Raw genomic sequence first — 242,499 nt, 5'->3', positions numbered from 1 at the left:
AAAAGAAACCAACGCATTTAGTCCCTATCCAGTTTTACCTATGTGTTTTACAGATGAATGGAGACTTTAAATATTTGTAAATGGCCTCATAGGGTTCAGGGACATAGCAGCGGGTAGTAAGGGTGCTGAGGGTGCTGCAGCCCCCTGATAAATCACAATAAACAAATAATTAATATAAACAAATATAATATTAACAAATATTTATAAATAATTAAAATATATACACTGCTCAAAAAAATAAAGGGAACACTTAAACAACACAATGTAACTCCAAGTCAATCACACTTCTGTGAAATCAAACTGTCCACTTAGGAAGCAACACTGATTGACAATAAATTTCACATGCTGTTGTGCAAATGGAATAGACAAAAGGTGGAAATTATAGGCAATTAGCAAGACACCCCCAATAAAGGAGTGGTTCTGCAGGTGGGGACCACAGACCACTTCTCAGTTCCTATGCTTCCTGGCTGATGTTTTGGTCACTTTTGAATGCTGGCGGTGCTTTCACTCTAGTGGTAGCATGAGACAGAGTCTACAACCCACACAAGTGGCTCAGGTAGTGCAGCTCATCCAGGATGGCACATCAATGCGAGCTGTGGCAAGAAGGTTTGCTGTGTCTGTCAGCGTAGTGTCCAGAGCATGGAGGCGCTACCAGGAGACAGGCCAGTTCATCAGGAGACGTGGAGGAGGCCGTAGGAGGGCAACAACCCAGCAGCAGGACCGCTACCTCCGCCTTTGTGCAAGGAGGAGCAGGAGAAGCACTGCCAGAGCCCTGCAAAATGACCTCCAGCAGGCCACAAATGTGCATGTGTCTGCTCAAACGGTCAGAAACAGACTCCATGAGGGTGGTATGAGGGCCCGACGTCCACAGGTGGGGGTTGTGCTTACAGCCCAACACCGTGCAGGACGTTTGGCATTTGCCAGAGAACATCAAGATTGGCAAATTCGCCACTGGCGCCCTGTGCTCTTCACAGATGAAAGCAGGTTCACACTGAGCACGTGACAGACGTGACAGAGTCTGGAGACGCCGTGGAGAACGTTCTGCTGCCTGCAACATCCTCCAGCATGACCGGTTTGGCGGTGGGTCAGTCATTGTGCGGGGTGGCATTTCTTTGGGGGGCCGCACAGCCCTCCATGTGCTCGCCAGAGGTAGCCTGACTGCCATTAGGTACCGAGATGAGATCCTCAGACCCCTTGTGAGACCATATGCTGGTGCAGTTGGCCCTGGGTTCCTCTTAATGCAAGACAATGCTAGACCTCATGTGGCTGGAGTGTGTCAGCAGTTCCTGCAAGAGGAAGGCATTGATGCTATGGACTGGCCCGCCCGTTCCCCAGACCTGAATCCAATTGAGCACATCTGGGACATCATGTCTCACTCCATCCACCAACGCCACGTTGCACCACAGACTGTCCAGGAGTTGGCGGATGCTTTAGTCCAGGTCTGGGAGGAGATCCCTCAGGAGACCATCCGTCACCTCATCAGGAGCATGCCCAGGCGTTGTTGGGAGGTCATACAGGCACGTGGAGGCCACACACACTACTGAGCCCATTTTGACTTGTTTTAAGGACATTACATCAAAGTTGGATCAGCCTGTAGTGTGGTTTTCCACTTTAATTTTGAGTGTGACTCCAAATCCAGACCTCCATGGGTTGATCAATTGGATTTCCATTGATTATTTTTGTGTGATTTTGTTGTCAGCACATTCAACTATGTAAAGAAAAAAGTATTTAATAAGATTATTTCTTTCATTCAGATCTAGGATGGGGTGTTTAAGTGTTCCCTTTATTTTTTTGAGCAGTATATATTACTCCTGTATGAGAGGAGCCAAGAACTCTTCAGCAGAGCGGGGAGAAATGCACTCAGGTAGCTCAGAAATGTAACCTGATGAGAGTGAGGATGAATTTCCTGCCAGGTGCCATGAAGACCGCTGAGTTCGGACCTCATCCCGGTGATGACAAAGATGATTCTGGCCCAGTGGGAGTGAGATTTTTTGGAGAGAATGGATTCTTGCCTTCGGGATGGGTGGAGAAGAGGGTGGGGACTGTTGAATCGCTGAAAGTATCTCGAAGTGATTTTTTGTGTCTTCTGTCCAGATGGAGCGGGCACTCCTCACCGCGTGTCACGGGACAAGACCTGTGACTTGCTTTTCTCTCCAGACCGGCCTCAAACTCCAGTACAGTATGTGACGGTGTATGCACCTTTCAAGTTAGTTACGATCCGCCAATACACATTTAAAGAAGATGAAGGTAGCGTTCCCTACACCAGCTACCCTGGAAAGTTTAAAAGGTAGCAATTTTGTTCTTCAAAAGGGGGGCTTTTGGCATTAGTTTGACATTTCTAAACAATACGTGTCAGGTAGGTAGGCCCAAACCCTCAAATAATATAACACTACTTTTCATCAGTTTTAGCAGTAAAGGGTACTGTTTATCATTGATAACCATCAAGTGGGATGAGATCATACACTACCTGACCAAAAGTATGCGGACATCTGCTTGTCGAACATCTCATGCCAAAATCATGGGCATTAATATGGAGTTGGTCCCCGTTTTGCTGCAATAACAGCCTCCACTCTTCTGGGAAGGCTTTCCACTAGATGTTGGAACATTGCTGCAGGGACGTGCTTCCATTCACCCACAAGAGCATTCGTGAGGTCGGGCACTGATGTTGGGTGATTAGGCCTGGCTCGCAGTCAGCGTTCCAATTGATCCCAAAGGTGTTTGATGGGGTTGAGGTCAGGGCTCTTTGCAGGCCAGTTAAGTTCTTTCACACAGACTGCAATTTCTGACAAACAATTTCTGTATGGACCTCGCTTTGTGCACTGGGACATTGTCATGCTAAAACAGGAAAGGGCCTTCCCAAAACTGTCGCCACAAAGTTGGAAGCACAGAATAATCTAGAATGTCATTGTATGCTGTAGAGTTAAGATTTCCCTTCACTGGAACTAAGGGGCCTAACCCGAACCATGAAAAACAGCCCCAGACCATTATTCCTCCTCCACCAAACTTTATAGTTGGCACTATACATTCGGGAAAGTAGCATTCTCCTGGCTTCCGCCAAACCCAGATTCGTCCGTCGGATTGCCAGATGGTGAAGCGTGATTCATCACTCCAGAGGTTTCCACTGCTCCAGAGTTCAATGGCGGCAAGTATTGTGCATGGTGATCTTAGGCTTGTGTGCAGCTGCTCGGCCATGGAAACCCATTTCATGAAGCTCCCGACGAACAGTTCTTGTGCTGACATTGCTTCCAGAGGTAGTTTGGAACTCGATAGTGAGTGTTGCAAGCGAGGACAGCGCTACGCACTTCAGCACTCGGCGGCCCCGTTCTGTGAGCTTGTGTGGCCTACCACTTATCGGCTGAGCCCTTGTTGCTCTTAGACATTTTCACTTACAGTTGACCGGGGCAGCTCTAGCAGGGCAGAAATTTGACGAACTGGCTTGTTGGAAAGTTGGCATCCTGTGACGGTGCCAGCTTGAAAGTCATTGAGCTCTTCATTATGGCCATTCTACTGTCAATGACTGTCTATGGAGATTGTTTGGCTATGTGCTCGATTTTATACACCTGTCAGCAACAGTTGTGGCTGAAATAGCCGAATCCACTAATTTGAAGGGGTGTCCACATACTTTTGTATATACAGTTGAAATCAGAAGTTTACATACACCTTAGACAAATACATTTAAACTCAAATTCCTGACATTTAATCCTAGTAAGAATTCCCTGTCTTAGGCCAGTTAGGATCACCACTTTATTTTAAGAATGTTAAATGTCAGAATAATAGTAGTGAAAATGATTTATTTCAGCTTTTATTTCTTTCATCACATTCCCAGTGGGTCAGAAGTTTACATACACTCAATTAGAATTTGGTATTTTGGCCCATTCCTCCTGACAGAGCTGGTGTAACTGAGTCAGGTTTGTAGGCCTCCTTGCTCGCACACGCTTTTTCAGTTCTGCCCACAAATTTTTTGTAGAATTGAGGTCAGGGCTTTGTGATGGCCACTCCAATACCTTCACTTTGTTGTCCTTAAGCCATTGATGCTGCCACCCCCATTCTTCACAGTTGGGATGGTGTTCTTCGGCTTGCAAGCATCCCCCTTTTTCCTCCAAACATAACGATGGCCATTGTGGCCAAACAGTTCTATTTTTGTTTCATCAAACCAGAGGACATTTCTCCAAAAAGTATGATCTTTGTCCCGATGTGCAGTTGCAAACTGTAATCTGGCTTTTTTGGCGGTTTTGGAGCAGTGGCTTCTTCCTTGCTGAGCGGCCTTTCAGGTTATGTCGATATAGGACTCGTTTTACTGTGGACATAGATACTTTTGTAGCTGTTTCCTCCAGCATCTTCACAAGGTCCTTTGCTGTTGTGCTGGGATTGATTTGCACTTTTCGCACCAAAGTACATTCATCTCTAGGAGACAGAATATGTCTCCTTCCTTAGCGGTATGACGGCTGCGTGGTCCCATGGTGTTTATACTTGCGTACTACTGTTTGTACAGATGAACGTGGTACCTTCAGGCATTTGGAAATTGCTCCCCAGGATGAACCAGACTTGTGGAGGTCTACAATATTTTTTTTAGGTCTTGGCTGATTTATTTTGATTTTCCCATGATGTCAAGCAAAGAGGCAATGAGTTTGAAGGTAGCTCTTGAAATACATACACAGGTACACCTCCAATTGACTCAGATGATGTCAATTAGCCTATCAGAAGCTTCTAAAGCCATGACATAATTTTCTGGAATTTTCCAAGCTGTTTAAAGGCACAGTCAACTTAGTGTATGTACATTTCTGACCCACTGGAATTGTGATACAGTGAATTTTAAGTGAAATAATCTGTCTGTAAACAATTGTTGGAAAAATTGCTTGTGTCATGCACAAAGTAGATGTCCTAACCGACACGCCAAAACTATAGTTTGTTAACAATACATTTGTGGAGTTGTTGACAAACGAGTTTTAATGACTCCAACCTAAGTGTATGTAAACTTCGGACTTCAACTGTATAGTGTATCATATGTCCATAATTCTCAATTCAGTTTACACATCAAAATGAAGAAAACAGTCTTGACAGTTTAGTTCTTGATTTATATTGCAGGTCTGTCTGTAGCCTATGACAATTATGGAGTGTACCCACTGTATGCTAGCCCAGTACAAACCATTCTCCCACTATTCCCACCTCCCTGTTTCCTGACGAGATCAGCTGGTAAACCAGCTATATTACATCCTCTCTCCCGCCCCTGTTACAGGCTCATTAATATCAAGTTTATTGGTGCTGAAGCAGAGGGGGGTAGAAGTAATTGCACTTTTTGTCAAAGAGAGGGAGGGGTGGGGGGGTGCAGCTTAAGGGCAGCTATCCATCTAGTGTGCGCTGAGGCTCTGACATGCTAACCCCTGTGAGGAGGAGGGTAGGGTCGCAGGTGGGGTTGATCCACCACTCCTTCCCAGGGGACAGATCTCTTGTGCCCATGAACCCCTCAGACACACCCCTTCTCAGTTGCCACTAGCCCATTCCCTAATTTGCACTGGTTAACATTCAGCCCATCAGACTCCTGTATATGTGTGTGCTTATTAATGAGAGAGAGAGAGAGAGGGAGAGAGAGAGAGAGAGAGAGAGAGAGAGAGAGAGAGAGAGAGAGAGAGAGAGCAAATATATTTACATAAACAAATGTTTGTCTGAAAGATTGCTTTGAGAGAGTTTTGAAGAAGCTGACCTCATGATGGACAGATTGAAGTTGGGACTCGTCTCATGTGACCTGAGGAATCAATCTCTGTGTGTGTGTGTGTGTGTGTGTGTGTGTGTGTGTGTGTGTGTGTGTGTGTGTGTGTGTTGGCCGTGCTGCCAGTGTGTTAAAGGCATGTTAAACCCATTTAACAATGACTCAGAAGCACCAACAGAGTTCATTAACAGTAGAGCGTCTGGAACAAGACTTCAACAGGAAGGCTGCTGTTGTTCTTTCAATGTACTGCTATGTACAGTATTATACAGTAGAAAATATGTACTATAATACACTTTTTTAAACAGCATTTAGCATGTGTTCATTGTGGATTCCAAAATGTGTTTTGCCAAAATGTCCTATTTTGAAATCCTTCAAAGTAAATTCTAATTTTGCTGTAAAATGTTTACTACAGTATTTGTGCTTCAGATGTATTGTTATAGGATCATTTATTGGAAGTGAAACTACCCTGTTCAAAACATAAGTGCATGGTTCTCTGTTTTTACAATGGCTGAGGGTGAACAGAAACTGTCTTAAAAACAATGTTTCAGATACACTACATGGATCAGTGAGCAGGACCCTGACAGATGGCATCACATGTTGCCAAGACAACCAGAACCATTAGTGTCTCCCCAAATATGGTGTATGGGGGTGATGGAAATCCAGTAAACCCTGTGCTGTGCACCACTCAAATTGGTCCCCAGGGTCAAGAGAACCCGTGCACAATCAGATGGGTTCACACGTATTAAGTATAGACCAATGTTTCATCACTCTGTCAAATTAGAATGGACAGATCTCGTTTTCAGGGGTAAATGCTGCGCTCAAGTAATACCATTTTCACCATAGAAGTTTAATGGGCAATTTTTAATATGTTTTAATAATCATGCATTTTTGTTTGTGCATGTAGTTCCAGAACACCCTGTGTATGATGACGGCACCCTTGAACTTGTTAGTAATGTTTCACACACTAAATACTGAACACAATCAGTGGAAAAGCATTGCCATATTAAATGCCAGTCAGAAAGTATTTTCTGTCTGCCGTTGTAGAAAAAAAGAAGAAGTACTTCGTTATTTTTTCACTCTGGCTCTCAACGGAACTTATTCATTTTTAATCAGCTTGCTGTCCTCTTCTTAATTAACCAGAGCTGGAAAATTCAATCAAACTCAAAGACAGCATAGGAGTGGTTGTGAGACGTTCATAAAAAAGTCTAATGGATAATGTGTCAGTCCTGCCAGACAAATGAACCTGATATTACTGGAGCCTGGGCTGCCAGGGCGGCAGGTCAGTAGCTGCAGGGTACAGTTCTAAAGTAATTACACTGGCTGTCTGCTTTGTCACAGTACAATGCTGATCTTACATGGAAAATGAGACGGAGGTAGCCTTGGACTGGAAATTACAAATATTTCAGTAGGGATCGGAATTTGACAAACTAAACTATCCAATGGCATTATTTGGTGATTGAGTCACTAAGCTCTGCAGAAATAAAGCAATATGTTCTTCTCTATAGCATCTGTAAGATATTTTAGATACAGTACTCAGTATGTTCATGATCCTGCAGTGTTTAAATCAGCCACCAGGGGGAGACATAGCTACTTACTTAGTAGACTGCTCAGCATACTAGCCAAGAAAAAGGGAGGAGAAATGTCTAGAGAGACAGCATAATATGATATGCTGTGTAGGATACAAACAGTTCTGCTTGGATTATCCATTCCTGCCAAAAGGGGATGTATTGAAGTATATTGGTGAATCATTTTAAGCAAGTTCTTTCCAATGCATTTATCCATTGTGGCGTTCAGGTTCCAGCCTCAACCTGCATGCCATTTTAATGACTTCATCATAATGGAATATTATATTTGATTACATTATAATACAACCAACACATCTAATTGAAGTGAAATTTCAGCTTTTCCTTTTTCAGTACATTCTTAATCAGAAATGAACCAATCTTTCAGCAATTAATACAAGGAAAAAATGATTATTGAACCAACCACTGCATGACTGTTGCTCTCCAGCACCAAGGTTACTCAACAAAAGCTTTACTCCTCCACACTGTGCATTCATTCATTCATTCAGACATTGGCTGCTCCATGAGCCTTTGTATGAGAGAGGCTGCCTGTTCTCTCTATCACTGGGATGCCGACCACTCGGATTTAACAAGATTATCCTTAAAGTGTGGAAGCAATGGAGTGCCACTGAAATGTGATTATCATGTGATGGAGTGCTTGTGATGGCTATAGTCTCTTAACCCCTGTCATCAGGTGAAGGAGTATACCCCTGGTCCCTGAGTTATGACCGATGGTGGAAGCCTGTTTAAACATGTTGGAGGATACCTGGTCGTGACGAGCGGACACAACCACAGGCTCTAGGGAAGGTCCCAGCCAAGCCTCCTCAGGACTGGTGTCTGTGTGCATATGGTTTCAACTTGTCCTCTTATCTACATTTACGCCACTTGGCCTGAGCAGAGAAAGGAAAGCAGGATTTCAGCTGTGCCTGTGGTTTCACCACTCTCTGTCGCTGTTGCAGTCTTCCTGCTCTCACTCGCTTGCTCTCTCGCTCTCGCTCTCACTCTCACTCTCATTCTCTCTCTCTCCTCGACCCCACAATCTCAGAGTATCTCATGACAACTGGATTTCTCCCTTCTGCCTGTTTCCTTTTCCACAATTTTTATTTATTTATTTTATTTTTATTTCACCTTTATTTAACCAGGTAGGCAAGTTGAGAACAAGTTCTCATTTACAATTGCGACCTGGCCAAGATAAAGCAAAGCAGTTCGACAACATACAACAACACAGAGTTACACATGGAGTAAACAACATACAGTCAATAATACAGTAGAAAAAAATAAGACTATATACAATGTGAGCAAATGATGTGAGATAAGGGAGGTAAAGGCAAAAAAATGCCATGGTGGCAAAGTAAATAAAGTATAGCAAGAAAAACACTGGAATGGTAGATTTGTAGTTTGAAGAAAGTTCAAAGTTCAAATCTAAATAATATGGTGCAAAGGAGCAAAATAAATAAAATAAATAAATACAGTAGGGGAAGAGGTAGTAGTTTGGGCTAAATTATAGATGGGCTATGTACAGGTGCAGTGATCTGTGAGCTGCTCTGACAGCTGGTGCTTAAAGCTAGTGAGGGAGATAAGTGTTTCCAGTTTCAGAGATTTTTGTAGTTCGTTCCAGTCATTGGCAGCAGAGAACTGGAAGGAGAGACGACCAAAGGAGGAGTTGGCTTTAGGGGTGACCAGAGAGATATACCTGCTGGAGCGCGTGCTACAGGTGGGTGCTGCTATGGTGACCAGTGAGCGGAGATAAGGGGGGACTTTACCTAGCAGGGTCTTGTAGATGACCTGCAGCCAATGTGTTTGGCGACGATTATGAAGTGAAGGCCAGCCAACGAGAGCATACAGGTCGCAGTGGTGGGTTGTATATGGGGCTTTGGTGACAAAACGGATGGCACTGTGATAGACTTCATCCAGCTTGTTGAGTAGGGTATTGGAGGCTATTTTGTAAATGACATCGCCGAAGTCGACAATTGTCCCGGTCTCCATGACAACCTATCTCAGCTTTGAAAAGATGGACAAAAGGTGTATAGAAAAAGAGAACTAGACAAGGACACACAAATATTCTACATGCACACATACACACCTAGTCATGTACTGGATGTACACTGCCATTGCTAATACAGACACACACAGGTACACTGAGTCAGGAGTTCTGATGAGCATTCTGACACACAGGGCGGCAGGTAGCCTAGTGGCTAGAGCGTTGGACTTGTAACTGAAAGGTTGCAAGATCAAACCCCCGAGCTGACAAGGTAAAAATCTGTCATTCTGCCCCTGAACAAGGCAGTTAACCCACTGTTCCTAGGCCATCATTGAAAATAAGAATTTGTTCTTACCTGACTTGCCTAGTTAAATAAAGGTAAAAAACATAATAATTTTTTTTTTTAAACAGGGACACAGACCCTCACTGAGTCAAGAGTTCTGATGAGCAACTCAACACCAGGGACACAGACCCTCTCTGAGTCAGGGTTTCTGATGAGCATCCCAACACACAGGGACACAGACCCTCGCTGAGTCAGAGTTTCTGATGAGCAACCCAACACACAGGGATACAGACCCTCACTGAGTCAAGAGTTCTGATGAGCAACCCAACACACAGGGACACAGACCCTCTCTGAGTCAGAGTTTCTGATGAGCAACCCAACACACAGGGATACAGACCCTCTCTGAGTCAGAGTTTCTGATGAGCATGCCAACACACAGGGACACAGACCCTCGCTGAGTCTCACTGAGTCAGGGTTTAAGTTTAAAACTAGACCCTCTCACTAGGTAGAGAAAGACCTGTATTATTGTGGTGTGTTGTAGACGCCGGCACATATTCACTTGGTTTCACATCAAACTAGCACTGACTGCTCTGCATCTTTCCAGTCCCCTTATTGTGTGCTTCGTTTTCTGTCCTTAATGGGGAGGGGAACACATATACTACATGTGTGCTGTGCCACAGCCTTCTGTTCCACTACATTTCTCACTACTAATTTCCATTATGTGTCATATAATTTACTATGTTTCTCTCGCTCTCTCTCTCTCTCTCTCTCTCTCTCTCTCTCTCTCTCTCTCTCTCTCTCTCTCTCTCTCTCTCTCTCTCTCACTCACTCACTCGGTCACTCTCTCCCTCTCTTCCTCTTTCTTTCCTTCTCCCCCTGCCATCTCTCCGTCTGTTGTCTGTGGTCCCCTGGCTTCCAGACGGCCTATTTGTTGGCTAGACTTCAGGGGTCGTGTGACGTGGCGTCGTGCCACAGCCAGCCACATATGACACACCTCACTTTCATGTGGGAGCTGCATCGCTACTCAGGGAGCAGTCAGATGGACTAAACAGGCGTTTTCCTAACCACACCTCCTCCTTATTTCCTGCTCTTTCTCCCTCTCCCACCCCTCTTTCTTCCCCCTCCTTGTTCCCCACTCCTGCCTCCTTCCTGTCTCTCCTTCCTCCCCACTCCTCCCTATATCTCCCCCTCCCATCATAATTTTCTCTCTAAACAGTACGAACATGTCTGCCAATACCCGTTCAGGGGACATGATTTTATCTGCAACAGTAACAAGACACTTAAGCATTAGGTCTGTGAGAACAGCGTGCATGTTTATTTGAAGGAGGGGAGTGGCAGTAAGTAATCAATTTGCGAGGGCACTTTGAAGAGCTTGTGCACCAAGTTGTTAAAGCAACATCAACCGTCCCAGAGTGCTCATAATGTCACTGAAAGCTAAATGACAAAAGAGTGTCAAGCATTCTTCTCAGGCCTATCTCTGTAGAACAGTTTTCCTTTCATGGTCACATTCTATCTGGGGGCAGTGGGCACTTTTATTTTCAATTGAAGGCCTGTGCTTGACCGACTTGTTGAAGCCTTCGAGACCAAAGAAAATACTTTTAAAAGACTGTGCGGTTTTTCACAGCTGACATACCAGCCATGCAGTGCTGACGTTCAATTTGAGAGAGAGAGAAATTGAGAAAGAGACAGAGAGAGAAATGGAGACAGAGACAGAGAGAGAGAGAAATTGAGAAAGAGACAGAGAGAGAAATGGAGACAGAGACAGAGAGAGAGAGAAATGGAGAAAGAGACAGAGAGAGAGCAGGATGTCTCTGAGGGGAGGCGTGTGGATTGACAGCCTCAGCCAGTGTGTGCATTCATCCTGTGTGATGTGTGGTCAAGGCAGTGTGAAGAGAGCATCATTAAAATCAGTTGATATATTTATTCAGGTGTCTAGGTACATTGGAAGAGCACAGTCTGGTGATGGAGTTTCTTTGATAAGTACGCCAGCTCACTGTCAATGCCAGGCTGTTTGTGGGCGAGCTGCAGGGGAGGGTTGGTAGTACTGAGGGGGTCTAAATGCTTGGTGTGTGTGTGTGTGTGTGTGTGTGTGTGTGTGTGTGTGTGTGTGTGTGTGTGTGTGTGTGTGTGTGTGTGTGTGTGTGTGAGTGTGAGTGTGAGTGTGAGTGTGAGTGTGAGTGTGTGAGTGTGAGTGTGTGTGTGTGTGTGTGTGTGTGTGTGTGTGTGTGTGTGTGTGTGTGTGTATGAGAAAGAGAGCTAGATAACGTCCGGTTGCAGTGTGACTAATTTCATATCATGTAAGACCTAGCAGTTCTGCTGTGTCTGAGTCACCATGCAGTGACAAACACAGAGAGGGGGAGGGAGAGGGGCAGATGAACAGGGAATGGACATAATCAGAGAAATACAGCGACAGTGGTCATACATATTATATCAATCTGACTCATTTTGACATTCATCTTGACACTTTTCTGATTCTGTCCCCCACTCAATACATTATGCTCTGACACCTTCTTTATCTAGCAAACTCTGTGCTGATTTCTATAGTTCTGCCTAGGTGCCGAGACGCTATATTGTGGGGTTTTCTTGCACATGTCTTTGTCTATGAGAGAATCAGACAGCACTCTCTTTCTCTCTTCAGTAAATGTCAAGGCACTGTCTCTTGTGTGCCTCCCCTTGTATGTGTTAATTTTCTATGGTTTGTTCCCTCTCACTCATCACAAGGTGTCTGCGCTCACGCCTTCCGCTCTTAAAGGGACAGTACGCCCCAGCAGTGAGCACCATGCTCATTAAAGCAGGACAGAGAAAAAGGAAAGCGAGCGAGAGATGAAAGAGAGTTGAAAACCGAGGACAGAAGAAGAGAGACAAACAAAATCGAATATAAATCCAGAAGAAATGAATGAACATAGATCAGGAAGCTCACTGAATCGCCCAGTGAAAATTGGAATGCACCGAAACGCTCACAGAAATGCAAGAAAGATGGAATCATGAAGCTGAAAAGACAGAAGACAATTCAAATCCTTTGGCAGCGAATAGTGTATCTGCCAGGAGGAAAGAGATAGCCATTCATCTGGTTATCCGAGTGGCTGTAACATTGGAAAGAGATAACCATTCATCTGGTTATCCGAGTGGCTGTAACATTGGAAAGAGATAACCATTCATCTGGTTATCCGAGTGGCTGTAACATTGATAGGGTTTGGATGATAGGCCAATTGGTGTGTGTGTAGTCTTACAATGAGTGAAATGACAGGGTTGTTGAATCCCCCATTCACTGTGTTAAACTGTAAATTTCAGGGTCAGTGACGTGACGAATGAGCAGTGTTCAAAGGAGGACCACCTGCACTTACAGAGACATACACACATTGGAAATCATCCCTCAGTCAAGTTTGTGGATACAGTATCACACAGTATAATATAACCATTCAGTCCCTAAGTACTACATTGTGCTCCATCTTAACACTGAACAAGATGGGAGACTGTGATACTGCCACTCCTGTGTTGTCCTCTTCCTTCTCTGAGATCCCTCCATCTGATGTGTCACCTCACTGTGACTAATGAAATCCGATAGAGAGGTGTGGTGACAACATGAAATCAATAAAGCGTAGAGGGAGAAAGTGGAGGAAGGGACTAGGGTAGGCGGAGGGGACCAGGGACAGGGAGGAGGGCAGTGTTTGTGAGTGTGGGTGGTTGTGTTGGTCGGTTGACAAGTGAAAACATTTGTTTGAAAGGAAGAGAAGATCATTCTGTAAAACTGGTTGACTTAAAATGCTGGTGATGTGTAACACAAGTCACAGACAGTCTTGTTTTGTGTTTGTCATGGTAAAATACGACAGTTTGTAAAATGTCTATAACATTGTGATGCTTTCTTCATTTCATAACAAATGTCCTTAAAGTAGCTGAGGTTATTGAAGACCTTTTGTGGATAGAGTGAGTTACGGTGGGGGCAGATGTTTGTGGATAGAGTGAGTTACGGTGGGGGCAGATGTTTGTGGATAGAGTGAGTTACGGTGGGGGCAGATGTTTGTGGATAGAGTGAGTTACGGTGGGGGCAGATGTTTGTGGATAGAGTGAGTTACGGTGGGGGCAGATGTTTGTGGATAGAGTGAGTTACGGTGGGGGCAGATGTTTGTGGATAGAGTGAGTTACGGTGGGGGCAGATGTTTGTGGATAGAGTGAGTTATGGTGGGGGCAGATGTTTGTGGATAGAGTGAGTTACGGTGGGGGCAGATGTTTGTGGATAGAGTGAGTTACGGTGGGGGCAGATGTTTGTGGATAGAGTGAGTTACGGTGGGGGCAGATGTTTGTGGATAGAGTGAGTTACGGTGGGGGCAGATGTTTGTGGATAGAGTGAGTTACGGTGGGGGCAGATGTTTGTGGATAGAGTGAGTTATGGTGGGGGCAGATGTTTGTGGATAGAGTGAGTTACGGTGGGGGCAGATGTTTGTGATTGAATCCAATATGCAAGCTTTCCCCATGTATTGTTATTAGAAAGCCTCCTAAAGCCTCCTTCGGCCACTCCTCTCACTTTTTAATGAGATTTGCAGTGTGCCTGCCTGTGTTACCCCACTGCGCTGCCATCGGTGACAGCCAAGAGGACAAAGGGAGGCCTAATGCTTGGGGTTCAGGAGAGCCCCCCTACTCTCGCGACCCTCCCCCCCTCCCTACCTCCCATCTGGTGAAGAGCTACTGAGAGGCTGAGAGGCATGCAGGGCTGAATGAGAAACTCTTGGCAGTAGACCCCCCCCCCCATACACACGTGCCTAAGCTCCATTAATTGAAACCCCCCTTCCTGTGTCTCACTCTTTCTACTCTGTCTACTTCTCCTGTCATTCTCCATCCCCTACACACATCTGTTTTTTCCCTTCCATTCCTGTTGGCATTTTTTTGTCAGGTTGGTGGCAGTGGAGCTGTCCAGTGCTGAAACAGATCATTATCTCCATCACACAGAGACTTTGGTGCTTTTCTGACATGCGTTGGTTGTACATGCAGGTTTTTGTCTTCCATCCCATCTTCTGTAACATGCTACCACATGGTCATTCCCTTGGCATGAATAATGCAATAATGCAATTTCCCTTTTATAGATTTTCAATGCTTTTCAGATGTTATCATAGAAAACCCTTTTCAATTTCTAACCATGTGAGGCATCCTCTCCTTTCTATTTAGTGGTACATTTTTATGTGATTTTATTTATAGGTCAGGATCATCTCTCACACGGAAAAACATCCCCAAACCCATATTCCCAAACCCGCTGTGTCTCATTCTGAAAAATGAATGCTTCTAACACCGAACCAATGTCCTTGAATCCTCTTATGAGAATATAGTACGAAATATTCATATTCATTCTCACTTTTACCTTTCCTCTTGAAAAACATTTCCCTTCTATGTTCTCTTCTATCCTGTAAACATCTCCTTTGATGCTACTCTAGATGCAGGCTGCACTACAAACACTGGCATATCCTTTGAAGATTGCATTCACTGACATTCTGAAAACAGTACGAGAGACAGTATTGTGTGCAACAATATTACTAATGGAAAACTACGTACAGAGGTCAGTTCTTTGAGCAGAGAGAGGAGAGCACCTGTCCATTTGTCTGCGCGCGCGCGCGTGTGTGTGTGTGTGTGTGTGTGTGTGTGTGTGTGTGTGTGTGTGTGTGTGTGTGTGTGTGTGTGTGCATGTGTTTGTTTATATGCTTGTGTTTTTGCTTGTGTAGGCAGATCTTGTAGAGTGTGATCTGAGAGGAAGCCAGATGAAGCGGAGTGCGTGTGTCTTCAGCCCTCTAACCATTATCGTGCCACACCCCAGAGACTGTCCCTCGGCTTCATACCTGTGACGCACATCTCATATCTCACACAGATGAGGGGGGGCCAACACCTACCAGCTGGGGTGATGCAATTCAGCAACACGTGCCAATCCCCTCCACTCTCTATCACATTGCCAGAACCAGAGGCGGGTTCTCACCCAGCCAATCCAGGCCTCTCCCCTGCCAAATGCCCGTCCTGCCTTACTATGATCATTCATGTAACAATGTGAAAAAGTCCCGTGGCTTTTCATGACTGAAGATGGCTGGGGAGAGGACATGCAATATGAGATTGGAATCGTCCAGGGATGCCAGAGGAAACCTGGACATTGCACTAATAAGATTCTACATTCTATTTGTTCCAGTCTGGAATCCGAACGACAGAGTTCAGTCAATAAAAAATCAGTCGGTAGCTTCGTGTGTTATTGCACAAATGTAATGAAACCTCCAAATGATAGATGAAATCTGTAGCAGTGGACTATTGGAGAAGGGGTTGGGCTGTGTGGGTTGTACTGTTCATTGCGCTTTACAACTGACAGTTCATTCATTCATTCATTCAGTGTTTTATGCACAGAGATGCTGAAATGCATGATAGGTGTGCTTCACATTATCATCTCTGGGGGTGTTGTGTCCTCGGACAATGATTTCAGTAGCTCCTCAGTGTATCATGGAGGCTGTATGTGGAGAACAGGGTGTTATTTATAAAGCCCAGAGGGTCTCATGGGCCCCAGTGCTGCCCCAGTCATCAAAGAGTGATTTTGGCTTCCCAAAGCCTCCCCATATGGTCCCCCGGGGCCCCTATGTCACCTGTCCCCCAGCCACAGATGAGCAGTCATCTTTAAACCACTGAGCATATGGACATACACTCTCTTATGTAGCTACACCCTCTGATATGCACTAACACCACACATACATGTAAATACACACACCACGTACACACACACACACACACACACACACACACACACACACACACACACACACACACACACACACACACACACACACACACACACACACACACACACACACACACACACACACACACACTCACTCACACAGACACTTCTATTTTGCTCTCTTGCCTTAATAATCATATAGGACAGAGTAGGGATAGACAGTTTAGTTATAATAGATGGGTTGATGGTCACACAGAGGGTTATGGGTCAGTTCCCCTGTTTGCTATGAGATGAGAACCGTGACCGTTCTGGCTGGTTGGCTGGGAGAAAACATAATTTAAGGGGCTGGTGACACATTTATCGAGCCTGTCAAATTAACGAAAGCAATGGGCTGAGCCAGGACATGGCTCATGGTGTAATTGCAGGGTGTCTGTGTCTACACGCTCCCTCCCCCTTGATTGTTTATCCTCTGCTGATCCAGAAGGTGCCATCAATCAGCAAAGGAGCTCCGCCCCCATGGCTTCTGCAAACATTCTGCTGTTTAGCAGAGAAACCAGGAAATACACCTCACAGAGGCACCAAAAAACAGACGTGTTGAAAAAACTCTCTAGTCCTGTCCCTGTGTACTGGTACCTTTCATCGGGTGTTAAATGCTATTGAGCAGCAGCTGAAGATATATTTGATTTAAAGGTGGCAGTTTGGTTTTCTCCAGGGCACCAGTCAACACTTGACAATGTGACAAAACTACATATTGACAGTAAGCCAATTTTTTAAATGTATTATTTAAAAAAAATGTACCCCCTTTTTCTCCCCAATATTGATCTTGTCTCATCGCTGCAACTCCCCAACCGGCTCGGGAGGTGAAGGTCGAGTCATGCGTCCTCCGAAACATGACCTGCCAAACCGCGCTTCTTAACACCTGCCCGTTTAACCCGGAAGCCAGCTGCACCAATGTGTCGGAGGAAACACCATTCAACTGACGACTAAGGTCAGGCTGCAGGCGTCCGGCCTGCCACAAGGAGTCACAAGAACACGATGAGCCAAGTAAAGCCCCCCTGGCCAAACCCTCCCCTAGCCCGGACAACGCTGGGCCAATTGAGCTATGAGACTCCCGATCATGGCCGGTTGTGATACAGCCCGGGATTGAACACGGGTCTGTAGTGACGCCTCTGGCATTGTGATGCAGGGCCTTAGACCGCTGCTCCACTCGGGAGGCCCAGGCCTATTCTATTTGGAATTAGTTTATCTACTAAATGGAAACAAAGCCAGGACAATAGCGGAATGCTAACACATAGTTTTACCTTTGTAGGGTTTAGGGAAAGGGACATGTAATGAATTAATCACAGTTAATGAAGTTGAATTGGGAGTTACTCATCTCTTCAGTTGTAAATTAGTTGGCAAGTGAAGGTAGCTAATTCAATTGGCATGACAGGGTGACAGGATTCTCTGTTAATGCACAGACACATGCTGAGAGACAGGGAAGTGTAACAGAGACTGTAACCTTTCAGTTTCTGCCAATATTTATTTGAATTGAAGGTCATCTTTTTACTGACTGTTGGTATCAATTAGCAGTGAATGCAAGAAGAGAAGCCCTTAACAATTCATCTGTGCCTTCTAAGCAACCACTCTTAGCAATCATGCTGGTCTTTACAGCAACCATTTAACAATCACTCAATCTATCGATTTAACAATCTGTAAAAAATATATAAACTCTGTATACCAGTTTAGTGCTGAATGTTGCGAATATGAGGAAATATGTCCTGGACCTGTTTCATAAAGAGTGTTGTGGGTCTCGCACCATGAGGGGGGCTTTAGTCCCAAGGGTCGCTCTGAATCGAGCAGTTCTTCCAAATAGCCCTATAAGTGCTGCTCCTCCCTCCCATCTCCATTAAGAGGTTAGAACAGTCAATAGGTTCGGCTGAGCACGAGGGACTGGTCCATTGATTTCACTACAAGTCAAAGAAGGAGAATAGAGAGGGAGGAAGGGTCCTTTGGTGGAGAGGGGTCACCATGTCCTGTAAGCTTAGTGCAAGACGGACTCTGGTCTTTCGCAGACATCATGTAAGGTATACCATAAAGCAAATTCTCTGGGAGAGAGGGTGCTCTGGAGCAAGCTTGTAACTCTGAAGGTCCACTGTACCAACGTTAGTAGTCAGACACATTAGCCACTTTTTCCTTTGGAATCCTAAATACCGCAGATGGACTTAAAGCCAGGCTTCTTCATCTGCCTATACAGACGTCACTGACTGAGCTGTATGATTGTGGATGTGTTCACACAAATACAGACACAAGTTATGTTTTGTTCATTCGTTTTTTTATAAAATGGATATATAGAGCATTTCATTTTGACATCAACAAATCTCTCCATTGACACAGCAAAATAAGCCATAGAATCACACTGTAACTTCACTCAGAGGCACAAAACAGGAAGAAGGTACCGTTACTTCATGTTATACATCTGCCATTTTTGTAAATGTTAGATCACCTTTACAGACAATCTTCACGTCATTGAATATTGCAACAGTGGAAGGGGTTTAGGTAGTTAGAGACAGATGGTTGAGGGGGAAATAGGGGTCCAGCCACTGGCAGAACACACATCAATCAAACCAACAGGGTTTAGAGAGAGAGAGAAAACTGAACAACAGCACACCCTCCAAAACGACCACTGGAAACTGTACAGAACAACAACGGATGTGCAGACACCAACAGGAGTTGAACCATAGAGATATGGAGAAGGACATCATCCATGTCACAGGAATGGCCCAGGGTATCATTCTCTTCTGGTGAGCAGTCCCCTCACAAACTCCTTGCATTATCAGCATGTCAAAGAGCTGTGTGGAGGACTCTAACTACATAGGTTTTATATTTTTACAAGTACTTGTGTTTGTTCTTTTCTATATTTGATATCACAAAAAACACGACTTGAAACGTAAAAGAAACGCTCTAGTTACATATGCTAGTGTATTACATTTTTCAATGGTTGACAACAACTGTTACCATGGATTTATTGCTTTGTACACTGAGTATGGTTAGCGCCACCTGGAGAGGCCTACAGAGGCCTTCACTGCAATGTCCAGCAATTCCCTTAGTATATAGCCCTCCTGTTCAAACCCAGCTTGACACATTACCTTTGGTTAATTGTGCAAAGAAATTGACACATAAGTAACAGTTTGAGAGACAAAATACATTTTGTGAAAGAAATAAAAAGTTAAAACATTTAGACTACGGCTTTGTTCCATGCATAAATACATTTCCATAAATACATTGTGAAGTGCTGACTTTAGGTCTCCACAGACAGACAGTGAAAAGCAGGTTTAGGTCCCTGACAGCTACTGAAACCAATGGTGTATATAAACCCTGGATTGCTGATGCTATGTATTGGCCAATGAGAGGCTTTGAAGCCACCGGTCAGCCATATTGGCACTCCCCAGTAGGAGCAGTCCTCCATTGGAATGAATGGAATTCTACAGTATTTTAATTAAATGTTTATAGGACAAAATGTCATGTATTTAAGTATTTTTTGTTGTTGTATTGGGGACAGTAACGTTAGAACTTTCAAAAAATGTTACTTTTAAGGAGAATGTTTTTATATATTTTTATTTTAATGTTTAGCTCACATAATATAATTTAAAAGTATTCATTAAATGTTCTGAAATATAATAAATGTGGCAAAAACAAATGTAGACAATAATAAATGCATTTCCATAGCTTCCAAAATATTTATTTACAATGTGCGGGAGTGCCAAGATGGAGGTACGGTGGCTTCTAAACAAGGCCCCTGTCAGTCATCGAGTGTATATATAAATCATTGACTGGAACCCAGTATCTCTACACTGGTCATTCCCACTCTATACACACTGGCTAAATCATGTCTTGCTGCTCTTTTGATTGTCTACCTACTCTTTTAGGAATGGTAAACGTTCAATGTGACATACATTACATAGGCAGTAACAGCGATACTGTCATGGTTTTTTTTTATTCAGTAATGCTCTAATGTTTTTACAAGTAGACGTAATATGAATCTCACTCACCAACTTGGCTAATTGTCCTCCTGGACTGGCAAGGTATAGTTTTCTTTAACAACATTGTCTATCTGGATCACTATCCCAGTCTAAAAAAGTTCCCTTTTTATTAGCAAAACATATCTCCTGCTGACGGACTGTCTGTACAGTAGATATACTGATTGGCTACTTCTGGATCGGCTGGCTGGTCTTTCTCTGCATTGCACAGGCCCTTCATAGTGCCGGGCAGCAATTCTTTATATTGTCCATGTGCTCTTAGTTATATTTCTTTAGTCACCTCAGACAAACATTTACCTTAAAAAAAATAATAATAATCTCATTGAAATGCCTTGAAATGACTTGAATTGACCAGACAATAAAACTGACATAATGATCATAAGAATTACATAACTGAGTTATGAATGTTTGTAACCTCCAAACATAAACATTTAACAACAGATGTAACATTGTTATAGGCATGAAATCGAGAGCTTGGGACTATAAGGTTCTATCTGCAAAAAGATGATTCTTAGATAATGTAATGTCTGCTTCCAACTCACACTCTCAAACACATAGATTCCCTGAACGCAGCTCACTCTTCAGATCCCAATCACCTGAATTCTGATCACCTGTTCACACACCTGTATGTCATTATCACACTATTTAGTTCAGTTCTTTGTACCCCATCATTGTGAGGTATTGTTTGATTTGTGACACACTTCTATTGGGAGCGCTGGGTTTCCCATAATGTAATCCTCTCGTGTATGATAGTTTTTGCCTGCCTCACTAACAACACCTTTTGCCTATTCCCTGCCTGTACTTTAGCCTATCGGATTTCCTGTTATCAACCTATTGCTTGTTCTCCCGGATGATGTTACTAGCCTTTTCCCTGCCTATACTGTTGCCTTGTTGGACCCCCTGTGTATGACCACCTGTCTGCCCCTGGACCCAGCTACCCGCCTCCTCCTGTGGCCCTTTGCAATAAAAACCAACACTGCGCCCTGCGCTTGAAACCAGCTCTCTGTCGTGTTCATTACAGAGAATTGGCTTGAAAGTTCCTGAACCCTCATTGGTTTGAATGGTGTCCGCTATTTTTATCTTGCATTCTTTTGAACTTAATTTGAATTGGGGTATATAGGTAGAGAACATTGAACAGAACAAGGCTATGTCACTAACTCCATTTTGAAAAAAATGCAGATAGAACCGTATAGTCCCAAGCTCTCAAAACGGCACAGTAAACACGTGAGCAACGCTTCATCCTTTTTTTCTTTCATGCATCTTAAGACTTTTACATCAGCTAGCGAAAGTGTTATGTCGTTCTTCAAAACGTTATTGTATCTTTATGCCTCTGTGTTAAAGACAGTTATACAAACACATAATAAAAAAAGAAAATGATTATGCATTAAAAGAACACACTACTTTCAGAAGAGATACTGTACAACCTAAGACATACAGTCTCATTCCTGGTTAAGACTCCTTTTTACAGTGACATGTTTCTTTTACACTGCAATGGCTGGCTCATGAGGAGTTGTAATAAGAACCAGTTAGGCATGATGATCCAGGAAGCCAGTTAAATCTTGTCTGATCGTACATAACAGGCTTCTCCAGAATGAACCAGCTCTGATTGATGAGGTGGAAATGGTTCACACTTACACACAATTGCACTCCAAATAAATATATCTATAATTTATATGCATATTACATTTACAAATAGATCTGCCAATTTGATGTGCTACATCTCTATATTTTTTTATTTATTTGTACAATAAAATCATCTTTTGAACAATTTTTTTCTTTTGAAATATTGATTTGAATTTGTGCAAACATACAACAATGGATTGTTATCTTTTTTGTTTGATTTTTGACTCGTTTCATCTAAACTGGTAAACAATACAAAATAAGTCTACCGTTTGATGGTCAGTGAGTCTGCTGTCTCTAGGAGTAGTCCTGGTCCTGCCTGTAGCCATACGGCCCTCCCTCTGCCTCTTCCTGGACAAACTCCTCCTTCTTATCCCAGCTGTTAGCCCAGCCCCCGTTCTGCGTAGTAGCACCGTACGTTTTGGCCGGACCGGCGCCCAGGGCACCGTAACTCTGGGTGATGTCGCCCGTCTCCTCTGCCAACTCATCCTCATCGATGAAGCCACACTTCTCATCGCTGGTCAGCTCTGGGTCGGCCCACGGCTGCTTCTCTCCAGAGGCAAAGATGCCATAGAAGATGACTCCCCCGTAGTGAACCAGAGCAGCGATGAGGAACACCCACTGCCACTCTTCTCGAGTCTTCATGTGGACAGATGGAATATAAAGTGTCTTATACAAAGTCACAGAGAATTGTAGTTCTATCCGACGATAATGAATCTATGTTTAACCATAATGTTTTATGGACTTTCCAAGGGTAACAGAATGTCTTACCTTGTTTTTTGTCATGGCACCTACGATCAATGGGCATACCATGCCAGACAGGGTGCCCACACCGTTGGATATGCCCATAAGGATACTGGCATAGCGTGGAGCAATGTCTAAGTGATTGACATTGAATCCTGATGGAAAGAACGTTCAGAATGAAATACAAGGTTTTCAGTGTGAAGTTACTCTCTATAAGACAGATCTCTAAGACAACAATTGATTAGCACTTCATTAAATAAAAAACAAGTGGTTATAGTTCTTGTGGTTTAACTGATTTCACTATAACTTAGACCTCGTTTCAATCAGATCGAGCGTAAACCGGCGTTGGCTGACATCCGCATAGCGACTGTTGTTGGAGGTGTAACTGCGGTATGAACTGACAAATAAGTGAGTGGCTGCTGTTGTGTCACAAACCACTGCCTTCCTTAGTATCCCCACTGCGGTAGAAGTTCAAAACGCCAATAGAACGTGTAGGCTAATGCATGTTTTAATGTTCATTTGGATGGGGAGATTCATAGCCTATCAGACAATAAAACATCACGCATTCGAGTGTTTGAACATGTAACGCGGCTGCATGAACTTCTAATTATAAAGTTGGATTATGAAGTCGGTTAGTTTCGTATTTGCATCCAATGGCAGTGTCCGCGGTAAGCTGACGCAAGGAGCCGCTTATGGATTTGACAGCTCTAACGCAGTTCCACCTCAGACACCGTCAAAACAACCGCTATGTGGGTGTCAGCTAGCGCAGATCTGATAGGCTCTAACCCTTACGGTCTCTAGAGCTTTCGCTGGTAGGTAATAAAAACCACCATTAGTAATGACCTTTTTTTCTTTAATGAAGAACACGTCTCCCTTAACGGAGTACTAGTACGCGGATGTATCAAAACTACTGAAATACCCCAAACATAATATAAATGTAATGGAAATGAAATTGCGATGAAAAACAAAGCACCATGCAGCCATCTTGTTGCAAAGGGAGTAGCTAGCCAGTGAATCTCCTCCCCCACACTGAGTGTCCTCTGTAGCTGCACACAGCCAGCCTGTACGGCAGCTCCTCTGGGACTTGTGCTGAATTATTAAATACTCCAGGAGAAAGCCCAAGAAAAATGAGTAGTAGTAAAACCAAGGTCTGCCTTGCAGCCACAAGCACCAGCTGGAATAGATGTTTGAGAAATGTGAGAAATCAACCCTGTTCCCTTTGTAGCTGGATATTGCTGATTGCAAGTCCTTTTTAGACCACATCGGTGGCTGTGGAACGATAAATAGGCAAGTTGGAGTTTTCATCATTAATCTTGTTCTGGAGGCAGCTCTGCAGGGTAGTCACTAGCTGGCAAGGCCACAAAGTCACAAAATCTGATTTTAAATCTCACCCTAACCCTAACCACACTGCTAACCCTAATGCCTAACCTTAAATTAAGACCAAAAAGCTATGTTGTGTTTTCTTGAATTTTTACAATATAGCCAATTTCGATTTTTCATGTGCCCATCTAGAGGAAATCACTCAGTTCTGCCTCCATGGCAAGATTCATGCAATAAATAGTGTCCATTCTAGACAGAATCTACGGTGTAGTTGGTAGATTTGTTCTCTGTCTACAAAGAGTAAGGGAGGAGTATCCTACAGGCAGCTGTGATCTATACTGGCAGACTCTCTGATACCAGGTGTTTAACAGACACTGACCTGATATGGCAAATCCACTGAAGCCCACAGCAAGGACCAGGAAGGAAATAGCCACCCCTTTGGTGTGGGAAAATCCCACTACCAGCAGCAGCGTAGCCTCCATGCCAAACCCTGCAGAGACAGACAGTCACACACATGCTACAGTAACCCAGGGGCTATGGGCCATCACATTTGCAATTTAATTACAGTCCCAAAAAGTCATTGTATCACGATCATACAGATAGTGTAAAAGCATTACTATTCTATCAAACACATTTGATATAATTGTACATAATGTGCTGAAGGGGCTCTCTCACCTCCACAGTTCATGATCTTCCTGACTGTAGTGGTAGATAGTATGTTCCTGCTGCGTAGGTAGTCAGCCAACTGCCCTCCAATGGGCACAATGATTGTCATCACCAAGTGGGGCAAGGCAGACACCATGCCAACCTGAGGACAGGAACAGTTGCAATCAACATCCACATAGAGGTATTAAAAGGTTATATTAAAGTCAGTTAGAGCCTAGCTCAACATTTTCACACATCGCTCACCTAGGCCTCGAGTACCATACCCCAGCAATCCTTTTTGGCTAAGCTGGTGCCCTATCCTGGGATTGCTCCACTGGTCTCACCTTGCTTATCTCAAACCCAAACACCTCCTCAAAGTAGGCCGGCTGACTGATAAGCAGTAGGTAGAAGGTCCAGCTTCTGCAGAAGTTGGCCACGATGATTGCGTAGACTGGCATGGAGGTGAAGAACTTTTTCCAGGGGGTCTTAAATTTCTACGATGGAGCAAAAGGGAGGGAAATACATGAGTTACCGGTGAAAGGGTAGCAGGGGTGAGAAAGAGAGAAACACATACATGCAGCCTATAGAGAGTGCCTGTCTGCACATTCTGCAAGATTTATTGTATATTTGAAACAATTTAAAAGTAGGCTAAATGCTACAGCCCACACGTCTATGCAAAAGACGAATTGTTGTTCAATATTTAGTTTATCATTATATCATTGGGTTTCTATGTCCTGCCTTCCTATAGGCTCTGAGTTGAAATAGGCTATGATGTTACGCTCCTATCACACAGCAATACTGTAGCTACCCATACTGTCAAATATTTTACATAAGCTACCGGTCTATTTACTGTGTTGGCAGAATCTTTTAATCTTTTGCAGTAATTTATGCTGCAGCTGGCAAAAGAACTGTCAGTTTCTGAAAGAGAAAACAATGGCAAATTGTTTTTGACCTGTCAGCAGAAAGTTTGAATTCAACAATGTTTTGCATCGACTTTTCCTCAATCCTTTTTACGATGGTCTGCACGCAAATTCTGAAACATTGTCTACTCGAAAAAAAACACATCTATTGCAGTACATCAGCCTGGCCTCAGAGCCATATGCAATATACTTTACGTATTTCTGAGCACCTCTAAGACGTACTGTATCATACCTACTAATGGTCTAGTTACTTTGGACATAAGCAAAAATAGGGAGGTTGGTCGGGGAGGATTGGTGGGCCAAAACAGTTCGGAACAGTTTGTGCATATATTTTGATTACATTTTGTGACTTTTTTCTTCATTGTGGACTGGCAAGGGTTTTTTTCGGCTGTTCGGGCACACAAAACATTTTCTCCAGGCAAGCCAAAGTTGGAAGCCGAAGTGTCTGTTGTCATTCAACGAGAGACGACTCGTCCTCCTGCGAAAAAATACTCCACCGAACATCCTATTCAGATGCAAAACTGCACGACTATGAAAATAATTGACAATTTCTTGAGTTATCTTAGATTAATTCTGACTATTTTGAGGAAGCGTATACTGGCTATGGCATCTCCAAATGGACAAACAGTACTACTGATGCTTTTTCTCGTTTTTCAGCGAAGGACTTTTAAAGTAGTACTCGTTCGGTTCACTTGGCCAAGCTTGGCTAAGCACCAGCCAAATTGAAGCATGCTGACATCTTAATCCGCGGCAGACTAGCAATCCAAAAGTTTCATGTTCAAGTCACGTCAGGGACAACTCTTGTATTTTAGCTAACCCTTCTCCTAACCCTTATTCTAAACTTAACCCAATTTACCTAACCAGCTACATAAATTCACGTAAACGTTGTCATTTTAGTTCTCCTAACTTTTTGTCGTTAGTTCCCCTAACCGCCAACATAAATTCTCTCCATATTTCTCCTTTGTTATTATGGTGCAACAAGCAACCTTGTCTCAGATCAAGACGTACAATACTATACGTCATTCAAGAGGTATGATAACTTACGTCATCCAATTCGTATGCTATTGTACGACTGGGTAAGATGTATGATACTATACATCCTCTAATTCATAGAATATTGTACGACCGCTATTACATTCATAATATACCTAACCTCCTGAGACCCAGCAATTCATCAGTTCTTGATCCGTATCTCTAAGGCCATACAAGCCACTGTATTAAGACCTGTTGTCCCTTTCAGAGGACATCATGGGCTTTTCAATGATATCACATGTGGGGGTGTGACCGTGACAACTTTATCTCCCTGGTTCTTAAAAATAATGGATGCCGTTCAAAATGTACACATTTTATGGTAATTTGAAAAGAAGTGTGTGTAATTATAAATTATCATTTTTGTGAGTTTGATATTCAAATAGTTTCTAGTAAGTGGATTTCTCAGGAATAGTTAAGTGAGTTGTCAGGACTTGTAATATTTTTTTCACATTAAATAAGAGCTAAACGAGCTTATAAAAAAATGTGCTCTATAGTGGACACCCACATGCCGCAACTATGTTTTCATCTACTTTACCCATTGACTGTAATGTCAATTTTGTCATATTTACGTCCTAATGACCGGTACAGAGGACAATTTTGCACATACATTAAAATATAAATAACCATATTTTTAGACTCCAAACTATTTTTTTCCAGGTCACAGGAGGCTAACATAACATACCATACTAAATAGAGTGTCAGAGTGTCAGAGATTGCCCTGAGATTATGTTGTGTATTACAGTCACCAACATAGGCCTGCTTCAATGTAAAATATCAACTGTTTACCTGTTAAATTCTACAATATATTATAAACCGTGCTGCCTATGGGATTGCAAAACTTGAAATATACAGTTGAAGTCGGAAGGCTTTAGATGCTTCTGATAGGCTAATTGACATAATTTGAGTCAATTGGAGGTGTACCTGTGAATGTATTTCAAGGGCTACCTTCGAACTCAGTGCCTCTTTGCTTGACATCTTGGGAAAATCAAAAGAATTCAGCCAAGACCTCCACAAGTCTGGTTAATCCTTCGGAGCAATTTCCAAACACCTGAAGGTACCACGTTCATCTGTACAAACAATAGTACGCAGGTATAAACACCAAGAGACCATGCAGTCGTCATACCGCTCAGGGAGGAGACGCGTTCTGTCTCCTAGAGATGAACGTACTTTGGTGCAAGGGGGTGGCAGCATCATGTTGTGGGGGTGCTTTGCTGCAGGAGGGACTGGTGCACTTCACAAAATAGATGGCATCATGACGAAGGAAAATGATGTGGATATATTGAAGCAACATCTCAAGACATCAGTCAGGAAGTTAAAGCTTGGATGCAAATGGGTCTTCCAAATGGACAATGACTCCAAGCATACTTCCAAAGTTGTGGCAAAATGGCTTAAGGACAAGAAAGTCAAGGTATTGGAGTGGCCATCACAAAGCCCTAACCTCAATCCTATAGAAAATTTGTGTGCGAGCAAGGAGGCCTACAAACCTGACTCAGTTACACCAGCTCTGTCAGGAGGAATGGGCCAAAATTCACCCAACTTATCGTGGGAAGCTTGTGGAATGCTACCTGAAATGTTGGACCCAATTTAAAGGCAATGCTACCAAATACTAATTGAGTGTATGTAAACTTCTGACCCACTGGGAATGTGATGAAAGAAATAAAAGCTGAAAGAAATAATTCTCTCTACTATTATTCTGACATTTCACATTCTTAAAATAAAGTGGTGATCCTAACTGACCTAAGACAGGGAATTTTTACTAGGATTAAATGTCAGGAATTGTGAAAAACTGAGTTTAAATGTATTTGGCTAAGGTGTATGTAAACTTCCGACTTCAACTGTATATAGCCTATGTATTTACTAGGCTACAAGGTCCACTTAAATGAGAAATGCGTATTGTAATTTGATGTATGGCTACTTCAAGAATATGAACCTGTCATGGCAAGAAAAGGTGAGGAATTTATTCTGCAATGGTTATGAAAATAAAATAAATAGGAAAATATTCCTATGTCTATATGTTAGATTTAATCAAATTAAACACATAGAGTTTCAGAGATGTGCTTCCTCAAGGTCTAAAGTTTACGGATAGGTTAGCACATGGTCTAAAGTTTACGAATAGGTTAGCACATGGTCTAAAGTTTACGAATAGGTTAGCACATGGTCTAAAGTTTACGGATAGGTTAGCACATGGTCTAAAGTTTACGAATAGGTTAGCACATGGTCTAAAGTTTATGGATAGGTTAGCACATTGTCTAAAGTTTACGGATAGGTTAGCACATTGTCTAAAGTTTACGGATAGGTTAGCACATGGTCTAAAGTTTACGGATAGGTTAGCACATTGTCTAAAGTTTACGGATAGGTTAGCACATGGTCTAAAGTTTACGAATAGGTTAGCACATGGTCTAAAGTTTACGGATAGGTTAGCACATTGTCTAAAGTTTACGGATAGGTTAGCACATTGTCTAAAGTTTACGGATAGGTTAGCACATTGTCTAAAGTTTACGGATAGGTTAGCACATTGTCTCAAGTTTACGGATAGATTAGCACATTGTCTCAGGTTTTGTCTCAAGTTTCGGCGCATGCACACTTTGTGGTATATTTTGGACATACTCACAGTTAATGAATGAGGCCTCAAGGGAGCAGAGATCAAAACAAGCCTGAGTAGGAAGTGGGGCATAGCATCATCTCCCAATTTAATATCATAGGAATCGATTTGAGGAGAAGTGGACTTTGAAGACTTTGAGAACTCTGGCCTAATATCACTCAGAAAATATAATGGCCTACTAAAAAACTTTGTCAAACTTTCACACAGATTTTGATTATTTCACTGAAACAGAGAAGCAGGGCATGAGGTTAGTTGAGTGAAAGTTGTTTGAAACCCTTCAAACAACTTTTATTCAACCAACCTCAAGCCCTGTCCCTCACCTCAGCAGGGCCCATGAGCTTGGCACTCTCCCCGATGCTCTCCTCTATGTAGACTCGTTCCTCCTGGGTGATGGTAGGGTGCACAGCAGGACTTTCATAGGACACAAGGATCCAGAACATATACCAGAAGATCCCAAAGCACCCTGCACAATGATATTGGGATTGTTACACAGGATAAATAAAATATGGGTGGTCGATTATGTATATCTTCTAGTCATTCGGGAACCAAGCAGCAAAGCTACAGAAACCCTATTGTAAATGTGTTTTAATTGTGTCATTGTTGTATGTGAACATGTGAAAATCTTAGATTGGCCTATACAATAACATTACATTCTTAAAAGGCAGCCTGATCTTTTAGAAATCCACCATAGATTAAACCCCAGACAGAAAGGCCAAATGAATCTAGTCCAGGGAGAGATGGAAAATGATTGGAGAACAGACACACCAAAACATTGGGAAGAAATCAATGGTCTGGAGGTCTGAAAGCATCATCAACCAGCTTTAAAATGTCCTGAAGATGATGTACTATACTCAACATATTTTCAATATTTTCAAATAGGTTGTTGGTTAGAATGTGATGATGATTAAAAAAAAGAATAATAATAATTTGGAAGCTATATAAAAAGATAGAAAGAAAGTGGAAAACTCTATATATGCTCCCAACAATTGAGTGGGTAAACCTAACCAACATTTCGGCACGCAGTGACGTATTCAGGATGGGTGTGCATCAGCTCATGCTTTTTACATTTGGAAGCTATAACATCGCCATGGAACTCTATCTTACCATAGAGATAGAACACAGAGGACCAGCCTGAGTACTGAACCAGGATCCCTGCTAGAGGCATGGCTATGACAGCACCAGCATATGAACCTGTAAGAGGAAATGGTAGAGAGGGGGATGAGAAGAAAAAGGAAATCTAAATAGACAAAGGAAGTACAACTACTGTACCTCTTGCTTCACTACCATAGTGTGACAGATAAGATACTATTGAAAAGAGGATTTACCACAGAAGGAGGTGGTGGCCAGGCGACTCCTCTCCAGAGGGGGAGCCCACTTACTCCAGATCCCATGGCAGGCTGGGTAGGTCACTCCCTGGGTAGTTCACACACACCACAGAACCATGAGCAACTAAGAGTAGGTAACTGGTTTAAAGTAAATCATACTGCTGCAATTATTCTTAAGTTATAATGAATAAGATGGCCAGAAAATTCGGATCATCCTGTTCCTTGTGGCAATAGCAATGAATTCTAGCAACACTGCTTAACATTTAGTATTTAGCATTTTATTAGGATCCCCATTAGCTACTGCTAAAGCAGCAGCTACTCTTCCTGGACAAAACATAAAACATGACAAAATACATGTACACAAGTACATCACAAGACAGAACTACATACATTGTAAATAAGTCTACATGCTTTCATACATTTATGCCTTCATAATCATGTGATTCATAGACTACTGAATGCAGGTGAAACACACAACAATGGAAATACAATAACAAGGAGGTGCGTTGCAAATAGGCTGACACTTTTCATTAAGTTCCCATGATGTGAATATAGCAACCTTGTTCCTCTAAATTCCCCTGACGTGAATAAAGCTACCTTGTTTCTATAGTTACCGCCCTTAATAATTGATATCCTGGGGTAAAGCTAAGTATAGACTTTTTACAGTTACCACACACACTGGGTTAAAAAAAATGTAATATATTATTTTAAATATACAGTACCAGTCAAAAGTTTGGACACACCTACTCATTCAAAGGTTTTTCTTTATTTTTACTATTTTCTACATTATAGAATAATAGTGAAGACATCAAAACTATGAAATAACACATATGTGATCATGTAGTAACAAAAAAGTGTTAAACAAATCAAAATATATTTTATATTTGAGATTCTTCAATGTAGCCACCCTTTGCTTTGATGACAGCTTGGCACACTCTTGGCATTCTCTCAACCAGTTCCCACATCTGCTGAGCACTTGTTGGCTGCTTTTCTTCACTCTGTGGTAGCCATGCTAGTGAAGTGTGCCTTGAATTCTAAATAAATCACAGTGTCACCAGCAAAGCACCCCCACACCATCACACCTCCTCCTCGATGCTTCATGGTGGGAACTAAACATGCAGAGATCATCCGTTCACCTACTCCGCATCTCACAAAGCACAGAAGTTGGAACCAAAAATCGTACATTTGGACTCATCAGACCAAAGGACAGATTTCCACCAGTCTAATGTCCATTGCTCGTGTTTCTTGGCCCACGCAAGTCTGTTACTTGAACTCTGTGAAGCATTTATTTGGGCTGCAATTTCTGAGGCTGGTAACTCTAATGAACGTATCCTCTGCAGCAGAGGTAACTCTGAGTCTTCCTTTCCTGTGGAGGTCATCATGAGAGCCAGTTTCATCATAGCGCTTGATGGTTTTTGTGACTGCACTCAAGGAAACTTTCAAAGTTCTTGAAATTTTCCGCACTGACTGACCTTCATGTCTTACAGTGATGATGGACTGTCGTTTCTCTTTGCTTATTTGAGCTGTTCTTGCCATAATATGGACTTGGTATTTTACCAAATAGGGCTATCTTCTGTATAACACCCCTACCTTGTCACAACACAACTGATTGGCTTAAACACATTAAGAAGGAAAGAAATTCCATAAATACACTTTTAACAAGGCACACCTGTTAATTGAAATGCATTCCAGGTGACTACCTCATGAAGCTGATTGAGAGAATGCCAATAGTGTGCAAAGCTGTCATCAAGGCAAAGGGTGGCTACTTTGAAGAATCTAAAATGTAAAATATATTTTCATTTGTTGAACACTTTTTTGGTTACTACATGATTCCATATGTGTTATTTCATAGTTTTGATGTTTTCACTATTATTCTACAATGTAGAAAATTGTACAAATAAAGAAAAACCCTTGAATGAGTAGGTGTGTCTTTTGACTAGTACTGTATGTTTTATTTGTCACATATACCTGATAGGTACAGTTTGACAGGGTCATCCAGTAGTACGGCTCCCCTGGAGCAAATTAGGGTTAAGTGCCTGACTCAAGGGCACATTGACACCTTGTCGGCTCAGGTATTTGAACCAGCGGCCAATCGGTTACTGGCCCAACGCTCTAACCAATAGGCTACCTTTCCTGGGGTAACATGTAATCTCTTATACTTGTTAGCCTTTTGTTAGAGTTACCACCCGCTATGGGTTTCATTAGGTAAAATTAAACATTTATGAACATGAAATAACCACCCACTGGGCACAGACGTCAATTCAACGTTGATTCAATCAGTGTGTGCCCAGTGGGCAGGCCTTGAATCTTGAGCCTTGTTACAGTCTATCACCCTTAACGGGTTAGCTGAGACATAGTGTAACGTGTTACAGTACCACCTGTTATTGGATTCATTATGCAACATTAATTTGTCATCTTAACCTTGTCTTCTAATCTTTCTTCACATGTCCTTCAAATACCTCCCCCATTTTGGCACAACTGATTAATACATATAAAAAAATGTTTTTAAAAACATGAGGTTGCACACAACCATTTTAAAGACTAAATGTTTATTTATTTTATTTTTATTTCACCTTTATTTAACCAGGTAGGCAAGTTGAGAACAAGTTCTCATTTACAATTGTGACCTGGCCAAGATAATGTAAAGCAGTTTGACACATACAACAACACAGAGTTACATGTGGAGTAAAACAAACATACAGTCAATAATACAGTAGAAAAATAAGTCTATATACAATGTGAGCAAATGAGGTGAAATAAGGGAGGTAAAGGCAAAAAAAGGCCATGGTGGCGAAGTAAATACAATATAGCAAGTAAAACACTGGAATGGTATATTTGCAGTGGAAGAAAGTGCAAAGTAGAAATAGAAATAATGGGGTGCAAAGGAGCAAAATAAATAAATAAATACAGTAGGGGAAGAGGTAGTTGTTTGGGCTAAATTATAGATGGGCTATGTACAGGTGCAGTAATCTGTGAGCTGCTCTGACAGCTGGTGCTTAAAACTAGTGAGGGAGATAAGTGTTTCCAGTTTTAGAGATTTTTGTAGTTCGTTCCAGTCATTGGCAGCAGAGAACTGGAAGGAGAGGCGGCCGAAGGAGGAATTGGCTTTGGGGGTGACCAGAGAGATATACCTGCTAGAGCGCGTGCTACAGGTGGGTGCTGCTATGGTGACCAGTGAGCTGAGATAAGGGGGAACTTTACCGAGCAGGGTCTTGTAGATGGCCTGGAGCCAGTGGGTTTGGCAACGAGTAGGAAGCGAGGGCCAGCCAACGAGAGCGTACAGGTTGCAGTGGTGGGTAGTATATGGGGCTTTGGTGACAAAATGGATGGCACTGTGATAGACAGCATCCAATTTGCTGAGTAGAGTGTTGGAGGCTATTTTGTAAATGACATCGCCGAAGTCGAGGATCGGTAGGATGGTCAGTTTTACGAGGGTATGTTTGGCCGCATGAGTGAAAGATGCTTTGTTGCGAAATAGAAAGCCAATTCTAGGTTTTACTTTGGATTGGAGATGTTTGATGTGAGTCTGGAAGGAGAGTTTACAGTCTAACCAGACACCTAGGTATTTGTAGTTGTCCACATATTCTAAGTCAGAGTCTGAGTCACTACTGCACCAGACTAGTGATGCTGGACGGGCAGGCAGGTGCAGGCAGCGATCAGTTGAAGAGCATGCATTTAGTTTTACTATTTAAGAGCAGTTGGAGGCCACAGAAGGAGAGTTGTATGGCATTGAAGCTCGTCTGGAGGGTAGTTAACACAGTGTCCAAAGAAGGGCCAGAAGTATACAGAATGGTGTCGTCTGCGTAGAGGTGGATCAGAGACTCACCAGCAGCAAGAGCGACATCATTGATGTATACAGAGAAAAGAGTTGGCCCAAGAATTGAACCCTGTGGCACCCCCATAGAGAGTGCCAGAGGCCCGGACAACAGGCCCTCCGATTTGACACACACAAATGTAGGGAACTTGTTATTCAAATAGATGGTTTCAAACAGATTGTCACAGAATAATGGGAGAAATTGTAAACATAAGACATACTGATAATAGATTTGCCTGCACTGAGCTGACAATCACAAGAGATGATACTACTAGATATGAGCTGCCATGGTTGTAAATCAAATATGATCACAAACAAAAACCAACATACTCTCTTCATTGCCTTTTTGATTAACATTAATAAGAGACGCAGTGCTCTGAGCTAACTGATGAGCCTCTCATAACACTGACAATGCTGCTGCCATTAAATGTTCATTAGCTGCTAATTGGAACAGAGTGTGCTATTTCAAAATGCAATCTGCATGGACATGCTAGGAGGAGATTTATCCTAGCTATCCACTGGACTGATCTGAGATTACTATATATGAATCACTTTTAGGTCCTCCTGGAAGCTCATGGAATGTGTACCACTCCGAACTGAATTAATATTGCTCTATTTACTGAATATACCCAAAACACAGAAGCTTTTCCTTACAGAGACAAAAACAAGACATAACCAGATTAGCCTTTGTCACCTGATGGCTCATTCAAATCAAGGACCCACTGGGCACAGACGTCAATTCAACGTCTATTCCACGTTGGATCAACGTCATTTCATTGAAATGACGTGGAAACAATGTTGATTCAATGTCATTTCATTGAAATGGCGTGGTAACAACATTGATTCAACCAGTGTATGCCCAGATGGGAGCTACTGGCCCAGTCTCACCTCAGCCATCAATGCCAAACACATAAATGTGCTGTTGTTACTGAATTACACCATTCATTATCACAAGACATTCATTTGGACCCTATTTCTATCACTCACAGCCAACACAGCCCATAGACAATTATGTTAAGAGAATTATTGCATTGAAAGTAGTTAGTAATGAGTCAGGCTTGTGAGAATAAATTCACATTTCCATTCTCTGCAAGATAATGGACAATAAAGTATTATTCTAAAATTCCATCTATGGTGTTCAAAATGCTTCTCAATGGTTGGCTCTGGTGCCAGGGTGGTGTATCGGTGTACTACATAAGTCGTTTTTGGGGAATCTGTACTTTACTTTAATATTTATATTTTTGACAACTTTTACTTTTAATTCTCTACATTCATAAAGAAAAGTATGTACTTTTTACTCCAAACATTTTGCCTGACACCCAAAAGTACTAGTTGCAGTTTGAATGCTTAGCAGTACAGGAAAAAGGTCAAATTCACACACTTATCAAGAGAACGTCCCTGGTCATCCCTACTGTCTCACATCTGGTGGACTCAAGTAGCATTTTACTGGGTGACTTTTAATTTTACTTGAGTCGTTTAATATTAAGGTATCTTTACTTTTACTCAAGTATGACATTTGAGTACTTTTCCCACATCTGATGGGTTTAGCTGGATGTGTTTTATTATGAGACTGTGAATGTAGCCTGCCCTTCAGTATCAACATGGCATCATGTTTACTGTACAAGGCAGCCGCTGCCAACATCTCTGTTTCACTATGCCTACTGGACAGTGGATTCATGAGCTGCTGATATATCAGCACATTGTCTTTGGGAATATGATTCTGGCCAGCATTTTCCTAACTGTGGTGTTACTACCAGAGAGCAGAGCAGATATGTTTCAGCAGGTTTATTGGTTTATTCGGATCCCTATTAGCTTTTGCCGAAGCAGCAGCTATTCTTCCTGGGGCCCACACAAAAACATAAAACATGTCATGTAACAACCCACTGGGCACACACTGGTTGAATCAACTTTGTTTCCTCGTCATTTCAATGAAATTACATTGAACCATCAAGGAATCGATGTTAAATTGCCATCTGTGCCCAGTGGGAAAACACTGATACACTGATAGAAAAGAACAGTCACAAATTTAAAATAAAATATATTTAAACAATACAACTAAAGAATAATGTGTGTGTAGATTGTGTGTGTTAGAGTGTGATAGTGTGTGTGTGTGTGTGTGTGTGTGTGTGTGTGTGTGTGTGTGTGTGTGTGTGTGTGTGCGTGCGTGCGTGCGTGTGTGTGTGTGTGTCTGTGTGTGTCTGTGGGTGTCTGTGTGTGCGTGCGTGTGTTTTAAGGTAATTTTGTTGTTTGCTTGAGTAATTGGAGATGGAAGGGAGTTCCATGCGATCATGGCTCTGTATAATACTGTGCTTTGCCGTCAATTCGTTTGGACTTGGGGACTGTGAAGAGACCCCTGGTGGCATGTCCTGTGGGGTATGTATGGGTGTCTGAGCTGTATGTTATTTGATTATGCAGACAATCTGGAATTTTCATCTGTTAATCATCAGTTAATCTCTCATCAACCGTCAACCAGGAAAGACTGGCATGTGCAGTTAAGGGCAAGGTGTGCTGCTCTGTTTTCAGCCAGCTGCAGCTTTACTAGGTCTTTCTTTGCTGCACTTGACCATATTACCGGACAGTAATCAAGATGGGACAAGACCAGAGCCTGTACAACTACAGTTCATTTTTGTGTAAAAAACGTAGAACATATTTTTTTGAACAGACAGAGGAGGGGTCTCTCCCACAACAAAACCCCAGCTGCAGATCAATACAACAGTCTCACATTTCCCAGGGTGCATTCTGGCTGTTGTACTGCCTCTATTCCATTGCCTCTGACTTACTGTAGCCTAATCATAATTTAAATGCCACAAAGGAAAACTGTCTATTTTCAAAAACTCTGCTATTGACAGGATAGGCTTACTCAATCTTAATTACAATGAGCATATAAAAAAAATAGCTCTCCAGAAATGTGACTTTTGATTTAAAGAACTCCTTACCTCCACCAGCCCTTGCAATATCCTCACAAAGATGACCAATCCATAATGCGTCCGTGCGGCCGAGGGGATTAACATATTGAGCGTCGAGGTAAGGAAAATGGCTAGACCGAAAACCCTAAACGAAACAGAAATATATACATTTGCATATATCGTATGTCGTAGGCCTATACATCATTTTGATAAACAATGTGTCCAGTAGGCCTAGTGATTTATTTAAGCTGTATTTATGTCTTGGCCAATTTATTCTTCAAAGCGGGAAACAGAAATAGCTTAGGCCTAGGCCTCTCATTGACTTTATGTTTAATTTATTAATCTCAGATTGTTTTATAGCCATCCGGGCTAAATTCAGCAGGGACCCATCGAACATATCACATTCCACACTCATTTACTGGCTTACTATCGAAATGGAGTTAGTATATTCGGCCTGCTGTTCTTCTTCTAATCAAATGGCCAATCTTACGTCCAAAATATATATATATATATAATTTTCTTGCATAATTAAAATATTTAAGACTTAGATTTTTTCATGTCAAGCATTGGCTAGTGCACCGTTAACTTCTCAATTTACGTTAGATAGCAATAATTCAATTGGAGAAATAAATGAAAGCGTGATGACCGGGAGTGCCGACAGCAGACGGCATTGGTTTGAGCGCAGCTGAGCCAGTGGAGGCAATCCCCAATGAATAACACGAAACATGGTATTTTTTAAATTTTTGTCACGTCTTGTAAACACCCGGAGACCCCGCCCCTCCCACCCGCACGCGGGGGGCAACTCTAATCCGATTGAGGCAACTCTCTGGCACGAGACAGGTTGATTCGATTACATCTCAATGTCAATCAAGAAAGCATATAGACAATAAACATGTTATACATTAAACTACATTATACAAATGTAATACATCGTATATATTTAAATAGCCCGCTCAACAAATAATAATATTGTATATACTCAACAAAACATACTATGATGCCAAATTGATTGTTTTTCTTCATGTATATTCAGGGTATAAATTGCGATCACCAATTATGGACAATAATATTATGAACAGTGGCCCAAAGACCCATTAAAATATATAGTAATTGAACCTAGATTTCCTATTATAATATCCTATATTTAAATGCTGCTCATGCCTCATGTAAGCTAGGCCTAAACCTTATTTATAAGCCATGTTTAGTGTGCACCGTGCATATGAGCGTGAGTAAGCCTTTGGCGACGAGGACCGGGCTGGTCGCCATGCCCCCAGAATGCAGCAAGTTAGACACGGCTCCCCCCAGGGACCTCATTAACAGGTGGCAGAAAGCCCTGTGGACCGGAGCGACACCGTCAAATCTCAATAGCCCTGCCAGCGTCAGCGGCTGTCGCTCCCTCCCAAATTAATGATCCATTAATAGCCTTCTCCATTGCAGTCACACTGGTTACTAGGCCTACTGTCTGTTAAACCTTGGGTCGCAATACAGGCCTGCAAATCCTCCCTCTCATTTACAATAACGGCCGAATTGTCATAAAGATTTGAAACGTCCCATTAATGGGATGCCATTGTGTCTGCAACATTTTCAGACCATTAAAATGTTGATTTGTTTGAAAATTCGTTCATCACATAATTTATTCTGACGGGAAAAGGTGTGATAATGACAAGTTGAAAACCGATAATAAACCTAGGCCTCAGTAATCTACATCTACGTCATCATCACAGTTGCTCGGAAGTTACGTATTGGGTACAGCTCTTGATGACTAAAATAAATCAGACCTATTTTCATTTTTTTCTTGAGAGTCGTTTATTTCATAGTGCATTTTAGTAACCAATTGAATAATAACGGATAGATCGCATTTGAGACTGTGAGAAGGAATACGAACTTTTGTAAAAAATAAATAATGAATGTAGGCCTACCTGTTAGCTGCCAGTCTCGAGCATATGTACCCTCCCGGGATCTGCGTCACTATATAGCCCCAGAAAAACGAACCATGGATCATACCGACTGTCTCTGGGTCCCAGTTGAACTTTGCTTTCTGTCCAGTGAAATAAAAACAAAGACAATAAAATAAACAATACACAATCGATGGAACATCGTAATAAATCCTCTTCACATATATAATTCCATTATAATTCAATATAATAATTCACAAAACGTATAAAGCCGTATAATAACCTAAATAACCAAAGCCTACGGTCTCATATCATAACAGGAAATAGGGATATAGTGAGTAGCAGAAATGTGAGCTATAATCATTACTATCATATACGGTACACGATGTGTAGGATACACAGGCTAAATGCTGTGTTATTATGGAATACAATAGTTTATGGTTGTGGCATATGGCTGCACTGAAAAAGCATGGAACAAAATGAATCTCGCTAGAAAACCAATACATGAAGGGAAATGTTCTGTATCTGCCTTTGCTTATTTTTTATTTCCAATAGAAGGTCAGGTCAAGGGTGAGAAGATTAGGAGACCTCCAACATCTGGACTATTTATAGGGACGACAAATTAGGGAGGGCGGTGACACGATGTTGACGTCAGTAAAGTGTGCACCACACACACCTCTGTGATGATGATCTTCCCATCTTTGTGAATAGTGCTGTTGTTGACCATTCCCACGATGGCCACGCCCAGGTTGCATCGGATGCCGAAGGAGATACAGAAGCCTAGGCCGCTCATGATGGCGATGATGTATCGGCGGGGCAGCCCAAAACACGTGCAGTCGCACAGAGGAGCTTTCTTCTCCTGGGCCTCAGAGGGCCTGCCATCCTCTGTTAGTTCGATAACTTCACCAGTTCCCTGTCGCTTCTCCATCACCCTTCAAACAGACAGATAAAAAAAGTCATCCAATTTCGTCGGAAAATCAGCCTCAAATTAATGGATAAGCCTATGTTTGACATTTGAATGTTATGAATAATAAAGGCATTTTAGTGTAGCAAAAATTCAGGCCTGTAATGAAGTTAAATGATATACCTATACAGGGCTATATGTTGTAGTCTGCAGCCTTCAAAATATAGCCTGCATCATGTCCACTAAAAATCTTTGAAATGTAAAAGTTATTGAAAATAAGGAAGGAGACTAATTTATATTTTAAAACCATCTTCTTGGATAGCGTACTGAAACATCATTTTATTAGGTTATCTAGGACTACATTAAATATCTATGCCTATTCGATCCGCTGTTTTATGAGGATAGTGTATTCGCTCCAACGACTGGGGGCGCTATTTGATGAATGATAACCAACATGATTCAGAACATGATAACTAACATGATCCAGAAAATGTTTTTGTTTTTTTCATTAAACGAAAAGTCTACTTTAGCAAGGTAATTGAACAACTATTAATAGAAAATAGCGCTGTATGTTAGCGGCACCAGGTTCAATTTCATCGAATGCCCAAAAAAAGCATCGTACATTGGAGCAAGAAGCGAATGAAGATGCGTCCACCGCATTGCAGCAACCGCTCACCTTCACCCTCATTTGCATTCACGGATTGGGCAGTTGCTCATCTCTCCAGGCAAACATTCACCCTGCGGTTTCAAATGCATTATTGGCCATATGCACAATTAATTCGTTTGCCAAAATAAGCCCAAATAAAGCTTAGGCTACAGTTACAGGCCTATACCTAAAAAAAAGATGTAAAATCGGCATAAGGAAAAAATTACAAGAACTCTCTATCTTATTCACAACGGCACTATAACAATGACGACAGCTAATTTTGCACTCCTGTTTAGAACATACATTTGGAATATCAAAACTATTGCACATAATGTGTAATTTACATGAACTACATTAACGTGATCATTTCGTTATGCCCAACGAAAAATACATATTTTTAACGCAACAACATGCAACTGTTATTTCATACAACCTAAGTTTAAAATGGGACTTGGAATCCAAATAGGCCTATCGAAGGAAGCAACAATGAATCGAAAAAAAAATCCAAACCAAAACGAAATAGATTCAATTAGAGCTTCAACAATACATTGATTGACATTAGGCTGCAACTACAAGCATCAGAATAGATGTCAAATTTGATTTGTCACATACACATGATTATCAGATGTTAATGCGAGTGTAGCGAAATGCTTGTGCTTCTAGTTCCGACAGTGCAGTAATATCTAACAAGTAATCTAACAATTCCCCAACAACTACCTAATACACACAAATCTAAAGGGGTGACTGAGAATGTGTACATATAAGTATATGGATGAGCGATGGCCGAGCGGCATTGGCAAGGTGCAGTAGACGGTTTAAAATACATTATATACATGTGATATGAGTAATGTAAGATATGTAAACATTATTAAAGTGGCATTGTTTAAAGTGACTAGAGATCAATTGATTAAAGTGTCCAGTGATTGGGTCTCAATGTAGGCAGCAGCCTCTCTGAGTTAGTGGTTGCTGTTTAGCAGTCTGATGGCCTTGAGATAGAAGCTGTTTTTCAGTCTCTCGGTCCCAGCTTTGATGCATGAAGCTCTTGACACTTAGCAAGACAAATCAGTTAGACTTTTAGGCTACTAGCAATAAATCGATACCCAACCCATAAATAATGAAAGAGATAACCTCCTCTCGTTGTTGGAGGGTTTCAGTAAAATATTACAAATATTACAGGGACCCGGTCACAAGCCAATTGCAAACGAAGATAACACTCCGTGGATTTGTATCTAATCGCATACATACTAGGCTAGTTCACGGCAAATGCTTTTCACAGCTATCTGTTTAATGCATTAATGTATTGTTGACTTTTTCCACGTGCATCAAGGTCCTTCCTGCCCTTTCACGAGGTTATGCATAATTTTCCCACTACGTCTATTAGAGGCGTGACCATGACTGCAAGCTGTTTGAGATAAAAGTAACCCACTTCTCGGTGTTACATATTACACCACCATATTACACCACCATATTACACCACCATATTACACCTCCATATTACACCACCATATTACACCACCATATTACACCTCCATATTACACCACCATATTACACCACCATATTACACCTCCATATTACACCACCATATTACACCACCATATTACACCACCATATTGTAGGCCTATCACTTGAAAATACAGAAATCATAACCAGCCCTAGGTTTAAACATGGGCTAGCCTGCATATAAAACAGAATTTCAACACCTACTTGTACATCTGTCCCAGGGTCTTCGCCCCAAATTCCTTTATCCCCTCTTTGGCTCTCATCTTGACGGACTCCATATCCAAATTGATGTTTTTCTCAAAAATGTCTACTGTTTAAGCTTCATGTTACGGTGCAATGTGACCGAACAAACCAGTGGAACAAGCGATATATCTGATTATTTGATTAGAAAAGCAGACAAGATCTGTAGCCTATCACGCGTCGATCGCTGTAAAAACGCCTACATGTGAGAGAAATCAGATGAGCACTGATTCCCCATTCCCCATATAAACTAATCGTTCGCCTCACGTACAAGTGCATGCATTGCCATCGCAATGAAAATCAACAGATAATTCCTAAAGCGAACGAAAGAGAAAAACGTTAGAAGCGTCTACGGTGATAACCATATCATTTAAAACAAGAAACAACCAGTAAAAGCGGGAACTAGCGGTGTGTGGAGTTGCTTCTATAAACCACAGAGCTGGGCTTGCGCGTCTCATGTGGAGAGCGCCAGTTTTTCTGACGTCGCGAGAACCTCTGGCTGTTCAGCACCAAGGTCAGCGACAGCCTCGTGCACACTATCTGCGCGTGGTGCACGCCGCATCCCCATAAGTGATCACCAGAGCAATACTCAATATAGCCTACTGTCCAGAAAGCTATTGTTGTTACACTGTAATCGACTGTTTTAGGGAGTGGTTCAGGCTGAAATAAGAAATAATGGTTAGATGGTTTGATTGCATTTGGAAATCATAACCTTACAAAGTGTGAGGGCTATGCGTGGTGACATACAAACGCAAATCATTTTCAGTTTTACAACCTTTCCCAATATTTGTTTTTATATCAGGCGTTAAGCCTACCTAAAATACTGTCTTAGCCTCCGGAGGGCGGTGCTATGGAAACCAGATGAGGGCTGGATTCTTCTCTCATGAAAACAGGAATCCATCAATAATTTAGGCATCCCCCCAACACATACACTTTTACCCACCTCTCTCCCTTGCTTGCTCCACACACACACACACACACACACACACACACACACACACACACACACACACACACACACACACACACACACACACACACACACACACACACACACACACACACAACTGTAACTACAGCATCAAAGGGTAGCTCAAAGTTTGTTTTTTTTACATATTTTGAGAGACTTGCGGTTCCAACACAATTCATTCGGAAGTTGGGTCATTGTGAAATATTAAAATGTAAGAGCCAGACACCTTTGAGAGACATGGAAATTCTTAAAGAAACTGGCAGCTACCTTACGCTAATACAGTATAAATGGATTGGGGAACTGACGCCATCTGGCGGGCACTTAGTATAATTCCTGTCAGGTTTTAGCATTAGGCCAGTGAGACATCCTCGAAGAACACTACATTTTACATGCAGTACTGGATGGGATGAAAACGTGATAATATATATATTTTTAAACCATGATATTTGATTTGAAGTATTTCTGATATGAATAGGCTTCTTGTCATGCCTGTATCCTCCCAGATATCCTAGACCCACTTAAATTCGCATACCGCCCCAACAGATCCACAGATGACGCAATCTCCACACTGCCCTTCCCACCTGGACAAAAGGAACACCTATGTGAGAATGCTGTTCATTGACTACAGCTCAGCATTCAACACCATAGTGCCCACAAAGCTCATCACAAAGCTCATCACTAAGCTAAGGACCCTGGGACTAAACACCTCCCTCTGCAACTGGATCCTAGACTTCCTGACGGGCTGCCCCCAGGTGGTAAGGGTAGGCAACAACACGTCTGTCACGCTGATCCTCAACACTGGGGCCCCTCAGGGGTGTGTGCTTAGTCCCCTCCTTTACTCCCTGTTCACCCATGACTGTGTGGCCAAACATGACTCCAACACCATCATTAAGTTTGCTGACGACATAACAGTAGTAGGCCTGATCCCCGAAAATGATGAAACAGGGAGGAGGTCAGAAACCTGGCAGTGTGATGCCAGGACAACAACCTCTCCCTCAATGGGAGCAAGACAAAGGAGCTGATTGTGGACTACAGGAAAAGGCGGGCCGAACAGGCCCCCAATAACATCGACAGGGCTGTAGTGAAGCGGGTCGAGAGTTTCAAGTTCCTTGGTGTCCACATCACCAACGAACAATCATGGTCCAAACACACCAAGACAGTCGTGAAGAGGGCACGACAACACCTTTTCCCCCTCAGGAGACTGAAAAGATTTGGCACGGGTCCCCAGATCCTCAAAAGGTTCTACAGCTGCACCATCAAGAGCATCCTGACCAGTTGCATCACCGCCTGGTATGGTAACTGCTCCAGTCACACAACTGACTCCAGTCACCCAAGTCATAGACTATTTTCTCTGCTATCGCACGGCAAATGATACTGGAGCGCCAAGTCTAGGACCAAAAGGCTCCTTAACAGCTTCTACCGCCAAGCCATAAGACTGCTGAACAATTAATGAAATGGCCACCGGATTATTTACATTTGTTTTTCACACTGCTGCTACACAGCGTTTATTATCTATGCATAGTCACTTCACTCCTACCTACATGTACAAATTACCTCGACTAACCTGAACCCCCACACTTTGAATCGGTACCGGTACGCGCTGTATATAGCCTCGTTATTGTTATTTTATTGTCTTACTTTTTTAATCATTTTTACTTTAGTTTACGTGATAAATATTTTCTTAACTCTTTCTTGATTAAGGGCTTTTAAGTAAGCATTTCACGGTAAGGTCTACACTTGTATTTGGCGCATGTGACAAATAAAGTTTGATTTGATTTGAATTATCCTATTCTATACATGTTTGTTTGACCATGTTTTTAAGATTTCTTAGTTATACAGTAATTGTAGTGCACACATTTAAAATCCTGAAATATTTTATTTAAAAGGACATTATCAAAATGTTGTTAATAAGGTCAATAGCCTTTCATGCAAAACTAGCAAGACAACATATAATGACAACACAGACTATGATTTTAAAACATATGAGTTGTGAAACATCATAGGAATAGAACAATAGAAAGTTATTGTTTTTGAAGAACATCACAAAAAGTGAACATAGACATTTAAGGCATTGATCTACTGGTCATGTACTATGGCTTGCACCCTGCGTGCAAAAAGGACATGAGGAGTCAAGAGTCTCCCAAGGGATTTTGTCTGTATGGCTGAGAGTGGTGTTAGTCAAGCACTGGAATATTGACAAGCCTGAGATAGTGATGTAGCATGTGACTTTGAAGTTGAAGTTATACCAAGTAAAATCATCCAGGGGTATAGTTTCCACCATCAGCATGAGAGGCTATTAACATTTACAAAACAGATTAGTTCAAAACAGATGAACCTAGAAAAAGCCTACAAATAAAGTCTGATCAATATATTACAGAATTAACTGCATTATAAGACCTAATCCTACATTGAGCAAACTATACTTTACAAATGTAATCTGTACAACAATCTAAATAAGTGATTTGTTAACTGAACTTAATGTGGCAACTACTGTACATACACCAACATTCTTCATGTGTATACAGGCTGTGATAAAATATTGTGAACTGATTGCTGTAAAGGGGACATTATGCAGGTTAAATGATGCATGTTTCCTTACATTAAATGTCTATGGGACACGAGATTGTGATGCATACTCTGAGTCTATATACTGTATAGCTAACACCTCTGTTTGCACAAATCACATTACAGTAACTTGAAATCGATTCAATAAGCTACAGTCCCTTTTGAAGTTGAATTTCATAACAATTGCTTTGAAACATGTAATCTAAAGTCAACTTTCCTTTTAATATGAGACCATCCAGACATGTTGGAATGATTGACATTAAACAGTAATAATGTAGTGGTTTTCTGTCTGAAAGACTAATTGGCTAAATACAATTAGTCCCATATAAGCGCTCTGTGCTAAAACCAAATTAAAAAGAGAAGGCCTCCCATTGTGCTACTGTGTACAGATATAGAGTATGACTGAAAAAGCAGATAGAAATGATCAACTTAACTCAAGTGAGTAATGACTAACAGGGCTGAGGAATCTGATTTTCCTGCTTACAATGAGTTTGATAAGTGTCAAAATAAAGAGCAGATAGATACATGTGCAAGTAACACAGGCAAAAACACATTTGGGTCCCACACCAGAAGAAATCACACATACAAGTTGCATATCTCGCCATAAATCTAAACAAGGAAGAGGAATGCAACCCCAAACACAGGGCTAATATTTTGTCTGGTATGACTTAATGTGCCACTCAAAACATTTTAAACTGAGTGTAGATTATATCCACTGGAAAGGGCTCTATCAGACCAAACATATATACAGTAGACATATGGGTGTATTACCGTCTTGGACCATTACAGTATCTCTATCTATCATTACCCAGCTGAGAGAAACAGCTTTTAAAGGGCCACTGCAGTCAAAATGCTTATTTCCTGTGTTTTATATTGCAATTGTACAACAGCTGATGAAACTAACACTCTAAAAGTGTGAAAAAATGTGATCAGTGTTATTTCCTGATAATCGCTGGTTGAACATACAATATACACAGGACCTCCTAATCATCAGGTTTGCATGGATAGGAGTTTCAGCTTTCCATGGTGACATCACCATGTGGTAAATTGGTTGATAGACCAAATACAAAGAGAGTTCCAAACCTCTCTGCCAATAACATCTAGTTTTGAATTTTCCCCTCCCCACTCAAGATAAGAGCGTCTGCTAAATGACTTAAATGTAAATGTAAATGTAAGACTACTCCCACAGTCCTAGCAAAATTCTTGTTTGAAAAAATAGTTTTTTGCTAAAAAGCAATTTTAGCCAATTTTTATGGAAATCTATTACGGTAAGGTACTTAATTGTTACCCAGAAATGATTTGATATTGATATACAGACGGTTGCATTGGGCCTTTAATTTACAGTTTTTACATTGACTCCAATGAAAATATCTCAAATACATGACAGTAATGAAAGGAAAACACATCACATTTAACGTAGCCCAGCTACAGCCAAATTGAAGCAGATAACGTGCCAACATTTGAAGGCAAATAAATTAGATTTTATATGTTACATTCTATCAAACATGCATATTACTTTAAAGGTAATTAATTAGATAGCTGCCGATAAAAGCCATGGGATATCTTTGGCAGTCTTTACTGGATATGTTAGTAACATATTATGACATTGTGGATAAGGTGAGCATGATATTACATTTTTTTCAAGAAGCTGTATATTGTCTGGTACAATACCATGAATCCCAATAGCATTTAACAAGTTGGCACATACTTTTGTAGGATTCGATAATATCCTATCACAATCAACACTGGCACTGAATGACTGAATCACTTGCAAGAAACATCATTGCACAGAAGATATGAAGCAAGCTGAACAATAGGAGCTTGCATTGCATCAGCATTGGACGCTGAGAAAAGGTGACGAGATGGGGTCATCGATGAAATTAATCCGTCCTGCCTCCAACGAAAGTCCTAATATAGGCGAAAAGGTTGAAATCTGCTAGCTGCTCATTAGAAAATGAACAAACAACAAAGCAAAGAGAAACAGTTGATAGGATTGCCCCACTGACAGAATCCCTTAACTGTACTTCTGTTTGCCATCAGTGGAGGAGCCTTCACAGAAACACCCTCCCAGTTAGGTTAGCCAGGTGGGTGTGAGTTACTGATTGGGGGCCTACAGGCACTCAGATAACACGTCATGCTTGTCGGTGGTAGTGCAGACCTCAGGTTTGGCTTCAATGATAAAACTCTGACTCAGCTGGATCTTGAGCTTCTCCACCTCGTAGTTGTGCAGGTATTCCTGGATGAGGTAACGTTCCCGTTTGATCCGAGCCTTCACCTCGGATGGCACATCCGGGATCAGCCAGGCCACAAAGAACTTCACCACAAACACCACGTGCTGATGGGAAAGGAAGAGGGTTTTTACAGAGCATGCCATTATCACACACTCACCTTATGAAGTACAGATGATAACATGTTGAAAGACAGTGATAGCAAAGATTGGGCTCTGCTGCATACTGTATATAATGGAGAGAGCACCTGCTGGTTTAGAGTGGAGAGATGTGCTGTGTTCCATACACATATTTTGGATGGCTTACCTCCATGATAATGATGAAGGCCAGTTTGGCTGCCAGGATGTGCCAGAATTGCATAGTGTGGGAGTACTGCCTCTGGTGGCCTGGAGGGTAGCGGTAGTCACGGTACCTGAGACAACATATAGGGCTAATGTCAGGACACAACAACTACATACACTAGTGCTAAACCCCAAGCATTGACCTGTCCTCTGTAAACATCTGGATTAATACAATCACAGCTCCATAGTCAGGACTTCAAGTGAAGTCAAGACAAAGGGTATTTTAATGTGCAAGTGAGTGGCCTGGCATTGCAGTCGCTTCCCACCTGCAGGTGGTGATGAAGGAGCTGTTGAACCAGGCAGGAATTGCCCCCTCCTCGGGCGTACTGAGAAGAGGGATCTGGGAGATGTCATACACTGACAGGCTGTTGTTGATGTAGCCACTCATGGTGGCTTCAGAGCCAGGGTGGTAGGCATACAGGTAGACCAGGCGGGGGATCATGTCTGAAGTAAAGGCCATGATGAATGCCTGGGCAGATGAGAGAGCATGAGAGGGGATCCGAGACACATTGAATTATTGTATTTTGATTATACAGTGTATATGAATTGTAAAATGGGTCTGTTTAACAATAAAGACATAGATTTGAACACTTGATAACAACAACGTGGCTACAGCTTAATAACATTTAATCCTACTCACATTGGTGACAACGGACAAGATGGCCACCACATTGAGGATCTCCTGCCATGCTCCGATGTTGTGGGCCTTGGCCGCCACAGGCCGGCGGAACTGGGTGGTGAACTTCCAGGCGTCCACTCTGACCTCCAGGATGTTGTTACAGAGGGCCAGCAGGGGGGCCAGGGGGAAAGAGGCCACAAACAGAGTGATGAAGCCAAACTGGATTACTGCAGAGAGAGAGAGAGAGAATGTTGAACAACCATACACAGTCTCCTGTCTATGTGGGAAGAGAGTGGAGTGGGTTAAGGGCCTTCTTACCCATCTCCAGGTACTCATAGAACAGGCCCAGCTGGCTGAAGTTTTGCAGGTCATGGTCCTGCTCCCAGCGGCTGTACTGATCTTTCCGGGCCTTCCTGCTGCACCACCAGTTCCTCAGCAGCCTGACAGGATACAATATAGATTGAGAGAATATTGAACTCTGAGGAGGGCACATGTGTACAAATGACATACTGAATGTCAGACATCTTTAACAAGTTCAAGCTGGTTCACACCCCATGGTGGAGTAGATATGCAACTGAAAGGTCATCGAGGTACATTTCGCAGTCTATCAGAAGTAGCACAGAGGTCAGTGAAACTCACGGCAGTAGGGCCTCCTGGATGTTCCCACACACCTGCTTCCCTGTCATGACGATCACCAGCTGGGTGGTCAGCTCAATCAGACAGCCTCCTGGGTCACACTGGGACAAGTTGCAGTGGGTGTTTAACAGTTAGGTTTGAGATCAAAACATAAATACTGTAGTGTATTCTTCAAAAGGTGTGAGTTTCATATAGTAGAATGTGTTCATATACTGTAGATGCTGTGTGACAAAGCTCACCTCCTCGTTCCTCAGCCTGCTGTATTTGCCAAACATGTACGTGTAGTTGCCTGGGTAACCCACAAACTTGCCCTTGAAGAAGGCCACGTAGAAACATGAAGAATAGTAGTTGACAAACTGGAAGAGGAACATCTTCATTGTCAACTTGTTTTCATACTCCAGATGTGTCTTGGGAATTTCTGTTGGAGCAAGTAGTTGGAGGTCAAAGCCATTCAAGGCAGACCAGCTACCTAAACTAACGGGTGCAATGTGCTGCTGAGGTATGAGTGAATTTGTATAGGAGAGAAAATATAAAAAAGGGAATGAGCAGGAAATGGGTAGTTAATGTGACCTGGGGTAAACATCACTTTAACTTGATGTGCCATCTGTGGTCCATCTCCCTGCATTTCCTGCTCCTCCTGATCTAATCGCCATGATAGCGAGCTTCTCCTCCTCACCCATATCAGTGATCCAGATGGCCACTCGCTCATAGAAGAAGTTAAGGATCATAATGATGACAAAGTTGATAAAGGAGGCGGTGACAGAGGTAGCGAGCTGCGGGGTGATGAGAGAGCCCACCAGATGGATCTTCTTAGTGGGGCTGTCCTTCATGATGCTGGCGAAGGCTGCATACACAGCCAGCCTGTAGACTATCACCCCAGTGATACAGGCCACAATCAGAAGCATCTGTGGAGAATACAAAATCCACATGCTACAGTGCACACATACAGCGCACAAACAGTATACTGCACACTGGCGAACAAATGCTTGCAGACACACAGAGTTGATGTAGTATGTTGGCTTACCCAGAACAGAACAGTAACACCCGAGAGGCAGAAGAGACCACACTTTTTGGGGAGGGGAAGGTATGGCTCCATTTCCTGCACAATTACAAATAAACGGAAAGCCCAGTCAGTAGTTTACATTGAATACTTTAGAATTTTCACACAAGCAGTGTGTAATAACCAGTTGTCAGCCCGTACCTGGGTGATCCGGTTGAGTCTCTGGTCAGTGCACCTGGTCTCAAACTCCGGGCGGATCTGGAGCTGCTGCTGCTCCTCCTCAAAATCCACCAGGTCCCATTCATACTCCAACTGGGCCTGGCGCCGCTTCCAGAACTCCAGGAACAGAGTCACTGCAGAACCGACAGGGTCATTACACTCTAACAGTAACAGTCTGTTTCCCTCACAGGGGAGACTGTAATTCTGTAATTCTCCAACAGGTTAAATACAGTAACAACAGAGTGGACAGACACTTACCCCAGATCCCCATAAACATGGCAAAGAACACGGTCCCCTCGTTATCAAACAGATGGGATTGCTGGAAGAGGGAACATGGGACAGGTGAGCTCCTAACCCCCCAGAGGAAATGACATGCTGTGCTTTGGCCACAGCAATATGACATACTGCACACTCAGCATTGGAGATTTCACTGGCTTTGATTGACAGGATGGTTTAAACAATATAACAATAAGCTAATCATGCATAATATTTACACAGCCATCATTTTTTTAAGTGTGAGGAGCCATCAAGAATTAGATGTAATAGCTAATCATCAGGAGATTATGATTAGCCATTTTAGGAAAGATTACGTTGTGACTGAATGACAGAATAAAATGTGTATGTTCCTTTACCCAGGATGAGAGGCACGTGGAGTTGAGCTTCCAGTAACTACACTTCTTATCACACAGCGGACACATCACAATACTCCCTCCAATGCTGGGGTCACAGATCTCCTTACTGTGGGAGAGATACATAGGAAGAATAGAAAGTGGGAAAGAACATTAATACATTTGATATGACGTGACTTTACATGTCCTGTATAGACTGACAAAGTTGTGTGATTTAGTGTACTGTTGGATGTGCAACAACAAAGATTTCTTTTTTTTTACACAATTATTATTAATATACTGAATACACACCATTTGGTGTGTGTGTGTGTGTGTGTGTATGATGGCCCACTAGGCATGATTCAAAGGCTGTGTTTAAACAGGCAGCCCAATAATTCAATATCAGATCTTCTGCCAATAATTGGGCGAAATATTTGAATTGGGCTGCCTGTTTAAATGCAGCCAATTAACTGTTTTCCTATTTTTCAAATAAGGCACCTTTCTGCCCCCTGGTGGTACTAACCTTGTTAAATTATCATCATAGCTTAGCACACCATAGGTAAAACATATTACGCCCATGACCGCAGCAAAGAACAACATCTCTGTGTAGAAGCCCAGCCAGGCAAAGTAGATCCCAATCTTCTCCCCATAATACTTCCTGTTAACAACACAGAGATAATTTAACTTATTTGGCATTAGGGAGTAGGGACACTTAGTATTTGCATGGTGTTATAGATCAGGGGTTACCAAACTCTAACTCAGGGCCCCCCTTCCATCATTGGGGGACATCCTGCATTTCCCCTGCGCACGCACACACACCACGTCTATTTCTATGGGCACAGGGACTGTTCATGATATAAACTGTTCACACCTCTCTTGTTGGTGGAGAGAACGTTGCAGGTTTAAAGCAAATTTTCATGCAATTCTATACATTTTGTCATGTCTAATGTGTATTCATGTGATATTTGAGTGACAACAATTATTACAACAATATCTATGGGCTAAAAAACCTAAATAAAAAAAGTTAGCTGACATTTCTGACAAGTTATAAATAGCTCTCTAAGATACACAATGACTGACATTACAAGAGGAACTGATGATGCACTACCCTATTTAGAAATTGTACCTTGTGCATTCTACTATTACAACTTTCAAGAGTAAGTTTAAAGCCGGACTAAGTTCGCCCCCCTCCCTCCCTCCACTCCCCCCATTATAGACGTAGATCTTTGTGTCTATGCATGGGGGAAATGTAACCGATGTCCAGCCGATGTTGTCTTACCTGATGAGGTTGAGGGGCTGCTCCTTGTAGAAAGAGAGGAACCTAGCCCAATTCTTATAGAGGTGGTAGCGTTCGCTCTCACACTGCTCATTTGTGTTCCTCTCCCAGTATCGACACTGACAGCATAGAGGACAGGAGAATAAACAGTTCTAGTTTAGAAAGAATCTGACATCCTCACATGAAATCTACTGTGAGTATGTTGATGTGCAGATGTAGGTGGGGCGTTACGCTTTTCTTACATCATGAAGTGGGAAGGCTGAGGTGTAGGTCCCGTTGTTCAGCAACCGCTTGATACCTTTCTTGTCTGTCTCCTTGCGGTCCTCTTTATAGTACGGACAGCGAGACAGGATGTAGTACACCTGACAGGAAGGGACATCAGATCAGTGTGTGTGTGTGTGTGTGTGTGTGTCTCGCTAGATTCTGTGTTAAGATACTATACTCACTATTCTGTTGCGTGTGGAGGGGGGGAAGAAGGTGTCTCGGTTTTTGATGAGGAAGAAGTCTATCTTGTCCTTATCAAATGGAGAGGTGAAGTAGTCAGGCTGTGGGCGCATCACCTTCTCTGGCAGGCGGAAAGGTCGGGAGAGCCACTCCAGTGGAACGTCCTGTCCGTGGGGGATGTCGCTTTCTTTAAAGGGAACCTTGATCTTCAGCACGTCAGCGTAGGTGGCCAACACCTCCCACGGAGCGTGGATCTTCAGGAAGTACGTTTTCAGATCATCTGAGTCCTAAGAGGAATGAGTTGAGAGAGGACAGAGAGAGGCAGTTTGACTGACCATAAATAACATTTAAGCACAAAACAGAGGAATCATTTAAAATATTGAGTACATTTAATAATTATATAACATTTATAATATTTTCTACATTTCCATTTGAATATAGTACACATTTTCACCTAAAAATGTGTAAAGAAAACATAGAAGCACTGAGTGTACAAAATATTAGGAACACCTTCCTAATAGTGAGTTATTTTTTTTTCTCCCTCAGAACAGCCTCAATTCATCGGGGCATGGACTACAAGTTGACTCCAATGCTTCCCACGGTTGTGTCAAGTTGGCTGGATGTCCTTTGGGTGGTGGAACATTCTTGATACACACAGGAAACTGTTGAGTGTGAAAACCCCAGATGCGTTGCAGTTCTTGACACACACCAACCTGTGCACCTGACACGTACTACCATACGCCATCCAAAGGCACTCAAATCTTTTGTCTTGCCCATTCACCCTCTGAATGGCACACATACACAATCCATGTCTCAATTGTCTCAAGGCTTAAATATCCTTCTTTAACCTGTCTCCTCCCCTTCATCCCCCTTCATCTACACGTTAAAGACCCTTCTACCACTGAGGAAAGAAGACTGTGGAGTGAAATTCCCCTTTAAGAAAGCTCTGCTGAGATATTCCCCACCTTGCAGTAATGTGATGTGCTGCTGCATGATGACCACTAGAGAACACCAACGTGCCACAGATGGGTAACTCACCGATTTGTCCTCAGTCTCAAGCTCCAGTCCAGCCTTCCTAAGGTTGGCCTCAAACTCCCTCCTCCTCTCCTGTACAAATACAGAGACAGACACACATGCACTTTAAGCAATAGCAAGGACCAGGGCAGAAAAGCATTTTCCCTTGTATCTCCCCCTCTATCATCGCTGCTATTACTTTATCCTTCCATCCATCCTTGTATTCTAACTTCCCAATTCATTCTCATAATCCATTTTGTTCTTGTAGAAGCTCTGTTGAAAGACTGCCTGGCACCAGTCACGGCATTCTCAAAGTCTAAAAATCAGAGGCTAAAGGGCCTTGTAATAATGACCTTTGGTCTGTCTATGGTCTGTCTGTGGCATGAAATCTTTGCTTCTCTGTCAAGAAAGACGTGATGCAATTACCCCAACAACAAAGTTTCAACCACGGGGAACTTATCAGCCACTTCCTTTTAGCCACCTTCTCCTCTTACCGCCCTGATTCAGGCTGATTATGAGTCATGGTCACGTGGTCAGTTGACCCCAGACACTGTCTTTACTGTGAAAAAACGTTTTGCAACGCAAAACTAAAATAGCTGTGTTCTTATTGAAGCCATTCAGGCTCAAAGCAAGCCTGACCACTCCAAGGTTAATGCTCTGTGCTGTCATGTCCGTGTTGATAAACTGCCATGTGTCTCTCTGTAACCACACAATGCTCTCTGTCTCTGTGTTGATGGTGGTGCGTGATGCTGCCCACCTGCTTCTTCTCTCCATCCTTGTCATCTAGGTAGGACAGTATGAAGTCAATCCTGCGAACCCCGTCCCTGAAGAACACAGTGTCTTTGTTCTGCTGTAGTCTGTCAGTCTGGAGGGCAGACAGAGAAGAGTGTCAGAACACTAACCCACACTAACTATTTCTCTCCTCCTCCTATGAACAGAGAACATCTGTTTACTGAATGTGACGATGTACGTTAGAAGCACATTAAAAGTACATGGTAGTAGTTTAGTATATAGTTTAGGACACGCCCAAAATTAAATAAACAGATTTATTTTGTAATGATTGTGGAGTTTCTCTCTTTTGTGTGGTTTGTCTTATGTAACTTGAATAGGAGTTAGGAGGAAGTGGATCCTGGACATTTTCCAGTGAAAGCATGCCTATCGTTATACTAAACGTAGCCCTCAACTATGGCAAGCAAAGAGGTACATACTGTACTAGGGCCTGAAATGAACTTTTTGTTTTTTATAATAACGTTAAACCTAGTCTTGATATTCTCAGATCATCCCAGACCAGTATACAGCCACTTCTTGATTCAAGCCCCAAACCTGGCACTGACAATGCTCTTCAATCACAATGCTCCACACTCCAGTTTGCCAGGGTTGCAGCTACACTCCACACTCCAGTTTATTTATAAGCATATTAAGGATATGCAGGAGAAAGTCTTAGTATAGAGAAACTGCACCCTTGTTAAAAAGATAAATGCTTGTGAAATTCAGGAGATTGTATATGCAGTGGGTTAAAGGCTGTTTCTCAACTAGGTTTGTTAACTCCTGGTTTTATTCCACCTGAGGGGTACAGCTAAGTATTTACAGTGCAATGCCCTGCAGTCAGGACGACAGTGGGGAAAAAACCTTATTGACACAGCCTTGGACCTGGAGTGGAGGAAAATGGCTTTTCTTGATCCAATCGGCTAAGATTATGTTCACCGATTCCAGGTCTTACATCATCTTTTGAACCTCATTTGTGAAGAAGGATTGTGTGGGGTCTGTTTCATCATGTGACTAGGAGGAAAAGCGCTTCAGTCCAATTAGTGATAAAGCACAGGCGGGTCCCTATATTCAGCAGTATCCTGGCTCTGGAGGACACTCTGTGGTCGGGAATAGAAACAGAGCCCCTCCCCTTTTTGTTTATCAGCTCCCACACCCACAAACAGGGAGGAAGGAAACAGGGTGTGGATACAGCATACAATTCTCAAGATCATCAACAGAATTAGGTTGGAGATTAGAACAGTTTGAAAGGTATGGCCTTCCACCTTTATGTGTCAAAGCATGCTTGAATATGAGTGAGAGAGAAAGTGTTCAAGTTCCCTAGTTCTTGAACAACAGATTAATGCTGGATAGAGAACATGGACACAGACACAAAACAAACACGGTAATATTTTCTCTGTAGGCAGTATTTTAGTGTGTGCTTATTGCCTGGGGAGAGCTGATCTGATAAAGAGAGGAGCTCTCTGAGAGACACTGAGGTCTTGTGACTGAACAATGAGAACTGTAGTAGAAAGAGGTCAGTTGTTTCCAACATAGGCAAGGTACACAAAGGCATGCAAAACAACCTCTTTTCAATACACACTCGCTATTGATCAAGAATATTGATCATGGATGAGGATTGATCAAGCATGTGGAGGAAGACTAAAAACAAGCACATAATCATACATTTCTTACAACCATATATGCACATAAGTGCAAAAATGAATCTACTAATCCAGTATACCTTCAAAATTGTGTTAACCTTTATCATGTAAATAATATGATCTGTTTTTTGTTTGTTGTAGCTTTCAATTCATTTGCCCATTGCATTGCAGAACACTGCTGCATTACAGCACAGAGAGCTTGGGAAGTCATCTAGGGCATAGATACGTTAATGTAGAGGGAAAAGAGAGTGTCCATGCAGGTCAACATGGGGTCATGGGACTCAAATCAAAGTTTATTTGTCACGTGCGCTGAATACAACAGGTGGAGACCTTACAGTGAATTGTGTGAAACTCACCTCTGTGTGTCCAGGTAGCTGTGTTCCTCTGTCCTCTATAGAGTTATTACGACTGTGGCCATTACATTCCTCTGTGTAGAGAAAAGAAACACGAGCAGAGATGAGTTGAAAGGGGAAATCTGCAGTTGCTACAGTTGAAGTCAGAAGTTTACATACATTGGAGTCATTAAAACTCGTTTTTCAACCACTCCACAAATTTCTTGTTAACAAAGTATAGTTTTGGCAAGTCGGTTAGAACATCTACTATGTGCATGACACAAGTCATTTTTACAACAATTGTTAACAGACAGATTATTTCACTTATAAATCACTGTTTCACAATTCCAGTGGGTCAGAAGTTCACATACACTAAGTTGACTGTGCCTTTAAACAGCTTGGAAAATTCCTGAAAATTATGTCATGGCTTTAGAAGCTTCTGATAGGCTAATTGACATCATTTGAGTCAATTGGAGGTGTACCTGCTGATGTATTTCAAGGCCTACCTTCATACTCAGTGCCTCTTTGCTTGACATCATGGGAAAATCAAAAGAAATCAGCCAAGACCTCAGAAAAACAATTGTAGACCTCCACAAGTCTGTTTCATCCTTGGGAGCAATTTCCAAACGCCTGAAGGTACCACGTTTATCTGTACAAACAATAGTACGCAAGTATAAACACCATGGGACCACGCAGCCGCCATACCGCTCAGGAAGGAGACACGTTCGGTCTCCTAGAGATGAATGTACTTTGGTGCGAAAAGTGCAAATCAATCTCAGAACAACAGCAAAGGACCTTGTGAAGATGCTGGAGGAAACAAGTACAAAAGTATCTATGTCCACAATAAAATTAGTCCTATATCGACATAACCTGAAAGGCCGCCCAGCAAGGAAGAAGCCACTGCTCCAAAACCGCCATAAAAAAGCCAGACTACGGTTTGCAACTGCACATGGGGACAGAGATCGTACTTTTTGGAGAAATGTCCTCTGGTCTGATGAAACAGAAATAGAACTGTTTGGCCATAATAAACATCGTTATGTTTGGAGGAAAAAGGGGGAGGCTTGCAAGCCGAAGAACACCATCCCGACCGTGAAGTACGGGGTTGGCAGCATCATGTTGTGGGGGTGCTTTGCTGCAGGAGGGACTGGTGCACTACACAAAATAGATGGCATCATAAGGGAGGAAATTTATGTGGATATATTGAAGCAACATCTCAAGACATCAGTCAGGAAGTTAAAGCTTGGTCACAAATGGGTCTTCCAAATGGACAATGACCCTAAGCATACTTCCAAAGTTGTGGCAAAATGGCTTAAGGACAACAAAGTCAAGGTATTGGAGTGGACATCACAAAGCCCTGACCTCAAACCTACAGAAAATTTGTGGGCAGAACTGAAAAAGCGTGTGCGAGCAAGGAGGCCTACAAACCTGACTCAGTTACACCAGCTCTGTCAGGAAGAATGGGCCACAATTCACCCAACTTATTGTGGGAAGCTTGTGGAAGGCTACCCGAAACATTTGACCCAAGTTAAACAATTTAAAGGCAATGCTACCAAATACTAATTGAGTGTATGTAAACTTCTGACCCACTGGGAATGTGATGAAAGAAATAAAAGCTGAAATAAATCATTCTCTCTACTATTATTCTGACATTTCACATTCTTAAAATAAACTGGTGATCCTAACTGACCTAAGACAGGGAATTCTTACTAGGATTAAATGTCAGGAATTGTGAAAAACTGAGTTTAAATGTATTTGGCTAAGGTGTATGTAAACTTCCGAATTCAACTGTACATACATTTTTGGACTTAGGATATATAGTATAATGATATACTGTATATGAGTCCATTGATTCTTGAAGGATATTACTTAAAAATGCCTCATGAGCTTAGTTTAACTGTCAAACCCAAAACATAAATTAGTTTTAATCCAATGTTTGTAAATATTGTAAATGTAAACAAACACTGTATAGTCTCAAAACATGGTTAAAACTATAATGTTGATATCTTGGCAGGTCAGTCCTTGCATCTATCCCACTGGGCAGAAACTGGTTGAATCAATGTTGTTTTCACATCATTTCAAGAAAAGAAATCAAATGTGATGACATTGAATCATCGTGGAAAACTGATTGGATTTGTAAAAAGACATCAACGTAAGGGAATTTCGTCTCTATTTCACCTACCTTTTAACCTAAATCCTATGTCATGGTGAATTCACGTTAGTTGACAACAAAACCAAATGTAAATAAAAAAAATGTACGTTGAACTGTGGTCTGTGCCCAGAGGGATAGGTCTAAGGATTGCCTCTTTAACAGAAAACTATTTACAATGTACAAATTACATAGTGATATGTGTACAGAAATGTGTATCTACTCATTTATTTAAGAGAGAGAAAGCAATGGGTTTTTTGTCTAAATACTTTACTTCACTAGTCCAGAAGCGTAATTATTCCAGCCTCATCACACCAATTAGCCTAATAGGTCTTAATGAGATACATTTTCTAATCAAGTGTATGTTGTCAAACTTGTTCACTGTGTATAATACCTTCATTACATATAGTCAACTGGCTAAATGAATCCCAGAAAAATAAAGCTATGTTATTTAACAACAATTACTTTGTAATGTCATCAGATACACTACTTGAAGCCCATGAAATCCCATGACCCATTCCTCTGTTTCCATTCACATTCCCTTTCTACAGATTTGCTAGTGATTTTGCAGATGATCGAGTCGGTCTCCCTCCTATTACGTAATACTTCTATATTGAGAGGAGGGATTGCTGATGTGAAGAAAACAGCATTAGTCTGTCAGTGGAACTGTGTTGTGGTCAGATGTCAGAACACCCCAACACAACACTGTGTTTTCATGGACTGCCCTCAGGGCAACAGCATGGTGAAATAGACATGAAGACACTCACTCACTCAAGAGCTCCCAGAGATAAAACCAGGGGAAAGAACTAAACACATATAACTATAAAGACCCACTATCACAAAATCACACTTTCCATCTGGAGAGACACAGACAGAAACACACAGCATTCCAGCAGCAGAGCAGCGCACTCCCCCAGCCTGGCAGACCCTGCTAGAGGGAATGTGCTCATGTTGCAGCGCTGCCTGCCTCCTGGTTATTTCTGAATGCTGGGAAACAAGCACTTCCCGTGGGGGAGGTTAGGCCTCTACGTGCACGGAGGGATGGGGGAGGGGGCAGCAGCCCAGTCAGAGGCCCTGTAGTTCCCTCAGACATAACACAATCTAGCTTACCACAGGAAGGACTCGTTCTGCCCTGAGCCTTTCTACCATTGGATGAGGAGGATATTTTTTAAGAACCAGAATTTTACTGAGTGCCTTGCAAGCCAATGAGAGGCTTGAAGGAGCCGCTCTGTACAGCTGAGAGGTAAATTATAGAGACAACTCATGAGGTAGGAATGATGTTGAGACTGCCAGCCAGCCAGATGAGTCTGAGCACAAGCATCCCTAACCCCTATGAAGGTCACAGAAGTTGTGCCAAGCTGTGATGATTGTACTGCTAACAGTCATTATCAGTCCAGAGCTGAGCAAACACAGAGAGAGAGGGAGTGTGTTACCAAAGACAGACAAGGCACTTTTATTAGACATTTATAGATAGCAGCACATCCACACACATGCAAAAACACACAGTATAGTATACGCATAGTACACCTCAGCACCAAAGCAACACACGTTTTTCAATGTTTTAAAAAATGAATACAATGGGAAAGACATATCCTCAAATAAAACTACCACAGTATGGTTTAACACATAAATACACACGCAAAGGTATGTGGACACCCCTTCAAATTAGTGGATTCGGCTATTTCAGCAACACCCGTTGTATGAAGTGTATAAAATCGAGCACACAGTCATGCAATCTCCAAAGACACATTTTGGCAGTAGAATGGCCTTACTGAAGAGCTCAGCGACTTTCAATGTGGCACCATAATAGGAGGCCACCTTTTACAATTTCTGCTCTGCTAGAGCTGCCCTCGTCAACTGTAAGTGCTGTGAAGTGGAAACGTCTAGGAGCAACAACGGCTCAGCCGCAAAGTGGTAGGCCACACAAGCTCACAGAACGGGACCGTTGAGTGCTGAAGCGCGTAAAAATCGTCTGTTCTCGGTTGCAACATTCACTACCGAGTTCTAAACTGCCTCTGGAAGCAACGTCAGCACAATAACTGTTTGTCAGGAGCTTCATAAAATGGGTTTCCATGGCAGAGCAGTTGCACACAAGCCTAAAATCACCATGCGCAATGCCAAGCGTCGGCTGGAGTGATGTAAAGCTCGCCGCCATTGGACTCTGGAGCAGTGGAAACACGAATCATGCTTCACCATCTGGCAGTCCGACTGACAAATCTGGGTTTGGCAGATGCCAGAAGAACGCTACCTGCCTCAATGCATAGTGCCAACTGTAAAGTTTGGTGGAGGAGGCATAATGGTCTGGGTTCAGGCTAGTCCCCTTAGTTCCAGTGAAGGGAAATCTTAACGCTACAGCATACAATGACATTCTAGACGATTCTGTGCTTCCAACTTTGTGGCAGCAGATTGGGAAAGGCCCTTTCCTGTTTCAGCATGACAATGCCCCCGTGCACAAAGCGAGGTCCATACAGAAATGGTTTGTCGAGATCGGTGTAGAAGAACTTGACTGGCCTGCACAGAGCCTTGACCTCAACCCCATCGAACACCTTTGGGATGAATTGTAACGCCGACTGCGAGCCAGGCCTAATCACCCAACATCAGTGCCCGACCTCACTAATGCTCTTGTGGCTGAATGTAAGAAAGTCCCCGCAGCAATGTTCCAACATCTAGTGGAAAGCCTTCCCAGAAGAGTGGAGGCTGTTATAGTACCAAAGGGGGGACCAACTCCATATTAATGCCCATGATTTTGGAGTGAGATATTTGATGAGCAGATGTCCACATACTTTTGGTTATGTAGTGTACCACCTCCTGGAACTAGACCCACATTCAGATAGTAGGAGATCCACTAGTGAAGATGTACATCTAAATAACACCCACTGTCTGCAGAACACCAACTTACTGTAAACACGTCTGTAGTCTCCAGCACACTAAATTAAACTGACATTGATAACCCCATTGATGAAGTCCTAGAGAACATCTCATCCTACTGTAGCTGACCTACAAGTACCTTCAGTGGGCAGTCCAGAGTGATGAATATCTCACATTGTCTTGCACATCCATTTAAGCAATAATGTCCGAGGGGGTGTGGTATATGGCCAATATACCACGGCTAAGGGCTGTTCTTATGCACAACGCAACGCAGAGTGCCTGGATACAGCCCCTAGCTGTGGTATATTGGCCATATACCACAAACCCCCCCCGAGGTGTCTTATTGCTATTATAAACCGGTTACCAACATAGTTAGCCCTAGCTCTTTATAAAAGGAGATATCTGGCAGGTTTCTGCCCATGTTTCCCTTTCTGAAATATCTAATAATCCACAGAGAGATGCATAGATTAAATTATCCCAACAAAATCACACAAAAAAATATATTTTAAATGTCAAATATGGTGCAGGTAAATTCAATAAATGTAGCGTATTGGATTTGAAAGGTCATTTCCTTGCTTCCTATACTATATCAAATGGAGCAATCCACTGGTAAACCGAGGGCCTTGGCACTCACTCACAGAGGACCAGAGGATGCAGAGTAGCATAGGGCTGGGTTTGGGTTATGAGAAGCCTGGCTCTGCAGCCACTGGCATGAAGGGAGGGAGGCTGAGCAGAGTACAAGCACAGTACAAGCCTCAGAGTAACCAACAGCAGTACATACAGACACAGCCACTGACACAGCCACTGACTATGAGGTGAGGTTTGGAGAGGAGATGATGAAAGGACGGACAGACAGGCGTCACATTAAGCCTTTCATCTGCCAGTACCTGTTAATAGGATCATCCTGAATGCTGTCAGCATAGCAGGGCCATCTTCTTCCGAGGAGAGACACAGGACAAAGGGGTTAGTCTGCTTAACAATATGCTGCTGGACATTGATAGATAGATTTATGATATCACAAATACACAAATTCTGAATTAGAATATCTAGAGTAGCACAAAAACAATCTGTTTTTGCACCCACCACTGACACAGACACACTAGCCTCAAAGAAACAGGCCAGCTGTTACATATGTTTGATATATTCTCTGTTTGGTTCAATCACAGCAAGTGGCAGTGTGAGGACAGGAATACATTATTCAAGTTTTATTTGTGCCATAAAGAAGCTGTCACCTTGATGCTGGTGAGGACCTAACAGCACCTGCGTCACCTGCTCCTACCGGTAACGCCTGTCTACTTTCCAGTGACAGTCACAGTGCCTTCCTGATTGTCTATTGTTTCAGCCAGATAAACCTTTAGACAGCCTGGTAAATGATGCATTTCATCAGACCAAGCCAATCTGGTTAGTGATTTAAATGGTAATACGAGGCCTGAGCTTTAGGCTACTTTCCTCTAATGAACCTTCTCCTCTTCTGTTTCAGCCACTGGGCTTCCCCCGTTATTCATGTTTCAAGTTTTATTAGTCGTTTGTACAGGATACACATGGCATACCATGTCCAACAAAATGTTTACTTGCAGGTTCCTTCTTGACAATGCAACAACAATAAGAAATAAGAATATGAACATAAAGTAAATGGCTCAGTAGAATAAAATATTTAGCATAAGTATAATACAGGAAGGCACAATTTATCAGCAGCAGTTGTGATGTGTGTGTAGCATGAATTTATACGTGTGTGTTTGTGTGTGAGCATATGTGCATGCGTGTGTGTGTGTGTGTGTGTGTGTGTGTGTGTGTGTGTGTGTGTGTGTGTGTGTGTGTGTGTGTGTGTGTGTGTGTGTGTGTGTGTGTGTGTGTGTGTGAGTGAGTGTGCATGTGTGCTAAGGTGAGGAGAGTCAGTGCAGGTGGTCAGTCCAGTTCAAGTGTTCAGAAGTCTGATGGCTTTTAGATAGAAACTGTCTCTAAGCCTGTTGGTATCAGACCTCATGGTACGATACCGTCTGCCCAATGGTAATGAAGTGAACAGCTGATGGCTGGGCTGTGTGAGGTGCTTGATGATGCTGCAGGCCTTCCGCAGGTGTCCAGACCCAGGGCTCTGAGCATCATTATCATATTACAGTTGGCTCTACCAGAGAAAGCTTATTGAAGAAGGAGAAATCGTTCTCTGATGAACTAAAAAAGTACTCCAGTCTCATCTCATGTTAGGCCAGGGATTCTCACAGTTTATAATAGATAAAATGACAGTTTATAATAGGCATTGTGATGCTGCACAGTGATGCTGTACCCTGTTTCTAGCTATTTAATTAGACGGATCTCTAGACTAAAGGTTAAAGCATTCCAATATGTCTGTATTTACTGTAAGTCAATAAGTACTAAATGGAAATCAGTGGCCCATTATGTGTCATTCCTCCCCCACATAACTAGAGCTGATTAGTTTATCAGGGAAACACTGTAGGCCACAGACATTCACAACATTCTCATTCACTCATGACCAACATGGTAAGATAACCGGCCATATGTCTTATGGCCCTACATACAGCAGATGGATCATCCAGAAGGCCAGCATGTGAGGCTTGTGCAACATACATCCTATTGTTGAAAAATGTTAGTGTTGTAAGAGACACAATGAACCACAACAATGTCACTATGTTGCTATCATGGCCTGATGTGACCGATTATATCTAAACTAATATCATCCTTGTAGCTCCAGCTAAAAATAGCACCATGACATATCAGACTGGCTTCTTTTGACTGACTCAAACATACATGACTCATGGCTCCAATAGCCTAACTATTGACATCATCCCCAAGTTCATTTTCTCAGGGGAAAGACAACATACAGGATACCTCACTGAAATTACATTGGTTTTGTAACCCTGTAGGAAGAGAGACCAATCCATGCTTTGCTTTTGTTTACCTTGCTGAAGTCACCAAATGCTAACTCCAGGATTTTGAAATACATTTTATTTAGCATGTTTTAAATTAAGCAGCATATGGTCTATGTTTAGGGGGAGGCCATACTCCCAGTGCTAAAGGTAGAAACCCACTGGGTTCAGACGTCATTTCAACATCTAGTTTTGATTTACATTTGATTGAGTTGTCAATTAACACGAATTCAACAAAACACCTCAATGAAAAAAATATAAAATTCTCTTTTGTTGATTACTTTTTTTAAATCCAATCAGTTCTCCATGTTGATTCAGCGTCACCACATTACATTTTTTTGTTGAAATGATGTGGAAACAATGTTGATACAACCAGTTTTTGCCAAGTTGGAAAGCTGTTTTGAATCCCAATTCTCACATCGTCTGTTGATGACTTTCTGCACATGGAACAAACAAAATCTCTGTTACTTTTGTCGTACGAAGGAGACCAAAGCGCAGCGTGTGTACCGTTCCACATTTTATTATAACTGTGAAACTATGCAAGACATACAAATAAACAAAACGTGACGAAGCGGCGCAACATACACTTACTCAAATTAATCTCCCACAAAACCTAGTGGGAAAAACAACAACTTAAATATGATCCCCAATTAGAGACAACAATGACCAGCTACCTCTAATTGGAGATCATCCCAAACAACAACATAGAAATACAGAAACTACAACCCCACATAGAAATACAGAAACAAGACAAAACCCCAACATAGAAAAAAGAAACTAGAACCGACATAAATAAACTAGACAAAACCCCCTGTCACACCCTGACCTACTCTGCCATAGAGAATAAAAGCTTTCTATGGTCAGGACGTGACAGTACCCCCCCCCCCAAAGGTGCGGACTCCGAACGCAAAAACCTAAACAACAAAAAAAACAGGGAGGGTTAGGGTGGGTGTCTAATGTCGGTGGCGGCTCTGGTGCAGGACGAAGAATCTTCACATCCCGCGGATCCTCCTGCATCGGAGGCGGTTCTGGTGTGAGACAAAGAACCCTCACATCCTGCTTATCCGCCAGCATAGGAGGCGCTCCGGTTCGTAGCTCCCGCTCCGCCAGCTGATCCCTCCGCTTTCGTGTCACCGGACCGTGGATCATCGCCGGAGGCTCCGGACTGCGGGACCGCCGCTGGAGGCTCCGTACTGTAGGCTGTCTCAGGAGGTTCCGGACTGGGGACCGTCGCTGCAGGCTCCGTGCCATGGATCATCACTGCAGGCTCCGCACCATGGATCATCACTGGAGGCGTCGTGCCATGGATCATCCCTAGAGGCTCCGGGCCATGGATCATCCCTACAGGCTTCTTGTCATGGATTATCACTGGAGGCTCCGGGCCATGGATTATCACTGGAGGCTTCGTGCCATGGATCATCACTGGAGGCTTCTTACGTGGAGCTGGAACAGGTCTCACCAGACTGGGGAGACACACTGGAGGCCGGGTGCGCAGAGCAGGCACAGGATATACTGGGCCGTGGAGGCGCACTGGAGGTCTGGAGCATAAGGCTAGCACAACCTGTTCTGGCTGGATGCTTACTTTAGCCCGGCAAGTGCGGGGCGCTGGCACAGGACGAACTGGGCTGTGAAGGCGCACTGGCAACACAGTGCGTAGAGCTGGCGCAGGATATCCTGGGCCGTGGAGGCGCACTGGAGATCTGGAGCATATGGCTGGCACAACCCGTCCTGGCTGGATGTTCAGTTTAGCCCGGCAAGTGCGGGGCGCTGGCACAGGACAAACTGGGCTGTGAAGGCGTACTGTCGACACAGTGCGTAGAGCTGGAGCAGGATATCCTGGACCGAGGAGGCGCACTGGAGACCAGGAGCGCTGAGCCGGCACAATCCGTCCTGGCTGAATGCCCACTCGAGCATGGCAAATGCGGGGCGCAGGCACAGCGCGCACCGGGCTATGAATACGCACTGGAGATATAGTGCGCATCACAGCATAACACGGTGCCTGGCTGTTCACCTGCTCCCCACGGTAAGCACGGGGAGTTGGCTCAGGTCCTCACCCTGACAATCTACCTGTGTGCCCCCCCCCAAAAAAACATTTTTTGGGCTGCCTCTCGTGCTTCCGTCGTTGCCGTGCTAGTTCCTCGTATCGTCGCCGTTCCTCTCTCGCTGCCTCCACCTGTTCCCATGGGAGGCGATCCCATCCGGCCTGGATCTCCTCCCACATCCAGGATCCCTTGCCATCCAGGATGTCCTCCCATGTCCAGTCCTCCTGACCACGCTGCTTGGTCCGTTGGTGGTGGGAGATTCTGTCACGTCTGTCTGAAGAATGGGACCAAAGCGCAGCGTGTGTACCGTTCCACATTTTATTATAACTGTGAAACTATGCAAGACATACAAATAAACTAATAAACAAAACAACAAACCGTGATGAAGAGGTGCAACATACACTTACTCAAATTAATCTCCCACAAAACCTAGTGGGAAAAACAACAATTTAAATATGATCCCCAATTAGAGACAACAATGACCAGCTGCCTCTAATTGGAGATCATTCCAAAAAACAACATAGAAATACAGAAACTAGAACCCCACATAGAAATACAGAAACAAGACAAAACCCCCAACATAGAAAAAGAAACTAGAACAAACATAGACATAAATAAACTAGACAAAATCCCCTGTCACGCCCTGACCTACTAAACAAAAGCTTTCTATGGTCAGGACGTGACAATCTCCCTTCTTATCTCCAGGATACAATAGGCCTAGTCCCGGAAGGGAACTGTGCCTTGACAAAACCCTGAAAGTTAGATCAGTAGAGTGGACCAATACCCCGGTGCACCTCCCAGCGAGGGATCATGGGCAGAGCAGATAGCAGAATTCATACTTTATCTTCTCTAAAACAGACATGAAATGTCATCCTTCTAATACTATACTGTTTGAATGAGGCATTCTTGAATAAGGAGGAAAAGTAGAAATGCTAGAATATTACAGATTTTGTCCTTTTTTTCTTCATCTGCACCCTTTGGCCTCGTTGTGTACTGCATAATCGCCACTGAGGATATGGCAGAGTACATGAAAACAAACTGTTGTTCTTTGTTCTTCGTAGCTTGTTGCCTGTTAGCCTAATCAGATGTGATGCCCAGGTTAACCCACAGATAGAACATGAAATGCTTTGGCACAGAGCTTCCTAAACCCACAAAGCAACACAATCACAAAGCCCACTGTGATCAAGTGCATCGATCAATGTTACTCAAGATTTATATATTAATCTGCTCATGGCCATTGAAATGGAATTGTGGAAGACCAAAGAAGGGATAATAACCACATGGAGGTGAAAGGAGAAAAGTCCAGACATGTAATGTTTTTATCATCCAGTGCACTAACAGAAATGAGAAGTGGGTTAACCCTCACGCCGATATTCAGATACTGCCCACAGTCTGTCTAACTCAGCTATCAAAGAGAAAATGTAATGACTCAGCCAGTTTCCATGGCAACACCAGGGCTCCCCGTAGTCGGTGAGCCAAGATGCTTGCCCTCCCCGCCAGATATGAAACACCGTAAATGGAAGCGGTGCACAACTGTCTAATACGTTTCTTATTAGATCATCAATGATTAAGGGTGAGTGCTGTAATGCAAAGATGATTATTTAGGCCTAGTTTGTGCAGGACTGCCCCTGATCAAGACCAATTAGGCAGCAACACGCTATGAAAGGCTTAGGTCTCCTCACTTGAAGCATTGAGTTTGAATGAATAGAGGTTTTACTGGAATAGTGAGAGATGTTGTTTGTAGAATAGCAGGCCTAGTATTTGATAATACTACTGTCTTATCAGAACCTTTCAATACAACTATTTTGTCAATGTAAATGATTTAGAGCCATGAGAGCCATAACAAGGCAGCCAGTGTGAGAATGTGGGTAATATAACTATCAAAATAAATGATTCTGTATTATAGATACAGATGAACCTGAAGTCTACTCAGATTCAGTCCCTACATAAACATTTCAACATGGTGATCCACAACACAGACGCACATATAAATAGATATTTTCTGTTATTGTGCAGGAAGGTTTTCCCTGATAACAGCCAACACAAAGTAATTGGTGTGAAAGGGCAGTCTATCAACACGGAACTCCACACTATCTAGACCCAGTGTGGGTAGTCAGCCATACGGTCGGTCTTTACTAACAAGGAGCCTTAACACCAAAGGGCAAGTGACAGATTGTCCTTAAATTAACCTGCTCAGTCAACTTACTTCACATTAAGAACATAAATGCCTATTGCTCAGAGATAGTGGAACCACATCGCTTGGCCCTGTTTCTGTAATACCAAAATAAGTCAAATGGACAGCAGAGTTTGTTTGAGGAATCTTCCATTTACGGTTTCCATTCACATTTTGGCAGACCCACTTTATCCAGAGTAACTTATAGGAACAATTCGAGTTAAGTGCCTTGCTCAAGGGCCCATCAACAGATTTTTCACCTAATCAACTCGGAGAATCAAACCAACAGCCTTTCAGTTACTGGCCCAACGCTCTTAAACACTAGGCTACCTGCTGCCTTTTAGGGGTGAGATGCTAAGAGGGATGTAAACAGTGTGAGGGAGGTTGGAGAGAAGCCGGACTGTTTCCATCCATCAGTGAACTTGCTCCAACTCACTTAATTTCCCAGCAGAGGAGAGACGGATATAACAATATCTCAAAACCATAATTACTGCGGCAATATTGAAACCACTTTACTGTCGACACTATGAATGATCACGTACTTTTCTTTCTGTGAAGTCATACATAATAAATTGTAGCCTACAAAGTATTTTTAACAAAAGGAACATCTGTAATTGTTCAAATATATTTATTACCCACAGCAGCTCTACATTTTCTGAGCTACCTCTCAACCAACAACATTTCATAGAGGGACCCTTGCTACCATGACAGTTTAACACATTATGCAGTGGATGGCTGTATCTGGAAACCAAGTCGTGTCTGTGGGCAACTCTGTATAGGCACACTGCCACATTCTCACAAATTGTGAGAAAATGTGACATTTTTGTTATAACAAATGTGATCTAGTAATATATTCTGCATATATTCTGACATTTATGTCTATTTGTCACTAAGCACAATTGGAAAAAGAGTAGTACTGTTACAGTCCAACTCCTCCCTACAGATCTCTTCAGTGAGTGACTGCTCAGTCAGTCCATAGCATCATGGTCTATCCCTGTCTAGATTGGCACTCAAGGTAGAGAGACTATCAGCAGATAATTGTGTTTAAGTGTTCATGCACTCAATGTTAACAACTATCTGGTCTCTAGCGTGTAATTATGTGAGTATTACCTTGGGACAGTGTGGCACCACACAAAGCAAAGGTTATAGATATGGATTACAGGCCTACTGATGCCCTTTGACACATCCTGAAACTAGGGAAAAACTGAAAACAATTAGTATTCCAATTTGTGTTAGATTTTACAAATCCATGATTAGACAGTTAAGGACAACCACATGCGATGGACTGGACATGTCTGTGTTAGCACACGATTGCAGATGTCTACCTATAACTTGTTTCCTTTTCGCCATGAAATTTTACCGAAAACATGAACATAGGACACAGCTTATTCACACAGGAGCACATTAAGGGGAGACGTAGGGGAGCAATACTGAGAGCAATACTGAAGTTATGGGTTAGTTAATGGTGTTTATAGTTAATGATGTTGAAAAGGGCGGGCATGGACACAACAATGGCCAGTTTCAATCGACATTCCTTGTGCAGTGTGGAGTGACTAATACTGTAAATTCTCAATAAAGGGATATAGATAAGCAGAGTGCCGCTTGCATCAGCTTTACTAGGCCTATACATTGGCACAACAGATCAAGCTTGCATTGAATAAGACATCCATCTGCAATAATTAATAATTATGTCATCCTAGATGGCCAATCAGCAGTCTACTAGTGTAAATATGTTTTGGGACTGGTATATGCCCACACCATTCTGTTGTTGGGCTATGCCCACACCATTCCAACACAGAAAACATAACACACTTAATTGCCATTTTTTGGAAGGACAACTATTTCACTCATATTGTAATTCATTATTGGTCATATTTCATATAAATCTAGAAACACTGAACAGTTACTTTAATCTGTCAGTTTCTCAAACTTCAAGTTTGTCCTTCTCTCTCCCAGTAGACCTGTCAGCATGTGAATGACGTCACCGCATGTATTTTCAGTCATTTAAGAACTATACATTTAGTTGTACAACTGTACAAACACATGAAACTGTTTCTGAAACATAATCTGTTATAAATAACATGTAAATTCCATGAAATGTGCTCATATTTAGGCTAAACATTGTATGTGCCTCTCATCTAGGTAGCCCACTGACATTGTGACATATGGCACACACACAAGTAAACCATTAGCCAAACATTATTCCGAACCCAAATAATAAACAGTGGTAGTTCTAGTCACAAAACTGATTGAACTAACCTTTAGTTGGTTGTGTTTCCTAAACATTTTCTGAAAGCGCTATAGTAAACTTCTTAATAGCCAATGAAAACAAAGATTATGGTATAGCCTACGTTTACCTTGTATATTACCAAAGTAGGCTAATCTCCGAATGTGCTCTTTACCTCCAATCTGCGAATCCATTGCGCTCTTCATTTCGATCAAAGTTTCTTCGCTTGCCATTCCCGTTATTCTTCTCATCTCCACTGACTACAAGGAAGGAGCTGCTTTTTCAGGAACGTGAGGACGGAGAGAGAGGATGCCACCCCACGACTCGATCCTCGCCACAATGTATTTGAGTTTGAGGCTTGGGTTTCACACCAAAATCAACGTTTCAGGCATTTATTGGCTCAAAGAATGCCCCAACATTGTCTTGACATATCCTATCATATTAGGATTGCACTCATTCTGCTTCTCTAGCCACTATACATATTTAAGGGGAGTGGCAAAACCAAGCACATTCTGTCGGCAAATCATTGTGCATAAAGAAGTAACCTATTCACACAAGTAGCGCTTGCGAATTAGTGCATCGTGCATTGGAATCCTGTCCGGGAGGGTTATGCTACCCATGTGAATGGCCTCAAATTTGATGTTTGGCAATTTTGTACGGTTTTAAAAACCCTTCAATTCTCACCAAACGAATTGATATTTTGTACAGCCTAACCATATGAGCCTAATTGACTAGCCTACTAAATTCCTTCAATGTGGGCTATGTGAAGAAACACAGTCCACCAATATATATATATATGCTCAAAAAATAAAGGGAACACTTAAACAACACATCCTAGATCTGAATGAAAGAAATAATCTTATTAAATGTGTTACTGACTTGTTGCACCCTCGACAACTACTATGATTATTATTATTTGACAATACTGGTCATTTATGAACATTTGAACATCTAGGCCATGTGCTGTTATAATCTCCACCTGGCACAGACAGAAGAGGACTGGCCACCCCTCATAGCCTGGTTCCTCTCTAGGTTTCTTCCTAAGTTTTGGCCTTTCTAGGGAGTTTTTCCTAGCCACCGTGCTTCTATACCTGCAATGCTTGCTGTTTGGGGTTTTAGGCTGGGTTTCTGTACAGCACTTTGTGATATCAGCTGATGTAAGAAGGGCTATATAAATAAATTTGATTTAGATTTTTTTATTTTTTATTAAATACTTTTTTCTTTACATAGTTGAATGTGCTGACAACAAAATCACACAAAAATAATCAACGGAAATCCAATTGATCAACCCATGGAGGTCTGGATTTGGAGTCACACTCAAAATTAAAGTGGAAAACCACACTATAGGCTGATCCAACTTTGATGTAATGTCCTTAAAACAAGTCAAAATGAGGCTCAGTAGTGTGTGTGGCCTCCACGTGCCTGTATGACCTCCCTACAACGCCTGGGCATGCTCCTGATGAGGTGGCAGATGGTCTCCTGAGGGATCTCCTCCCAGACCTGGACTAAAGCATCCGCCAACTCCTGGACAGTCTGTGGTGCAACGTGGCGTTGGTGGATGGAGCGAGACATGATGTCCCAGATGTGCTCAATTGGATTCAGGTCTGGGGAACGGGCGGGCCAGTCCATAGCATCAATGCCTTCCTCTTGCAGGAACTGCTGACACACTCCAGCCACATGAGGTCTAGCATTGTCTTGCATTAGGAGGAACCCAGGGCCAACCGCACCAGCATATGGTCTCACAAGGGGTCTGAGGATCTCATCTCGGTACCTAATGGCAGTCAGGCTACCTCTGGCGAGCACATGGAGGGCTGTGCGGCCCCCCAAAGAAATGCCACCCCACACCATGACTGACCCACCGCCAAACCGGTCATGCTGGAGGATGTTGCAGGCAGCAGAACGTTCTCCACGGCGTCTCCAGACTCTGTCACGTCTGTCACGTTCTCAGTGTGAACCTGCTTTCATCTGTGAAGAGCACAGGGCGCCAGTGGCGAATTTGCCAATCTTGGTGTTCTCTGGCAAATGCCAAACGTCCTGCACGGTGTTGGGCTGTAAGCACAACCCCCACCTGTGGACGTCAGGCCCTCATACCACCCTCATGGAGTCTGTTTCTGACCATTTGAGCAGACACATGCACATTTGTGGCCTGCTGGAGGTCATTTTGCAGGGCTCTGGCAGTGCTTCTCCTGCTCCTCCTTGCACAAAGGCGGAGGTAGCGGTCCTGCTGCTGGGTTGTTGCCCTCCTACGGCCTCCTCCACGTCTCCTGATGTACTGGCCTGTCTCCTGGTAGCGCCTCCATGCTCTGGACACTATGCTGACAGACACAGCAAACCTTCTTGCCACAGCTCGCATTGATGTGCCATCCTGGATGAGCTGCACTACCTGAGCCACTTGTGTGGGTTGTAGACTCCGTCTCATGCTACCACTAGAGTGAAAGCACCGCCAGCATTCAAAAGTGACCAAAACATCAGCCAGGAAGCATAGGAACTGAGAAGTGGTCTGTGGTCCCCACCTGCAGAACCACTCCTTTATTGGGGGTGTCTTGCTAATTGCCTATAATTTCCACCTGTTGTCTATTCCATTTGCACAACTGCATGCGAAATTTATTGTCAATCAGTGTTGCTTCCTAAGTAGACAGTTTGATTTCACAGAAGTGTGATTGACTTGGAGTTACATTGTGTTGTTTAAGTGTTCCCTTTATTTTTTGGAGCAGTGTATTTACTTTCTCTTAGAATTAGGCCTAATTGATTTATAATATAATTCTATTTTATTCAAGTGATGTTCTCTCTGACAGATTACAGTACTAATTGAAGATGGGTGATGGTTCTTAAAATGTAACCTACTTTCTATCGTTTTTTTTGTAGAGAAAAAGGGGGAAACACTGGAAGATGTACATCGGTAGTTTCGGTGGAAAAGGTTGTGTCAACTGTAGGGGCGCCCATGTTTGCTGGGGATCGGAAGTGTCGGTGCCAGAGTGGCAGGTTGAGTTGGCCAGGGCCAGAGTAAGTAGTACGGAAGGTGTTTTATGCTGAGGCAGTGAAGAAGTAGAGGAGGATGGGTAAAGGATCCTGAGAGAATCCCTGTGAGTAGGCCTAGTAGATATGTGACAGCACCGAGGGATAGGTCAATGAGTGATGTATGCTTCATACCGATGGTTTTAATGAGTGTAGGGTTAGATGGTAGGGTCAGTTAAATGTTTTTACTTTCCCATTTTGTGGATATAAGAATAATGAATGTATACCCCAGTCTTGGTGGCGGTAATGCAACAGAAATTGGATGCCAACCACCGAAAAACCTCCGCGAATAAGATGTAGGGTTAGAAACTCTGATGTAGGCCTACATTTACAATCCAGTAGACTAAGGCGATAGGGTATCGAAGATTGGGTTATTAGCCCACCAAAGGTAGGAGCGGGGAAAACTACCCTACCCAGCATACATTGCAGCATGCAAACCGAAGTTGCAGCGCCAGCGTGAAGAAGGTAAAGCCGGAGATGCAGCTAGCAACACAGATCAGCTTAGAACGCTTTATTTAGTATCTAGATAGTTTAATGAACACATCCCAACGTATCAATGAAGTATTGTAAGATATAGAATGATTATGTGTGGTTGTGGTGTGTTCCACCCTCCCTTTATTGAAAGTCAGCTAGCCAACCAGGCTACTAGCTAACGTTAGCTAGATATTCAACGTCGATTTCCATAACTGGTTTACTTCGTGGTGAACTACTCAACCCTCGATGTTTTTCTGCTGTCTTCCCACCGAATACCATGACAAACAAAAGCTAGCTAGGATTGCTGAGAGATGCACGAACTAGCTACTAATGTTGGGGGGCGTAGTCGCTGTGTTAGCTCTTGTCTTGTCCATCGCACGACGACGAGATGCCCACGTTCTGTCGTTTTCCATATCCTTTCATCGTAACTCACCAAAGTAAACATTTTTAGAGTGCGGGATTACTTTTCTCTGTATGTGTAGGGTGTAATTTCTCCCAAAATATGAGTACTTTGATTACCGTCAAAATACCCTGATCCACGCGTATGCGTCGGATCTGCACTACGAGCTGCGTGGACAAGAGCTTGTCTGGCGGTAACATTGAGCTAGATGGAGGACTCAGGCCCATTTTAGGATGGCAGCGCCATTGAGGACTTTAAACATTTTTAAGTAGTGAACGGTGGGACATCTATAGGTTAAGGAAGGATCATATAATTCCATCCAGGTCATCATGAGGGATCAGCCAATTAATTATACTCATGAGCAAACATCCCATAACTGCAGGTGTCAGTAAATCGCCAACCTTGGCTTTATACCTTTTCAAACAACACGCCAGGTGGCAATATGCCTCCTTTCAGTTTGTTTACAAACTCCGTAGTAGTAGAAGGAGAAAATTGACTACTTCAAAATGGAGATGGCCTCAGTGGCATTGCCCATGCTCTCGCAGATGTCATAATGGGACAGATACAATGTTGCGTCCAATATCTATACAAGGCAACTCGCTGTCATTGCGTGATGGACCAGAGTTACTGTGTTGTAATGCAGATCCATCTACATATGACTGGTTGTATGTAAGCAATGAAATCACAATTGACATATATGCATGAGTGGGTAACAGACTGATCTGTGTGCATTTGTTTTTACAGATTGTCACTACACCATTTTAGTCTGGTATTGGTCACACCATGGCAAAAGTTGGAGCTGTCATCTATCCCCACACATTTGTTGTCTTATCTGAGCTGAGCAGAATTCCAACCAGCTCCCACAACCTGTGAGTCTGCAACTCCAGTAAGATACGTCCTCACACTAACACAAACGGTAACATTACGTAGGATGTCAAACATTACATTATCTGAAGGCCCTCGGTACTGATGCACCCACTTACAGTACTCAATGTTAACACTACGCTGCAGAGGACTTATAGGCCTACTCATCTGCAGTTGACTCACCACACTTGACATCTTGTGTTGATGTTGTGCAACTGCTCTGAAATGATAGTTTCATTGTTTTTACCTGTCAATGTACTTATTATTTACACTATAGGCCTAAGCTTAAAATGACTAGATCCGTATTACTGTTTTTTATGTATATCTTTCTTTGTGTCTGTTAAGGGTGGAAGGACTGCCATCACCCTTGAACCTCACTGATACAGAAAGTGGCGGTGTTGCAGCTCTACCAAGCTAAGGTCAGTCATTTCTTGGCAAAATGAAAATATTATAATCCATGCTATATTACCTCACACATGATGTTTCAATTATCACTCAGAACAACCCTCTCATACTCTTCCAGGCTCTTCACCCCTTGACTTTGTGAAAGTCGTCATTTTTTCCTGTGGTATCAGACCCAGGCCCTTGAGAGCAATGTGTGAGCAAGAGGACCACGGAGACGGTGCCCGTAACAAGCTGTCCAACAGTGACGCTATCAAGCTGACAGATGACCTCTCTCTGAGTGACTCCGACCCTGAAGAGCGTAATGAGTCCATAGACCCAGAGGTGGAAGACTTGTCCTCATCTGATGATGAAGTGCATCAGAACTCCGGCCCTGGTCCCGGTCCCAAGAAACCTGCATTCAGTCTGACAGGTGGCAGCTCAAGCTTCTCCAACCGCAGCCGAAGCATCTTTGATTGCCTGGAGAGTGCCGCTAAGCTGTCCTCGTCCCATCTGGGCCAGGACAATGTCATTGACGGGGTCTTTGCACGTCCCCCTCCACCCCCACTGCTGCCAAGTGGAAAGAAGTATGGGGAGAAGGTGGGGGAATTGGTCAGCAAGCCTCCTCAGAAGAGAGGAGTGCCAGATTACCTGGTGAATCCTGAGCGCTGGACGCGCTACGACCTGGAGGATGTGCCAGAGACCAGTGACAGCAAGAATAGCATGGTGGCTCAGCAGTACATACAAAGCCTGCAGCAGCAGAAGAAGGAGAACACGACGGAAGATGATCCTGAAGAGCCTTTTATACCTACTTTCAACCAGGGCCAGAGCAGTAGCTCAGAGCATAAGATTGTGTTCTCCAGGCCTAGCCGGCCACAGAAGGATGACGCTGAAGAAGTTAACAAGCCTGATCGAACCAAGAAGGTAGGGATGGGTCTCTGTCACTTAGATGATGAAGAAGAGGAAGGTATAGGCCTGGCAATCGCCCCTCAACGCCCAAAGGAGAGTGAGCGGAAGAGGAAGTGGACCCCGGTGGGGGACGAAGAGGGCGCGCTGAGTGATAGGAAGGATCAACCGCCTATTGGCTTCGTCATTAATAGGAACGTCAACAGGAAGAACTTCCGCAAGACGTCAGAGAAAGATGAGGACTGAGAGTACACATACATGACCTCAATCAATTGAAGTCCTCTGGAAATAATGGAGGACCCTAAATATGGACAGTATTTTAGTGCTTCCCTGTAGAACCTCAACCAGGGGAGTTTTTTTCCTAATCAAGGGAATGGTTTCGGCCTCTTGACTTTTCATCAGAATTAATGTAAAATGTGTATTTTGAATATTAACTTCAGACATGAAAATCACTTGTCAGTAATGCTAATGTATATGGCTGTTTCGAAGTCCAAAGAATATTGAATTTAGCTGTCAAGTATACTGGTGGAAGTGTAATGTAAACAATTGTATTTGTAGTAGACCATAGTAAGTGGCATTATTTTTCCTATTGCTGTAACTATTATTGATTATTGGAGCAGTAAAGTCTTCCCACAACTCAATCGTTTCTTTGTCACTTATGAATCTTTGTTCCTGTATTTTCTGTGACTGATGTAAAGCCAATAGTGTTTAATTTGTGATTAATCTAGAAGTTATTCAACGTGTTATTATATTACAGTATTTGAAGAATGTCCTTATGAGAATCATAGACATTGCATTTAATTAGTTGATATGAACGTAGCATTCGTTGGTTTCACAGATAAGAAAAGCACAATCATTTGCATGCACTTTCATGGGTAGAGAGATAGAGACTCAGTTTTGATCACTAACTGTAGACCTATTAAACGTTTGCGACTGTCCTATTATGACCAGATGGCCGCATTGCTAATCCAGCAGAAGCACTCAATATCACCTTTTGAGAAGCAGTGACGCTACCTACCTGAAAGCAATTGACTCAGAAACACGGAAGTGAAGTCAACTTATTTTTTAGCTCAGTACAGTAGTTTTCATTATTTTGTATATTTAGAGCTCCCCGTCTGTCTGAAGTAGAGGTAAACGTTTCGTGAGTAATGAAGAAAACGGCGCTCGAACGACAGATGTGAATGAGGATTTTCAATATTCGCTCAATTTGGATAACGAGCGTATTGCAACATGTATTTAATGGATCCAGAGCAGGTGAGGAAGATTATTTATAAACAATTCACCTGCAAACTGTTTAGGAAACATGTTTTTATGTAGCCTACAGTATTTTGAATGAGTATAAAAATCAGTTGGACTGAATAATGTATTTTTAAAATGTTATACTCATGGATTATGGTAATGAAACTGCTTTTTAGATACTTTGAGGTGACGGTCATAGCAGGATAAAATCTATTTCCGTATAGCTATAACCTGTACCAGAAATATATACGTTTGTGTGTGAGTATGCTGAGTTGTGTTATGTTACCGTACCAAAAGTGGTCTACAGTGCCTTATCTATGAACTAGATGTGGGTCAAACATCACACACACACACCCTAGATCTAGATCGAATCCCCGAGCTGACAAGGTAAACATCTGTTGTTCTGCCCCTGAACAAGGCCGTTAATCCACTGTTCCTAGGCCTTCATTGTAAATAAGATTTTGTTCTTAGCTGACTTGCCTAGTTAAATAAAATATTACAGGTGTTTTATTTGGACTGAGAACACATGACTGTGGCTCATTGTAGCTGAGGTTCCCTGAAACTTTTTTCTGCCTCACCATGTACAGTGCCTTCGGAAAGTATGCAGACCCCTTGACTTTTTTACACATTATGTTACGTTACAGCATCGAGTCTTCTTGGGTATGACGCTACAGATCCTCTCAAACTCTGTCAGATATGATGGGGTGCGTTGCTGCACAGCTATTTTCAGGTCTCTCCAGAGATGTTAGATCGGATTCAAGTCCGGGCTCTGGCTGGGCTACTCAAGGACATTCAGAGACTTGTCCTGAAGCCACTCCTGCGTTGTCTTGGCTGTATGCTTAGGGTCATTGTCATGTTGGAAGGTGAACCTTTGCCCCAGTCTGAGGTCCTGAGTGCTCTGGAGCAGGTTTTCATCAAGGATCTCGCTGTACTTAGCTTTGTTTATCTTTGCCTCGATTCTGACTAGTCTCCCAGTCCCTGCCGCTGAAAAACATCCCCACAGCTTTTTTATTTTTATTTCACCTTTATTTAACCAGGTAGGCCAGTTGAGAACAAGTTCTCATGTACAACTTCAACTTGGCCAAGATAAGGCAAAGCAGTGCAACACAAACAACAACACAGAGTTACACATGGAATAAACAAACGTACAGTCAATAACACAATAGAAAAAAATCTATATACAGTGTGTGCAAATGAGGTAAGATTAGGGAGGTAAGGCAATAAATAGGCCGTAGTGGCGAAGTAATTACAATTTAGCAATTAAACACTGGAGTGATAGATGTGCAGAAGATGAATGTGCAAGTAGAGGTACTGGGGTGCAAAGGAGCAAAATAAAATAACAATATGGGGATGAGGTAGTTGGATGGGCTATTTACATGCATGATGCTGCCACCCCCATGCTTCACCGTAGGGATGGTGCCAGGTTTCCTCCAGATGTGACGCTTGGCATTTAGGCCAAAGAGACCAGAGAAAATTGTTTCTCATGGGGTGAGAGTCTTTAGGTGCCTTTTGGCTAACTCCAAGCAGGCTGTCATGTGCCTTTTACTGAGGAGTGGTTTCTGTCTGGCCACTCTACCGTAAAGGCCTGATTGGTGGAGTGCTGCAGAGATGGTTGTCCTTCTGGAAGGTTCTCCCATCTCCACAGAGGAACTCTAGAGCTCTGTCAGAGTGACCATCGGCTTCTTAGTCACCTCCCTGACCAAGGCCCTTCTCCCCTCAAGTCTTGGTGGTTCCAAACTTCTTCCATTTAAGAATGATGGAGGCCATTGTGTTCTTGGGGACCTTCAATGCTGCAGACATTTTTTGGTACCCTTCCCCAGATCTATCTCAGAGCTCTACAGACAATTCCTTCGTGCTCATGGCTTGGTTTTTGCTCTGACATGCACTGTCAACTGTGGGACCTTATAGACCGGTGTGTACCTTTCCAAATCATATCCAATCAATTGAATTTACCACAGGTGGACTCCCAAGTTGTAGAAACATCTCAAGGATGATCAATGGAAACGGGATGTACCTGATCTCAATTTCGAGTCTCATAGCAAAGGGTCTGAATACTTCTGTTTCTGTTCCAATTTTTTTTATAAATTAGCAAAAAAAATCTAAAAACCTTTGTCATTATGGGGTATTGTATTGTAGATTGCTGAGGAATTGTTTTATTTAATCCATTTTAGAATAAGGCTCTAACGTAACAAAATGTGGAAAAAGTCAAGTGGTCTGAATACTTTCCCAAGGCACTGTATAGGCTAGATTCATTGCAGCAGCTAAATAAATTAATTATAAAAAATCCCAGACCAACTTAAAATATTTCACAGATTTAAAGGTCACTTATCTGGCCTTTTGTGTTTTAAAGCATAACTTAACTCAAAGTCGGCTGAACAGTCTCCCACCATGATCCTCATCTAAAGCATGCAGATCTTTGAGAAATTGTCAGGTCAGCTTTTTACCTTGGACCATGTTGCTCTGAAGAGTGTCTATGATTTACAGTGGGGAGAACAAGTATTTGATACACTGCCGATTTTGCAGGTTTTCCTACTTACAAAGCATGTAGAGGTCTGTAATTTTTATCATAGGTACGCTTCAACTGTGAGAGACGGAATCTAAAACAAAAATCCAGAAAATCACATTGTATGATTTTTAAGTAATTCATTTGCATTTTATTGCATGACATAAGTATTTGATCACCTACCAACCAGTAAGAATTCCGGCTCTCACAGACCTGTTAGTTTTTCTTTAAGAAGCCCTCCTGTTCTCCACTCATTACCTGTATTAACTGCACCTGTTTGAACTCGTTACCTGTATAAAAGACACCTGTCCACACACTCAATCAAACAGACTCCAACCTCTCCACAATGGCCAAGACCAGAGAGCTGTGTAAGGACATCAGGGATAAAATTGTAGACCTGCACAAGGCTGGGATGGGCTACAGGACAATAGGCAAGCAGCTTGGTGAGAAGGCAACAACTGTTGGCGCAATTATTAGAAAATGGAAGAAGTTCAAGATGATGGTCAATCACCCTCGATCTAGGGTTCCATGCAAGATCTCACCTCGTGGGGCATCAATGATCATGAGGAAGGTGAGGGATCAGCCCAGATCTACACGGCAGGACCTGGTCAATGACCTGAAGAGAGCTGGGACCACAGTCTCAAAGAAAACCATTAGTAACACACTACGCCGTCATGGATTAAAGTCCTTCAGCGCACGCAAGGTCGCCCTGCTCAAGCCAGCGCATGTCCAGGCCCGTCTGAAGTTTGCCAATGACCATCTGGATGATCCAGAGGAGGAATGGGAGAAGGTCATGTGGTCTGATGAGACAAAAATAGAGCTTCTTGGTCTAAACTCCACTCGCCGTGTTTGGAGGAAGAAGAAGGATGAGTACAACCTCAAGAACACCATCCCAACCGTGAAGCATGGAGGTGGAAACATCATTATTTGGGGATGCTTTTCTGCAAAAGGGACAGGCTGACTGCACCTTATTGAGGGGAGGATGGATGGGGCCATGTATCGCGAGATCTTGGCCAACAACCTCCTTCCCTCAGTAAGAGCATTGAAGATGGGTCGTGGCTGGGTCTTCCAGCATGACAACGACCTGAAACACACAGCCAGGGCAACTAAGGAGTGGCTCCGTAAGAAGCATCTCAAGGTCCTGGAGTGGCCTAGCCAGTCTCCAGACCTGAACCCAATTGAAAATCTTTGGAGGGAGCTGAAATTCCGTATTGCCCAGCGACAGCCCCGAAACCTGAAGGATCTGGAGAAGGTCTGTATGGAGGAGTGGGCCAAAATCCCTGCTGCAGTGTGTGCAAACCTGGTCAAGAACTACAGGAAATGTATGATATCTGTAATTGCAAACAAAGGTTTCTGTACCAAATATTAAGTTCTGCTTTTCTGATGTATCAAATACTTATGTCATGCAATAAAATGCAAATTCATTACTTAAAAATCATACAATGTGATTTTCTGTATTTTTGTTTTAGATTCCGTCTCTCACAGTTGAAGTGTGCCTATGATAAATTACAGACCTCTACATGCTTTGTAAGTAGGAAACACTGCTGATTTTGCAGGTTATCAAATACTTGTTCTCCCCACTGTATGTGATGCTGAGGCCTGATGTATGACACCTCTCCTCTGGCAACCCATGCCATATCCACTACACAGTACCCTACATCAGAGCCAGCCTCCTTTCAACATTTGCCTGGTCTTCTTGGCTGTGCTCCTGGTGAAACAGGTTATCTCATTAAAGCTTATGCAACTGCACTAAAGAGGGTAATAGTGGCACCTACAAAATATGATCAGTCAAGATTGGATCATATCTCTCGAGACATAGCAGAGCATAGAACTCAGTGTGGCCTTAGAATATAACATTTATATTTAGTTCAGAGATGTAAATAATCCTATTGTTTTGTACAGCAAAAGCCTACAAGCCCTCCCACCCACTGAGTGTGAGGAGCAGTCTGTGGAACATTTTCACTGACGGGCGTGTTGGGGCCTGTAATCTGGAAAATCCTGTGGGAGTCTGGAAGAATAAAAGTGAAAGACTGACAGGTTTTAGAGAGAAACCTGCATAACAACAGAGATGGCAAGAGGGATGGCCCAGTTGCCTTTATATGTTTCACTCCACTGCTTAGAGATGTGTGTTATTAACATCTCATGGACCAACTGTAAAAAGGAATTAGCCTAGTATCCCTTTTTTCGACACAGGATAGTGAAGCCACAATGATGATTTGGCTGTAGTGAATGAAGGCACATCATTGACCATTATGTTAGCTGAGAGGTTCCTTGTGGTCCATGCTGACTGGCACATGCCTGTCAGACCACTGCAGTGAGGTGGGGAGGGCCAGCCCTTGTATCACAAGAGAGATGTCACATTGTCCCTCTTTGTTACCCTGTGTTTTAGGATGGTATTGAGCTGCAGGAGAGAAACATGGATGGCTTTGACAATACCATGGAGGCATTACTCCCAACTCTGGTAAGAGACCGCACAACACACACCATCTATTCATTTCACTGCATTCATAACTTAGAGCCATACATAGTCATACAGGGGATAATTATTCAACCTGTTTGCATGACACAGTCCCTAGAATACAGAAAGCCTTGTGTGTGTTTCCCACAGCACCAGCAGAGGACATATGATTATGTTCTAGTTGCTGACAAAGTTGAGGACCAGGAACACCCAAAGTTTCTGAAGCAGGTGGCTTTTATTGACCACCTGAGGAAGAAAAACATGAAAGTGACAGTGAGTTTGTTACTTGATTGAATCACGTTTAAATTCCATATGGAGCGATGTTGAGGCAATGTTACTTTATTGGGATGTGTTCAATATTTTATTGGGATGTGTACAACTGTAGAGAATGTGTGAAAGTTGTAGTGTAACATCGTGGCCAATCCTCCCAAAATGATCCAATTTCACCTGGTTCAATGCTCATCATGAACTTTGCCTGTTTTTGTGTCAGAAAATCGTTCATGTTGACAAGGTGTTTTATGGTGTCCGGGCCCCGAAGGAGATCTTTGACAAGTACAGGTACCTACTAAAGGTGTCTGATTCTTGCAACTGGAGCGGCGACCGGAAATGTGGCAGAATCCCTCACTCAACCAGGTGAGATGCATTGAACTCTCACTCTTGCCATTCCATATGCAAATAATGTTAACCTCCAACATGACCTCTTACCTTGTTCCTGTTTTTCTTTCAGGATCAGAGTAGTGCATTACATCCTACACCACACCCATATCAACACAGGAGGTATGTGAAGTGCTCCCTCCATTGATCTCTTTAGCAACATATTTGTCCCTGACTTCAATTGTTCGGCACTCCTAACCCTCTTTTTCATTTAAACACAACAGAGAACCTCAGAGAGCTCCAGGAGAAGGGTGTCTTTGAGGCCACGTTCTGCCTGCATGAGGTACAAAAAAAACCCATCTCCTTAATTATTTGTATACCTGATTACTTGTTCAATTTTGAGGGGCAATGTAGCTGTTAATGTCTTGTATGATCGTAAGTAGCCCATATTAAATTAATTGATGTGAAATACGTCTACAGTATGAGCCTCTTTCTGTTTTTATAGATGAACAAGCAAAAGGTGTTGAAACAAAAGTGGGCACGATGGTCTGCTCTCTGTTCCACCCAGCCTGTCGATGATGTCAGGTAAGACCTTCTATATATCCTGCTGTGTTTCTGTGTCTTTTGGTTTCACAGTGGCCTTTCCTCAATTTGATTTGCTCAACTCTTGCATCCTCTCACCTCCATCCTCTCTGGCCTCCTTTTGAAAAAGGTCATAGGTAATCGAGGAGAGGCATCGAGAAGGGGAAAAGTGGACAAAATTGTGCTTGTATGAAATGAGACTCCTTGTCAAATAGCACATGGACGAAAATGACGTTTACAGGGTGGAATCCCCAAGTAAATGTATACAGTGATAAAAACAAATGTAGCTAGCTAGTTATGCAAGACATGTTGTAGATAAAATTATCAATAGAATACTGTTTTGAAATGTTTGCATCCTTTTCTCCATCAAGAAAATAGCTGATTTCAAAGTAGGTGTGGAAGATTAAAAACTGTTCCGCGAAGGAATCATGTAGGATTCACTTGTGCTTCCATGCCAAAAGGAGGCTATCGAGGAAGGGAGGACCATCTTCCGTTTCCCTACAAAAAATTGTCGCTCTCCTTGACCACTTATCGGTGGTCAAGGAGAGAGGGTGGAGAACAGACTTTTTCCCAATGAAGAAAAGGCCTATCTCTCTCGCTTTCAAAGCAATTAACTCTGTTACCAAGAAGTATGCCAGCTAGTGGTTATATCCACACAGAACTTTGGGTTTGCCGATGCAGCTAAATGTGATGTGCTTACCTAAAGCAGGATTTCCCAAACTTGGTCCTGGGCCCGCCCCTGGGTGCTCGTTTTGGTTTTTGCCCTAGCGCCACACAGCTGATTCAAATAACCAACTCATCATCAAGCTTTGTTTGAACCAGCTAAGAACAGCCCTTAGCTGTGGTATATTGACCATATACCACACCCATTCATGCCTTATTGCTTAAATATACAGCATGCAAATAGCAATACAACATGTCATTTACCTCAGTGGTGTGAAAGGGAAATTATCAAGATGACACTAAACTGTGAAACTTAGCTACATGTTAATTAAATATTTTTGTTATCCCCCTGGAAACCTAGTAAGGGGTGTTAACTGAAAAGGAATGTCCTTTTCCTGGTTTGAATTTGAACATTCAAAATGAAATGTATCTGTATCTGTCAGGAGTTACTTTGGAGAGAAGGTGGCTCTGTATTACCTGTGGTTGGGCTGGTACACCATCCTGCTCGTCCCTGCAGCCATTCTGGGTGTGATTGTGTTCCTGTATGCACTGGCTTTCTTCAACACCAGCCCCCTCATGTGAGTTGACAGGCCCACTGAGCCAAATTATTTATTAAGCTGATTGTTGCTGACATTTTAGTAGGAATAAAAAATTGGTTACATGGAGTTGCTCCTCTTTAAAACTCATGTGTTTCTGAAGGTGCATTGTGTGTCTTCATATTACAGAAAGGAGGTCTGTGAGTCTGACACCGTTATGTGCCCGAGGTGTGACAAATGGTGTCAAGTATGGCAGCTGCGTGACACCTGTACCTATGCCAAGGTAACTCATGTCATTCTACCATACTGCATTGCAAACTTTACTATTTAAAAAATAGTTAATAAAGTTTATGTTCAAAATGTGTCTTGTGTGCAGGTGAGTCATCTGTTTGACAATGAGGGGACGGTGGCCTTTGCTATGTTCATGGCAGTCTGGGGTAAGTCTCTCACACAGGATTCTTTCCATCCAATACATTTTTAATTCAGATAAATCTTGACATTGTAATTTTATTTTATCTTACTAGGCAAGTCCGTTAAGAACAAAATTTTCAATGACGGCCTAGGAACAGTGGGTTAACTGCCTTGTTCAGGGGCAGAACGACAGATTTGTACCTTGTCAGCTCGGGGATTCGATCTTGCAACCTTTCGGTTACTAGTCCAACGCTCTAAACACTAGGCTACGCTGCCGCCCCGTCATGACTCATGTCCTTTTTATTTTTCCAGCTACCATTTTTCTGGAGCTGTGGAAGAGACACAAAGCAATGTTTGTGTCCAAATGGAATGTCTTTGACTGGTGTGAGGAAGAGGTACGGCTTCACTTAGGCCTAAGAAACCATTATATGTCTTGATATAGTGTACACTATAGGATGGTTTTAGCATGGTTTCTGTTGTCTGTTACTCATTGATTATTACCCAATCATATACTCTTTCAAATAACTAAAATAATGTCCCGTTGATTACTGACATCTTATGGTAGTGACCCATTGTGTGATTGATATGACCTCAGACCTCTGGTATAATCCTGAATATTGTTCCATCTGGCCTGCAGGAGGAGCTCATCCTGGGAGTAGTCAATGATCCAGACTGCCATCCCAAAGAGTTTCGCCATTCTTATCTGCGCAGCACTCTTGTTTTGGTGCTGGTCACTCTCATGGTCAGTCCCAGTCAGTCACTCAGTACCATATTGCATTAGACATAGCAGTTTTCATCCTGGGCTATACCCGTGTTTAGCTCCGGTTCAGTCAATGTTGTCCTCTCACTGTGTGTATGTTCTTTTACCAGTTGGTTCTGATCATTGGGCTAACCCAGGCTCTGGTGGTGTTCCGTGTGGTTGCTGCTGTGGTGTTGTCAGAAGGAACATGGGAGTTTGTAAGGGACCATGCCAACACTGTAGCTGTAATGCTGGGTGCTGTACTACACTACATCACCATGCAAGTTATGACCAGAGTAAGTTCAACCAGCAACCCCTCTAAGTCATGTAGACCTGCACAGTCCCTAACTCTTCTCCTCTCTTACCCGGATAGGTCAACAAGACCGTGGCCTTCAAGCTGTGTGAGATAGGTGAGTCTGAAGAGGAACATTTTCATTTGGATGAGCAGAACATATGTTTGCATTGAACATTTTCATTTAGAATCAAACATGTACAGTTGAAGTTGGAAGTTTACATACACCTTAGCCAAATACATTTGAACTCAGTTTTTCACAATTCCTGACATTTAATTCCCTGTATTAGGTCAGTTAGGATCACCACTTTATTTTAAGAATGTGAAATGTCAGAATAATAGTAGAGAGAATGATTTATTTCAGCTTTTATTTCTTTCATCACATTCCCAATGGGTCAGAAGTTTACATACACTCAATTAGTATTTGGTAGCATTGCCTTTAAATTGTTTAACTTCAGTCAAGCGTTTCGGATAATCTTCCACAAGCTTGCCACAATAAGTTGGGTGAATATTGGCCCATTCCTCCTGACAGAGCTGGTGTAACTGAGTCAGGTTTGTAGGCCTCCTTGCTTGCACACGCTTTCTCAGTTCTGCCCACAAATGTTCTATAGGATTGAGGTCAGGGCTTTGTGATGGCCAATACCTTGACTTTGTTGTCCTTAAGCCATTCTGCCACAACTTTGGAAGTATGCTTGGGGCCATTGTCCATTTGGAAGACCCATTTGCGAGCAAGCTTTAACTTCCTGACTGTTCTCTTGAGATGTTGCTTCAATATATCCACATCATTTTCCTGTCTCATGATGCCATCTATTTCGTGAAGTGCACAAGTCCCTCCTGCAACAAAGCACCCCCACAACATGATGCTGCCACCCCCGTGCTTCACGGTTGGGATGGTGTTCTTTCAGCGTGCAAGCCTCCCCCTTTTTCCTCCAAACATAACGATGGTCATTATGGCCAAACAGTTCTATTTTTGTTTCATCAGACCAGAGGACATTTCTCCAAAAAGTACGATCTTTGTCCTCATGTGCAGTTGCAAACCGTAGTCTGGCTTTTTTTATGGCGGTTTTGGAGCAGGGCTTTGCTGAGCGGCCTTTCAGGTTATGTCGATATAGGACTTGTTTTACTGTGGATATGGATACTGTCGTGTCTTTGGCATCATTAAAACTGAAGACGTATTTTTCAAATAACTAATTATTATTACGCGATTAAACTGATTAATCATGTAACTGTAATTAACTAGGAAGTCGGGGCACCAAGGAAAATATTCAGATTACAAAGTAAAATTTTCCTAATATAACTTTCAGATATTTTAATATCTGATCAATTAGTCTTCGAATTAATATTTACCTCACGTTAGTCTCATTCCAAATGTCGTAAATTGTTGGTTATCTGCACGAACCCAGTCTTCACTATGAGTCATCCATACATCAATTGTCTTAAAATAAATTATTTACTAACTAGGTAATTCACAGAAATGCATAACAAACAGTAGATATGGTTACAAGGAAATGATAGAGGAATGTGCCGTAGTGGGCTAAACCAGCATGGCGGCTTGTTAGACAAAAGGGGAGTGGGGGTCAGCTGAGAAGGCACTACAGAGTTGATAATTATAACAATTGAAATGCTAATCCTTTGCACATGAACGCTCACTCATTCGGGAATAATTGCAATCAATATATATATTTACGCTCAGTGTGTCGTCGGGATCTCTGTTGAAAAGTTTGTTTCTGTTGGAGAGTTTGTCCGCCCTCTCTCTCTCTCTCTGTTGTAATTAGAATGGCTGGTTCTGAGTGACATTCATTCATGTCGTTATAGAATAGATGTTTCAGTGGTTGTCGGTCTTCGCGTTCAATGATACCGAATTCCTAGCTGCAGACTAGTAATTAATATCAAAGACTTGTAATTATTCTGTCGGTATCGATAGTCTAAGAGTTTAACCACGTGGTATGGTTAAAAGTTCAGCAAGAGAAATGCATGGTCTGCAACCTTTAGCCATCTCGTAATTGAGGTAAGCTTGGTCTCCTCTCAAACCTTGGCCCTCTCGCTATCGAGGTAAGCTGGTCTGGTGACAGAAAACCTAGGTGGGGTTTTTATTCGGGACATAGAAAAAGGCTGTCTCATGACGCCAGGTCCTGTCTGTGCCCCTAGGGGCGTGCCAATGACTTAGTGAAACTTTAAACAGAAATACAATTCTCTCACATTAACATCATTACATAGCATCCCATCATCTCATAACTAGCTTCATCCTTATTCATTCATTTTATACAACCATTAGATGTAAGTCTCATACCTGAGACTCTTCTATAAACATGGTTATGGTAATGTGGCGGTATTGTCTCATGAGTTTCACAAAATTGTACCAAACGGACCAGTTCATAGCTGGATTCTTCACCAATCTTTTATACCTTCTCCAGAACATAAATGTTGTTCGGTTCTCCAGTTCTGTGAGGTGGAAGAAATTCCTTTGTTTTGTTTCTATGGAACTCACTCTCTCTCTATACTGTGGCCATGAGGAGAGGATCTCCTCCAGGAATTTACGACCTCTCTTACAGAGCCTGGTGAAATGGGTATAGAGAGGGAGAGGGGGATGGTGCTCGCTGTACCCAAAGAGGGCAACGTCATGACAATACTTTTGTACCTGTTTCCTCCAGCATCTTCACAAGGTCCTTTGCTGTTGTTCTTGGATTGATTTGCACTTTTCGCACAAAAGTACGTTAATCTCTAGGAGACAACGCATCTCCTTCCTGGGCGGTATGACAGCTGTGTGGTCCCATGGTGTTTATACTTGCGTACTATTTTTTGTGCAGATGAACGTGGTACCTTCAGGCATTTGGAAATTGCTCCCAAGGATGAACCAGCCTTATGGAGGTCTACAATTGTTTTTCTGAGGTCTTGGCTGATTTCTTTAGCTTTTCCTGATGTCAAGCAAAGAAGCACTGAGTTTGAAGGTAGGCCTTGAAATACATCCACAGGTACACCTCCAATTGACTCAAATGATGTCAATTAGCCTATCAGAAGCTTCAAAAGCCATGACATCATTTTCTGGAATTTTCCAAGCTGTTTAAAGGCACAGTCAACTTAGTGTATGCAAACTTCTGACCCACTGGAATTGTGATACAGTGAATTATAAGTGAAATAATCTGTCTGTAAACAATTGTTGGAAAAATTACTTGTGTCATGCACATAGTAGATGTTCTAACCAACTTGCCAAAACTATAGTTTGTTAACAAGAAATTTGTGGAGTGGTTGAAAAATAAGTTTTAATGACTCCAACCTAAGTGTATGTAAACTTCCGACTTCAACTGTACATGTTCATCACTGTCATTCTATCAGATGGAATTGTACTTAGCTAAGTGAGTCAGTGAATGAAGTTAATGTTGCTGCTCTTGCCTGCAGAGAAGACACAGTCGATGACGGCCACTGAGAGGAGCTTCACTGTCAAGATGTTTACCTTCCAGTTCTTCACTCTCTTCTCCTCGCTCATATATGTGGCATTTTTCCTGGGCAGGTACTGAGTGCAACGTGTGTGTGTGTAGTGTTCATATTTGATCGGGCTGATGGTACATGGGGCTCCCGAGTGGCGCAGCTGTCTAAGGCACTGCATCTCAGTGCTAGAGGTGTCACTACAGAACCTAGTTTGATTCCAGGCTGTATCACAACCGGCCGAGTCCCATAGGGCGACGCCCAGCATCATCCGGGTTAGAGTTTAGCCGTGGTAGGCCGTCACTGTAAATAAGAATTTGTTCTTAACTGACTTGCCTAGTTAAATAAAGGTTAAATCAAAGAAATAAAAATAAAAGATTGCATACTAGCCTAAAACCAAGGGAAAAACAGTTGGTAAGGTACTGCTCTGTGTCAGCTGTCATGGGCAGCCTAGCTGTATGGAGAAGGTGCTTTCTGTATCCACAAGTGTCCATGTATCTGTGACTCTTAAAATGTTTGAGTCCTGAACCATAAATGTGTAAGTATTTGAAATGTTTATGCATATGTGCTTACATTTAATGAATCTAACACGCCGTTCTTGTGCATAGGATAAATGGTCGCCCAGGCAGCTATGTTCGTATTTTTGGTAAATGGAGATTGGAGGAGGTGGGTAGCTCATCACTATTTAAAAAAAAGTATTACTTAACATGGGATAATGACACGGTTGAACGGTTTGGATTGTATTTATACTGTTACCATATCTGCGTTTTCCTGTCCTTGCCAGTGTCATCCCAGTGGCTGCCTCACTGACCTCTTCATTCAAATGGCCGTAATCATGTTGCTCAAACAGACACTGAATAACATCTTTGAGTTTATTGTGCCGTAAGTACAGTATATAGCTATGGTTATCTACCTGCTTAACATAGATACATTCTGAGGAAATAAATCGGTTGAATAAGCCCTTTGATGTGTTGAGTAAGCTTTTGGTAAAGCAAATAAACGTTTGACTGTCAGTCAGACGATAAAACCCCATGTAAATATGAATTCTAGTTAATGAATTGAATGAATTCTAATTAACCGAATTGGACATCCAAAGTGGAGCATCATACTTTCTCACTTTAGGTTGTCTTATGTTGTTGTGCAGCTGGTTCAAGAGTAAGTTCAGAAGGAATACAACTAAGAAGCTGGAGAGGAAGAGTGGTGACTGCAACAAAAATGCATGTCGCGAAGAGGAGAAGAGGGGCCATGACCCATGTGATATCTGCAAGCTGCATGATTGGCTGCGCAACTACGATCTGAATGACGTAAACTTTTTCAGTCTCTTCAATGAGTTTCTGGAAATGGGTACGTCACATTAACAAGTCGCTACCTTCCATGGATGTCTCATTGTCTCTAAGTCCAACGTCTTATTTATTTCACCGAAGTGATTCTATCTCTCTCTTACACTGATTCATGGTCTCTTATGTTCAATGATTCTGCCCCTGTTGGTTTTTGTTGACTTCCCAATCCCCTGTCTTGAATGTTAAATCTCTGTTGTGTTATTACACTCTTCTCCTCATGCAGTTCTTCAGTTCAGTTTCACCACCATCTTTGTGGCAGCCTTCCCTCTGGCCCCTCTACTGGCCCTCATCAACAATATCTTTGAGATCCGTCTGGATGCCATCAAGATGGTCAGCTTGGAACGTAGATTAGTCCCCAAGAAAACCAATAATATTGGTGAGTTAAACAGTATATGTAAAAGCTTGTGCGTCTCTGGTAAACTCCTTACCATGTTTTTGTTGGGGCTTGTATGCTCATCCCATAATATGATTTCTCAGGTATATGGACCAAAGTTCTGGAAGCTATTGGTGTTCTGGCTGTCATTGCCAATGGGCTAGTCATTGGGGTGTCCTCAGACTTCATCCCTCGGCTGGTCTATCGCTACCACTACGGACCCTGTGCCAATGGAGAAGATAATGTACAGTAAGTTCTACTGTAGCACATTGTGCAGTGACTGGTGCATGAGTTGCACCTACAGTAGAGTAGACCTCTCACACATGGTCTGGACTCTTAAAGCAATGAATGCCATAGTAATCATGTAGATAATGTCATCTGATAGACTACATTCGAGCCTCCCGAGTGGCGCAGTGGTCAAAGGCACTGCATTGCAGTGATTGAGGGGCCACTACAGACCCTGGTTCGATCCCGGACTGTGTCGCAACCGGCCACGACCGGGAGACCCATGAGGCAGCGCATAATTGGCCCAGCGTCGTCCGTGTTAGGAGAGGGTTTAGCCGGCCGGGATGTCCTTGTCCCATCGCGCTCTAGCGACTCCTATGGCGGGCCGGGCGCATGCACGATGACAAGGTTGCAAGTTGTACGGCGTTTCCTCCCACACATTTGTGTGGCTGGCTTCCGGGTTAAGCGAGCAGTGTGTCAAGAAGCAGAGCGGCTTGGCAGGGTTGTGTTTCGGAGGACACATGGCTCTCGACCTTCGCCTCTCCCGAGTCCATACGGGAGTTGCAGCGATGGGACAAGACTGTAACTACCAATTTTGATATCACAAAAATTGGGGAGAAAAATAAAATAAAGACTACATTCGCTACTGTCTCTCTCTATTGAAACTGTTCCAAAGGCTTTGTAAGGCAGAGTTCAACAGTTCCCTAGTTTAGTCTGTATTGGCATAAGTAACCATGCTGTGGGTAAACACTGGTGGCAGATGTCAAGGACATCCTAAAGTTGTAATAATACTGACTCGCCATGTTACCATGTGACTATTTGTTTGCCCTTCAAGCTGGTTGTGAAAAAGGCTCGCAATTTAATTCTGTTTCCAAATTCCAAGACAAATTAATATGGAAATGTATTTCCAATTATGATTTTGTATAAGCAAGCTAAGCTGTATGCTTTTAAATGTATGTTTTGTGTTGATTCATGGGGCATTACTTTATGGGTTCTCTAAACGGTTAGCTGCATAAAACCTCATGAGTTGGAGAAGGGTACAGCAGGTTTGTTTTTATATGACCATAATCCCTTCCCCCCCCCTTTATAGCTGTATGAAGGGCTATATCAACGACACCCTATCCACTGCTCAGATAACAGACCTGAACGTGCGGAAGGACTTTTTCCCCAGTCAACTGATCACAGGGAGCGGCTTCAATGTTACACAATGCAGGTGGGCATCTGTGAGGCACAACTAGGTCACTACGGAAGCTACTATTTACCAAAGCCTGGCTCAACCCTACTGCCCATCTCTTAATTTCACTGTTTATATTAACGAAGTGTTTGAATAATCAGAAACCAAAGCAACCAATTCTCCTCAGGCATCCATACATGTAACTAGAGTCTATGCAGTCACAAACAGAAAGAAACCCAGTCCAGTGATACCAGTAGTTGTTGAGAGAGATTGTTGATGGTGAAACTGGTGTGTGTTCCCAGCTATAAAGACTACAGAAATGACGTTGACTACAGCCTCACCTCCCAGTTCTGGCTCATCATGGCTGTACGCTTTGCCTTCGTCGTCCTATTTGAGGTATGTCTTTCTTTGCATCTGTGAATATGTGTATTTACGTCAAACTACTTAGATTATTTTCAGTATAGTTTTGGCACATCAGGAATCACTGAATTCCATGTTATTGATTTTAATTAAGCTCTGCACCCATGATCAAATCAAACATTATTTAAAATTGTGACCCACTTTACAATAAAACTAAAGCTGTAAAAACAAACGCAAAGGATGTCTAAAACAATAAAATCACTTGTTAAAGGCCAAGCTAAAAGGTGAGTTTAGGGTTTTGTCAAAACCATATCCTTGCAACTCCAAATGGCCATTGAGCAATGCCAAATATCATGGATATGATTGAACAAGCCTGTCTGTCTTTCACCTCTCTCTGTAGCATGTAGTGGTCATCTTTAAATGCATTGCTGCCTGGTTTGTGCCTGACTCCCCCATGTTGGTGAAGAACGACAGACTGAAGGATAAACTCTGTAGACTCAAAGAGGAACTGCAGTGAGTTAAAACATATGGTTATAGACTACCACAATATTCCTTGCATGAACATGTATCATAAAGATGTATGATTAAGTGTTACCGTTAAAGTGTTGCCGTACTTCATTTGCATGGAACTTATTATCACCATAGTGATTTCCATGATCTGATTAAAACGAATGTTGTCTGTGTTGACAGGGATATGACGTACAGGCAGTCCACAGATGTGTGATGACCGCAACGGAGGGACACCCTGAGACATGACCAGCATGACACATGACTTTGAAGCCTTGAAAAATACACATTAAAAGTGATGCTCTCTGCACTGACCTGAGATCAGCATCTTACAGCATAGTTAGCGCCTGGTCGTTAGAGGTAGGACAGCCCCATCTCCCAACACCTCTGAGTTTTCTCCCACATGGCCAACACACTGTTTATACCGGTGTGATTAATGGCCACCCGTGGCGCATGCAAACGTATCTTAATAGCCGATCGGGGCTACAAGTTTCTACGAGGATTAGACTGCTCCAAACTCTATTTCACATATAAGCAAGGGTACCCCAATATAAATGAACCAATAGACTAACCCCAGATACCAGACGCCAAACCACAACTGTGGTTCATAAGAAGAGGTCCATATAACATTGTATTTTCTTGAATGACTGATGACCCAGCAGTAGCCTCAGCCGAGTCCCCAACAACCAGAGGTTCTGGTTTTCAGGGGATATGGACAGAGAGCCTGTGACGCAACTTCCTGTTTTGGACGTTAACAAGGCGACACTCCATCTTAACTCCTCCTCCACATTTACCGGATTAGTTGAACAGTGCAGAAGATAACGTTTTTTTCCTTCTCGTCAAGACCAGTATGTAGGGGATCTAGTTTCAGGCATTTATTTTTCCTAATCAAAAGGGGACCATCGCAATCTCTCAGAAGTTTGGTTGGTGCGTAAAACGTGTGAAATCGGATAAATAAAAAGGTGTGATGGGTCCGTACACCAAACATTTTTTCACTGCATCAGGGATAGCGTACAGACTTTGCAGCCTTCTTCAGTGTGTAGATTTATTTTATGCCTGCTACATTAGGTTAACCTAGCAGGGATGCCTATACAGTAACAGAGTTGGGGTTAATTTTGTTTCACAAACTGTACATGCCATACAAATGGAAAACATGAGTTGAAATGTATTGAATCCCTTACACTGGCCAATATTAATGTTTTACAAAGAACTGCGGTAGTTTTATTTTTGGTAAGGGTGTGACAACCTGTTTTGCAAATACTGTACTGATGTTTCCTGTTTACATGCCTTTAGTAACCTCAATGGTCTCAACATATAGAATCAAGTGTGAATAATATAATTTGTTATATAATTATGCATCTCTTAACTTTACTTTTAATCCACTGCATTATTTATTTATTTGAAATGATATTCAGAAAAATGGTGTTATCCCTTTTTAAATTCAAACATAGGGTTGCTTCATGTTGTGTGTATGAGCAAGAGTTTTTGTAAAAACATATTTTTTTAAGTATAATTCAGAAATGATTTGAGCCAATACCTATGGATATTGTATTGTTGTTGGAAAGGTGTACATTTTGAGTTGCTGTATTGCTTTTTTTTTTACTGTATATTGTACATACAGTATGTGACAGGGTTTTGCTCACCAGTCTATCACCTGCGTGAAAGTGAATTGTAATTTTGTCCATCTGCTTCTCACTTTTGATGGACAGACGGGACAAAGATTACTTGAGGACTTTTTTTGGTAAGCTAAGTAGACACAATTAACTGCCATTTGGTGGACCACACCCTGTCTATTTCCCTAACAAGTTGAGCCTGATCAACAACAAAAAAATACTTTTCACATTAGGTCAGGTAAATAAAATGAAGAGAGAGATGTTATAGAGACAATTGGTCCATTAGAAGGTTTCTATGAAACAACCCTCAATGAACATAATGTCTGTATACCACAAGAGGGCAGAGTGGTCTTCTCTTCTACAGCCCAAAGTTATATACAGCACTAAACTACATAACCTACCTTGTGTAAACAGTTTTGGCAAAGTGAAGGGAAATGAAAGGGGTCATCTACATGGTCAGTTCCTAACTACATGTCATCTTACTGTAGCTAAAACTATTTATTCTATCCATGTCCCCTGGCCTGTCATTTCATTGAGAGTTCCTCCCCTCTTCTAGAGTTAAACCAAAAATATTCTCAATGTTCCAATAACATAAATCCTCTTAGTGGGTTCACTTCATATCCGGAATGCATTCAGTGAGGTTGCAGAAATACTAACGTAACACTGAGCATATAAAATACTTTTGTTCTTACTTTAAAAACGGCATGTTTGTGTGGACATATCAGACTAACTCATGGTTGAACAGTTCATCACAATCTTCCTTTCTCTATTCTCAACTTTAGTTTATCACTAAAACTCTCTAACCCCCCTCTCTGGTCTCTCTCTGCTGACTGTTGATGTCAGAGGAGATAAAACCAAGCCAGATCCTACTGTCTGCATTCCAAGGCTTTCTACATTCCCTTTATAAAGAGGGTTGTTAGCCTGTCTTTATTCTTCATCTGGTCCTTTTACTCCCCCACCATTTCCCATGACTTCCCGGAGAACCTTACCCTCTCACCACAGTTCATACCTCATAGTGTGCTGCCAGACTGAGGAACAGTATCTGTAACTTAAACACGCCCTGTTTGGCCTGCCGCCAATGAGAACAATTCCTCCCACAAGAGAAGGCAGAGTACAGGGAGCCCAAATGCTTCAGAGGAAACTCCGTACTATGTGCATGTAATTCAACTTACCAAGGAAAAAAAGTGAAAACAGAAGTTCCCTTGAGTTTGATTGTATCTTTAAAATGCAATCATGTATCATGCCAAAACAATTAAATTAAACTGTTACTTATGAGAAGCAATTCAACTCACATACTGTAACCTAACACAGTCTGAGCTAGCCCATGTAGATGAATAATGCAGAGAAGAAATGACCTGTGTGTGCAGTGGCCTCAGAGTTGGGTGAAACTCCCTGTATCAGACACCTCCAACTCTTCTATGCTTCACTCAGACATACATCAATATGTCAGAGGTCATACTGGGTAGTACTGTAAAGTCTGCTTTCATAATCAGCACTCCTCAGCACTTTATTTAGACATTATTACAAATGATTTCTTTGTCATAAATGACACAAGGGTGAGTGAATTTCAGAGGCAGGGAACGTTTACGATTAGTAACCATTATTTAAATTTAACTAGGCAAGTCCATTAAGAACAAATTCTTATTTACAATGACAGCCTAGGAACAGTGGGTTAACTGTCTTGTTCAGGGGAAGAATGGCAGATTTTTACCTTGTCAGCTCAGGGATTTGATCGAGCAACCTTTCGGTTACTAGTCCAACACTCTAACCACTAGGCTACCTGCCGCCCAAACAATGTAGCACAGATCTGTGAGGGAGGGGTAAGATAATGAGAAGTTTATTTTCATTCTTAAAGGACACACTGGGGACAACTGTCTGGTCATGTCAGATGCTGTTTATTGTTAGTTATTTGGGGTGAAAATAAGCACAGAAGAGCCTCCTTGGATGGAACAGGAAAACATTGTATTACCATGAAGTGGAGACTGGGCTGATTAAAAGCAGGAGCTCTTTAAAATGCTCTGGTGATTATTAGTTCAAAGGGGAGTTTGGAGGGCACCCATCATGTAGCTTGTCTTTCAGTGAAGCATCCATGTACTGTAGAAATAACAATATAGAGGATTGTATTCACAGTATGTCTGTAGGAATGGCAGGTTGAGCCCATATGGTATCAGAGATGAAAAGAGGCATCCAATGCCTTTTACAGGACGAGTCCACTAAGTCCAAACATTCACACACATGCATGTACACAGGCATACACCACACACACCGTCCTGAAGTGAAGATTCCTCAGTCATCCAACACACTCTCATGACAATACAAATATTAAGCTGGTAAAGCAGTCCATTTTGAAAGACCAATAAAATGTGATCAAATCTAAAAAATATTGAGTAAAGAAAAGTTGCTTCTCCTCCGTCCTTGGCGGCCGGTAAATACATTCCTCAGAATTATTCAGGTTCCATCAATGCATCCATTTGAGACCAGATGTGTCAGGTTCATTGTGGGGGTCCTCCTGCTGGGTCTACCAGCAGGTCCAGAATATGAATCCAGTAAAAGGGCCAAGCAGTCTGCTCTAAATGGCCGTGTCGGTGAAGTCACACCTCGTGAACCCTTTCTGTAAAACACAAGGGAGAAGGCCACTTAGATAGAGCAGTCTGTTTTTAGAAAGGGTAAATAGTAGGCCCGGGACGATACCAGTATCACAATATTTTGTTCCATGGCAAAAATGAAAACACGAAGCAGATCAAACTCTTTGCTCCTTTATAAACCTGCTGAAATAGTGTGTGCTATAGCTTGGAAAATCAATACATGTGACTGGATGACAACAATGATGTTTGTTTCCAACATTAGGGCTAAAGAAGTTAAATCCACTGTTTTGTTTCCTTGCCACGATACTAAAAATAATCAAATTAAATAATCAAATTTTATGTGTCACATGCCACGAATACAACTTTACAGTGAAATGTTTACTTACGAGCCCTTTCCCAACAATGCAGAGTTAAAAAGTACAAAAAAAATGATTGCTAAATAAAAAAGGAAAACAGTAACACCATAAAATAACATAAGGAGTACTGGTACAAAGTCAATGTGCAGAGGTACATGTAGGTCAGTGGTGGCTGCTGAGGGGAGGACGGCTATTAATAATGGCTGGAATGGAGTCAGTGGAACGGTGTCAAACACATCAAACCTGGTTTCCATATGGTTGATACCATTCCATTGGATCAATTTCAGCCATTATAATGAGCCATCCTCCCCTGTCAGCAGCCTCCACTGATGTAGGTAGTGCAAATTTTTTTTTAATAAAGGTGTCCATGTAAATAGTCCAGGTAGCTAGTATATTAACTGTTCAGCAATCTTATGGTTTGGGTGTGGAAGATGTTCAGGAGCATTTTGGTCCCAGACGCTCTTGTACCACTTGCCGTGAGGTAGAGAGAACAGTCAATGACAATTTTTCACGATTCTGGTATCGTCCCGGCCCCAGTAAACAGGGCTAAATATTCTACAGTGTGAAGAGGGCACATAGAAGGGACAAACTGTTTACAAGTGTCAACTGAAGATTGATATTTTGCACAGAGAAAAAACAGACAGCCATTATCTTGCAAGAGACGGCAACCTGGCTGCTCCCAGCTTTCCACTGCCAGATTCCAAACATACCATTTAACTGACCATCCAAGGAAACACAAGACACTGCACTACAAACTCAAGTAGCACTATAGCACAAAGGAGAGGATTGTCCAGTTGCCAACCACCAAGCCAACGTGTTTTACTGGTCCTGTTCAATAAACCCCAAAATAACTCAAGCAAAGAAAACCATGATATAAAAGATAGTCTAAATATATAACCGATAACAGATAACTAGATTGTATAAACTTGAACTGATAACTGTAGTACCTGCACAGAATGAGGATTCCTAAGGGCCACAAGAAAAATTCACTTCCATAATAATCTAATAACTAACAGCTTTAGTGAAAATATTTATATGTGCTGTGCCAAAGAACTATGGGGGATATCAGTAGATCCAGGGGAGGGGGAGGGGAGACTTCTTAGAACTGAGAAAAAAAAGAGTTAGACTAACCATTAGAGGCCATAAAGAAAATAAAGAACCATCTGGACCAAGACAAGAGGTTAGAGGGCCATGCACAATGGAAGAGGCCAAACAACCCCCCCGTTTCCTGCTCTCCAATCCCATCTATCACAATGTCTATGTTAAATGGTGTTAGCCTCACCTGTTTATAATCTTTATGCAGCTTGTTGTACTGGAACATGTTGAAGAGTACCGTGGAAGCAGCCTTGGCAGCCTTCAGCTTCCCTGAGCTATAGTAGGAGAAAAACACAGTCAAACACAACAGGAGCCAGACAGGAAATTGGAAATAAAAAGCAGACTCAATGAATAACAAAACCAAGAACACTGAGAGACAAGATTCACTAACCTGTTGTCGTGGGAAGACTTGATTGCAACAAGTTTGGGGAGTCCATCAAAGAAGGCGATGTCTCTCGCTGCCAGTGAGCTGCCTGCAACCAGGTTATTGAGGGTCCCACATATGTTGACCACCACTTCACCGGAGGGTTCCTTCTGGTGGCCATCACTGGGGAGCTTGGTCACCAGAACGTTCACTACCCTCGTAGCTAGAGGTCAGAAGGGAGTGAAGTAGCCATTCTTTAAAGTCTCCTTATAAGGGGAATTACTGTGATTAATATGCATGAAAAGGATGGATACAAGGTTGTGGGCAGGAGAGACAGAGGTAGAAATGAACGGTGTGGGGTACTGGGGGTTGAGTCTCACCCATGTCGTCCTTGTTTCTGCTGTGTCGGGACAGGTTCCTCAGGAGGCCAGTGAGGGAACGCATCTCCTGGTCGCTTTGTGTCTGCAGGAGGTCCAGCACCACAGGCAGCATCCGCTCCTGCTCTAAAGCCACCCAACTCAGCACTGACGCCCACTGATACACAAGGAGGAAGGGGAATTCAACACTAGTGTTGAGTACATTTTCAGTTGAACTGTAAATCTGAATGAAGCATAAGTAGCCTGTCATGGTGAAAGTGATGGCTAGGTCAGCCCGTGGGGGAGAGGAGGGGTGGGACCTACCCTGGTCTCTCCGGCTGTGATGTTCTGCAGGGCCCCTGCTGCAGCCTCTCGTGTTGCCGTGTTGGTCTCATAGTGCTGAAGCACACGGTTATACAGCCCCACCACCTGGGGGTGCCACAGCCACTCCGCCCCCTTCGGCTGCTTAGCCACCTCTGAGAAGGTGGACAGTTCCTGGTTCTGTCGCTATAGAGATCAGGGGGATAGATTCATTACAGAAAAAACATATCATGGTCCCATATCCATCAGGATTGTATGACGAAATACTGTACATGTTTCAGTGTCTTGATGTCCAGCCGTAATTTGATATTTCCTTTGGGTTTGCCTTGTGTAAATGACACCTACCTCCTTTGCCTTCTTGCTCTGTGGGGTGAAACAGCCAATGGACTCAGTCTCAGTAGTGGCTCTGGCCCGCGTAGGCCCCTCCAGTCGCAGTAGGGTTGAGGGAGGGATCTCACTGTACAGCTGATAAGACAGGTTCCTCAGGACACACACTGCATTCTCTACACCCTGCAGGCACATACATAGATGGAGGGAGGGGGGAAGAGAGAGAGAGAGAGAGAGAGAGAGAGAGAGAGAGAGAAGTGAGAGAGGGGGTGAGGAGAGGGTGAGAGAAACATAGGTGGTCATTGTGTCTCTCAAAGCAGCCTGTGTTACATAAGGCACAGCAGATAGGCCACAGCATGACCAGTCTGGCTGTCTGGTAGATAATACAAACAGTACCACTAATGATGAACTGTACAGATACAATGATTGGCTCTCACTCTACCCCAGCTGAACCCATGAGTTGCTGAAGACTGTAGTATATGAGATCAAATCATATGAGATATTAAATCAGGGAAAAGGGTTTGACCTGATAGAACATGCCCAGAAAAAGAATCAAGTTGTGAAAGAAACACACAATAATGTGATATATGTAGAACAGTTGAGGTGTACTTTGTCCTCTGCTTTCTCATCCTGAAGGGAGTTCTGGATGTAGGCCACCAGAGAGTCCACCAGCCCTCGCATGTCTCTCATCTGCTGCCTCGTCCTCTCATTCACTGAGCTCAGGTTCCTGAACAGAGGAAGAAAGTACAGAGAAGTTGTATACAGTACATGTATCAGTCCGTGTACAGTGTGTATGTATACAACATGTAGGCAGATAGGTATAGCTACCTCAGGCAGCCTGTGGTGTTGTAGAAGATGTCTGCCTCAGACGGACTCTGACGGCTCAGCTCTGAATCTCCACCACTGCACAGGGGCACCAGCACCCTCTCTGTGAGCTCACTCAATGTCTCTCTGGCCAACTTCTCCTTCAGACTGTCCTTAGAGGACATGTTCCACAGAATACCTGCAGGACAGACAGAGGAGAGAGAGGGTTTATTGAACCACTCTGTCGGATACACAAAACAGCCTCTATGACCAGGATAGAGTGTGTGCTGATAACCTGACATCCAAATGATTTAACTTCAATAGGTCTGAATATTCACTGTTAACACAGTGGGATTAATGTCATATGATGCCAAAGTAAACCCTGGGAATCTTATTTTCATTGTGGCCAATAAATAATATCTAATGTATCAATATCAAATCAAATGTTATTTCGTCACATGCGCCGAATACAACAGGTGTAGACCTTACAGTGAAATGCTTACATAGAAGCACTTAACCAACAATGCAGTTTTAAGGGGGAAAAAAAGTGTTAGGACAGTATTTACTCAAATAAACTGAAGTAAAAAAATTAAGAAATAAGTAATAAGAAAAATAGAAAAAAAATAACAAATAATTAAGGAGCAACAAAAAAGTTACTGTAGCGAGGCTATATACAGGGGGTACCAGTAGAGTCAATCTGCGGGGGCACAGGTTAGTCGAGGTAATTGAGGTAATATGTACAAGTAGGTAGAAGTAAAGTGACTATGCATGGATAATAAACAGAGAGTAGCAGCAGCGTAAAAATGAGGGTGGAGGGGGGGGGGGGGGGGGCAATGCAAATAGTCCGGGTAGCCATTTGATTAGCTGTTCAGGAGTCTTATGGCTTGGGGGTAGAAGCTGTTAAGAAGCCTTTTGGACCTTCTACGGCTCTGTAATGGTAAATATTATTTCTATAATACATTAACTATCACAGTATGATAAGAATCTCAGGGAAAGTATTTACGGAGCATAAGTGACACATCTATCGCCCACACACTAGTTTATCTAATGGCCGAGACTGCGGATTCGTAGGTAATTCCGCCCCATCCCCCCTGGATCCCTTTTCCCCAGAGCTGAAGATCCCAATCACGTTCTGCTCGTGTGTTTCTTTACCTCTACTTTACTCACCAGTTTTTGTGGTCACCCTCCCTTCACACTTCTCACTGTCAGTCGTGAATTATATGGGGATATGAATTCATGGGGATATGCATGTACAGCTGAAGTCGGAAGTTTACATACACCTTAGCCAAATACATTTCAACTCAGTTTTTCACAATTCCTGACATTTAATCCTAGTAAGAATTCCCTGTTTTAGGTCAGTTAGGATCACCACTTTATTTTAAGAATATTCAGGCGGCACTCTGCGGTCGACGTCGCCGGTCTTCTAGCCATCGCCGATCCACTTTTCATTTTCCATTGGTTTTGTCATTGTTTCCCACGCACACCTGGTTTTAATTTCCCAATTACTGGTCATGTATTTAACCCTCTGTTTCCCCAATGTCTTTGTGTGCGATTGTTTATTGTTAAGGTCGGTACGTTTCCAGCAGTTTTTCACCCGTGTTTTGTGGCAACCGTTATTGTTCGCACATTGGTATTGTTACTTTGTGCTGTTTTCTCAAGTAAAGTGTGTTGTTCACTCATCTCTGCTCTCCTGTGCCTGACTTCATGCACCAGCTACACCCACCGCCTGACAATGAAATGTCAGAATAATAGTAGAGAGAATGATTTATTTCAGCTTTTATTTCTTTCATCACATTCCCAGTGGGTCAGAAGTTTACATACCAAATACTAACTGAGTGTAACATTGCCTTTAAATTGTTTATTAACTTGGGTCAAATGTTTCGGGTAGCCTTCCACAAGCTTCCCACAATAAGTTGGGTGAATTTTGGCCCATTCCTCCTGACAGAGCTGGTGTAACTGAGTCAGGTTGTAGGCCTCCTTGCTTGCACACACTTTTTCAGTTCTGCCCACAGATTTCTATAGGTTTGAGGTCAGGGCTTTGTGATGGCCACTCCAGTACCTTGACTTTGTTGTCCTTAAGCCATTTTGCCACAACTTTGGAAGTATGCTTGGGGTCATTGTCCATTTGGAAGACCCATTTGCGAGCAAGCTTTAACTTCCTGACTGATGTCTTAAGATGTTGCTTCAATATATCCACATCATTTTCCTTTGTCATGATGCCATCTATTTTGTGAAGTGCACCAGTCCCTCCTGCAGCAAAGCACAACATGATGCTGCCACCCCTGTGCTTCACGGTTGGGAAGGTGTTCTTCGGCTTGCAAGCGTCCCCCTTTTTTCTCTAAACATAATGATGGTCATTATGGCCAAACAGTTCTATTTTTGTTTCATCAGACCAGAGGACATTTCTACAAAAAGTACAATCTTTGTCCCCATGTGCAGTTGCAAACCGTAGTCTGGCTTTTCTATAGTGGTTTTGGAGCAGTGGCTTCTTCCTTGCTGTACGGCCTTTCAGGTTATTACGGCCTTTCAGGTTATACTTTTGTACCTGTTTCCTCTAGCATCTTCACAAGGTCCTTTGTGTCACATGGAATGACGCTGGAGAGACGAAGCAGGTACTGGGAGTCAAACATTTAATATAGAACGGACATGGAACGAGACAGGAACGGCGTCAGCATACAAGAAAACAAAGACAAGAAAACAAAGACAAAAACAATCAATGCATCAGCAGGGAACAGAGCAGGGAAACTGATAAATATAGGGGAGGTAATAAACAGATGACGAGTGAGTCCAGGTGAGTCCAATATCGCTGATGTGCGTGACGAGGGAAGGGAGGTGTGCGTAAATGATGACAGGAGTGCGTGATGCAGGGCAGCCTGGCGCCCTCAAGCGCCAGGGGAGGGATGAGCGGGAGCAGACGTGACAGTGATTTTGGTGGCCCACCATGCTCGGGAATTCATCTCAGCCTGCTCGGTCTGTGCCCGGAAACAAAACCTCCATCAAACCTACGTCCGGTCGGCTTCGCCCTCTTCCCATACCCAGTCACCCCTGGTCACACATAGCTCAGGACTTCGTCACTGGCCTTCCTCCATCTAACGGAAACTCAGTCCAGGACCACAAGCGCCGTTGTCATTGCACCTGGAGGGGGGACCGGTCTGTTCTTCGTGCCTCCGCCAGGACCCAATCCCAAGCTAACCGTTGCCGTGCTTCAGCTCCAGTCTACACTCCTGGTCAAAAGGATTTCCATACCTCACACCCTGACAAGCCAGGTTGTGCGCCAGGTGGCGCCTGTAGAGGGGGGGGGTACTGTCACATCTGCTCCTGCCACACCCCCTAGTGGTCATCCGGTGTCTGCTTGACCTGCAGCCATTCCCCCAGTACTGTCACGTCCTGACCATAGAAGCATAGAGTAGGTCAGGGCGTGAAGGGGTTGTGTCTAGTTTAGATTTTCTAAGTTGTCCTGTTCTTGTTTCTGTATTTCTATGTTTTTGGGGGGGGATGATCTCCAATTAGAGACAGCTGGTCATCGTTGTCTCTAATTGGAGATCATACTTAAGTAGTTGTTTTTCCCACCTGGGTTTGTGGGAGATTGTTTTTGAGTTAGTGTATGTTGCACCTCTTCGTCACGGTTTGTTGTTTTTGTTCTTCAGTTTGTGTATCTTGCATAGTTTCACAGTTCAATAAAATATGTGGAACGATACACACGCTGCACTTTGGTCCCATTCTTCAGACAGCCATGACAAGTACACTCTCTCTCTCCCTCTCTGTTTCTGTTTGAGTGTGATTGTGTGGTTGGAGACAGGTGTGCTGGAGTCAGAGCAGATCCCTATCAGTTGCAACTCGTTCCATTATCAAGACCTCTACAAATACTCAGTTCTGCCACTTCCACTCTGCCAGATCGTAATCTCTGCTCAGTCAGTTTGTGCTTCTAGCCATTATTATTATTCAAAATCCTGTTACCCTGCTGTACCCGTTTCCCTGCTTGACGCCGTTTATCCTCTCGCTGCAGTTTTGCCGCCCTGACTCTGGCTCCTGTCTCTTGTTCCACATCTCACCACCCTGCTACCCTGTTCTGGACTCACCACACCACCACTCCCTTGGATTCCCCTCCGGACCTGTTTACCCTGTCCCAACCCATCACACTCCAACCTCAGCCTCCACATCTGGTTTCCTACAACTCATCCAAGCTTCCCCGGATCTGCACTCTATATCTCCCTGTGTTACAATAAATACCTTGGTTCATTCATCTCTGTTTCCTCGTCTAAGTCTGCTCTTGGGTTCCCCTGTGCCGCTCCTCGTAACACTTTGCTGTTGTTCTGGGATTGATTTGCACTTTTCGCACCAAAGTACGTTCATCTCTAGGAGACAGAACGCGTCTCCTTCCTGAGCGGTATGACGGCTGCGTGGTCCCATGGTGTTTATACTTGCATACTATTGTTTGTACAGATGAACGTGGTACCTTCAGGCGTTTGGAAATTGCTCCCAAGGATGAAACAGACTTGTGGAGGTCTAGGCTGATTTCTTTTGATTTTCCCATGATGTCAAGCAAAGAGGTACTGAGTTTGAAGGTAGGCCTTGAAATACATACACAGGTACACCTCCAATTGACTCAGACGATGTCAATTAGCCTATCAGAAGCTTCTAAACCATGACATCATTTTCTGGAATTTTCCAAGCTGTTTAAAGGCACAGTCAGCTTAGTGTATGTAAACTTCTGACCCACTGGAATTGTGATACAGTGAATTATAAGTAAAATAATCTGTCTGTAAACAATTGTTGGAAAAAATACTTGTGTCATGCACAAAGTAGATGTCCTAACCGACTTGCCAAAACTATAGTTTGTTAACAAGACATTTGTGGAATGGTTGAAAAATAAGTTTTAATGACTCCAACCTAAGTGTATGTAAACTTCGGACTTCAACTGTAGATCTTCTTGAGCTAAACAGTGAAGTAGCCTACAGTGTTGTTTTCAATTATGTACAGTGAGCAAAAATGTTAGCAGATGGTGTTAACAAACTGTAGCTTACCTGTGTTTAGTTTTTATCAAAGCACATATTTTGCCTAGTGGTGCGCATTGCTGAGTTTTGGCCACATGAGAGAAAAATCCAACCATTTGCACAAACATCCTAAAATCTCATATGAAATGTTTTATTATTTTTTGTCTTACAGTAACGTTATACTATGCTATTATATTCAGTTCTGTTATGTAGAATACTAGCATTATGTGATGTTGCAGACATTGATTCCCGAGAGTAGTTTGTTCTCTGGGCAGCCTAACAGTGGAGCAGAGACTGTAAAGTAGAGAATTCCGCACATTCTCAGAAGCTTCGGACCTTTAGCTGTCGGGAAGTCGGGTCCACAGCTACTCCGTTATTGTATTAGCCAATGAAAGGTCAGTGGCTCCATATACCCTCCAATCAACTGATCAGAGCAGCATGGCCCTCTCTCTCTCTGTGAAGTGCAGTTGACCCAGGGGAGGGTTCAAATACATACAGGGTCCAGGAATCTCAAGGACTATTTACTCAGAGGACGAGGCAGCCAAGCATGAACAAAGCACAAGAGACTGCTGGGAAATTAGGCTGCCCCTTTCAATGGGCTGAGGGATTTGAGTGTCCTCAGGTTACAGGGCATTCTTCATTCCCAGCTTGACCCACTTACAAAGGGAACCTCTATTACATAGTCACTACCGGTCCACATGCTCAACCTGTGTACAGACAGATTCTATCTCTGCAGACTACAATTAGGCTCTGTTATATTTGACAGAATCTTCAGCATGTGAATGATAAAAATATATAGCCTAAACAATTTGTGGTGGGCAACAATATTGAAAAACCTATATTGATATCAAATTGAATTATGCTTGCTGTTAACTTACACAATTATGTAATAAAAAACATACATGACTATTTCTGCAAGCACAAATCCCTCTCAACTTAACTACTGATGGGGCATCAACTGGCTTTTCATTGTATCCAAAGTGGTTGGGTAGGTTAGGCCCCTAGTACATTCACACAGCAAGCAGTTGTCTGGAATTCTCAAAGCCGTAGAAGTAAACAGAAAATAAAACATTCACACAGTAGCTATGTTATTCATTAAATGATATGATATTGATATCGGTTAGAAAAAAGCAAATGGCATTGATATAGATTTTCCATATCGGTGTCCATCACTACTAAAACTATATTATTTTGGTTGGGATTCTATTTGGGATTTGAACTTTATTAACTTTATGTTGGACTCTAATTGAAAGAAAGTGATTACTTGAATCTCTGATTGATGACAATATACTGTATGCTTCTTCTGCTCACCTCATGTCACGTTGACTGTTTTGCTTTTGTTGCTCTTATATTGACAGTATTTCCTTGAACTTTAAAATTGTAACTTAGTTTGAGATCCAAGCTGATTGTTAAAGTATATAGATGATCTTACCAGTGATGTTCTTGCGAAGCTCCTCATCTGGTTCGTTCAGGACACTGATGAGCTTGGCTATTCCCCCAGCCTCAATGAGGGCCGCCTTGTTGTCCATGTTCTCATAGATGAGGTTGCGTGTAGCGCCTGTAGCGTAGCGCTGGACCTCCTGGCTGTCACTGCTGAAGAGCTGCACCAGGGCTGGGACACCCTTCAGCAGACGCACCTGTTGTCGACAGGGCGGGTCAGGGGGAGACAGACAGGCGGATGACTGACTAGTCTATATGACTATCAGGCTGACTTACTAATCCATAACAAGACAACAAATTCTATATTACAATGGCATTTTTGATAAGGGCATGGAGAACTCAGTTTAGTTTAAACAGTAGGGCTGTAAATTCTATTTTGGGCAATGAAGTATGTTACTGTATATGGCTATTTATTGAGAAGGATCTGTTACCTGATTCTTGGCATCACTGCTATGGTAACATTGGTGCTGGATGTAGGCTGCTCCCAGCACCTGCATGGCTGTGTCGGACATGGAGAGGTAGTTGACCGCGGTGGGCATGTCTAAACTGTGCATTCTGTACACAAACACCAGGAAGACAAAGGAGAGTGAGGTTAATCAGAAACCTATAACAGTTATGTAAGAAGAACAGAATGTAACTAGGGCTACGTTTGTCCGTTTGATATTGCAGGAGATTTTTAACAGTCCATGCATCCCTCACCCTCCGAGTTTCTCATTGCTGTCAGCTGAATCCCTGCCCCCATCAGGCACGTCCATGCCTTTCCCCATACTCTTCATGCTGTGCAAGGAGGCCGGTCGGGGCAGGGAGTTCTGGTACTGCCCCCAGCCTCCGTACACACTGCCACCGCCCCCGCCAGACACCTGCTGCCACTGCTGCAGCCCCGACGCTGAGCTCAGATGTTGCTGCTGCTGTTGTCTGTTGTTGATGCGACTAATGGTACGGTGGGCGGGGCCTTTGTAGGAGTGCTGGTAAACTAGCTCTGCCTCTCTCCACCCACTGCTACCACCCCCCGCCAGGGTTCCACTGAGTGTGCGCCTCATCGTTGCTGGAGCAGGTATACCCCCACCATGGTAGGAGTGAAACTCTGTGGCCATGCCATCCCGGGCCACCCAGCTGGCCACTGGGTTGGGCTGCTGGTGGCGCAGGGTGAGCAGGCCTCCCACACCCTGGACCACTGCCTCTTGGTCAGCCTGACAAACTGATCTGGACCTGGTGGTCCTCGCCCGGCTGGTCTGGTAGCCACCCAGCTGGATGTCGTCATGGTGGAGGTAGCCAGTGTTGACTGGAGGCTGGCTGATTCTGTATCTGGGTCCTAACTCCACCGCTGAGCGAGACGAGTACCCACCTCCCAAGTACTGCTGGGATACCGGGGGCATCTAGAGGCCATACAGAGAGGACACTGTTACACTTAACTATCTACACTACAATAATGCCCAAAAAGCAAACATTGGCCAATCTCTCTAGTCTAAAAATGAGGTCATGTTTAAAATGTTTTTGGACTCTTTGGGCAGTAGAATCCTGTCCAGAGATTTTTGTTTCTGTGTCTCATCTAAACATAGTTATGGTAGGATCCTGTGAAATACTGCATGTATGTGCTGTGAGGGTGCAGCTGTGAAGTGTGTCACTGTGGTAGGACCTTGGAGCTTCTTTTTTTAACGCACATCTCCCCTGGTTTAGATAAGGGACAAAGGTGGCATGGCAATCAGATAGAAAAGCAGGACTTTGGGGCTGTTAGATTAGGGTTTAATCATGAAGGCAAAAATAAACACAACTGAACATGAGAAAATATGAAGTCCTACAGTACTCACCTTCATGGTCCTGCTCCCTGTGTTATACACCACTGACTTAGAGCTGAATCTGGGGTTGTACGTGTTATATCTCATTGTGCCACCATGGTCTACATGTGGATAGAGAAAGACTTTGTCTTAGACAGAGAATGCAACCACAACTTTCTCCTGAGATTACAACTTCGCAATTAGTCTAATTACATATTAATGAAGCTATAACCTGTTCTGCAATCCACATGTTCTTGTTACCAAAAAGTGTGACAAATGATGACTGATTAGCTTCTTGCCACTTGCTTTGCTATTTGGACTCATGGTTAATACACTGCTCAAAAAATAAAGGGAATACTAAAATAACACATCCTAGATCTTAATGAATGAAATAATCTTATTAAATACTTTTTTCTTTACATAGTTGAATGTGCTGACAACAAAATCACACAAAAATAATCAATGGAAATCCAATTGATCAACCCATGGAGGTCTGGATTTGGAGTCACACTCAAAATTAAAGTGGAAAACCACACTACAGGCTGATCCAACTTTGATGTAATGTCCTTAAAACAAGTAAAAATGAGGCTCAGTAGTGTGTGTGGCCTCCACGTGCCTGTATGACCTCCCTACAACGCCTGGGCATGCTCCTGATGAGGTGGCAGATGGTCTCCTGAGGGATCTCCTCCCAGACCTGGACTAAAGCATCTGCCAACTCCTGGACAGTCTGTGGTGCAACGTGGCGTTGGTGGATGGAGCGAGACATGATGTCCCAGATGTGCTCAATTGGATTCAGGTCTGGGGAACGGGCGGGCCAGTCCATAGCATCAATGCCTTCCTCTTGCAGGAACTGCTGACACACTCCAGCCACATGAGGTCTAGCATTGTCTTGCATTAGGAGGAACCCAGGGCCAACCGCACCAGCATATGGTCTCACAAGGGGTCTGAGGATCTCATCTCGGTACCTAATGGCAGTCAGGCTACCTCTGGCGAGCACATGGAGGGCTGTGCGGCCCCCCAAAGAAATGCCACCCCACACCATGACTGACCCACCGCCAAACCGGTCATGCTGGAGGATGTTGCAGGCAGCAAAACGTTCTCCACGGCGTCTCCAGACTGTCACGTCTGTCACATGTGCTCAGTGTGAACCTGCTTTCATCTGTGAAGAGCACAGGGCGCCAGTGGCGAATTTGACAATCTTGGTGTTCTCTGGCAAATGCCAAGCGTCCTGCACGGTGTTGGGCTGTAAGCACAACCCCCACCTGTGGACGTCGGGCCCTCATACCACCCTCATGGAGTCTGTTTCTGACCGTTTGAGCAGACACATGCACATTTGTGGCCTGCTGGAGGTCATTTTGCAGGGCTCTGGCAGTGCTCCTCCTGCTCCTCCTTGCACAAAGGCGGAGGTAGCGGTCCTGCTGCTAGGTTGTTGCCCTCCTACGGCCTCCTCCACGTCTCCTGATGTACTGGCCTGTCTCCTGGTAGCGCCTCCATGCTCTGGACACTACGCTGACAGACACAGCAAACCTTCTTGCCACAGCTCGCATTGATGTGCCATCCTGGATGAGCTGTACTACCTGAGCCACTTGTGTGGGTTGTAGGCTCCCTCTCATGCTACCACTAGAGTGAAAGCACCGCCAGCATTCAAAAGTGACCAAAACATCAGCCAGGAAGCATAGGAACTGAGAAGTGGTCTGTGGTCACCACCTGCAGAACCACTCCTTTATTGGGGGTGTCTTGCCAATTGCCTATAATTTCCACCTGTTGTCTATTCCATTTGCACAACAGTATGTGAAATGTATTGTCAATCAGTGTTGCTTCCTAAGTGGACAGTTTGAGTTCACAGAAGTGTGATTGACTTGGAGTTACATTGTGTTGTTTAAGTGTTCACTTTATTTTTTTGAGCAGTGTATGTTTGTGCATGAAAAACAACAACAATATCAGCCTCAGCTGTACACCTAGACTAGCTGCAAACATGTAAAAATGTAAACACACACTCAGGGACATATCGCACAATACCTCATGTTTTAGAGGGGATTAGCCTAAAACTGGAGCTACACTGTACTGAGATATAGAAACATTAAGCAAGCAGGGTAGTATACCTTTGGGAGATTCTTTGTTTTGTGAGAGAGTGCATTAAAACAGACCCTGGCATTTCATACTGGACCAGCTAAACACATAATGACCACTAGAAAGTAATGCTGACACTATAGCTTAACTAATATGGTATAGTGAGGGTTAACTGAGTGGATATGTCCCAGTGAGGCTGACTCCTGGCAGAGTGACCTAGCAGGGGCTGAGAGAGGCCAACTGAACTGTGTGGGAGGATTGCATGCCTGAGGGTTGACACTGAACAGGCCAATTCTGCCAGGTCAAAAGAGTGTCTACTTACTCACAGGAAACGGCAACAAAAACATTGATTTACGCTGACTACAGACGCTCACTTCAATCTGATATTAATACTGGACCTTTTATGTATGTCTTAACTCATTAACTTTAATAGTGATATAAAAAAACTAAAACAAAGGGGAGGTTAGTTAAACTAATTCCCTGCATGCACAAAGTTGTCTCTGCACTGTGTGAGAGCTGAGCTCTGTCCACTACTTTGCAGGTCAAGTGTTACTCTACCTTTAGGTCTGAACATTAGGTCATAAAAATCTACTTTTCTTACTGTGTATACAAATACTGTATGTTTTGACTGTATAACCATGGCAACAATGTGGTAATATGGTGTTGAAAGTCATTTGAGACAGTATTATCTATAGCCCCCTGTTGAGTTTGAATAGGAGTTGCGATAACGTACGCTTTTGTCAAATAGACCACACACACACACACACACACACACACACACACACACACACACACACACACACGATCAATTGTTGGGAATATACTTCACTGCTGAGTGAAATAGGCCTACCATCACTGTATGTTTTCAATCAAAATACCTTTCTTAATTACAGTTTTTAACAGCACTATAATTAACAGTATAGTTTTCCTAACTCAAGTTGTTTGCCTTCTCATTGCAAAACACAGGCAGCTGACTGATTTATGTGTTGGTTTCACGTAGTTCTTTCTGAGACGCCATCTGACCACAATATCCAACCCAACCCACTCAACCCTGTCCAAAATAGAACATGAGCTGAGCAGCTTGGTGCTACTGATAACCCATTCTGAAGAGGTGAATGGATTGACAGGAATGTTCCATACATCAGAGGGTCCCATTTTTTTCATCTGAGCTTTATGTTATCAACCACCATGAATAGCAGTTCAAAACTACCATTATACTTTATCATATTATACTGTATTGTGCATCATTTCCCTCCCCAATCCTGTCAAAAATTATGTCATAAGCTGTCAACTATCCGAAATGGACATGCTCAAAACATTGCCTAGTAAACTAGCTACCTAAGGATATCATTCTAGTGTTAAAAAAATAAACATTCTCCAACTGTGTAACCATGTTGAGGAATCCAGCTAAATATTCCTTCTATTAGTATTGGGCATGAAATAATCTTTAAACCCTTAAGTGTTAAATCAGTCAGCACAAGGATCAAAAGCTCTGAGACAAAATACTACCCTTTTCTTCAATAATTAGCTGAGTTTATCTTCTGTCACTTATGAACCATGTGACTTACTTGTTCATACTGTATAGGCATCAAACTTCTGCTAAAATCTAAAGCCTTGGGTGTGACAGCCTTGTAAGACGTGAATGACAAACCCATGAAAAGGAATCTGTCACTCACATAATATGGTTCATTGCCACATGCAGTGATAATTCCTGGCTGTGACTAAATGTTATGATTTTTCAGAATACCAGGATATCACATCTTCTGTGTATAAATAACTTTTTATATACAGAATTACTGTGAAAGTTTGGCATCTGGCAAGACAGATTGAAGGCGTTACTGGTTTGGCGTAGCATCTGTAGACACCATGACCGCAGATGTGAGGACCATCGGTCAGATCACTCAGATGTGTTACCTTGCCCCTGTATGTTATGAAATACCCGCAGGGCTGCATTATTATGGCATGTAGGAGAGAGTAATATAGCCTAGATGGGGGGGTTGGAGGTGGTCTAACGGGAAACCGCTGTATCTTAATATGACTACTCACACCACACTATAAACCCTTAACCCCATCTGGTACCAGCAAGACCAGTCCGCCAACACAAAGACTAGTTTCACTGATTAGAATACAATAATAATCAATCAATATTGACAAGTCTTTAGGCTACCAATGATAAAATGACCTTTTCCCTGTTTTGTACATCAAAGGAAAAATGATCATAGTAAATTTGGACTGGACTTGTGTTGAAAGAGTAGGGTTGAGCCCTCTTCCCTAAGGTTGTAATTGAAAAATGTAATGAGTATTTGGTCTGGTCTACACACAGCTGGTAATTCGTTTGTTCGTTTGTTGAAAATCAAATATCTCACATTTCTAAAATAGGACACAGGCTAAAATGTATAATAAGTTGCCTACCTGGGGAAATGCAGTTCGAGCCGTTCAGCCGTGTGAGGGATGAAGACCTCTTTTCGGCGAGGCGCAAATGGACTTGTTGTTGAACCCTCTTAGCCCTTTCCACCTCGTCCATTATGGAACCCCTCGGTCCCAACTGCACATCGGACGGGACTGCATAAGTGGTGACCGCGGTGTTGGGCTGTAGGGCGGACAGAAAGCAGCTCTCTGATGCAACGGTCGCACTCATTGCGATAACCGCAAATTTAAACAATCCTTTAAAATGTACAATCAAATAGAGTCCCTATTCGTTATGTGTAAATGACGCCCAGCTCCTATGTATAAAGTGGCAGAGTCATGCATTCAACTCCTATAATTCCCAAAGGAATGCAGACCCCCCTGCTGCACTTCTTTCCCGTCTGTGACAACCTTCTCTCTGAACTGATGCTTGCCTCCTCGAGCCAAACGCTAGGAGGAGTTATTTGATGTCACGCAGTCTCACATTGGCCACTTGGAGAATGTTTCAATTAAAGCTGGAATCCTTAGTTGCAACATACGTGGTTGGACATAAATTAAAAGAACTGTTCCAGTGAAAATCGAATTTGTAAAATGTCATATTTTGTTAACTCATATGTTGTTGACTCATTCTATTCTCGTATGTGTGGCCAAAGCATAAAACACTTCAAAAACCCCACCTCGAAGTTTTAGGCTATCTCAATGCTTGTTAATCAGCCGTCTACTGGCATGATTTTTAATGACCGGTATATGCCCACAACATTCTGTTGTTGGGGTACGCCCACACAATTTCAACCCAGAGAAGCTGCTTTTTGACTAACTTAATGAAAAATGTTTGGAAGGAAAACTATTTCAATCATATTGTAATTTATTGTATGTAATATGCCAAATAAATCTGGAAACAAACACTGTATAGCCTCAAAACGTGTTTAAAACTATCATTTTGAGATCGTGGATGGTCAGTCGTTGCATCCATAGCTCTTGTCTATGAATTTGAGAGTGGTTACATTTCTCCAGGCCCATCCCTCGCTGTTTTACCACAACACAGACCCAGTGACCGTTTTGTTACTGTTTCAATTAAGGATTCTAGCTTTAAGCCAAGGCAGGCAGCATACTTTATTATCTTGTTTTTCCCTCACTACTGAATTGTTGTGAAATTATTCTAAATTGTTATTTAGCCTATTAATTAGCTATGAAAAGACAGGACATCATTTGAGACCATGTCATCTCCTTCTGAACCAACGTTGCATGCCTTACCATCTTTGACCCATGCCCTGTTTTAGGTACCTAATGTACATGGTACAGCGTGGTGCAAGATACAATAGGATACTCAAAAGGCATACATGTATCATTATCCCATCAGATAATCCAATCACCCCAACATAGTCAGATTAAGGGACTCACCATCATAATAGGTTTTATTATCCTTTGCCAGAGTGTTTAAAATATTTTCTGTCTTCTTTCAGTATTCCTTCTATCTGTCCTCTTCAGTTAGCTCTAGTCCGTCTGTTCTCTTTTCCTGAAATCTCTGCTCTTTTAGGGAGGCGGTGGTTTTAGACTAAGGAGTGCCGAGCTCTGAGGGCTCACCCCTGACTTAACCCTTCCCTAATACTCCACACCCTGGCCCGACTTAGATGAAGATGGGCGTATGGGAGAGCGCTAAAGACAGAGAGGAAGATGAGTCAAAGAGGAGAGGCTAGTTTAGAAGTGAAGATGTGAGAACATATTTTACCCGAATGTGTCAAAATGAATCACTAACTGTCAGGGCCCAAAATTGTTATGGTGATATCAATGGGTTTGATGTCAGTGTACTGGTTCTGTTTGGTGAAGATGTTGTATGAGTGTGTGGTTACATCAGAGGGTTGGACCAGAGGGTTAAAAGTGTTGAGCACTTTGGTTGACCTTAGCATAGCCTGCACTGTATGTCATCAACGTTCTCTCATGAACAGGCTGCTGTCATTGATTATGTAGTGTGGGGACCATGCCAAGGCCTGTCAAGGTGATGCAGGACGGTGGCACCGTAGAGATCCTATAATTCATCATGTGATTCTATGGGTGACAATGTGTGTCATGAAGTCTTTCTCAGGAACAGATTGCTGTCAATGATTCCCGTTGGACGACCGAACCTGTCAAGACCTGTCATGATCATTGGCAGCTAGCTGACTCAGGTTGAGGGTGGTTGCAGGTACACACACTGAGGTCTTGACAATAACTTTATCTGTTGGGGGACATTGAACCAGAAAAGCAGCTCATGTTTTCCCTTCCGGATGTATCCAGATATATGTCTACAAGCTAGTTCAGACTAACACACCTTACCTTCAAACTCACCATTGGCCTGAAATTTTACTGAAATTAAAGAAATGATTGAAAATCATTATTGTGATTGAAAAGCAGCCCATTGGATAAGAGACATTTATATTGCTGTTTGGATTTTTGTATGAATGAATACATTCAAAGCATTGGGTTGAAAAAGTCCAATCCTTTGTTTCCACTGTATTTCATTAGGACACAAGCTAAACTAATTTCAGTCCCTAATTGCATAGTTTTGAGTGAGAACAAAAACAAGTATTAGGGAGGTCATCACATGTGCCTTTCCTTACTCTGAAACAGTGACATCACTTTGGGAGTCTGTTCAGAATCCATGGCTACTCATTACAGGCTGTGGTAACACTTTATTTGGATAGTTAATCAGTAACATTTTCAACTAACTAACTATCTACTAACCCTAACGTTAACTTTTACCTTTATTATAAACCTAAACCAAACCCTGACCGTAATCTTAGCAAGCAGTTGCTTACCAACAGATAATTTATTGATAGTATGACCATCTGTAGAGATTCTTCAGATGGAAAAGCTGGACTATACAAAAAAAGTGTGACCCAGTGTAACATATACGCTAGGAGTCTGGAAGCAAGTACAGGGAGTGAATATTTAATAAATAAACGAACATGGAACAATACAAGAAACACGAGTAGTGTACAGACATTAAACACAGGAACAGAACCAATAACACCTAGGGAAAGAACCAAAGTGAGTGACAGTTATAGGGAAGGTATTCAGGAAGGTAATCAGGAAGGTGATGGAGTCCAGGTGAGTCTGATGAGGAGCTGTTGCGTGTAACAATGGTGACGTGTGCGTAATAATAAGCAGACTGGCGACCTCGAGCGCTGGAGAGGGAGTATACGTGACAGTACCCTCTCCCTGACGTGCGGTTCAAGCAGCAGGACGCCAACCAGAGGGACAGTCCCGGGGACCAGAAGCGGGCCGATCGCTTCGAGCCAGCTGAGACATGGGTGCCTGACGAGCCGGTTGAGGTATGGGAGCCTGACGAGCCGGCTGAGGCATGGGAGCCTGACGAGATGGCTGAGGTATGGGGGCCTGACGAGCCGGCTGAGGTATGGGAGCCTGACGAGCCGGTCGAGGTATGGGAGCCTGACGAGCCGGTTGAGGTATGGGAGCCTGACGAGATGGCTGAGGCATGGGTGCCTGACGAGCCGGTTGAGGTATGGGAGCCTGACGAGCCGGCTGAGGCATGGGAGCCTGACGAGACGGCTGAGGCATGGGAGCCTGACGAGCCGGCTGAGGCATGGGAGCCTGACGAGCCGGCTGAGGCATGGGAGCATGCCGATCCAACCGAGTCTTGTTAACCTGTCGAGCTAGCTGAGGCATGGGAGTCTGATGAGCTAGCTGAGGCATCCTCGGTAGCGTCGGCCAGGACAACCGAGACTTGAGAACCTGTCGAGCCAGCTGAGGCATGGAAGCCTGACGAGCCAGCTGAGGCATCCCCGGTTGCTTCGGCAGAAGCCCTTGGACCTGACGTCACCAGTAAAAAAAAATCTAAAAATATCGCTGTTGCTTCCCTTTGCTGAGGCGTTATTCTGTAATGTGTACGCTAGGAGTCGGGAAGCAAGTGCAGGGAGTGAATATTTAATAAATAAATGAACATGGAACAATACAAGAAACACGAGTAGTGTACAGAGATGAAACACAGGAACAGAACCAATAACACCTAGGGAAAGAACCAAAGTGAGTGACAGTTATAGGGAAGTGTCACGCCCTGGCCATAGAGAGGGTTTTATTCTCTATTTTGGTTAGGCCAGGGTGTGACTAGGATGGGCATTCTATGTTCCTTTTTCTATGTTCTTTATTTTCTATGTTTTGGCCGGGTATGGTTCTCAATCAGGGACAGCTGTCTATCATTGTCTCTGATTGGGAACCATACTTAGGTAGCCCTTTTCCCTCCCTGTGTTGTGGGAAGTTGACTTTGTTTATGGCACATAGCCTTTAGCTTCACGGTTTGTTGGGTAGTGTTTATTGTTTTGTTCGGCGTCTTTTCTAATAAAAATAATATATACGCTCACCACGCTGCACCTTGGTCCTCTCCTTTCAACCGTCGTTACAGAACTTCCCACCACCAACGGACCAAGCAGCGTGGTAAAAAGGACTCCTGGACATGGGAGGATATCCTGGATGGCAAGGGATCCTACACATAGGAGGAGATCCTGGCTGGAAGGGATCGCCTCCCATGGGAACAGGTGGAGGCAGCCAGGAGAGCGGAGGCAGCAGGAGAGGGGAGCCAACGTTATGCGGGAACACGGCTGGCAAGGAAGCCCGAGAGGCAGCCCCAAAACATTTTTTTGGGGCGGGCACACGGGGAGATTGGCGGAGTCAGGCGATAGACCTGAGCCAACTCCCCGTGCTTACCGGAAGCAGCGTGGTACTGGTCAGGCACCGTGTTATGCGGTGAAGCACACAGTGTCTCCAGTATGCGCTCATAGCCCGGAGCGCTATTGCCAGCCCCCCGTAAGTGCCATGCGAGAGTGGGCATCCAGCCAGGGCAGATTGTGCCAGCTCAGCACGTCTGGTCTCCAGTGCGACGTTTCGGCCCAGGGTATCCTGCGCTGGCTCTGTGTACTGTGTCTCCGGGGCGCTGGGGGGGCTCAGTTTGTCCTATGCCTGCGCTCCGCCCGTGCAGGGCGAAAGTGGGCATTGAGCCTGGAAGAGTGGTGTCAAGCCTATGCACCAGATCTCCAGTGCTCCCACACAGCCCGGTCTATCCTGTGCCTCCTCCACGGACCAGGCCTCCAGTAGGTCTCCCCAGCCTGGGGAGCCCTGTGCCTGCTCCCAGAGCCAGGCCCCCTGCATGTCTCCCCAGCCTGGTGAGTCCTGTTCCTGCTCCTCGCACTAGCTCTGTGGTGCGTGTTACTAGTCTGGCGCCTCCAAAGCCAGCCCCACCCATCAGGCCTCCAGTGCGCATTCCCCGTCCAGAGCTTCCGGCGACAGTCCCCCATCCAGAGCTTCCGGCAACAGTCCCCCGTCCAGAGCTTCCGGCGACAGTCCCCCGTCCAGAGCTTCCGGCGACAGTCCCCCGTCCAGAGCTTCCGGCGACAGTTCCCCATCCAGAGCTTCCGGCGACAGTTCCCCGTCCAGAGCTTCCGGCGACAGTTTGCAGTCCGGAGCCGACAGAGACGGCCTACAGTCCGGAGCCGACAGAGACGGCCTCCAGTCCGGAGCCGCCAGAGTCGCCCTCCAGTCCGGAGCCGCCCGAGTCGGCGGCGAGGGTCCCCGCTCCAGAGGCGCCACCTAAGTGGGCCATGCCAGAGGTGGAGCGGGGTCTGCGTCCCTCACCGGAGCCGCCACCACGGAGAAAAGCCCACCCAGACCCTCCCCTATAGGTTCAGGTTTTGCGGCCGGAGTCCGCACCTTTGGGGGGGTACTGTCACGCCCTGGCCATAGAGAGGGTTTTATTCTCTATTTTGGTTAGGCCAGGGTGTGACTAGGGTGGGCATTCTATGTTCCTTTTTCTATGTTCTTTATTTTCTATGTTTTGGCCGGGTATGGTTCTCAATCAGGGACAGCTGTCTATCGTTGTCTCTGATTGGGAACCATACTTAGGTAGCCCTTATCCCTCCTTGTTGTGGGAAGTTGACTTTGTTTATGGCACATAGCCTTTAGCTTCACGGTTTGTTGGGTAGTGTTTATTGTTTTGTTCGGGAACTTTTCTAATAAAAATAATATGTACGCTCACCATGCTGCACCTTGGTCCTCTCCTTTCAACCGTCATTACAGGAAGGTATTCAGGAAGGTGATGGAGTCCAGGTGAGTCTGATCAGGCACTGGGGCATGTAACGATGGTGACAGGTGTGCGTAATAATAAGCAGACTGGCGACCTCGAGCGCCAGAGAGGGAGTATACGTGACATCCAGGCTGTTGAGGAATGTCTACAGTGCCTTCAGAAAGTATTCACACACCTTGACTTTTTCCACATTTTGTTGTGTTACAGCCTGAATTTAAAATGTATTACATTTATATTTTGTGTCACTGGCCTACACACAATTGTCTAATTGGAATGATGTTTTTAGAAACTTTTACAAATTAATACAAAATGAAAAGCTGAGATTTCTTGAGTCAATAAGTATTCAACCCCTTTGTAAGGGCAAGCCTAAATAAGTTCAGGAGTAAAAATGTGCTTAACAAGTCACATTATAAATTGCATGGTCTCACTCTGTGTGCAATATTAGTGTTTAACATGATTTTTTAAATGACTACCTAATCTCTGTACCCCACACATACAATTATCTGTAAGGTCCCTCAGTTGAGCAGTGAATTTCAAACACATATTCAACCACAAAGACCATGGATGTTTTCCAATGCCTCGCAAAGTAGGGCAGACATTGAATATCCATCCCTTTGTGCATGGTAAAGTTACTGAATATCCCTTTGAACAAGTTATTAATTATACTTTGGTTGGTGTATCAATACACTTAGTCACTACAAAGATACAGGCATCCTTCCTAACTCAACTGCCGGAGAGGAAGGTAATTGCTCAGGGATTTCACCATGAGGCCAATGGTTACTTTAAAACAGCTACAGAGTTGAATGGCTGTGTTAGGAGAAAACTGAGGATGGATCAAGAACATTGTAGTTACTCCACAATGCTAATCTAAATTACAGAGTGAAAAGGATACAGAATACAAAATATTCCAAAACATGCATCCCGTTTGCAACAAGACACTAAAGTAATATTGCAAAGATTGTGGCAAAGCAATTCACTTTTTGTCGTGAATACAAATCCAATACCATCCATATTTCCAAGCATAGTGGTGGCTGCATCATGTTATGTGTATGCTTGTAATCGATAAGGACTGGGGAGTTTTTCCAGGATAAAAAAAGAAACTGAATGGAGCTGAGCACAGGAAAAATCCTAGTGGAAAACCTGGTTCAGTCTACGTTCCAACAGACATTGGGAGACAAAACCTTTCAGCAGGACAATAATCTAAAACACAAGGCCAAATATACACTGGAGTTGCTTACCAAGATGGCATTAAATGGTCCTGAGTGGCCTTGTTACAGTTTTGACTTAAATTTGCTTGAAAATCTATGGCATGACTTTGAAAATAGCTGTCTCGCAATGATCAACAACCAACTTGACAGAGCTTGAAGAATTAAAAAAAAAAAAATTGCAATATTGTTCAATCCAGGTGTGCAAAGCTCTTAGAGACTTACCCAGAAAGACTCATAGCTGCCAAAGCTGTTTCTACAAAGTATTGACTCAGGGGTGTGAATAGTTACGTAAATGAGATATTTCTGGATTTCATTTTCAATACATTTGCAAACATGTCTAAAAACGTATTTTCACTTTGTCTTTATGGAGTATTGTGTGTAGATGGGTGAGGAAAATATATATATTTACTTTGATTCTTTACTGTATTGACTCAGGGGGTCATTACTTATGTAATGACGATATATTAGTGTTTTATTTTTGAAATATTTTGTACAAAGTTTTCTTCCACTTTGACACGACAAGCTATTTTGTGTAGATCGTTGACAAAAAATGAAAATGAATTACATTTCAATACCACCTTGTAGCACAACACAATGTGAAAAAAATCAATGGGTTTGAATACTTTCTGTAGGCACTGTATGTTATTGTCTTATAGCTGTGTTCCCTAAATCACAACATGACCAATCCAGAGAGACCAGGTTGGGTTCTTGGAGGACAAGGCTGAGAAATAACTCACGTCTCAGAAAGATAGAAACCCAGGGAAAGTGATTGAACAGTCCACTCTGCCTTAGACTGTCACGTCCTGACCAGTAAAAGAGGTTATTTGTTATAGTAGTTTGGTCAGGGCGTGGCAGGGGGTGTTTGTTTTGTGTGTTTTGGGGTTTTGATATATGTTCTATATTTTATATTTCTATGTTCATTCTATGTTCCCTATCCTTGTTTTGTATTTCTGTGTTTTGGTCTGGTATGGCTCTCAATCGGGGACAGCTGTACTTCGTTGTCGCTGATTGGGAGCCATACATAGGTAGCCCTTTTTCCACCTGTCTTTTGTGGGAAGTTGATTTTGCATAGCTGTGAGTAGCCTGCAATACTGTTCGTTCGTTGTGTTTTGTTTATTGTTTTGCTGGTTCACGTTTATTAAAATATGATGAACCCAACCCTCGCTGTGCTTTTGTCCCCTTCTTCTAACGACGGACGTGACATAGACAATGAAACCACAGGATGTTGTATAATAAGACAATAACAACTCAGTTGAGCTCTTGGATTTCATAGCTCATCATAGAGAAACAGTAATCTAGCCTCTCTGAGTAAACAGATTCAAGACAGGTTGAACAACACCAAAACCATTCTTATGAGTTTTAAATAGCAACTGAACCAGGTTTTGAAAAATAAGAAGTGAAGGCTTTTGAACCCCTAGAAACATTGGGGGATTTTTTGGGAGTCCCAGTAGGGGCTCATGCAGATAAACCCAGGGTTAGTGTTTGACAGGCCGGTGGGGAATGGGCTGCTAGCCACTACATTCTCACACTCCCCTGTGTATTTCTGAGCGTGCTAACCAAAGCATAAAACAGCAGTTATACCAGATGTTAATCTCACATATTGTAGAGATAGCACAACACTGAGAGATGTTGGCAAGGTTGGATGAGCATGATATCTTTCTGCTTGCTTCATCAATACATCTAGTTCTCTAGAATACTAAACTCTGTTTTCTCAGTGTACTGCTGATGTACTTTCTGCCTGGCAGTAATCAGCTACTTGGCTTATTTTGTCACACAAATTCATTGGTTTTCATATTTTAGATCAGATGTTTGAATGATTAATCTGCTTGGTGTTAAGATCCTGATTGCCAAAGCCACAGTTTAACATGAGGGACTGATAGCAGGGGTCTATAAATCAGGCATGACTGTGTGCTTGTGCTCAGGATGGTCATAACAGCTGTCACACAACTGTCAATCACATCAGGACTCCCAATCAGTTACCCAATCAAATCATCTCCTCGTCATTCTTTCACTGTCAGTTCCAAGAGGGCTGTCACTGTCAGAGACATATTGATTGTCTTCTTCTCTCTCCCATTCCTAATGGAGAACACAACCATCCCATCCTTCCAAAACAAAAACAGAATGTGCTTGCTGACACCCACCTCCTTTCACTTCCCAGCCAGCCACACCCTGTAATGTCAGAAATGTGTGGCATTTGTCACACCAAGCCTTAAAAAAAGTAATGACCAATGTGAGTATTTCACAACCATCATCTCTGTGATTAGAGGTCTTAAGCCCACGGCTAGGCTGCTTTGGTGTGACACAGGTTATTTTGTACAGGACCTTTGTTATTTTACCAATGTAAATATGTCAGTGAGTGCTTCCCAATAATTGAGGTGTAACCAATTTTGACATTGATCCATAAAGTAACAGCATGGGGCTAGTATACTTTATGACACATATTGCAGAGGATGTGACATTGGTATGGAAGCTGTGCCACTCCCCAACTCCAGTGTCACAATACCAACAAGAATCAAGAAGCATTTTGTGTGTAAAGTATCTAACAGCTTCGGTATATTCAGAACGTAACTGTGTTAGGACCTAGGACACATGGTCTCAAAGGCATCTTGAAAACCTATTGGTACTGGACCATGTTATGCGTGGGTTATAAAGAGACCCTGTAGTCCAAAGAGACCACTGAGAGAGGGCTTTCATGTATACACTTTATTTGAAGTACAAAAACAAAACACTATGGACACCAACCATACACACTCCTCATGAGATTTGCTCCACAGCCTTTGGCTAAAAAAGGATGAGAGGTACAAAGCGAGGCACATATATAGAGCCTTCATTGAGGTGAGAACTAAACAAGAAAACCACTGTTGGGACAGATCCACTGCAGTGTGTACATACACGTGTACATACACTGAGCCACACGTGGTCCCGTGTGGCTCAGTTGGTAGAGCATGGTGTTTGCAACGCCAGGGCTGTGGGTTCGATTCCCACGGGGGACCAGTACGGGGAATTTTTTTTAATGAAATGTATGCTTTCTCTACTGTTAGTCGCTCTGGATAAGAGCGTCTGCTAAATGACTAAAATATATATTTAAAAAATATACAAAAATATACAGTAATGATAAAAAGCCATGGCCCCATAGCCATGAGCGCATGAAGCCAGCTGGTTCCCATTGTTACCTTTAGTCTTGGAGTTTGATCAATGGTAGGCGTTGTCCCCTATGTGCAGGTCCAGAATCTATAATTCCCTACCCTTGTCTTTGATTATAATTTACTATGAAATGGACCCAAAACATAAGATGGACCAAAGACATTAGAGTACTCTCATAAGGTGAGATTCTTCAGTACAACTTGGACCACATAGAGCCTTGTCCAGATACAATATACTGTCTGCCCTCTCTTAGGTAGTGTTAGAGGTTTTCTTGGAGTTTGCCTGGTCTTTATTCCCTAATGGGTCTGGTTGAAGGTTGTTAAACTGTTCTGGTATGTGAAGAATCTGTGCAGCACTGTCGGGTCAGGGGAGTGGCCTCTTCATCCTTACAGTGAGGCCTTAAATCTGGGCTGAGGACGGCCAAAGTGCCTCGTCACAAGAAGGTGAGTTGAGGTGTCCGAACGACTGAGGTGTAAAGTAACTAATTAACTCTCGTTACTGTAATTGAGTAGCTTTTCTGATTGAAGTTTTTTCAGTATTTTTCCAAATCAGTAGTGTTACTTCTACTTGAGTCAAATTTCATTAAAGTAACGGTACTTCTACTTGAGTAGGATATTACAGTACTCTTTCCACCCCTGGTGAGTAAGTGAAAGAGGGGTTTCTTGAGTCAGTGAGTGAGTTAGTGAGGAAAGAGGGACTGAGTGAGTGAGGGTGAATGGGTGAGTGAGTGAATGTCAGTTGGTCACATGGACAAGTAATGAGTAAAAGAGGGGTGAATGAGGAATTGAATGGGTGAAAGAATTAGAAATGTTTATTTCTGAAATATATTGAAGTTTCTGAAAAATAGTCTGAAATATATTGAAGTCTGGCAACATTATTATTTATTCACTTAATTTTGTATTGCTTTTTATTTATCAATAGATTTTATGTTTAATTTATTTTCAAATGTTAAAAGTATATTTTTAACAAATCCTTATTTTTTTACATACAGATGTGCCTTGTTGCAACTCATAAAATAAATTAACGTAGTTCATTTCCTCTCTTCCTTTTAAAAATGTTACGCATGGAAAAGATCATGTGTAACAACATTCAGGTAACATTAACGAAATTAGCTAATTATGAAGGTCAATATTTTTATTTTAAAACTAACTCAATTACTTTTACTCTGAGTACTTTTTACTTTTACTTGAGTCGTTTTTTTACACCAGTAATTTTACTTCTACTTGAGTCAAATTTAATTAAAATAATAGTACTTCTTCACGAGTAGGATATTTCACTACTCTTTCCAAGCCTGCCTAATGAGCAGGTTGAACTGAGCATCTGTGTTATCCTGCTCTAGCCAATAGGATTGCTAGGTGGTCCTCTGCAAAGGTCTGCTTATCTTTAGACTGTAAATGTTAGTATGGACATCTAGTCTTACTCAACCCTGGTCCCAGCCCTACCTAGGCTACATCAGATCTTCCCAAGACTTTAGGATCTGAGGTCATAGTTCACATTAACACAGATAAGACAAGAAGCCTGTCCTTACTAATAGATCTAAGTATGTAATTTACAAACAGATTGAATTTAATAGATGGATCTTGAGTGACTTGAATAAAGAAGTGGAAAACATATCAAGGATAATAATTGTGTGTTGGAGAGTGCTATGCATTCGTTTATAGATTCCTAGAAAGTAATCCATAGTGGCACATTCCTTGCTAGCATGCTCTAAAAAGCCTCATTCATGTTTTGTAGCAATGGAATACCATCACAAGATACTGTATACAATGACTATACAAAACATTAGGAACACCTGCTCTTTCCATGACATAGACTGACCAGGTGAATCCAGGTGAAAGCTATGATCCCTTATTGATGTCACTTGTTAAATCCACTTCAATCAGTGTAGATGATGGGGAGGAAACAGGTTAAATAAGATTTTTTAAGCCTTGAGACAATTGTGACATGGATTGTGTCAAACCAAATCAAATTGTATTGGTCACATATACATATTTAGCAGACGTTATTGGGGCGTAGCGAAATGCTTGTGTTCTTAGCTCCAACAGTGCAGTAAGATCTAAGAATTCACAATAATACACACAAATCTAAAAGAATGGAATTAAGAAATATATAAATATTAGGGCGAGCATCATCGGAGTGGCATTGACTAAAATACAGTGGAATAGAATACAGTATATACATATGAAATGAGTAAAGCAGTGTGTAAACATTATTAAAGTGTCTAGTGTTCAATTTAAAGTGACCAGTTTTTCTATGTCTATGTATACAGGGCAGCAGCCTCTAAGGTGCAGGTTTGAGTAACCAGGTGGTAGTGGGCTAGTGATGACTATTTAACAGTCTGATGGCCTTGAGATAGAAGCTGTTTTTCAGTCTCTCTGCCCCAGCTTTGATGCACCTGTACTGACCTCAACTTCTGGATGATAGCGGGGTGAACAGTCCGTGGCTCGGGTGGTTGATGTCCTCGATGATCTTTTTGCCCTTGCTGTGACATCGGGTGCTGTAGGTGTCCTAGAGGGCAGGCAGTGTGCCCCTGGTGATGCGTTGGGCAGGCCACACCACCCTCTGGAGAGCCCTGGGGTTGCGGGTGGTGCAGTTGCCGTACAAGGTGGTGATAAAGCCCGACAGGATGCTCTCAATTGTACATCTGTAAAAGTTTGTGAGGGTCTTAGGGGCCAAGCCAAATTTCTTTAGCCTCCTGAGGTTGAATAGGCACTGTTGCACCTTCTTCACCACACTGTTTGTGTGGGTGGATCATTTCAGATTGTCAGTGATGTGTACACAGAGGAACTTTAAGCTTTTCACCTTCTCAACTGCGGTCCCGTCGATGTGAATAGAGGCATGCTCTCTCTGTTGTCTGCTGAAGTCAGCTCCTTCATTTTGTTGACGTTGAGGGAGAGGTTATTTTCCTGGAACCACTTTGCCAGGGCCCTCACCATCTCCCTCTAGGATGTCTTGTAATTGTTGGTAATTAGGCCTACTACTGTTGTGTCATTGCAAACTTGATGATTGAGTAGAGGCATGTGTGGCCACACAGTCATGGGTGAACAGGGAGTACAGGAGGGGGCTGAGCACACACCCTTGTGGTGCTGAGGATCAGCATAATGGAGTTGTTGTGCCAGTCGCACCGGTTTGTGTCAAGAACTGCAATGCTGCTGGGTTCAACAGTTTCCCATGTGTATCAAGAATGGTCCATCCCGAAAATAACATCCAGCCAACTTGGCACAACTGTGGGACGCATTGGAGTCAGCATGAGCCAGCATTCCTGTGGAACGCTTTCGACACCTTGTGGAGTCCATGCCCAAACGAATATTAGGAAGGTGTTCCTAATGTTTTGTATACTCAGTGTACATGTAACTATTGATAATCTATACTGACCAAAAATATAAATGCAACATGCAGCAATTTCAACGATTTTACTGAGTTACAGTTCATATAAGGAAATCAGCCAATTTAAATAAATCATTAGGCCCTAATCTATGGATTTCACATAACTGGGCAGGGGCGCATCCATGGTTACCCCACAAAATGGCTTTATTACAGACAGAAATACTCCTCAGTTTCATCAGCTGTACTGGTGGCTGGTTTCAGATGATCCCGCAGGTGAAGAAGCCGGATGTGGAGGTCCTGGGGTGGCATGGTTACACGTGGTCTGTGGTTGTGAGACCGGTTGGACGCACTGCCAAATTCTCTAAAACGACATTGGAGGCGGCTTATGGTAGAGAAATTAACATTCAATTCTCTGGCAATAGCTCTGGTGGACATTGCTGCAGTCAGCATGTCAATCGCACGTTGGCGTTGTGTTGTGTGACAAAACTACCCATTTTAGAGTGGCCTTTATTGTCCCCAGCACAAGGTGCACCCGTGTAATGGTCATGCTGTTCAATCAGCTTCTTGATATGCCACAACTGACAGGTGGATGTATTATCTTGGCAAAGGAGAAATGCTCTGTCACGAATCCCACCGAAGGTGGCTCCCCTGCCTGCTCGGGCGGCGCTCGGCGGTCGTCGTCACCGGCCTACTAGCCGCCGCTGATCCCTTTTTCCTTTTCGGTTGGTATGTCTTATTGTTTGCACCTGTTCCTTATTTGTGTATCTTGATTTGTGGTTATTTAAGCCTGTTTAGCCCGCCCAGGTTTGTGCGGGATTATTTTCGTCAGTGTGCTTTTTTTTGGATGTGCTGGCAATCTGCTCGAGTTATTTTCTTTCCGAACTGTGGACCCGTTGTGTATGGGTTGGGCACGTAGTTCTCACGCCTGTTGTGTTGACGTCGACCGTTGTCAAACCAGAGAAAAATAAAACTCATTTTTCTTACCTCTGCTCTCTGCGCCTGACTCCTACCACCACTCCTAGCAATCGTGACATGCTCACTGATAGGGATGTAAAGAAACGTGTGCAAAAATTTTTTATAGAACATTTCTGGGATATTTGACATATTTATATGTATTATATTTTTGTTGATGTTGCATTTATTTTCTCCTTACAGAGTTTGATCATATCTTGATTTCCTGTCTAAACCTGCTGACCAAATACAAATTACGACCAATGGTGCTGACTTTTGAATCCATAGTTTTTCTCTATATAAATATAATTAGGTAACTTTGAAATTTGGGAAATATATTTTTATGGAATTAGGGTGAAGAAAAAAAACCCTGGTTTAAAACTTTCCTCTCTAGCCTAGAATAGAAAACACTGCCACATAGGGCCTACCTGTCAAGGATATGTTAAGGATTTTAACATCAACTCGTGTACTATATAAGATGTGAAAAAGACAGGTTATTCCTTTATTATTTGTAAAATACATTTAATCCCTTAATACTTGGGCAACAAAACCAAATCAAAATCTAAAACAGGAGAGAAAGGGCACAGATTTGAGCAGCAGTGGGCTATTGCGTCTCAGTCACTACATTGTGTATAGTGTTTTTACAGTAGGGCAGTGACATAGATACTAAAGAGAGATACTCTTTCGCTGGCATTGCTCTTCACCTTTGTGTTGTACAGCATATACAGCCATGATGCTAATCTTCCCAACCTTTAGTAACTCAACTGATTTCTCAGTCCTGCACACTGCCACTGAAGCTGACACACATTTTTCTTTTGACAACGTACCAGACAAAATATCACAATGAAAGGCATAGCTACATTGTCTTTACATGGTCATTAGTACAATAATATATAGCTGTACATGTTACAAGACACTTAACCATATATCAGCATAGGCATTATGTGTTAACAAGACTAGGTTTTGGTTGGCTTAGAAAGCCGTACAGTCTATTATGTAGGACTACACAAATGATGATGGAGTGAGTATGTGTGAGTGTTTAAGTGCTTATGTGTGTATATAGGTGAATGTTAAGGGCCTGGTTCCACTTCAGTCCCTAGCCTCTACCCCTTCCGTGTTAACAGATCTATAAGGACTGGATAGGTGTAGATAATAGGGTGATAGCTCCACCTCGCCCTCTAATAAATCAGATTCAAATCTGTAAACTCTGAAGGGAAGCTGAAGATTGAAATGGAACCGGTTGAGAAGTGCTTTGCAGTTGAGCAGGCAACCCTAGTCACAGTGGAGCAAGAACGTATGACAAGAGCTCCCCCTGGCTTTGGAACCATAGCCATGGAATACCATGAAGCATCACAACAGGTCTACCCCCTAGTGGTTGGTTGGTTGTGGACTTGACTTGTTTACATGGCCAGTATTGGACTTCCTGACACACAAACTCAACCTCTCATAACCGCATGGTCAGTGGTATTATACAGTATCATCATACAGCACAGATACAACATTGTCCGGCAAGTCCCAGCATAATAAGATGTTTGACTGTCAGAGTATAACAAGCAGGGGTAAAAAGGATTCTTTGAAAATAAACTAGATTTGTCTGAATGGCTGAAGAGGTGACATTTTTTTTTTTTTTTTTGCGTTTATGGCACCTGGTATTCCCAGGCGGTCTGCCGTCCCAGTACTAACCAGGCCCGACATTCAGGGTGGTATGGCCACAAGCGTATTTTTTACCCCGTATTAGGTCCTTTGGCTCATCTCTGCAACGGGCTCAGGAGAGGTGAAGGTTGAGTCATGTGTCCTCCGAAACATGACCCATCTGGCTGCCTACTTCTTATCACACTGCTCTCTTAACCCGGATGTCAGCCGCACCAATGTGTCGGAGGAAACGCCGTTCGACTGATGACTGGAGTCAGCTTGCAGGCGTAAAGACCAGTCACAAGGAGTCGCTACAGCAAGATGAGCCAAGGAAAGCCCCACCAGCCAAACCTTCCCCTACCCCGAACGGCACTGGGCCAATTGTGCGCCGTCCTATGGGGCTCCCGGTCACGGCCGGTTGTGACAGTCTGGGATCAAACCCCATGCTGTAGTGGCGCCTCAGCACTGCGGTGCAGTGCGTTTTACCGCTGCGCCAGCTTAGGACCCCAAGAGGTAAGGTTTCTGTAGGTATGCATAGTACACAGCAATAGGTTAAGGACAGGACATTCAATGTAGTTTAACAGGAACAAGGTGTTGTTGGGGAGGATGGGATATTCCACTCATAAGGCTTGGAGGCATGGGGTCTCTTTATGGCTTGGATTGGTAGGTGTTATAAAAGCACAGCACAAACTATCACTTCTATTATCTTGGTTTTAGACGGGACAGACAAATCAATAGTATCCATTCACTGTTAGTGGTTGTTCTCTATGGAGAAAACTCAGGCAGACAAGCAGTGAGTGCAGAAAATTGTGGGGAGAAGGGATTCAATACATTACCCATGCTTGACAGTCATAAAGCACTGCATATATATACAGTTTATACATATACATTTGAAAAGAGATTGATAAACCAACAGAATACAATGTTTTGGACTCCAGCATGGCATATGGCAATACTTCACAATTAACACGAGAATTCCAGGATCTGTATTCATGTGTGTGCGTGTGTGTTTAAAAGCCATGCCAATGTAAACCTCAACATTTTGTACAGACTGACATTAGTCAAAATACTGAACAGCTATCTGTGACAGACAAGAATAGTTGGTACTGTATTATCAAAAACTGTGTGAGAAGATGCATTTTTGATCTTGTACAACTGACAAAATTGGCAAGCAACTATTTGAGGAAGTGACAGGCTATAAAAACAAAATAAAGGAAGATAAATATTTTCCTTCAGTCATTGGCTAGTATCTCCAGAGGTCACTAGCCCTTGCTTCTTCCCCTTGGACTTTAGTACACCGGGCTGTTGCGGATCCCACAGCACAGGACCATACTAAAGGTCATCTCAAAGATCTGACAGGAGAGAACAAAGAAATGAGAGGGGCATTATGGGTTTCTTCATAGAGAGACCAAGGATCGTTTATCTTGTATGAGTTACACTTCCACACAAGCTACATACTCTCTTTCATAATACTCACCATAATAATAGCAACTATCAGGGCAGCGATGCCAATCAGGTAAACCTTCTCGGTAAAGAGCTCCCTGATTTTTCCATGACAGTCCTGTCAAACAAAAGAACACATTTGAGTCGAAATTGTACTTTGTGGTTTATGCACTATATAACCAACATTCTGTATTGTCCTCATAGTTGGCCTTAGAGTACTTACTGTAGTGGAAGCGGCGACTGACTTGGGGCAGATGTCTGTAAAACCTTGGGTGATTAACGTAGTGAACGGGTTGCTGATGCCCCTACCACAGCATTCCAACTAAAAGAAAAAGGCACGTGTTAGTGGAGTTATATTAGTGAGATGTGTGTCTGGATGTTGATATGAGATTCACTTTGCTGTGTGTTGAAATCAACTTACAAGTGAGTTTTGGACAGTTATGCTTTTAGTTTAAGTATGAGCTTGACTTACCGTCTCATGGAAGACCTTCAGCACAGCAGCGGCAGCCTGTTTCTTGTCCTTGTCCTGGTCTGTTAAAGTGGTTGCTACAGAGTTCTCGTACACATTGTCATAGAAGGTAATCAGCTCTTTGGAAATCTACAACCAAAAGGACAGAATGTGTCTGGTCAGGTTATGACAGATATGGAACTCCGAAGGAATAACTGAATGTAGTTATTCCGCCCTCAGTTACTTTGTCATGACCACACTATGACATTATCAAATGGCTTTTAACTCTATCATATAGTACTGTATAATACACTGTGTGTTTCAACATATATTTTGTTTTTGTGTAAGTGTGCAATGTGTTTCTGTGTGTGTAAGATCAGAGTTAGTATGTTTCCTCACCGAATCTTTGTGCATGAATCCAAAGATTCCAGCTGCCACCTCACAAGCAAACAGGATCACCAAGCAGGCAAAGAACTGGAGGAAAACAAAGTCATTCATTCAGTGGCCAATTTAGGGGATAGCCGGGAATGGGCTGGCTAGATTCTTTGGTGCATGGTGCTCTGTCTGTATGACTCACTGTTCCAAGAAGACACTGAGACTCCTGAATGGCACCATAGCAGCCGAGGAACCCGACAACCATCATCACTGCGCCAACAGCGATCAGGATGTGAACACCTAAAATAGAGATGGAGAGAGAATAAACAAAGACAACTTAGTCAATAGTTAATATTCTGCAGAACATTGCTAGTGTGTTGTGTCTTCTACCTTATGATGAGTGCAGTCATCTTAACTACCACCAGGTGGCATGAGTTGGTGTTATTTATTTGGTTTAGCATGTTTTAATTCTGCCTAAATATGGGAACTTTGCGGTTATATTACACAAGGTGCTTGGCTCTCAATCCAATGCAATAAGCATTCATGTCTAATGTCAAGACTCATCCAAACATTGTAGACAAATGTTATTCTTATGAAGAACATATGGCATAAGAATTGAAGAGAATGCAGGAGTGGGGAAGGATATTTTGTTTTCAGTTGAAAGGTTTATAATATATCAAAGTCGTCTCTCGCCAGGCTGTGCAATGTTTTGTTTTTACAGCTCCTTGGTGTGGTCAGATTTCATTAGCCCCTCCCATCATGCCTTGTTTTCATCCATCAGATGCTCAGACAGGGCTAGCATGGTAACCATGGAAACCCATGGTAGCTCTGCTGACCTTGGTGTGCTGGACTGATTTCACCCATAAATTCAATCATAAAACATGCACTTAGAAATAGTCCAACTATGCATAAGACCATATATTGCCTAGGGCCTCACACTGAATGTCAATCAGGGGGATAGGTGATATTATACAACAGGTGGGTCCAATCCTGAATGCTGATTGGTTAATTATCTTTTGTTCTGACCCACAATTCTTCTTTCTTCCCCTCTCTTCCTGTGACCTCATCAGACTTTAGCATGTGGTCCAGAGCAACAGTTGCCTGAGCCACCGCTTCCCAAGGCACGTAACATTATTGTTCACTGCTGTTTCCGTGACGATAGCCCTAAAGTTTTGCGGGGACAGTAGTTCCGAGAAGATAGGGTTGGTGTGAAGTGAGCTGTCTGGTGAATCTGTGCGGTGAATCTGTGCGGCACCCTTTTATTGGCTGAACAGTGAATGCAGCCCGGGGTAGAAATGACTCACTAACCACAGACAATATGTCACTTTTTAGCTCAAGAAAGATATTTCTTTATGCTTTAGTCTACAGGCCTCTTCTCTTTCTTGTCCCCTTTCTCTTTCTGCAACCTTTCTCTATATCTCTCAGATAAATTCAGTTCATGGGGACTTTATGCAAAGTATTACGGTACCAATTTTTATAAACCAACTTGGGGAAAAACACACCCTTTGTCTTGCTTGAAACACTATACAGGGCTTTAAGTAGGGGTACTGTATGCCACTGTCTCCTATGATCTCTCCCTCTCCCCATCCATCATCCTTAAGACCTCCACCCACGCCCCACAGACTACACTGCCATTCCATCCCTCTACTCTGTCCTTGATAGATACAAGGAGGGGCCTGGTCACGATTTGGTTGAATGTTTTTTTGTCCTGCATATTGTAATCACAAAGCTTATTGGATTCTCGTCCTCTCCCATCCCTCATATTCCAGTGAAGGAACAGACGGCCAGGACAGCGCCTCTCTCCTGCCTGCTCGCCTGGCTCATTTAAAAATCGATGGCTTGGAGGCTGACCAAGTGCTCCTTCAATTTCCTTGATTGTGGCTGTGCGGCGGGGGGAATTGAATCACGGATGGGGAGCTTTTTACGAGCGCTGCTCAGCCATCCCTTACCATGACATCACCAGAACAAAACAGGGGCGTGACTGGCATGTTTAGCAGTGGGTTGATGCAGTATCACACGCTTCTCTCGCGCTCTTTCTTCCTTTTTTCTTTCTTCCTTACCACTTGTTTGAGCTATATCCATCCATTCATGCATTTTACCAATCTATGTGTGATCAACAATTTATTTCCTTTTAAATTAGTTTTCATCTGTTTCAAATTTAAAAAATGTTGCTCTGAGAGTCAACTGGTTGGCTAAAACAGCAGACTAGACTGGAGGCCTCAGTCAGTTAATCCAAAAAGCATCAGAGGAAAATCAACATTTTTGTCTTTGTGACCCAGGTGCTTCCTGTGGTGAGCAGCAAAAACAACATTTTTCCTGTGGGAAGCAGTGGCATTGATGACACACGGTAGCTGTCTAGATTTCTTATGACCAATGTTTGAATCATCCGTCCTACCCACTTGTGTACTAGTGAGAACATGGTTGCTACCATAAGACATCGTTGGATACCACTAGATTTGAGGGAAGAGTGAACAGAGGCTACACAGTCTTTCCATTCGGAAGAAAAGGACATTTCAACCAAACTAGATGTTTTTATTATTACCAAAAAAGTAATGTTAGAACACAAATAATGTGTGTAATAACACAAATATGGTGAAATAATGTAGGCTTTGGTCTGAGGTAAACCGTATTTCTGCTGGTTGATTAATCAGGAGGTTCCAAACATCAGAGCCCCTGATGTGACCTTCTACTCTGACCTCACTCTCAGTGGATGAATGGTGACCTACACTCTTAGACAAAAAGGTGCTATCTAGAACTTAAAAGTGTTCTTTGGCTGTCCCCATAGGGGAACCCTTTGAAGAACCCTATTTGATTCCAGGTAGAACCCTTTTGGGTTCCATGTAGATCCTTTTCCACAGAGGGTTCTACATGGAACCCAAAAGGGTTTTACCTGGACCATAGCCGATGAATCATTTTGGAACCTTTTTTTCTAAGAGTGTAGGGCCCTGAAGAAACCTGGGGCCCCATTCTAAGAATACTATTCAGTCTTCGCCTTTTGTACATATCATTTGACTTCTTTAGGGAAGTTTGATTACTACAGGCACAGAAGAATATTCTGAAAACTGCACTTTGTCAAGTACTATATGTGTTAAATCCTTCAGGTAAAGATAGGGAATACAAGATGCTTCAAATGGATCTTATGTTTATTTGAAGCACATACATTGTTCTTGGGTGCATGACCAAGGATATACAGTACAATGGATTTCCACTGAGTCATCACCTGTCATTGCTTGTATGGAAATTATATGAGAAACAGGGAGAAGTGCTGACCACACCCAGATCATCTAGAAAAAGGATGACTCCTGACCTCATTGTGTTTCAGTTATTGTTATATTTAAACTATTATCGGCCTCTCTGGAGGATACACTTTCTTTGCGTGTAATAAACACTAAACTTGGAGTTAGATTCCAATGTACACTAAATTGAATTCAATATACCATAGACTACATTCTAAACTTAATAGGTACGGGTGTGACGTGAATTACCGTACTGTTCCGCTACCTCGTACAAACCGAAATGCCACTGCTTATGTCACTATTTGAATGTGTCTTTGGCTATGGAAAAACATGTAGAGGCTATGCACATGAAAACTGATACAGCACTGTGGTACTGGATAGTACATTATTATCCAGAAAAGGTGTCTATGTGCTTGTCCATGTGCGTGCACGCCAGTGAATTGTAATGCATAATGCAGCTGTTAGTCTCATTAACTCCCGGGGCAGGCAGCTGGCTCAGAGCCAGGGGGGGATAGACCCTTGAGTGAGAGGAAACATAAGGCCCAACACCAGCTCTGGAACCAGCGCAGTCTATGACATCAGGCTCTCCACACCACGGTGCTAGAGTGCCCAGTCTATGGGCCAGGAGAGAGAGATGTGCTGTGTGGAACCTAGCACATGAGAAGGTATAGGCATGAGGGAAATAAATGGAAAAGAGAAAAGAGAAAGGAGAGAGGAGGATACCAGAGCAAGAGAGAGAGATGGACAGAGCAATAGAAAAACAAGAGGATTGAGATGAAGATAGAGAGAGTGGTATGGAGGTGGATAGAGGAGTGACAAAATCAAAGGAAGAGAAAAGAAAGGAGGACAGAGAGAGGTAGACAGAGCTGAAGAGGAGGAGGGAGAGTGTAACACAGACGTTAAACACAAACAGATGGGGACAAAGCTGAACTTCAGTGGAAAGTAACAGACTAGAGGGGAAAGAGGGTGGGGCAGTATGAGGGAGGAGAGGGGGAGACTGGTGAGGAATTTTTTCCTTTCGTTTAGAAAAAAAGCAAGAAGGACCATGCTCTGAAGAGAAAAATACTTTATGTAACGGGCAGGCTGTGATTATTTTTAAACAAGCGAGTAAATTGTTGAAGGACATACAAACACAGTTGCTGAAAAATAACTACAGTCTCTTGGTTTCTCTTAATCAACTTTGAAGAGAAGAAATGTTAAAATGAATGCCCTGAAAACATCCACAACATCATTGGAAATCCCCTGAGGATGGATTGTGCTCCAGTTGGCTACTGTTTATTAGATCTGCATGGACATTGTGCTTCTTTAGCCTAATCAAGGCTAAATGGCTGAAGTTTCCTCTACTGCAAGTTCACTTCCCCCTCCATTTTACCTCCTTCCTTAACGTGATATCTGTTTACCCCTCTGACCTACATTCATGAATGATAAAATGAATGACTGATAACAAGGAAGATGATTCATGAGGCCAACACTGAATGTAGATTTTGAACGTTGCAGCTAGTTAAAGTTTAGGGGAGAGAGAGGACGTTTATGAAGGAAGTTGACCGCACAAGGAAGGAATTTCATGTGTTGTATACAATAGGGCAGACAAGTTTGGCCCCCCGAGAAGCAGGACAAATCCCTAGCTGATGTTAGTAACCTCAACCTAGATTTTAAAAAAAGAGCTATCGCACACCTAGAAAAATGTGTTTGTGTGGAGGTGCTGACTAACGGCGAATAAACTATAAACTATCAAAATAAAGTCGCACACTCCATGTATAAACTCCCAGTAATTTAATGGGTATTTACCAACGTTTCGGCATCACTGTGCCTTCCTCAGGGTCCTCAACCTAGTCACATAACTACGGCCAACTACACAGTATCTGACAGTGAAGTGTGAGTGATGCTACACTAGAGCTGAACATGACAGAGGAGTGCATCTGGGGGTCATATGGTGGAACACCAGATTTTTAAGACATGCCGAGTCCAGACTCTGGAAGCAGCTCAGTATTACATTAACCATCCAGGCTCATTTAATGTTCTATAATATCTCTACTTAAAGGACATTATCTACAGGAAGTGGTAGCGAGAGGTATGAGCGGGAGTGCAAATTTAGACTCCTGGGGCAGGGGTGGCGCTAATAAGCATCTTCTGGCATCTTCTCCCCTCATGGGTGGGCCTTTACTGGAATCTATCAACAGAAAAGTGGACATAGTACCGTGTGTTTACTCCCACTGAGTGTTTAATGGGCCAGTAGAATTACCCTCTTACCTCTCTCCTCTGTCCAATCTCACAATGCACGAGAGGAACCTGAGTACCACCCAAGTCCTGCCAAAATTGGTGGTTTTATTGGTTGCAGTTAATGTAAAATGTATTCACACTTATTTTAATTTGAGATTCGCTCTCCTTCTATGTCCCTCAATATGGGTTGATACGTAATGTAAGGTCATGTGGGTTATGTGGGTAATGTGGTTATAGATCAAAGGAAAGGTGCCTCTCTAACCTCATGTGCTCGCCACATAGGTTCTTGCTCTCTGCAATACAATGCTGTGTGTTGTGGTGAGGTGCCCAGCTCCATCTGAACATAACCAGACTTTGTCTTATAAAACATTTACACTTTGGACCAGAATTGTTCAAACTAGCAAACATCATACACTGGATCTGTTCTCACTGACAGACTTCACTGGTGCAATAGGCAAGTACAACTCCCTTAACTTTCCCAATCACTAGCTGGGCAAGCTGCTTTCAGAACACAGAGCTACTATTTCAAAAAGTTCCAATGAATCAACATCGATACAATATCACCATCTTTCAAGCTATGACAAGCACGATGAAATTGAGTCCTTAGTTGCTTATTTTCCAATGTATAACATTTCTACAATATACATCCAATATCAAGATGCAGTTGTACAGTAGCAAGGCTGCAGTACTTCCTACTGCTACTCTCACTAAGCAGATCAATAGCCTTATGATATCCCCTTGCACAGAGGTGGACAAACTACAAACCATTCAATCAGGCCACTGTTAGATGTCTAAAACGAGATAGAAATTAGAGGTTGACCGATTAATTAGGGCCGATTTCAAGTATTCATAACAATCGGTAATCTGCATTTTTGGATGCCGATTACATTGCACTCACACAGACTGCGTGGCAGGCTGACCACCTGTTACGCGAGTGCAGCAAGGAGCCAAGTTAAGTTGCTAGCTAGCATTAAACTTATCTTATAAAAAACAATAAATCTTAATCACTAGTTCACTACACATGGTTGATGATATTACTAGTTTAACTAGCTTGTCCTGCGTTGCATATGATCAATGCAATGCCTGTTAATTTATCATCGAATCACAGCCTACTTCAACTTTGCCAAACGGGTGATGATTTAACAACGCATTCACAAAAAAAGCACTGTCGTTGCACCAATGTACCTAACCATAAACATTAATGCCTTTCAATACACAAGTATATTTTTTTTAAACCTGCATATTTAGTTAAAATAAATTAATGTTAGCAGGCAATATTAACTGGGGAAATTGTGTCACTTCTCTTGCGTTCTGTGTAAGCAGAGTCAGGGTATATGCAGCAGTTTGGGCCGCATGGCTTTTTGCGAACTGTGTGAAGACCATTCTTCCTAACAAAGACTAATTCATTTGCCAGAATTTGACATAATTATGACATTACATTGAAGGTTGTGCAATGTAACAGCAATATTTAGACTTAGGGATGCCACCCGTTCGATAAAATACGGAACGGTTCCGTATTTCACTGTAAGAATAAACGTTTTGTTTTCGAAATTATAGTTTCCAGATTTGACCATATTAATGACTCAAGGCTTGTATTTCTGTGTTTATTATATTATAATTAAGTATATGATTTGATATTTGATAGAGCAGTCTGTCTGAGCGGTGGTAGGCAGCAGCAGGCTCGTAAGCATTCATTCAAACAGCACTTTCCTGTGTTTGCCAGCAGCTCTTAGCAATGCTTGAAGCACAGCACTGTTTATGACTTCAAGCCTATCAACTCCTGAGATTAGGCTGGCTTTACTATAGTAGCTATAAGAACATCCAATATTCAAAGGTATATGAAATACAAATGGTATAGAGAGAAATAGTCATATAATTCCTATAATAACTACAACCTAAAACATCTTACCTGGGAATATTGAAGACTCATGTTAAAAGGAACCACCAGCTTTCATATGTTCTCATGTTCTGAGCAAGGAACTTAAACGTTCACTTTTTTACATGGCACATATTGCACTTTTACTTTCTTCTCCAACACTGTTTTTTGCATTATTTAAACCAAATTGAACATGTTTCATTTTTTATTTGAGACTAAATTGATTTTATTTATGTATTATATTAAGTTAAAATAAAAGTGTTCATTCAGTATTGTTGTAATTGTCATTATTACAAATATGTATATTAAAAAACAAAAAAACAACAACAACAACAAAAACATTGTCCGATTAATCGGCTTTTTTTGGTCCTCCAATAAATCGGCATCGGCGGTGAAAAATCATAATCGGTCGACCTCTAAAAGAAATTATAATGGGCCTATATATTTTTTAATAACTGCCGTCTTTCTGGCCCGCAAATGAATTTGGACAAACAAATCGGTAAAAAAAATGTTTATTCTGTACGGCCCTCTGTTGAATTTCGAAATCCCGATGTGGCCCTCGAGACCAAAAGTTTGCCCACCCTTGCCATAGCAGGTATTGCTATCATGGCTGAGCAGCCCCTTCAGCTGTCCCCAGCCATCGATGGCAACCCACTGGGCTGGGACAAAGGGGGCTGTGTCCATGGAGCCCCATGAGGTCATGGGTCAAGGCCTGCCCAGGCCATTACAGTGAAACTTCCCTTCTATTACAACTTCACAGGCTATGGCCCAAATGGCATCCTATTCCTTTCATATTGCATTACTGATGGGCCCTGACCAAAAGTAGTACACTATGTAGGGAGTATGGTGCCATTTGGGACGCATTTAGTCTCCGGGACTGTGTGAAACACACTCAACGGAACACACAAAATGGAAGCTGATAATGCGTATGAGCGACCTACTAGTGTCACTTCCACTAGCAATATTGCACTACTTGAAAACATTTCACACACTTGCACTTCCCACAAGAAGAATACCATAAACACTTAAATTCATGCACAAAGTGAGTGGGGCAATGCCTCCCTCTAACAGACTATTTCAGGATATCTTAATGAGTCTTCACTTTGCCGTAGTCGCTTAATTGTTGAGACAGTCGCATTCAAAGACTTGAAGTTTGTCTTACATTTGAAGCTATGCCTTGTAATGACTGGGAATTTACAATCTTGTAGATGATTATAATGTCATGCATTATACAGTTAGATATCACTTGAGTAAGATAAAATATTAGCCTACTAACATCTATGTCAATAACCTCTGGTTAATCATGACAGGCGAATGACCACAGTGATAAAATGGAGAGCTTTTGTTTCTTATAAAACAACAATTAACCTAGTGTAAAAATGCACAAACTCTACACAAGGATTTGTTTATCATTGTCTTATTCACAAAAATTACTTAGAAAAGAGTTTTGACTGATTTTAATGTCGTAACCTTAGGAAAGAGAGGATGTGATGACAACAATCAGTTACTCCGTTTCTTGCTGCCTCTTACAGAACTTGGTTTCTAAGAGCCACGGGATTTCCATTAGGTCAGAAATATAATCATGATCAGCATTATGCCAAGATTCTTAAGAACAGGGAGGGAAGAGGACCCAGAGAGAGAAAGAGGCCTGGTGAGAGACAAGGAGTAGTGGGGGGTGAGAGTGGAGAATATCAAAGTGGACATAATAGTTAAACTGAAAACCTGATCCACCTTGTGTGTGGAATCATTGTCATGGTCAGAAAAACAGACAGTTGATCCTCTCTGGAGAATTGTCCAAGCCTCCAAAACAAGAAAACATGTCAAAGCCTTTATGTAGGCTATGAAAGTGACAACATAAAAATGGTGTTTACAGTTTTCAGAATAAGAAATGTGTGTGTGCGCTCAGCAACAGTTTCTCAACAGAGATACTGCATAAACACTGCTATGGCTTCTTCTATTTGAATTCCACCCATACTGTTACATGGGTATGACTTAACGCAGGATGTGGTGATGATGGAGAATGTTTTATATAGCTGGTCTGTTGTGACACTTGAACAGTTGGGGTTAGAGTGCTGTGACCCTTGTTTAGGGTGCTGTTGGTCCAGTTGTTACCAACTACCTCTGTCAGACAGAAATAAAGACCTCAGCTATAGAACGCTTGGTCATAGCCCATAACACCCAGCTGCTAACTAAGAATAACACGATTACCAGGTGGGATCTCCCTTTTTAGTGCAATGGGAAAATCCCTGGCAACCTCGGTCCAGAATACATACATAGTGGACTGCCACAAGAAAGATACTTTTCAGTGAATTGTGAGGTATAAACCCAATACTACTGTTGCAGTACTTGTACTAAACAAAACTCCCAAAATACCTTAGGATACTATACCTGTAAATGTTAGGTAGATACACAAGTTTTATTCTGAAACTGGAGGTATGTTTGGGTAGTAGTTGTCTAAAATATATTGGATAAACATTGCACTGCTCTCTGGGAAAACATGTTTCTTGCTCAACATGTGAGCAACATAGGCTACATTCTTCCTGATAACACAGGAGACTTTTCATTCTGTAAACCCCTTCATAAAAAGGTTAACTGAGGGAATTTACAATTCCTCACTGATGGCATTCATTTTCCAAATGAACCCACACCCCTGCTTTTGACAGAAATCAAATGAATCCCTATTTTTAATCATTTACTTAAACTACTTAAGTAACCCTATAGGAACTCCCATTACGTTTGATCACTTTGGCCATACAGGTAGAGAAGTGGAATCTGCCATTTTAGAAGACACTGAGGGATCAGTGGAGCATTGGGATACTGTTTGTTCTGCTTGACCTTGTCCCTGAGCACTCCAGGGACAACTACACAATGGACCAGGTGTCAAATAGAGAGAACCCAGCTCACAACATCACGTTTATGGAACATCAATAAAATGTTTATAACACACATATTCACCATGTTAAATGCATGGTACAGTATAGTCTGAAGACAAGGAGGGAGAGTGTTAAAGTACTTACTGTTTAAGAAGGTGGTTGGTGCTTGTTGGCCGTCAAACTTCAACTCTAGCAGGCTGCTGGTGTGGCTGTCATGTCGAAGCCACAGAGCCACGCCCAGGACCACACCTCCAGCGAGCTGGACAGAAGAGAGGGAATGAGAAAATTGAAAGAGTTAGACAAATGCACTCACATAGAAGAACCAACATTAATTTACCTTGCAAAATTCACTTTGAAGTCTTCTTTTGTTAGGTGTAGCGAATAGAACTTCAGTGTTGTTCATGTTCTTTGCAGACTGAACATCGTCACTTCCACCACCCTCTTCTCTAAAGCAACAGTGTCTCTGGCTAATCTCTATGCCAACGTAGGAGTCAATAGTGGAATCCCTGTGACTCCATGCTTTACCAAAACTGACTGAACTTTTATACAGCCCAGGTTTCTATTTCAGCAGTGTCTGGTTTCTCCCTGAGTTTGGATGAACAGTGAATTCTTTTCTACCATAGCCTCCATTTTGGCTCTGAGAATGGGGGACTTCTTGGCCCCCTGTCTGGTGCCTCTCCAGAAACTGCACAGAGCTGAACATAGGAGGACAGAAGAAGTGGGGAAAGTGAGGCCTTATTCAAAGATTCATTTCTGCATACATGTTTTATTCTATTCAGCAGTATAGCAGCTGGGGATCTGCATACATTTCTGCATACATTTTTGATTCTATTCAGCAGTATAGCAGCTGGGGTTCGCCAAGAGTGGATTGGTGTTGACAGATCTTTACGGTTGCTATTAGGATGGGGAGCGTTGGTGTTACGTAATTCATCTACACAGCACTGCTTCTGCCGCAGTCCCAACAAACACAGGCAGCACAACTCTGACTAACGAATGCCCAGACAAGTGGAGGACAAAGGAGGCTCTGCCCACCCAGCCACCCACTCCCCCAGAGTCCTGTTAGTCCCCTGCCCTACCTTATGATATGAAAGCACAGCCACATCTGTTAACAGCTGCATAACAACACAGAACACTGGAAGAGATCACCACCCCACCTTCTCTGACGGTGGGGTGGTGGCTGTAATGCTTTAGAGGAAGAGAGCTTTCACTAAGGCTTCCTGTACCTGGAGTCAGTGTCTCTACAAACTACTACTGTACCTCTGCCCTGCGGTTGGTAAAATCCATCTAACTGGACTTAACTCCAAAAAGGTTTACTAGGTTAGTGAAATGTAATACATCTAACCCATATCTTCACAGCAGGAATATGTTAAGACTTAACCTAAGTTAGCTGTATAATAATCATGATCCCTCTGGTTGAGTTCATTCATGGAGACTATCAGAAATTCTGCCTGAAAATAGCCTCCCCTACCCAGCCTCTCTGCTCTTCTCTCCTCCCCATCTCCCTCAGCAAGGTCCATTCCACTGCTGAGGCTCGCTGCTGCCTGGCAACAAGATCAACACTGCAGCCTGCCAAAGGGTGAGGCTCCTGAACAGTTGCATTCTGGAGCAGCCAAGAGAGACATCTGAACAGTCGTCTCTTTTGGGATTTCTGTAATTTGGACATGAATATACTGTATCTAGTACTTGAAAGACACAGACCCCGAGACACAGTATAGTGTACATAAATTACATTAATACGATACTGTATCATACAATGTTTAATATAAACTTGTTATTAACTTTTTTTCTTCTCACAAATGGAAAGAGTCCATACTTATTTCCAAATTCTATACTGAGGCCTAACGGTTCCATAATATATAAAGCTAAATACAAAATCCTTAGGTGTTGCTAGGGAAAGAAATATGAATAAGAACAGTGGACAGAAATGAAGTCCAGTGACTGGGAAGGCATGCCAGTTCTCTGCAGCCTTATTGTCACCCTCCTCTTTCGGGTGACTTCCCTCACCCCTGTCAGCTGTTGCTGTTCCCAGTATGGGCAAAGGGCTGCTCTGATATCTACTGTAGACACAGTATGACTCCCCTCCCTCCCTCACATTTAGTTTCCCCTGCCTTTCCAACATGCTGGCCTGAGAGCAACCTGCAGAGACAGGTGGCTGCATGGGGAAAATAACAGAGGTAGCATGTGTCAGTGCACAGTCATTAGTTTGCTTTCGCGCCAGGGGGTCTCAATGAAGAAGGGAACTTCAGACTCCTTTTCCTATCTGGACACCAAAGCCCTATAGTCCACTGTGTTTGATTCTCTGTGTGGTTTCTGTGGCAAGATTCCACTGTAGGATGTTAAACAGTTTGGAAAGTATTCCATGCTTCTATCCCAAGTACAGTGCTTCTTTCCATTGCCTCCTCCCATCCATGTACTGATCAAGCACAGATCTACTTACAGATGGTTTTATAGGCTACAAAAAAGATGTTGTCACAGATAATAGTCACTATTCCACTAACATAATTATTAGGTAACAAAAAGTTTATACAATATTGTTACTATAGTAATTACAATGATATGACACAGGTGTGAGCAATCAAATCCAATCCATGATTATTTATATTATCAAAGTGGTACGAGGCCAACCAAGTGACTTGCAAGCGAGTCTTGTGAAAATCTCAGGGAGACCAACCAACCATATCATTATATTAACCCGATCCGATGAACTTAATCATGTCATTTCCATGCTAGCTAAAAAGTTAAATTCACAGAAAAAAATAATGATACACCAAAACAGCTACTATCTTCAAGTACACATCATGAACTGCTTATCTGACTTCCCTCAACTCTTGCGTGGGAAAGAACATTTTCAGCATGTTCACTGAGTTCGAGAGATGAATGTGTCACTTATCTGTGCAAGGAAGTACAGTACATGTTTTTCCTGTACTATGACTGGCAAACACAACATAGTATACCTCAGTGCCAGTACCCCACTGTGTTTCCCCTTTGCTGTATTATAACTGTATCCTGATACTACAGAACTACATGCCTTGCTGCTATCTGTCTGGGACCAGATAACATACCGCCTTACTGCCCTAGCACCTCAGCTCTTTTTACTGCAGTCTAGTGAGAGGGCTATTTCTGCCACATGCCTTGTATGCAGGGGGTTGTAAAATGCTTGGCGCACTGGTGCTGTTGATGGGAATGGCTCAAATGCAGAAGCCACAGATCCTGTAAACCACGGGTCAGCCACCGGCCCCTTTCCACTCAACTCTGATTTATGTTCTGAGAAGCCCATGAGTCTTGTCCTTCGAATGCGGGTGTACAAGAGGACATTCCCTGGCATTGTTTAAATCAGAATTATATTTGATATATCTCAATGACTTGGTGTCCCGGCTCAAAAGGCAATCCACAGGAATGAACAAAGTGATTGAAAGGTTTTCATGTGAAAGGATGTGTTCAAACTAAAGGTAATTAGATAGATCTTTCTTTTTTTGCCAGCTTGTTCTTAAAGTGATTTGTCACCTGTTCAACATATGCAAAATGGCATGGGTAGCAACCCTTAATCAAACATTCTTTGGGGAAGGCTTTTAGTTTAATTTACAATGACAGCCTTTGGATGAATTATCCTTGAGAGAAAAGAGAATGGATGATATACATTTCCAGTCTAATGGATATGGTCATTGAGCAAGCAAAAGACCCTGACACATCAATCCATGCAACCACTTAAGCAATCATGAATCTTAAAATGAGTATCTCTCAGTTTCCACAGATGACTGCTATGCCACACCCCAGCCCTTACTATAATTCATCCTTTCCAACCTTCTTCATGACTGAGCCAAGACTCACAATGAATTTCACTCCCACATTACAACCCACATGAACAAGTGCGGGTCTTGGCACAGTGAATGATTTCTCAAGTTCAGTGCCCTCACCTAATCTGGGGTCACCCAAAGTAGCCTTGGGGATATGTTTACAACAATAGTCTGGAGGTCTACCAATACATGTCCTTCTGATTGTTGTGGTTCTATACACTCTCTTAAGAATACTTCTGCCTAATCATCAATCAATAACATATCCCTATAATAAAAATATACATCTCAAGACAGAAGAATATGGAATGAGCTGCAACAAACACTCAAACTGGACAGTTTTATCTTCATTCAAAGACTCAATCATGGACACTCTTACTGACAGTTGTGACTGCTTTGAGTGATGTATTGTTGTGTCTACCTTCTTGCAGTTTGTGTTGTTGTCTGTGCCCAATAATGTTTGTACCATGTGTTGTGCTGCTGCCATGTTGTTGTCATGTTGTGTTGCTACCGCTGTGTTGTCATGTGTTGCTGCCATGCTATGTTGTTGTCTTAGGTCTCTCTTTATGTAGTGTTGTCTCTCTTGTCATGATGTGTGTTTTGTCCTATATCTAATTTATTTTTAATCCCAGCTCCCGTCCCCGCAGGAGGCGTTTTGCCTTTTGGTAGGCCGTTATTGTAAATAAGGATTTGTTCTTAGCTGGCTTGCCAGGGACATAAAAATACTGACAATCTGTTGGGTTTTGAAAAGTTTGCATAAATGTTTGTGGTCTTTTAGTCAAAGTTTCCCTCCATCCCAATGACTCATCCATAATAAACAAATGTACCCAATGAATCACAGAGGCAAAGGCATTTCAGGGGATTTACACAACTTCACAATGATTAACGGGCCTATATTAGTAAAATAAAAAAATCCAGAATTTAATCAAGTTCATTGGAGGCAAAAACACCACTAAAAATTATGGGTGTATGTATGAGATTACTGAGGGACAACATCGAAGTATTACAATCTAAACAATGACTGAAATGTGATTTGTAGACGAAAACGGACCACGGACCATCTATGTACTGGAAAAACACACTATGTTCTTAGTTCCTGCACAGTCATATTCTGATCAATCATATCCTGCACTTGGTTATTATTCATATAATTATTTACTTTAGTGAGCAACATAATTTCGAATCTTCACATATCATGACGGTCTGTTCCCGATGCGGTCCCTAAAATATGGCTGCTCTTGTAGGTCCCTAAAATATGCCTGCTCTTGTAGGTCCCTAAAATATGGCTGCTCTTGTAGGTCCCTAAAATATGCCTGCTCTTGTAGGTCCCTAAAATATGGCTGCTCTTGTAGGTCCCTCAAATATGGCTGCTCTTGTAGGTCCCTCAAATATGGCTGCTCTTGTAGGTCCCTCAAATATGGCTGCTCTTGTACAGCTATTCGTAATAAATAAGAACGCACCTCATATCGCCATATGGCAGCATAGGCTACGAGTCTAGATCTATTTAAAAACAACACCTCTATTTTTATTTTAATAAAAATATTAAAATAATACAATAAATGAAACAATAAATAAAACAACTATAAATAAGACTACTACATCGGCATCTGCAGGCCTATTTGGGTGAGGTTTTCCACAGATCGTTTACCTATTTGGCAACAACAACAAAAAATACCAAATAAATCTATTTTTAATAAAACTATTTTTAGCAGGAAGAGGGGGAGAGGTTACTGCCCCTATAGACAAGCAACCAAATGCTTGGCCAGATAAAAGTCTATATTACAAGAAAAAAGTCTCACCCAGAAGATGAAGTTAAAGAAGAAAAGCATGTATTTGATACATTTAGTGCAGCCTTCGACTCCCATGGTTGAAGTATTCTGATCCCTTTCGGCGGTGAGGCAACGGGCAAGAGACACAAGGCCAGACGGTTGTAAAATGAAAATAATCCGATGTTTTTAGCCACTGGACTCTGTCGAGGTCGACGCAAATAGGCAACACCCAAGTACTCCCCGCCCCTTAAAAACTAGGTGGAAGAGGAAGAGACTCAGACTGCTTCTCAACAAGACATGTAGGATACGCAATCCCTTCGCGCGACCCCGCCTCAGTTTTTTTTAATTAGCCTCTCTCCTGGCACAACTCGAACAATATGGTTGTACAACGGTGCCGCCTACAGAGAAAGTGAGGCATGGCAGTTTAGGGGGCTATGCCTATTGGGCCAGTGGGTGAGTGGGGCCGCTATTATACAATCATTGTTAGGCCTATTACAAGACCCTGAGTGTGCATAGAGTCGACTTTTTTCTTCCTTAGGTTTATCTGTGACTGGGGCTCCAGGTAGCATGGCATCAAACTGTTGGGTCTGTGTTGTGCTCAGCTTTGCAGTTTAGTAGGCTAGCTAGTTTAAGGTGTAGCCATTCACTTTGGCCTATAGAGAGGCTACAGGCCGCTGTATCATATGGAGTGATATTGTTATTGATATCCTGACAGGACAGGTTAGCTCTGAGATGGAGGTGGAAGCTCATGCATGCATTTTTCATGGCTCATTCAAAGACCCAAATAGAGTGTTTACATTTGAAGTTGGAAGACTTCCAGAATAGGGTAATTCATCAATTGTGATTCTTTGGGAAGCTATACCTCACAGTCACACCACATCTCTAGAAATCACCACCAAATATATATAGGATATAGAGCACAGATCTAGTATGAAAGTATTTCAGCATACAATAGGCACAAGCTATTTGAATATACAGTATGTTATAAAGACACAATAACAACAAAGATTATAAGTAATGTAGTAATACAAGCTTAGATTTGGGGATAGAGTAAGGCAGTCACACTAGCTCATTTCTAAATTGTATTAATTAAATGTAATTAATTTATAAATTACCATTTGGGTATATTGAAATGACAATTGAACAGCCGGGAATCTTCCAGATTGTGCTGTTTTGTGTCCACTGGGTGTCAGCGCTGTACTATATCTTCATTTTAATGGATTCATGTTTTCTGCCATTTTTTACTGTACTTTTCATGAATCACGTCTGAAGAGGATAGCTGAGCATACTATATGCAACACTCTTCAAGTTGTGTGTTTTGTGGGTCAAAGCTGCGTCCTTAATGGTCTTGGGGATATGGTAATGACTGCTCCATCAATCAGTAGTCATTTTAATGGCCGGTAACAATATCTCTTTAGCCTAATCTATTCAGGGATCAGGGATCATCAACTAGATTAAACTGTGGGATGATTTTTTTTGAGTAGTTGTTCAAGGGGACGGAACATAATTTGCGGACTGCAAATTGACCACAAGAAGCTCAAACAGATATAATATTTGACTAAAACATAATCATTTCAAACCTTGCTTACATTTGTTTGTATTCAATCACGTGTCTCTCTGTTATGCGTTGGTTTACTTGGGAACAGATGTCCTTGTGTTTTTACAGTCTTTTATGTCCAACAATAAAAAATACTAAAATTACAAAAGGGTTAACTGTTGTAGCTCATTTTGGGGGCCAACATTTTGGGGGGCAAATAAAACCACCCGTGGGCCAAGACAATAGATGAGTCCAGTCTAAGATCAGACCACTGATCTGGAGTATCCTGATGTTGCTAAGGTAATGGATTCTGTCTGTAAGCTAATAAACTCATATGATCTTGAAAGCTGTTTTAACACACGCGATTGAATGGGCACAACTGAAATTACCGTAATAGCTTTTGCCACAACAGGGCAGTGTCTGTACTGCATAATATACATACTTCTCTCCACATAAGTACTTTTTCCACATAAGTATACTATGTATACGTACCAAGAGTACAGGCTGGTGGTTGTGGTGTAATGGTATTGGGAATATTTTCCTGCACACATTAGGTCCCTTGATACCAATTTAGCAACGTTTCCCATGCCCCAAAGTATTCAGGCTGTTCTGGAGGGAAACGGGGGTCCGACCCGGTACTAGAGGGGTGTACCTAAAATACTGGCAACTAAATGTATATGAGTATACTATTTATAAGTATGTATACTATGTATAAGTAGCTTATATATACAGTACTAGTCAAAAGTTTGGACACACCAACTCATTAAAGTTTTTATTTTGACTATATTCTACATTGTAGAATAATAGTGCAGACATCAAAGCATGAGGAATGCGGAATGCTTTTCCAACAGTCTTGAAGGAGTTCCCACATGTGCTGAGCACTTGTTGGCTGCTTTTCTTTCACTCTGCGGTCCAACTCATCCCAAACTATCTCAATTGGGTTGAGGTCCGGTGATTGTGGAGGCCAGGTCATACGATGCAGCACTCCATAACACTCCTTCTTGGTCAAATAGCCCTTACACAGCCTGGAGTTGTGTTGGGAAATTGTCCTGTTGAAAAACAAATGATAGTCCAACTAAGCGCAAACCAGATGGGATGGCGTATCGCTGCAGAATGCTGTGGGAGCCAATCTAGTTAAGTGTACCTTGAATTCTAAATAAATCTCAGACAGTGTCACCAGAAAAGCACCCTCACACCATCACACCTCCTCCTCCATGCTTCACGGTGGGAACCACACATGCAGAGATCATCCGTTCACCTACTCTGCGTCTCCCAAAGACACAGCGGTTGAAAAAATAAATAAATAATACGATTTCCCCCGGTCTAATGTCCACTGCTTTTGTTTCTTGGCCCAAGCAAGTCTCGTCTTCTTATTGGTGTCCTTTAGTAGTGGTTTCTTTGCAGCAATTAGACCATGAAGGCCTGATTCACACAGTCTCCATTGAATAGCTGATGTTGAGATGTAACTGTTACTTGAACTCTGTGAAGCATCTTTTTGGGCTGCAATTTCTGAGGCTGGTAACTCTAATTAACTTATCCTCTGCAGCAGAGGTAACTCCGGGTCTTCCTTTCCTGTGGCAGTCCTCATGAGAGCCAGTTTCATCATAGCGCTTGATGGTTTTTGCGACTGCACTTGAAGTAACAATCAAAGTTCTTGAAATTTACCCGATTGATTGACTTCCATGTCTTAATGTAATGATGGACTGTCATTTCTCTTTGCTTATTTGAGCTGTTCTCGTCATAATATGGACTTGGTCTTTTACCAAATAGGGCTATCTTCTGTATACCACCCATACCTTGTCACAACACAACTGACTGGCCCAAGATCATTCAGAAGGAAAGAAATTCCCCAAATTAACTTTTAACAAGGCGCACCTGTTCATTGAAATGCATTCCAGGGGACTACCTCATGAAGCTGGTTGAGAGAATGCCAAGAGTGTGCAAAGCTGTCATCAAGGCAAAGGGTGGCTACTTTAAAGAATCTCAAATTTAAAATCTATTTTGTTTAGCACTTTTTTGGTTACTACATGATTTCATATGTGTTATTTCATCATTTTGATGTCTTCACTATTATTCTACAATGTAGAAAATAGTGAAAATAAAGAGAAACCCTTGAATGAGTAGGTGTGTCCAAACGTTTGACTGGTACTGTATATATACACTACCTTTCAAAAGTTTGGGGTCACATAGAAATTTCCTTCTTTTTGAAAGAAAAGCAAATTTTTTGTCCATTAAAATAACATCAAATTGATCCGAAATACAGTGTAGATATTGTTAATGTTGTAAATGACTATTGTAGCTGGAAACGGCAGATTTTTTATGGAATATCTACATAGGCGTACAGAGGCCCATTATCAGCAACCATCACTCCTGTGTTCCAATGGCATGTTGTGTTAGGTAATCCAAGTTTATAATTTTAAAAGGCTAATTGATCATTAGAAAACCCTTTTGCAATTATGTTAGCACAGCTGAAAACTGTTGTTCTGATTAAAGAAGCAATAAAACTGGCCTTCTTTAGACTAGTTGAGTATCTGGAGCATCAGCATTTGTGGGTTCAATTACAGGCTCAAAATGGTCAGAAACAAATAAATTTCTTCTGAAACTCATCAGTCTATTCTTGTTCTGAGAAATGAAGGCGAGAAGTTGCCAAGAAACTGAACATCTCGTACAATGCTGTGTACTACTCCCTTCACAGAACAGCGCAAACTGGCTCTAACCAGAATAGAAAGAAGAGTGGGAGGCCCCGGTGCACAAATGAGCAAAAAGACAAGTACATTAGAGTGCCTAGTTTGAGAAACAGACACCTTACATGTCCTTTGCAACTCTGCCTTGAAGGACTTTTTGTATATTAAAATAACATCAAATTGATCAGAAATACAGTGTAGACATTGTTAATGTTGTAAATGACTATTGTAGCTGGAAACGTCAGATTTTTTAATGGAATATCTACATAGGCGTAGAGGCCCATTTTCTTTAAAAAACAAGGACATTTCTAAGTGACCCCAAACTTTTGAATGGTAGTGTATATATATATATATATATATATATATACTGCTCAAAAAAATAAAGGGAACACTTAAACAACACAATGTAACTCCAAGTCAATCACACTTCTGTGAAATCAAACTGTCCACTTAGGAAGCAACACTGATTGACAATACATTTCACACATATATATGGAGCACTAACTGTTACAAATAGTAAATTGACTCAACTTCATGCTCAAAATAATTGTGTTGTCATGTAGGTGATTCACCTGTGTGGAAACTAGTATGTGACCTGTCCATTGTGCTGACAGAGCCCAAACAGCTGTCCGCGACACACCCCTCATCAATTTAGTTGCATGCACCTGTGCATCCTTTTGAATTAATGGATGTTATTTAATGTTCATTACAAAACCATGTCAAGGAGTCTGTACAACCCTGCATATACTGCAGGCTCTCCTCTCATCCTCCTCTGAACACAATTTCGAAAAGAACACATTAAGTTGCAGTGGCACTCATTCAAGGATCTGTGTTTTAGGCATATAGGATTTCAAGAACTTTATCGAATACAGAACATGTACAGTAATTGTCAAGAATCAATGTTGATCTCCCTGTAGCAGTCCTGCATCTGGGATCAAGGAGGAGAATATAAAGAAAGAAAAGGGACTAGGGAGTGCAAGAGCCTTGTCTCAAAGACAGTGGGAGGGGGATGATGAGAGAGAGAGAGAGGAGGGAGGGAGTGTGAGGAGTGTGCACTCAGAGAGACTGGTGCTGTCCGTTCAGCACCACAGCCCTCATCTTTCGTTGAATGCCACAAGGGGTGTACGTTTCCCTAATTAAAAGACGGCGTGGATTTGGAACTAGGTTTTCATTATATGGAGTCATAGCCTACACACATTTTTCATCAACGCTTTTCGGAAGGGTTTTCGTCTTTGGTTTTGTGATGTAGCTTAACCATGAACATTTAGATTTTTTTCCATCCTGTTTCTGGGGCAGGCACAGGCTGTTTCTTGCTTTAGCTCACCTTGCAACTATATCAAACATCCGTTGAGGCATTGCTTTCTTTTGTATTATTAAAAGTTGGGATTTTTCTGAATGCTTGAGTGGAGCCTGTGCTTTGCCAGAGGCTGAACAAAAGAAGTCGGGAAGAAATCTGCTTTCTCTTTTCCTCTTTCAACTCGAGTTCATGTGTCGGCCGGATCTCACTGCGTTGCCTCGCACATATTTTGCAATATAATGCCTGGAACCTGCTCGAGACATGCCTAAGCGACGCAATGGGCCAAGGCGACGAGAACGATCGTATTGTGATTAACGTGGGAGGTATCAGACACCAGACCTACCGTAGCACCCTTCGTACATTACCGGGCACCCGGTTAGCTTGGCTCGCCGAGCCCGATGCCCACAGTCACTTTGACTATGATCCCAAGATTGAAGAATTTTTCTTTGACCGGCACCCGGGTGTGTTTGCCCACATCCTCAACTACTATAGGACTGGGAAGTTGCACTGCCCTGCAGATGTTTGCGGCCCTTTGTACGAGGAGGAGTTGGCGTTCTGGGGTATCGATGAGACCGACGTGGAACCATGTTGTTGGATGACTTATCGGCAACATCGAGAGGCAGAGGAGGCATTGGATAGTTTTGGGGGTGGGCCCCCCGAGAATTCAGAGGAGGATGGGGATGAGGAAACGCTGGGAATGATCAATAGGTTGGCTCTTGATGGACCAGATGCCAAATCCGGGGGGCATTGGCGACGTTGGCAGCGTTTGCTTTGGGCACTTTTCGAGGATCCCTATTCTTCTAAATATGCAAGGGTAAGTAAGGGTTGGAATCAGTCATCTTGAGTCAATAAAAGTTTAGATAGTCCTACTAATGGCCTAAAAAAACAATGCTTTACAATCTCTCTCTCTCTCTCTCTCTCTCCATGCCCGTGTGCATGTGTGTGAGTGTGTGAAAGAGAGATATTTGCTTTAACATAGTTCCTTTCACGCTCATCCAACGTTCACCCAATAAAAATTGGGTTCATTGTATCTTAGTAATAGGGCTCGTGAAAATTAATTGGGATTTTAAGCTTAAAGTTGAAATCTGAAGTTGGTACATACATTTTTAGACTTTTAAATGAATGACATATACCCATTGATTATTGAATAATATAACTTACAAATTCCTGATTAGCTTAGTTGAACTGTCGTAGCCCATCAGAACCCAAAATATAAGCTTGTTTTACTTAATTGTTAAACAAGTCAATTGTAAACAAACGCTGTATTGTCTCTAAAATGTTGATATCATGAATGGTCAGAACTTGCATCCATAGCCCTGTCTGTGAATTTGAAAGTGGTTACATTTCTCCAGCCCCATCTCTCAGCTGTTTACCAGAACAGTGGTGGGGTAAAGGCTTTGTTATTGTTTGAACTACAGATTTCCCCTTTAATGGGTCCATCGCCACACACGTATCGCAAAGTGATGATGCACTGCGCTCACTCTCTGAGTTGTGCATTCTGGGCGTCTTGTCGCATTGATCGACTGCCTCCTTACCTGCAGTTCAGCTGTGCAACATGCAGCCACCCTGCTTTCAGTCCATGTGAGGTCTTATGAATTAACTCACAAGGACTAGATAAAATAAAACTTAGAATGAGAGTTTAATTGTTTATATGCCCCTCACCGTTTTTAATGAGGACCAGGATGTGTGGGGGAGTTAAGACATGCACTTGGCTCTTTCCTAAGCTGGAACAGAACGGTGATCAAGAAGATTAATATTTGTGATGGTCAATCGTTACATTGCGTGCTTGGAGCTGTCCATGTTCTGTAGGCTTGTAGCTGTATTTAGAACCTAATTATTAGCTTTGCCTGAACTTTCTGTCTCTTCTCCTTGTAAATGAACTTAGCTTTGAACAACAACACCTATCACACTTGGTATTCCGATCCCCAATTCATTTTTGTTTCACTTGAAAACAATTCAAAAGTAGTCTCTTACTGACCCAACAGGATCCTGACCCACTGACCTGAGACAGCTGGGACGGAGATGCAGGGATCAGAAATCCATCCTCCCCTGGCTCAGCACAGGATACAACATGTTAGAGTATAACATCTTCAGAATGTATCTATAATCAATCAACTGGTCAATCAATAAATATACATTATGCAGCATATATGTTATGTTTTGGTTAGTTATTGGTCCCCTTGCTGTTCCTAGGAGACTGAACAGTTTGCAAATTACGTAAGTGCAAGCAATAGCCTCTGCTTTGGCTCTGGCAATTTCCATAAATGCTTAGATCAATGTGTATAAGTGCATCTGCTTACTCGTTTAGACTGGAGCATACTGGCTTGACTCCAGCTTTTGCACCTCCCATTTCTCCTGAGGGGCAGTGATTACAATAGTGCAGGGTTGAGTAACAATATATTCTACCCTCTCTCTTCCACTAGCTAAGTGTATTGTCTACACTCTGGTTCTCTCAAATAGCCTCCTTCCCATTGTCTCACTCTCTTTACCTGTTTCTCATTCTCAGTTGTCGTGTCTTTGGCTATGCCGGATTAAGTGATATGACATGCAATTCTATAAAATCCTTTCTCTGTAATTAATATTACCTGATTAAGCTAATCATGTAAATGTAATTAACTAGAAAGTCGGTGTTACATTCGTCGTAAGAAGGAGACCAAGGTGCAGCGTGGTAAGCATACATCTTACGTTTATTTGATGAACACCGATAAAACAAAGAAAATACAAAACGAACGTAAAGTTCTGCAGGCTTCACAGCAGCAATACAAAAACAAGATCCCACAATCACAGGTGGGAAAAAGGGCTGCCTAAGTATGATCCCCAATCAGCGACAACGATAAACAGCTGCCTCTGATTGGGAACCATACTTGGCCAACAAAGAAATAGCAACATAGATATGCCCACCCAAGTCACACCCTGACCTAACAAAATAGAGAATAAAAAAGGCTCTCTAAGGTCAGGGCATGACAGTTGGGGCACCACGAAAGAGTGTTTATAGAGCTGTTATCTTCCGAATAAACTCTTAAAGACCTAGTAATATTTGACATCAATAGCAGTCAATATTAATCGTCACCTTATTCCAGTCTCATCTGAAAGTTGTAAATTCTTGATTATCTTCACGAACCCTGGCTAACAAGTTGAATCAGCAATACAAACTTTGGTTTAATTATTTATTTACTAAATAATCACAGAGAATTACATATACACAGAATGCAAATTATGTCATACAGAAAACATCCCTGGTGGATGGAGCCGACATGACGGCTGGTTACACAAAGGAAAGGGGGTTGGGTTTGAGTGAAAGAGCGGGAGAGACAGAGGAACAAAGGGAGAAACTATGCTATCATAAATACAGTATCTTATGCATTCTAAATTACCGCCCATTTGGAAAAGGAAAATGCAATAAATATTTTCTCTGAGCTGCGCTTCGGTAGATTGGTCATGGATGCTGGCCGTGTTGCCCAACAGAGATCTTCCTGTCCTCGGAAGAATGTCTCTGGTGGTAAATTGGATACGTTGTAGTATCGTCGTTGTGTTAGACTGTATCCGTCGTCCGTCCTTTCCTAGCCCACGTTTACAGTGGCCGCTACTAACTCAACGGCTAGGAGGTATCACTTCTGTAGTGAATAAGAGTTCAAAGTTTATACCATTCGCAACCAAAGCTCACGCTGAGGTTGGCTTAGTTCTGTAGTTGACATGTTAGTCCTTTTAACGTGGAACCGTCGTCCTCACGTCCTCGGAACAGCTTATTATCTGAATCCTTCTGACATCGGACGTCACCCTAATGTACCCGGAACAGCTTATTATCTGAGTGTCACGCCCTGACCATAGAGAGCCCTTGGTTCTCTATGGAGTAGTAGGTCAGGGCGTGACTAGGGGGTGTTCTAGTTCAATATTTCTATGTTGGTGTTTTGTATGGTTCCCAATTACAGGCAGCTGGTAATCGTTGCCTCTAATTGGAGATCATATTTAGGTAGCCATTTTTCCCACCTGTGTTTGTGGGATATTGTTTGTATTGGTGCTTGTGTCACCACGTAGTCACGGTGTGTTGCGTGTTTATTGTTTTGGTTAAAGAAGTTTCACTTTAAATAAATATGTGGAACTCAACAAACGCTGCGCCTTGGTCCGTCTCTTACAACAACCGTGACACTGAGTCCTTTTAACGTGAGGCTGCAGGCCTCGCGTACTCGGAACAGAAAGTTATATTTTCGAAAAGGGCTATATATAGGAGGGGAGAGAAGGGAGTGTTTCATAGTTTATAACCAATGTCTCTTCACGTGGGCGGGCCACTGTGTGAGCATAGCTCTAACTTTATGAAAACCCAATTCTCTCATTTGGAAGCTAAAATTCCATTTCATCTTTTCACAAATAGTTTCATATTTATACATTTAAATTGCACAACATTTCCATGTAAATCTGATAACTATAAGGTGTGGACTTTCCACGATACAGTTTATGTCATCCTATCATTAATAAGAATGTCTCAGATGACAACCGAACTGACATTCATTAAGTACCAACGCATATTTTCAACTGGTTGGATTACCAAAATAAGGTTCCTTCCCCCCACCTTTTGATGTTCCCCAACTCTCTATGTTTAACAAAGGCTTTTCAAGAATACTTCACTAGAGTCAAGAGAGGAAAGGGAGAAAGGTATTTATGGGGGGTCATAAACCTTACCGACAGGCCAACGTCATGACACAGTCTTTCATTGTGACAGTAAATCGTTGAGTTACTATGAATGACCATGTACTGGTGCCTTAGCAACTGGCGATCACATGAACATAGAGACCATGCAGTGTACACAGACACACCATAGGGCCTTCACAGAGCATTGTGAGAGCAAAACGTGAAGCTACAGTTGTAGGATCTTAATTTGATCCCTTATGTTGCTGCGAATGCACCACAGGAAATGTAGTTAAGCTTTGTGATTTACATAAATTCACTGAAAACCCACACTAACACACGGTTACATTAACAGCATTGCTCTCTTCATGTAGCCTAAATTTGGTCAGCTCATAGCCTAACGACCGATCAAGCAACATTATGGAGTAAACGTTTAAATCCTGTTGCAGCTAGATTATTTTGCTGTGACAATCCTTTCTTTACTGATCAATTATGTGAGATGAACTAGCCAGGGAGTCGATTAGTTGTTATTAAATCCTCATTAGGCCCAGTTTTGGTCAGCAGGGGCAAACGTAACACTGATCTCAGAGGAAGAACATATTGACCATCCGTCCTTATCTTTTGCTCCAGTAACGTTGGTTTCCTCCTATGTAAATAATAGTTATAGAAGGTAGAAAGGAAAGAATTACATTTTTATATCCCCTTTGTTTGTGCTGGGAGACAAGGAGGACCTCATTATCACCTTTCTTAATAAACACCCAACCTCACCTGGGTGACAAGGAGGACCTCATTATCACCTTTCTTAATAAAGTCCCAATCTCACCTGGGTGACAAGGAGGGCCTCATTATCACCTTTCTTAATAAACACCCAACCTCTCCTCTGCCTCCTCATACACCCTCCTGCCCTGCTGGCAGACATGCTGCGCTTCCACTCTATATCCCACTTGACATGCAGAATTAATACTTAGGTATTACATGGTGATTAATGCAGTGGTGATGTAAGTAAATGCAGTTACATACAGTACCTGTGTATGTGAAGCAGGTGTGTCTTGTATAACTACATTTCTGTGTAGTGGTACTCATGTTGCTTTCAGATATGGCTCACATACTCCCAGTGAGCACTATATGGATTTTTTATTTAACTAGTCAAGTCAGTTAAGAACAAATTCTTATTTACAATGACGACCTAGGAACAGTGGGTTAACTGCCTTGTTCAGAACGACAGATTTTTACCTTGTTGGCCCAACGCTCTAACCACTTGGCTACCTGCCTCCCCATTAAATGAACCTGCCTTTAGTTTGGAAGGCAATCTGGGGGAATTTAGACTGACCATAATTCAGACACGTGGCTACAACTACTTGTCGTCCTACTTATGAAAGGGGTCATTGAGGCATCTTGTGCCCTTGGACTGTTGATGACTTGGCCCTTACTGCCTGGATTTGCGAGAGGGCAAGTCGTTAGATTAGTTTATTGATCAATCTAATCGCTGCTCATGTAAGGATGTAAATAAATACTTAAGTAAAATGTGTTTAAATGGTGAGGATGATGAGAAATGACTTTGTGCAGCTGGGAAAGAAGGAAGAGCATGACTGAATGCAGTTTGGTGGGGTTTTGGGACAGGTAGGGTAGATGTGGGTTTGTTTAGGTTAGAAGTGGAAGTGGGAGCTGCTGGATGGGAATGGGTAGGAGGTTTCTTTTCACTCAGCCATGGCTGTGGGTTGTAATGTTTCACTCCACGTCACATAAGAAACACAGCAGTGAGTTTATGTCGAGTGAGAGCTTTGAAATCAATATCATGCTTTTAAAGTGGACATGTCAGCTTTAACGTGAGGAGCCTACTGACCATACAGACACCCTGCCAGCTACCATGACCTTCAGCTATCTGGGAGGAAACTGCTCTTGAGTTTAGAATGAGATCCAGTCTACTTAAAAAGAATGAGAAAAGTGCACCTACATGGAAAGTAGCTATACGTCTACGTAATCACCCTAGAGAGACAGTGTGGCTGGGACGGCAGCTTCTAACCTCACAGAGTGAGTAACAGATCCAGGCTGAACTGAACATAGCAAGGCTGGTTGCTCCTTTGGGGGCTGGAGCGATTAGCGTTAATTAGGCCGCAGAAGCAGAGTTGGGCACAGACCCTGGTAATTAATGGAGAGAGAGAGGGAGGCATCCTATTACACAAGAGACATGCTGCACGGCTAACCTTGCCACATTTGAACCGGAAGTCATCTAGGTTTTAAGGAGATCCACACGGAGACCGGCTCGTCTGGAGGGCTGGGGCCGAGATAGATGGACATATTGTTTTATCAAACAACACCAGCTCTTAGTCTATCATGTGGCATGCTGTAGTACATTGTGTATTGATGTATGAACACACATCATGCACATGTAGGTGAGCATGTGCATGATACACATCGACACAGTCCAACTCCAATAGGGAAATGCACAAACCAATCAAAAGCTGGTCACTGAGATATCTAACGCAGCTCTTGCTCCCAAAAGAAGTGGAGCAGGACACCCCTTAAAAAGCAGTGGGGTTCGTCCCTGCGCTCCTGTATAATTAATATCCCATGCAGAGAGGAATGAGGCACCCAGCTAAAAGCACTCAAACTGGGGCAAATATAGAGTCAGAATACAGGCCTCTCACGCCACCATTACACTGCCAAACAGAGATGAAAGTTAGACTCACTTGTTCTGCCTTCATCTACAAGATAACACTGGCTCCAACAACCTTTACTCTGAACATACACCCAACAGTCATCTGACAAATCCTAAACACCAAAACGATTTGATCTTCATGACCTGCAAAACCACAAGATTTTCTGTCTTTCCAGTTTCGGCCTGAATGGTCTGGCATGGGGAGGGAGTGTTTTTTCAGTTTATTCATCACTTTTGTCCGTTAGCTATACATGCTGGCATAGCCATTACCTCAGCCAGACCATACCATCTGACATGGGGGTGTCACTCAGATTTATCCCACTGAAGATATAACCCATATAAGACTGTTTTTTAAATGTTGAGCCCTCCCTGTTGACATACTTGCCCTACTTAAGGGCAACCCAGTTTTCACAGAAAACACTCATGTGTGGCTCTCAAATATCACTATGATTATTGAATGAAATACATGTCTTTCAATAGCTTAGTCTCAATGAAAAGAAAATAGATTAAAACTACAGTGATTTAGCTGTTTTGATTGAGATTGTTTTTCATTTGAATGTTAAGTCAAAGTGAATGTGTTTCTTGCTCCGTGCTAATTGGTGGACCAGAAATGGACAGAGACATTAGGGACAGCAGGCAGGGTGACAGCATGATTATGGACGAGGAGGGAAGTAAGGCTTCACTGAGGGAAGCAGGGATATCCTCAGAACGCTGTCAACAATGTGACTAGAGGCTTTTCAACGGCTCGTCATGTTTTTATCTGACATTAGGCTTATTATGTCAGAATTCCCTCAGATTCATCTGATGTTTACTCACATGTTCATAAGTGTATTTATATTAAGTGTGTGTGTGACTTAAAAAAATATGATTTAGTATGACAAATATGAAATAACCAAGATAGCCAAACACAGTATACAGTACAGCAGGATGCAACTCCCACAACAATATCACAGGGCATGTTCGTGGACAATAACACACACCTACTGTATGTAGTCACTTGCTATTGGTATGTGTGGCCAAGGTGATTACTGATGGATATACGCCTGTCTGCTCCAAGACCTCTCCATCACGGTTCACAACTCCACGGTGTCTCCCTCCCAGAGTGCAAAGAGCCATGACGTGACCCTGGACAACAACCTGTTGTTCTCTGCAAACATCAAAGCAGTGACTCGCTCCTGCAGGTTCATGCTTTACAACATCCGTAGAGTACGAGCCTACCTCAGACAGGAAGCGGGCACAGGTCCTAATCCAGGCACTTGTCATCTCCCATCTGGACTATTGCAACTCAATGTTGGATGGGCTCCCTGATGTGCCATCAAACCCCTACAACTTATCCAGAACACTGCAGCCCGCCAGGTTTTCAACCTTCCCAAGTTATCCAATGTCACCCTACTCCTCCGCACACTCCACTGGCTTCCAGTCAAAGCTCGTATACACTAGAAGACCATGGTACTTGCCTATAGAGCAGCAAGAGGAACTGCCCTTCCCTTCCTTCCGGATGTGCTCAAACCCTACACCACAACCCGAGCACTCCGTTCTGCCACATCAGGGCTCTTGGCCCTCCCACCCCTACGGGAGGGCAGCTCCCGCTCATCTCAGTCCAAGCGCTTCTCTTTCCAGGCACACCAGTGGTGGAACCAGCTTCTCCCTGAAGCTAAGACAGCATAGTCCCGGCCCATCTTCCAAAAACATCTAAAAACCTACTTCTTCAAAGAGTGTCTTAAATAATCCCACAGCACCCCCCCATCACCTCGCCCCATTTAAAAAATAGAAAAGGATTTTGTGATCTAACTCTTGCACTTGAAAAAATCTACTTACTATGACTATCTTAAGATGAATGCACTAACTGTAAGTCGCTCTGGATAAGAGCTTCTGCAAAATTACTAAAATGTAAGTGTTTTGTGTGAGTGGTGTGGGCAGCAGTGATGATGAGGAATGGCACACTGGCACTGAGAACGGGGACCACTGACACACATGCCCTAGGCAAATGTTTTGTCTGTCTGTTGCTGGGGGAGTACATTATCAGAGAGTGCAGGCGTTAAACCCAGGCCATGGGATAGCATGATGATGCACGGCTTCCTTATAATGCTCACTTATTGCTATCCCAACCACTTCAGCCAAGTGTCTGAGTCCTTCAGTATCTCATCATTTACCTTGGTGTTTATCTGCCTACATATATTGTCATTCATGTTACAGTATGTTACACCTCGGTGCTTGAGTCTCAGTAATCATAAGGGTTCTTGAGCTAAGTTAGTATACATAATTCAAGAATCATTCTCTATCATTTCTGTCCTCTCATCAAAATAGAGGCTTTCATAGTCGATGTGAGTAATTTACCAAAAGCAAGGCATTGGAACAGTTGGAACAGAGCCACATTATGTGTTGGCACTATCAAGTCACGTTATTTGAAGTGTTTAGATAACTTAGAGCCAAACTAATTGATAGACGGTTTTAGTAAAGGCTTTGCCTTTGATATTTGAATATGGCTGGCTTGAAGAAGATATAGTCAAGATGTGCAATTTCTCATTCTTCTTCTTCCTATAGTTTCAGATGACCCAATCTGTTGTGGTTTGTGTATGAATGGATTTGTAAAGTTCATTATAGTGCTGTAAATGCTACATATGCATTCTCTCTTTTCGATGTGCACAGTAGCAATAGTTTCATAGCAATAACCTTTTCATGTTTTATCTCCCACCAGAGACTGCAGTAGGTGAGTGGAGCAGGGAGGGAGGTGGTTGTGGAGCTCTGAGCTAACTCAGCATTCTGAGGCATCATACAGCTTCAGCAGCACATGTTCAATCTCTACTGTCTCTACTGTCTCTACTGGCACTCTCAGATCATACTCTGACAGGGTAATCTAATTACAACCTAATACTAAAAACAGCCAGCAAGCATTTCAACCTTGCAAGCATACCATGGTTACCAAGGGCTGTTACTGTGCTAACAAATGTCTTCCAAACAAATGTTCAATCCATCAGTTCCATATGACTTCCATTTTACAGTATAAAGGATCTGATGTAGGCTATTTGTTGATTTGTTGGAGAGAAAACCAATATAGTCTTTTTTACATTTGCATGACCTTGTCACTAAATGTGTATGTTATATGAATTTTGTTTCTGGACTTGACTGCCTGTATAGCATTAGTTTCATTCATTGGCGATATAATATCATTTTTTATCAATGAAAGCCACTTATGATATTAGCTGCTGATTAAAATGTTTTTTATTACCTTTATTGTAGTTAACAGGGAGTCATGCTGAGACCAAAGTCTCTTTCACAGATGAGCCCTGTATACACATTAATACACCTCAAACACATCAATACTCACATCAATATTCACATCAATATTCACATCGATATAGCAAAAGCAAAACACATACAGGATGGATGATACAGGAGGGGTTGAGCCAACTGTGGATGAGGTCTTAGCTGTTTATGTTGTCGGTAGTTACATTGGAATGTCTCTATTTATTGACACTGCTTTTAAACTGTCAGTCAAGGCCTTTCTAGAACTGCAAGGGAGTTCACACAAAGGCTAAGCATCTCATGAGAGTGTCTGCTAAAATGACGTAAATGTAGATGGACAATTATTAGGCAAGGTCTGTAACTTGATCCCTACACGGTAAAAATAATGCATGTTGTTTTTAAGATAATTTACTGGCAGCCAGTTACCTGTAAGTTACTGAAGAACATGGTACAGTATGTTACCGTAAATATTACAGGATTTCTTTTAACCCCACGGAGACAGTCCTTGATTCACAGAAAACAACATTATCCACCCTCCTCATCAACATGTGAAAAGGTCCCCAGGGTTCTATTTTGACATATTTTGCAGACACTCTTATCCAGAACGACTTACAGTAGTGAGTGCATTCAGTTTCATATTTGTTCATACTGGTCCCCCGTGGGAATCAAACCCACAACCCTGGCATTGTGAGTGCTATGCTCTACCAACTGAGTCTTACAGCACCTCACACTTTTTCTCTCTTCTCTCTCATGCAGATTCATGCCTAATAACATTTAGGAACAAACTCAAACAAACACACTTTACATGAAACAAATACACTATATATACAAAAGTATTTATCTAAAATTACACATACTGCATGTAATACACACTCATAAACAAGCAATGCAAAAACATTGTCACAAACGCATACAGTAAGCACAGAGAAAGGCAGATGGATGGAGGGAAAGGTCGTTACATAAGAGAACATGACATGCTTTCATCTCTAGGAGGCATGAGTCTAAAAGAGACGGAGAGTGTGGGAGGGGTTGTAGGAGAGAAGGGTCTGGTTGCAGTTTTATTTTGTTTAGCATTGACTCAATGCTGTCTCCTACACTTACAATGGCACTGTGACTGAAACATCTACAGACATAGGATCTTAATTTGAGGCAGTTTGCTACAGCAGGAAAATAATCTTACAGCTATAGGAAATGTGAATTATTATGTGGATTATAATTAATGGACATTTTTTGTAGGGGTTGATACATTTTTCGTTAGGGCAAATCAAGTCTGAAATGCCAAACTTTAGAAGCCTTTTTAATACTCAAAAACACTACAAGTTTGCATTTCAGCAAAAAAAACTGTGATCAAATTAAGATCCTACATCTGTAACTTACTTCAAACATTTCCTGATTAAGCATTTGATATACTTGCCATGTACACGCTTTCTGTGGCATAGTCTACTTTGCAGCCTTTTAACTTAATTACATTGTGTATTCACTATCTCAAGGCATCCTCTCAAACAAACAACATGCTTGCGATGTTGTTGTGTATTGTTAGATATTACTGCACTGTTGGAGCTAGGAACACAAGCATTCTGCTACACCTGCAAGAACATCTGCTAAATATGTGTATATGACCAATACAATTTGCAGAGTAGAACCCACAGCAAAATCCAAATATCTCCAAATATTTTGTGCTCAATACCATTGATTTAACTCCATATTGAATGTTAATATCCTTGCAGTATTCTGCTCAGTGGTTGTGTCCTTAAACTAGCAAGTACAGCACACTGCCAAGTGTCACACTCAGACTTACATACAGTATTTCTTATGGTCACATTTCTATCTTTATTAATCTCTGTCCATTAAGCTTCTTATTTAATGGTGTTGTTGTTAATTCAGTTCCATGTAGCAGAGGCTTGGTAGTGAAGCTGCTGGGTGTTTATTTCCCAACGGTATGGCTTCTATAACCATCTCTGATGAGTGTGTGATGTGTTCTGACAGAAAGGCCTGCTGATTGGTTGCCTTGGAGGAAGGTTACACTCTCAGTTATAAACTCAGCGTTGTCCTTGGCTCCCTCCCACTGAAGGGTGAGGACTTGCCAGCCCAGACACAAAGGGGAAAATAACCACCTTCTCAAATAGAGCTGATAGGTGTAGTGCAAGTGCTTGCTTGATTTGGTCAGTCTGCAGTATAGACATTATGTTTGGGTCGGCGGCAGTTCTGTGCGTGGGATTGTACTGTATGAGTGGGATTGTAGGTAGGTAGTCCTGTGTGCAGGTGGTTCCTTCACCTGTAATGCAAACAGGACAATGGCTCATGTTCAGCACTTCTAAAACTTATTTGCTCCAAACCGGAATAATACAGTTAAAGGATCTTAATTTGATCCCCCTGTTGCAGGAGAGCTTTCCCTCAATGCAGGACATTTAAAACTTGTAGTGTAATTGAGGTTTAAAGAAGATTTCTGAAGGTTGTCATTTCCACTTTGAAATTTCAGACTTGATTTTCCCTTACGAAAAAAGTGTATCAACCCCTACAAAAAAGTCCATTAATTATAATCCACATAATATTTCTAATTTCCTGTTGCTGAAGGATTATCTTCCTGCTGTAGCAAATTAGCTCAAATTAAGATCATACATCTGTACGTTATGTCTTTTGGGTTATTTTCACTTGCCTATTACAGTGGTGGAAATTTGACTCCCTAATGGTTCATTCAAATGACTTCCTGGCTTTCTGTAACACTGATTTATCACAACTCAACAAGCTAATCGCACATCTATTACGGAAACACCCCCACATCCAAACCATGACAACATACAGTAATTCACATGAGTGTGTTATAATGCACTTTGCCTCTCATTTATAGTAAGACACTCACTCATTCATTTTCTGTAAATGTTGTTGATACATGTTCTGTTGAGAACACCAGATCAAATACATCACAATCTGCCTTGGACGATGTTTACACACACAGCCATGCATGCTAACAAGCACATGCTTTCACACACACGCTCAGACACATTCATGCATGCACACACATTGCTTGTGCTGCAGGTCAGAGGTAAGAACGAGGAAGGGTGGCTCTAATGTCGGCTTAATGTATTATAATATGAGATTAGCAGTTTGTCTCAAGATAAAGCTTTTAGAGAATGCATTTAGGATACAAATGACGCACATGCCATGATACCACTCTGTCTAGAAGTTCCTCAATGATGTGGTGATCGTTTCCCATATCTACTGTATATTACAGTACAGTTTCTCTGTTCAGTACCAGCAGTCTATAGGCATTCATGGAATAAAGATAAAGAAAAGGTTAGTCAACATTTTTTCTAAGATAGCTGTTTCATTTCTTTTCTCTGGAGAGTTCAATTGGACTCATGGAATTTGTTTTTACGGCTCAAGTTCCTTCATTAGTGAACAATATGATACTTTTCCAATGTTCCAGGTTTTCCTCTAACAGCTGCATATCATACATTATTAATAATGATGTTGCTGTATTGATACAGATAGTTGATCGTGTTGGAGAAAATGTTGGATGTTATGAGAGCAATGTCACATGGACTTAGATGTTGGATATTCTGCACAGGAAGTTGACAGCAGTTAGAATTGATTCTCAGTCCAATGACAGGTCTCGGTAATTGAGCCCATGCAGGGATGCTGCTGATTTGTTTTCACACCAGTGAAAGAATGGAAGCAAGTCTGTCACCTTTGCTGGGCTTGTGAGAGAAAATGTTGTGGTGACAAGGACAGTAACACTCTCTTCTCTTCCTTCTGGCCTTACCACAACCTGTCTTCATTTCAGAAACCCAACCAGAAGGTTATTTTTATGTGGAGGACAGGACAGATGGCAACAGTCAGTGTGAAAACAAAGTAATTGAATTTCATTTACACTTGTGGAATGAAGTGTTATTGTGGTTGTTGTTGCTGCAGTGATTGTTATGGTTATTGTTATTTTTTTTATTTAACCAGGTAGGCTAGTTGAGAACAAGTCCTCATTTACAACTGCGACCTGGCCAAGATAAAGCAAAGCAGTGTGACAAAAAACAACACAGAGTTACACATAGGATAAACAAAAGTACAGTCAATAACACAACAGAAAAATCTATATACAGTGTGTGCAAATGGTGTAAGGAGGTAAGGCAATAAATAGGCCATAATAGCGAAGTAATTACAATTTAGCAAATTAACACTGAAGTGATAGATGTGCAGATGATGAATGTGCAAGTAGAAATACTGGTGTGCAAAAGAGCAAAAAGTAAATTAAAAACAATATGGGGATGAGGTAGGTAGATGGGTGGGCTATTTACAGATGGGCTATGTACAGCTGCAGCGATTGGTAAGCTGCTCAGATAGCTGATGCTTAAAGTTAGTGAGGGAGATATAAGTCTCCAATTTCAGCGATTTTTGCAATTTGTTCCAGTCATTGACAGCAGAGAACTGGAAGGAAAGGCGGCCAAAGTGGGTGTTGGCTTTGGGGATGACCAGTGAGATATACCTGCTGGAGCGCGTGCTACGGGTGGGTGTTGTTATGGTGACCAGTGAGCTGAGATAAGGTGGAGCTTAACCTAGCAAAGACTTATAGATGACCTGGAGCCAGTGGGTCTGGCGCCAAATATGTAGCGAGGGCCAACCGACGAGAGCATACAGGTCGCAGTGGTGGGTGGTATATGGGGCTTTGGTGACAAAACGGATGGCACTGTGATAGACTGCATCCAGTTTTCTGAGTAGAGTGTTGGATGCTATTTCGTAAATTACATCGCCGAAGTCGAGGATTGGTAGGATAGTCAGTTCTATGAGGGTATGTTTGGCAGCGTGACTGAAGGATTCTTTGTTGCGAAATAGGAAGCCGATTCTAGATTTAATTTTGGATTTGAGATGCTTAATATGAGTCTGGAAGGAGAGTTTACAGTCTAGCCATCACCTTGGTATTTGTAGTTGTCCACATATTCTAAGTCAGAACCGTCCAGAGTAGTGATGCCAGTCGGGCGGGCGGGTGCAGGCAGCGATTGGTTGAAGAGCATGCATTTAGTTTTACTAGCGTATAAGAGCACTTGGAGGCCACGGAAGGAGAGTTGTATGGCATTGAAGCTCATTTGGAGGTTAGTTAACACAGTGTCCAAAGAAGGGCCAGATGTATACAGAATGGTGTCGTCTGCGTAGAGGTGGATCAAGGAATCACCCGCATCAAGAGGCAAGAGCGACATCATTGATATATACAGAGAAAAGAGTCGGCCCGAGAATTGAACCCTGTGGTACCCCCATAGAGACTACCAGACGTCCGGACAACAGACCCTCCGATTTGACACACTGAACTCTATCTGAGAAGTAGTTGGTGAACAAGGCGAGTCATTTGAGAAACCAAGGCTGTTGAGTCTGCCGATAAGAATGTGGTGATTGACAGATTCGAAAGCCTTGGCCAGGTCGATGAAGAAGGCTGCACAGTACTGTCTTTTATCGATGGCGGTTATGATATCGTTTAGTACCTTGAGCGTGGCTGAGTTGCACCCGTGACCAGCTCGGAAACCAGATTGCACAGCAGAGAAGTTACAGTGGGATTCGAAATGGTCAGTGATCTGTTTGTTAACTTGGGATTCGAAGACTTTAGAAAGGCAGGGCAGGATGGATATAGGCCTGTAAAAGTTTGGGTTTGTTTCTCCCTGTTTGTGTCTCCCAGTTTGCCTAGAGTGTCTCCCCCTTTGAAGAGGGGAATGAACGCGGCAGCTTTCCAATCTTTAGAAATCTCGGACGATAGGAAAGAGAGGTTGAACAGACTAGTAATAGTGGTTGCAACAATGGCGGCGGATCATTTTAGAAAGAGAGGGTCCATATTGTCTATCTATCCCAGCTGATTTGTACAGGTCCAGGTTTTGCAGCTCTTTCAGAACATCTGCTATGTGGATTTGGACGAAGGAGAAGCTGGGGAGGCTTGCTCTTATTCTCAATGGACTTTACAGTGTCCCAGAACTTTTTGGAGTTAGAGCTACAGGATGCAAATTTCTGTTTGAAAAAGCTAGCCTTTGCTTTACAAACTGACTGTGTGTATTGGTTCCTGACTTCCTGAAAAGTTGCATATCGCGGGGACTATTCGATGTTAGTGCAGTGCGCCACAGGATGTTTTTGTGCTGGTCGAGGGCAGTCAGGTCTGGAGTGAACCAAGGGCTATATCTGTTCTTAGTTCTACATTTTTTGAAAGGGGCATGTTTATTTAAGATGGTGAGGAAATTACTTTTAAAGAACAACCAGGCATCCTCAACTGACGGGATGAGGTCAGTATCTTTCCAGGATACCAGGTCGATTAGAAAGGCCTGCTCGCAGAAGTGTTTTAGGGAGCGTTTAACAATGGTGAGGGGTGTCGTTTGACCGCAGACCCATAACGGATGCAGGCAGTGAGGCAGTGATCGCTGAGATCCTGATTGAAAACAGCAGAGGTGTATTTGGAGGGCAAGTTGATCAGGATAGTATCTATGAGGGTGCCCATGTTTATGGATTTAGGGTTGTACCTGGTGGGTTCCTTGATGATTTGTATGAGATTGAGGGCATCTAGCTTAGATTGTAGTACGGCCGGGGTGTTAAGCACATCCCAGTTTAGGTCACCTAACAGAACGAACTCTGAAGATAGATGGGGGGCAATCAATTCACATATGGTGTCCAGGGCACAGATGGGAGCTGAGGGGGGTCTATAACAGGTGGCAACAGTGAGAGACTTATTTCTGGAGAGATTAATTTTTTAAATTAGAAGCTCGAACTGTTTGGGCATAGACCTGGAAAGTACGACAGAACTTTGCAGGCTATCTCTGCAGTAGATTGCAACTCCTCCCCCTTTAGCAGTTCTATCTTGTTGTTATTGTTATTATGTTCTATCTTGTTATTGTTGTTGCTGCTGTGGTTGTTGTTGTCAATGTCTAGTGTGTGTTGCATGTGTGTCAGAGAATGAGAGTGTGAGTGTGAATGAATGTGTGTTTCTAAGAAAGACATCGCAGTGGGATTTTTGTCTTTCACACGTCACTCTCCCAGTCTTGTGTGCCGTCATCTCCAGGCCTCTGCTGCCTTAGGCGGGTGGAGGTGGCATATCTAATGTAACCCTTGATCTGTTTCATTAGTACACATTGCAGTAGGGCCTGCAGCTTGCAAAGCCTTCAACAACAATAGACCGTATCAGAGTGAATCGCTCTAGCACAGTTTCTTTAAAAGTTATGAATTTCTCTCAATTTAATGAGTCAGTCAGACTGTCTGTATTGTCTTTTCTGTCTCTGATTCTGTATCTGATTGTATCAGTGGGACACAAGGTACATTTACTACCCTGAATGAAACCTACTGGAAAAAGGTACTGCATAGGGTTCAGTGTAAAGTGTTAACTGGGATAGGTTTTTTGTGCCCTTTTCCATTATACAAGCGTCTCAACGGTCACTGGAGGTTAACACCCTAGTTTGCTTCTTTTGTCAATGAATCCATTCTCCTGAGAGGTTGTTGTTGTTATTGTAAGTATCAGGGTTGTAGGTGTGCCTGTACTATACCGTAAATTCCTGTTTGGAGTTGAAAAGATCAATTTGATTTACATTTTATATTGACATCGCTTTGGCTCAGTTTGTTGAAGGTCAAGGATGTTGGAGGTTGTGGACCATGCACAAAAATAACTGAGGTGCACTCGTCTTAGAAAAATAACCTAATTGTCATTTGTTCTTCTATAATGTAATCACTAAGCCCTTCATGTCCAGGTAGGACCCTGGCTCTATCACTACTGTACTGTGGTTGTAGTGTATGTACCGGGCAGGGGCTGCCTCCTCTCAGACCTGGACCTGTTTAAAGATACAGTCCGGGATCTTAAGCAAAACAAATTCTTAACATAGTGTACAAGTTTGATTTGTAACATATCACACAAATTGGATGATGTAGTACACAATTGGATGATGTAGTACACAAAAAACTGGGACCTGTTTTGGCTCACGAGTACCACTTTCAAAACTACTGGCTGAAATTATACAAAAGTTCTGGAGCATCTCTATAATATTCCAGTGGTGTTAAGTGGAGTTATGCAACCCCATCAGCCTCTTCTGGCAGCAGCAGTACTGCTGTCAGCCCTAATCTATGGGCAGCAGTGTATATCTGCCTATACATTAAGGACTATGCATTAAAGCACCATTCAAAATTGATGAGGTGGCACCTTCACATGTTATCGTTTGGGCCAGATGCCATGGTGAACACAGTGCCCTCCCGGAAAAAATACCTTAAGTGCTGGCGCAAAAGCTGACCCAGAAACAAGCTTTCCCCTCTACAGTACATAACGTCCCCCTCTGTCCCTCCCCTCCTCCGTGTAGGCTCCAACAGTACTAGCAACTCTCTTACCGGAGCTCCACAGTTTAGGTGCACGCCCTTTCAAGTGACACACAGTTAAGAGTACTGACCTAGATTTGTGTTGTAGAACTGAAGAGAGCTGTGGGGGTGTTCTAGTGCTCTGTTCCTTCACGTTTGTATTCTAAGCTCCCTCGCTTATAATCTCTCCCTCTCTCTTTCCCTCTCCCTCCTTCTCTCCCTCCCTCTCATCTCTCCCCTGCAGTGGATAGCCTTCGCCTCCCTGTTCTTCATCCTGGTTTCCATCACCACCTTCTGCCTGGAGACACACGAGGCCTTCAACCCCATCATCAACCGGACGGAAATTGACCCGCTGGACAACAGCACGCGGGTCTACCAGGAGACTGAGACCGTGGTTTTCCTCACCTATATTGAGGGGGTCTGTGTGCTGTGGTTTACATTTGAGTTCATAATGCGAGTGACGTTCTGTCCGAGCAAGCTGGAGTTTTTCCGTAACACCCTCAACATCATCGACTTTATTGCCATCATGCCCTTCTATCTGGAGGTTGGGCTGAGTGGGCTCTCTTCCAAGGCAGCTAAGGATGTACTGGGTTTCCTACGTGTGGTACGCTTTGTCCGGATCCTCCGGATCTTTAAGCTGACTAGGCACTTTGTGGGACTGCGTGTCCTGGGTCATACACTCCGAGCCAGCACCAATGAATTCCTGCTCCTCATCATCTTCCTCGCCCTGGGTGTGCTCATCTTCGCCACTATGATCTACTATGCTGAAAGGATTGGTGCCAAGCCCAATGACCCCCGAGCCAGCGAGCACACACACTTCAAGAACATTCCTATTGGATTCTGGTGGGCGGTGGTGACCATGACAACCCTTGGCTATGGAGACATGTACCCTCAGACATGGTCTGGCATGCTGGTGGGAGCGCTGTGTGCTCTGGCTGGTGTGCTGACTATCGCCATGCCAGTGCCTGTTATTGTCAATAACTTTGGGATGTATTACTCCCTGGCGATGGCCAAGCAGAAGTTACCAAAGAAAAAGAACAAGCATATCCCCCGCGCCCCACTTCTGGGCTCCCCCAATTACTGTAAGTCGGAGGTAACCTCACCTCACCACAGCACGCAGGACGACACATGGCCCCTGGCCCCACAAGAACCACCAGAAGAGATCTTAGAAGTAAACAGAGCAGGTAGGAAAACTTTCTGCCGAATGTCAATCTGAATCTCAATGAAAGAAAATAAATTCTCAATGAACTGACTGAACTTCCCTGCCTTCACACCTCCTCCTCTTCCTCCTCCTCCTTATCCTCCTCTCTCCACCTCCTCCTCCTCCTCCTTCTGCTAACTCCCCAGTCAGAAAAACAGCCATTCTCCACACCAGGAGCCATTGAATGTGGAAAGCCCCTACATGGCAGTATGTTGACCAGTGACCACTCCACTCATACACATGTCATCAACTCCACTGCCCACTCCCCAGACATTATCAACTCATACCACACCAGACCAAACCTCATCCCACATCAGACTAAACCTCATACCACACCAGACCAAACCTCATACCACACCAAACCAAACCTCATACCACACCAGACCAAACCTCATACCAAACCAGACTAAACCAGACCAAACCTCATACCATAGCATACCATACCACACCAGACCAAACCTCACACCACACCACACCAGACCAAACCTCATACCACACCAGACCAAACCTCACACCACACCAGACCAAACCTCATACCACACCAGACCAAACCTCATACCACACCAGACCAAACCTCACACCACACCAGACCAAACCTCATACCACACCAGACCAAACCTCATACCACACCAGACCAAACCTCATACCACACCAGACCAAACCTTATACCTTACCTTACCATACCACACCAGACCAAACCTCACACCACACCAGACCAAACCTCATACCACATCAGACCAATCTCCCCCTCAACTACCTTTTCATCTCTACCCTGACCGGTTTAATGCAGTGATGAAAACACCAAAGGTAACACAGTGGCACATACAGTAGCCAGCCATCCTGACAGCAGATGTTAAATAGCCTATTTCATCCACTCAGATGGAAAATACATTACAATTTATGAATCACACATAAGACTATCACACCCATACATTTATTATATTTCCTAGTTAACTTATCTGCGTGTGTGCTGTCTCAGGAAAAATACTGCAGGGCTGTGAAACCAGTTTAAAGCCTGCAGACATATTGTTCATTTGGCTGATTGCCAAATGTATTTTTATGATGTATAGGCCAGGTAGCAGAATAGGAAGCTTCTCAGAAACAAAAAAATATAAATATTTATTCACTACCGGTCAAAAGTTTTAGAACACCTACTCATTATAGGGTTTGTCTTTATCTTTACATATGGAATCATGTAGTAACAAAAAAATATATATTTTATATTTGAGATTCTTTAAATAGCCACTCTTTGCCATGATGACAGCTTTACATACTCTTGGCATTCTCTCAACCAGCTTCACCTGGGATACTTTTCCAACAGTCTTGAAGGAGTTCCCACATATGCTGAGCACTTGTTGGCTGCTTTTCTTTCATTCTGCGGTCTAACTCATCCCAAAATTGTCAATTTGGTTGAGGTTGGGGGATTCTTCAAATAGCCACACTTTGCCTTGATGACAGCTTTGCACACTCTTGGAATTCTCTCAACCAGCTTCATGAGGTAGTCACCTGGAAGGCATTTCAATTAACAGGTGTGCCTTCTTAAAAGTGAATTTGTGGAATTTCTTTCCTTCTTAATACGTTTGAGCTAATCAGTTGTGTTGTGACAAGGTAAGGGGGGTATACAGAAGATAGCTCTATTTGGTAAAAGACCAAGTCCATATTATAGCAAGAACAGCTCAAATAAGCAAAGAGAAATGACAGTCCATCATTACTTTAAGACACGAAGGTCAGTCAATATGGAACATTTCAAGAACTTTGAAAGTTTCTTCAAGTGCAGTCGCAAAAAGCATCAAGCGCTACGATGAAACTGGCTCTCATGAGGACTGCCACCGGAATGGAAGACCCAGAGTTACCTCTGCTGCAGAGGATAAGTTAATTAGAGTTACCAGCCCAAATAAATGCTTCACAGAGTTCAAGTAACAGACACATCTCAACATCAGCTGTTTTTTGTTTTATTAATTTTTATTTCACCTTTATTTAACCAGGTTGGCTAGTTGAGAAGAAGCTCTCATTTGCAACTGCGACCTGGCCAAGATAAAGCAAAGCAGTTCGACACATACAACAACACAGAGTTACACATGGAATAAACAAACATACAATCAATAATACAGTAAAAAAAGTATATATATGGTATGTGCAAATGAGGTAGGATAAGGGAGGTAAGGCAATAAATAGGCCATGGTGGCAAATTAATTACAATATAGCAATTAAACACTGGAATGGTAGATGTGCAGAAGATGAATGTGCAAGTAGAGATACTGGGGTGCAAAGGAGCAAGATGAATAAATAAATACAGTATGGGGATGAGGTAGATACAGTATGGGGATACAGTATGGGGATGGGCTATTTACAGATGGGCTATGTAGAGGTACAGTGATCTGTGGTGCTTAAAGCTAGTGAGGGAGATATGAGTCTCCAGCTTCAGTGATATTTGCAGTTTGTTCCAGTCATTGGCAGCAGAGAACTGGAAGGAAAGGTGGCCAATGGAAGAATTGGCTTTGGGGGTCACCAGTGAGATATACCTGCTGGAGCGGGTGCTATGGGTGGGTGCTGCTATGGTGACCAGTGAGCTGAGATAAGGTGGGGCTTTACCTAGCAGAGACTTGTAGATGACCTTGAGCCAGTGGGTTTGGCGACGAGTATGAAGCGAGGGCTAGCCAACAAGAGCGTACAGGTCGCAGTGGTGGGTAGTATATGGGGCTTTGGTGACAAAATTGATGGCACTGTGATAGACTGCATCCAATTTGTTGAGTAGAGTGTTGGAGGCTATTTTGTAAATGACATCGCCGAAGTCGAGGATCGGTAGGATGGTCAGTTTTACGAGGTTATGTTTGGCAGCATGATTGAAGGATGCTTTGTTGCGAAATAGGAAGCCGATTCTAGATTTTATTTTGGATTGGAGATGCTTAATGTGAGTCTGGAAGGAAAGTTTACAGTCTAACCAGACACCTAGGTATTTGTAGTTGTCCACATATTCTAAGTCAGAGCCGTCCCGAGTAGTGATGCTGGACGGGCCGGTGGGTGCGGGCAACGATCGGTTGAAGAGCATGCATTTAGTTTTACTTGCATTTAAGAGCAGTTGGAGGCCACGGAAGGAGAGTTGTATGGCATTAAAGCTCGTCTGGAGGTTAGTTAACACAGTGTCCAAAGAAGGGCCAGGGGTATACAGAATGGTGTTGTCTGCGTAGAGATGGATCAGAGAATCACCAGCAGCAAGAGCGACATCATTGATGTAGTCAGAGAAGAGAGTCGGCCCGAGAATTGAACCCTGTGGCACCCCCATAGAGACTGCCAGAGGTCAGGCCCACAGGCCCTCCGACATCAGGCCCTCCGATTTGACACACTGAACTCTATCAGAGTTTGTGTGAGATTGAGGGCATCAAGCTTAGATTGTAGGATGGCTGAGGTGTTAAGGATGTCCCAATTTAGGTCACCTAACAGCATGAGCTCTGAAGATAGATGGGTGGCAATCAATTCACATATGGTGTCCAGGGCACAGCTGGGGCCAGAGGGTGGTCTATAACAAGCGGCAACGGTGAAAGACTTGTTTCTGGAAAGGTGGATTTTTAAAAGTAGAAGCTCAAATTGTTTGGATACAGACCTGGATAGTAAGACAGAACTCTGCAGGCTATCTCTGCAGTAGATTGCAACACCGCCCCTTTTGGCAGTTCTACCTTGTCGAAAAATGTTATAGTTAGGGATGGAAATTTCAGGGTTCAGAGGAGACTATTTGTATCAGGCCTTCATAGTTGAATTTCCACGAAGAAACCACTACTAAAGGACACCAATAAGAATAATAGACTTGCATGGGCCAAGAAACACAAGCAATGGACATTCGACAGTTGGAAATTTGTCCTTTGGTCTGGAGTCCAAATTTGAGATTTTTGTTCCAGCCGCAGTGTCTTTGTGAGACGCGGTGTGGGTGAACGGATGATCTCCGCATGTGTATTTCCCACTGTAAAGCACGGAGGAGGAGGTGTTACGGTGTGGGGGTGCTTTGCTGGTTACACTGTCTGTGATTTATTTAGAATTCAAGGCACACTTAACCAACATGGCTACCACAGCATTCTGCAATGATACGCCATCCCATCTGGTTTGGGCTTAGTGGGACTGTAATTTGTTTTTCAACAGGACAATGACCCAACACACCTCCCGGCTGTGTAAGGGCTATTTTACCAAGAAGGAGAGTGATGGAGTGCTGCATCAGATGACCTGGCCTCCACAATCCCCCAACCTCAACCAAATTGACAATTTTGGGATGAGTTAGACCGCAGAATGAAAGAAAAGCAGCCAACAAGTGCTCAGCATATGTGGGAACTCCTTCAAGACTGTTGGAAAAGTATCCCAGGTGAAGCTGGTTGAGAGAATGCCAAGAGTATGTAAAGCTGTCATCATGGCAAAGAGTGGCTATTTAAAGAATCTCAAATATAAAATATATTTAGATTTGTTTAACACTTTTTTGTTACTACATGATTCCATATGTGTTATTTCATAGTTTTGATGTCTTCACTATTATTCTACAATATAGAAAATAGTAAAAATATTGAAAAACCCATGAATGAGTAGGTGTTCTAAAACTTTTGACCGGTAGTGTTTATATATACTGTAATATATACAGCGAATGCCATTATTTCACAGTTAACTTGTTTAACTAATATTGCACCAGTGATATCGCACTGTAGAAATGACTGCAATAAAAGAGACAGCCTGGTTGCCTGGAGACCTGTGTGTCTAACCTGTGTGACTCATAGGGGAAGTTGGACAAAGACAGCAGAGAGTGGGGGTTTCCCTCAGAGAACCTATCAATTTTCAGGAAGTCCCTTGGATGGATGATGACTGTGTTGCTCTTTCATGTTTTTCTGCTTGAATGACCAGGCCAGCTGTGGTGAGCACAAGCAGCTTTGGGGGATTCTCAGTTACTCACAGGCTGATATACTGTACATCGCCTACTCATGATAGGGATAGGGCCCAACTGATTCCATGGAGTTCCCTCTTCTATGAAATAGTGTGAGTAGTGTGTATTTATGCCCTGCCACGAGGGCCTGAAGTGGCCATGAGTGCATCTGGTGATGGCTCCTTATTTACTGCCACATGTTACGGCCAAGCATCATTCCACGCTACATCTATGACTAACAACCCTCTGAGCACTCTCACACACACACAAAAAAACACTGCACCCCTCGCTCGCTGGCTGTACTCCTGTTTACAATAGAATCCTTTAACTTTATAATGAATGTTTTCCTTGGAGAGTTGTGTATCCAAGATGTCCCACTTACAAGGTGTCTCTACTGATTAGATTCCAACAATACTATTCAGAGATAGTTATTTGTTTGTAACAAACACATTTAGATTACCTTGACCTCTATCTGCACCTTTACTTTGCAGCCTGTCAGATGACGTCTACATGCTGAGCCATCAGGGCCTGTCATCTGACCTGACTCCCTGCAGAGAGAACAACCAGAGGTGACATAATGACTTGTCTTCTGGAGGAGAGAGGAAAAACATTAACAAGGGTCAAACTTGACTTCCTGACTTTGCCTAGTCATATGATACAGGATGTGCATAAGTCTCATTACTTCTATGATCTTGACCAATGAGAGTTAGAGTTTCACCAGGCACTGCCATAATGTACGTTCTCTGGAGGTGGTAAAAACAATGATTGTTTTCACCTTCCCAACATCCTCTCATTCTTGATGTCTCATTTATTTAATTTCCCCCAATCTTTTTTTCTGTGCCAATGCATGTTGCCATGACAACAGTGTCCAAGCAACGCACATTGCACAATAGGACTCAGGTTCTGCCACGAACTGCAGCTATTCACTTGCCTCTCCTATTATTCACAATGGGCTGCAAAGCAGAATGATGGAATAAGCAGCCAATATGAAACTCATTTAGCACCCAATCAGAAAACAGTTTGACACTGAATGGTAATTTAACAGACAGACATTAGAGCAACACTTTACATTACATGGACATTATTCCAAAGTTACTATAAGGGATACATATATGTAATAACACATTAATACACACACATTCAGGAACATGCTGAGCATGGGCCCTCAAGATGGGTTGGGTTCAGCTCAGGGGGAAATGAATAATGTGTGTAGAATGTTGTGATTCTGGCACATAGGTTGGCATTCTCTATATATGGCCTCCTATGGAGTGAGAACTCTGTCTGAGTCCTCCAGTCTTTGAACAAGAGGCATGGGCTGTTTGATTAGGATGAGGAATAGACTAGGATTGCCAAATATACAATGCATCAATTTACTTTTTACAGCAGTCTACACTATCTATAGAGCTCACTTTCCATGAAAAAGAGAGCTGGGAAAGGTTACATAACTTTTAAAGTGCTGTACTGTACTCCTCATAAAGCTGGTCCCTTGAGCAGTTGATGTGATCCTCGGGTCTCTGTATCCCCTCACTCACAGAGGTCCTAGACCTCTCATTTAACCCCCCCCCCCCCCACACACACACACACACACACACACACACATACACACACACACACACACACACACACATACACACACCCACCCACACACACACATACACAACGTAGCTACTTGCTTATTTATGACATCCATTACTTAGTTGCATACTTGAATATGGTGTGTGCTTATTGTTTCAAAGTTTAAACAGATGAACACATCTATTTTCACTAATCAATGTCGAAACACACAGACAAACATTAAGGGACCAGTGGGGAATTGACCCAGTGAAATGCCATTGGAATGACTATGAGAGTGCAGTTCCAGTCAGCAAGCCAGTGCAGTAAAAAAAAAAACACCCTCTGAAATGGCTGTCATCATTTATTCAGTGAGCTGTTTTTAACCACACGTGCAACACAGACACTTCTGGACCAGGTCCGCTAACTTACATACAGTATCTTGCTGTATATCTCTTCTGTGGTTGTGCAGTGTGGCAACACATTTGAAGTGATGAGTATGGTTCTGCGAGAAATGTTGTTAGTGCAGTAGAAAGTAGATAGTAAGATGGCTTCAGGCTGTAGTGATGGCTGACCAAAATGACCAGAATGCATCATGCTTCTTTTGGAAGTGTTGTCCTCCACGATGCCAGTGATGGACAGTTCTCAGTGATATGGTCATTACTGCTGTGTCATCTTTACTCTCCCTCTCTTTCCCGTAAAGAGGCACCATCTGGACAAATCCTCTGCCACTTCATCACATCAGACATGCACGATGACCAGGCCAACAGCCAATCAATAGAGCCCATGACTTGGATACAGATATCCAAAAGATGAATGAGGGGATGGGGGGAAATAAGAGGGGGATGAAAAAAAGACAAAAGTCAACAGGGATAGGGAGAAGGGGAGGAACAGAGAGGGAAAAAGTGAGGGAGTTAGAGAATGGTGTCTTTTCATTGAACTATTCTGAAGAAAGTGACTCATCTCCCACTCTCTCTCCCCTTCTTCCTCTCCCTCTATCCCAGAGGGTCTGCGTCACACGTACAATGGCTGTGTGTGGCTGGCTAGGGTCTGTGTGCTGCCTGCTGCGCTGACAAGAGCAGATGGATTACTGTAATGTGTAATGGGGTGGAGCGTCAACGCAGCAGAGACACCATTGCTAATATCTGCAACTGTTACCCACAAATAATGTTTTACTACAGCGGTGACAGTGGTGGTCTGGGCTGTGTGGTTCAGTCTGGAGATGTAATGCTTATAAGGCCCACGAGGTTTGACGTGTGAGGCCTGGATGTTCAAATGTTAGTGTTTCCTGTTCCATTGTTTTGAGTTGGTCATGTACAGAAGGTAATGGCTTAGAACTCCACTACCTTTACTTACCATACTGAAGATGAAGAATCGTGTGTCACTACGGTTATTTTATTGACCTGTAAATAGTCACTGCTATGTCTGGAAAAGCAGGTGGTACATTTCCAGGACAGGAGCTTGTTAGTTTTGAGAGTGAGGGATTTGGGAAACCAAACAAAGCAGATATTCTGTGCCAAATTGAGCAGCAAGTCTGAAGAGTTTTTGTTTGTTGAAGTTCCAGTGGATGGGTTTTGGGGCAGTTGGGAAAGGTCAATGATTATTTGACATTTTAAAAAGTTTGATGATTGTACTTCAAAACTGTGTTACCTGGTTGATTAAAAAACAGCCAGGCTTGCACATAAATGCCGGTGCTGACACATCCTCTTCCACACCATTGAGGAATCACCACTAAGTTCTTCTCCCTCTGTTTCAGCTCCACAAGCTGTTTTTCAAGATCCCAAAGTGAACGGGGAAACACCCAAGGAGTCAGCCAAGAGAGCAGCCAAGGAGTTAGCCAAGGAGTCAGCCAAGGAGTCAGCCAAGGAGCCAGCCAAGGAGTCAGCCAAGGAGTCAGCCAAGGAGTCAGCCAAGGAGGCAGAAAAAGCAGCGCTGGCCAATGAAGACTGTCCCCACATAGACCAGATCATGTCACCCGACGATGGCCAGATCTTAAGCCCTATTGACCGGTCCGAGCAGCAGCCCTGCTTCCTCCTGGCCATGGGCGGGCGGCCAGGCCACACGGCGGCCAGAGTCAGGAAGGGTACGTAATATGACACACCTAGACACAGGCCGTACATCTGGGCACACATCCCAGGGCTTAAATCTCAGGGCACACCTTCCTCAGTGCACACACCTTAGGGAACACACTTAGAGTCAAGCACAAACACACTTTCATGTGTACTCAGGGAGGAGAAACTGCACAGCTGTACTGTAAGTCTGAAACGTGACACAAAAAGACACTTTAGAGAGCACACACATTATTTTTGTTGTTGCTATCTTACAGTAGGTCTTGTCCTTACTATCTTTGTCTATACAGCTTTCAACACAAACAACTTCAGGTCCCCCACCCACATACTACTGCTGAGCGACACAACATCTGCCAGGTCGCAGTTGTAAATGAGAACTTGTTCTCAACTGGCCTACCTGGTTAAATAAAGGTGAAAAAAAAACAACAAAAAAAGCATCACCCCCAACATTCTTATTTGGCATTTGGACGCTAGCCTTTTTCTCTGTCCAACTCTTCTCTCTCTCTTTCATTAAAACTGAATCATCTTTATTACTCTTACTTTCATTTATTTACTTCCGCATGAAATAAGTTACTGAACAAATATATAAACAAATCACTAATTAGTGGTCTTGTTTTTCTGTTTTGGGATTTTCTTGAAAATGTTCTTTACGTTACCATGCCAACCCTCCTCTCCATCTCTGGGTGTTCTATACTCTCCATTTGGTTTGATCACTATCACCGAGACTATCACACTGCCCCCTGGGCCAACCTTAACTTTCCCTTTTTCTGTTTTTCCTTGTTGTATGTTTGTTTTTCCTTGTTTTTCCTCCACTCATTGTCTGATCTGTTTGTTCCTCCCTCCATCACTCCCCCCTTCATCATCCCCCCCATCCTTGACTTGTGTCTAATTGGCCGGTAGCTGGCCCTTCCCAGGGGAGGTCACTGGCGGAGCCGGCGCCCCCATGCCCACCGCTCGGCCGCCAGGGCCCCCTGGGCCCCCAGGGCTACCCACTGCTGCAGCTAGCTGGGTGGGTATGTGGCCAAGAGGACAGCCATGCCACACTCACAACCTGACGCCCCAGCCTCTAACACTAAAGAATAGCACAATGAAAGAAATGCCTTGTTCACCACACCGAGAGATCCTTACTATCCTGCTCTACAATAACATCAGGCCCTCATCATGTCCTCTAGTCTACAGTTACACCTGACAAAGGCAGGACAACTGCAAGCCAAAGGCTTCTATGATGAATCAACTTTGAAAAAGAAGAATAAAAAACTGCTTCCACAATTGTTGCAGTATCAAACTATAATGCCGGTGTCATCCGCAGCTTCTTAAATTAGCTGCTTTGAGCGTAGGGAGATGAATCACAAGCACATAATACTGTATATTGTTGTCATTGGCTAATAGCATTGCTAAATCTCACCTGCCATCATCCCCAGCCAAGTTCCCAGACACTAGCTAAGACAGGACCTGCTACAGCCTCCATACAGTAAACAGTTTACACATACTTTTTATCCTGCCTCTTCTAGTGCACAGTGGAGCTTTTTTTGGTTGAAAGGTCACACATTCCCACCGTCTCCCGTAGTGAATCGCTCTTTGTGAGCATGATCTGTTTTGGGTGGACAAGTTCAGCGACTCTCAAGAGCCATAACACAAACACATCTGTAATCCACTGTGTCCACTTCAAGAGACTGATCCATTACATGAATCAAGTAGGATGATCACTAACAGCAGCTAAGAGTACACATGCCCTCAGTGTTGTGTATTATATGTCATGTGTTAATGAATGTGCTTCTGAGTGTGTGTATGGTATGTCTGCGAGTGTGTCTGTGTGTGATTGTCTATGTATATGTTGCCAATGGAAAGTGAACCTGTTTCTCTGTTGCTCCATGTTGGAATGTGTTGTGCTTGTCTCTTAACTCAACACTGCATGTCCTGTCCAGCTGATGGTTGGCAATGGAGAGGAAATGTAGCTGGTGGTAAGGGGTGAAGTATGGTGAGGAATAAGAGAGGCCACATGGTATTACAGTATATGACAAGCATTGTGAGAAGCAAGACGGACATTTTCAACAGCGTCCTACTTCTGATCTAACAACGAATAACTTCAGCAAAGAACTATTTTTATATCATTGCTTCACAAGTAGATGACAGGCTATTGTTGTTAAATAACAGCATGTCATAAGATTATGTAACAAGATCACTATATAATTGGACTGCAGCAGATACATGTTGAAGTCTAGCTGAATATGGCTCTGTGCCAGCACTCTTATAGACAGTATTACAAAGCAGACTGTATACTGTCAGTCTCTCTTCTCCATTTGATATTGTTAACCACAAAATGATCTTGATGTTGAACTAGCTGAATAAGTGTCAGATACGTGTTAGTGCCTGGAGCCAGATTGGCTGTTGGGCTCTCAACACTGCTAGAAAATACATTGATGTGCCTTCTTTTTCCGAGCCGTGCCTCAATGCCCCCCCCCCCCCTAATCAATCAGAGAACGCATGAACGGTAATACGTGTGTACAATTGGCCTGGATCAATAACATTATACATTTTGAAAAAAGAGTGAAAGGAAATTCTTTGAAAGATAGAGGTCCCATACTGTTACACTACACCCCTGAAACTCTGACTCTCCCTAAACAAAGGTTACCAAATGCTTTATAGCCTTAGCACCATTGCCGGCATGGGGGGCTGGTACTGGAGTGGTGTCAGTGTCTGCGGGGCCCAGCAGCCCACATAGTGTCCTGTAGCATTCTGTAGGCATGGATCAGGGCGGTCTCCTAGGGTCCCCTCTAAACCTCTGCCCCTCTCCTTGTTACCCACCTACAGAAACGCCATCTGCTGCTAGCTCCTGTTCCAACGTGTTGTACCGGTCTGTCCCATTTTTGTCCTCTGGACCTTGCTCTCCGTCTTCAGCTTTTCGCCTCAGTCTCTTCTTTTTTCTGTGGTTATCTGTGTTGCTTGTTCTCTGTCTCTGTAAACTGTCCCTTCTCAAAACTGATAATGGGAAGAGAGTCTTTAATACCAGAAATATGGAAGTTTGACATCCATAGGAAAGAGTAGGTCAGCTCAGGTAGATTCCAAAAGATCTGGAAGAACTCATATAGAACCCTACACCTATGAATGGGAGATAATATTCTCTAAATACTCTTGTATGGCCCATCCAAATGGTGAAAAGGACCCAGCTGTAAATATTCACTGTAGGTGAAGTACTCTAACACTTAAATTATTGGAACCTAGTCATGTTTTTATTGAAGGCAAGCCATCAATAGATTCAGTAGTAAAGATATATATTTTTGCTTATCTATATTCTATTTCATAATACGTTTTTACAAGGTAAAGAATGTATCTTCCCACCACACAGCACAACCACAACCAAAGCACAACCACAAAGTAGCTACTTCAAAGAGAAGTCCAATTTTCCCATTTTTGGTTGACTTCTTCTCCCGTTCTGCTCTTCTGTCTTTTATTCTGTCGATCTTCCTATCCTGCTACAATCCTGTCTTTCTCTGTTGGGGTGGCTCCCCCTCAGGGAGGTGGTGTGCATGGACACAGCTCCGAAACAACAGATAGTTGGCCCAGTCACACACTCTGTTCCTCTGCTGTCCTCTCAGCTTGTCTCTTTCTTTCACTTCTCTATATCTCTGTCCCTTGTTTTCTCTCCTTCTCCTGGATCACCACAGAACAAGTTTTTTAGATTTTTAAAACATCTGTTAGATGTCCTCTTTCTCTGTAACCCCTCCCCCCCATTGTCTTACTTTTCTCAAATGCATCCATCCTTTTGAGAATGACCAATGACTGGCTGATGCTGAGCAACCCAACCCTCCCGTGTATTCTCTACCACAGATCCCTGTAAAGAGGAGACTGTCTTAGTTAAGTATATGCAGGCAGAAGTTCTCAGAGTGACCTGAGGGGGGTGCACCACAGTCTGACTCTGAATGGGAGAAACCAACGCTTTGGGAGAAATCCCCCTCTTTCTTGATTCCACGGATGGAGGGCTTGACAGGGTCACATTCACAGTGAGGAAGAGAAACAGTAGATACAGAGGTTTCTTACAGTGAGCTCACCCGTCTCACTTTGAAGGACAGGTTTTTTCTCAAACATCAAGATCGAAGAAGTCCTTTTTGCTTTTCTACGTTGTTGTTTTTGTATGGACTTTTTCTCAATGAAGAACTGTAGGAGGACAGAAAGACAAATAACAAAGGAACATTGGTCTGACATCTTGGCCTGAATGGCCAGAAAGGGTGGAATGAAATCAATAAGTAGAGGACAATAAGAATTACTGCTAATGGCATTTATGTCACCCAATACCATCAGTTAAACATGACTCTTTTTATTTAGCATGAGTTGCATGGTGGACTAGTAAAAAATAAAAATAAACTATAGCTATTACGACTATCCGTATGAAGAATATATTTTTCTTTTAACGATTCCTCACCTTTGCATACAATTTATGTAGCCAGACTATTATGGTGTTCAATGACAGAGTGTTTTCTTTTCACATTTCTTCCTATTTTTCTTTGTGGTACAGAGTACATGTTACCTGGCAGCTCTGGTCATATTGACCACTATTTCCTAACTAGAGACTTGTAGAAAGATGGAGAATATACATATTTCAGCAAGCTCTCTATGTTGTGAAAAGCTAAAATAACATTTGACCTTGTTTATGTTGGCATGCTTGTGATCCTGGATCTTAATGAGAAGAATCATTTAGGCTAAATTAGTAATCTATGTTTCTGTCTACTGCTATACGTCTAGATGTATACAATCAATTATTTATGGAGAACTTATCCTAGTGAACCATTGTTACTTTCACATACTAAATATATAATTTGAACAGTGTTATTTCTTTAAAGAAAACTAGAAAAGAAATCATAAAGAATCTGGTTGAGTCAGGTTGTGTCTGACCATCTTTCCCTAACAACCTTTAGCTAATATGAAAGCAGCAAAAATATATGTATTTTTTAAAACATAAAATCATTGTTTGCAATTAAGAACATGGGGGGAAATCAAGTGCATGAACAATGTTATGCAACATGAAATCAATAGGAAAAAAGAGTTGAAGAATACAACTCTAGCATGAAATAAATTTTGTATGAAACCTGTCAGAGGGGTCTGTATTTCATTGAATGGATTGAATGTATATGAATGTATTTCTCCCTTTCTCTCCTCTGGTGTACCAAGCTTTTTGGAAACCAAAATGAAGTGAATGGGAGGTCTTAAACAGGAGTGAAATCAAGTCTGAACCCAGAGTGGCCTGAAAGATGCATGGCAGAATGCACAGCATGGTGATGACTAAACCCTCAACAACATCTAAAGGGGATTATAAATGAAAGCATGGTTTGAACATACTCATAAGACTTCCCTAAAACAACCTATTTATACAGACAGTCTACACTAAGAGGTGTGATGCATTGGCTAAGCATGGGTGAAGCATGATCAAACTAGCTGGTTTACCATGGGATGCCAGCCCGGCGGCACACATTGAATTCCTCTAATGTTATCTCATCTCTGCCCCTCCCTCTGCACTTTGAGCATCATCCACCATTAACTCTCACCCAAGCCCTCGCCCAGCAGGCCCTTGCCCAGCAGGCCCTCGCCCATCATGGAGGAGCAGGCCCTGGGTAATAACACTTCTGTCTCTCTTCTCTCTAGCATCCCGCCCAGGCCGGGCCAGGCGATCACAGAACACAGACCAGTCAGTCTGTGTTATGAACCATGGTGTCCCAACCACACTGTGTGTGGGCCACAACGTCCCATCCCCCGACTGATAATGCTCTTAGTCTGTTTGTTGTACATAGATAACCAGTGCCAGGGGGGTGCTGACGTGGACAGCTGGACATGCTGCCGGCCCCTGCCCAGCCTTAAATGTCACCCAGAAGAGTTGTTGTTCTCAAACCTTTCTCATTGGCTGCTTTACCTATGACTGGTTGATTTCATGCTGTACACACTTGAGTAAGAATGAATGTTGTGTGTGTGTGTGTGTGTGTGTGTGTGTGTGTGTGTGTGTGTGTGTGTGTGTGTGTGTGTGTGTGTGTGTGTGTGTCTTTGTGTGTGTGTGCGTGTGTGCGTTCTTGTGTGCATGTATGTGTTTATTGAAGTTTGTTTGTTTTCTATAAGTGTTGTATATCTGCTTCTCTTCCTTGTGTCTGACTTCATGTAACTATGTTGGAGAAATAATCAAGTGTCATGTTGACCCCAGTAACTTTGTCATTTTATCCCTGAGTTAAAACTTGCCAAATACTTGTTTTCAGGCTGTTTTTGTCATACCACATCTGAGTTGCCTTTTATAGATATTTACTCTCAACTTTCCTTTGAGAAATGTTGAATGCCCTCACTTTCTACACATTAAGGTTTGAGTGTAAGAAAAATGAATTCAGCAAAGTGATCATAACTGCAACAATGACGTTTGTTTTTTATGTCATAAAATGTCACTTGCCCTAAATTCAGCTGTAGTTGTGCTTTAAATTAGTTTGTTATCCCCAGTTATACAAACAATTGACGCATTTCTTGCCGAAATATGTATTGGCTGTATGGCACTATGCCTGCAAAGGGAACCTTGCAGTTATCAGCAATGGAAAGAAACATTTATTTGAGGTATTTCTTACAAATATTACTCTGTTAACTTGCTGCAAGGTGGAAAACTGTCATCCAGACAATGTGCGGTGGATTTCATATACAGTACATACTGCACTCAGAACAAGGCTTTGATATGCATGTACTTAATGTACAGTATGTGATCATGAGACTAACAGAGATCAAGCACTCACATAAGTCATTGCAAAACTGGTTTTGATGGGATAAAAACAAAATGATGACCCATGTTGTAACTACCTAGTAAATGACAACTGGTTGGTTGGTTTCTGAAATCTCTTTCAACAGTACTGTATGTGTTACACTATTTCCACATTGTTTTCACAAGCGTATGTTTTCACAAGCTTTAGGCTTTGCTTTTCTAGTTAGCTATAGAATATGGACTAATATCTCCTTTGTCACCTGGCTTAATGTGTCAAAGAGCCAGGTTATTACCAATATGTTGCATGAGCAAGCTGTGGCACTTGATACCATTATTGGCATTGAGATGTGTAAGTGAGAGAGGATGAGGAACAGTTTTCCACTGTTTCCATTAACTCAGTCTGAATGGCCATATTATAAAGAAAAATCCACTTTGCTGCAAAGTCGTCACATTTTCCTTTTACCAACTCCCAGGGGGATTATTCAGCACATGATTTCCTACATGGGATTTCAAAACACACAAAAGATACATTAACCACATAGTTACTGAAGGTTGATAGCCTAATAATGGAATATATGACTAATCTATCAATACTAATAACCTCTTCATTTGGCTCACAAATGCTCTTAGCATAAGATTGCTGACACAGACAATATATACACTGCCTGTATAATAAACCATTCAACCAGCGCTCCAAACTAGACATCAGGTTAAAATATTGGGTTTTGGTAGACAAGATCTCTTGCACTGAACAACAGACCAGTGTATTTCATTATGTAGAACTTGAATTGAGAATATTTGCTATTAAAATGTTTATATTTAATCAGTAAGGGGTTGGGGTGCACATCTGCATAATGTAAAGCGTTTGTATTTCTAAAGTCCGTTTTTAGACCAGACTACTTAGCTCAGTTAACACGGTAAAGAGGAACCAGCCAAGCAAAGACTCTAAATTCCTCCTATAGTGAAGTAGTCAATGTAGACATGAAGCTGTATTTACACACTGCAACACTGCCATACCAATGTACACTTTTGATCTACAAACACAGACCTATCCAAGAGGTGGTGTGAAGCATGGAACAGTGCAGGCCACAATTATGCAACAGGGAGACTCCTCCCTCTTCAATGGTGCCATATTTAAGGGATCAGAGTGTTTACTAAACGTTTGCTATGGGAATTGCATGTTTCTTCCACAGTAATTCTTTTTCTTAGCAGCAAACCACAGTACAGTATATACTCCAACATCTTGCAAAATATATGTCAAATTAGGTAGAAAGATGTTCAGTAGTGAATGCAACTAACCAACATTAGTGCTAAGGTTGGTTATTGTTTGAAGTTAGTGCTTGTATAAGAAGAGGTTTAAGATGCTAAAATAACTGCCTGTGTGAACATACGATGGGCATTGTTCACACAACTCAGTCTATGTTGGAAGAATGCCAGCTGTTTGCTTTGATTTGTCATGCCCCATCTGTCGACCAACACAGGTACATATTCTTATGTTCCCTTTCAAGATATGTATTCTAGCTGAGCTTTTCTGGATGATCCTTACAAAAAGAACCACATAAATAAACAAATAAAAAGTAATGAAATATGTTCTCTCTTTGAGTTTTGTGCTTATATGTTTTGTTTGAGTGAATAATTTATTGTTTTTTATCTCTCACATACACACTTCTATCTGAACAGCGCATGTTTTTAATGTTTATTACATCCACATACTCTCTGCATTCGGCTTGCTGCTCTGGCCCTGTTCCCATGGAAACCATCTGCACAGGAGGACACATCAGAACATTGGAGGCAAAAATTACATTCATACTGGCACACATGTAATCAGATGATTGTGTCAGACCACCTTGAGAGAGGAGAGTCAGTCAGAGTAATCTGATAAACATATACACATTAAGCTTAAGCAGTATCCAGACAAATGCGATATGACCTCAGAGGTGATGCACCTGAAAACAAACAGAGAAACTCTCCCACACATAGTCACACAAACACACCTACAATGGTTGAGTCACTGTTAAAGTTACAAGAAACCCACAGTAGTAGTAAATGTTCCTGAAAAAACATGTGGAGGCTGTGAGACAAGCAAAGCATATGCCCTGTATTAACCCATTGAACTTGGCAAGATAGGTTCTATTGTTTAGCTGTCACTACCATCAGCCTATCCAGATGATTTAGTGGTTCAGTGTATATGGCACACTGACAATGGACCAATGCCAGGGGACTACTAGGGCCCTGATGTACAGCTACTGCAGCATAACAAGGCCTGTGAACCATTGGAGTATAATCTATCTGTGTGGCAATTACACTGTTTGTAAATTAGCTAGTTAATCTCATTTGCGTGGCTGGTTCCATAATATATATTATTTTGAGTGTGCTGTACTGTGTTCACACAATTCATTTGGAATTGTATAAAAGTTCAGTTTCTCTTTTTTTGATTACACTGAGGACATCCACCCGAAGATCCAAGGTTGTCTGGCTGTGGGTTTGCTTGGTTGTTTATTTGGTTGTTTGGTTGTTTATTTCTTCCTGTCAGTATCTACTCTGTATAGTTGCCAAATGTATCCCTACATTAAATCCCCAATGGACATGCAGGTGCAGTTATTGTACATGTTCCAGGTGTTTGGCCCTAATTTCAATTGAGGACCAGTGAATGGCTGAATACATTTGCCCTCGAGTGCAGCACTGTGCAGTCCAGTGTTATAAGTTCCTTTCTGTGCTGGTGAGCTTTGATCATGGACAGGAAGGCCAGGTCTCCATCACTGGCAGACATGGGCACCATGGCAACCTAGTTACCTAACAGGGCTTGTTACCAAGGCAACACAAGCATGATCATCTATCAAGGGCAGCACATTTTCCCACCCCTTTATTCTACATGATTTCTGTTATCTCTCTCTCTCTCTCTCGCTCTTTCTCTCTCTCTCTCTCTCTCTCTCTCTCTCTCTCTCTCTCTCTCTCTCTCTCTCTCTCTCTCTCTCGCTCTCTCTGTAGATGTTGCTTAGAGATCACAATGTCTGCCTTTTGTCTTTCTGTGTTTTCACACTGGCTATTGATATCATTTTCTTTACTTTACTCATCTGTGGCTTAGCGTTCTCAATATCTTGTTTGTGTAATGTCATTATTGTGCTGCTGTACACGCAAAGGTTTTTTTCTTTTTTTGAAAGACCAAGAAAGGATTGACACTGTCACACGGAGATGTACACACAACACAGACTATTATGCATGTCCCATTATAACAGGACACCTGCTGTACTGTTGGTAACTCTATCCACATGGCTGCATATTTTATATAAAAACATATTATACAACATACATACTGTACATACAATAGAAACACATGTTTTCTTATTCTAAACTGCTCCTATAACTCTAAAAGCACTTTTACCACTTGCATGGCAACTTAAACAAGTTTGTCCCATGTTTTGTAGATACTCTATGACAGTTACTGAGTGATTGCATTCTCTGGGCTGGGAGGGAAGGAAAGCAGGGAGAGGGAGCTAGAAGAGACTCTCTCATCCCTTTTGCCTATTTCTGCACAATAAATAACAGACTCTCAGATCTGTGTTCCCCATCGGCTGCTGTATCACCACACTGACTGTTCCTTTGAGAGGAACATAGGGATGTGAGCCATAGCGATAGAAGACTCATCATGGATATAACCCATTTTGGCATGAACATTGCCATTGAGGGCTTCCACCATGCTTCTGCCATTTTGAAGTAGTCACATTAGTCGACTGGGTGGGAATTCCTATGGGCTGTAGCCTCAACGGCGCTGCCCATGCTGTCACAGACGTTATAATGGCACAGATATAAAGATGAGTCCTCTATCTAGCTCTATGGTGTACTGTAAGGACACAGGTTGCCGTTAGAGGGTGCTAGAGAAGAGGAGTACAGAGAGTGCAATAGCCAGGGTGGGAGATAGCAGAACGTAGAAAAGGAGATGGGAAGAAAGTGTTGTAGACCACGAAGAAGACCATGATTGAAGCCCATGGTAAGTTAAGTGTTTGAACCAGACTTGTGACTGTTGGGCTGGAATAAAAACCGGCACACACTGCAGACCTCCAGGACCAGAGTTGTCCATCCCTGTTATAAAGCGATGAAAATCTCACAGTTGAGTGTCTGTGTAGTAGCAGAGTTAGTATTAAACCATGATGCTTTGATGCATTGAGCTTTGTGGTTCCAGAACCTAATGTTGTCAGCAGTCACTTCTTCTTCCCCTGTCACACCATGCAGGAGGATGGAACAGGGGTCTCTGAAATTTTAATGCTAGGCAATTAAACCTTCATAACCGTTTGGGTAGGCCAGCCGGCATGCAGGGCGGGTGATGGATATAAAGGAGGTTAGAGCAACCAAGGCCCCTAGAGAGCTGGAAGGGGGAAATATGAACCTGGAGCTAAATGAAGAAACCATGGATGGGGTAAAAATAGACCAAAAAGCTCAGACCATGAGCCTGCAGAATCTGACCTGCTGCCAGGGCATGTTTGAACATGTCTGCTTTGATTGCTGTGCTCCTACTGTGGTCTTGTCAGGAGTTATGATTAGTTCATTCATAGCGAGTGACAAGAAAACTGTGTTTGTTTAACATTAGAAGTTCTGATGTCTTTTGCGCCCAGTCAATTCCCAGTCAGTCCCCAGTCAGCGGAATCTTGGATGTTTACGAGGCTTTGAAGCACATTTGAAACAACACGTCATTGGAGATTCATATAATGCTCACTCATGAGATGATAACCTTGACAAGGGAAAATATGGTCAATAAACACATGTTCATGTAAAATGTATTGATCAGCGCCTTTCCTTGAGTGTGTAGGCCATGGAGGTTACAGAGTGCTCATCCACTGTTGGTGTCATGTGTTTAGGGCAGAGATGGCGGGTGAAGACAAGGGCAGATCAGTTTTGAATATACAGTAGAGGACTGGGACCCTGAGCATCTGCTGTTCATGGCCATAAATAACTCACCTCAGTAGAGTTCCAGTAAAGTTCCAGATTTCTATTTGAGATTTTATTAGAATTCCCACTAGTCTTACTGGAGTCCGGCACATAATGAAAAAGACATTACAGAAAAAAGACTTTCCAATTTACATACATTTAAAAATATTAACATGTAGTGTGTGTGTGCATCTATCAGTTACACATACATGTCAGTACAAACACACAACAAGTAGGTCACATGGGGGAGATGCATTGTGCTATAAGGTGTTGCCTTATTTGTTTTTTGAAACCAGGTTTGCTGTTCACTTGAGCTATATAAGATGGAATGGAGTTCCATGCAATCATGGCTCTGTATAATACTGTACATTGACTTGAATTTGTTCTGCACATGGGGGCTGTGAAAAGACCCCTGGTGGCTTGTCTGGTGCGGTGAGTGTGTATTTGTATTTGTATTTATTATGGATCCTCATTACTCTTCCTGGGATCCGGCAGAATTAAGGCAGTTATATAATTTTTAAAACATTACCAATACATTCATTACAGAATTCATAACACACTAAGTGTGTGCCCTCAGGCCCATACTCCACTACCAGATATCTACAACACAAAATCTATGTGTACCTGTGTGTGTATAGTGTGTATGTTATCATATGTGTGTATGCATGTGTCTTTGCCTATGTTTGTGTTACTTCACAGTCCCTGCTGTTCCGTAAGGTGTCAGACGGTTGCTAGGAGTGGTGGTAGGAGTCAGGCGCAGAGAGCAGAGGTACGGAACTTTGTGTTTATTTAAACAAAAACACAACACGATCGACGCCAACACAAACGGCGTGGAAAAAATGGCAAGTGCCCAAAACAGGTGCACAGCATGCATACAATATTACAGTAGTAAATCGCCAGCACATCCAACTACAAAAACACAACCTGACGCTAAAATAATCCCGCACAACACTGGGCGGGCTAACCAGGCTTAAATAACCAAAATCAAAAGACCAAATGAGGAACAGGTGCAAACAATAAGACATACCAAACGAAAAGGAAAAAGGGATCAGCGGCGGCTAGTAGGTCGGTGACGACGACCCCGAGCGCCGCCCGAGCAGGCAGGGGAGCCACCTTCGGTGGGATTCGTGACATAAGGTGTATTTTTACTTGCTTTTTAAATCTGATTCTACTGCTTGCATCAGTTACCTGATGTGGAATAGAGTTCCATGTAGTCATGGCTCTATGTAGTACTGTGCGCCTCCCATATTCTGTTCTGGATTTGGGGACTGTGAAGAGACCTATGGTGGCATGTCTTGTGGGGTATGCATGGGTATCCGCGTCGTCTGCTAGTATTTTAAACAGATAGCTCGGTACCTTCAGCTTGTCAACACCTCTTACGAAAACAAGTAATGATGATGTCAAACTCTCTTCCACTTTGAGCCATGAGAGATTGACATGCATGTCATTAATGTTAGCTCTCCATGTACTTTTACGTGCTGCCCTGTTCTGAGCCAAATGCAATTTTCCTAAGTCCCTCTTCGTTACACCTGACCACACTACTGAACAGTAGTCCAGGTGTGACAAAACCAGGACCTGTAGGACCTGCCTTGTTGATAGTGTTGTTAAGAATGCACAGCAGCGCTTTATTATGGACAGACTTTTCCCCATCTTAGCTAACTGTTGTATCAATATGTTTTGACCATGACAGTTTACAATCCAGGGTTACTCCAAGCAGTTTAGTCACCTCAACTTGCTCAATTTCCACATTATTCATTTCGAGATGTCGTTGAGGTTTAAGGTTTAGTGAATTATTTGTCCCAAATACAATGCTTTTAGTTTTGGAAATATTTAGGACTAACTTATTCCTTGATACCCATTATGAAACTAACTGCAGCTCTTTGTTAAGTGATTTCAGTAATTTCAGTCGCTGTAGAAGCTGACGGGTATAGTGTTGAGCCATCCGCATACATATACACACTAGCCTTACTCAAAGCTAGTGGCATGTTGTTAGTAAAGATTGAAAAAAGCAAGGGGCCTAAACAGCTACCCTGGGGAATTCCTGCTTCATTGCCATGTGTAAGTTGACTATGCAAACAATTTGGAATTTCCAACACATTAATGTTTCTTATAAAAACAAGAGGGGATGCAGTCAGTCTTTCCTCAACTCTTAGCCAAGAGAGACTGGCATGCATAGTATTGATATTAGCCCTCTGGGCAAGCTGAAGATTAACAAGGTTCTTCTCTTCACAGATGTTGGGCATAACAGTATGGAGGGAGTCATGTACAGCTATATAAAGACCTGTATAATCATGTGAAAACAATCCACACAGAAAAAGAGAGAACAGTGTGTCACACTAACACTATAGCAAATGTTGATTACACACACACAAGAACATAACGTTTTACTGTCCTCCTGGTCTTCCTTAGAGATTAGTCTCTGGAGAGAGGTTCGGTATCTCTGGATGATGTCACATTCTATTATTATTTTTACTTGTTATCAAATCAAATGTTATTCGTCACATACACATGTTCAGTAGGTGTAGCGAAATGCTTATGCTTCTAGCTCCGACAATGCAGTAATAGCTAACAAGTAATATCTAACAGTTTCACAACATAGAGTTGAAGTTGGAAGTTTACATACACCTTAGCCAAATACATTTAAACTCAGTTTTTCACAATTCCTGACATATAATCCTAGCAATAATTCCCTGTTTTAGGTCAGTTAGGATCACCACTTTATTTTAAGAATGTGAAATGTCAGAATAATAGTAGAGGGAATGATTCATTTCAGATTTTATTTATTTCATCACATTCCAGTGGGTCAGAAGTTTACATATACTCAATTAGTATTTGGTAGCACTGACTTTATATGATTTAACTTGGGTCAAATGTTTCAGGTAGCCTTCCACAAGTTTCCCACAATAAGTTGAGTGAAATTTGGCCCATTCCTCCTGACAGAGCTGGTGTAACTGAGACAGGTTTGTAGGCCTCCTTGCTTGCACACACTTTTTCAGTTCTGCCCACACATTTTGAGGTCAGGGCTTTGTGATGGCCACTCCAATACCTTGACTTTTTGTCCTTAAGCCATTTTGCCACAACTTTGGAGGTATGCTTGGGGTCGTTGTCCATTTGGAAGATCCATTTGCGACCAAGCTTTAACTTCCTGACTGATGTCTTGAGATGTTGCTTCAATATATCCACATAATTTTTCTGCCTCATCATGCCATCTATTTTGTGAAGTGCACCAGTCCCTCCTGCAGCAAAGCACCCCCACAACATGATGCTGCCACCCCTGTGATTCACGGTTGGGATGGTGTTCTTCGGCTTGCAAGCTTCCCCTTTTTCCTCCAAACATAACGATGGTCATTATGGCCAAACAGTTCTATTTTTGTTTCATCAGACCAGAGGACATTTCTCCTAAAAGTACGATCGTTGTCCCCATGTGCAGTTGCAAACCGTAGTCTGGCTTTTTTTATGGGGGTTTTGGAGCAGTGGCTTCCTCCTTGCTGAGCGGCCTTTCAGGTTATGTCGAAATAGGACTTGTTTTACTGTGGATATAGATACTTTTGTAGCTGTTTCCTCCAGCATCTTCACAAGGTCCTTTGCTGTTGTTCTGGGATTGATTTGCACTTTTCGCACCAAAGTACGTTCATCTCCAGGAGACAGAACGCGTCTAATTCCTGAGCGGTATGACGGCTGCGTGGTCCCATGGTGTATATACTTGCGTACTTTGTTTGTACAGATGAACGTGGTACCTTCAGGCGTTTGGAAATTGCTCCCAAGGATGAACCAGACTTGTGGAGGTCTACAATTTTGTTTCTGAGGTCTTGGCTGATTTCTTTTGATTTTCCCATGTTGTCAAGCAAAGAGGCACTGAGTTTGAAGGTAGGCCTTGAAATGCATCCACAGGTACACCTCCAATTGACTCAGATGATGTCAATTAGCCTATCAGAAGCTTCTAAAGCCATGACATCATTTTCTGGAATTATCCAAGCTGTTTAAAGGCACAGTCAACTTAGCGTATGTAAACTTTTGAACCACTGGAGTTGTGATACAGTGAATTATAAGTGAAATAATCTGTCTGTAAACAATTGTTGGAAAAATTACTTGTGCCATGCACAAAGTAGATGTCCTAACCGACTTGCTAAAACTATAGTTTGTTAACAAGAATTTTGTGGAGTGGTTGAAAAATGAGTTTTAATGGCTCCAACCTAAGTGTATGTAAGCTTCGGACTTCAACTGTACACCCAAAATACAGGTAAATCTATGTAAGGAATGGATTAAGAATATATATACGTATATGTCAGAGCGGCATTGAACTAAGATAAAGTGGCATAGTACAGAGTACAGTATATACATATGAGATCGGTGATGCAATATTTACAAATAATTAAAGTGACTAAGATACCGTAGAATAGTATAGAGTACAGTTTACACATATGAGATGAGTAATGCAAGATACGGCGACATTATTAAGTGGCTAGTGTTTCATTTCCTTAAATTGGCCAGTGATTCCTAATCTATGTCTATAGGCAGCAGCCTCTGATGTGCTGGAGATGGCTGTTGTCAGGGGTGTAGTATAGAATACAATACAGTATATACATATGAAATGGGTGATGCAATATGTAAACACAATTTAAAAGTGACTAAGATACCGTAGAATAGTGTTGAGTGCAGTTTATACACATGAGATGAGTAATGCTAGATATGGAACATTATTAAAGTGGCTAGTGATCCATTTCTATAAAGTGGCCAGTGATTCCTAATCTGTGTCTATACAGTACGCAGTCGGAAAACACGTGACACACCTCTACCTCCCTCACTCACAACGTGATGCCATCACCGTCTCATAAATCAGCCAAGGACATGAGAGAAATTAATGTGATTCCTTTTAAGGCTTTTATGTGCCCTGTGTTTCCCATGTAACATACGTATGAGCACACATGCAGCTCCTAAGTGCCCCTGTCATATTAATCACAGTTATTGACTTGCAGATGGAACGTATAACCTTTATTCATCCATCTTCAAGGCCTGGTCAAGTCAGACACAAATCATAAATACAAAGTTTGGCGGAATGTACACACACGCGCACACACACACACACACACATACATGCACAAATGCAGACACACAGAGGCATAGGCAGGGCCGTGGACACTGACATGTACAGTATCAGCTCATATAAATACACACACATTTCACACACATTCTCCCTTTTAAATCAACCTATATGCAATAAGCGACACTTCTCTTTAATTATATTCTCTTTCTCTCTCATCGGCAATGCCTATTCAACATGACCAAACGAACATGTCTTCAGTGTTTGCGAAAGTATATCCTAGGAGTATGGGGGAAAACCATTATCACAGCAGTGAGATAGATGACAGCACAGGCCAAGGCTCCAGCTCCAATTCTCCAGTCTACCTCACCTGATCCTGCATCAAACCACCTTATGGCTTCATGTCCATCCTGCATTCTCACTCTGATCAATACCCCAATGTGTGAGGTGTGTCTTGAGAACAAATACTCCATAGGCAATTAATGCATATAGTGCCTGTTCTGTGTGATGCCAATTGTAGGCCCGTCATAACTTTGAAAAATGATTCATTGCACAAATGCTACCAGGCCATAACCAAGGTTGACCCCTCCTGCCATCTGTGAGAGTTACTATTTTTCCAAAAAGTTATGCAATCCCTCCCCCCTCTGGCCATCGATTTATATTGCAGCCGGTGAAGAATAGAGTCTTCTGTTAAACAATCTCATTTGTTTTAGCTTACTTTACTTTTAGCTTTTTTTTAGCTTACTTTAAAGGTACTTACACTGAATAAAAATATAAACGCAACATGCAACAATTTCAACAAATTTACTGAGTGACAGTTCATATAAGGAAATCAGTCAATTGAAATAAATTAGGCCCTAATCTATGGATTTCACATGACTGGGAATATAGATATGCATCTGTTGGTCTCAGATACCTTACTAAAAAGGTAGGGGCGTGGATCAGAAAACCAGTCAGTATCTGGTGTGACCACCATTTGTCTCATGCAGCGCGACACATGTCCTTTGCATAGAGTTGATCAGGCTGTTGATTGTGGCCTGTGGAATGTTGTCCCAATCCTCTTCAATTGCTGTGCGAAGTTGCTGGATATTGTCGGGAACTGGAACAGGCTGTTGTACACGTCAATCCAGAGCATCCCAAACATGCTCAATGGGTGACATGTCTGGTGAGTACGCAGGTCATCAGCTTCCAGGAATTGTGTACAGATCCTTGCGACATGGGGCTGTGCATTATCATGCTGAAACATGAGGTGATGGCGGCGGATGAATGGCATGACAGTGGGCCTCGGGATCTCGTCACGGTATCTCTGTGCATTCAAATTGCAATTGATAAAATGCAATTGTGTTCGTTGTCCGTAGCTTATGCCTGCCCATTCCATAACCCCGTCGCCAACATGGCGTGGTTACACGTGGTTACATGGTCTGCGGTTGTGAGGCCGGTTGGATTTATTGCCAAATTCTCTAAAGCGACATTAGTGACAGCTTAGGTAAAGACATTCCTGCAGTCAGAATGCCAATTGCACACTCCCTCAAAACTTGAGACATCGGTGGCATTGTGTTGTGTGACAAAATGGGACATTTTAGAGTGGCCTTTTATTGTCCCCAGCACCAGGCGCACCTGTTAATGACCATGCTGTTTAATGAACTTCTTGATATGCCACACCAGTCAGGTGGATGGATTAACTTGGCAAATGAAAAATGCTCACTAAAAGCAATGTAAACAAATTTGTGCACAAAATTTGAGAGAAATAAGCTTTGTGTGTGTGGAACATTTCTGGGATATTTTTGTTCAGCTCATGAAACATCCTCCTTTACATGTTGCTTTTACATATATCCTCCTGAATGTGGCTGGATGTGGGTAGCTGGATGTGGCTAGCTTTTTATGTGTTCGCTAAGGAAATTTGAATTATGATGATTAGTAATTATTAGCAATCATTATAATTTTAGCACATAGTATAACACAGTGTGTGAACATAGAGTACATTTAATGAGAAGAAAAACAGAACAAAGCAACTACTGTAAATATTTCCCTATAACTAGACGCCCAGAATGCAGACACACACTTCCCAATGCAAGGATTGGTTTACCAGGGATCTATTTACACAAATTATTTTTCAATAGAAGTACATTCATGTCATCATCCAAACACTAATACATGCACATAAATTCCTTCCTTGAACATCTTATGCGAAATAGACCGCTGGAGGTCAACAGCAGCAGAAGGCCGATAAGGTACACACACACACACACACACACACACACACACACACACACACACACACACACACACGCACACGCACACGCACACGCACACGCACACGCACACACACACACACACACACACAATCAATCTTATAATACTACCATATTTCTATGCTTTGTGCAATGTGATAATACATGTACACAGACTGTCAATCACTATACACACAAGCATGTAACTTTACATCCACACTAGGACATTCACACATTTATTGAAACGGCGTATGCCAATAGAGTACAATACAATATCTATAAGACTCCTGTTGCACTAACATAGAACTTTCAATAGAAAAGAAATACAGTATATAAAAAACAATAGAATATTAGTAATTATAAGCAAGAGCCAAGGAAAGGTCAGTTTCGGTCACATTCTAATCATCCTTTGTCAATATCATTATTCAAATGACAAACTCAAAAATGTATTGAATTTCAAAGTAAACTACTGGCTAATAATTTAATGAAGAGAATATAAAGTTAGAATTTTAAGAGTTATTTATTTTGTAGGTAAAGGCTGGTTGGGGATATCAGTGAGTAGGATTAAAGCAGTGAGCTGCTCGGTAAGGATCAGGTGGTAGACAACTACAGACAGCAGTACAGGGCTGTGTCAGGTATATGGTTGTAACATTTCCAAAAATTCCCATGTTTTCCAAAAATCCTGGTTGGAGGATATCAGATATCTTGCTTATTCCCTCCTTATTCTGTTAATCCTCCAACCGGGATTTCTGGACTACCTGTAAATGTTGGGAAAGTTACCAGAATTTTGCAACCCATGTCAAGTATGAGGGCCAGGCAGGCAGGTCAGACAGCGTAGTGTTTGTTAAGGCGCTGTAGGGCGTCGCCCACGATGTCCAGTTCATGTCTCAGATCCTCCACCATGCTGTTGATACTGGATGTGTCCTTCAGCACGTCCACACTGTGGGTGTAGGGGTTGTACCTCACTGTAAATGGACGCTTGATGGTCTTGGCAAACTCTCTGTGTGCATAAGAACAGATGATGACAAAACATAACACTGCCCAGGTTTAGAAAGGTGAAAGAATATTTTATTAGCCCATTAACAGTTTATTTTCCCACAGAACAGCCAAGAATGCAACTTCATGAACAACCTACCTCATCTTGACTTTGGCCTCTTCAAAGCTCTCTGACACAAAGTAGACATCTTGGAATGTAGTGATAATGCACTCCTGCTTGCAGGTGACTTTGGGGTCAAAGGGCATGATCTTTGCATTGCCAGAGAGTGCATGCTGTATGAGGGAAAAAGTATCTTAGGATTCTTCCTTTGCATCAGATGGTGTTTTTACGCTTTAAATGGTGTTTGAATATGAATATGAATATTAAATGCTTTTACTTTCAGCTCACTGATAGAAGAGAGAAGTCCTGCGCCGTAGGCTCTCATCTTTCCCTCCTGTTTACACAGGCCAAACTCTACTGTGAAAAAGTAACACTGTAAAACAAAAACACAAAAAGCCAACAACGTTTAAATATCTCAGTTAGACAAGAAAAACAGTTCAATTCAAGCACGGTGTTTGGATATTTGTATCATGGAAACAGCACTTACGGTGGCCAGCGTCTGGACAGACTCATCTGAGGCCCCCAGAGAAGCCAGACCTATCTCCTGGGAGAACTGGGCAAAACTAGGCTCCGCCAGCAGAGGGACATGACCCAACAGCTCATGACACGTGTCTCTGTAATTCACACATAAACACACACATACATACAGTATGTGGATTGTTAAGCTTGTGGGCAGATATGTGCAACTTTGTGACAGTGTAACCAAGTGTTCTTCCATTTTGATTTTTGAAACAATCAATGAATCGTGGACTTCAGGAAACAGCAGAGGGAGCACCCCCCTATCCACATTGACGGGACAGTAGTGGAGAAGGTGGAAAGTTTTAAGTTCCTCGGCGTACACATCACTGAAAAACTGAAATGGTCTACTCACACAGACAGTGTGGTGAAGAAGGCAAAACAGTGCCTCTTCAAGCTCAGGAGGCTGAATAAATTTGTCTTGTCACCTGTAAACCTCACAAACTTTTACAGATGCACAATTGAGAGCATCCTGTCGGGCTGTATCACCACCTGGCATGGCAACTGCACCGCCCACAACCGCAGGGCTCTCCAGAGGGTGGTGCGGTCTGCACAATGCATCACCGGGGGCAAACTACCTGCCTGCCCTCCAGGACACCTACAGCACCCAATGTCACAAGAAGGCCAAAAAGATCATCAAGGACAACAACCAACCGAGCCACTGCCTGTTCACCCCGCTATCATCCAGAAGGCGAGATCAGTACAGGTGCATCAATGCTGGGACCGAGAGACTAAAAAACAGCTTCTATCTCAAGGCCATCACACTGTTAAACAGCCATCACTAGCACAGAGAGACGGCTGCCTACCTACATACAGACTTGAAATCAGTGGCTTCTCAAATAAATGGAACACTAGTCACTTTAATAATACCACTTTAATACTGTTTACATATCTTGCATTACTCATCTCATATGTATATACTGTATTCTATACTATCTATTCCATCTTTGCCTATGCCGCTCTGTCATTGCTCATCCATATATTTATATATTCTTGTTCCATTCCATTCCGTATTCCATTAGGTATTTGATGTGGAATTGTTAGATATTACTTGTTAGATATTGCTGCACTGTCGGAACTAGAAGCACAAGCATTTCGCTACACTCACAGTAACATCTGCTAACCATGTGTATGTGACCAATAAAATGGGATTTGATTTGAATGATTATGTATGCAGAAGCACATTTGAGTACCTATCTCATACTGGACTGTAGCTGTGGAAAATGTCCTTTTGAGTTGCAATCAGCCGGAAGAGTTAAGTTTGCTTAGGGATGTGACAGACCAGGCTTGTTCAATGAAATACAGGCTCTTTATATGGAATGATACTCTATGTTTCTTTATGATGATTTTTGGTATGGTGACATACTGCTATGTTTATGTGACTATGAACATCACACTAATATACTTACCATCAGATGGATGTGTTCAACAATGAAAGTAAATTAACATTTGCCAAGACCAACTTCTCCTTATTAATGTAACATGTGTCAAGGGGTACTTACGGCTCAGGTGTGTAGAGAGGGTCAGAGCTGTGGCGAACATACTGAGTGCAGTGGAAAACCCGGAAAGCCAAACCTGCCAGAAAGTCTCGTGGGGAGAGGTAACCTGCCACGGGCCGAATGATAAAGCCTGTGCGTTCTGATGAAACACACACATACGTTTCTACTCATGTAAAAGGCCACAACGCATTCAGCAACATCTAATTTGATACCCCTTAATCCACACTCTTTATTTTACAATAGCCTTCATTATGCTGATAAACCTGAGCATCAGACTGAATGAGACTGTGTGGTGTCATGTACAGCGGCAGACTCTGCCTGTCTCACCTCTGAGGAAGTGTGACACATCTTCCAGCTGGGGGATGTTGTCCTCCCTGCAGTCACAGTGCTTGGACAGCAGTGGCAGGTTCTTCAGGTACTCCCGGCAAGCATGGGTTGGATACAGCTTATTGAGCTCCCGATAGACCACACCCCATGTCTTCACCTCCTCCTCTGTGAACTCAATATGCGGAATTGGTTCCCCACTAAAAGAGAGGGAGAAAGAGAGAGAAAGAAAGAAAGATAATGAAAGAGAGTAGCGCTACAATGAAGGCCATCATTGGCCATCATTGTAAATAAGAATTTGTTCTTAACAAATTTGCCTAGTTAAATAAAGGTTACCTTTTTCTTAAATACAGTGGAAATGTCTAACTATACCTGTGTGCATTAGGACATTGAAGTATTACATACACATAGTGTCATAGCTTTCCAAATCAGATTTCACATAGCATGATAATATGACCTACTGTTTGTAGCTCATGGCAAGATCAGCAAAGTGTTTCCTTCTTTTGCGGTAGACGTTGTCCTTGAAGCCCTGCAGACAGAAAAGATAAGTAATTGATGTGTGACAGCAACTCATGCACTGACTTACTGAGTGGCTATTCCGTAAGTGTGCCGCTTATCACAATATAAGTATTAGTCTAATCCTCCATCTGCCACTCTAATACAGTCAGTGTAGCTCTAACTGGCTTTGATAGTTGTACCATTGTCACAAGTGCGCCTCCTGTTTCAGTAGGTCAGTGAGAGTCTGAGACATAGAAATCCTATATTATGAATTATAGGATATCTCGTGGCCTACGGTGGTCTAGCGGTCTAAGCCGCTGACCCTGGCACAAATGTATACCAGAGTCAGCATGGATTCAAATCAGGCCCATTGCCATTTGACTCCCCCTATCTTCTCTGTCTTCCCTGTCTTCCCAACAGTGTTCTATCTCTTCAATAAAAGCTCAATAACTACAAAAGGAGCGTGACTGCCACACTCATTAAAAATAATATTTAAAAAATAATTATAGGATATCTATGGTCAGACAGGCTTGCAACTAGAATGTAAAGTCATTGACCAGAGCATATTAGAAGGTATGCCTACTGGGTGATCAGCATCCAGGTCTAAGCCATACATCAAGACACGGTTAGCACACATGTCCAGGTCCGAGATTGTCTTTGGGAACCAGGGAATATCTTCAGTGTCTGAAACAAAAAAACATGGGATGATCTGGGATGGTCTCTGCACTAGATTTTAGTAATGTCCAGGGCTATCCGGGATCTTTGGGACATCCTTACCCCACTGAAGTTTATATCTAAAATGGTTAAGGTAAGGGTTAGGGTTATGGTTATGGATAGGTAAGGGATATGGTTATGGTTCGGGTAAGGCTAGGGGTTAAGGTTAGGGTGTGGGGTAGGGACGTCCCAAGGATTCCGGATAGCACTGACCCTTTAGTAACCTCATACAACAATCCGAAAGTCTCTCTTTCGCTACACGCAGCGGTAATTAGTCTGGTAATAGGTAATAGGCCTACCCGGCTAGACTTTAGGGACTCTGAAATCATTTCAAAAGTAGCAGCTAGGCCTACCTTCTTCAGGCAGGCTGGAATTGTCAGGTTGGTCATGGTCCATATCAACTACGTTGGCGGCGTGCTTATGTAGCAGCTCAGTGAGCTCCTTGAGTTGCTCGTGGCTGCTGTCACAGTCAACAAAGATCTCAAACTCTGAGCCACGCCGCCTCGATTTTCGGGACTCGATGTGAACAAGGTTGACGTGGTTCTCCTGGTGATGATTATATAACAAGACATTTAAAGTTATCTAGATGTACATGATAATGTCTCTACCAGTGTTGGGGAAGTTACTCTGTAAAAATAGTTTACAAAGCTACAAATTACTTCACACAGGAGGAAGTTAAGCTCCACTAAAGCTACCCTTAAGAAAAATATAGTTTAATTAACTAAAGTTACTACATCCAAACTACTTTTGATAATTGATCATATCAACATTTGAAATGTCATAGACTACAAGTTGCATGAACAGATCACTTTGGAGTCAGATGTTATCAGAATGTGTAATTTGGCCTATTAAACACAAAAACTATGTTTCAAGTGAGAATTAGGCAAGTCCAATGCTGAAAAATTAAGGAAATTATTTCCTACATCACCCATATTTTATTTTTTGCAACAAAAAAAGTAGTCTGTAGTTCCAGTGTTTAGCTACACCGCTACATGCACCAAAAGGTACTGAAAACGACCAAGATTTTAATTGAGGTCAACTACCACCAAACTACTGCAAAATGCAGTTAAATTACTAGTGGAACTACATGTAGTTCACTACTTCCCAACACTACCATCACCCGTTTGGTATGTGATAGCCTACTTTAAAATATTCAACCTTACTTGAAAAAGTTTTAGTGCCTTAACTAGCCCGCCAACTTCATTCTTGAGGGAGAAGGCGATGGCCGTGCGACCCTTTTCTAAAGAGCGACCATTCTCCCAAGATAAACTCTTGTTATCCTTGTTCTCGTCGATCTTGCTGAATGTACATTTTTTCATCTGTTGGCAAAAGAGAGGGAAAATATTTATGAAAAAAAACCTCGGAGCTGGCTCGGCCTTTTTGTGGAAAGTAAGGATTTAGCAGTGTTTTGTGCTATAATACACAATTTATCAAGGCTGAACAGGAAGTTAATTGTTTTGTAAAAGCACATCACCTCCGATGACAATTTATTTGAAAGGACAAGCTGCGTTTTAGATGGACTGATAGTCATACGGATTTGTTCAATATCCTGTGCGTAATAGCCGTATTTGAACAAGAGTTTGCTAGCCTCACAAAGAAAGGGCAACTAAATCAAACAATGTATTTACACAACCAAAGCCCCCAAAGTGTAAATTAAGAGTAAACAATCACAGTATTCACTGCAGCTGAACGCAAACTAAATACTCCGCCTAATCAGGCTTCGAGATTTCAGCACTGGGCAGCGACAACACTTGGCTGCGCGCAGACGCAACTTTAAAACTGGGACGGCAAATAAAGTATAGGGACAAACTAATAAGATCATCAATTAGACTAATATTGTTAGGTCTAAATATTTGCCACACATTTAATTAGCCTATAGATTGGAAGCGTTAAACTGTCGAATTTTGTTCCGGTAGGCAACATTTATTTTGGCAATGCTGAATTGTGTCTGTCTCATTGTAAAGAGATCTGCAGCAGTAATCGCATTTGGTGACGAATGATAGCGCTCTCCAATCCAAATCCAACTCGGGATTATAGATGGCTACTTTCAGCGCAGCAATAAATCCATCAAGGTAACATATCCTGGACGTATTCTCTTATCATCTTTAGGTGTTCAAATTGTTGATTTTGTCGGTTTGATTTCAGTAGATGCCAAATGTCTTTTGGGGCCAGTCTATGTCGATCATCAGAATATTTGAAGCATTTTTGGAATAGGCTAATTAATCTAAATTAAATGTATATTTACTGACAGGAAATACAATTAAAATCAACATGTTGTACACAAACTTGCAAATGCTTATCAATTACGTGCGTGGTTTTAGTGTATATGTCAATGATATGCCTTAGTCAAGATGCAGTGGCTCGTTGTGAACGCAGACAAATAACGTATTTTGCCTAGTCTGATGTCTGCGAAGATCTGAGGCATAAGCATTCTTTAAAGTTATGACTGCGAGCTCCTTTATTTCACTTTATTCTAATTTATATTACAATGATCTCCTTATTGTATGACGTAGGCTACGCATCACATTTGTCTCCAGATTTAGGTGGCTTATGGCACACCTAAGAGAGCTAGCTAAACCTAACCAGAGGGGAGGTGAAAACTCTGATGGGAACAGAAAATAAATGAACTAATGAAGTGGAGGGTAAGATTACAGATTGGCGCAACAAAAGTAAATCCTTTATGTGTGATAATTGAGATAATTGAAGTCAAAAGTAAAATGCTTCATGTTTGATTATTCAAACCTTTGCCAAAAGCTTATTAATGACACCTAAATACAAGTCACAATTCAACGTAAAATAACTGTTCATTTGTATTGTTCCATGAAAAAAAATGTTTCGTTTAGCCAGTTATTATTTACTTACAATATAAATATAACTTACCTCATTATTCAGTTGCTTTTCCTCGTAACAAGTGTGCAATGAAGAACTCATAGAGTCGAAAGACCTTCCTCTGCGCGGCCCGTCAATCTTGTTTGAATACATGTCAAAGTCCTTTGATTGAAATGTTTGAGTGAGAATAAGTAAGGCAGTCCACTGCTGCTGTAACTGCTATGATATACCTATGAGTCTCTCACTCAAAGCACAAGGCGCCTCAGTATTTATGAACACTGAGTGGAAGGAGGGGGTGGGGATGGGGTGGGGGGAGGGGGTGGAGAGCACGAGTCAGGACGACGCGGAAAATATCACCACTATATGCCTAAATGTAACATGGTAATGGTTATACAACTAATCTCCCATTCATGTCACACACTCATGATTACAAAATATTCACTTTCATGAAGGGAATCAGTAGACATTAATAATGAGGTACTGTTGGTGTAGTTGTGACTGCTTGCTAATTGCCACGAGGGAAATGTAAGCCTATCATACAGCCTACACTAACAACAAAACATCCCACGTCTAAGGGTTTTTATATCGATGTCATCACATACTGTACATAAACTAAATGTTCAACAACACAATCCCAACTACTCATCCCTATAATAAATTCAGCACGACAGCGTAATGGACAGTTCCCCCCTTCTGGACGGTTTTGCGGCTTCCAAAATAAGAGATCTATCTATACCGCACACACAAAACATGACCTGTTGTAGACCTTGACATTTTTACATTTGTTTGGTATAGAATTAGTCATTGTAGTCTTCCTCTTGTTCTCTTTTGAGTGTGGTTAGAGAACGTTTTGAAAGACACCTGCTGAGTAAAGGCCACAGAAAAGACCAAACCTGAATGTAACTAAGAGTATATTAAATAGTGGTGACAGATACTCCTGCCTCGCTTCCCATCGCAGTTTAGGCCTATACAGTCCCTTCGGAAAGTATTCAGACCACTTGACTTTTTCCACTTTTTTTTAAAACTTTACAGTCTTATTCTAAAAAGGATAAAACAAAAACAAATCCTCAGCAATCTACACACAATACCCCATAATGAAAAAGCGAAAACAAGTTTTTAGAAATTGTTGCACATTTTAAAAATACTTTATTTACATAAGTATTCAGACTCTTTGCTATGAGACTCGAAATTGAGCTCAGGTGCATCCTGTTTCCATTGATCATCCTTGAGATGTTTCTACAACTTGATTGGAGTCCACCTGTGGTAAATTCAATTGATTGGACATTATTTGGGAAGGCACATACTTGTCTATATAAGGTCCCACAGTTGATAGTGCATGTTAGAGAATAAACCAAGCCATGAGGTTGAAGGAATTGTCCGTAGAGCTTCGAGACAGGATTGTGTCGAGGCACAGATCTGGGGAAGGGTACCAAAAAATGTCTGCAGTATTGAAGGTCCCCAAGAACACAGTGGCCTACGTCATTCTTAAATGGAAGAAGTTTGGAACCACCAAGACTCTTCCTAGAGCGGGCCGCCCAGCCAAACTGAGCAATCGGGGGAGAAAGGCCTTGGTCAGGGAGGTGACGAAGAACCCGATGGTCACTGTGACAGAGCTCTAGAGTTCCTCTGTGGAAATGGGAGAACCTTCCAGAAGGACAACCATCTCTGCAGCACTCCACCAATCAGGCCTTTATGGTAGAGTGGCCAGACGGAAGCCACTCCTTAGTAAAAGGCACATGACAGCCCACTTGGAGTTTGCCAAGACCATGAGAAACAATATTATCTGGTTTGATGAAACCAAGATTGAACTCTTTTCCCTGAATGCCAAGCGTCACATCTGGAGGAAACCTACTGTAGCACCATCCCTACGGTGAAGCATGGTGGTGGCAGCATCATATTGTGGGGATGTTTTTCAGAGGCAGGGACTGGGAGACTAGTCAGGATAAAGGCAAAGATGAACGAAGCAAAGTACAGAGAGATCCTTGATGAAAACCTGCTCCAGAGCACTTAGGACCTTGGACTGGGGCGAAGGTTCACCTTCCAACAGGACAATGACCCTAATCACACAGCCAAGACAACGCAGGAATCGATTCCGGACGAGTCTCTAAATGTCCTTGAGTGGCCCAGCCAGAACTCGGACTTGAACCCGATCAAACATCTCTGGAGAGACCTGAAGATAGCTGTGCAGCAACATTCCCCATCCAACCTGACAGACCTTGAGAGGATCTGCAGAGAGGAATGGGAGAACATCCCCAAGCTTGTGCCACGCTTGTAGCATCATACCCAAGAAGATTCGAGGCTGTAATCGCTGTCAAAGGTGCTTCAACAAAGTATCGAGTAAAGGGTCTGAAAACATATGAAAACGTGATATTTCCGTTTTTATATTTAATACATATTTTCTTAAATCTAAAAACCTGTTTGATTTGTCATTATGGGGTATTGTGTGTAGATTGATGAGGAAAAAAACAACTGAATCAATTTTAGAATAAGGCTGTAATGTAACAAAAGGTGGGAAAATTCAAGGTGTCTGAATACTTTCTGAATGCACTGTACTTCCTGAAAAACTCCAGGACCCAGTCGCACATGTGAGGCTACTGTATGACGAACCCGAGGGAGCGGGGGCGTTATGTTCCTAAGGGAGCTTGGTACAACATCATAAACGTGTTAATGAACAGTGGTCGTATTATAATAATGATGTGGATGTTATGAGCAATTCTTGTGTTTACAAGCTCACACCGTTAGTAATTGCATTAAAAGTGCAAATAATGATGGTTTCCTTTAGGAAAATAAATGCAACACATGACTAATCTTTTATTCAGACATTCTCACGCAACCGCTCCTGCTTTATTGGTCTTTGTCTCCACCTCCACTCCTCGGTCACTAGACTGAGAGACTGACGTAGGCTAGCCATGTCTGCCGGTAAACAAGACTGACCACGCGCTGCTTTGTGCGTCTCAAATACCCATCTAATTAGACCATGTGCAAAGAGGCTACTCAGCACCCCAATTCACTTCTACCTCCAACTGAATTGGAAAAGAGCCAGGTTTAGCCGGATTAGTGGAAAATAGTTAAATACTGGTTGTGTGAAGTGTTCTGTGCAATGTAGCCTGTATACAGTTATAGGCTACACACTATTTGGGTGGATATGTGTGTGTGTGTGTGTGTGTGTGTGTGTGTGTGTGTGTGTGTGTTAAACGAGAGTTCTAGGACCTCTGTGAGTGAGGGGATACAGAGATCTGAGGATCAGGCTGGGTGTCTATCTAGGAATACCTCTGTGAGTGAGGGGATACAGAGATCTGAGGATCAGGCTGGGTGTCTATCTAGGAATACCTCTGTGAGTGAGGGGATGCAGAGATCTGAGGATTAGGCTGGGTGTCTATCTAGGAATACCTCTGTGAGTGAGGGGATACAGAGATCTGAGGATTAGGCTGGGTGTCTATCTAGGAATACCTCTGTGAGTGAGGGGATACAGAGATCTGAGGATCAGGCTGGGTGTCTATCTAGGAATGAGGATATGGTTTCATGTGTAGCCTTATTAGTATAGATAGTCTGAGGGGATGGATATGGTTTGACCTCTCTTCAGTTTGTGGTTTGTGGAAAAGTACAGTAATGAGGCCAGGAAACCAGTAATATCCCAGAAATTATTCTAATTATAGGAAATATTTGTGTGAAGCCTACTATAGTATACTGTTAAGCTGATTAGGTTCTCACACAAGACAAACTCACTTGCACTTTTTTTTATTAGCAAATAAATATAATAAAACAATTTACAATTTCACATTTTGCCAGCCAATAGGTCTACCATTAGCAGCCTGACATATTTGACATATATTTTGTAATGTACAGAGTACACATTTTTCTGTCAATTATCCTTAGGAAACAGCAGCCACATTCACATTCACAACATCACATCCTGTCTGTGGGAAACTCAATATGAGACCTGGCCCATTCAAATATACGTACTCACAATTCAGAGTCAAATCCATCACTATGATGTCTAATGTAGTTATGGAGCTCAGTCCCTCTACACTCCAGCCAATAGAACTATGAAGCCTTGTGTGTATTCATGTTCTCTAAAGTAGCCATGGAGCCTGGACCATCTTCATACAGTCTAATGATCAGTATCCGGTATAATGCAAGACAGCATATTCATCATTATCCCCTCATTCAAGTTCATTTACGCTCGTATTGGTTTGCATCAGGTTTCATTTTGTCTTTCAATTGCATGGACCTTTGTCTGGACTGGATAGATTACTGCAAGTTGATTTTGGTTCAACATTTAAGTCTATCAAAATATAAAGCCCAATGAAATAAGGGCCTATTTTGACTCCTTTATTGACAATGCAATGATGGGTCAGGGTGCAATTTGATTTAATCGTTGACGTCTTTGTGTGGACAACAGACACCCTTGTGATAAATGCATGGTGACATTATGAGTTGACATTGAGAAGACCCAGATCTCAGATAACTGTGATGTCCTGGTTTAGCACCTTGAAGGGATGAGCCTTTTGAGATGCATTGAGATTGGAGAGCAGGATTATTGCACAGCATGAGATTTACTTAATCTGTGTCTCCCTCATCTCTTCCACATCGGCAACAACCAGGCTGAGCCGTGAGTAACCATGTCAGAGAAGCTTCCATGGCTACCATGACCTTCACACTGAAGACGTTTCAAATATTTGTCTGTTTGAATCTTTGCCAAGCATTGAAAAGTGTATTTGAAGATCTGTTTATTGACTGGTTGCTCAAACCTCTCTTTTCTTCTGTCAGATGTTTTTATTGAAGGAACACATTTGATGTACAATAGGTCCCCCACCCATCTTTAATGACCCTCTGTTAACCAGACTCACTTTCCAGAAAAGCTCAAGCTTGTCTAAAACCTAGCCCATGTGAGAAGTCAGTCTGAGAAGGTGAGGATGATGAGAGCGAGCCAGGGGCAGAGAGAGAGTCTCATTTTAGGAGGGGCTGCATGGGGATTACTGGACTCTGATCCTGTTCATCGCTACCCATTGACCTCCACTTTCTCCCCTCTACACTCCTTCACACCCTTTCAGTCAATTTGGCCTCAGTATATAATGCCAGATGAGAATTGAATTCTAGTTTAAGGTGTGTTATTAAAATCATGCACCAATTCTCTCACCATTTCAAATTTCTTAATGCATTTCCTTAATATGATTCAACGCATAGAAGAAATGGAATGAGAATAAACAGCAATGGAACATACACTCCCATACGTATGTATTTGGACAGTGAAGATAAAACTTTTAATTTAGCTCTGTACTCAAGCATTTCGGATTTGAGATGAAATATTATATTTGAGGCGACAGTCGAAAACGATACCTTTTATTTTAGGGTATTTTAATACATACAATGGGGTCTGAAATTATTGACAAAAAAATATAGATATTTCTACTATTTATACTAATACAATTGCTCAGAGAAAGGGATTTTGTTTAACAAGTCATCAGTTTTTTTCTCAAAAAGGTAGGGGTCAAAATTATTGACGCCCGTTTTCAATATCTCACCTTACTAGAACAACGGCACTGAGCCTTTTTCTAAAATGTTGGAGAACACATTGGGAAGGATCGTAGACCATTATTCCATACAGTATCCGTCAAGATCCCTGATATATTTTGTCTGCGCTTATGGACTGCCCTCTTCAATTCAAACCACAGGTTTTTAATGGGATTCAAGACTGAGATGAGATTGCCATTGCAAAATGTTGATTTTGTGGAATTTGATGTGTGCTTAGTGTGAATAATGATAAATATCATACCAAATATCATGTTTTGGGGGCATGATCTTCGTGCATCTGTAACTTTCTCACTCATCATTATTCATGATGCCTTCATGATTATCCATAATCATGGTAGCATCCACATTAATGTAGAAGTGTTCAAGAACATACTATATTCTTATTTACAATAAAAGTGACTCCAAAATGACCTATTACATTATTTATCATTCATTTCTATTGGGCAGAAAATAATCTGAAACAGAACCAAAACAAAATGCAAATGTTTCCAACAAGTTTGTAGACACAAGCTTGATGTAGTCATTGCGTGCTAGGAAAATGAGACCAAATACTAAACCTTTGACTACATTTAATACACTAAAAGGGTAATTTGCCCAATTACTTCTGACACCTTCAAATGGGAGGACTAGAGACATAAAGTGCTGTCATTTCTAAACAGGTAAACAGATATATATATAAAATACCACCAAATAAAATGTGACATTCTGTAGTATCACCTCATACCTTATAAAACATTTGATCTCAAATCCAAAATGCTGGAGTGTAGAGCCAAATTATATGTTTTAGCTTCACTGTCCAGATAAATACATATGGGAGTGTACATAGCTCTTGACTAAAACTGGGAAATATTGTCTAGACCAGTGGTTCCCAAACTTTTTATAATCCCGTACCCCTTCAAACATTCAACCTCCAGCTGCGTACCCCCTCTAGCACCAGGGTCAGTGCACTCTCAAATTTAGTTTTTTGCCATCATTGTAAGCCTACCACACACACACTATACAATACATTTATTAAACATAAGAATGAGAGTGTGTTTTTGTCACAACCCAGCTCGTGGGAAGTGACAAAGAGCTCTTATTGGACCAGGGCACAAATAATAATTTAATAATAATCAATCATTTTGTTCTTTATTTAACCATTTTACATATAAAAACCTTATTTGTCCATTGAAAATTGTGAATAACTCACCACAGGTTAATGAGAAGGGTGTGCTTGAAAGGATGCACATAACTCTGCAATGTTGGGTTGTATTGGAGAGAGTCTCAGTCTTAAATCATTTTCCAAACACAGTCTGTGCCTGTATTTAGTTTTCATGCTAGTGAGGGCCATGAATCCACTCTCACATAGGTATGTGGTTGCAAAGGGCATCAGTGTCTTAACAGCTTGATTTGCCAAGGCAGGATACTCTGAGCGCAGCCCAATCCAGAAATCTGGTAGTGGCTTCTGATTAAATTACATTTTCACAGAACCGCTTGTTGCAATTTCGATGAGGCTCTCTTGTTCAGATGTCGGTAAGTGGACTGGAGGCAGGGCATGAAAGGGATAGCGAATCAATTTGTTTGTGTCATCCGTTTCGGGAAAGTACCTGCGTAATTGCGCACCCAACTCACTCAGGTGCTTCGCAATATGACATTTGACATTGTCCGTAAGCTTGAGTTTATTTGCACACAAAAAATCATACAATGATGGAAAGACCTGTGTGTTGTCCTTGTTAATGCAGACAGAGGAGCTCCAACTTCTTAATCATAGCCACAATTTTGTCCTGCACATTGAATATAGCTGCAGAGTCCCTGTAATCCTAGATTCAGATCATTCAGGCGAGAAAAAACATCACCCAGATAGGCCAGTCGTGTGAGAAGCTCATCATCATGCAAGCAGTCAGACAAGTGGAAATGATTGTCAGTAAAGAAAACTTTAAGCTCGTCTCTCAATGAAAAAAAACTTGTCAATACTTTGCCCCTTAATAACCAGCACACTTCTGTATGTTGTAAAAGTGCTACATGGTCGCTGCCCATATCATTGCATAGAGCAGAAATTACACGACAGTTCAGGGGCCTTGCTTTAACAAAGTTAACCATTTTCACTGTAGTGTCCAAAACGTCTTTCAAGCTGTCAGGCATTCCCTTGGTAGCAAGAGGCTCTCGGTGGATGCTGCAGTGTACCCAAGTGGCGTCGGGATTAGGGTTGCACATTTTGGGGAATGTTCAGAGGTGGAAACTTTCCGTGGGAATTAACAGGAATATATGGGAATTTTACAGAAATATATGCAAATTAATATTGATACCATTTACATGTAGATGTTTTTGCATTGGATATATTTACCATATCATATGGAGACAGAAACATAAACCTTTTACTTTATCAAAAGTATACATAATTGCAAATGATTAAATCCTTCCTATAGAAATAAAAATCATACTCTGTGGCCTCATCTTCACAGTCACTTTCCAACATTGTTTAGGATGGCTCGTTGTCAGGCTCAAAAAGCCTCACATTTTCCCGGATAGCCACCAATTTTTCAACCCTTGTATTGCTCAGCCTGTTGCGGGATTTGGTGTGTGTGTTCCCAAACAAGGACCAGTTGTGCTCTGAGTCGGTTGATGTTGGTGGGATTTGGAGGCTGACCGAGGCAACAGGGGAAAGAGCCTCAGATCCACAAAGTCTCTTCCACCAGGTGGCTGATAAGATATGTTGGCACGACTGCCATATTGCATCTTCATCAAAAAGCCCTTGCTTGGAAGTGTACTTCGCCAGACTTCCAAGAACCTTGCCCTCATCCAGGCCAAGGTGGTGAGACGAGGTAGTGATGACACCATAGGCCTTGTTGATCTCTGCGCCAGACAGGATGCTCTTGACAGCATACTTGGGGTCCAACATGTACGCTGTGGCATGTATGGGCTTCAGGCAGAAGTCTTCACGCTTTTTAATGTATTTCAGAACTGCAGTTTCCTCTGCTTGGAGCAACAGTGAAGTAGGTAGGGCAGTACGGATTTCTTCACTTACATCTGCAAGCAGAGTCTGAACATCGGACAGGATGGCATTGTCTCCCTCAATCTGTGCAATGGCTACTGCTATAAGTTTCAGGAGTTTCAGGCTGTTTACCACTCTCTCCCAAAATACATCATCCAGGAGGATCCTCTTGATGGGGCTGTCCATATTGGCAGACTGTGATATGGCCATTTCTTGGAGAGACTCCTTCCCCTCCAGGAGACTGTCAAACATGATGACCACACCACCACAATGGGTGTTGCTGGGCAGCTTCAATGTGGTGCTTTTATTCTTCTCACTTTGCTTGGTGAGGTAGATTGCTGCTACAACTTGATGACCCTTCGCATTCCTAACCATTTCCTTGGCTCTCTTGTAGCGTGTATGCCTTGTTTTCAGTGCCATGATGTCCTTGAGGAGCAGATACAATGCATGAGCAGCACAACCAATGGGTGTGATGTGAGGGTAGGACTCCTCCACTTTAGACCAAGCAGCCTTCATGTTCACAGCATTGTCTGTCACCAGTGCAAATACCTTCTGTGGTCCAAGGTCATTGATGACCGCCTTCAGCTCATCTGCAATGTAGCGACTGCTGTGTCTGTTGTCCCTTGTCTGTGCTCTTGTAGAATACTGGTTGAGGGGTGAAGATGATGTAGTTAATTATTCCTGCCCATGAACATTCGACCACCCATCAGAGATGATTGCAATACAGTCTGCTTTCCCTATGATTTGCTTTACCTTCACTTGAACTCTGTTGAACTCTGCATCCAGCAAATGAGTAGATAAAGCATGTCTGGTTGGAGGGGTGTATGCTGGGTGAAGAACATTCAGAAATCTCTTCCAATACACATTGCCTGTGAGCATCAGAGGTGAACCAGTTGAATACACAGCTCGAGCATGACTTTCATCAGCATTTCTCTTACTACGTTCCTCCACTGAGTCAAAGAAACTTCTGATTCCAGGAGGACCATGAGCTGTTGCTATCGATAAGGTGTCTGATTCACCTCGAATAGAAGTAGAGGGACTTTTATCAGAGGTTGCTTGTTGTCAGCGCTGAGGGAACTTTATGCACTGGCCAGATGATTATGCATCTTTGTTGCATTCTTCACATATGATTTGGCACAGTATTTGCAAATGTACACATCTTTTCCTTCTACATTAGCTGCAGTGAAATGTCTCCAAACATCAGATAGTGCCGGTGGCATTTTCCTGTAAAGATTAGAAAAAAATGAGTAAAAAAAACAACAAATACAATTCCATGTACAGATAAATAGTTAAGCAGTTAGATTAAACAACTCCTTTGTAAGATAAATGTTTAAAATGAAACATGTATGGAAACAGGTGAATTAGCACTCCTCAGTTAGCAGGCTCAAGCAAGCTAAAACCCACATGGTATCAAAAACTAACTAGCAGAAATTGTTAACAAGTTAGAAATGATTTAAACACACTTTACTGAAGTCTAAATTTACTAGTTAACAAAAAATCTTGTATGTCAAATAAAATATATTCACCCCACCCAGTATTGTACTCAAAACTTACCAGAAAGCATGTAGTGGTGTGGGCTCAATAGCATCTCATTAGTGTGCAAGATCTTGAGAATCAGCTGTACATGTGATGGAAGAGTGCACTGCACATGTGATGGAAGAATGCACTGTGCATGCAGAGAGTTGCAATTCCATTGAATTGGGGATAGTTTAACCAAAGACCTAGAATTGCCTTATGTGTATCCCACAAAAAAGGTTCACTGTTACAAGTAAACTTTTTTTAATGAATTTTAGCAAAAATCCCCAAATTCCAAGGCTTAACTTCCCATGGGAAATTTCCAGAAATGTACCGGGAAAGTTTCTGACCCTTTGCAACCCTAGCAACTGCTTGCACGTGCGTTACCACTTCACTATGTTTCCCTGTCATGGCCTTTGCTCCATCAGTACAGATACCAACATGAGCAGCACGTTCGGCTACATACGGACCATTAGTGGAATTCCCGCGAGAGAGTAACGGTTAATGTGATTGGATGTTAATTATTTGATCAGACTACCTGTATTTGACATTGTGTTGTTATTTGAACTCTAGATGGTTTAATTTTATTTTTGGCAGTGAAATGAGGCTACTCAGGTGAGAAAAAAAACCTCACCCAAATGTATAGCCTAATTGGAAAATATAAATGGACTGTTTGAAAATGTGAAGAAAAAAAAAGAAAAAAAAGAGAAAAAAAATGAATGTATTTTTTTTAATGTGAATCACATTTTTATTTGGTGTACCCCCGACGACATTGCACGTACCCCGTACCACAGTTTGGGAATACCTGGTCGAGACGAATAGCATAATAGGAACAGACTTTGGTAAAATTATGTACATTTACCCTACTATGCAAAGGTTTGAAAATGATGTTTAATTGTTAGGTATAGTCCTAGATTATTTGTGCTACATTGTCAATGTTTTTTGTATACCTTGGCTTAGATTCACGTGTAGAGGAGATGTTAATTAAAAAGACTGAGTGTATGCACCTCTCTTTCAGCAGGAGAGTGTCTTTTGTCAGAGCCCTTTTTGAAGAGTCTTCTATTATGGGGGAGGAAAGCTATGCTCACCCATCTGATTATCAGAAAACCTGCTTTTCATCCTGTGCCTCTGCATCTATCACCCATGTGACAACCATAATGAAGCTTCTATTCTCCCCCTGTATCCATTGGAACCTATTTGATAAACATTGAACACCTGTCTGTCACCTTTATATAAGAAGTAGACTCGTGTAAAACAAAGGTTAAGAAATACCTCTTACTGTAAACATCTAAAAAATACATGTTGGCCAACTGTCTAGATCAGATTACACAATAAGCATGCAAATCACTGTTCCAGGAACATGGTGTAATTATAGGACTGTTGACACTAGATATGCAGTATGAGCAGACTTCGTAAATTACGTGGAGGGACCTAATTGAAGTGCACTGTATTTGTCACTGATGTTGGAATGGCTGATACTGTGATGAGTCTGGGTTGATGGATAATTGACTGTCTGTATCAGTTCAACTGGACAATATTTCCCTTCTACTGTGAGAGCTGCATTTTGTCTCGCCATAACTGTTTTCCATATAAACAGTATAGCCATGGCTGAGCCACGTGAAAGCAGAAAGACAGGTTTGACGTAGGAGGGTAGGCGGCAAACATGTGCAGTCAAGAGAGTGGACATTATGAGAAAATATGAATGCATGGTTCAATGAGAATTCAGGCTGTCAGGTCCATTTTGTGCAAGACATGGATCCACAGGATGAATGACAGCTAAAGGAAAGCTCTGGGGCAACAGTGTACGAGAAGTCAAATCATATTAACTGTATGGCCATAAACCTGACGGTGGCCGTTTAATTCAGTCTCTCTTCCTTCTGTAGGCAAATAGGGGTCCATGCTTTAGGAAGAGGAACAGAGATAGGCCCTACCACTGTCTCTAATTATAAGACTGCATCATCATTCATGAAACTGTGCATGATACAACTGCCCCCAGCCCCCACCCAAAGAGTTTGTGTTTGCATGCAACCATACTCTATTTAACAACAAGATTTTCAAAAGTGGTCACAGCAGCACCACCATGTGAAGGACCAAGGGGGAAGAAAAAAAATCAATCTCAACAGGGACACACATTTCACACGATGAAACTTGTTGAAATTTTCTCAAAATAAATACATTCTGAATCGGCCTGCAAGATACAAAAAAGGGATAACCTGCACATAGATTGTAGTACCATGCAGTCAAAATGACTGAATCCACATAATAAAGTGACATGTATCTGTGTTTATCCGTCAATTTGTTGTTTCTCTCTCTCTCTCTGTCTGCTAGATTATACTAAGTAAAAGTATTTCTGAAACAACATTCACCATGCATCAATAACACCAATCACTGTACTTGAAATGAGTGGCCTACTGCACCACTTTTCACGCCCTGGGAATCTTGAGTTGGCTCATTCGCTCTAAAAATGCCTGTTCTCTGACGTTTACACATCCTGAGTCCCCAGTCTCTACTTGGCATGTCTCCGCCTCTTTAACAGAAACCTACTCCCGAACAACTGAAATAAAGTTTATTTACGGTCTGACTGCAGAGAATAGGCTAACAAATAAATATCGCGTGGAACAAAATGCCTGCAGTCTCTAAAGGAGATGGAATGCGTGGCCTCGCTGTGTTTATATCGGACATTAGGAACTGTGAGTAGTTGATGTTGACTTGTTGATTAGCTAGCTACAGTTCATTTGGGAGGAATGCAAGGCTAGCTATGAAACAAGCTATCCCACGTAAAGGCACACGCGCGCCATGTTTAACTAGCTAGCTACTTCATTAACAAAACAAATAACGTGTGGGTAGTTCGCTAACTACCTAGTTACCTAGCAAATAGCTAACCTGCCAACGTCAGTTAACGGTACTGTAGCTAACAGAGTTACGGTAGCTAGCAAACTGACGTTAGCCATGATAGCTATCCAACGTTAGCTAGAGATTGAAGCAAAAATAGCCCACAAAGGACGGTAACTAACTATGCTTTCCTAAACAAACTTCCAACGTGAAATAAAGGTAAATAGCTAGCTACAGACAGCCAAGTCAAGATGTTACTGTACTAGTTATACTTAGCTAGCTGGTTTAATGTCACACTAAGCTAGCTAGTTTAGCAAACTAGCCAATGGGCGTGGGTCACACAGAGTCAGGAAATAAAAAATGGCATGGTGACATTCATCATTTTGGCTGGCTGGTGTTACATCGTTGTAGATTGATAATTTACACATATTTGGTGCTGGGTATATCTGTAATCTAGTAGCAAACTAGTGACCTACAAATGTTGGCTGACTAGCTATCTAATTGGCTACAATTTCTCTCTAGCAACTAACATCATGCTCTGTCTATTAATGAGTGTGTATTCCTTCGACAATAACAATACTAGTCGCTGGATTGCATACACTACCACCAAAAAACCCCAGCTGCAGTGCAGGGTTTTGTGGTGGTGGGACTGGGAACTTTCACCTAGACGAGAGCCACGGAAGTCTAAATGTGCTCGGTGAGCAAATTAGTCTATTTAGAGCACTAGTTTCCCTGCATAAATCCATAGCAGACACAGTGAAGGTTACCAACTTTCTATAACTTCAATGTAGGTGTGAATGAGGCATGCTACAGAGCCATGTAGAAAAACTGATCCTAAACTGTAGGTCTGGGTCTGATCCTCCCGACCCAGGTATTCTCTCCTGACAAATCAATGCCGTAATTTAGACATCTTGCTACTAAGACCATTGCTCCTGAAGGTTATCCAATTTATTTCTAGACCTCAGCTCCCTAGTTCATGGTGCATAGGCACATCAATACACATACTTTGCAGGAAAGAAACAATCAATTATTTAGCCCAGTCTATGCCCAGTCTATTGTGGTACAGCCAAACTGTTCCATTCCACAAGTTCTGTCGTTCAGGCTTGCAACTGCAGAACTTATGGCCCATACAGGTGACAGTGAACATATAACATGTTTTATTTTCCATTTCAGGTAAAAGTAAAGAAGCAGAGATCAAGAGAATTAACAAAGAGTTGGCCAACATCCGCTCTAAATTTAAAGGTAAGTCAAGCAAAAGCCCTTAAATCTGGGTGTGAACACACTTTGGTGTCTGATGGTTCCACATAAAGTTTGTGGACACTGACACTAGTCACTTAGATTAACAGTGCCCTCACAGGAGATCACCATGCAGCTACGCTGAATGTCAGAAGTGTTCTCTACCACCTGTTCTGTCTAGCCTAAAATAAGTCTGCTGTTCCAAAGTGAAAATGGATAGTGGCTTCTATAAAATCAGGTGACTTGTGTTTTGGTGGGTAGAAAACATGTAGGGCCTACCTGCAAAGTTGCTTTTGATGGGTTTATGGGCCAGCTCATTTTTATCATGAAACAACACATTTGTATGGAAAGGCTTGCCTTCCAAACTGATGGAGTACTTAGGCTACCACTGAGGCAGGCTATTTGGTTAAATAATGACTACCCCTAAAAAGCAACTTCTTATTTTGAATATGTGTTCTAGTGTCAAAATGTACTACAACGTAAGTAGGATAAATTTTGTCATGAAGTCAGTCTTGTCCAAAACTGAGAGTTGCGAGATGATTATATATTTTTTTACTATCTCATGGAATGAAGGGTACTGTAACAGTTTTTTGTGGTTTGGGTTTATTTGAATCCTGCCCACAGCTGGCAGTTCCCAAGTAGGCTAATCATAAATTTGGAGCACAGCTGCACATGACCCAATCGTAACACCCATGATCATTTTGGTTTCACATTCGATATCCCTTTGGGACATGGGACAATATTTTAAAAGGTCAATACCTCCAAATTTCAATGACATAGAACGCACCCACCAACTATAAATTCATAAAATATAGTGCCATTTACATTGTATAATTTATTGACGGTCCCTAACTATCCCTAGAGATAGGCTATATAGGTTCAGTGAGGCAGGGAGAAGCTAAAGGGCATAGCCGGACAGGGAGAGTTGTTGAGTCAACTGTTCTGTCAGGAAACTGAGGGGGGCACAGTATGTCAGCAGGCTGGAATCCTTTCCTCTGTTTTCCAGAGGAACTTCCTGTAGAGCTCTACAGAAAATCTTTCATGCTGTTTTTCTCTCTTCTCCTTTTCTCTGTCTTTTTCTGTCTTTCTCTCCTCTTGTTTCTCTCTCTCTACACACATTCATTAAAGGTTTTATGATTGTGATGTAAACATCTTCATGTTTATCTTTCTTTGAACCAGATAATACTTACTTTACGTGGAAAGTTCATAAACGAGAGAGAGAATTATAACCTTATTTTAGAGAAACTAATCCTTAATGTGGAGCCCCTCCTAATCTCTCTCATGGGACAACGTCCCAAACACAGTGGAGGTGGGGTTCCAGACAGGGGTGGGGGCTCCTTTAAACCCCCACTTTCAGAATGCTGTTGCAGCTCTTCATGCTATAATGTGCGTTGGTCTACATTTGTTAGCGCACTTCAAGGTTTCCTGTAAGCGGCATTGGACATACTTGATTTATTTGTGCTACATTCTGAATCCGTCATTATTTTCATTGCACAGCTGCACTCATTTGGCCTCCCACCATTTGCCCTCTCACCAAGGTGAAAAAAGTGCTGCACTCAGCTTCCTGTCTTGTGGTGCTGACTCACCCTCTCCTCAACTACAGTCGGTTGTGGGATTGATTTACCTAGCAACATGGAATGTAATACTTTTATCTATTCCTACGTGGGTTTCATGTTTTTGTTCCCTTTATAGGAGTGGTTAGCATGTTGCTCTTTTAGAAGGGAAGAACACTAATGCTCCGTGCTCTCAAACACGTGATCAGTCATGGTGACTTGGCTTAAAAGTATTCTTTCCTTCCAATTTTTTTTGTTGCTTCTAAATCTTCATAGTCATGACAACGACCTTTCTGTTTTGCTGCAGGAGACAAAGCACTAGATGGATACAGTAAGAAGAAATATGTGTGCAAGCTGCTTTTCATATTCCTTCTTGGCCATGACATCGACTTTGGCCACATGGAGGCAGTCAACCTGCTCAGTTCCAACAAGTACACAGAGAAACAAATTGTGAGTAGAGAAGCCAGCCGGTCTTTGAATTTGTTTGAGTGATTGTGAGTGGATTAAGTTATGTATCTAATTGTGTTATAAACAGTGTTTTGTCCAGTCTATTATCAAGGTTTATGTTAAGCTATTATGATAACTTCCATTTAATTCCTTTCAGGTTTGATAAACGCTTTGTTTCTATCCAAATCCACAGGGTTACCTGTTCATCTCAGTGTTGGTCAACTCAAACAGTGACCTCATCAGCCTTATCAACAATGCCCTAAAGAATGACCTGTCCAGCAGGAATCCCACTTTCATGAACCTGGCCTTGCACTGCATTGCAAATGTGGGCAGCAGGGAGATGGCTGAGGCTTTTGCAGCTGAGGTGCCCCGCATTCTGGTGGCTGGGTAAGAAAGGGTAGTGGTGTGGAGCAGACTTATCCTAATGACTGAGGTACCCTCTCTGTCAGTTTAACATTTGAGGCTGTAACTTTGTCAGGCCTTTTCATAAAAAAAAATGAAGCTATGCGCCAGTTAAGCTATGTGCTGTCATAATTTGCCAGTTTTTGTCTTGCAGGGACACTATGGACAGTGTGAAGCAGAGTGCTGCCCTGTGCCTACTGCGTCTCAACAGGACCTCTCCAGACCTAGTGCTCATGGGCGAGTGGACCGCCCGGGTGGTTCATCTGCTTAATGACCAGCACCTGGTACGGACTGCCATGGGGCCAGGGGTTATTATGCGAGGACTATGGACCTTTGGTTTTAGTCAGGGAGATTTGGATCGGTGGGGTGTGGAGGAGAGGATTCTTTCACCATGTCTTTCTGTCTTCATTGTTAGGGCTATGTTTGTGCTAAATTAATAGTTTGTAGGCGTAATGAGGGGAAAACATTGCATGCAAAAAAATTGGATTGGTTTGTGTATAGTGTAATATTAATGATTAGCTGTTTCTGTGTAATGGCAGTTGTATTACTTCCCTTTTGCGCAGGGTGTGGTGACTGCTGCCACCAGCCTGATTACCACACTGGCACAGAAGAGCCCAGAGGACTTCAAGACCTCTGTCTCCTTGGCTGTAGCCCGACTCAGCAGGGTAATCATATGGCCGTGTGCAGGACTTTTCTTTCTTTCTTCTTTCATCAATATGTCACGTTTTATTTCAGGTTTTGTCCAATGTCTACTTTTGACCATTGAATATCATTATTAACCTTAGTTATTAGTCAGTTGTTTGCTTGAGGCGTAATGTGTTAGTCATGTCTCATGTCCTCCTGTTCTCTAGATCGTCTCCTCGGCCTCCACTGACCTGCAGGACTACACCTACTATTTTGTTGCAGCTCCTTGGCTTTCTGTCAAGCTCCTGCGTCTCCTACAGTGCTATCCTCCCCCTGGTAAGAAGCTGTGTCAGCATGATGACATGCGTGTTGGGTGTTTGACTGTATGAACATAATATTACTCAGAAAAGGGCTGTAGTGTTGACGGGATGAACATAGTTGTGCTTTCATCTGTGACCCCCTTCCTCCCCCTTTCCTGCCCCCTCAGAGGATGGTGCGATCCGGGGCCGTCTGACCGAGTGTCTGGAAACCATCCTGAACAAGGCCCAGGAGCCTCCCAAGTCGAAGAAGGTGCAGCACTCCAACGCTAAGAACGCTGTGCTGTTTGAGGCCATCAGTCTAATCATCCACCATGACAGGTCAGTCCCTCTCCCAGTTGCAGCAGCTACAGAGGACCAATGTATTCAAGAAATGCAGTTTGTATGTGTTGAGTTGGACTGTCCTGGTGACAATGGCACCAATGTCTGTCTTTCTCGCTACAGCGAGCCCACTCTGCTGGTGCGGGCCTGTAACCAGCTGGGCCAGTTCCTCCAGCACCGGGAGACTAACCTGCGCTACCTGGCCCTGGAGAGCATGTGCACCCTAGCCAGCTCCGAGTTCTCCCATGAGGCCGTTAAGACGCACATCGAGACGGTCATAAATGCCCTCAAAGTACGCTAACACACTTGTACCTGCATTCACAAGATACATATGCCAGTCCTAGTACTCAGTGTCTTCTTTAGTACATAGTGTATGTATGCCTGTATCTGTTTTGTTCCTGTTAATGTGACTGCTTTAGTCCTGATGTTTGTGTTTGACCTGGTTGAATCCTGCAGTCAGAGAGAGATGTCAGTGTGCGTCAGCGTGCTGTGGACCTGCTCTATGCAATGTGTGACCGCAGCAACGCCAAACAGATTGTAGCAGAGATGCTCAGCTACCTGGAGACGGCAGACTACTCCATCAGAGAGGAGATAGTGAGTTCTAACCCAGTATCTAACCATTTCTCTAATAATTTCACCAACCAAAAGTTTATGATAGCTTCATGTTTTAAATGCCACTGAGATAATTTGGAAGAATACGTTCCACAGAACTAAATAAAAACATGAATGCCATCGTTCTTTGATCTGTTAAGACTACCTCTCACCACAGGTGCTAAAGGTGGCCATCCTGGCAGAGAAGTATGCAGTTGACTACACCTGGTATGTTGACACCATCCTCAACCTGATCCGCTTTGCTGGGGACTATGTCAGTGACGAGGTCTGGTACCGCGTCATCCAGATCGTTATCAACAGAGATGAAGTGCAAGGTTATGCTGCCAAGACAGTGTTCGAGGTGCTTATTTTATTTTTGTGAATAATCTGTCTTTAAACAAGCCATGGGGGAACATCTACCTAACTCATTGTAACCTAATGTTTGTCTGTCTGGATTGACTAATGGTGCTTCTGTTCTGATGTAGGTGGGTTTCCTTAATCATATTAGTTTTAAGCAGCTCACTTCCGATGCTCATCACAGGCTCTGCCTGCTTGGATGTGACCTGTGAGGTCAGGGGGATGGAGAGCGTCATTCACTATTCACCACTAAACCTGTCTATGTCTTCTCAGGGAGGAAACTATGAGCCCGCCTTGTGCTTTGGTACAGCAATATGAGATGACTTGATTCTCTCTTCAGTCTCTCTGCTTGTGTCTGTCTCACTGTCTCTCACTGGTAGGTCACTGTAAGATCCTAAAACAGACCCATGCAGCCTGCTGCTCCATCCCGCCATCCCAGTTTTGTGGATGTGTAGTCTTGAGCCCTCCCTCCTCTCCAGTGTCTTTCCTCCTTCATTGCCCATTATCTCTACCACTGCATACTCTGACATCAGATACATTGATGTCTACTGCAGATATACATCCTTTCAGAACCAGCGAGACGCCTTCCCATTTTTCCTTTAGTCTGTTCCACCATAGTTTCAGCTGTGTTTTGTTTTATAGTTACATTTGTCCCCATGTTCAGACTTGCTACCCCACATGCTGGTCTGCCCAGATTGAATCTCAACTTCATGACATACCCATCATGGAAATGCCTTCATGTGCATGTTAAGATCTGCTGACTGATATGTTCTCAGCCCCGTATCCCTCCACTCTGGTAGGAGTTTGTGTGGGATTCGCTTGATACTGTTTTGTTGTGTTGCTCCCAAATCCCCAACCATCCACACACTCCAATCCATTATCCTATTTCATACATACAGTTGAAGTCGGAAGTTTACATACACCTTAGCCAAATACATTTAAACTCAGTTTTTGACAATTCCTGACATTTAATCCTAGTAAAATGCCCTGTTTTAGGTCTGTTAGGATCACCACTTTATTTTAAGAATGTGAAACGTCAGAATAATAGCAGCGAGAATGATTTAATTTCAGCTTTTATTTCTTTCATCACATTCCTAGTGGGTCAGAAGTTTACATACACTCACTTAGTATTTGGTAGCATTTCCTTTTAACTTGGGTCAAATGTTTAGGGTAGCCCTCCACAAGCTTCCTACAATAAGTTGGGTGAATTTTGGCCCATTCCTTCTGACAGAGCTGGTGTAACTGAGTCAGGTTGTAGGCCTCCTTGCTCGCACATGCTTTTTCAGTTCTGCCCACAAATGTTCTATAGGTTTGAGGTCAGGGCTTTGTGATGGCCACTCCAAAACCATGACTTTGTTGTCCTTAAGCCATTTTGCCACAACTTTGGAGGTATGCTTGGGGTCATTGTCCATTTGGAAGACCCATTTGCGACCAAGCTTTAACTTCCTGACTGATGTCTTGAGATGTTGCTTCAATATATCCACATAATTTTCCTGCCTCATGATGCCATCTATTTTGTGAAGTGCACCAGTCCCTCCTGCAGCAAAGCACCCCCACAACATGATGCTGCCACCCCTGTGCTTCACGGTTGGGATGGTGTTCTTTGCCTTGCAAGCCATCCCCTTTTTCCTCCAAACAAAGCAATGGTCATTATGGCCAAACAGTTCCATTTTTGTTTCATCAGACCAGAGGACATCTCTCCAAAAAGTACGATCTTTGTCCCCATGTGCAGTTGCAAACCGTAGTCTGGCTTGTTATGACGGTTTTGGAGCAGTGGCTTCTTCCTTGCTGAACTGCCTTTCAGGTTATGTCGATATAGGACTCGTTTTACTTTGGATATAGATACTTTTGTACCCGTTTCCTCCAGCGTCTTCACAAGGTCCTTTGTTGTGCTGGGATTGATTTTCGCACCAAAGAACGTTCATCTCTAGGAGACTGAAGGCGTCTCCTTCCTTAGCGGTATGACGGCTGCGTGGTCCCATTGTGTTTATACTTGCGTACTATTGTTTGTACAGATGAACGTGGTACCTTCAGGCATTTGGAAATTGCTCCCAAGGATGAACCACACTTGTGGAGGTCTACAATTTTGTTTCTGAGGTCTTGGCTGATTTCTTTTGATTTTCCCATGATGTCAAGCAAAGACGCATTGAGTTTGAAGGTAGGCCTTGAAATACATCCACAGGTACACCTCCAATTGACTCAAATTATGTCAATTAGCCTATCAGAAGCTTCTAAAGCCATGACATAATTTTCTAGAATTTTCCAAGCTGTTTAAAGGCACAACCTGTTGGGGACTCTTTCGAGATAGGATCCCGGTAACGGGATTGCTTGACAAGATAGCAAAAGTCGAATAATTTCAATTTCTCAAACAATCAACTATTTTACACCATTTGAAAGATAAATATCTCCTTAATCCAACCACATTGTCTGATTTTAAGAGGCTTTACGGTGAAAGCATAAAGTTAGATTATGTTAGGACAGTACATAGACAAAGAATTACACAGCCATTTTCAATGCAAGGACAGGCGTCACCAAAAGCAGAAAACCAGCTAAAATTATGCACTAACCTTTGACAATCTTCATCAGATGACACTCCTAGGACATTATGTTAGACAATACATGCATTTTTTGTTCTATCAAGTTCATATTTATATCCAAAAACAGCATTTTACATTGGTGCGTGACGTTCAGAAAATGTATTTCCCCCAAAACTGCCGTTGAATCAGCACAACAATTTACAACAATACTCGTCATAAACGTTGATAAAATATTAAACTGTTATTCAAAGAATTATAGATTAACATCTCCTGAATGCAACCGCATTGACAGATTTCAAAATAACTTTACTGGGAAAGCACACTTTGCAATAATCTGAGTACTGTGCTCAGAAAAATACACTACGCAATATAGATAGCCGCCATTTTGGAGTCATCTAAATGCATAAATAGCATTAGAAATATTCACTTACCTTTAATCTTCATCAGAAGGCACTTCCAGGAATCCCAGGTCCACAACAAATGTTTTGTTCGATAAAGTTCATAATTTATGTCCAAATAACTCCATGTTGTTTGCGCGTTCAGTAAGCTACTCAAAATGTAGGACGCGCGAGGAAAATGTCACGACGAAAAGTCCCCAAAAAAATCTATTTACGTTCGTTCAAACATGTCAAACGTTGTATAGCATCAATCTTTAGGGCCTTTAGAACGTGAAAATTCAGTAATATTCCAACCGGACGAAACCAGTGTCTTGAAAAACGTTTTGGAACAGAGCTACCTCTCGCGTGAATGCGCGCCAATGAACTGACATCCTTCCCTGGGTCACCAACATCCCAGCCTTCTTGTTCAGTCTCTGTTCATCATAGACGCCTCAAACAACTTTCTAAAGACTGTTGACATCTAGTGGAAGCCTTAGGAAGTGCAAAATGAATCCTTAGTCACTGTGTTCGATTGACAATAACTTGAGAAACCTACAGGCACCAGATTTTTCATTTCCTGGTTGTATTTTTCTCAGGCTTTTGCCTGCCATATGAGTTCTGTTATACTCACAGACACCATTCAAACAGTTTTAGAAACTTCAGAGTGTTTTCTATCCAAATCTACTAATACGCATATTCTAGTTTCTGGGCCAGAGTAGTAACCTGTTTAAATTGGGTACGTTTTTCATCCGGCCGTGAAAATACTGCCCCCTAGCCCAGACAGGTTAAAGGCACAGTCAACTTAGTGTATGTGAACTTCTGACCCACTGGAATTGTGATACGGTGAATGTATAAGTGAATTTATAAGTGAAAATAATCTGTCTGTAAACAATTGTTGGAAAAATTACTTGTGTCATGCACAAAGTAGATGTCCTAACCGACTTGCCAAAACTATAGTTTGTTAACAAGAAATTTGTGGAGTTGTTGAAAAACGAGTTTTAATCACTCCAACCTAAGTGTATGTGAACTTCTGACTTCAACTGACTCTCTTTCCTTTCCACAGGCACTCCAGGCCCCAGCCTGCCATGAAAACCTGGTAAAGGTCGGAGGGTACATTCTAGGGGAGTTTGGGAACTTGATAGCAGGAGATTCAAGGTCAAGGTTAGTAACCAATCAATGCCATATATTTCAGTGATCCACTGTTAGTCTCAGTTGGAGACAGTGGAGGCAGCTGAGGGGAAGATGGCTCATAGTAATGGGTGGAATGGAGTCAATGGAATGGTATCAAAAGCATTGTTCCATGTGGTTTATTCCTTTACATTGACTCAATTCCAGCAATTACGAGCCGTCCTCCCCTCAGCAGCCTCCAGTGGTTGGAGAAATGTACAGTCAATAATATCCTTTGGAGCTGAGAACAGACGTCACTCACTGTGTGTCATCCATTGTCCTTCTTGCTCTAACTCCTTAGTCCACTCATCCAGTTTGACCTGCTCCACTCCAAGTTTCACCTGTGCTCGGTGCCCACCCGGGCTTTGCTGCTCTCAGCCTACATCAAGTTCATCAACCTGTTCCCTGAGGTGAAGGGCACCATCCAGGAGGTGTTGCGCTCAGACAGCCAGCTCCGCAATGCAGACGTTGAGCTACAGCAGCGTGCTGTGGAGTACCTGCGCCTCAGCTGCATCGCCAGCACTGACATACTGGTCGGTGATATTCCACCCTGCCTTTGTGCCATTATAAGCCTGATTGATTGCATTTATTAGATCATTAAAAGTAGTAGTATGCTCTGCTTGAGACATTACATTACATTACATTAAATGCATAAAAAATTAACTAGCATAAAAAAAACGAAGCCTGAATGCTTATTTCCATTGTGGTCCTCTATGGCAGCGAGCTAGCAGGTGGGCAAGATTAACACTTTTACATTTAATGCAATTAAAAACAACAGTTTTATATTACACTTAGCTGTTTGGTTTTTAATTGTTCAGAATACATCCCACAGAAAGTCTTTGTTGGTAGATAGACTGTAATTCAGAAAAGGACACTGTAGGGCCTCCAGTTCCTCCAACACAGGTCATGATCTTCATTCCCCATTCATTCTGTGCTCCCCTCAAGGCCACGGTGTTGGAGGAGATGCCTCCCTTCCCTGAGAGGGAGTCCTCTATACTGGCCAAACTCAAGAGGAAGAAGGGACCAGGAAACCTGCATCCTGATTTGGATGAGAACCGCAAAGAACGCAGTGCCAATGGGGGTACTGCAGACCATAGCAGCACTACCTCAAATGCTAAGGTATCATGTGTTGTTTACTTATTAGAGCCTCCTATTCATCTCCTTTCAGGTGTGTACATTTCCTATTTTTCTGTCCTTGTGTTTTCCACTGTCTTTTCCGTAACTGTCCTCAGCTCTCTCGTTCTGTCCTGCCTTCACTGTTTCCTCCTCTGTTCATTAGAGCTCTCCTCTCTCGTTTGTTGGGGATCTTCTGGCCCCCGCCTCAACCGCACCCCCCACCAACCGGCCACGTCCGGTTTCCTCTTCCTACCTCCTGCAGGCCCCCCTCACCCCCATGCCCCCCCAGGCCTCTGCTGTCCCTGTGCTGCTCTCTACTGGGCCCCTCTTTCAGGTTCTGGATGCTCATGCTGGGTTTCTTACTTGTCACTTCCCTAACTTTAATACACTGTCCTAACAACATCATGTAATCTGATCTGCTCACGGAATAAAGACAATTCCAGATGCTAAGATGACGCATTGCTTTTGTGTGAGTTTGATTACTTAGCAGTACTCTTACGTTTTTACGGATTATTTTTTATTTTTGAGTCCTAAGTATAGTCCTAATAATTATAGATCCTCCCACAGAGGTTTGTTTTGCATGGTGTGTGTGTGTTGCACTGCTCTGTACTTTCATCAGCGTAAGACCAATTGGAGCGGTTGATTCATCAACCGATCTTGAACCTCCGAAGTGAAGTAATTGTGACCGTTACCTCTCCTAAGGTGGCCGCATCCCCCACTCCCTCCACAGACCTGCTTGGCCTGGGCAGCACCATCACCACTCAAAACTCTGCCCCTCCTGCCTCCAAGGGGACAAGCCTGCTGGTGGATGTCTTCTCTGAAAACATAGCAGCCTTTCCTGTAGAGACACCAGTGGCAGTGGGGCCTGTTGCAGATGAGAACTTCTCCAGGTAAGAAAGAGTGTGTCAGTGGGTCAAATATCAGAGGGAGGGAGGGGCTTTTTAACTGCATTGATCCGTCATGGAGCTTACTAAAACCTGGTGTGAATGTGCTCCTCTCGCCCTTTACATTCTCGCTGTGCATCTCACTCTTGGCTTCAGTTTCCTGCCGAATACTCCACAAGTAGCATATGCCAACGCCACTCTGCCCACTGCAGAGGAACCTGAAGACAAGTAAGAGACGTCATCAGTGGAGTCTGTTCAAAACACTTGCATGCTCACAGCAGATTGCGCTGGTGAAAGGGACATTAGTTACCTCCCTACTGTACACTGCGGGACTCTTGGCATATTGGTTGGAGTCCAATCCTGGGAGTCAATACAGTACATTAAGCCCAAGATACCAGATATGAGATGCTTACCACTTGCGCCATTCCCTTCCAGGTTTGTTTGCAAGAACAATGGTGTCCTATACGAGAACCAGCTCCTCCAGATCGGCCTGAAGTCTGAATTCAGACAGAATTTGGGTGAGTAGGCCTCAGCAAAAATACAAATGCACCTAAGAGTGATTATGATCAGGTTTTGACCATTAGATCTTAGGGTTCAATTAATTCTCCTTTTTTCCAACATACAGGTCGGATGTATGTGTTCTTTGGTAACAAGACATCAACCCAGTTCATGAATTTCGCTGCCTCTGTGGTCTGCCAAGATACTCTGCAGGCTCATATCCTTTACTAGAAGCTGTTATGTCATTTTCATCAATAATTTTCGTATGCTAATAAATCCCTCCCAGTTTATATTATGTATTATTTAGGGGTGGCCATTTACTGCCCCCTATTGTGCCTTTTTTTCTTAACTGTTCCCCTACAACTGAATGTCCATGCCAAGCCTGCAGACCCCACTGTGGACGGGGGTGCACAACTCCAGCAGATACTCAACATTGAGTGTGTGTCTGACTTTGTGGATGCACCAGTGCTCAACATTCAGTTTAGGTAAGAACTTATTTTCCTCCTTTTATGTGCTTTTATAATACATTGCATATTGGAGTTTGTTTCAGTGTGCAACTATTTGCTAGATTGGCGATAAATGTTTGCATGAACGTTGTTGGAAATGCTACTGTATCGGTTTCCCAGTTATTTAGCGTTGTTTTACTCCTGTTTCTACCCACAGGTACGGGGGAACTCTCCAGAGCATTGCTGTTAAACTGCCTATTACTTTAAACAAGTTTTTCCAGCCTACAGAGATGACATCGCAGGACTTCTTTCAGCGCTGGAAACAACTTGGAGCGTAAGGAAACATATCTCTGCTATATGCTTGGTCATATATTACAACATGTTTTTCTCTCTTTTGATATGGGCACAATATTCCCTCTGACAATGTGCCAGTTTACTCTTCCTCGTATTCCGAGGACACAAAAGGGTTCATTCATTCAGATTGTCCTGCATGTGTAAATATTGATATAAATAGTGTGTACTGTCTTCTACTGTATATTTAAATGTGAAGGAAATGCCAACAGAATAGGTACACAGTGTCTTGTGAAATTATTCTATTAGAGCTTGAGCAACATTGCCAAGAGAAATGGATCAATGTTTCCCTAGGAGTGTGCAGTCTGTGGCGACTATTAAACAATTCACTGGTATTCCAGAAAGCACTTCTACCAAATATTGATTTATGTAGGTGGTATAGGTCAGTGAAATACAACTTAATCTAATGCATTTTAATTAAATGCAACTAAATGTGAAAATTGTGCAACAACATCAAAACGTTCACATGGAAATACATTTATCAATTTTCCATCATTCAGCAACAAGGTAAAACCTAGTGTAGTTACACATCCTTAACAGCTGAGGGCGAAACTGCTAGTGGTATGTGACTGACTTTCTCTACCCACAGCCCTCAGCAAGAGGTACAAAAGATTTTCAAAGCAAAGCATTCCATGGACACAGAGGTTACCAAAGCCAAGGTGAGATCCCTTTATGATTAGAATTGCTATGGAGATTTTGTCTTGACTTGTGTTGTTTTTTTGTTTTTTGTTGATAGAAATGAAAGACGGAAGTGAAGAAACTGAATGAAGGTCACCCTGACTTCACTAGCAATACTGTGTAACATGCTGACCACACCTCCTGCGTGGTATGGACTCTACAAGGTGTTGAGCGTTGCAAAAGATGTCCACATGTTTTTGGAGGCGGTAGCCACTTGACTAGCTGTTCAGGAGTGTTATGGCTTGGGGGTAGAAGTTGTTTAGAAGCCTCTTGGACCTAGACTTGGCACTCCGGTACCGCTTGCTGTGCGGTAGCAGAGAGAACAGTCTATGACTTGGGTCGCTGGAGTCTGACAATTTTTAGGGCCTTCCTCTGACACCTCCTGCTATAGAGGTCCTGGATGGCAGGAAGCTTGGCCCCAGTGATGTACTGGGCTGTAAGAACTGCCCTCTGTAGTGCCTTGCGGTCGGAGGCCGAGCAGTTGCCATACCAGGCAGTGATACAACCCATCAGGATGCTCTCGATGGTGCAGCTGTTGTCGGAATAGAGAACACACAATTTTGTGTGACTCAAAATTCTACAAAGATCCGGGAAGAAAAGAACCTTGTGCATTTCATGTAAAATAACCCAATGTTTATATCCTAGGACAAATTAGCTAGCAACAGCAAGTTAGCTAAATGTCCATGAATGTTTCATGTGTTTCGACCTGTCCCCAAATTAGTATAGTTGGTTCAGAGTTTGTTTTGATATTTCAACATGTGTGTCCTGATCGCGTCTGGTGTGAGTTGACAAAATCAATATGCGCGTGATGACGCACATGCGCCCGGTCTAGTCAGCATGTTGGGCTGTGTTGTCGATAGTCTTAACTTTGATCTGTTTTTTTGTTTTCCAGATAATGGGGTTTGGTGCTGCTTTGCTGGATGGGGTAGATCCAAACCCCTCCAACTTTGTGGGCGCTGGTGTCATCCATACGAAGACCACCCAGGTTGGCTGCCTCTTGAGACTGGAGCCTAATACTCAAGCACAGGTATGTAGCCCTCACCTCCCTCCAGTGAGAATTACTCTCCACCCCAGTACCCTGTCACCAACTCTTTCCTCAACCAACTCTTTTTCCAAATCCAGACAAGGTATTTGACCCACCTATTTCAAATCAAATGTTATTTGTCACATGCGCCGAATACAACAACTGTAGACCTTACAGTGAAATGCTTACTTACAAGCCCTTAACCAACAATGCAGTTTTAAGAAAAAAATTATAATTAAAGAGCAGCCGTAAAATAACAATAGGCTATATACAGGGGGTACCGGTACATAGTCAATGTGCGGGGGCACAGGTTAGTTGCGGTAATATGTACATGTAGGTAGAGTTAAAGTGACTATGCATAGATAATAAACAGAGAGTAGCAGCAGCGTCAAAGAGGAGGGGAATGCAAATAGTCTGGGTAGCCATTTGATTAGATATTCAGGAGTCTTATAGCTTGGGGGTAGAAGCTGTTAAGTCTTTTGGACATAGACTTGGCGCTCCGGTACCGCTTGCCGTGCGGTAGCAGAGAGAACAGTCTATGACTAGGGTGGCTGGAGTCTTTGACAATTTTTAGGGCCTTCCTCTGACACCGCCTGGTATAAAGGTCCTGGATGACAGGAAGCTTGGCCCCAGTGATGTACTGGACCGTACGCACTAACCTCTGTAGTGCTTTGCGGTCGGAGGCCAAGCAGTTGCCATACCAGGCAGTGATGCATCCAGTCAGGATGCTCTCAATGGTGCAGCTGTATAATTTGTTTTGAGGATATGAGGAGGGAATTGGCTTTGTTGTACCCTATTCACGACTGTCTTGGTGTGTTTGGACCATGATAGTTTGTTGTGGATGTGGAGACCAAGGAACTTGAAGCCCTCAGCCTGCTCCACTACAGCCCCATCGATGAGAATGTGGGCGTGCTCGGTCCTCCTTTTCCTGTAGTCCACCATCATCTCCTTGATCATGTTGAGCGAGAGGTTGTTGTCCTGGCACCACACGGCCAGGTCTCTGACCTCAGCCTATAGGGAGGTCTCATCGTTGTTGGTGATCAGAGCTACCACTGTTGTCATCGGCAAACTTAATGATGGTGTTGGAGTCGTGCCTGGCATGCAGTCATGAGTGAACAGGGAGTACAGGATGGGACTGAGCATGCACCCCTGAGGGGCCCCTGTGTTGAGGATCAGGTGGTTGTGTTGCTACCTACCCTTACCACCTGGGTGCAACCTGTCAGGAAGTCCAGGATCCAGTTGCAGAGGGAGGTGTTTAGTCCCAGTGTCCTTAGCTTAGTGATGAGGTTTGAGGGCACTATGGTGTTGAACGCTGAGCTGTAGTCAATGAACAGCCTTTTCACCTATTTAACCCCTCTCTCTCTCTTATTTTTTCAGATGTACCGCTTAACACTAAGGACAAGCAGAGATACTGTGTCACAGCGCCTGTGTGATCTGCTCTCAGAACAATTCTGAACTGCTTCCAGATCAGGTCTTCTTAACTGATTTACCACAGAGCTGTACAAGCTCCCCCTGCCACTTGTGAAGACACCACATGGTTCATAACAAACAGGTCACACTTATCCTTCCCGTCTGTCTCATTTAAATTGGAATTGATACAGTGTACAGTGTAAATTCTTTTTTATATTTGACCTTTTATAAATGTACTGTATATCAAATGACTTTCACCTACTTTACTAGTATTTCACTGCGTTAAGTCTGCCTTATGTCCATGTGCGCTCAGAATATTTACGGCTTTGCTTTTGTTGTGGAAAGGGTTTAGTCCTCTCCCTGTTCTTTAAAGACATATTGACTGGAAGAATTGGAGTTCATGACAACTAAGGGAAAATACCTTAGTTGTCTGACCCTCTTGTCCAACTGAGCAATGATTGTGTCCATAGATGTGCCTATTTTGCGTTTCAGATCCAGGGTTACAGTTGCACAAGCATACATGAAAAGATGTCATCTTATTTAGTTCTAAGAATGGCAGCAGTCTTCTCTGCTCTTGTCTTACCTGAAAACAAGCCCTGTCCCTGAACACGTTATGACCCTATTGCAAACCCTTGCCATTGTGTATGATTTTTTGTGTATGGGGATGAGATTTTAAATTGCAGCGGTCATTATATAGATATTAAGGGCCTGTTATGAGAAATCATCTTCTTGCTAGTAATGTGTGTGTGCTTATGTTCAAAAACAAACCACTAAGGAGTTAAGTGGCGGCATTATATTCAAATATGCATACAATTGTGTGTCCAACCAAAGTTGTTCTCTGTCCCAAATCAGGGGTTTATTTGTATCTAATATTTCTCTCGGACATGTTTTGTATCTAATGAAATCTTTTTTTTTTTTTTTAAGACAGGCCATTTAATAGAGCACTGAAGAACTATAAGCGTACGCAACGCCCAATTTACAACAGGGTTTCTTAACGCTTGTGGCCTTTGCAATCGTATGGCTGTTGGCTAACTGTAGTTTAAGTTGTAGGTACATACTGAATCACTTCCTGTCCTCCCAGTGCCTTTAAGTTATATGGGTTAAAAACTATATATGTATCAATGGCCAAGGCTTCTCTGCTCCCAATGATGTTACAGATGTTGCCAATTAAAGTTGATTGTGTCACTTTTACTCTTTTGACCTAAATATGTCCTATTGTTCAAGTGCTAATGCACGAGGAGCCAGTGTTTGGAGGTTATATTGGCACAGGTGTTGTTAGGTCCGAGGCGAAGTCGAGGGCTGGCAAACCATGCCAATATATCCTCCAAACACCGGCTTCGAAGGTATTATCACTTTTATACACGGGTTAACAATATTTTCAAGTAACGATTGACATATTTTGATTAAAAAGGTTATTTTTATGAATTTATTCATACTATTTCATCCTTCCACAAATTATTGTCCCGTCACAAATCTAGGGTTGCTACCCAAGCCGGCTGGTCGTTAGTTCTATCGGTTTGGTTGCTAGATCCAGTTCAGTCTTTTTGTTCTGTATCTATGGACGCGACCTAGTTGTTCGTTCTAAATGTTCCATGGCAGTACTGGCTGGCAACGCTCTTCTCCTTTGCTTGCTAGCTAGCCAACTACGGCTAACTTACAGTCACGTCAAAAAGTGCTGCCAGAATAACACCAAAGTAGCTGTATTTACATTTGTTTTCTAGTGACATTTATTTGGATACATCCATAACAGTGCGCTAATCAGGCACGATTTTGCCTGGCATGGAAAATATGCTCACTCGTCAGGACACTTGTTCAGAGGAGCTAGCCGCCAACACAATCACTTCAAACTGAAGCTGGAAAGACTGCAAACTAGCTGCACTTTGTTTCGTTTGACCTTTTTTCAATTGACATTTCTTTGTATATGTCCATAAAAATTGATGCCCGCTGATTCATGATTTCGACTGGCAGAGAAACGCTGCCTCTGTCTCGTCCCGACATGTTCATTACTATGGGACAGCTGGAGATAGAATTTGAATATTGAAACAATGTCGCAAATGTCGGAGAGACGGACAGCAAGTTTTATACAAATCTCCGCTGTTCAAAACTAAATATTAGTCCAAAATAAATGAGATAATGTCTAGATGCTTTTTCTTGTGGAGATCAAGTTTATAAAGTGCCTGGCTGGGCTGATGAGACAGTGGATTGCATAGTCAGATGGAACAGATTAAATAGGCATTTTAATGTCATAGATTTAGCCGGTGGGAACTTCTGGAATAGACACTGGCTGGAATGCGGTTTTAACCAATCAGCATTCAGGATTAGACCCACCTGTTGTATAATCATAGATATTACACAACCACACCAGCATCTGTCACCACCACAGAACCCTTCTAGAACAAAGGCTGTAACTCTTCTATTTATTATTTATTTAATAGGTTAATAGGCTATTTACACAGTTGGCAAAGGTTTTAGGTTGTTGATAGTGTACCATCAGAACATTCACCAGATTATTATATTTTTTGTTCAATTGAAATGGTAGAATGCAATATAAAGTGTATATATAATACATGTAGCCGTTTAGGTTTGCGTTACCCAGTTATTCCTATATGCCAGAGAGAGCACCTTTATGCTCATTAAATAGGTGGTTGGTGTGTCTGAATGTGTTCAACTTAAACAAGACATTAAATTACAAACTCTGGACATGTTGATGATTATCAGAATTACGAATGTGTTCTTGGTTTCGGTAAGCGGTGTATAGGACCCTTAACTTATCCGTGATGGAAAAACAGACACATTTCCTGCAGCACATAGTGGTTTATTACTCTCTAGAGGCCAAGAGATACTCTTCACACAGCAGTTTAATGATGTTTCAGGAAAGGAGCTGAGTTTCAGGGTTAGCCCTATGCTTGTACACTTTGAAAATGTTGAATGAAACTTGACTAATAGTGGAATATGTGACGGCCACAATTAGTTCTGTGATGTGTAGGGAGGAGCAGGATGATGCATAGATATTTACCCTGAATAATATAATTCCGATTAAATTACGGGGTAACTGGGCAAAATGTCTTCATTGAGTGTAACTATGTTGTTACCCTACTATTACCATGTTATTAGCACATAATGCCATCCTGGAATGTAAAACGCTACTGAAATGTTATTATGTTTAGTATGTTTCACCA

General features: G+C 42.5%; 9 protein-coding genes across 20 annotated transcripts; 4 read left to right on the top strand and 5 right to left on the bottom strand.

The window, feature by feature from the left end:
- Positions 1-18,519: 18,519 nt before the first annotated feature.
- slc17a6b (solute carrier family 17 member 6b) lies at positions 18,520-42,914 on the bottom strand. The gene is made up of 12 exons (XM_029767659.1): positions 42,325-42,914; positions 39,746-40,001; positions 39,094-39,212; positions 37,205-37,319; positions 30,455-30,542; positions 30,234-30,320; positions 29,450-29,592; positions 24,920-25,069; positions 24,606-24,738; positions 24,310-24,420; positions 22,638-22,765; positions 18,520-22,505 (listed from the first exon to the last, which is right to left on the bottom strand). Exons 1-12 carry the CDS (start codon positions 42,396-42,398, stop codon positions 22,164-22,166), a joined length of 1,746 nt encoding a protein of 581 aa, XP_029623519.1. The 5' UTR covers positions 42,399-42,914; the 3' UTR covers positions 18,520-22,163.
- A 2,272-nt stretch (positions 42,915-45,186) lies between these two features.
- Positions 45,187-71,872, bottom strand: ano5b (anoctamin 5b). 3 transcript variants are annotated; one of them, XM_029767656.1, is made up of 21 exons: positions 71,534-71,872; positions 62,922-62,969; positions 57,045-57,115; positions 55,038-55,145; positions 54,305-54,373; positions 53,269-53,553; positions 53,065-53,184; positions 52,826-52,941; positions 52,070-52,204; positions 51,571-51,676; positions 51,197-51,257; positions 50,921-51,072; positions 50,744-50,818; positions 50,396-50,624; positions 49,959-50,137; positions 49,723-49,820; positions 49,402-49,523; positions 49,105-49,310; positions 48,731-48,933; positions 48,430-48,535; positions 45,187-48,230 (listed from the first exon to the last, which is right to left on the bottom strand). In XM_029767656.1, exons 1-21 carry the CDS (start codon positions 71,607-71,609, stop codon positions 48,006-48,008), a joined length of 2,790 nt encoding a protein of 929 aa, XP_029623516.1. In that variant the 5' UTR covers positions 71,610-71,872; the 3' UTR covers positions 45,187-48,005. The 3 variants fall into 3 exon arrangements, with proteins under 3 accessions (XP_029623516.1, XP_029623517.1, XP_029623518.1); XM_029767657.1 differs by lacking the exon at positions 62,922-62,969 and having other exon boundaries at positions 71,489-71,872; XM_029767658.1 differs by lacking the exon at positions 62,922-62,969.
- A 2,548-nt stretch (positions 71,873-74,420) lies between these two features.
- Positions 74,421-78,039, top strand: tssc4 (tumor suppressing subtransferable candidate 4). Of its 4 annotated transcripts, none has more exons than XM_029767654.1 (4): positions 74,421-74,441; positions 75,992-76,133; positions 76,457-76,530; positions 76,635-78,039. In XM_029767654.1, the coding sequence occupies exon 4, from the start codon at positions 76,706-76,708 to the stop codon at positions 77,642-77,644; it is 939 nt and encodes a 312-aa protein (XP_029623514.1). In that variant the 5' UTR covers positions 74,421-74,441; positions 75,992-76,133; positions 76,457-76,530; positions 76,635-76,705; the 3' UTR covers positions 77,645-78,039. The 4 variants fall into 4 exon arrangements, with proteins under 4 accessions (XP_029623514.1, XP_029623515.1, XP_029623511.1 ...); XM_029767655.1 differs by lacking the exon at positions 74,421-74,441 and adding an exon at positions 74,732-74,838 and having other exon boundaries at positions 75,992-76,116; XM_029767651.1 differs by lacking the exon at positions 74,421-74,441 and adding an exon at positions 74,732-74,838.
- A 291-nt stretch (positions 78,040-78,330) lies between these two features.
- LOC115203205 (anoctamin-9) lies at positions 78,331-97,708 on the top strand. The gene is made up of 24 exons (XM_029767650.1): positions 78,331-78,652; positions 83,530-83,601; positions 83,749-83,871; positions 84,089-84,231; positions 84,326-84,375; positions 84,477-84,535; positions 84,698-84,777; positions 85,881-86,015; positions 86,163-86,256; positions 86,350-86,410; positions 86,697-86,779; positions 87,022-87,126; positions 87,255-87,419; positions 87,497-87,533; positions 90,812-90,923; positions 91,447-91,504; positions 91,623-91,720; positions 91,983-92,182; positions 92,402-92,554; positions 92,656-92,800; positions 93,867-93,989; positions 94,253-94,346; positions 94,711-94,823; positions 95,001-97,708. The coding sequence occupies exons 1-24, from the start codon at positions 78,629-78,631 to the stop codon at positions 95,032-95,034; spliced, it is 2,361 nt and encodes a 786-aa protein (XP_029623510.1). The 5' UTR covers positions 78,331-78,628; the 3' UTR covers positions 95,035-97,708.
- Positions 97,709-98,306: 598 nt separating this feature from the next.
- On the bottom strand, positions 98,307-116,942 carry pkp3b (plakophilin 3b). Of its 2 annotated transcripts, XM_029767649.1 has the most exons (14): positions 116,725-116,942; positions 115,330-115,507; positions 110,881-110,969; positions 109,772-110,448; positions 109,504-109,627; positions 109,065-109,269; positions 102,663-102,837; positions 102,444-102,561; positions 101,853-102,017; positions 101,511-101,693; positions 101,211-101,364; positions 100,858-101,053; positions 100,654-100,741; positions 98,307-99,041 (listed from the first exon to the last, which is right to left on the bottom strand). In XM_029767649.1, the coding sequence occupies exons 1-14, from the start codon at positions 116,728-116,730 to the stop codon at positions 99,000-99,002; spliced, it is 2,400 nt and encodes a 799-aa protein (XP_029623509.1). In that variant the 5' UTR covers positions 116,731-116,942; the 3' UTR covers positions 98,307-98,999. The 2 variants fall into 2 exon arrangements, with proteins under 2 accessions (XP_029623509.1, XP_029623508.1); XM_029767648.1 differs by lacking the exon at positions 116,725-116,942 and having other exon boundaries at positions 115,330-115,747.
- A 13,558-nt stretch (positions 116,943-130,500) lies between these two features.
- Positions 130,501-149,976, bottom strand: cd81a (CD81 molecule a). Its single transcript, XM_029767647.1, has 8 exons — positions 149,720-149,976; positions 144,274-144,388; positions 134,127-134,224; positions 133,949-134,023; positions 133,574-133,699; positions 133,325-133,423; positions 133,136-133,219; positions 130,501-133,010 (listed from the first exon to the last, which is right to left on the bottom strand). The coding sequence occupies exons 1-8, from the start codon at positions 149,783-149,785 to the stop codon at positions 132,948-132,950; spliced, it is 726 nt and encodes a 241-aa protein (XP_029623507.1). The 5' UTR covers positions 149,786-149,976; the 3' UTR covers positions 130,501-132,947.
- A 5,434-nt stretch (positions 149,977-155,410) lies between these two features.
- LOC115203200 (potassium voltage-gated channel subfamily C member 1-like) lies at positions 155,411-189,677 on the top strand. Of its 3 annotated transcripts, XM_029767646.1 has the most exons (6): positions 155,411-156,021; positions 174,272-175,211; positions 176,947-176,958; positions 183,583-183,756; positions 188,308-188,313; positions 189,392-189,677. In XM_029767646.1, the coding sequence occupies exons 1-6, from the start codon at positions 155,485-155,487 to the stop codon at positions 189,493-189,495; spliced, it is 1,773 nt and encodes a 590-aa protein (XP_029623506.1). In that variant the 5' UTR covers positions 155,411-155,484; the 3' UTR covers positions 189,496-189,677. The 3 variants fall into 3 exon arrangements, with proteins under 3 accessions (XP_029623506.1, XP_029623505.1, XP_029623504.1); XM_029767645.1 differs by lacking the exons at positions 176,947-176,958; positions 188,308-188,313; positions 189,392-189,677 and adding exons at positions 183,451-183,466; positions 184,643-184,904 and having other exon boundaries at positions 183,587-183,756; XM_029767644.1 differs by lacking the exons at positions 176,947-176,958; positions 188,308-188,313; positions 189,392-189,677 and adding an exon at positions 183,430-183,494 and having other exon boundaries at positions 183,543-183,764.
- Positions 189,678-202,389: 12,712 nt separating this feature from the next.
- Positions 202,390-210,368, bottom strand: LOC115203199 (tryptophan 5-hydroxylase 1). The gene is made up of 11 exons (XM_029767642.1): positions 210,183-210,368; positions 208,466-208,621; positions 207,656-207,848; positions 207,172-207,272; positions 206,552-206,619; positions 206,094-206,290; positions 205,770-205,905; positions 204,239-204,365; positions 204,029-204,124; positions 203,791-203,924; positions 202,390-203,655 (listed from the first exon to the last, which is right to left on the bottom strand). Exons 1-11 carry the CDS (start codon positions 210,282-210,284, stop codon positions 203,481-203,483), a joined length of 1,485 nt encoding a protein of 494 aa, XP_029623502.1. The 5' UTR covers positions 210,285-210,368; the 3' UTR covers positions 202,390-203,480.
- A 12,266-nt stretch (positions 210,369-222,634) lies between these two features.
- Positions 222,635-240,749, top strand: LOC115203198 (AP-2 complex subunit alpha-2). Of its 4 annotated transcripts, XM_029767638.1 has the most exons (24): positions 222,635-222,842; positions 224,158-224,226; positions 226,081-226,223; positions 226,414-226,607; positions 226,777-226,906; positions 227,186-227,287; positions 227,474-227,582; positions 227,734-227,884; positions 228,008-228,176; positions 228,341-228,478; positions 228,654-228,836; positions 232,810-232,907; positions 233,215-233,446; positions 233,859-234,032; positions 234,193-234,363; positions 234,732-234,919; positions 235,070-235,141; positions 235,349-235,431; positions 235,539-235,628; positions 235,773-235,896; positions 236,075-236,191; positions 236,798-236,867; positions 237,779-237,913; positions 239,288-240,749. In XM_029767638.1, exons 1-24 carry the CDS (start codon positions 222,776-222,778, stop codon positions 239,363-239,365), a joined length of 3,087 nt encoding a protein of 1,028 aa, XP_029623498.1. In that variant the 5' UTR covers positions 222,635-222,775; the 3' UTR covers positions 239,366-240,749. The 4 variants fall into 4 exon arrangements, with proteins under 4 accessions (XP_029623498.1, XP_029623500.1, XP_029623499.1 ...); XM_029767640.1 differs by lacking the exon at positions 234,193-234,363; XM_029767639.1 differs by lacking the exon at positions 235,070-235,141.
- The last annotated feature ends 1,750 nt before the right edge of the window (positions 240,750-242,499 follow it).

Source organism: Salmo trutta, chromosome 12, assembly GCF_901001165.1.
Source record: "Salmo trutta chromosome 12, fSalTru1.1, whole genome shotgun sequence".
Lineage (NCBI taxonomy): Eukaryota > Metazoa > Chordata > Actinopteri > Salmoniformes > Salmonidae > Salmo > Salmo trutta.
Note: the sequence above shows the minus strand (reverse complement) of the source record. Positions and strands in the feature narration are given on the sequence as shown.

Coding starts and splice junctions, on each gene's coding strand:
- slc17a6b (XM_029767659.1), bottom strand. CDS start 42,398: ATGGAGTCCGTCAAGATGAGAGCCAAAGAGGGGATAAAGGAATTTGGG. Junction 30,543..37,204: donor TATTGCAAGGGCTGGTGGAG/GTAAGGAGTTCT, acceptor TGAACTACCCAG/GGAGTGACCTACCCAGCCTG. Junction 22,506..22,637: donor GTGCCATGACAAAAAACAAG/GTAAGACATTCT, acceptor GTCCACATGAAG/ACTCGAGAAGAGTGGCAGTG.
- ano5b (XM_029767656.1), bottom strand. CDS start 71,609: ATGAGAAGAATAACGGGAATGGCAAGCGAAGAAACTTTGATCGAAATG. Junction 62,970..71,533: donor AATGGATTCGCAGATTGGAG/GTAAAGAGCACA, acceptor TCTCCTCGGAAG/AAGATGGCCCTGCTATGCTG. Junction 48,536..48,730: donor TCCTTCATCACCACCTGCAG/GTGGGAAGCGAC, acceptor ATGTTGTCTCAG/GTACCGTGACTACCGCTACC.
- tssc4 (XM_029767654.1), top strand. CDS start 76,706: ATGTGTGAGCAAGAGGACCACGGAGACGGTGCCCGTAACAAGCTGTCC.
- LOC115203205 (XM_029767650.1), top strand. CDS start 78,629: ATGTATTTAATGGATCCAGAGCAG. Junction 84,376..84,476: donor CACCCATATCAACACAGGAG/GTATGTGAAGTG, acceptor TAAACACAACAG/AGAACCTCAGAGAGCTCCAG. Junction 86,257..86,349: donor ACACCTGTACCTATGCCAAG/GTAACTCATGTC, acceptor TCTTGTGTGCAG/GTGAGTCATCTGTTTGACAA.
- pkp3b (XM_029767648.1), bottom strand. CDS start 115,555: ATGAGTGCGACCGTTGCATCAGAGAGCTGCTTTCTGTCCGCCCTACAG. Junction 102,018..102,443: donor ATGAGAAAGCAGAGGACAAA/GTACACCTCAAC, acceptor ATGTGCCTGCAG/GGTGTAGAGAATGCAGTGTG. Junction 101,694..101,852: donor AGAGCAAGAAGGCAAAGGAG/GTAGGTGTCATT, acceptor TGATCTCTATAG/CGACAGAACCAGGAACTGTC.
- cd81a (XM_029767647.1), bottom strand. CDS start 149,785: ATGGGAGTCGAAGGCTGCACTAAATGTATCAAATACATGCTTTTCTTC. Junction 133,220..133,324: donor CAGTCGCCGCTTCCACTACA/GTAAGTACTCTA, acceptor TTTGTTTGACAG/GACTGTCATGGAAAAATCAG. Junction 133,011..133,135: donor TGATAGTTGCTATTATTATG/GTGAGTATTATG, acceptor CTCTCCTGTCAG/ATCTTTGAGATGACCTTTAG.
- LOC115203200 (XM_029767645.1), top strand. CDS start 155,485: ATGGGCCAAGGCGACGAGAACGATCGTATTGTGATTAACGTGGGAGGT. Junction 156,022..174,271: donor ATTCTTCTAAATATGCAAGG/GTAAGTAAGGGT, acceptor TCTCCCCTGCAG/TGGATAGCCTTCGCCTCCCT. Junction 183,757..184,642: donor GGCGGCCAGAGTCAGGAAGG/GTACGTAATATG, acceptor ATTGGCCGGTAG/CTGGCCCTTCCCAGGGGAGG.
- LOC115203199 (XM_029767642.1), bottom strand. CDS start 210,284: ATGTATTCAAACAAGATTGACGGGCCGCGCAGAGGAAGGTCTTTCGAC. Junction 206,620..207,171: donor ACCTGGATGCTGATCACCCA/GTAGGCATACCT, acceptor TTCTGTCTGCAG/GGCTTCAAGGACAACGTCTA. Junction 203,656..203,790: donor GAGGCCAAAGTCAAGATGAG/GTAGGTTGTTCA, acceptor TTATGCACACAG/AGAGTTTGCCAAGACCATCA.
- LOC115203198 (XM_029767638.1), top strand. CDS start 222,776: ATGCCTGCAGTCTCTAAAGGAGATGGAATGCGTGGCCTCGCTGTGTTT. Junction 222,843..224,157: donor TATATCGGACATTAGGAACT/GTGAGTAGTTGA, acceptor TTTCCATTTCAG/GTAAAAGTAAAGAAGCAGAG. Junction 234,033..234,192: donor GCACTACCTCAAATGCTAAG/GTATCATGTGTT, acceptor TCTGTTCATTAG/AGCTCTCCTCTCTCGTTTGT.